Raw genomic sequence first — 288,358 nt, forward strand, 5'->3', positions numbered from 1 at the left:
TCTGTGTCGCTCAAAGCAGTCTCGTTATGAGCAGAAGGAACATCAATTCCCTTCTCCCCTTCATCATAGGGCAGAGGAAAAGGAATCCTCTTCACATGTGTCGCGTGGATCCAGTGTTTCTTTCCGGTCACTCGTACCGCAGTTTGCATAGCCAAAAGGATCTGATGGCGTCCCTTCCAACGAGGTGAGGTGCCCTCTCAAAGTTATTCTCGAAAACCCACTGACCAGGTCAGAGTCTGTGACCTGGAACCTCGTATTTTACAGGGAAGGCTGCTCGTATATGTTGGTGAATCAAACGCAAGTTTTGAATCAACTGGTCACAAAAATCAGACAAAAGCGGATACTCAATATCTTTCAACTGTTTGGGCCTCAGTGCATTCCATGCGTTGGCTGGTCTCCCCATGACAATCTCATTGGGGGAGAGCCCTGTCTTTGACTGTGCAGTCGTCCGCATCGATAGTAAGGCTATTGGCAAACCGTCTGACCATTTCAGATTGCTGTGTGAACAGACTTTAGGGATTTTATTCTTTAAGATACCATTATGGCGTTCCACAAGGCTGGCACTCTGAGCATGTCTGGCCAACTGGAACCGTTTGTCGATCTGTAATCCCGCACATACTTGCAGGATGACAGCAGCGATAAAAAGTGGGCCATTACCGGACCAAACTACTCTCGGCAAGCCAAACGAAGGGAAATATTTCCTAAGCATGGTCTTTCCCGTTGACATTGCTGTGGCGTCTTTTAGTGGTAAAGCCTCAACCCATTTGCTAAAGGCACAGATCAGAACTAAGACATATTTATAGTTTTGGCAAAGTTCCATCTCAATGAAATCAAAATGGATCACCTCAAAAGGCATGGAGGGGGGACCAAAACTGCCCTTCGGTGTTCCCTTCCCAATGTTATGTTGCAAACATATCATACAACTCTGGACTAAACATTCAGCAGTTTTCTGGATATTAGTGTTAAACCAGATGGGATCTAATTGTTGACAAATCTTTTTAGCACATATGTGTGTTGGACCATGAGCCATGGTGACCATAGCAGTGACATAGGCATTGGGTAGCATCCATCTTTGCTTCCCATCATCCACCCAACAACCCTCATTGTCTAGACCCGCTGGACCCTCAGCCCACTGTTTTATTTCTTCTGGAGTAGATTCAGCCTGAATTTCTTTTAGACTGCTAACCCCTTCGTCCATCATGTAAGTATCAGTAACCCATCTTGCTGAATCGAGCATGTACATTTTGGAGTGCAAATCAATAGCAGTCTGTTTGGTTATTCTATCAGTAAAAGGGTTTCCTTTTCCTACATCGTCCATCACTTTCTGATGTGCGGCGCATTTCATTATTGCTAGTTGTGTCGGAAGCGCAAGTGCTGATAGCAACCGGACTATAAGAGTGCCATGTTGAATTTTTGTTCCATGTGAAGTCAAGAATCCTCTCTCAGCCCATAATCGGCCATAATTAGGAACCACCCCAAATGCGTATTGGCTATGTGTATATATGTTTACACTAAGTCCTTCAGACATTTCACAAGCTCTAGTTAATGCAATGATAGCTGCTGCTTGCACAGAGTTATGCGGAATTCGTTTACTCTCCACAATAAGTGCTTAATGTGGTGATTGCATAAACAGCGGTAGATGTACCATCCAGTAGTTTAATACAGCAGCCTTCACAGAATAGCTCCCCTTGCGCATTCTTTAAAGGTGTATCAATTAAATCAATTCTGCCCTTTGTTTCCAGTTCTGTATTAAAGAGGCAACCACGTGACATTTCATCCCCGCAATCTTCCTCTTGTGGAGAAAGTAATAGTTCAGCCGGATTCAATGAACAACATCTCTTAATTTGAATATGCGGAGCAAATAGAATCAACTTGTACCTTGTTAGTCGAGCTGATGTGAGATGTTGCATCTGCGTTCTGTTTAATTGAACGTCTACAGAGTGGGGTACCATCACGGTTAAAGATTGACCTAAAACCATACCCTGACTTTGTTTCACGGATGTAGCAGCAGCAGCTACAGCTCTCAAACATCTCGGCAAAGCACATGCAACAGGGTCTAACGTGGAGGAGAAATAGCTGCACAGCCTATTCTTGCCCACATGTTCCTGTGTCAAAACAGCCAAAGCACATCCATCACGTTCATGCACATACAAAACAAAGCCTTTTTCGTAATTTGGTGTACCCAAAACTGGTGCTGAACACAACGCAGCCTTAAGCAAACCAAAAGCGTTCTGGCACTCCATGTTCCACGGTAAAGCCAAAGAAACGTCCTTCTTTGTCAGTGCCAACATAGGTTTTATCAACAACAAAAAATTGGAATCCACTGTCTACAATATGAGACCATGCCTATTAAAGCTCTGGCCTCTTTCTGTGTATTTGGAACAGACATATCAGATATGCTTTGTATCCGTTCAGGTGTCAGTCTTCTTCCCTCCTTCGACAGGACATAACCCAAATAGACGACCTCCTGTCTACAATACTGAAACTTCTTCAATGAAGCCTTATGCCCATGTTCTGCTAAATGAATTAGCAGCAACACAGTGCCCTCTTTACAGGCATCTTCAGAATCAGCAGCTAGAAGTAGATCATCAACATATTGCAACAACGTGCAAGTGGAAGGCAACTCAAGCGTATCAAGCTGCTCTTCCAACGCTCTACTATAGATACTTGGACTCTCAGTGTACCCTTTGGGACACGAGTAAATGTGAACGAGCGTCCCCCTAGGGTAAACGGCAAACAACTATCTGCTACCAACATGCACAGGAATACTAACGAAAGAGCTTTTCAAATCCAAATGTGTAGACGTGGCTGGAATCATAGTCAGCATTGTGGTGACATCGGGTATAATCGGAAACTGTGGATCAACCACCTTATTAATTGCATGCAAATCAATAATAAAACGAAGAGGAATAACATTATCCCCTTTCTTATAGACTGGTAAAATCGGACTATTACACACACTCCCCGCAATTTCTTCAATTACACCTCTGTGTACGAAATCAGAAATAATACTTTTCAAAGCCTGTTCACCTTCGACCGAAATCTTATACTGCGGAATACGCTGCAATTTAACACCTGGTTTCAACACAATTTTAACTGGCTCAACCTGTAAAATTCCAACATCATTGTCATTAACTGCCCATAAAACATGTCGGAACCTTATTCAATTCAGTTGGTAAAGACATAGACAAAAATTGTGGAATGGAAGTTTGTTGGGGCGAAATCGTTAAGTACACTCTATCTGGAGAACAGTAAATCACAGCATTCAATTTCTTTAATAAATTCAATCCCAACTAATTTTCGCACCAATTTGTCATCAATAGAAATGGACTAGAATCATTAAATGGTCCATGTGAAATTGGTACCGGCTGAGAGACCGGACTAACCACTGGCGTACCAGAGAACCCTACAGAAATGTTGTTCTGCCCTGACAGTGGAATATCTGGAAGCCGTGAATGATCAATAGAACACTTCTGTGCTCCTGTATCTATCAAAAAGAGATGCTCCCTATTCCCCACCTTTCAACGTAGGGCTCTATCTGATCGACGGGAATGGGTATCGGTTCCAGACCATGCTTCGGGCTGTCCTAACGGAACAGTATATCGTCAGATGCAAAATCCTCAGAAAAATAGCCATTCAAAGGATTATCAAAAATATTCCCACTACTAAGACTCTATTGCTGATTATCTTGTGATGGTGTCTGTTGGTTATGTGCAAACTGATTTTTACCAGGGCCCCCTATCCCAGGACAGCCTCTGGATGGTCTACCCATGGCACCATCCATACTATTTGATCTCTGCTGTAGGATCGGGCATTTTGCTCACCAATGACCCTCCTGTCTACAATATGCACACTGGTTTCTGTGTACGGGACCCAGTTGTGCACCACCCTGTGGTGTAAATTGGCCTCTGAACTGTGTATTCCCACCTCTGGCTCCTCTAGCTATATGCTGCAATAACACTCTAGTCTTCAGGTCTCTTTTCTTCTTTTCCACGTTCTCCATCTCTGTATTAATCCTATTTTCATAATACTGAGCCATGTGTAACACTTCAGATTGTGATGTCGCTTGCCACGCACTCTCAGAAGTCATGATCTGTGATTAGATTTCAGGTAACAATCCATGCACAGAATTATCAATTCCTGGCTCTGTACTTAAATCTTGACCACTAAAATCCGCCAATACTTGCTCAAATCTGTTAAAATACTCTGTCGCACATTCTGACTTCCCTTGCATGCAAGCTGTAAGATGTAAGCTTATCCCATATAATTATTTTTTCAGGAACTAGAGCTTTAAATTTAGTCACTATTCTGTCTGGCAACATCAATATAACCTGTGGCGGTTTTTCACCGACATCCCTTTCCCCATCTGCTCGTACTAAGGCATCCCATGTATGACCCATCCATGCATGATCATCTACAGTTCTAATCTGCTTCCATAAATCAGCAGGAAGGATCACAGCAAACAACAAATCTATATCACCCAGCGTGAAAACTGACGAATGCAAGACAGATTCAATTTCTTTATAAAATCCTGTTGGATTCTTCCTAATATCTGGAATTGATTGCCTAATGGTATTCACTTCCTGTCTAGAAAATGGGACATGGACAAACGGTGAGACATAATGTGCTTCAATAGTTGTGGCAGGTGTTCCTGCTGCAGCATTAGCAGGAATCTCTACTTTCAAAACAAATGTCGGAGGAATCTCCCTCATCAGCAATTGTAAAGAAGGCAAATCTGAACGTCTATTAAGCAACAAGTCTGAATCAAGTGACAAAGAAGTCAATGCAGTATCGCGCGATCATGCTCTTTTATAAATAACCATCAAATTTGCGGGACAACATTCCTTTCTCTTCATAAATTAATCTTGTAAATATTCAACCATCCCCTGTAACACTTTCCTTTGGATTGCCAGAGCATACTGACTAAACGTGTCATGCACTTCAATGGGAGAAATTGAAACATCCCAAATCCATCTAAGGGCGTCTCTTGTGCAAATGCGCATTTCTTCACTCATTGGTTTCAATGGAGGAAGAAATCGCTTCTGCACATATGAAGCCTGCCGTCCGTTTACATCCATCTCATCTTTCTGTAACCGATCTAGCTCCCTTTTAAACTCAAATACCTTCTCTACATGCTCATAAACTTTCGCTGCAGTGTCCCTTGAGTGGACAAATACGTTCCCATCCGTTCTATCAAAATATTCTATTCAGGAATACCCCCTTGATCAGAAATCGCAACTAAAACAGCTGATTCATCACCCTCTTCTATGTAATTTTTAGCCCATGTATACAATTCTCTCTTTCTGTCTTTAGATACTGTGCCACGAGTCACTATTCCTGGATCAGCTCCCACCCCTTCAACCACTACAGGTGGAGCAGGTTCACCTGGCAAAGAGGGTTCATACAATTCTTGTTCAATAGGTAGCCGAGGTAATACAGCTGCCGGTGCTGATGGAATTATGGGGATGGCAACTGTTGGCACAGGTGGAAGTGCAGGAGGGGGAACAACAAGGGGAAGAAGAGGAACAACAATCGGAAGAGGAGGAGCAACAACGGGAGGAGGCACATAAGGAGGTGGTGCAGTTGAAACAGTCCTACGTTCATTCAATCATTTATTAATTAATTTGTCTGATGTATGAAAATCCTGGGTAGGATATATCTTTTGCACATCCAGTTGAAAAGCCCTGTCCATACCTCTAATGGATTCTGACTGATTCTACTGATCCTGCAATAATGCTTTCTCAGTGTTCGTCATGTGTCTACGCAATGCTTTTCTCTACTTTTGAGTTGCTGCATAGCTTCCTTCCTCCAATCTCTAATTGCATCAAATGCTGCAGGCCTAGCCTTTTTTCTCAACAATACAGATTCTAAATTCTCTAGGCGGGCAATTTCAAAACTACCATAAACTGGCCACTGAAATTCGGAAACATGTCTGGTCTGTCTGTGCCAAATAGCATTAAATACGATAACTCCCAGGGCATACTTACAATACATTAAATAAGCCGGCGACCCTTCGGGTGGCGCCGATTGGCCTTGTTTCAAAGATTGTCTTTTCCTGCGGAATAATACCATGAAACAGGATGACAATTTCCCAGGCATAGTTAAATCGCGATCTTACCTAGCTACGTTTCTTTCTGCAGAGACAACACTTCCAGCAAATATCAGGATTTTAGGAATCGGAGTATGACTCACCTGATTTCAAATCAATCAAAGGGTCCGATCGGACATCAAATCGTCATGGCTGGCGTTTTTTTGACAAAGAGGCCTCGATACAGGGACCCTTGTTGTGATACCCTACTAAATGCTGCTCACCATCCAGGGATCGGGCATGCAGTACTGCAGAGGAATCACGTCTCATTTTGCAGGGCGCCCAGTCACTCTCCAATCCCGGTCCGGTAGCCTCGTCTTCATCTAGCGATGTGGCATCAATCTTGAGGGTCCCTATTCGGGCGCCATCTGAAAGATTAAAGAATATTGAGACTTAATACCACATAATAGAAATACGCCAGTCACGAGTCCAAAGGTACCATGTACATTTATTAACAGGCACCTGTCTGGCTCTCAACATCCCGCAATGTGCGCAAGCAGACACCGTGAGATGAGAGAGTGCTGGACATTTCAAAAACACAAGTATTTATACAGGTTTTCCACAATCCTGGACACATCGTCCAGCCCCTCTTCGTGTAATACATTTATCTAGGGTTCATAGCCTTTCCCCATAACTAATTCATGTTTAAACATCTTTACATAGCTTGTTGTTTTCCCTTAAATATTTCATATGTTTTACAAACATAAGACACAAAGGTAACATTCCTTAATTTGCTCGCCTATATTTGTTTATCATTTGTTCTTGAGATTTAGTTCAGTTTAGTTTCAAGGAGCGAATACAGAAATTTCTGCAAGAAGAGCACGTTCAACTATTCGTCATTCTACTTTGCTGTTTGAACAGAGAAGGCATTATTGGAACAGATGGTATCTAAATTACTGATTAGTACGGCTTTTGTTTAACTCCAAGGTTTCTTAGTGTAGGACAAACAATCCACTTTAGCAGCTTCGACATTATTATCTACGTTAACATCATGGACACAGTACAAAGTTCATTTTACTCTGCTGGAGCCGAAAACACAATTCTAAACATGGGACAGAAAGCAAGAGGCGATAAAAATGGAGGATAACTCAAAATGGCGGCAGAGGCAGCCTGTTTCAAGTTCATTCAATGAAATATTACAGTGCAATGTGAATGTGCTTAGGCCAATATTTACTATCAGGCGGTATTCATGCAAAATATACTTTTACAGGCAATCGAACGAGCAGGACAATGCTTGTGAAAAAGAAAAGCTTCTGCGTGTGCAGAATGACTCTGGTGCTCCGTCCGGAGTACCAAATGAAACTGAATTCTCCCTCTCTGGTGCATACTTTTATTTCCACAGTTTCGCCTGAGCCCCTAACAAGTGTTTGTGGGGGGTTTGTTACTTCTCCAGCGCCGTTGGCACTGTGGTGTCCCCCTTTCTTGTGCCGCTTGCCTTCCTCCTGACCATGTTGCCATATGCAAAAACTCTAAGTGGCAGAGGTAAGGTGTTTGATTTATTACTTCCTGCTGTACATGCTGCGTGTGGCAGCATGTGTTCTGTCCTACAGTCAACTTGTCCCTCAGATTACCTTCCTGTGCTTTCTAGCTGTGGGGGATCCCCCTCTGCAGCACTGGTCACAACTATCCTTTTGTTCACATGTAAAGAAGCAGAATTTCTCACTTTTCACGCAAAGAATCGTTTCTGATTTCTAATTCCTGATGTGGTTAACGTCGAGAGTATTTGAGACTGGGCAATAAAAGAAATGCATTTTGAAAAGGTGTGCCTGATTCATTCTTCAGAATGAATCAGGGCCCCTCATGCGCAAAACTCTCCAGAAACGCATTTCCTTTTGATTAATTTTGTAAATGAAATGGAAATGCATTCTACAAAGATGTGCCTGCCTTACGTTTTTTTAATTCATGAAGTTTCCCAAAATTACAAAAAGTGAAATCACACATACATTTAGAAAACATTGCGAGGGCAGCTCTTTTAGAAACAACCAGGCAAGCAGCTACATTATTTATTTAAAGGTTTGAAGTTGCTCTGCAACATGCAGCCCTCTCGGTTTTGTGCTTTAATAAATGACATCTGTGCTCCAGCGCTCTCCTGTCTGCCTGGTGTCAAGAAGTCAATAAATACATTCTCTGAGGACTTGCAAAAATTGTGTTGGGACAAAAAGTCGTTGTTGTGATGAACCCACACTGAGATTTCAGACTGACATCCTAATCTCTGAAATCTCAGTCACCAGCCCATACTAGAGCACTGCAAACGTGTCTTCGTTCCTTTCGGCTACAGTTTTAGCATGACAATCGTGGTCCTGATTTACAAAACGTTTTTCAATGGGATTGCACAGCTGTAAAACACTTTTGTAAATAAGGCCCAGTGTGTCTTTCTAATACATTGCCTGGTCCTGGACCCTAAATATGTGTTACACAGTTTGATTACTTTGCCTGAGTTTCTGCTATATCAGGCATGGGGATGGCAGAGGCAGGATGGACCAGCCATGGCAGTAGTAATGGAGTGAAAGGAGTATTCATCCAATCCGGGTGTGCCAGATAGTGCCATTTTAGAGTCAGGCAAAGCACGGATGGATGAATATTCTACACGAAGGAAACAGAAGCAAACTACAGCTCTGTACTAACAGCAAACCTAATCCTCACACTACACAACTATTTTGGCCACATCGTTTTATACCTTACAAAAAGTTTCCAACATAACATAAAAGAAAAAACAAAACAGAACACAACATAACAAAACATAACAGGCTTTCAGAATTGAAAAGGGCCTTCAAAAGGTTAAGGGTGGTTTCTCTTTGAAAAAAGAAATGTGTGTTGTATTTGTGCTGTGGTGCTTCAGAAAGTGTCTCTGATCTTCTCACAGGGGAACCTGATTGCTACTTGTCCCTGCAACAAAGGGGGGTGCCCGTAGATAAGCAGGAAATTGCTCGAAGATATTTTTTGTTTTGGCTATTAGTTGGTTCTTGATTCACCTATAAACCGAAATTGACATTAGAGTACAGCAAAGGAAAAATGGCATATAAGGAGGGACACACAGCTTATAGGGGTTGTTTGGTTACTTATCCACCCGTTGACTGCCCATGACCATGCACTCCCTATGGCCATCCCACCCGCTTCCTCCCCTTCTAGGCCCAAACCACATCACCTGGGATCGCTTTGACCTAACTTTACAAGCCTTACCATCAAACATTTTGCTCAAAGTGCATGCCAGTGTTTTTTTTAAACAGTCTTCTGAGAGCTAATGACTTAGGCCCTGATTCACAGAACGTTTTCCTATGGGATTGCGCCATTATAAAACACTTCCATGAATTAGGCCCTTAATCGGAGCTGAAAACATTCTACTGGTGTAATAAAAATGTCTTAACCAGGTCTGCCTTTAGCCACTCATTTTATAAACGCTATGTGTGTCCTTCACTGAAGTCCTGTTAAAAAGAAGCATTGGCAAAGCCAACTGTTTTGGCTTGTGTAAAGTTATTAGGCATTTGCCAGGCACTGCTATTATATGCCCAAATACTTGTACCATTTTGCTTCTGCTACCATCAATGGCCAGTTTATACCACTTATGGCAGTGCTTGGCAAAAACCTTTCCCATGCCCACACAAAAGCCAAAAGTGTTGGTATTGCAAATGCTTGCTTCACACTGTTTTTGAAAAATTGAAGTGGAAACCCTGTGGAGTAATGTGCACAGTGCTTAAATCCCACTCTCTGAATATTCCACGTGCTGCAGTACATTTTGGACTTCGGGCCACTGGAGATGTATACACATTTGTACGTGAGAGTTGCATCTGGCATGCGTGCTTAGGAGTTCATGTTCATGGCAGCCATAACAGGGAATGGAAGGCGTAAAAGCCTTGAGTACGGCTTTAGCACCTCTATTCATGCCACGGTTCATTTTCAAGCATTTGTATGGTGGAGAGGAAGGGCGGAAAACAAATTGAGCTTCTGCTGCTCCCTTTCTCTCCACACAAATGCTCTGGCATCTGCGCTGCAAGGATTTTCATGCCGACACAAATGCTGGAGATCCCTATGGGGTCTGCCTGCTTTATCCACTAGCATAAAGCAGGCGGACCCCACAGGGATTCATTGTACACACTCCCTGCCATGCAATCATGATGGCAGGGAGCGTGTTCAATTACAATGAAACCCTCCCTGACATGGTGAACTGGCTCCCTGTTAAGAAACGCATCTCCTACAATCTTCTGATTTTGACTCATAAATGTCTGGCAAATAAGGCCCCTGGATACTTAACAAAGAGGCTTCGGCAGGCTTCCATTACTTGCTCTCTTTGCTCTAATTGTCCCAACAATCTCTTTCAACCACGTTATAAGCTTGAAAGCTTTGGAGGCACCACTTTTGACACAGTTGCTCCCTGCTTGTGGAACTCCCTTCCTACGGAACTTAGGATTTGTTTAGATCTTCCACATTTAAAAAAATATATCAACCTTTCTTCTTAATTCTAATGACTCCTGGGCACTGAGGCCTGTGGGCGTGCTGCGCATACTAAAAATACTCATAATAATAATGATAATAATAATAATGATAATAATAATAATAATAATAATAATAATAATAATAATAATAATAATAATAATAAAAATCGTAATTGTGAACACTGCTTATCATGCGCGCATAGGGTTTATTTGTAATTGTGAGCGCCTCTTGCAAGCAGCGCTCACAATGATGCATGCCAGGCAGCGTTTATTCACTTTGCGGAATGCAAGTGTGAAGGGCAAAAGGCGGCGTACATGCTTGTACATAACCTTTTGGCCTTTACATTTGCAGCCCGCAGTGCAAATGACGAAAATTTGGCGGTAGAGACCTGCTTACATTACAATGGAAACGTAATGGGTCCCCACTGCCAAATTAAATTTGAATGGAACATGAGCCCATTAGATTAACCGCACATTGTTGCTGTGTGGCAACTATCAAGTGCACACATGTTAATAACAGTGTCAGAGTTCTATGGGACTGAGTGCATCGGTGTGGAAGTTATTGGCATTGTGTAAGCCTCCACCAAAGGATAACTGAGTGGGTGAATTTCTTTACTTCTGAGCTTAACTCGGCACATTCCCGTTGAAAAGCCCATGAGCACATACATATTATAAGAGAAGGGATTCACAATGACATACAAAATGGCATTATGAGGGACATGGCATTATATGGGACATCAACGGGAGCGCGCCGAGATAAGCCGGTCATGACTTACCACATCCACTGAATTTCAAGGGTTTTGTTGCAATAAATCTGGTCAATTTAACTACACTTTAACTAATGTTTTTTCAGTGATATATATATATGCCATCTTTTGTTCACTGTTACTGTTGCTTCGCCCCCTCTGATTCCTCCTTTGCCTTCACCTACCACCTCTTCACTGCCCGAACGACATGTATAGTGGCCATATTTGGGGAACAGTTACATGGCCGAAGGCCATGGCCAGTGGTGCGCAAAAAAACAGGGTTTCACAAAATCCTTGAAATTCACTAAAAGAACTTTAGTTAGGCCTGAAACACATGTATAATGGCCACTGCCAAAGGCCATGGTCACCTAGTATGTGTAAAATAAAACATATTGGGAGAACATATACAGTGGACACGGACAAAGGTCGTAGCCACTGGCCGTGGCCATGGCTAGTGGCCTCGTAGTGTTGTAAATATAGTGGGCACAGCCAAAGGCCGTGCTCAATGGCCAGGGCCGAAGGCTGTGGCTAGTGGGCCCAAAAGAGAGGGGAAAACATGTGCAGTGGCCACGGCCAAAGGCTGTGACCACTGGCCCTGGCGGAAGGCCATGACTAGTGACCCGATACTGTTTTAAAATAAAGAGTGGGCACGGTTGAAGGCTATGCTCACTAGTCAGGGCCCAAAAAAGACATACATAGTGGACACAGCCAAGGTCGTGGCCACCTAGTGAGTGTAAAAGAAATATATTGGGGAATAGATACAGTGAACACAGCTAAAGGCCATGGGCAGTGGCACATAATAAAACTATGGGCTAACAAAACCCTTGAAATGCAAAGAACAAACTTTAGTTAAAGTGTAATTAAACTGACCAGATTTATTGCAACGAAACCCTTGAAATTTTGCGGCAAGTAAGGAAACTGCAGAATATGCAGAGCGCAAACAAGCTTACTGGTGGTTGGGAAAGCGCTGTATGTGCATAGGTTGCACAGAATAAATGGCTTTGTGGCATAGGTAAAGAAGCTATGTTTCGCGTTGTTGTAAACATTCTTGTATTCCACAATGTATGTATTTCCGCGAATGGTACCGCTAACTGTAATGGCGTAGCATAAAGTGTTTGTACTGCATGTGACGACAACTCAAATTGAAGGACAAATAAGCAGTGGGCCGGCTATCGCCTTTCAAAGAATGATGTTGGGTACTTTCATGTACAGCATTTGCCACATCTGCTGTGGGCAACAAGAGGGGCACTCCTGTAGGGCAGCAGAGCTGTAAAACAACCTTTCCAAAGCATATGCTGCACTACAGACCCTTACCTGACAAAGGGCATTTTATTGTACATGTAGTGCAATGCACTACTGTGCACAGGGAAGGTACTTGGAAGTGCATTGCAACACTCGTTACAGGAGCATTACAATGAGTACCGCCTATATAGGTGATGGCCACCCAATAATTTTGTCTCCCGCAAGCCCCCTATAATATCTAGGCAGGTGCTGCCCCTTCTGTACCTGACTTTTCCTGGCTTTCCTTCTGTGGCGTGTATGAGAACACGATAATAAATAAAGATGCACTGGGGAATGAAAAAAGGTAAACAAAGAAAGCACCTTTCACAGATGAACAACGGAATTGCCAATGCACGCATGCAGGGTGGGAGGTGTGGCATTGTGGAGAACACTGTAGTGCAGTTGGTTAGAAAGGAGTGCTCTGTAGAAAGAGGTTTCTTTACGTGTTGCAGAGCGTTTTGAAGACAGTCACAGCGCAACAGTTACTGCAAGAAAATATCACTACTTGCAAGAAAGGCACCAAGGCACTTTATATGGGGTGTGCAGAAATCGAGATAGTTGGCACAGTAAGTTGAACGTTGTAGGTAGGGAAAAGTATTTGTGCTGTGAAACGTCATAATGGCATGGGCGAAGTATGCCATTAGCACATGACAAAGAAATGCACAAATACACTTTCCATTGACGGACCAAATAGAAAATGGCGCTGCCACATCGGTAGCTGCATACTGCGATAGAAAGTGCAAGAGATCGGAAAGAAACGCATGAACTGGGCAAGTGCCTCCTTCATCGCAAACGGCACTGGAACTCCTGTAACATGCTGTGCAATGTTCCCTGCACAATGACCAACAATAATGTTGGCATGTTTGTGTATCACATCAACAAACCAAAATCAGGCACTTCATTGTACCTAGTCCATAGCAGAACACATGTACATCGTAGATTGGTAATTGAGTAGCGAGTGTATTGCATTCCCTTTCACTGAATGTATGTTGGCATACCCTAAAATCTGCAAGCTGTGCCTCGTAAAACACACACCCATAACAGGGCACCCTCTGCATTTCTGTGAACAAATACACAGTGTAGCTCCGTCGGGCCGTACACACCACACCCACAACCGTGATTGCCCAATACTGTAACCTCTGCAGGCCATTTCGTGCTGCATGTGCGCTGGAGTGGGGGAATAACTTTGTACCAGGGGAGCGCACGTCGTTGGGTGTGGTGGCTTCCCTAGAAACACTTTCTTTGCGGTTTTCATACGTGAATGTGTGTTTTGAACTGCAGCTCACAATCTTACAGTAGGGTCTTCAGTGCAGTCTGTAGATTGTGCATGAACATTTTATTGCCACTGTCCGACAAAGACATGCCATTTCCCTTGAAAAGGTGTATGTATTGGGAACCCATGTTTTTATTCTCACAGGAGAACATCCCAGTAGCACTCAAGAAGTCACACATGCTTCTGTTGATGAGACCCCTTCCGACCTCTGGCTGCGGACAGGAAGCATTGGAATAATGCTAGGTGATTCTCTGCAGTATACATGGGAAAAGCACCTTGGCAGAAGGAAAAATGCGCTGCACTGCTTTCATCAAACTCTTCAGTTGACTGAACACACGAGAACAAGGAATGGAACCCAAAAAGAAGCCTCCAAAGTGCATAATCAAAACATGTACAGTTGCCGAAGAGGTCACGCGTCGCCATCCTAGAAGCAGTCCGCCGACACAGCATGATTCCATACCACTCCACAAAACGTCCACTCCCTCCAAACCTAAAATGCTAGACAAGTATTCTTGGAGGGCATACACGCACAGATCTTCCACAAAGCAATCACCCTCATTGAAAACTGTGCGCCTTGCTATGTTTGCCAGCCGCAGTACACAAAGTTCTGGAAAAGTGAATGCCTTCTTTTCCTGAGCACCTGATTGGCCAAAGGCCATAGTCCCATTTCCATTGCCCAACATGGTGAGAAGGGCAAAATGTGGCACGTGCCTTTCCCCTATCACCGCGAGGGAGGTGCCACATTGAAGCAGGAGGAATTCTTCTCCCTATTGGTGCTCTTTTCTGTAACGTACACCCTGACCACTTCATTGGCCAAAGGGCATAGTCCCATTTCTATTGGCCAGCATGCTCACAAACATAGAATGTGGCACGTGCCTTTCTCCAAGTACCACCAGGGCCGCGCCCCAGTAAAGCCGGGGGAGTCCTTCTTCCTATTGGCGCACATTCCTCTGACGCACAACCTGAGCAGCACATGATAGGGCAATTGCTGCAGTCCCATTTCCAAAGCCCAACATGGTGAGGAGCGTCAAATGTGGCACCTGCAAGTCCCCAAGTACATCGAGGGCCAGGCCCCATTGAAGCAGGAGTCCTTCTTCCTATTGCTGCACGTCCTAAGCAACTGATTGGACAATCCCCACAGTTCAATTTTTGTGGCCACCAACCACAAAATCCCTGCATGTGACTTTGGTGCTGCGTGCGGCTGTGGGAGAATAACTTGCAAACAGGGCAAGTGAGTTCGTAGTAAGGGGCTACTCTTAAAAGAGCCTGTTTTTCACTTTTTTTAGATCCTTCTACAAAAACACCTTTTTTGTCTGTTTTCAGTAGCTTTCGAGTTTTCTACGACGCACATTAGTTCAGTAAACTCTTCACTCCATCCTGTAGACGAGCAAACAAAACTGCTTTGCCAATGGAGGACAACAAAATGCAATTTTCTTGGAAACACTCCGCATGTCCACAAGTAATAAGGTCACTGTTGCAGAAGAACATTCCACCAGCGGACAGAAAAGTGTACATGCTTCTGTTGATGTGACATCTTCCTTCGTCTGGCTCGGCCCAACATCCATGAGCAGTAGGCCATGCTCTTCGTGGTATTGTAGATGAGAGACTCACCTTGGCGGTGGGAAAAAGCGTCCTCACGACACCCTGTAACCTCCTCAGTCTACGCGACAAATGTAAGCAAGGCAGGTAACCCATATGCATGCCGCCGTAAGAAACATCTACTACTGGAAACGTGGCAAAGTTATTGCAAGGTGCATGCATATCGACAAAATGGCACTCACACACAGTGTTCCACAATGCGTGCACTCCTTCCAAACCAAAATTGCCTGTAAGACGATTCAATTCAACACTACAGCTAAGTCAATGCCTAGTCTTGGATACTGAATGGAAACCCTTATTGATATATCTTTATGTCCAGTTCATGAGTTCTGGATGACTACCCCTATATAACACCCATCTCTTAGAATCCCACTGACCCCACTAAGCCAAGAAGTAGTTCTGTTTTGCAAGTTTAAAAGGTTTATTTGAGAAATAAAACAACATATAGATGCCACGTTTTTATAATAAATTAATAATCAATATCGCCCTTATAAATATAATGTTAATCAACAATGGGTAATCTGACACTAGCACACTTCTTTATAATCAATGAGGAATTGGTGTAGGATGGATAAAGTAGCAAAAATACTTTTACGATTTCAAGGGAAAAGCAATGAGGAATAAAATGCAGTACAGAAATACTTGATATGATTTTAGCAAAAGATAAGATAATCACTTTTTCTCTGGCAATTCACCCCCCTCCCCTATGCAATGTAAGAAATGGAAGGAGATGGAAAGAGGAGCACACAGTTCTCAGGAATGCAATCAAAGACAATACGAAATTAAATTCCCACCCCAGCAAGCTTAGAGAAAACAGGTATGAGTTTTAAAACACAGGCCCAAGTGCTTTGAATGTGGTGGCAACGAAGTGAGAAATATGCTGAACATGCTTTTAATTCCCTTTAGGAGGTTCAGGGTAAGTGAGAGATACTTGGGATGAGCTCAGGCTCACTTTAGCAATGATTCAGGGATGGTTATTAAGAGGCAAACACATTTTTAGCAAAGGAAAGCAAAAAGCTGCTATCTTTTTACAGGTAAAGAAATCAGGCCAAATAGCAAATCGCGGCAAAATTCGAGAGTGCGTGAATCGTGATTACGGCAAAAGTATAAGGAGTAGCAAGCCGGTTCTAGGTTCGTTGGAAAGCTGAGATTCTAAACGGTTCCAGAGATATGAACGATTTTGTAAATGTCGTTTTTCTGAATTAAAGTAACACTCAAAATGACAGGTGACAGCTTGCAGCAGCAGAATTGACAGGTGAGAGTTGTGCAGCTTTAAAAATGACAGATGACACGATTTCTAGGAGGCTGTTCTACTTAGGTTAAAATAGTTTGGATTAGATTATTTTAACTAAGAGATTGGTTCTGCACAGTTCTGCTAGGTACTCACAATATAAATTTGAATAGGCCTCGCCACGGATCTGGTCAGGTTTTGGACTGGACTCCGGTTCTGGTCTCGGCACTTCACAGTGATCTGGGTCAGCTTTCTGGTTCTGCTCACAGCGGTCTGGGTCACTCTGGATCTCTGGTCTGGTCTCTGGCAATTGTTCTTGGCAAAAGAATTCAAACAGCTCGCCCGGCTGTGGAAGAGTTTGCAAATGATTTTAAGGCCTGCTGAGAAGAGTTCTCAGTTTGTGGGTTTAGACCCTTGCTTTAAGTTCTGAAGTAAAGTTCTGGTCTTTGGAGATTGATGGATTTGAAGTCTGGATCTCTGGATGTGAAGTTGTCGGTCAGCATGCTCCGCAGCAAATGGAATTGAATGTCTCTACCTGTCCCAGCAGTCTCTTTTTATGTGTTTTGAAAATGGGTGTGTGCCTGGGCCTAGCTAAGCCTGCCCCTCTCTACTTGTCATTGGCCCACTTCTCCCCTCTCCCATGATTGGGGGAAGGAAATGGATTGTCAGCATGATGAAGTCTGTTTATGGGTCAGAGGATCCTCCCCTGGTCAGTTTGCCCACAAATCTATATTTGATTCAAATACATCCTTCCCAGATATACAATTTGTTGAAATTACATGTGCACATTATATATTCCTTATGGTCCATGCTTGTCCGCCTCTGATCTTCCTGGGGGCTTGCATTAAAAAATGACAACATTTTGCGCTTTTTAACTGGTTTTGCAATATCGGACATTTACCCAAAATTACACACATGTGCGCAAGGAGTATGGACATTAATTGGTGAAGTGTCAGATTTTTAACATGCAGACATTTGGAGTGAGACCCTATTTTCCGCTAGAATACACCACAGGGTCCTAACGCCTCTCAAAATGTTCACAGAAAAATCACAAAAATAATGATATTACTTATATAATTCTGACAAGTCCGCACTATGAGTTATCTATCTTTTTAAAATTATGCCCTGGTCAAAAAGGGGTGTGGCTTCCCACATCACAGGGTGGAATAACTGGTTTATCCACTTCCCCCAAGCTCAGCTGCTAGCAGAGGCACTTCCCCTCCCAGTTTCCCCTAAGAGGAAGCCACTTTACGGCCCCCCAATATAACATTTGCCTGAGTCCAGGACAGGCCTTTGTTCAACTCCCTGTAGTCCCCAGCTGCTCCACCCCTAATCTAATCAGAGAGGTGACAACTCCTTTTGGCAAGGGGAGTGGCTGAGCAGGTTTCAACTCCTGTCGGTGGTAGTTGTCAGGCAGAATCCAGTTTCATTAAGCCAGGTTTCAGCTAAATGTCACTTTTTGTTCCCAGTTTTCTACATTCAAATCAAACTGACAATTTTTACATATACATTAAATAATTACTTCCTTCAAGTCATTTCAGAATATAGTTTTACATTGTATCCACCTCTTAGCAAGTCTTTCCTTGGTCTGGTTTTGTTTCATTTGTTCAGTTTTACACAAAAGTCTGGTGGTTTTAAAACGCCGGCTTTCTGATAGTGGTGAGTACTGGTAATGCAACCATTTTTGGGATTAAGAAAATGAATTCCCCACAGTTCTGAGTTGCTTTTTTTGGCAATCAGCATTGCCATTCCCATTGGTTTCAGGCTACTGTGTGTGTAGCCCACTGGTGGTTTTAGGCAGTGCCCTCCTGTGCTCACAACATAGGCAAAAATGGGTGGCAGCCTATTCTTCATGTTTTCCCTGTGCACTCTCTGGGGAGTTCTGGCCATCATGATGTTTTCCATGCCAGTACTGCACAGTTTTATTGTAGGGCTTGGATGCATGGGTAAAAACATCCCACATGCCGTCAAAGTTTCTTACAGGCAACGCAATACGTTTCGCCATATCAGCCACCCTCAGTTCGCACAGTATAATGTGCAACTGTTTCACCTCCCCTTCCTGTTAACCACACCCACTCTACTTGATTGGCTAATCCCCAAACTGCCATGGCAATTGGGCAAGGTGGTGTAAAGAGCAGATTTTGCCATGTGCACCTCCCAAAGTAGCGCGTGGGCCGCACCCCTGTAAAACTGGAATAGTCCTCCTTCCCTTTGCACTATCTTCTCTGCAGCTGTACCTCATTAGGTTATACTGGTAAACAGGCACACACGCATCCACCAATCGCATTAAAGGCGCCATCATTGAACACTGTCACTGCTATGCAACACTTGAAATGTCCCGTTACACATTCACAGTACAAATGTCGTGCCATTCCAAAGCACGTCCACTACAAAGTTCAACGAAAGTATGCACGATTTCTCCATCCGCATACATCCACATGGCCACCCAGGATGTGGCACCAGCCATCCTGAAAGTACAACGTAATCCACTACCTTTTCGAGATAGTGAAGGTGGGGGGGTGGTGGTGGGTGGTAAACAATATGAGAGTAGGCAGGGGATTTAGTCTTCCAGCGTATAAGTGTTAAAGTTATTATTTTTTTTTTTTTTTTGTTTACGTGCGTGCAAGCAAATTCTTTCTGTATTTTCTCTCTGTATGCGTTTCGGTTTGCCTGTCCTCTCATTTTTACAACATTCTGGTCAATGCTTCTTGCACAGTACGAAAGAAAACGGCATTGCCAATGGCGCTCAAATAAATGCCATTTCTACGGAACCACTGCATATTTTGTGACCTCATAACTCATAGTGGGTGGAGAACATGCCAGCAGTCTGCATAAAGTGATGCATAAACCTGTTTATAACACACCTTCCGACCGCTGGCTGGGGACAAATTACACCATCATGGACCCACACTGCTCTTTGTGAGCCTTTGTTGGCAGTAGGGAAAATATGCATCACTGCGGTCAGCAACCTCATCAGTAGACGGATTAACCGTCCACACGACATGTAACCCAAATGTGCACTTCCATAGTGCACCACGACACAGTCCACGATCGGGACGGATGCCACATCTCGGCAAAGGCGAACCATCTTGCCGAAACCGTAGTCACCCTGACAGACCCAGAAAGCATCCACTCCTTCCAACCTGAAATTACGAGCAATGCCTCTTTGCACGGAACACCTGTGCAGATGGCGAACAAAGATATCACCGATGATAAGCACAGTGCGTCTCTCCGTCTCGACCACGCTCATGACACAGTATTGTGACAAAATGGTAGTGCCCCTTCCTACGAACCACACCCTAAAAACCTAATTGTCTATTTCCCACAATTCCATTTCCATTTCCACCCTGCTCACAATGGGAGGATGTGCACATGCGCTTTCCCATCTACAGTGAGGGCCACGGCCCAATAAAACTGTGCCAATACTTCTGCCCTTTGCACTGTCACTTTTTTGCAGCACTCCCCAAATTGGGTGCTGTCACATTTCAAAACACGCATGCAACAATCGCATACAAAACCTCTGCACTGCATACTGTCATTTCTGTACACCACTCCTTTTTTACTGTTCAACACTCTCAGTACACGTTCCGTTTGTTAGCAAAGCCCCTCCACTAGAAATGTCTGCTAAAGAGGCAGGTTGTGAATGCTGCAGTATTGCAGCATTCACAAACATCCTAACACACCCCTAGCACACCTTTAGGTATGCAGACAACATTGCAACCCTTTCCACACTCACCGCAACACTGCACATCAAAGCAAGCGACCATGTGGGTACCCAACATTATGCTCAAACGTTACATAGGTCGCGCCAGTTCTACCCATCTACCTCAAACCATAAAACACCCATGCACGAAAACGTGTCACACTTAGCAGAAGCTACAACTGTAGGGCAGTCTGCACCATCCCTACGCACTACCGATCACATGCTATTTTGTCACTGCCAACCTATGCACACCACCTTCACATCATTTGGCCTACTTCAATAAATTTGCACACAGCAGAGTAACCAACCACATATAAGCTGCCCTTCAACCATACCCACTTCCATAGTCACATTATGCACGCACTGCACCCAGTGGCCACACTACCCAACTTCTCACTGCACCATCTCCTGCCGCACGCCAAATACTGTGGCATGTTCCAACTATCACCACGACCATAGAATGCACAATTCATGCTTTGCAACTCACTTGGTCTGCTGTAGCACGTCGACAATGTGCTTCACACGCATTTCCCAAACATCACCACCCTGTGCCGCATGCACTGCCAAACCTGCATTGCTCCAGTGGGTCTGCTCCTTGCACACATTCCTCCCACCGTAAATGAACAATACATGTCAGCATATCGCGAACTACCACTATGCACATATGCACCACTGGCACAAGCATTGCACGCAGTGCCCACACACCGTGACTTTTCCCTGCAGCAACTCCAAACACAGAGCACCGCCATGGAGGTATGCAGTAAGAAATTGCAACAGTTACCATAATGTACAAACAAGACACTCTCTCCTATACCTGTACAGTTTCAATAACATACTATGGGCGTACCCACTACCATTCACAAACTATTGTGCCACTGCCAACATACCCACAATCTATTTGCAACAGGGGCCTATAACGGCTGAAATGGGCTCTACACCCATTCCTTACATGTCACCACCCTCTAACTCATGCACATTGAAAAATGCATTGCCGACATGCGTGTCCTCAAGGCCTAGGCTCTTGAATGCATGGCCTACGGCCTCCGCCCTTTCGGCCATGCATCCAATAGTCTAGGCCTTCAACACACTCACGCCAACGTAATGCCACCATGCATGTCTCCATGTCAACTTCTGTGATAATGCATATAGACACCACTGCCACCAACACTCCTACCCAACCTGTACACCTCCATGGTGCTACGCAGCAGCAAATGCCAACAGTTAAAATGATGGCCACGTGGGCAGCTACCATTTTGCACTTCACGCCAACTCCCCCACACCATAAAACATGCAATCACGAACATAGGGCGCACTTGCCAGAATGCACAAACATACCACATCCTCCACCACCTCTACCCACAGCCATTCACAAAGTACTGTGTCACTGCCAACCTACCCACAATCAGTTTGCAACACTAACGCTACTGCAACCAACTGGCACACACCGCACTTTGCAAGCACCACCCTGTACCGGATGCAGACTGAAACATGCCTTCCTGCAGTGTGTATGATACAGCCCTACGCTCCTCAGTAAATGCCCTACAGGCTACCGGCTACGGCCTTCGCCCATGCTCCCAATAGTGTAATCATTCCACAGATCCACCGCACCTTCACTCACCCATGCATGCCTCCATGTGCTCAACTATCGATTTCCATCTGCAGCGCACCGCCACCCACGCTCCCACCCAACCTATCTCATGTGAAATTCACTCCTCATCTGCAAATGAGCTGCCACCACTCACCACGAAAACAGTTCCCCGCAAACAGGTCGCGGCAGAAACTAAGGGACCGTTACTACAGCTGCCTCCAATCACCACAGAAAATACTAGCCTACGTATGTCACATGAACCACCTCTCACTCCCCCAGCCATTCCTTCCTTTATGTCCGCTGACACAATGCGTATGGTACATTTTCAGACCCTGCCGACCCTGCCGCCGCTGCACTGTCCTCCGATACACCATGGCAGCTTTCCCCAAAAATGTTGTCGCACAGCATGCTTCCCTCCAGCCAACCACCGGCCATGTCCAAACTTCTCCGACACCATGCCGTACTGCGATCCAATGACACTTCTGTCCATGGGTCAGTGGATCAGACACAGATATCACACATTTTTTGGGACGTACATTTCAGTGTTTTGTAACAAATGTACTGGTTCGATTTCCACTAAACACACAAAAGCATGCTTTGTGGCCCAAGCCTCTGCTCCTGGCGCAAATTTGGTGAAAATCTGTCCAGCCGTTCGCCCTGTAGCCGTGTACAAAGGTTTTCCCCTTTCAGTCTATGGGTAAAAAACAAATTTTGGGACCCCCTATAACTCCCCCTCCGCACGAAATCTCACCCAACTTGGCGAAACAGTTCAGAGCCTTCCATATACCTTTTTTGCAAAGTTTGGTGAGGATTTCTCCAGGGGGAGCGAAGTTATAAACTTCCGAAAAAGAGCTTTCCTATGAGTTTAGCTGGCCGTGTAATATATTGAGTTGAATTCAGGATAGACGTTAGTTGCAGGGACGTTAAGGTGAGAAACTTAATGCAACAAAACCTTTGAAATTCAGCTAAAGCCATCTTAACTTCGCACCCCTGTTAAGCAACCTATGGCCACAATGATGATCTTGCTGATGTCATGACTGATGCCATCACTGGTGGCAGCACTGATGACATCACTCATGACATCACTAATAACATCATATATGACAACAATAACTATTTAACTGATGGCATCCGACATAAGATCACTCTGGGTATTTGCACATATTTAGACCACCCTTACATTTCTACATATGTGATTTTAGCATTTTAGAATAGTTTATAACAATTAGTCCATTGTGTAAAACAGTAAACAGTTACACATACATCATATCACTAATTGTGAATCTTTCATCTGTAGTAGTTTGGTGAAAGCTGATATGTGAATTAGAAGTATCTAATGTTTTACAAATATGTTTACTTTCTTTTAATAGCAATAAAGTAAAAAAAAGTACTCTGCTTAAAATGTTCATGTTTGTGCCAAATATATGTAAAACATGTTCCCTATATTATATGTATATAGAGTTACAAAAAATATTAGTAGAAATAAATAGAAAGAGACACATATTGAACCCTAATTATTTAGTACATTGTAAAATAAACATATGTAAATACTCAATTGTTTTATTGTAAGAAAAATCTGTACACGTATCAGTTTCTAAAGGACATGATAAGTGCGTCAAAACAAGGAACAAGTACGCATTAGGATATGTTTTAGGATGTCCATACATGTGTTTTAGAACAAAACCGATGAGTACTACAAATTTATATATGTATAGAAAAGAAACAAAGTTTTAAAATTCAACATTTGCTCGAAAGCGTGTAAGTAGATGTATATTTCTTTCTGTGTGTCTTTTGTGAATGGAGGAAAGGACAGGGGCAACGTGCTGGTCTTGGAAGCAAGACCACGTAGAGCAACGGAGGTTCAAATCCTGGATCTGTGCTTGACTCAGGTATTAAGCGTGTTATAAAAAAAACAATAAAATACATTAAAAAATAAGTGATTGACATGTTAAAATTGAAATAAAACACATACTGTGTGAAGTCATATATGACGTTATTAGTGATGTCATCACAGGGGTCGCAAAGTTAAGGTGGCTTTAGCTGGATTTCAAGGGTTTTGTTGCGTTTAGTTTCTCACCTTAACATCCCTGCAACTATCACTTTTTTCACTGAATTTCAAGGGTTTTGTTATACCATAGTTGGCCACTGTATATTTCAAAACACTCCCAGACCACGAGCCATTGCCTTTGTCCATGCCCACAGTATTTTTTTAAACACTAATAGGTGACTAGCCATGGCCTTGGTCCACTGGTGCAGATTCTGGATGGATATTAGACCAGGTATTGGACGCCACACCTGGTCGCCTGGTCACTGGCAGAACTGTGGAGGCCACAGGAAAAGGAAGGCCGGACAGCAAGTCACTGAACCAAGGTGGCCGCAAGGAAAGCAGGATCGTCATTCGCATATCTGATTCGCCCCCTTCCACCATCAGGATATCAAGCCCCATTGTGTGAATTCAGCCACTTCCGATGCCTTCCACTTTGAAAGAATTTGTTGGATGCACCAAGTTCAATATGTGTGGTAGCAATCTGGTGAATAGTAATTAAGCACATTTATTCACATCCACATTGATGACGCACAAAGGGTGGATAGGAACCTAGTTCCTCAGATGGCTTATTTCATTTGAGTAGTAGTGTTATAATAGTTTCCCCAAACAATGGTGGAACACCACGCTCCATAGCAGCGTTCAAAAAGACTGTTACTGGTCGAAACACGTGTCAGTAACAACTGAGCAATGAAATAATCAAATGTCAAATGTATAGATGTCTCTCTTCTGAACTGTCTATTTGGAAAAGGATAACAGCTTTGGACTTTTGAAGGTAATCTGCCCGTGTATGACATGGCTACCCATCACCCAATTCTGGTGATGATTGGTTGTGCAGTTCTGCAGGGGTTATTTCTGAGATACGTCCAGCAAGTTTAATATGTTTCAAGACACCTTTCTAGTGGATTTTTCCTCTCAGGGCAATCCACTGAAATAACCATTCAGGGTTCTTGTCATTGCTCTGCAAGTTGGATGATAGACCTGATAATGAATTTGCTGCAGATAATGTACTTTCTTGCATCACAAGATTCAGAGATTTGACTGCTGAGAACAAGTGGTGTAAAATAATGTATGGCACTCTGTTTCAGAAGGGCCTTGAAGAACGGACCAACCCTGAACAGAAAAATGTAGTTCACAATCTGGCCTTTAAAAGATGAACAGATAACAGAAGGATGGGGGTTGGTGGATCATGGGAAGCTCTTTGTCCCCACAAGGAACTACAATGAAGAAGTTGAATTTGCCTTTGGAGGCCAATAAAAAGTCTGAAATAGAGAAGCCTATGTATCTTGGTTTTGTGCATACTCCTCTTTAGAGAATGAGAAGAGTCATTGGACGGCACTAGAGGTGTGCTGAGCTTACTGAAGGAGTGTCTTGTTCAACCAGTGGAACATTTTGAAAATAAAATTAGTCTCCTGTGAGGAAGGAGGTGATGGGTGGAGAGAATTGCCTTCCTTAAGTGGCTCTTTAACCAGGTATGCTAGTTCAGCAGATATTCGATCACTGAGATTCATGATGAAGATCATGTCTATGATTTATGGACCAAAGAGGTCATGAGGTTTTTGCATGTTGGAGATTAGGGCCTGTAATGGAGGACTCATGGAATGCACAAATGACCGGACTCAGAAGGTAGGATGTCTAGAGTGAGAAATCCTTGTATGTCATCCCTTCTCCCATGGGGGGGGGCCCATTTCATGGGAACATGGCGGTGCGGCCACAATCCAACAGTCCCCTTGGGGGTGGTGCACCATGGGAAGATCACATGGGGAGGGATGACCCTTATGGGATGAGGGACGACACCACAGGAGAGATGTGGAATGCCGCCTCCCCTGTCCCACCTCCCTCATCCCTGACACAGGGTCCCATAGATCCCTATACCTGTGTAAGGTAGACACTTCCACCTCCTTAACAAGTCCTGGGACAAGGAAGAATAGGACTACCCAAGTAGAGTCCATGTGCAAAACACCAAGACGAAGAAGAGTACTGTTAACTCCTGGAAAACTAGTCAATTCAGTAGTCGCAAGGAAGAGGCTTGGACTACTGAGGAGAATCCCATGGAACCACAGTGAGCAGACCAGACAATCAGGGATAGTTAGCTCCAACCAGGAGAGAAAAAGCAAAGAAGCACTATGCACCATGCTCAGTCCTCCCTGGAGGAACTGCGAGAGATGGTGCCACACACAGAGGAGAAGGTGAAGATCCCAAAATGTGGAAGGAAACCCCAGAACATACGCAACAGGTTTCCAACGAGAAGAAGGGACAGCAAGCTGGCCACAGAAGGCTCCTGGCTGTCTTGAGGGTTGGATAGCAAGACCACTATCCGGAGGACAATTGGTGCTGCACAGCCCAAGCAGAGGTCCAAAGAGCACCATGAGTCCCACAGCCGACGGCAGGCGCTTGAAAGAAGCCAGGGTCCTCGCGCATGACAAAACAAGGTACGTTAGTGGTCGGAAAGATGCCGGGGACCCTAGGATGGGGTGGCTAGCAGAAAGGGGTGAGAGCAACCACAGGGTCTGGGACCAGAAAGGCCATAGAGAAAAGACTTTCCCACCCTTTGAAACAGATGGTGATACTTGGCAGGAGAGTAAACTAAGTATACTAGGAAGGAAAGAAAGGGGAAGGAAAGCATTACCCCGGTCACAGTGCTGAAGAGAAACCAGGGCAAGGGAGGCATTCCCCCTATTGTTGTTAGAGAACATTTTGGAAAGCTAAGAGAAGGGAGACGCTCCCTTGGCATTGTGAGGATCCAACAACCTTTTGGTGCAAGGTTACACATCCTTTGGAAGTTTGTTTTTGCCCCGTTTTCGAACTTTGATCTATGAATTGGAAAATAACTTTTGAATCTCATATCCAGAAGAAGGTCCCCATTGGCCTTAGTTTGAGTTCCTAGTGTGAGGGCTGGAAAATAGGTTTTTGAAACAATGGTGAACATATTTCTTTGGACATCCTTACAGACTCCTTAGACTATTTTTTTGAGGCAGGGAAACCACTCTTAGTATTAGTGATAGCGATGTTTTTCTCAACCCTATGTTTTTATCAATAAATATGCCACCATTGTGTCGATCTCTTACTTCTGCACCCTTGGACTAGATTTTTTTATTTTTACAAGCTAAAGAGTTTAACACAAGCTCAAACAGTAACTTAAAAGTCTTCAAGATTCTCCTTTTGGGATGCCAATTCCCTCATTTCCCCAAATCGGGGAAGGTTCTTATAAACTAACTAGATGCGGGCTTGGCTGGCTCCCGTACCCACAACTGTCCATCTGGGAGTCAAGTGCAGATTCTGCTGCTTGACACTGCTCTTTGACTTCCCTCTGCGCCATCTCCAGCAGCTGTAGTTACAATTCAAGTTGGAGCCAGGAATTCCTATTTCCACTTTCTAGTATTCAGACCCCCTCTCCACATTCAGGATTGTTTCCCTGGACGCTTTCCCCCCCTCCACCTCTCTGACCTGATGCCAACACACCTGTTCTTAATGTCTTTGTCATCACCTCCTCCTCATGTTATAACCTCCTGCTTGGGTTCACTGCCCTCAGCTGATATTGCTCCCTCCTCTGGACCTCTGCTGCCTCATTGGCTTGATGCCCCTCCTCCAGGTCTTCACCCCCCCTTGCTCCTTTTACCACTTCATATAATCTCTTGCTATCTCCTTGCAATAATACCACCCCCTCCAATCTCCTACAACCTTCTGCTGGCTCCTTCTCCCCTGGTCGCCTCCAGAAGCTTCCAATTTTCCATAGCCCTTATACAGACTAGAACATTCTCCAGCGATCGTCCACGCCCTGCACAAACAACACACACCCACCGACTGTGGCTGGATGCAATTATACTGTGCTCCCACTCCGCTTGGGTGGACTTTCCCTGAAGGTGTGCACCTGTGATAGGTAATTGAAGGCTGGGATTGGTTGCTTCCTATGAGTGCAGCTAGGAGTATTTGGGACTCAGTGGGTTGTCAGTTACTTCCTTGAATTGAGTTTTAGACCTCTTCTTTACATGCGGATTAACGTGCAAGTCTGCTCCATTCCCACGCTCTTGAGTTTTTCAAGTTTGTTTTTAAAAGCAGTGCCTGTGTTTCATGTATGGCTATCTCATGTTACTACAATTGATAAACACAATGAAAAAAAATCTACTCCTAATTGCAAGAAAATATGTTTTATTCAATTGTAAACCTCTGTCCCAATGAAAGGCATATTAGTTTCCCTAATCCTCAAATACAGTATTTTGCCAAAACCCAAAACACATACGTAGGCCTAATTTAAATCCACATACTCATGTACCCAAGCCTTAGCTGCAATGTTGTGCCAAAGAAAACGAGACCTCTGTTTGCCTAAACTGTGAGCCTTAGTCAGATAAACATATTTGTTATCTTTGACCTCTAATACAATTTTTTCCTGAAGGGGAACCCATTTGGTTGCCTAAGCCGACCTCTTGTGTCTTTTTTCAGTGCTTTGTTTCGGCGGCTTATTTTCAATAGCACAGAAATGTGCATTTCATTCTTAGGTTGAACATTCCCCAAATGAGTCATAGGTAATCCATTGTACAATCGGTTGGTCATATTGCCATTGTAAATTACACAACAACAATACATTATCATGGGAAATAAAAAAAGGAAGTAAAGAGAGATAAGCAAGAAGAAGGGGAACGAACACATGCATATAGTTAGTTGTGATCCTCTTGAGCCTCTCTGGAGTCTTTGAAACTGTGCCATGTCTGTAGACATTAAAAACATGCCTGCAGAGAATGTGAAGTAATAATGTAGGCATCATGATCCCTTTAATGCCTCAAACACTTTGTTGATGTCTCTTCTGCATTTGAGCACGTTGGCAGAGAAGTCACTAAAACCCTGTAGGGTCATGTCTGACCTCTTGGCCCCTGTGAAAACTTTGCACTCAGGATCATTAACTTATGTTGATAATTCAAAGGTTTCAATACGATAGATCACGGTCTTTCCCCTTTTGTTGCCTTGGAAATCGGTGTTCTGTGATGGGACCATGGCCCTCCGACCCTCCAGTATCCTATCAGACAGGTTTTTTCCTTGCCTATGAGTTTTGAGGGTATACCTTGTATCCCCAGGATCGATGTGTCCATCTCTTTACTGAGAGTTTCATAATTGTCTTCCGTCACACTGATGTGTTATTCATTGTCCTAAACACAATATGCTTGCTGGACAAGCTTGTCATTCATTTTCTTGACCTCATGGACCAGTTTGATCACATTTCTTTTGAGGATCTCTGCGCTCTCATTCATTCTTACCATCCCAGTGATGAGTCTAGCCACCTGTGATTGTTTTTGGATGGACGCTATTGTCGTGTTGCAAAGCACTTTGACAAATGTGTCTTGCATCTCATGTGCAGCGCAGCATTGACTGAGTGCCTGTGTGACAGGCCACCTGATTCCGAACCCGAGGACATCATCCTCCATCACAAAGATAGGTTGTGTGTATGTCTGTTAGTAGCTGAAGTAGAGTTCCCCTCATGCTTTTTTTACTTCCACATGTCATTTGTCCATATTCAAGCCAATGATTGCCCACCCAGAGAGGGAGAAAGATACACAATTCAACCTGTACCGCACCAGAGGCACAAGACAAGTCTCCACCCAGAACCCCAGTGCATCAGGCAGTATATTTTGCAGGCTTCTCTGTGGGGCAGGAGATAAGCTAACTGAGGAAATATCACCCCACGACCATCAAGTTTCCAATTGGAAATTTCCTCAAGTACACCCACATTCATGTGGTGACAGAAACTGAAATTCTCCCGCCAGGAACCAATCCCCCCTGATTCCGTTGATACAAGGATCAAAGATATCACACTTGTTGCATGCTCAATGGGGACTTTGATTAGGAATGTCGACAGCTGAAGAGCTCTCCTTTTTAAAGTATGGCATATTCAAGAATGGTCCATCACTGGCGTTAACATCAGAGCATGTAGATTGGGCATTGGATATAAGAAAACAGTGGTGTAGGACCTTTTTGGAGGTGCATTGAAAGGAGCCTCTCAGCCCATAAGACATGAGATTGTAGACCTCATTTAAGAGCCTTTACTGGCTGTACGCCTCTGTACAGTTTGATGGGAAAGCAGCCCTCTGGTGTAGGTGGGTCTCTGGATTTCGGATCAGTGTCTCTGAGCACCATCCACTCACTCCAAAGGCCTCATCAGGGGCTTGCGATCCACTCCACTCCCCAAGGTGCTGTCCTGACAGGTCTGCACGTAGCGCGGTCCTTGCACTCGGCGCCAGTATCAGCACACGCCTGGCATCCCCAGTGCACAGGTACCATCATGCCCGCACTTACTTAGGCAGAGCGGATCCTGGCATGCGGAAGGCAATCGAACCTAAGGACAAACACAGAACAGAAAAGACAAAACTAGTTTTTAATGTTTTTGAAAATAAGGATATCTGAGAACAACATTTACAACAAAGAGAATTCAAACCTAGTGTCTCTCCTGCAGAACCACGGGCATTTACCGTGGGGAGACACATGTTGAAAGAAACAAATGTGGATATATGAAAGTCAATGTTAATGAGAAAATAAAGACAATTCTATGAATGATAATCAAAATCGCATGGAAATTAATGCAAAAAATAAATGCAATTCATGGAATAAGAATCAAAGTGTTATTGATATTGTCTCTACTAGAAGCGCAACCCACAAAAGTGTTCTTTTAAAAAGAAAAATGGCCTCACTTACTGCAAAGCCGCAGCTCCGCCATCTGTGCTGTAGCACATCCTCTGGGAGCCTCTGCCAGGTTGGCGGCCAGTAGGAAGTTCATACCATTAAGTGGTCCACGCCACTTTCTGCGACAAGAATAGCTGCTGAAGCCCTACACATATCCAGTTCTCCACCACTATGTTCATATCATCACGTGGCTTTCTGAGGTCCGCACTCGGTGATCATTGGCTCAGTGTATACCCCCGCACAGGAAGTGTTCCCACTTGGCGTCCATTTCAGCCCTGCTACGCTCTTATCTTTCTTTGTTTTTCTCCTATATTTGGAGACTCGGGGAGGAGAATCGCACCATTAAGATCGAGGCCCCCAGCTCCCCCTCCAGTGTGTATTTTGAACGTGAAATGATCATGCTTTGCCCCACATTACCTTTATGGCTGCACCTACAGATGGAAACAGACTTTGTGGACCTTGTCTGAGAAAGAGATTTATATTTGTGGGAGAACACACACAATAGAGTCACTGTCCCTTCTTCACTCCTGGTTGGGGCTTTATTCTTTAACCTTGCACCCCTGAATGGATTGCAGGTTTAAATAATATCCTATTTAAGAAGTGCTACCCTTTACCTTTATCTGGTTATATCAAGGAGTCTGCGTGAGGTGCTATTTTTTGCAAGCTGCTGGATTTGTAAGGGCCTCATTTACCTTCTGTGGAAGACCTCTTTTAGGGCCCCACATGAGTATTGTGTGACACCATTAGTTATGCAATGCCCCATCGATTGTTAGGGCTAGGCGATATGGACCAAAAGTCATATCTCAATATTTCTAGGCTGAATGGTGATATACAATATACATCTCAATATTGTTTATGTGGGTTAAATGCTCAGTTGTAATCCGCCAACTACATGTGAGATGTCAAAAACATCTTTATTTATAAGACATTGATCAAAATAAAGTGCAAATACAGGGTTTCTATTCCTGTTTGAGAATAAACACAGCTGTGTAAATATCAAAATGTAATTAAAGACTTGTAGTATATGTAATAATGTATATATCAGAATGTTAACAATATTGTCTCATCCTATATTGATTTTAAAAATATATCAATAGGTCTCCAAAACTCGATATATCGCCCAGCCCTGGTACAGAGACTCATGGGTTCCATTTCCTCTGATGTCCCAAACCAATTTATCATTATGAATTTGGATATTTATATTTATTCATCCTTAATTAAGGACCATTGGAGTCAGAGCAATGTGTGAGAGGTTTTAAAACATGCATGTAGTCATCAGTTGCTTGGTAAACCTGAGATGCGTTTGAAAAAGGAATGCATGGAGTATGTGGCTTCATACGATTTTCAGCAGCACTTTCTATGAACCTTTTGACCTGTCAGCAGTCCCCGACTGGCCCTCTTCAAAGTTTCATAAGGAAATTAAGTTTTCCTGGGTTTCTTGATTACTCCATTTACTCCTTTGGGATTAGAAATTTGTTAAAGAAGTAGGATTTGGTCAATGGATACCACTAGGAAGTATAAGCAAAGGAGGCCTTCCAAACTCGTAAGGGGACCTTAGCTCTGTCTCTGTGTTGCATCATCGAGATCCCTCTTTACCATTTACTCTTGAGACTGATGCTTTCAATAGGGCAGTTGGAGAGGCTTCCTTTTAAAGTGCCGGATGATGACGAAGCAGAGAATCTTATTTTGTTCATATATTCTTTGTTTTAAGACTCTATAAGTGTAACCCTGTACTGGAGGTATTGTGGCACTGGGCATTCGATTCATAAAAATATGAATTACAATCTAAAACATCAATTTTTGCAAACAACATTAAAAAGAATCAAATAAATAACTGTAAACAATAATTCTTTAAGTGTTTCAAAAAGCAAATAAAGAGGCTAGAAGACAAATGGATTGTGGAGAGAGTTCCAAGTATGAGGAGTAGCTTCAGAGGAAAGGCTTGAGCAGTGAATCGTGAATGCAGTACTTGTGAATATCCAGACTTCTAATCTGTTTCAGACCTCAAGATAGCTTCAGTTTTGCTGACACTAGGCAGGTCTGTCCCGCTCCTAAGCCTTGTATGTACTGGACCAGATCATAATGAAAGTGTGCCTATAAGTAAGTAACTAGTAGAAATAAATTGCAGTAGGTGAGATGTGATCAAAAGTTGGTATTCCAGTAATCAGTTCGGCTGCCAATTGTAGTACATTTTTAAGAGGAGGCAAAGAAAAGCCCTGTTAAGTGATGTTGCCTCCATCAGGTCCTGACAGAACTAGGACTTGTAAGACAGATAGGGAGAATTTTAGTAATGTTAACTGAAAAAACTAATGATCTGGTGATCTGCGCAATGTGACGCTTGAAATGAAGATTGGAATCAATGCGGGAACCAAGAGATTTAGTAGAAGACATCAGGCTAGGAGTAATACCTGTAGGGGAAAGAGAATGCAACCATTCTCCAACAGAAAAAACAAAATAAGTAGAGGAATGCAGAAGAAATGCAGACTTTGGTAGAGTTTACTTTTAGAGAGAGTAAAGACATCCAATTCTCAATGGCACCAATATATTTCCTCAGGTGCAGGACGTCACTCAGGGACTACATTGAGATATAATGAAGTGTCATCAACATACTGCTGTAGGGAGAGACCTTAGACAGGAATCGTACAGTGGTTACATTTATATTAAAAAAACAATGGCAATATAATAGTACCCTGAGGTCAACCTGGAGTTACCTATCTGCACAAACTATGTGCGATCGATTCTTTTAGGAATGAAGGATACTAAGCCATGACTGGTCCAACTCACCCGATGAATGTGGATAAGATGTTGATAAATTCCTTGGTTTTTTTTTTTACCATATTCTAAGCAACTGAGGACTCCATAAAACCAACAAACAGGCACTCCACAACATCCAAAATGCACAGGGGGTCACCCTCTGCCAGCAGGGTTACAGTCTCAGTGCTGCACCAACAATTGAAATGGGATTGACAGTCCCTGAGATGATTTGCACTCTTCCCAGGGAGAAGGGTTACTCAGATATTGAACAGGAGATATTGCAAGAAAAGAATCTTGCTTTGGGTGGTGGCATTCATTGTTGAGTGCTTGATTTGCTTTTGAGGTTGAATCAGATCATAGGAATTGCACCTAGTGTCTCAGGTGCAATGTCACCATGCAGGGAATATTACCTTTATCACTTTGATAGTACCATAATGTAGATTGTAGGTTCAAGTATAGTTAAGGGTGATACCCGGTCTCAAGTTAATTCTTCTGTGCCTTTAACCATGAAATTGAATAAAAAGAACGTATGATACTTTTTGAATCTGGCTTTGCTTCTCCCCAATAGTGAGCTACAAGTTAAGCTTATGCATGTATTACATGATTCTGCTCCAGTAAAATCCTCATTGGAGTTGGTTCAGCAACCATTTTGCTCACCGACATTATCGTTGGATGCTCGTAGCTCATCGATTGATTGTGCCATTTTTGCCCATAGTAGGTCTTTTCACTGAGGGCGTGTTGGAGTGTTGGCACCATTAGCAACCACACCATGCCATACTATTGTTGCACGTTGGAGCTCCCTGTCTCTGAAGAGTGTTAGGTCATTATTCTTAGCGTGCATACTTTTTTCTAAGATTTGTCTGTATGGATCTGTTTGTATTTTGCTTTAGATAGGACTGTAGGGTTTTTGTGTGAAAAATGTCATCTTTGTTGTCTCTCAAGGAAGATCATTTTAGATAGAGGCTTCTAGAATATGTGCCCTTTTCTCTGTGAATTATCCTTAGACTAATGAGGAGACTGGACGTTTGGGCGGGGGGTGAGGGTAATCGGTTTCTGGAGCAATATTTGTGCTGATTTAATTAATGTCATGCAGCCTATTTAGAAGTCTTTTTTTGTGTACTGCAAGGTTTTCTTAGAATATCCCTTTTGGGGTTTACATGCTATGCATCCTTGGGGGGTTCCATACAACACAAGATTCCTGACATTGCTTCTTTCATACGATAATTACAACAGTTTTGTATTTTAGTCCCATAGAATATACCCGATGAGAACCTTTAAAGCTGAATGCTGATAGGTTGAAAAATCCTGCACCTAGATATTATGGGGCTGACAAGTTGTGATTGGCCGTGAAGTACCTTTCTGCAAGTTGGTGCTAATAAAATTGGTTTGCACGTTTTGGAGTGGTTAAGGTGTAGCATATTGTTTATTTGATCATTCCCTGACTAAGGTTGTCAGCTAACTGGACAGTTCATTCAGGTCACTTAGTATCCCATTCTGCAAGATCTTACTGTTGGGAGGTAGATGAATACGTCATCTATGACGTCTGCCCCTCCCCCGGTCCAATATAGCACAGGTGAGAAATGTTACTCACTGAGGCAACTGTACCACCCTTATCCCAGGCAGGAGCAACAGGACATAGAGACAATTTAAGGTGAAGGTGGCAAAAGTAGTCAAACTAACGTAAGCAGTAACAAGCGCATGCATTCAACACGGAGCACATATGCACTCCACATGAAGAGCACGTACAGTACGTAATCTATGCATTACTACATGAAGAATATTAACATAGAATCCACATACATGTAGAACTCGAACATAACCAATGTATGAGTTGAATACAAAATGAACGATATGCAAATATTGCTCACTAACAAAGTGTAGTTAGGCAGCCATCTTCTTAAAAATGGAAGCCACAGCATGCGTTTAAATAAACAAAGGCCTCAGGACTTCGAGAGAAATCAAAATGATGGAGCCACAGAAATACAAAATCCGCACAGAGCTCAGGCGGTAGCTGGCAATTAGTGCCAAGGTTAGAATGAAATAGAGAGGATAGGCATGGTGGAACAAAGACACCACATAGCAGTTCCCAGGACGCAAGCAGGATACTCCCAGATTAAGTAAAGTTTTATAAGAATACAACCAGCCTTTGTTAGCCAGGTGCAGGAACACAGTAAGCCAAAAGACTCCACGAAGGATAGCTCAAAATTGTCCCTGGAGGCAACAGAACACACAACGCACACTTTAATATGAGCTAAAATATCAATAAATAGGGGGTAATTCTGTCTCATATATGATCTCATAGCACGTGACCCATAAGTGGAGAAAACTGACTATTCATTAAAAGCCAAAATAGATAATACACCTGCACTACTCCCTACATGCACAAAGAGGCAAGGCACCACACACGGTCAAGTACAAAGAGATTGCCTGGTCTCATGGCCTGAGAATGAAGGATGGTAACTTGTTTAATTGAACAAAGTACAGTCCATGGGCATCCCTCCACCTACTATCCATCTGGCCCATAACTTAATGATCTGTCAAGTGTCGAAGGTTAGGTAGCATAGAGCCAACCTATCAGAATCCTTAAGGTCATGCCGGCCATCAAGTAGTAAGGGAACCAATTCCTTGTCGGTAAGGTGATATATTTTTACTGTTATCAATGCAGGGGTGGTTTCAGGTGGAACCATCAGATAGGTCTAGCCCAATCAAATGTTCAACCCCAGAGAAGCGATATGTAGCCACGCTTACTAACCTATCCCCAGACCCCGTAGGTTTTTCTAAACTGAGATTATGTTATGACGTCCCTGATGACACATCTGTAGTATTTAGGCTGGTGCGTTTCATTGGAATTTCGAGAGACACAATATTTGAATGCTTGTATGCTGTACCTGCTTTATTTGGATGATAATAATGCTGGGTTTTGCCGCACACTTTGCCTACTTCTTCATTTGTGTCTAGTTTGGATTGACTCTGGTTCCTCTGGGTCTGTTTGGAACTTTTTGGGGCCGAGTTAACAGATGGTAGCAGAGGATGGTCAGCTAAGTGTCATTTGGATTGTCGAGGGGTCCCTGCCCTGGCCCCAAGGACTGCGGAGGCGACCTGTGGAGAGCGGGATCAGGCATAACAGAGAATGGTCGACGGGAGCCCCTTTTGAATAAAAGTCCCCACCAGTCACCACACACTGCCTCCGTAGGGCGTGGAGGGTCATAGGCCGATAGAGGAGACTCGACGCAGAACACCTTGAGCAGATCCATGGATGTAAGTATGACATAGGCATGGCAAAATGGGGGAGTGGATCTTTTGTATATTATGAATTTGTGAAGAAATAAGAGATTAAGGAAAGAAAGTGATATCTTCTGACAAAGGGTTGGGAAAGATCATATGATAAGCCTCATTACGGGGAAATAATAAAAAGAGACAAATCTCTCACAGAGAGTGAGAAGACAGCTTTATTTTATTGGTGTAATCTGTGAGAAACCAAAGGGTGACTCACCTGCTAGTCCCCGGGGATCTCTCTCTCCGGTGACCAAGGCAGGGCCATCGCCTTTGGAAACAGACCCTGGGGGTGGACCAGAGCAGAAGGATCACCTGGGTGAGGGGTCTTCGGGGAGTGGGTGTGAGGCAGCCGGTGGTGAGATGTGGTATTCCTGCCTTTCCCGTACCCATGATCCCTCCTATTTCTTCAGATTATCCAATGTCCCAACGCCCCCCTTTTCATACAAACACTGGGCCGAGGAAGAGGGTGACTGAGAGTAATAATATTAACTCTTACACATCGCATTAGACATGTCCCGCCAATTGGGCCAGGCAAAGTCAGGCACTTGACTCTAAGTGCATTCATCTGATACCAATTAGCTCTCCTAACACAGATAAAAGGCGGAACACAGAGACACACTCTGAGCAAGGTGTAACACGAGTAAGAGCAGAATTTCCAGGGCAAAGGCGAACCTACTGGAGCAGAGCAATGGACCGAGGGATGAGAGCCACGGGTGGAGAACCCCAGGAGTTCTAACCTTCACTTGTAAACTGCAAGACAGTAAAGAAAGAAAGAAACACACACAGCCGGTGAGTTGGCAAACAACGTGAGAGACTGGTGTGTGCTAAAGAAAGATTGAAGTAGCAACATTATATCGCACAATTGAAGGCTGCATGCGTGTGGATAAGACGTGAAGAAAGGCAGACCTGCGAATGAACCTTAAAGTAATGATAGCTGTAAAGTCAGTGATACTGAGTAATGGAGTGATCCAGCAAAAGGAAGGAGCCCACACGAAAGTCTCTGTGAAAGGTGAAAACTTTGTAGCGATAAAGTGAATGAATTATAAAAGCAAGGTGATTGAAACTGACCCTGAGAAAATGAGAGAGTAAAAGGTGAACTTTGCATTTTGGTGCATAATACAGTGAACTACCCAGACGAGGAAGCACTTGGGCAAATAACATAGGAGTGTGAATTGAAAGCTGAAAAGTCGAAGTGGTCCTGCGGAGGTCTGACGAAAAGGCCACGCACATTTGAAAGTCTTCGACATCAGGAAACGGTCCGAGCCTGACTGAGGGAGACCAAAGGTGTAATAAGTTAGGGGAAGGGAACCCCTAAAGGGGAAGGATGAAGCTTGGGGCAGGGAACCACTATAAGTGTTGTGATTGTAAGGTCCAAGCCTGGCTGAGGGAGACCTATGTTGAATCAGGTACTTTTTGTTGAGAGGTCTGAGGGAGACTGACATGAACCTTTGTCTGTGAAAGGTCTGAGCCCGACTAAGGGAGACTGATGTGAACTTTTGCTTTAAGAGGTCTGAGCCCGACAGAGGGGGACCGATGTGAACTTTTTGGTGAACTGTGTTTGGGAAATTGGAAAGTAAGACTTTAATGTGGAAGGCAGGCGGGCCTCGATCCACTTCTTGAACTGCTTTTGTTTTAAGAGCCTGAGCCAGAGTGTGTCATCTTGCCTACAGGGACCACATTTCTCCGCGCTGTCCAACGTGGGGAGGAGAGCTGACTTAGCCACATTTATTCTTGAAATTTGAACACTGAATTTCCTTTGCATACATATTCTCCTTTTCACACTTTTTGTACAAGATAAAGGCCAGGCATTAGGTTTTTGTTAGTATAGGCCATTTTGATTTGGCGGACTAAACTAGGACTATTTTATTTATTATTTGATGGTCGAGACTACTCCATTTTAGCTATAGGGCAAAGTAAGAGTTTCTCCAACCCCATTGAAACTACAATAAAGGTTTTACAAATTGTACCTTTTGTGTCAGTGCCATAAGTGTGATACCATGCCTCCCTTATAAATCATTGCTGGTACCAGCCTTATGTTGTAAGATAGTTTGTCTTGTCGAAGTGTTTAATTATGTATTTGTGGAAGTCGTGAAGTAGTGGTGTGGACGTAGGGAGTGTGGTGTTATTTGGGAGCAGTGGGGTGGGGCTGCTCAGAGCATGAGTGGCATTTATGGTTCTGCTCAGAAGGGTTCAGTAACGCAGGAGGCGTGGTCTTACAGAGAGACGCAGAGGTGTTAGTTTGAGGGGAAACATTGTTGGGGAAGGGTGTGTAAAGGAGATAAAAAGGTGAGCGGAAATTGTAGTACAGTTTGTGATAATTTGTAAGTTGAGTTCTGGAACTATTACCATGTGAAACACCCCCATCATTCAGTTATGTAAGTAATTGCCCCAATATAAGGACACCATTATTAAGTACCACACACAATGGGTCTGGGACACGGCGGGTAAAATGTTTATGCCCTGGCTACAAGAAGCCACACATTCGAAGACAGTACTGCAATACATGTGTGCCTACTTACATGCCGCATATAAAGGAAAACAGTTACAGAACAGTTTGGGTATACTGGAACTATGGAAAATGTTTGGAGAAGACAAAGTAGAGTCAACTATGAAATAATGGATGCTTAATCAGCATGACGAGGGGTGTTTGACACCCACGGCTTCATCTCCTCTTTCCCAGAGCGAGGAACAGTCCTCAACCGCAAAGGGATTATACTCATTAAATGTCGTAAAAGCAGCAGAAGGATATACTAATCCTAAATATGCACCTCCCACATATAGTGGTGAAAACATTATACGTCGGGAGAAGGCAAATAGACAAAGACCAGTGTCCACACATGTAGAATATGACGAGTGTTGCGACTTGCAAGCATGGTTAACGGAAGCAGAGGAAGAGCTTCAGAGATAGAGAGGCAGGAAAGACGACAGGGGTGAGACAACAATAGTGTCCAATGAATGGATGGAGGATACATCATGCTTAAGTTGGATGGAAAGAGCTTTGATGATTCTAATGACAAGGCGAAGGAAGTTAGAGAAAGGCAGAAGAAATAAGAAGAGAAAAGAATGGAGGAAGAGAGAGAAAGAGATCAAAGAAGGGAAGAAGAGAGAATGAAAAAAGGAATTAAGAATAAAGGGAGAGTGAAAAGAAATGAGAAGCTGAAAGAGAGAGAGAGGGGAGACTAGAAGAAGAAAGGAAAAGGGAGGAACAGATGGAGTGCAAGAGACAGCAAGATGCAGAAAGAATTTGGGAGAGGTGACGAAAAGAAATTGATGCCTTTATTAAAGGGCATACAGCCCCAGACAGGGAAAGAGAAAGGAAATGGGAAGGAAAAGAAAGAGAGAAGCAGCAAGGTAAGGAAAGAGGTGTTAAGAGAGGCATGCTGCAAGGAAGTTTATATTATGAGCAGATATGCAGTTTCCGATAAAACAGAAGAAGGTGTTATGAGAAGGAGAGGTTACAGTCTAGGCAGAAGCAGAAAGGGTGATGTTGGCGCAATAGGAAGCTGGAGAACATACAAGCCAGAGGACGGCATGGACATAATGGAAGAGGTGATGGCCTCTTCCTGTGATGGCAGGGACATATAGGATACATCCCCTGGGCCGAATAGATTTTGAGGATAGAGTTGACGAAGACAGCGAAGATACAATGTTTGAAGACGAAAAAGACAGGGAGAGCAAGGCGGAAATGGCACAAGTCCCATCCACGGATAGCCAGATAGGGAGAGAGGTAGCATGGACAGAGATAGAGGAACCAGAGATAAGGCCAGAACCTGTCCAAAATCAGAGACACTCTAAGGTGCGTTCAAACAGTTTAGAAGAGAAAATGGCATATGCGAACAGGCTGGGAAATCTACCAGGGTGGAAGAGAGTTAGCATGACGGACACAGTGACATAGACAAAGGATGCTGCCTTAGTTGGATGGGGCATAGGGATCAAACAATTCCCCTTATTAGACAAAGGGGGAGGAGTAGCATAATATATACCATGGCCACAGTCAGATACAAATTATTAGCTTTTTAAATTGCCATCATTCAGCTGGCATCTTTATCCCAGGGTGAAAGGAAGCTGGAGTTCTGGGTTTGGGACGTCAGAACGTCTCTCCAGAGACCTGGGTGCCATCTTGGATGTGGCCCTAAAGGGGGCAGCAAGACGCTATCTTGGGAGGGGACTGCAGCGTCTCCAACGGGAAGGAAACTACCAGTGAGGCTGCACAATGACATCATGCACCATCCCAAGCCCAATGGGACCCGGTTTACTGGGATTACACAAATGGAAATGTCAAACCAAAAGCGGAGCATGAACATCCTTGGCATCCTCCCAAGTCCTATCACTAGGTGCATATCCCTTCCAGTGCACAAGACACTGGAGATGTCTTCTATAGATGGGGAGTCGCATAACTGTTATGATATGATATGATATGATAAGGCATTTGTAACGCGCCTATACACAAGTGTTTCAAGGCGCGATGAGGCAGGGGGGGAACAAGGGGAGACAGACAACGATCTTACTAGGCCAGGTGTCATTCAGATCGCGCAAGTGCAAGGGTAGAGGGGAAGGGAAAAGTGCATGGGGGAAAGGGAGAGGGGAAAGTGCAGTACAGGGTTATTAGCATACAGCATACATGATAAATAACAAGGGCCAGCTGGTGGCAAGTGCAAGGTAAGTGCAGACAAGTGCTGGGAAGGGGGGCTGTATGGATACAGACACAGTCCAGTAGTGCAGGGGTTGCTGTGGAGGCAGTGCAGGGGAGAGTGGCTGGGCCGAGAACGGTGAATGGCCCAGTTGCAGATTCAGTGCAGTTTCAGTAGTATTAGCAGGGAAGAGGGGGAGAGAAAGCAGAGGCAAAGAGGAAGGTTTTGAGGTGCTTCCGGAACCGGGGGTGGTTCTCCTCAAGTTTCAGGGAGGTAGGAAGGCTGTTCCAGAGGGAGGCCCCTGCAGTGGAAAGAGATCTGCCCCCAACTCGTTGTTTGGAGAAGCAGCTGACCCTGAGGGAGTTGGAGGCGGATGAGCGAAGAGCTCGAGAAGGAAGATATTTAGGAAGAGAGAGTTGAAGGTATTTTGGCCCAATGCCCCAGACGGCCTTGTGGACAATGCAGAGGGTTTTGAACTTGATCCTCGCAGTTACTGGGAGCCATTGTAGTGATTTCAGTCCTGGAGAGATACGGTCCCTGGGCTTGAGGCCAAGGAAAAGTCTTGCAGTCCTGTTCTGGATGAGTTGCAAAGGGCGGAGAGTAGAGGCGGGCAGATTAAGATAGAGGCTGTTACAGTAGTCCATCTTAGAGAGAACCAGGGGTCTAGAGACAGTGAGCTTCTCGGGGAAGGAGAGGAAAGGAAGGATACCTCTGAGGAGGTGTAGCTGGTAGTGTGACTTCTTAGATACGTCGGATATGTGAGGAGAGAAGGAGAGTGTGGAGTTGAAGATGACCCCAAGGTTTTTTGCCTTGCAGGTAGGAGCAGGAAGAGGGCCCAGAGAGGCCGGCCAGAGAGCAGCAGGGAAGGAGGGAGTGGGAGTGCCGATGAGTAGAATCTCAGTCTTACTGGCATTAAGGCAGAGTTCGTTGGCAGCACACCATTCCTGGATAGCAGAAAGACAGTCAGAGATGAGGGAAGGAGAAGAGGAGGCCGAGGGTAGCCTGAAAATGAGCTGGGTTCAACTTCATACTCAACTTCATACTCCAGTTGATCGTCAACAAACACTGCAGGAGCTTTGAATGACACTCCAATGAGGAGACAGAAGGTTTGTATGGTTTGAGAAGGGAAACATGAAAAACTGGATGACTGAGACTTCACTAAGCAGGAAGACCCAAGCGAAAGGCAACAGGGTTAATGATTCCAATAATATGAAATGGGCCAAAATAGCGAGGAAAAAATGTCATGGGATGTAAATGAGCTGGTAAGTACTTGGAAGCAAGCCAGACTTTGTCTTCAACATTATATAGGGGAGAGGAAGTACGCTTAATGTATGTATATTTCTTGGTGGCTTTCTGGGATTTGGATATGTTGCGTATCGTCTGTCGATGCGTTTCTTGAAGTCTGAGCAGTAACTCATCCAGTGTAGGGACAGAGATTCTGTGAAATTGGATACAGGTAACCACTTGGGATGTAGTCCATAGGTACAATAGAACAGAGTCATTCCAGTGGAAGAGTGTAGAGTGTTATTATAGGGGAATTCTGTGATAGGAAGGAGCTGCGGACCAATCATCTTGAAAAGCGGAAATATTGTTCAAGCATCCGGTTAATCCTTTCAGTCATCCCGTTAGTTTCAGGGTGGTAACCAGATGACAATTGTTTTTGGATTGCTAAGGCGGTACACAATTGGGTCTAGAATCTAGAGATCTACTGTGGGCCCCTGTCAGAGGTAATCGTATCAGGTAATACATGTAAACGAAACACATTTCTTAGAAATATTTGGCTCATTTGAACTGCAGAAGGAAGTTTTGTAAGAGGAGAAAAATGTGTCATCTTAGAAAAAGAATGGATCCCATGATCACAGAGCAAAGAATGGTTACCATGATCTCAGAGCAATTTTTAGACACTGGTAAGTCTACGATAGAATCGGTAGAGATCCTTTGCCAAGGTCTTTGTGGAATCTCAGGTTGTAAAAGATAACCAGAGGGTTTTGTTTTGTTTTTTTTGCCAAGCACAGATGTCCAGGTGAAAACGTATTCAAGAACTTCTTGTTTGAGATGAGGCCACCAGAACTGATGACTTAATAAATCTGTAGTGGCACGTATACCTCGATGACCAGCAACCGCTGAAGCATGACATTGTGATATAAATTCTTTTTGTAGTGTAACTTGAGGCATATATATAGCCTGTTCCCAAGGAAATACATACCTTCACAACAACTCAACTTCCAGTTTTTGAGAAAAGTGGAACTAAGAGGTGATTTATCCAATGCATTCTTTACCTTGTGAATGAACTTATTTATGACCATTACAAAAGATGTGTATGGCAAAGGTTTCTCCCGGTTTTTAATTAAGCCAATGGTGTCCATACCCCACCTGGATAGCACCTCAGCAAGTATGTTCTTAGACCCAGGAATGTACCTCATAAAGAAGTTGTAGTGCGAAACAAAATGAGTCCATCTGGCCTGTTTGCTGTTTCTACAGTCAAAGGTTTGTAACATTTGCAGGTTACGATGATCCGTTCTGATCTCTGTTGCTTGAGGTGCTCATAGTAATAGGTGTTGCCATTCAGTGCATGCCAACTTAATGGCTAACAGCTCTTTTTCCAAAGCTTTAGAGTTCCTTTCAGAATCTGACAGAGATTTGGAGAAGAACGAGACTGGATGCTCCATCTGATCCGCTTGAATATGTTTTAAAACTGCTGCCACGTCATTACTAAAGCATCAGACTTTTTGTGTTTTGTCAGTCCATCCAACTTCAATCTTACTTCAATAGTTTGGCCAATGGTAGAACAAGTTTTGAGAATCTGCAATTAACTTGCAATAGAAATTTGCCAACCCCAAGAATCGCTGAACTTCTTTAATAGTAGAAGGAGTCCTCCATTTGAGGACAACTGTAACTTTTTGGGTCTCCATGGCAACACCTTGATTGGAAACTATGTATCCAAGATAAGGAACCATGGCTACTTCAAACAGACAACCGCTGTAAGACTTTGGTTACATGTAAAGTATGCTCTTGAGGTGAGGTAGAAAACACTAGGATGTCATCCAAATAGGCAATTACTGTGTGCATGAGAAGGTCAGAAAATAGATGATCAATAAACCTGTGGAATATTGCTGGGGTAGTGGCAAGACCAAAGGGCATTATGCAGTACCCAAAATGGCCAAACGGTCTTCTAAAAGCAGTTTTTCATTCATCACCTTTTTTTATTCGGATTAGGTGGTAAGCCCGCTGAGATCCAGTTTGGTAAACACCTTATCACCTTGGATTGCCTCTAGGATGTCAGGAATCAGAGGTAATGGGTACTTTTATTTAAGTGTGATTTTGTTCAATCCTCTGTAATCTATACATGGATGTAATTTGGCCATGTCCTTCTTGGACACAAAAAGCAAGGAGGCCCTGCGGACGATGTAGACGCACGAATCCGGCCATTTTCCAGGTTTTCTGTGAGATATTCCTTAAGAACAGCTTTTTCTGATTGTAACAGAATAAACATCTGGCTAAAGGGTGTTGTCATCTCAGGCAAGAGGTTGATAGAACCGTCATCAGGCATGTGTGGGGGTAAGGACTCTATTGCTTCTTTTAGGAAAAAAAACCTTCTCATAAGCTTTATATTTTTGTGGAATGGTACACAACAAGGGAATGGCATTGGTTCTTGACAGTGTAAGTGGTAAGCCTGGAACTGGAGGAGGAGCTGACAATTGACAAAAGGAACAGCAAAACTCTGAACCCCAAAAAAGTGTATGAGCCGTTCAATTAATAAACGGATTGTGTCTTGCTCTTGGGCAAGGAATGCCCAAAATGAGAGGGAAATGGGTGACTCTTATGATATCAAATGTTAAAGTTTCTGGATGTTCGGCAATCTGCATCTTGAGATCTGCTCTATTGTGGATGATTGGCCCACCATCCAATGGGGTTCCATCCACTCCTTCAACAGATAAGGCAACCAAGTTTTTTTTATACAAGGAATGCCCATCTCTTTGGCCCAGATGTGATCCATAAATATCCCAGTTACGCCTGAATCCACCATGGCTGGTACTTCTAAGGAAAATTGTCATTGTACCAAAGCAAGACCTGCAGAACCAGGAGCCTATTGTATTCAATTTTGGTATTATGGATTGGCTTGAAAGCTGTGGGACTCATAAATGTATCCTGCGAATCATCGTCCTTTTAAGGTTCGGGAGCTGGCATTTCCGTGTCTGCATAGGGGGTGCCAATGGACAATTCCGTAATAAATGAAGCAGAGAAGCACAATATAGACATAGCCTTTTGGTACGTCTTCGGGCCCTTTCTTCTTCCGAAAGGGGCCTGCGTGCTGCCCCAATCTGCATAGGTTCTGAATGATTGAGTGGCATTAAAAATGGAATCTGTAGACGTAGCAGGAGGTGGATGAGATACTGTAGCCCTTTTTCTTTTCCTTTCCGTTCTTCGTTCTTGTATGCAGAATTCCATTTGTAACACTAGTTTAATCAATTGTTCGAAAGAAGGAGGTCTGGGAACCCTCGCCAGCTCATCTTTAAGTTCTTCAGATAATGCCCTATAAAACAGAGTATAACAGGCTTCTTCTGGCCAGGCTGTTTCATGAGCCATTTGTTTAACGCGGATTATATAGGTTAAGAGATCCAAGGAGCCTTGTTGAAAATCCAAGAGGGATTTTTGTGAGGTATTCATCAGGTCGGGTCTATTAAAATATGCCGTTAGGGCATTCAAAAAAACAGGATAGCTGTTCAAAAGAGGATCATCAGCTGTATTAAAGGGTGTTGCACGTGCAAGGGCACTACCACCCATATTGGTTATCAAAAAATTGATCTTTGAATTGTCGTTTTGAAAAGATGTCTGCTTAAAGAAAAGACAACAGCACATGCATCTAAGAACCTTTTGAGTTTTTTGGGGTCCCCTGTGAATTTCTCAACCCGGGCACCTCCAGCGGAGGACGTCGACGGTAAGGCATCTCTGGTAAGCAAAGCCTGGCATAGATAAGTGTTTTCATTTTCGTTGTGAGGTTTTGAACGGCAGTGATCAGATCCTGTAACTGAGCCAGTTCCTCAGTATCTGGTAGTCGCAAACTGTCAGATATTTCAGTTTTGCGCGTTACCTTATCTCTCTTAGTGGTTCTGTCAGGGTAGAGATAAGGTCTGTCCTTTCGGGCAGCCACCTCATTCTCTGGAGGGACAGAAAAGCAAGGTGGCAGCCTTGAAGGGCAGCCCCCAAAGCAAGGGAAAAACTCAATTGAGAAAAAACCCTTGATGTAATAATGTTGTAAAAAGATGGTAGAAGAAAGCTGTACTCCATGGGGAAGCACGCATTACTCCACAAGGCAACAGGAACTAGAACCAAGGCAAATTCAAAGGGCTGAATCAAGGGGCTGGAGAAGACTGGGAGGAAGTTATAAGAAGGAAGGAGACAAGGCAGCAGCAGAAGACAAGCAAAAAGACAGAAGAACAAGGAGTAAGAGGGACAAGGGAACAGAGCGTCGCGGCACCATGGGAAAGAAGGCTCATCGTTCAGCCGATATCTTTATCCCACTGCAAAGAAAGCTGGAGGTCTGGGTTTGTGATGTCAGAACGTCTCTACTGAGATGCGTGCGCCATCTTGGATGTGGCCATAATGGTGGCAGAAAGACGCCATCTTAGGAGGGGACTGCGGTGTCTCCAACGGGAAAGAAACTACCAGTGAGGCCGCATCATGACAACATTTGGAAGAGGACAGGGTATCTCTGAGTGACAGCGCAAAACACAAGACATGACAGGGCACCTTTTAATAATTGCAGAGCAAAGGTTCGGTGGGCACTCAGAATGCAATACCCAGACACTTCAGATAAGGGTGCAATCATGACACGGAAAATGGGGCCTGAGGAAGACCCTGCTGCTTATATACAGGAAATACAAGAAAAACTTAGACTAGAGACTAGGGAACCATGGGACACAAATATAGCAATTTTCAATCACATTTTGAGTCTGGGACTCCTCGAAGAGGTACAGAGTCAATTAAAGAAAATTGTGGAAATAGAGGCAAAACCCTGCCCCGAAATACAATTGACTCTTGTTCACCATTGTCGACTAAAGCAAGAGAAGGACAGAAAGAAAGTTGAGGAAAGAAAGCTAGAGGAAGCAAAGTTAGTGCAAAAGAAACTATCAAAACTAACGATGGAAGGGGCCTTGTTAACAAATGTGGGAGAAAACAATTCCATGCACGAGGCACAGCAAGTACAACCAGGGCAAAATGGACATTTTGCAGGAAGAGGGGAGTATAACTATTACCCCCAGGGACAAGGGTTTGTATCGAGAGGCAGAGGGTATGGATTTCAAGTTCAGCAAGGAGGAGGGTTTAATGGAGGGCCACTACGATTTGGAGGGCCACCACAACAGTGTAGGACATGCAGGAACATGGGGCATATTTAAGTAGGGGAGGGATACAACAGAATTAGCAACCAGTCGGCACCATATAGTGTAGAACTGCCAAAATATTATGCCCAAGATCACACGCTGTATCAGGCACAAGTGTCACAAATACAGCAGATGCAACAGGGGATGTCACCTCAAACACAGCAAGCACCAATGCAAACACAGCAAGCACCAATACAAACACAGCAAGCACCAAGGCAGGCATAGCAAGCACCAATGCAGGCATAGTCACCAGCACAACAAAATGCAGTGACAACATGGAACGCAAGCATATTGCTGAGGCACCTACACCTAGAATTGGGGGGGGAGTGACGGTAGAGGGAGGGAATCCTTTTATCAGTACTGGACTGAATATGTACCCACAATAGAACAGCCCACAGAAAGACTTGATGTGTCCCATACTATCGATTACACAAGACCCACAAGAGGAACCAGCGGTCAGAGTGACTATAGGTGACAAAACATTTTCCTTTTTAGTGAATACGGGAGCTACCCGATCCTGTGTTGGAGAGGGAACACTCCCAATGTCAGGTATATCCATGAATGCAGAAGTTTTTCTGGGGTGATGACAAAGGTTCCGATTACAGACAACTTACCCATAACCATAGGAGAACACGACATGGCTATGCCGTTGTTATATTCCCATAAAATGCCAGTCAACATATAGGAGAGAGATTTGATGAGTAAACTAAACATGACAATATAATTTACTGAAGAGGGGATAATATGTTCCACCCCAGGGATCCACTATGTGAATGCACAAGAATTCATAACAGCATTTTATGGGCAGAAAGCACCAAGAGGAGTGCCATTAAACCGGAAGTATTCCTGTATGGGGTATACGTATTACTAACATGGCTCCCAAGAATACAGGATAAATTATTGAGGTTACCCACAGAATTATTTTTTTTAACCAGGATTACCAACGGACGTCGAAGAAGGGCAGATAATCACAATTGAGCTAGAAGCAGCAATAGTAAGGGAAGACAGAGTAACTCTGCATGGAATAGACGATGAAGCAGTAAATTGGTGCATGGTAATAGCGCTTGATGAGGCACATAGACTGATTGGCCCTCATTACAACCCTGGCGGAAATCGAAAAACGATGGCGGAAATGCAACACCGCCATCGAATACCGCTCGGTGCGATTATGACCCGTCACCGTAAAGTACGATGCCATCAGCGACACCGTAGTGAACGCCAACGCAAACTGCACCAAGTACGCGCACGCGCGCCATGCAAAACCGTAATTACCACCATGGCGCAACGGTACGCGAATGCTGACCCTAGCGGACATTCACTAAACGCCATCAAGCATGGCGGAAAGTACCATTCCGCCATGGTGAGAATTACGGCATCGCGAACCAACCGTAAATGGCCCTACTGAGTGCCTGTACACCACTCCCTGCCCACATTGCACAACACCTCGTAGGTGCAATGAAGTTACACAATGCAACCAGTGAAATGCACAAGTCACCCATGCATGCCAACGAACAAATGAATGTAGGGGCTCCAAGTGCCTTGTGAGTGGCCATCCATATTTGGCATGGCACCATTGCCGTACTGATGCAGCACAGGCACGTGAAGGTTCAAGTACAGCAATATGAACTGAAACATGAGACAAAACAACAACAGGCCCCCATCGCTTGACACCAGTGTAAGGCAACATTCAAAGCAGTATCCTGAGGGAGACTGCACCAGCCCTGTACTCTTGCCAGTAAACAAACCAACCATCAGCATAAGCATGTACCACACAAGTTGGCAGAGTGACTGAGCAGCCAGGCTCATCTCAAGAGGGGCCAATGGGAGCTGCAGGGCACAGATGGCACGAATACAGAAGCTATTCCAATGGACATGACCTCTGTCTCCCTCCAAGAAACGCACGCAAACACAGGCACCTGTGACCAGCCATTTTCTGATAATCACATCATTCCACCAATCCACCTGGCTGACCGGCATCTGTTACACAAAAGCTAATCCCCCGCCCCTGAGCATGACATCATTAAAACAGTCATAATGGCAGGCCCCATCCCTGACCTTACTGGGCTTCGTAGGCAAACGCGGCCAGTACAGTACCACGCAACTATACTCAGAAGCCGGAACCCAATGCAGATCTCCTCACAATACACCGCTCCACAAATAGGAATATGCTACATTACTTGCAAAGAATAACGCTACACGGTTGAAATCAGAATCAAATTTTAATGCACATCAAATTCACCAAGCCCATACAGCTATTAGGTCATAAACTCCAATATATTTTTCATTACTGTGGGCTGCATCCGCAATAAATGACCAGCTTCTCCTTGTGTGACGCCCTGTTCCTTCATGGTACACAGGGGCTACATTCACGTTCAAAAAGGCAACATGGAAGCGCCGAGAACCGCAGGGCCGTCCCATTAGGTAGGCACTAGTCCAGCTGAAAGGCTGATATGTAGCTCCTAGCCACTAGTACTGCGTAAGGGCATGTGGCCCATTGGCGATCGTCCCATAAGATCGTAATGGTGCTCCACTGATTAACTCGAAGCAGCAGGTGTCGGGAGTAAAAGCCATCTGCAGGAGTGGCATACAGATGGCAGCGGCAAAAGGGGAGGAGATACCTGTCACCCAAATGAAATGAAAAAGAATAGCATGGGCATCAGAACTTCATTTGTATTACTCACTTCAATGATCACACTAAATCCACAGCCATATGCATGCTAGCCCACTCAAAAGGATTATTTCCACCCAAAAATCACTTGCGAATCATAACTATATAAATCGAGGTGAAAACACTATTACAAACGAGTGTTTGTGTGCATGCGTCTGTTAAGACAGAATCCATTAGATGGGATTCGTAAAGTGCATAGACACAAGTGTTTGAAGGCGCGTCGAGACAGGGAGGGTTCAACAAGGGCAGATAGACGATGGTCCCACTATGGCAGCTCTGCATCACATAGCGCAGGGGAAGGGGATAGATCCCGAAAAGCCATGTACATGGCAAACTCTCAATTAAATCATCTGTCCATGCATCCATACATCATTCCCTCATCCCGGTATGAAAACGCCTGATCATTTACTCACATCACATTTGAAACTTCCATTGAGTCTGTGCGTAATGCAGTCTGCAAAATCCACTGTGCTCCAGCCCGGAATCCTAGTGTTGTGAAGTAACATGTATTTGGGAACGTCCTGCCTTATCGTCCACTACGCTATTGCGCATCGCATACTATTCATATCAATCATTGCATTCTCGCCATGGCCCCTGTCCCAAGGACATTAAACAATAGACCGTTATATTTGCAGTCAGACCTGTGGGCGTCTCCTCGCCGCTAGCTGAAAACCGAAAGCGCTGTCCTTCGAATTCCTCATTTGCAACATCACGTCGATAAGGCATCTGTGACCGCTTGAAATCACAAATTCATCCATGTAGTGCGGCAGTGTGTGAAAATGGCAACTGGCTTCACTCACAAATGGGACGCCCCGCCCGTCGGTGAACCTCGGTACAGTGCTCGCCCAAAGGGGATTGCAGCTGGCACAGGTGGAATGAATCACCACAGGTGGAGGCTATACAGCCTGAAAACACATAAATTGCACACCCAACCCCCTCCCACAACGACACCCACTCCAAAATGCTACCGGCAGGACTAGCGATGTTGGCCCTGGGGGACCTGATAGCACTGCAAGTACTACAACTTCAAGAAGAAGACGAACACCAACTACTACAACAACCGGCCGCACAGAGGAGACGCAGGAGGAGGAGGAGGGCAAGGCAGGGCCAGCAAGGGCCACCAGCACAGCCACTACCACCACACAGGCAGCCCGCAATCCCACGCCTCCGAGCTCATCCGTTCAACCTCACTGCTGAGCAGATCCACACCCTCTACCGTTTGGACGGGGACACCATAACCGCCATTGTGAACATGACACACGCTGACCTTGTCAGCATGATAGATAGCCCAACCGCCATCCCACCCCTACTGAAGGTGGTGTCTGTACTCCACTTCCTGGCCACAGGCACCTACCAGCACACAGTCGGACAGTTGCATGGCATTTCACAGCCACTGTTCTCACGGACACTATCGCAAGTGCTCGATGCCCTCCTGAAGCACGCAGACGACTACATCTCTGTACCACGCTCAGAGCATGACATTACTAACACAAAAGTTGGATTCCATGCACTGGCCGGCATACCGGGTTGCATTGGTGCCATCGACTGCACCCATGTGGAATTGGTTGTCCCACATGCCATGGAGGCCCAGTACCGCAACCGGAAACAATATCATTTTCTTAATGTACAGATGGTGTCTGACTCCAACAGGATCTTTACACATTGTTGTGCCCGATTTCCTGGATCAACCCATGATTCTATGGTCTTGAGGAACTCTACAATACCACGCTACATGGAGCGACATGCAGGGAACAGATCCTGGCTACTCGGTGAGTCTCATTTCATGCATGATAATGTGGGGTATGTGATGCGGCAATGACCTGGCAGGAAGGGGGGGGGATGCGTACGTAGCAATGTCATTCCACAAACATCCTTTATTGTCCACATACAGGTGATGCCGGGTATCCACTGAAGAGATGGCTCCTTACACCACTCCGGAACCCACAGAACCAGCATGAGGAGGACTACAACCATGCCCACTCACGTACCCGTGTAGTCATTGAACAGGCATTCGGCCTACTGAAGGGTCGTTTCCGCTGCCTCAGCAGGTCTGGCGGGGCACTCCTGTACCGCCATGAGAAGGTTGCAAAGATGGTCATGGCATGTGTCATGCTACACAACATGTGCGTACGTAGAAATGTGCCCATGCCCCCTGACGCAGAACTGCAAGCACCTGAAGATGGTCATGATGAGGGTGGGGATGTGGCAGCACCTCAAGGAGTCCGCGAGGCACAGGAGGCCCGTGAAATTCGACAGAATATCATAGATTCATGCTTCTAGCACTCACGCCTGGTGGCTGATACATGGACACGGGACTTGTGGCACTGTGTGTGTCTGGAACATGCACAATGTGGAATGTACGCCTATAAAGGCCTCGTACACAAAGATCAATGTCCACACATCTCATTGGGTGATTATGTAATGTTTATAGCATATGTGAAATTATATTACACACCCCATCGACCCTCCACCCAAGAAAGCCCAACACCCCCCTCCACCCTCCTACCTCCCCCCCGAACACCAGTGTCCAAAGATGCTCATTGTCAGTGGGCAGACGCTATTGCAAGCCCCCTCTCCGGGTATCAGGGGCACCCCTGCCTGTGGAGCGCAGGTTCCTCCCAGATCTACGTTGGGGGCTGCCCTGGACGGAACTTGCAACGGATGATGTCTCTGCCTGCTCACGTCCATGCATGTCCCTAAGGGTTTGTGAGAGCTCAGTGAGCACACGGCGCACAGCGGCAAGTTCACCACATACGTCTTTGGACGTCGCATGCAGTTCCCCCCTCAGGCTCTCCGTGCTTCTCTCCATTTGTACCCTCAGGCTCTCGGTGCTTCTCTCCATTTGTACCCTTAGTGTCTCTGTACTTCTCTCCATTTGTGCCCTAAGTGTCTCAGTAGATGTTTCTATGACTGCCTTAGTACCCCCACATTCATCAGCATGCTCCTTGAGGAGCGTGGCCAGTTGCTGCTGTTGCACGATCACCTGGTCGAGGGACTGTTGCCTCTGCTGGGCCATGGCCATTTGCGGTGGTGTCACAGAGGGGCTGATTACCTCCTGTTGTCTTGCCACAGGGCTTGTGGGGGATGGCCAGTCGTCGTCTTGTGGGTGCCCCTGCGTGGTATCCTCATGGTGTACGGGATGAAACAAACAGGGGGATTGAGACAGGTCATGGATGGATCCTACATCGACAGCACCGTTTTCTGTGTCGGAGCATGCTGCCATTAATGCAGTGTCACCTATGGTGCTGCTGCCACCAGAAGCAGTGCCTTCTGTGGCATCCATTGGGGGGACCTGTGGTGCTGCTGTTGTGGGCATGCTGGCTGCTGGGGTGCCTGTTGAAGTCCCCTCCTGTGTGCTGCCACTTGATTTGTGCTGCTGCCGTGTCTTGATCCGTGCAGCTGAGGTGGAGGGTCTTTGGCCGTTGGTCTTGGCCCTCTTTGCAGGTGTGCTGGTAGGGGTGTCCTGGAGCTCGTCGTTTGAATCGGACCCTGTGGTGGAGTAAAGGAGGGCGAGCGTTATTTATGGGTCTGTGGAAATTGGAATGGCAATGTATCACATGCATTGGGGTGGTACCTGAGGGTGGTTTGGGTCAGGGCCTTGGAGGTGATTTCATTTTTGTGTGGATTGAGGATGCAGTTGTTTTGCAGCCTGCAGTTAGGGTGTGCATGCTGCACGTGTAGAGGGTGTTTTTAGGATTTTTAATTATTTATGTATTTAATGTGAGTTTTAAAGTGCGCTATCAGGCCAATGTATGTGGACGTTCTCCTGGACATGTGTTTCTGTTGCACTATGTGGACACGTGGTACTTCACATGATTGGACATTGTGGATTTAGCATTGTTTTATTTGGCCCACCTACCTGATTCTTCGGATGTCTGCACTCCTTTCTCCATCCCTCCGACTCCCTCTATACTCTCCATTCCAATGGTGGAGGCACAGATTTCTTCCCAGGGGGTCAACTTGATGGGTGATTCCGATCCTCCCCCGGTAGCTGTGGCAATGTTACGGTTGGCTGATAGTATGCTCCGTATGCGTATCCGCAAGTCGTCCCATCACTTTCTGCATTGCTGTGGGTTGCGGGGTGCGGTCCCCACCGCACTTACCCGCTGTGCCACCAGGGCCCATATGGCCTTCTTGTTCGCAAGTGCCGTCCTGGTCATTTGCGTCGAGAAGACGACGGCAGCATTCTCCTGGAGGGTCTCTGTGAGCACGGTGAGTTCCTCATGGGAGAAGTGGACCTGCCGCTTGCGGTCGCACGCTTTTTTGGCAACTTTTCCCATTTCGATTGTTTTTACTAGGGTGGCTAACGGGTTGGGATGTGTCTCAGGGTCGGATTTTTAATGGTTGTGTTGGGATTCTGATTTTATAGGTGTACGGCGTGCTGTTTCCCGTTCCGGCCCCATGTTTTTACTTCCGTTTCCGTATATTTACGGTCACCGTATTTTGCGATTACCGCTCATTACGGTGACCGCTATGATGGGTGGCGGAATTGCACCTAGGGCGCCGTACAACGGCGGTGAGGGGCGTTTTGGGGACATTTCCGCCATCGCGGACTTTGCACTTCCGCCATGGCGTAATGCTCGTGCCCGATGGGTCGGAATTAGCCGCACTTTCCTCCATCATGCAATGGCGGAAACGCTATTTACGCTATGGCGGTCAGGTCAGTTACTTTCCGCCAGGGTCATAATGAGGGCCATTGACTTGACAGATGAAAATTGTTTTCAGACAAAGACTCAGATGATGAAGTAATGTTTACCATCAGTCTGAAATATCAGTTACAACTTCAGAACAGGGAAATCCATCAGAGAATGTCATTCGTGAGGAAAGTACCAACCTTTCTTCAATAAGATTTGGCACAAGTGCTGAGCACACTGTGGAACAGCAGTCCATAGGACGTCTGTCTAGTAAAAGGAGTAGCAGCAGTCAAAATTAAACCAAAGACAGGAGACATTTGACCACAAGTAAAACAGTATCCCATGACAAAGGAAGCTGACGAGGCTATTTATGAAACCATTGCTGCCTTGGTGCGACAGGGCATAGAATCAACATGCAACACAGCTGTGTATCCAATGAAAAAGACATCAGGGGGGTCATGAAGATTTATACAGCAATTTCACCCTCTGAATAATATTGCTGAGGCAGAATTCCCATTTGTGCTAAATCCAGCCATGCTATTATGCAACATCCCATCTAAAGCTAAATATTTTACATTGATTGATTTAAAGAATGCCTTCTTTTCAATTCCCTTGCATCCAGATTCTCAGTATTTGACCATGTTCACTTACCGCAGGTGGATTGCAACATACTCAATTACCCCAGAGGTACTGTGTATCACCCTCTGTCTTCAACCAAGTGTTGCAGATGGACTTGGGGAATGTACAGCTTGACAATCCGGTCTTCCAATATGTGGACGACATATTTGTGTGTCAGGAGAACATGAACTTTTCCTTGCTTGAGTTGCAGCAACTGCAGCAATAACATCATTAAAGGAGGGGTGGCTCCCCACCCATACACCGGCGAATATATCACAATTAAATGTTATGCTACGTGCAACACAGAGAACTGCATTTACTGCATATGATGCCCATGTGGGCTATATTATGTAGGAGAAACAGGCAGAAAAATCAAAACCCGCATGAACGAGCACAAGTCATGTATACGCAACCAAAATACTAACTCAGCAGTTGCGAGACATTTTAATGAGAAAAAACACAGTATCGCACAAGTGAAGTTTCAGGTCTTGGAAATTATGGAGACACAAGGCTCCCACGTGGACACCAGAAAAAGAAGACAGCAGAAAGAAGCCTATTGGATAGATCGATTAGAGGCACTGTGCCCGAAAGGTCTTAATGAAGAATTGGATCTAAATTGTTTTTTATAAACCCAATTTGTTTTGATTTGTTTTGTCCTACCAACATAATATGATGATGTGAAGAGTTACATACATATAAACATTTTAAGTTACAATTGAATGTACATGTCTAGACATCAGCACTATTAGGATACAAATAATAGTACTGGGCCCTTTAACAAATGGCTAAATTGGTAATTCCCTTGCGCATGTCATAAGAATATTGTATCCCACTTATACCGTATTGACTTCTGCTCACGAATCTTTACCTGCTCTGCTAATTCATCCATTAATTATACATATGTTTGTACTTATCCACGCATTTAGAAAACTTAATATTGACCCTCTGTGGAGCACTGCAATAGTCCTCACCAATATAGAAATAACGTAAGAAAGTATGCATATGATGAGAGCCACGATTATTGACAGTATAACCAAAATGCCCCTACCAAAATGGCCGACACGCTCAACAGCGTGCGGCCATATTGGTACAGAGCGTTGACATAGCAATGCTTAGAATCGTAAGCAGCATTTGCTACTGGCGCGCGAGCGAGAAAGAACGTTCAAACGCTCCCGCAAGGTAAGAGATTATGTTCGAATAGAGAGCAGCGATCGCTACTCACAATATAAAGTCTATCCAGCCATACGTTCAGCATGGTGCTAATACGATCGGCATTTTATTATCCTAGAATGCAACTAATGAGATTACGCATCTCCCTATTGAGAGAGTATACAACAGCAAGCAGGTCAGCGGCCTCAATAGAGTACACACCCCCACTGGAATGATTCACTACTTCACTTAAGCTACCACTTAAGGGCAGCACATACAATGCATGGATAATACCAAGTGAACATGGACACGGTTTGAAATAATATAGAAAACACAGTGATAGACATAGTCACACCCACGAGCATGTTGAGTTACGATAAGAGCATGGTGTATAATGATAAGTGCAAAGTACAGAATAAACACAAAGGAGATAAAAGTGACACAATCCACTGAAGGATTACATTTGCACCAGGCATTATTAACGGAGCGGATTTACAGATGTTATAACAAATGGGAATTACGATTTGCCATAACAAATGCACTGATGAGACTTTGTTGTTTATGTTTTTCTTACTTGTTGATTGTATGTATGTAACTGGGTGCCCTGTATATTTTGAATTGACTAAATGTGTCACACACAACGTTAATATATGAAAATGATGCAAATATGCGAATATACAATATATGTTCTTTTGTGTTTATGAATTAGTCACAACTTTATAACCAGGCTCTGAAGAAGGATTTTTAATCCGAAATGCATCAGCCATATAGGGTTGAATTTTTTGTTTGCCTCAGTACCTGCCTAAATGGTCAAGCTATATATTTTTTTAGCTTTGAGAAATTGATATAAAATAAGCATTTAAGAAAATAAAGGATCTTAACATAACTACACTTGAATGAAAATGTATTGATTTACTCAACAAAATTGCTGAACCCAAAAGTGGGTAAAGGGTGTTCGGCCCACACCGAAGACTCAATAGTCTCGGTCTTTTCTTCTAGTTCATATTTGTGTGTAGCACCACAGAGGAAGAGTGCAGTAAGAGGTCCTATGCTAAGGTCAGTTGATATCAAAAGAAGGGAGAAAGGTGTTTTCCTATTCAAATGGAGAAGTGATGACGGCTGTCCTCACACAGAAAACTACCAATGCGACACAAACCACTAGCATTTTACAGTGGAATCTTAGATCCAGTAATGAGAGGCCATTACCCATGTGAGCAAACATTGGCTGCAGCAGCTTTTGCAATTGAGAAGTCTGCCAGTATAACTATGAGTTGTGCAGTTACATTATATGTTGAGCATGCTCTATTCACCATCCATGAAAAACCCAAAATGACATTGACAACACAGTCACTACACAGAGGACATCAGGTTGAGAAGTAATCAAATTGAATCCAGCCAGAGTCATAGCAGAACCAGTGAAAGAGGGAGATTATGTGTGTGAATGCACCAACTACACTGAGTCTACACTGAGTATCATGATGAAGTACCCCATGTCAAGGAAAAGGCCCTAGCAGGGGGGCTAATTCTCTTCATTGAAGGGTCATTGTCAATAGATCAGAGCACGGGCGACAGGCATAGTGGAACAGCAGTCGTGAAGGCAAAAGAGAATGACAGCTTTGAAATAGTGACAAGTGTGAGATTGGCAGCATATTTTTCAGTGCAAGCAGCAGAGTTGGTAGCGTTGATCTTAGCACTTGAAGTGCATGGAGATGAGGTGGTAAGAGTGTATTCTGACTCCGCCTATGTGACGTCAAAGCACACGTAGGACTGCCATGTTGGAAAAGGAGGGGCTTTCTGCACACAGACTGCACAACAGTACAACATGAGCCATTACTAGACACACTCATAGATGCACTTGAACTTCCATCAGCTATCGCTGTGGTGAAGTGCGCAGCGCACACAACATGTGCAGACTTGATTTATTGCGACAATGAGGCTGCTGAACTAGAAGCAAAAAATGCAGCATATTTTCCAGACTTATCTGACATTGCGACTGCACCAAACCTACATATACGTGCACACAACATGGTGATGAAGGAGGGCTTTAAAATGCTACCAATAATACAAATTATCGAGTTACAGTGAAGGGCACCACCAGAAGAACAGGAGTTGTGGAAAAGAAGGGGTACTCATGGTCCCCCACAGATGCAATGTGGCGGTAGGAGTGAGAAACCAAAGGGTGTCTTACCCGCTAGTCCTCAGGGACTTGTCATTCAGGTGGCCAGGACACGGCCATCGCTTTTGTTTCCAGTTCCTGGGGGTGGACCTGTGCGTGAGGATCACCTGGGTGACGGGTCTTTGGAGAGTGGGGGTGAGGCGACCGATGATGAGGCACAGTATTCCCCCCTTTCCTGTACCCATGACCCCCCCTATTTTATAGGATTCTCTGATGTCCCAACTCCTCCAGCCCTTTTTTACACAAACACTGGGCCGGGGAAGAGGGTGACTGAGAGAAACAAAACTAACCCTTACATACGTCAGTGGACATGTCCCGCTAAATGGGACAGGCAAAGTCAGGCACTTGACTTTAATCACATACATCTGATACCCATTAGCTCTCCCCACACGGATCAAAGGCGGAACATAGAGACACACTCTGATCAAGGTGGAACAAGAGAAGCAGCAGAACTTCTGGGGCAAAGGCGAACCTACTGGAGCAGAACGACAGATCAACGGACGAGAAGAAGGGTAAAGGAACCCAGAATCGTAAGGGATACGTGGAGAAGGCCAAATTCCAGACAAGAAGACTGCAGTGTGTTTCAAAGGTGCCTGCAACCCTCCCGGGTGAACGACAGAGTTGGAGAGGCGAGGCCAAGCCTGTGTTATTAACCTTAACTCTTGAATTAAAACGGCAAAAACAAGAAAGCAATGCACACAGCTGGTTGAGTTGGTGAGCAAGATGAAAGAGTGGTGTGTGTTAAGGAAAGATTGAAGTGGCAAAAATATTTCTTACAATTGAAGGCTGCATGCCTGTGGATGAGACGTAAAGGAAGGCAGACCTGTGGTGAACTTTAAAATTACTGATAACTGTGAAGCCCGTGATACAGAGTAGAGGAGATGTCCGGTGAAAGGAAGTAGCCCACTCGAAAGTCTCTGCGAACGGGTGAAATGTTTTTTTTTATGCTATGAAGCGAATGAACTTTAAAAAGTGTGATGATCAAGATTGACCCTGTCAAAAGGGGAAGTGGAAAGTGAACATTTAACTCCTGTGCTTATGATATTGAACTACATTGACCAAGAAACACTGGGACAAATAACACAAGAGTGCGCGTTGAAGGGAAAATCAAAGTGATCCTGCCGAGGTCTATAGTAAAAGCCTCGCACATTCAAAGTCTTTGACAACAGGAAAAGGTTTAGAGCCCGATCAAGGGAGACCAGAAGTGTGATACATTAGGGTAAGGGAACCCCTAACGAATGTGAATAAAGCTTGGGGAAGGGAACCACTACAAGTACTGTGTTTGAGAGGTCTGAGCCCGACAGATGGAGACCTAAGTGAACATTTTATTTATACTTTGAGAGGTCCGAGCCTGACAGAGGGAGACCTACGTGACCTTTTTGTTTATACTTTGAGAGGTCCGAGCCTGACAGAGGGAGACCTACATGAACTTTTTACTTTGAGAGATCCGAGCCCGATCAAGGGAGACCTGCATGAACTTTTGGTTGAACTGTGGACCCTTTTGTTGAACTGTGAAGGAACCTTTGGAACACTGGAAAAGTGACTATAATGTGGAAGGCCAGGCGGGCCTTGATCCACAGTTTGAACAACTTTGTTTTAAGAACCTGAACAAGAGTGTGTCATCCTGTCTACGGGGACCACCTTACTCTGTTCTGTCCAACGTGGGGAGGAGAGCTAACTCAACCACTTTGATTCTTTATATTCTAAAACTGTTTTTCCTTTGCATACATATTCCCTGTTGTACACTTTTTATATAAGAGATAGGGCAGGTATTAGATTTTTATTAGTATAGGCCATTTTGATTTGACAGAGACTGACTAGGACTGTGATTTCTTTATTATTTTATGGTAGAGACTACTACCCATCTTAATCATAGGGCAAAGTAGGAGTTTTTCCAAACCCTGAGAACTGAATAAACGTTTTACAAATTGTACCTTTTGTGTCGGAGTCATACTTGTGATACCATGCCTCCCTTACATAGGACATCACCAGGAAACCAGTTATTCCCCTAGGGCTGCTTACAGTAGCACTAGAGCATTTGCACTACCCAGCACACATAACAAGGGAATGCCTTACAGTACTGATTTCGGAGGAATGGTTTGTCCCTAACTTCAGTGAGCACATTGCACATTTTATTAATAATTGTTTGATCTGTCAGAAATTCACTGCTGGACACACCCTGAGAACGGTGAGAGGATTTTTATTTTTTATTTATTTTATTCAGATTTGTAGAGTGCACGTCAGCCCGGGGGCATTGTGGCACTTGTTACAGACATATCTTAGTTGCATATACACGAGTAATATTTAAATTTACAGGAGCAAGTATGACATTTGTACATATTTATAGTGCAGTATATTTACATAGGTTAGCAAGTGTTACATATTATTGTGCAAGGAAATAGGTCTTCAGTTTCCTACGGAAAATTGGGAGTGAGTTTTCCGCTATAATGTCTGCAGGTAGAGCGTTCCAGGACTTGGCAGCAATGTAGGGCAAGCTTAGGCCACCGGCTTTGGCTCTTTTGATGCATGGGATATGGAGTAAGTTGGTGTATTGCGTCCTGGTGGGACGTGAGGAGGAGGGTTTGGAGATAGTTTCTGATAGGTAGGAAGGGGCGGAGAGAGGCATTTGTGTGTGAGGGTGAGGATTTTGAGTGTGATCTGCTCTTTGACCGGGAGCCATTGGGCTGAGTGTCTGGCCTGGGAGATATGCTCTCTTTTAGGTATGCTAACAGAGCATTGTTCTGTGTGACTTGTAGTCTGTTTAGGTTTTTTGCCGATGTGCCAGCTAGGAGGGCATTGCAATAGTCTAGTTTGGCTCCTATGGTTGCTCTGGCTATTGAAAGGCAGTTAGGTTTTGAGAGGTATGGTTTGATGACGTTCATTAGTTTGGTGATATGCGCAGATGAGGAGGTGATTGCGCTGACTTGTCTGGTCATTGATAGTGAGGAGACTAGGTATACCCCCAGTGTTTTGACAGCAATGGATACGGGGATGATGGAGTTGTCAATGGAGAAGTTGGCGTACAGTTTATCCAGTTTGTCTAGGGTGCTCTGTTGACCTAGTATCATGATGTCAGTCATGTATCCATTAAGGCAGAGGCCATTAACTGCCATCCAAGCCTGGATGAAGGAGTAGATCATGTGGAGTGCCTTGGCGTCTTCGTGGTATGATCCTGAGAGAGGTAGAAGTACTTGTATGTCGCCCGCGTAGTTTGTGTACGTGATACCATGTGAGTCGAGTTTGTCAAAGAGATGCTTAGTGAACAAGTTGTAAAGTGTGGGTGCAGTGCAGGATCCTTGAGGGACCCCGCAATGGATTGTAGTGGGTGTGGCAATAGCGGTGTCTGAGAAGACTTTCATGGCTATTCCCTCGAGGAAGGAGGTGAGTGACCCAGAGAGCTGATTATTTAGAGAAATTAGCTGAGTGTGTGAGGTATGAGGTGAGGGTCTTGTGATCAACCAGATCGAATGTGGCTGAAGGATCTAGGAGGAGCAGTAGGGCTGGCTTACCCTTATCCATGATTTGGGTGATCTGACTCTTCAGATCCACCAGGGCTGTTTCGGTGCTGTGTCCTTTCCAGAAGCCTGATTGCCTGGTCCCTAGGATGGAGTGGGTTTGCAGAAAGTGTTGGATTTGGCAGTGTCTGGCTTTGTCCAATAATTTCAAGAGGAATGGCACTGTTGTTATCGGTCTATAATTGTTGGGTTGTAGGGGGTCGAGGGTAGGTTTTTTTAGGAGGGGGCGGACCCAGGCCTCTTTGAGGCTTGCTGGGATAATGTCTGATTTAAAGGCCGCATTGATGAAGGCCCTGAAGAGCAGCGCAAAGCAGTCTGCACAGTCTTTGATGAGCTTGGGTGGGCATATATCGCCTTTACAAGGGGAGGGTTTGAGATTTTTTAGTAAGTTGATAACTTCTTGTTCAGTGACATCCCTGAAGGAGAAGTCAGGTATGCTGGGCTTTGATGAGGCGGGTGTGGAGTTGGTAGGCTTGGTCTCTTTCTGTTGAGGTAAGGCTTTGCAGTGGTCCTTGATTTTCTTTTGGAGAAGGTCAATTTTGTGTAGCATGGCAGCTTGGATCCTAGCACACCAAGCTTCATCTTTGATTATATCATCAGGTGTATTGGGGGGTGGGGAGATGAGCTCATTAAAAATGGCAAAGATTTCCTTATAGTGCGATTTGGCATTAGAGATTTGTGTGTTGAAGGTGTTGGCTTTGGCATCGGTGATGGCTGTTTTGTATTGGTGGGAGATTAAGTTGAATTTGTTTTTGGCAATGCTGCAGGGGTTGGTTTGCCAGTTTTCTAGTGCTGCTCTTTTGCAGGAGCGCAACAAGTGCAATTCTTCAGTGAACCAAGAGTTGGTGTGTAGTGATTTCCTTTCTTTTTTCCATTCGAGTGGTGTTATTTCATTAATAGCTTTAGTGATGACATATTTGTAAATGTCTGCTAGAAGATTGGGGTCATTAGTGAATGGGGGTGCTAGTTCAGGGATGTTGAGGTAAGGGCACAGGTTTTCCTCTTTAAGCTTTTTCGAGCTTCTGACTTGTGCTGTGATTGCAGGGGTCAGAGTCTTGTGTTTTTTGGTGATGGGAACAGAGAATTTGATACAGTTGTGGTCGGTCCAAGGCAGTCAGGTGTTAGAGGTGATAGTAGAGAGGCAATTATGGTCCGCGATCCAATCTAGAATGCGGCCTTTGGAGTGAGTTGGACTTTCTACTTTCTGGGTGAAACCTAAGTCACTAAGTTCCTTGGTGAGGGTAACCGCAGGTTTGTCATTAGCATCATTGAATCCCAGATTGAGGTCTCCTAGTAAAAGGGTCTTAGTGGAGCTTTTGATATTATTACTGAGAATGTGGATGAGGTTTTCCTGAGAGTCCAGGGTGAGGCATGGATGGGTATGGCAGGATCAATACCAATTCATGTGACCATTTCAGCATTTGCATATCGACCATGTGGATATGCTCCAAATTTATAACAGCTACAAGCATATGCTAGTAGTCGTATGTTCCTTTTCCCAATGGTTTCAAGCTGGTCCACGCACACATCCAAAAGCCGCGTGTGCAGCCAAGTTCCTTGTACCTGAGGTATTTCCAAGGTGGGACGTATGCAAGGTGTTACGTTCTAACAATGGACCACAATTTTTAAATGAAATATTTGAGCACATTACTATCCTCTTGGCGATAAGGCACAAATTCTCATCCACCTATCATCCACAAGCAAATAACATTTGTGAGCTCCCCAACAGCCTCTTAAAAAGACCGAATTGACAAAATAAAAGAAACTTTGAAAAATAATTGGTTACATTGCATTCCTCTAGCCCTATTTGCCTTATGTAATCAACCAGCCTCTGACCATCACCTGACTCTACATGAGCAGGCGATGGGCCTCTGAATGCATACTCCCATTGCTCCTCCCACACAGGCTCACACTGATGGTGAAAGTGCTGCTGTTGTGTTAGGGAAGGAAATACATGAGGGGTCCGCAGACTTGTAATCACTTTTGAAATTTCGGACAAATCCGTTACTCGATTCAAAAGTTAACAATAGAATTTTGAGGGGTCCTATGTGCCTCCGACTCACCTGTCGCCATCCTATAATATATATATATATATATATATATATATATATATATATATATATATATATATATATATAAATAAGGCAAATTGGTACAGCATATACATATATATGTTGAACTCTGTGCCACCACGTAGAGGTATGCCCATAACCACAGTCAATCATTCCTCAACAACCAACTCAAAATCACATTACAAAGTGTAGGAAAGTTCATTTGAGCCAAGTCACGCATTCTACATGCCACCTAGTAGCCATCGCTGGAAGTTCACCTTCCAGTTCTGAGCCACAACAACAAGGCATTGTGGGTATGCAAATTAGCTCAAGTGCAAACTTTTATCTCCAGGAAATTGTCTTTGTCTAAGGGCGCAGTGCTACTTTATACACAGCTCAATCAACCCAAGACATACATTTGTAAGGCTGCCAGGACAACTACATAGCTGATTTCACCCTTATTAGGAATCATCACTGCAGTATAGTCCTCATAGCCTTGTTGTTGTAGCATTTGGCCATGCATAACTTTCTTGGTGTTATATATATATATATATACTCACACGGGCCCCATTTAATCACGTTTTATCCAAATAAGGATTCCCTGTTCAGATTATTTCAAGAGAGCTTCCGGTTTGGTATCACTCTGTGTCATGGAAGGAGAACCAGAACCACTGCAGAACTGTGTCCTTGAATCCCATGCATGTTGATACGATACTGACCTGAGGTTGTGGTCGGCTGTCTTAAAGGTTGCAGCAAGATCACGCAAGACCAGTTGGAAGTGGTTACTGTTGTCATTGATTTCAAGACTCAATCACTTGGATGGTTGCCGTCTCAGTGCTGCATCTAGGTCTGGAACTGGATTACTAGTTTTGTATGAGGGGGTAGAGAATAGTTACTTTTTGAAGATGTTTCTCCAGTATCTTTCTGATGTAGGAAAGATGGAAAATTGGCAGATGGCAAGCCTTTCCTGGTCGCACAGGACCATTTTTTGAGTGGATTCGGAATACACCATGATTGAGTGAGGCACTAACGATGTTAAGAAGGGGTCTGATATAGCGACATAATCCATGTAGGTGGGCTCCATAAATATGTTATCAAAATCAACAGATTCAAAACTATGTTAGCATTTTTCTAATCTGCCAAGTCCAGTAATTATCCCATTCAGATATTGTTTCCGATACCTTTAATTTGAACTTGCTGACGGTGGATCCACTGTACTTAGTGGGTTTCTTGCTCCTCCTGTGGATTGCCAATCTGTCTATGGGACCTAATGCACAGAAAGATAAGCTTGTCACTTGAAGACATATAGAAAATATCCAAGTTACCATGACTGGGCCAGACTGGCATCCTTCCAAAACTGTACAGGTCACAATACCTGAACTCCTATACTAGGACATAGGAGAATTATTTTATGTGGTATAACTCAGTACCAAGGTGTGTTCTGTGTATGAAGAGGAAGAGAATGTGCTTGTCAAATATGGGTTCAAAGTAGAAGAAGAATTATATTGCCAGCAGTGCATATACCACAACAGTGAGGATATGCTTTATTTCTCAACTTTGACCTAACCTTTTTATACATTGACTTGTTCTTATGATATGATAGTTTATTTGGTATCCGGTCAATTATTTTCGAAATGCCATTTGGTCTAAAACATTTTGCCGAAAAAATTTTTTTTAATGGATTTATTTTTATTTTATATATTTTTTTGTTTCATTAGTAAAAACAAAAGCGTAAATTAAAAAAAAAAAGTTTGCGGGGGAACCCCCCCATTTCAAAAATAAAATAAAAAAATTGTAGAGAAAATGGCATTCGAAAATATTGCGTTTGAAAATATCACTATAAACCAGTTTATTTATATAGCGCCTATACACAATGTGTTTCAAAGTGCTTATATGCTTGCCTATTCTACCTTGGAATCAACCAACATGGGAAGATTACCAGAGTGAATTAGGACTCAAATACTCCAGTCAATTAACAATAATCATAGTCTGGGACAACATTGAGAGGATTTGGATAGAGTCTGGTTGGCCTTCCTGTTGGATTTAGGAGAAGGCTGGTAAGCTCACGTTCAGCTGGAGACACCCTTGATGTTTCTTTAGTGATAATGTCACATATAACCGTGATAATCAGTCGAGAAATGGAGGCTTAAACTGCAACAGAGTTTAAACCATATGGACATTCACCGCAGGTTCCTTGAGCTAGGCCTATGGTCTAGGGGTCTGCAACCTTTGGCCCGCCAGAGGGTTGGACTACAAATCCCATCAGCCCATGCAGCATGGCAAATTGTGAGGGATCATGGGAGTTGAGTCCAAGACAGCTGGAAAGCCAAAGGTTGCAGACCCCTGCTAATGTAAGGTCTTGAGGGTTATGCTTAAGCAAAAAAATACATTTTTAAATTTGTATTGGTCATTTATTCTACACCTGTAGAGGTGTGTCTCAAGGTGCAGCAAGCCACGAAGGAACAATCCTACTAGGCCTTATACATACGGATCGTGCAATTGCAGGTTATTTATAACACGCTTAATCCCGAGATCAGTTTCAAGCGTGGATCCGGGATTCGAACCTGTTTTGCTCAGCATGGTCTTGATTCCAAGACCCGTGCATTGCCACAGAGCTATCCTCCCTACATTGCACCTCAGTGCAGATAGCCACACGGCTGGTGGACTCTGTGTGATAACACTCATATCCTTTACATTGGGACCAGGGTCATTCATGATTGACTTTTTTGGACATGCCTGGCACTTGCAATATAAAGCACTTTCTAACTGCAATCACTGTATAAACCGCAAACGTAAAGCATTTGCATTTTTTTTAATTCAAGATGTATGAACTGTTTCCGTTTCATTTAAGGTAGACCTGTACACAAATAGAGATGAAAGGGGTGCCACAGTAAAGGTAATGTATAAAGATCTGTAAAACTGGGGTAAGAGTTAACAAAATGACACTCTGCAAGAAGAACTGAGAAATGTACCCACATTAAGCCAAGTTCACACATGGATACAGAGATGTGCACTGAGTGCACTAGAAAAGGAGAACATAAGAATGTAGGGCTGATAGAAGACTGGTCCCTCGCTTCTGGGTTACTACAGAAGGCTGGTCAGCTGCACAATAAATCACTGCAACGGAAGGTTTACAGAGTAAATTAACTAAGGCGTCCTCAGTAAATTGGAAGCGCTGCTTCCCACATGTAGGACATGTCTTACCTTGAGGCTTGCCGACGGGTTTGGGAAAGAAGAGGCAATCTAAATATGAATTATGCAAAAAATGTAAATACCCCACTAGGCAGGGTGACCAGATTTTCAAAACAAAAAACCGGGACGGCCAACAACATAAAAGAGGGACTACCCCATTGCAGCCCACCAATTACCGCTCCTCCCCCAACACGCCCCCACAACCACCCCCAACCATATTTCCAGCACTTCTCCTTTCTATAAACTGTATATAATCTCATTTGTGCAGTTTTGTCTGTGAACCGTGGCATGTTAATTCAAAACGAGCGTTAGCTCAAATTGATATTACATGGCTTGTTGTACGATTATTTCCAAGCCAGTCTCTGTGGCACAGTCAGTAAGTGTTCTGACTTGTGCCTGAGAGGTTGGAGACTTGAGCCAAACCTCCAATTTCAAAATTCTGAAAGTGTTGTGAAAAATAATTACGGTTTTAATTACCATAGCCCCCCAAACATGCAAACCCCAGACGGGGTTTCAAAAATGAAAAAACTCCTGGGACCCCGGGACGGAGGGTGATTTTCCCGGACTGTCCCAGGAAAACCAGGACGTCTGGTCACCCTACCACTAGGGCCAGCCAGCGCTGAAATGCGCCCAACATCTGCTTTGTGGACATGTATGTAGACGTCTGTTTATAAATGGGCAACTGGTGGCTTAGCCACAAGCCGATCAGTTGTGGCACACTATAAGGGGCCATTTGGTGTACTCTACTGGTTGCCGCATAGGCTTGGTGAAAGTGAATCTGAATGAGTTTTCAGTATTATGGATTTCACACCCGCCAGCCTGAGCTTTGTAGGCCCGAGCGAAGTGAGGGCCTCAGCTCGGGCTGCGGGCCCTTAAAGGTAGTGTCCGCCTGCCAGCCCACGCGTGAACACCATTCGCACCCCGGGGTTCTCTGGGGTGCGAACCGCTTTTGCAATTTTGCATCAAGAGATCGGCAGCGCTGCATCCGATCTCCCAATGCAAAGTACAGAAAAAAAAGATGCCTGCCACCATATGATAAAGGTCCTAAGTCCCTTTTCCATGTTTATGGTTGCAGCCGCAGACAGGGGACCTCGGGACCAGAGCACAATGCTCTGGCCCGCAGGTATGTGACGGGGCGGGGAAGTGGGTAATTGCAGAGGGGGAACAGGGAGAGGCTCTCTGTTGCCTTGCCACAATGGAAACAAAGAAAAAAAAAATAAACCCCATCCGGTGAAGGGCCTCGGGTAACCAGGACGGCAGGCAGTGATTATGCAATCACGTTCGCTGTTCCAGCCACCTGATTGACTAAGTGCCCTTGCCCTGGTGCGAATATGTGTTAGAGCCTGCAGTGTGCGCATTAATGGGGCTTAACTGTTTGCAACCCATGTACGTGGTACCCACCTCAGTGAGGGCCTTTAACGAGCCTAAAGCCCAATTAAAACCTGTTAGTGCCCTCACATGGAGACTCTAACACATTTAGAATCTGGTTCAGGTAGTATGTTATCTGGGTACGTTTTTGAGCTCGAAAGGTGTTTGGCAAGGGAACATTTATACAGATGAGAAAAGATTTTAAAAAATGTTTTCAAGATGGCTGCTAAACAATGATGGCAGCATCTTCAGTAAAGATGCCCCCCTTGAATTTCTCAAATTGAAAACTGAGTATTCTGGTAGTGCAGAGAGGGAAGCAGGAGTCCCGAAAGGAAGCATGGAGTGGGTGCAGCTGGGAACCTCACAGAATGAAGACTTGGAAGTGGGCCCTATGGTAGGGCTATAAGAAGAGAGCAGGGGAGCAGCAGGTGCCAGGCCTCGAGAAAGGACACTGGAAATGAGGAGACAAATAGCGGCCTTCAAAATGCGGGCAGCTTTCGACAGTTAGTGTCTTGATCTATTTGAAATCCTGGCAGACTCAGTTGTATAAAGAGCAAAGAAAACAATGTGCCTGTGACAGCAGCTGCAGTCTAACTAAGAGAAGTATGCACCTTTCTTCCACCCAACTCACACAGTGTAATTATTTTGAAGATGTTCTTATTGGCGCCATCAGGGATGTGCCTAGTTAGACGCTCCACAACCCTGAGGCATAGGTGCCTACAAGCTAAAGAAGGACAAGTAGTCTGCTGAATACACTGCAGAGATTGGTTTCGGGACATGTGTCCTGTAGAGCTGAAGTCACAGTTCATTGATGGATTTCAAGAGTGAACTTAGATAAATGCTATCCGCATAATGTAGCACTCTCCAACTGTGGGTAAGGCACGCAGGGCCTCATTACGAGGCTGCCAGTAGGCTTTTGGTAGTACCGGTGGCCTACTCGCAACCTCAGCTTACCGTTTCTGCCACCCAATATCCCGGTAACACCGGGATATTATGGGCAGCGGCGGAACAGTAAGTTCCCATTCCATTGGAATCCCATAGGACTCCATGGGAATGGGAACACTGAAGCACCGGCACTGTTGTTAACGGTGCCGGTGCTTCTGTGAATTATCTGCTAGATGGGGCCTGAACTAGTGGCAGGTCAGGCCAGCTGGTAGTTCACAGTCCCTACCTGCGGACTCGGAGTATGACGGTCCAGAAAAGGTGCCGGTAACCGCTGTTACCAGCACCTTTTTCCGGACCGTCATACTCGATATGAGGGCCATAAACTGTGTTATAGCCTGCTTCCTCCAGCCAGACTGAGACAAGCAGGAGTCCTCTTGCAACCCTAGCTATGGCACCAGTGGGGAGGTTCTTTTAGCAGCAATTGGGTGGGCCAGACCAAAGAGAGAGATGTAACTATATGGATGACCAGTGGTTGTACTCTGATGCAATTACTTATTCTGTAACATGCTTTGCTGTAGCTGTATGAATAAACACTTTACACAGAAGCTGTCTGCCTCTGTGACTCTTCTCTGTGGTGTGCATCCTGAACGTCATAACAACATTTGGCGACAAGGTAAAGTCCAGCTGCTGTGGGAGAGCAGCCAAACCTGCAGCCACCGCCACCCAGAAAACATCCATCCACCCTGACCCTACAGGCTGTGAAGCCAGTGAGCCTGAAGTGTGGGAGCAAAGGAGCCAGAGAGCCCACTGTCTGCCAAGAGAAGTACCCCCAAGGCCTGTGAACCTAGATGAAAATCTCCACAAAAGCTGACCCACTTTCCTCTACTGCCCTGATGCACCATGGGTCCCAGGGAGTGCTGCAGCATTGCGCAGAGGCAGGAGCAGTAACAGGTCTGCTAAGTGAGCAACCGTCTGAGCAACAAAGCACAAACTGTAAGTCCAGTGCACTGGATGTCACACTGCAATGTCACAGCGAAGTGCTACCGAGGAAGATCTGGGAAGTCCATCCCATATTGCCGAACAATTGATGTAAAGCGCTGCCAGTCTATAAGCAAGCCCTACCTGAGAGCAGCGGAGTGTTCCTTGCTGTATCGGCATGCCCAAACAGTCTTGCATGGAAGCTGCCGCTGTGACTCTGCTCTGTGTGCTGCATGAACCGCACAACCATAGACTGCAAAATCAAAGGGAGGGAGCATGAAGGCATCCCCAGCTTGCAACCTGGCACACATCCGTGGTCTGTACCTAGGACATGTTGCCATGGCCAATTGGTCTATGTATGGTCGGAATGTTTTTTCCTTTTCAATCAGAGCACTTTGAATAGAGGGTTGGCACCAACAAGAATCAATATGTATATGTGGGCAATGCCTAAGTGCTGCACCCATTAAAACACAGTTGAGTCATTTACTCTATTTGCTGGTTGAGTGTCTTATGACATCCTGATTTGTTATGCTGACTTTTGTGTTAACCTTCATAAAATCAGAGTTGCCTCGGCCAAACGCTCCAGCGGGTGAATGTGTTGACCAATGGGAAAGTAGACTGGTCAAGTATCTCCGCAATGTGCCAATTAATGTTTTCAATACAAACTGGGATACCTCCAACACAGGCCCCTTTGTTTAAACATCACAGATTATGAAATTTCGATATCAAGTTCCTCAACACGATCAGCATAAAAAGGGTAACATTTGTACTTCCAGTATTAAAAAAAGTATATCCGCTGTAAAAGAAATACTGACATCAATAAGTAACTATGTTCACAATTCAAAGGTTGTTTAAACTTTTATTTATAGTGAGAAATTCATCACAGAAAGCAACATTTTGTTAATTAGCTCCACTGTCCAAGAGAGCAATGGGTCCTGTTTTTCACTGATTAAAAACATGTGTTTGCATTTTTTTAATACTTGCATTTCAAATTATGAAGAGCAATAAGATTTCAAAACGCAATTCAATTCAACAAATACAGTAATCTGCATGTGCAATGACCATTGCCTGTGGGGGAAAAGGAGGAGGTGTGATTACCAAAGTCATACACTTTATTTTACCGATATTGATATAGATGTTGATCGAGTGTACAAATTCTCTGTACCACAAAAGACACACTAAAGGGGGATATCATTGCACATATGAAAAAGCAGCCAAAACACCCCTTGCTTGCAGCAAATGCTGTGCTTTAGTAAAAAGCATATAGTCTATCCAGGATACAACAAATTGCACCCATTCATTGTCTCACGTTAAAAGACCCAATACTGTATTTTAAAAATAGAGATTGTACACAGTGAAACGGCTAAAGTCTGTGTATAAAACACTGCCACATGTATAGCTTTTTTTCACTTTGGCGTACTGCGGCCAAGAGCAGAGCAATTTCAAGTAACACTTAAACCAACCCAAGTAGAAATGTGAGAAGCAGAAACAGGAGTGCGATCAAGCATCGCTTTGCAACATGTAGGTGCAGCGCCTGCATAAAAGGACCCAGTAACCTCAGGCAGAAGTCTGTTTCCACAATGTTCCAGGGAATCAAAAAGAGAATTCGGTTCACATTCCGCCATGAGACCCCTGCCTTCTGCGTCAACACATTTCGTACAAAGAGTGTGACCTAGAAATCGCAGTCACAGTTTCCTGGCTAAAGAAGTTCTGTCCCCTGAACAGACAACATCAAAATATGATGGCTCGAACTGCAATGTGTACTCAAGCCCACCCTCATCGACACCGGAGGACGGGAACATGAACATCCCGCCTCCAAAGCAAGAGTCAAAGCTGTGAAGAAGAATATTTCCTGAATAAAAGTTTCCTGAACATGGTTCAGATTATTGGATACGCCAACTAAGCACAACGCCTTTCAGAGGCATTTATTGTGTACCCAAAGTCTACTCGTTGCCACACATGGTGTGCCACAAGCAGTTTAAATGTTATCCTATTCAAAGGTTCTTGAACATCATTTTCAGGCAGCATTTCACCTTTATTTTACGTTCACATATCACATTTTAGAAAGATGAAATTATCTTCAGCATTCCATTTTAGGTAGGACTTCTCCTCAACCGCTTCTCAAATCTTTCCTTGCAAACAAACCTAACATACTTTCTAATCTATGTCAAATATCTCTATATTCTGCCTTCAATAAAGGGATAAAATGTTGCCCAAAAGTCTAAAAACAAATACACACGCGTGTCTCAACTAGATCTGGAAAACAAACAACACCTTAAAAAGATACAATTTGTATCAACAGCAGAAGGTACTTCTGGTTGCTCCTGGTCTTGCTTTCAGGCAGCAGGATGTTTCACAAAATACCTCCCCAGCAGTGATCTACTTAGCTGGTAAGTTGAGGTATATGGCCTCCTGGCAAGACCATAGAAGAACCTGTCGCACTTTGCAGAGCCGTAGCTCTGTGACAAACCAGCTGTCCTAAAATCACAGCCGCTAACTACAGCCCTGACAGCATTAATTAGAAATATCCCTTACTACAACTAGAAACAGACAGGTTACCTGTGCCCACGACTAAACTATTTGTGGCAAGAAATTGATTTTTTACTACTACAACAGGCACACATACAAATCATAAAAACACAAATATGTACAATATTTTACAAAAATGTTTAAATTAGTATTTATAGATAAAATATCATTTAATATTATAGTGCATTATCAATCATCGTTGCATATCCTCAAACACACAGAACCTTTTTTAGGCCAGCCTCGATAAATAGTGAGAAAACAGCATATTAAATACAAACCCTGCATTGACAATTAGGAGGTTTTACATAACAACAGGTAGATATCCATACAAATCAGGAACATATTCAGACCGGTGTTGCGAGGCATAAGTGATGCAGCTATTTGCCATGCCTGGTGTAAGAATGCAGCTGTTGTATGGAGCTCGGCTCATGCCGACTAAGAGCAGCAAATGGCTGGGCAAAGCCACGCACCACACCGGATAATGAAGGCTTCCGCTCTGTCCCAGAAACCAATACGTTTCTCAGGTTTCCCTAACAGTGATTGCATCTGCTCTCCATATGTCACATGCAATAAATCTTTAAATATAACAAAAGAAAATACAAAAATAATTAAAAGTGCCATATTCTTGTAACAAAACACTGCTGCCTATCATTAATAGGTCATTTACATTGTTTAAACAATAACAAAAATCAGTGCTGTAGTCAATCTTTGCTTTATATAAATAATGATTATATAGCACAAAGAGCAATAGCTAAATGTTTGGGAAACCACCAAACTGTTCTTGTTGGGACAACATTAATGGCTAGGCTTAACTGTGTGCACTTAACCTTCTGCACACCCTTTGGGTCCAAGAAGTTAGACAACGATAAAAGCCAATCATATGATTAAAATAGGATCGATACCATGAGGATCAAAAAGTGCAGAATATGAAACCCCTGATGCACCAACATTGATGATAGAACAAGCCACATGGAGCCCTAACAACATCACGACTGGATACTCATACCAGCCAACAGACAGGCTTCAAGTTAGAATGTTAAGCAGCCCTGGATTGCCTCTCAAAGCACAGGGCCAAGCACATAGATTTCATAATACAGTAGTTCACAAAATGGATTACTATATAAACTCCTCGCTGAGAAGGAGATTACAAATGCTATTGTAGCAAACCTCCCTCAGCGTTTGAGCTGAACCACAGAAAACTACTTCACATCACAAAAGATGCATCACTTTAATAGCCCAGCTGAGACTTTTCCACTAGGATCGCTGCAGCAAGTTGCTGCGCATCAGTCATATGGGGGTTCCTCTTCATGACGATCCGGACAAGCTCGGCGGGGAAGATGTTGCACAGGTTTATGAAGACTTTCTCCCGTGTGTCCTGGTACCGTGGAGGCTCTTGGGGCATTCCGCAGTACGGTATCCTCCAAGTCTGATCATGCTGTTCTGGCAAGCTTTGGAAGGCAAACTGCTCGTAACACGGCTGAGAAGGGTTACTGGGTAACGAATATGTGTGACGATAACCATAGGCGTTCAATCCATAATTTTGCCTTTCCCAACTTCCAGGGCCATCCTGACCTGGATAAGGCTTTCGCTGTCTTAATGGGGAGCTGTCATACAACCGAGAGTCTGAGAAGCTCTCTACTCTTGTAGATACAAGGGCTCTTCCCAGCTGTAGATTTTTGGAATGATGGGCACTCTGCGCAGCAGAGTAATCATTGGGGCAACTAGAGCGAGCTCCGACAGCCATGTGCTGCAGGTGCACAGCCATGTATGGACCCGGAGGCTTGTGATGATGCTTTGGTTCCTCATGGCCATAACTTTGCACCCTGGTTAAAGAATCATGATAGCTTGGCACGAAGGGCTGGGTGGCCATATGGCTATGCGGATGTAGATGATGGCACTTATTATTTTCTTCCAGCTGTGGGTCAGGAGAGTTAACGTAAGATCGGTCATTATAGCCTGCATAAGAATCACTGCTGCCACAGCTCATGCTTCCTTCACTGCTACAATCGGAGGCCACAGAGCTAATCCTGTAATCGGTCTCCAGTGAGAAGCGTCGCTCTGGACTTCGCGGGGGAGCCCCAATGCTCAGGTTTGAATATGCATTCATCATGGAGTAATAGCCTACATCCACTGGTGAGTCACATTTTGGATAATGGTCATAGGGCATGGTTCCATGATTTTTGCTTGGCAAGATCATTGGAGGGTACGGTGCGTGGGTCCTTGGATCCTGAGGTTGAGGGTGAACTCCATTGCTTGAAAATGCAGCACTTTGGGGTTTGGCAGGAGAAGAGTTTGCTATGCTCACTAAAGAAGGTACAGACCTGGTTTCCAATGTATTTTTGGTGGGAAGCTTGTCCTCAAGATCTTGGTATATTTGACTTCTTAAGCTTGGATCTGATTGCCTCTTTGGGACTGGGCATTTAAGGTCGGAAGTGCACTCAGTCTTAATGTTACAGGGGACACTATTGCTTTTTACCAATCCCCCTTCGCTTGCAGCTTTTACTACAGCGCTTCTCGACATGGCACGAAGTTCATCAGCTACCGATCGCTGAGGTTGATTTCCCCTTTCTGGGTGATAGTATTTACATTTGTGTCCATAGGTGCATTTCTTCCCTACAAGAGAAAAACATGTATTATTTTACATAGGAAACATTCTGCCATTTTCACACAATCTCTGATTAGCTAGAACAACAAATATTATTAATTGATTAATCAAATCATGAAAGAAGTTTCTCTAAAGCATCTGAAGACTGAATCATCTAGACTGTGCACAGCGCTCCAAGATCTCTTCGGAGGAGATTTCAATATACTCAAATAGAGAAGACTTTTCGAGGGCCTAGGAGTTTGCAAAACAAAACGTCAACAAGCTAATCCAACTGAGATGACAAAATGCTAGCTGAAGACTCCTAGGAAGAACCATGCATTTAAACTTGCCATCTATGTATCCCTGGGCTTTTGCTTCCCAGGTAATCGAAGCAAGTCATCCGTATTGTATGAGCCCTCACTGAGAGTGCCCTGAAACCTGTGAACAGCAGTTACATGGCTGGAAGCAAAATATTACTACCATGGTTCACGAATCAGGCTCATATAGCAGCGTTGTTAAGAATGTAGCTTATTTTCATTCATTCAGGAACCTCAAAGTCTGAAATTAAGTGGTATCTGAACAGAGCCTGTGCAGCAAAGCATACCTCAGGGACAAATCTTCACTGGCCAATTGCAATGTTAGTTTTCTAATCGCAGAGTGATTGCTCAGTTATTCTGCCAGTAATTGTTAGCAAGCAAGCAAAGCAACACAGCTGTGGAACTCCATTCCTAACTCTTTAAGGTCTGACCAATCATACTTACACTTTAGACTCAACTGTATCAAATGGCTCAAAGAAAACGACCAGTAACTGACTGACACTAGGATTACTCCCTAGCCTACCTGCCTTTGGTTTCGTAATGTATATTGTGTATACCTCCCTTTGTACAAATATCTGTTTATATATCCCTGTATATTACCCCATGTACAAACTTTTTAGGGTAATCATTTGTCCCGCTGTCATTGCAGCCTGTATGTACCTGAAATGTGTAACTTTAACTTGTAAGCTTAAAGTATTCTTGTATTCGCACCCGAATACCTTCGGGTCTGGCGCGTGCTATAAATAAATAAACAAACAAGTGATCGAGACTAATGTGACTTGCATGGTAGCAACCAGACCGCAACAACAGAGGTCCAGGCACCCCATTGCCATTCCACTTGAGGAGAGACCTTTCTATGGAACGTGTACTGTTCAAAGAGATCTCGAGTCCTAATAACAATGTTGAGGAAGCATGTGTGGCCAACAGAAAAGGACTGTCTCCCCTAAAGTCGAACATGATTGGACAGGACTTACAACAAGAACTGACAAAGCCAATAGGCTGGGCATTTCTATAGCCATGGTATAGACGTTTGTCAGGCAGTCACAACTGGACAGAGGTTGGTATTACACGCCCAGGTACCCACATGATTGCCCATGTGTGGTGAAGGTGTGTTAGGAAGTAAGAACATGTCTTCCCAGCGGCAGTGCACATTCCACTCCTCGTTCTGTAAGGGCACACCCTGCTATCCCCGGCCTCAGGGCGCATGCACTCTACAGCATACAATGTTGCATGACTCCAGATATGACTCCGAAGTGGACTTTCCGGCATATTCTTTGAGACTGGGAGGGACATTTTTGCTTAGGGCGTAAAACAGTAAATCCCATTCCCCATTAGGGTGTTCTTTCAGCCAAATAAAGTACATTTTTAACTGTAAGCAGGTGCTGTTGCTATCCATAATTATTTGCACTAGTAATTCATGCAAATGATGCTTTTTCATCTTGCATGCCACTGCTGCGCGTGTGTGTGTGGAAGCAGGGGAGTGGCTCCTCTGTGTCCATTTGTGGTGTATTCTTTCTCCCTATCTTTTGGATGAGCGTGTTTGCCTGTTTTCAGGGAGTCAAATGTACTGGTATGACACTGCGTACATCCTTTCACAATGCACTACTTTACGCCTGTGGAAGTATACACAAAGCACCGATTGTTTAGGATTTTCAATTATTTATATTTGCTGGGGGCAGAGGCTGAGGTATTGGAGCACTGAAACACACGCTGGCGATGAGGCCGGCTTTTAGATCTTGATATTATGCAGCCATGGATGTATTTCTGTAATGGTGAGAATGTTGCCGTTTCTACAATTACCTACAATAAACAACTAGAATGTGTGTAAAGCCCGTTGATATGATATGATAGGTTATTTATAACACGCTTAATACCCAGTGTTCTAAGCGCGGACCCGGTGATCGAACCTGTGTTGCTCCGTGTCGTCTTGTTTTCAAGGTGAGCACCTTGCTGCTGAGCTATCCTCCCAAGACGATGTGCTACTGTCTTACTTGCTCATTTTTTAAAATGCATTACTATCCTTATATGCAGATTTTCATATGCATGATGGTCTTGCAACCAAGTGAGCGAACACACATGCTGTCTTCATAGACTGGTAACCGGGCAACCGGGAATGCTAAGACTGCAGCTAAATAAGTGAAACGACTGGCAGACAACATATTCTACTCTCTGTCCCAAATCTGCTCATACATGACAATCTCTTTTCCCATCATACAACTCAATTGTTACCCAAAATGTTTCCCATGTCATCTTTAACTGGTGCAGGTTTTACAGAAAGGTTCTGACGATTACTTTGAGTCCTCCGCAACACAACCAAGTACAAAAGGGCAAGCACAAAGAGCAAGCCTGCGAGGCCCTCGCAGCCTGATAGCATCAACCGGGAGACAAAGCCATGAGAGGAAAGCTTAGGGAGTTCTGGCTGCAACCAGAACCCTGACTACTGTCACCCGGTTTCCCCTTTGTATTCTCCCAATAAATTTATCAACCTCTTCCCTGGGGCCACTAGGTCACTTTGAGCTAGCCCTTGCTCTGGTAGGAAAACAGAACCCACTGACCCACAACTCTAGCTCACCTGGCCACAAGATGTTCAGGACAGCAAGTCATGCATGATCAGTCGCAGAACGACTACGAGAGGCAGCAGAAAGCAGGGTCCATCCATGCATCAGATCTGTCTGACAATGAATGCCATCTTTACAAATTAACATTGTAAAAAGGCACCAAAAGAGTCAATGAAAAAAAAAAGATTTGGATACGTACAGGACAAGTGTATCGAGGCAATTTATTGTATGGACATTGTTTTTTGTTTTTGCTAATAGCTGACCCTTAAACACCACATTTGATTAGAGATGGGTGGGAGCTGGGATGTGAGGAGAGTGAAGCAGCTTGTTTGTTTTGTTTGGTTATTTACCCACCCTTTGGCTGTGCATGGCCATGATAATCCCTATGGCCATTCCCATCCAGTACCTGCACCCTCCCTTTCCAAAACACATCCTCCAGGGATGTCTTTGAGCCAGCCATATTAAGCAGTTACAGCACACTTTGTGTGAGCTGTACAGGGCCTGCCTGTGGTTTTCTAAACAGTGTTCTGAGATTTAAGTACTTAGTTGCAGCTGTAAATGTTCTGTTGCAGTACAAAAAAATGCCTTACTCAAATGTGCCTTCAGGCACTGTGTGTATCCTTGTATCTGTCCCTTGCACTGAAGTCGGTCTTAAAAGAATTACTGACAAAGGCAACCGTTTTGGTTATGATTAGGCAGGCATTTGCCATACATTGCCATCATATGTCCAGGTAAGCACACTATTTTCCAGCTGCTGGCATCTTATGGCCAGGTAGTACCATCATGGCAGTGCATGGAAAATGCCTATGCTATTCCTTAAAACAATCCACAATGGTTGGCTTTCCCAATGCTGCTTTTAATTCTATGGTAAGGTATGAAAGAAATACTCACTACTGAGCATAATTGACGTCATTTCATAAATGTTCTATGATCTAAATCAGGGGTTTGCAATTTGCTCTGCCGCTCTCATTAGCCCTAGTCAGCAAATTCACTGGTGAGGAAGTTGTCGTCTGAGACAACTGGAGAGCCACAGCCGGGTGCAGCACCGATCCAAACAATCAATTTTTGTAATATCATTCTTCCGTACAAGCCATGAAGATTTATGCCAGTGTCATATTAGCTATGCAAAATGGCAATTTCCAAATGGCTATGGCACTAGCAGTAGGTTGACATGGATGACTCGGTGAGTCACTCATGATAGTATATATGCATCGGCTTACCATATGGACACGGCTGCTTCTTATGTTCCGGTACAATCGCTTTCTTCCTTAGAAAATTATCCAAACTGGGCCCGTGGCGGCCGAGGGGATCATCAGGAGGCATGAATCTACAATGCAATAGGAAACTCATCAGGATACCAGGCCGGCAGTGACAGGTTACCAGGTGAAAAGGTGAGCAGCACTGTGTGGATATATTTTTGCATGCTATCATCTAACATTGCTAAAAAAAACAAAAATGCATAGCAAATGGAAAAACAAACATGCACCAAAGGAACTGGTGCTTCAATTTACAGAGGGCTCTGTGCCTAAGAGTTCATTGGAATTCTGATAAAAATCAGCTAACACACGATTTGTTGCCAATAACAATTTGTTATGGGAAGCAGTGAATTAACACAAATGCAAAAATGTGCTTGCTGCAACTGAATTGTTCCTGAATAATATACTTCATTAGTGTATTCAGTGAAATCAACAAAGTAGAAAATCATCCTGTACTGGCACATTCGTCTTCACTGCGGAAACCGTTTCTGAAGTTCTTTTGCCAAGAATGTTGGATGAAAGGTAGAGTCCTGCTTAATGCAATTGGTCATGAGCTAAATCTCAGACTATTTGTTGCGGAAGCACACGCTTAGTAATAACTCCACCATCTTGTGTTGCTCTCACTCCCCTGTTATTGCCAATTAATATTTGCATAGCGGAGATAGCTAAGAGACCTGATTTCTCACTCCTGCAGTAGTGGGTGCCTAGATCGGATTAAGATGAAACAACCAAGTGTCCAGCTATTTTTCTATAGTTGTCATTTTCGGATGTCCATCTGAAGGAAATGTCTGAAGGTGGTTCTTGGCGTCTGGTTTTTTCACTCCCTATACAAAAGAAAGAATCAAGAGCCAGATGAGTGTAAAAATATGTGACATAATTTGACCAGGGGCATAAAGAGATCAGGAAGGTTAGGGCCAACGCAATGAAGCACCTTCTGTACATTGGCGGGGCTCTTTGACACTCGAAAAGCCAGTGGAGGGAACTCGAGGAGAGGGGAACTGTCATAGCAGCCTGCAACGAACATCAGCCGAGCAGGTGTCTTTTAAATTTGCGGAAGTCTCTTTATCAGGAAGGCAGGAATTCCCAGGTATAGGCAGTTGCCTTGATCCAATATGGATTAAAAAATGGCATCCACTACTTCTGCTCGGAAAGCTGGCAGAAGGAGAAGAAGCCGGATTCCAGATAAGTGGACTGAACACTAAAATCAGGTCAATACATCGGTAATGATAGGAATGTATGTGCCTGCCCCTGTATGCCACCTGTACTGCAGATGCTCATAGGTTTGGAATGAGCCACAGCTTTCACAAAGACGACTGATGCGAAGACAGACTACATCATGAAAATACTTCTTTTCATGTACAGAAATTGCTAGCTGCCAAGAATTGGAATTATAAAAACATTTCTCGTTTCCTAAATAAAAAATATTATGCTATTTGGGAATGGGAACGACTAGTTGACACCCTAGAAAATCCTTTTACAACCAGTTTCCCAAAACAGGGAGTACAATGCTCTTACCTCAAATTCTTATTGGGAGCTCTGGGAAGAATTCTGTATTCTGCAACTACGTTGCTTGACTGCTTCTGGGTCAATTCCTCACCACAAACTTTATTTCAGCAGTTAATGCCATAACATGTTTATATTATCATTACAAAATTCACCAAACTCCATAGTTACCGGAAAATCAATAATGAAAAGTAATTCCTACATCAAGAATTGAAATATAAAAGTTGTAAATTGAACAATGAATGCCAGTATTAAATACAAAAACGACATTTAAACTTCTTGCTAGGTCAGAATCAGAAGGCCAAAATGTCCTCCGATAAAACAAAGCAACAAAACTATTAAAAACCTACGTTAAAATAAATTCCTTCAATGACTATGCATCGGGCGTCATCTATTAGGGAACAAAAGAAGTAATAGGAGCGTGTTTTTCTAATGAATACAAAATATAAAGAAGACTGGTTTCAAGGTCGGCAGAATTGTCTTTTTTTAATGCAAGCTGCCTTTAAACATTTAGCTGTAGCGCAAACTGCATTAGGGGAATTAGTACTACAAGATAACAAAGTGCCCCATGGCTATGGTGTACATTGTTGCTCCTATGAAGGGGCTTAAGCCAGCATAATTGTGCTTCTAATATAAAGCTGGCAAATGAACAGGAAATGTTCTATGTTGTCTTTCACAAATGAGCATTTGTCTGTATTGCCACTATTTAATAACAAAATGCTCAATACATGCATTTTAATTTGATTAAAGTAGTCCTCAAACACAATATATAATTTGATATCCAAATAGGGAATTTCATCCACGACCATTTAGACAGCAGGTCGCCTGCGAATGGGCAATTAACAAGAGATCCATGTGAGCAATTATCAATAGGATCCCTTCTTCAGCAAGGACAATCCTATCTAAATGGAGTCTCATTATTTTGACCCACACACCTGACATTGCCCCAGGGTGGTAAAGTATCCCTCAATAGGTGCTATTTTTTATATATACCTGACACTGAGCTCGACCACCTCTTGACCCACAATAAGACTGGTTTGAGGATCACTTTGCATTGGATGCTAGTCAAACATAATTCAAGTAGCAGCGGCACAGTCAGTGCTCCTGTTGTGAGGGCAAAGAACCTTTTATTCAAAAGCTTTTCGGTAACAACAGTTTGTATACCTTCTCAAACCCCACAGTTCATAACCGTATTAAACAGCAGAACATGTTTGTATGTTAGGATTTATAAATGTGGGGGGTGGCAAGGGAGCCATATGATTAGGAAAAGCGCAATTAAAGGTAGTGACTCCTTCAATCTTTACACTAGAAAGAGTTACACTTAAATTGGGATGTCGCTTTCGATGACAGACCATATATTTGGTTTTAGCAACATTAAAACACTTTTACAGGAAGATAAGTGAGGGAAACAATCTGATTGGTTTTGTAGACCCAAAGGCAATTTAGAGATTAAAATAGCACAGACTGAGGATAAAGTGACATTTATCTTTCCACTAGCAAGACAGGGCATGTCCACCTCAAGTGATGAAAAAGAGACAGCAAAATCATGTATATATAAGATGAAGATGGTGGATGCCAGGACACATCCTTGGCGCATGCCCACTTCAACAGGAAAGGGAGTGTTCCCCTTGCCACCACTACCCCATCGCACAGTGGCACATTTATTAAGCTGCAACCTTTCAATAGCCAGAAGAAGGGTGAAGAGGACACCTCAAGAATGAAGACACACCCAGAGACCTCGACTGAGGGCGCAGTCGATGACCATATATAATAAATGAAAGGCAGAACTTTCCATAAGTCGTCTTCCTCCTCAGGTACACCTTCCTTGAGCATTGAAATCTCACACCAAAATCCTGAATTGTCTTGACTTATATGATTAGAGGTGAAGTTCTAAGAGTTGTAGTAATTCAAAAACGAGGAAAGAAATGTTCAAAATATTGTGTGGACGATTGTAGACATGGAGAAGCCGGATATCCGCTTCATCAGCCAAGGTCGTAAGAAGACATTGACTATCAGCACACTGGGAGTAAATTATCCAAATGTTGGCATTAAAGTCATTGGAGACCAAGTTTATTAACCCCCTTTGAGTACCTTTTATCGCAGTAATGTGTAAAGAGGTGCAATCGTGGTTAGGCATGACCTCACCCATCCAGTTCTCTTGAAAACAAGTTATATCAGCAGATGAAAGCAAAAATACCATTCACTATCATGAATTTCGGCGGATAACCCTGTAATGTTTCATGACAGGACAGACATTTGATTCCTACATTTATTCTTTCAAAAAGACATGATGGAATATATGCTGAAACAGGGGTCCATTTGGTGAACGATGCCATCATTCCACAATGTTTTGGGAACTCTGTAGTGATGAGGTAGTTATAGAATGTGAATGTCCAACAGCAAAGTGTAAGTTCTAGTGGCAAGAGGAAACAAGGACACAGGTGAAATAAAAACCTATTGTGTTGATAAATATGGACAGCATTTACAACATCAGAGCGGTTTATTGGGGAGCATTCCCGAACATGGCGAATCCAGTGGGCGCTTTTGTTAAAAAGAGATTCTTTGGACTCCTACACCCTGGAATCATTGTAGGGACATTAGTCGTAGACACTCTGCTTCCGCCTACGGGGTCATCACCTTGAGATGTATGAGCTGGTTGGGCAGGGACTGTGCTGTCTGCTCGAGCTAAACCACATCTTAAATGCTGAGCTGTTTTTTTTTACAAGACTGGTTTGTTACAATTATTTCTTTCTGATTAGAAGGATCATCATGTCAGAGCGTTGGGAAGTTGGGATACTTCGAGCCTTTTCAAGATGGCAAGCATGTAAAACTCATTGGGTTCAAAGCAAGTGAAAAGGGGCTATTTGTTCCTTGGTCACCTAAAATGATTTACATGGCAACAAGAACATTTAACAATTCCATTTTTATTTGAAGTGATTTAGTAAACACATACAAGGAAGGTAGTTCTGATTTAACTGTTATCACTTGCTCTTTGACTCTATATCCACTGGATAATCTACTGGAGAGGAATGGATTTATTAATGGGGGGGGGGGTGGGGCTGGAGGAAGAGTCACACCAGAAGCACAGATGGGGTGGGGGACCATTTCAAGACTTGAACTAGGTGACTAGCATTGGGTTAAGTGGGTAATTTGACATCACTATCAGTACTTGGATGGATCACAGAGTTTAGTAAAGGTCAGCACAAAGCTTAATTCTATCATAACAAGAAATGCTAGGAACAGTTCTTCTGAAAGACTGCACGATGATGGAGTGAGTACCTCGTTGTTCTCATTTTCTTTAAACTAACAGAGATTTGGTGTATCCAAGGATCTGGAACATCGACTCAGATCCAAACTCACTGCTGCCATGTAACCCCCATTTTTTTGCATCTGGAAAATCGGCCCAGATCCCAACTCACTGCTGCCATGTTACCCCATTTTTGTTGTGTCATTTTTTATTTGGGGGGGCGTGTGCAGCCCTCCCTGCTTCTTCCTATGCCCCCCCAACCGCAACTACATTAAAAACGAAGGAAAAATATATTCTTACTCACCCCCACTATAAATAACGCCATATATTCACAAAATACAGTGAAACAACCGCAGTGAGTTGGGCGGGGACCATATCTAAGACACAACAGTTGAGAGGTGATAGCACATTTTTTAAAACATTTAATAACGTCTGTCTCATAATAAGAGGGTTGTCTTTAACAACCATTTTAGGGTCAACAAGACTATGCATGGTACTACACAGGCTTTTTTTTTACTTACTGGCCTCGAAATGGGAGATTTCTATTTACATTGCCCCATAACATGTAAAAATACCAACCCTCATAACTTCAAATAATTACTAGTATTTGAGTTGCTTACAGTCAACTGGTGATAAAACAAGATGTATGACAACAATCAAGAAGTTGCAATAAAAATACCTAAAACATACGTGGAGGAAAACTAAGAGCACTTTAGGAAAATTAATTAGTGAGGACTTCCCTATCTTGTCGCACTCTACCTTAAGACGTTGAAAGTATTAAGAATAAAAGAAGGTCCTTTTTACAAACCTCTGATGATGGCCTCAACCAATCCAGGAATAGGAAGTGCAAAAAATACAGGAAGTGCAAAGTCTGTTTGCTGTAAACACGAAGGCTATGGGGACAAGGCCTGGCTGGCTTGAGGGGCACCCCTAGTTCGACACCCTCTTCCACCAAATAGCGTTGTCCAGCTGGCGACGTCTCGCAAAACAGTGGATTATTCAGTGTCCAGAAGGAAAAGGGCAGCTCGGCTCATCATGCTTTTTTTCTTTTAACTAAGTTATGATCACGCACAGCCATGCCTAAAGCAACGCCATTTCACCTGGATAAAAACACACCTAATCGCACAGCTTTAATAACAAAGGTCCAGCTTCCAAGGGCCATATAAAACTAGGCCGTACTAATTGGCAACGCAGAGGGGCAAGATGGGAAAAATAAAAAGAAGGTGCGTGTGTCATCAGTTTCAAGAAGGGGAGAGGGGGCGGATAAACATAAGTCTACCAGCGTTCATTTGTGACCAAATAAAACAAACAAAGCACACTGTGAAATAAGCGGAGTTTACATTTAAAAAAAAAATAAAAACACCTTGCAGGTTCCCCATGTGCTCTGTATTACAGCAGGTTTGTGCACAGGGCGATAGCAGCAGATATCATTGGTTATATTTGCAAAAATGTTTGCGTCCAGCGTTGTGTCTGACCGAAAACTGATGCAGACTGCACTTGCGTGTTCTGCTTGGGCAACTGTATTTAAGCACACATCCTTCTTCTATTTCTACCTGCCCCCGCAGTGCCCAAAAGACTGTGGTGTAAAATCCCAGGCCCAAGGAATTCTTCTGCTGGGACAGCCACATACTTCACTTCAGTGCACTTCTACTGTGAGTGCCAATAGGGAAACAGTTTTCAAGCACACGTCATCCTTCTAAGCCTACAGGCTCTGACAGGGTCCAAAATACAGTGAGACGGGCTGCTGCTGGGACTGACACAGACTGCACTTTAGTGCACTTCTAATGTGCGTGACGATAGGGAAACCGTTTTCAAGCACACTCCATCCTTCTAATCCTACAGGCTTTGACAGCAGCCAAAAGATTGGGGTGTAAAGACCCAAGCGCAGCAGGCTTCTGCTGGGACTGCCACCCATACCTCACTTCAGTGCACTTCTGTGGTTAATTGACCAGTTAGAACGAAATGCAGGTCTCTGACCACCATAGCGGCAGTCTGACAAAGGTCCCTGCAATCAGGCCTGAATTGCCAGCGTAGACACTACAGTTACATATTCTGTTACTACTTGGCAAAAGGACATAAACAAAACAAAAGAACGTGAAAGATTACACAAAAGTGAATGATTTATATTTCAGAGGCAAACTAGCTGTACTAAAATTGAAAAAAGTAGGTCAGGCGCGCACTCTAGTGCCCAGTCACAAATTCTTAATGCAAATAGTAACTGGGTTAAATCCCAACTACATGCAGTAGTAACAGGGTTGAATCCAGTGATGCAGTAATAACAGGGTTGATTCCCTTGTGTTGCAGTTCCAATTCTTCTGTTGATTTTTTCCACCTAGAACTTTCCTGTCTCAAACATTCTTCAGGGAGGCTGTAACCTTTTCAGGTGCTGCTAATTAGTTTTTGATTTTAGTCTCAAAGGATTCTGGTACATGTAGTGATAACAAAGTTCAATCATTTTAGGTGGTCAGGAACCAACACCCTTCCAAAACACAGTTCTTACCCAAAATTGGGGGAGGGGAGAGTACCAGCAGTGTGGTCCTCCAAAGTGGAGCATGGTAACCCCGGTGCTGCTGCCTCTAGAGCCCAGAACTCATGTCGAAAAATTGAAAAAAGTAGGTCAGTCGCGCACTCTAGTTCCTAGTCAAAAATTCTTAACTGGGTTAAATCCCAACAACATGCATTAGTAACAGGGCTGAATCCCATGATGCAGTAATAACAGGGTTGAATCCCATGTGTTGCAGTTCCAATTCTTCTGTTGATTTACTAGTAACACGCTGTGCTGGCTGTCCACAGGTTGTCAGCAATTTCAACTTTTCAGCCATTCACACCACAGTTCAAAAGGCACCAGTTCTATACATGTGATGGGCATACTCACATCTAAGTCACAAGATGCAGAAAGGCATTACACCCAACAATGCCTGCCTTATTAGGCCATGCAGGTATCTGAACAGCGAAAGCAGGGAGAGCACCCCGCTTCTTCAAGCCTAGCCAGGTACACGCTTAACACGACTCCATTCTTCAGCTGTGAGCTCTCTATAAGGAACCCGCACATTCTATGGAACCATTGTTTTCAGTTTTGCTACTGATTACCCCAGTCCGGGGCAGCATATAGGAAACAACCTAGTTCCAAGTGCTCTGTTCAGAACAGCACTAAGACGAATCCCCAGGATACACCTTGTCCCACTCTGTGGCAGTTCCTAAACAGTTGTTGGAGTAGGGCACATGAGGGGCAGGTAGCTGCTCTTTTGATAATTCGTTTGGGTTTGCCCTGTAGTCATGGCTTAATACCTTTTGTAACATATAAAAAAGAGACAAAGCAATTATCATTAAAACGTTATTCCTCAAACTTAGTTTCCTTACCTCTAAATACACGTACCTGTAAAGAGTCTATTGTTCCCTCACACAGGTATTTCTGTCCCTGGTTGGCGCTGTGCGTAACGCCTATCAAGGGTGAGGGATAGCAAGAAAACTTGCCCTAACTCTCTCACTACTTTCACTATGCTAAAAATTGCACACTCATTGGGAGTCGATTATATAGAACTTTCTTTATATCGCTACCAGTAAGTGTGTCTTTATTTGCTAAAACATCCATCATTATTATTATGTTTTAGCAAATAAAGACACACTTACTGGTAGCGATATAAATAAAGTTCTATTTGTAATAGAATGGCTTAAGACCTGCCATGATTACCAGCCTTCAATTATGCAAACGCCTTGTTTGCTGGCTGACCTGTTTTGTTCCTGGACCACAGCTCTGCACACCAGAAGACACACTTCCTTGTTTTTGGCTTCCTGTGTGTTCGCACAACCTGATACTTTCTGCGCTGCCGTTTAAATTAACAATTCATATATTCCTGTTATCAGCCCAGGGAAAGATGCACATTTCTATCAATTTCCTTTGCCAAACCGGCTATTCCTACTACTCCACACTGTTCCCTCTGCCAGACCACCTGGGGCTGCTTGTGCTTCCAATGAGGCACTGATTGCTTCTAGCCATGCATGTGCCTCAGGCCTTATCACTCGGTTTTCTCACTCACTGTGCATCATCCTTTGCTGCATTTTCAGGTTTTCATTTTAATCTGCCAGGCAATTTATTCATCGAACGTACTATTTCCAGGATCCAATGTTTGAGTTGGTGAAAACTCCAAGGGGAGAGTAAAAGATAAATGTGTCATTTTAACAAATCAATAAATGCAACAAAATGCATCCTGTTGCATTCTACCGCAAGACATTTGACTGGGTGTACGTTCCTTTGTGTTAGTGTAAAGAGTCGGTAAGGCACTAGTAAAGGAACTAGCTCAGACATTGTTATGTTATGTTACATACATTTATAAAGTGCACATCCACCCAGGGCATCTTGGTGCTAAAAACACGACAGATACTACAAAGAAACGAATGCCCTAAGGTCTAGAATAACAGGGTTTCTAATGACCTCCTGAACTGATCATGATTCCCAGTGGACTTCAGAGAAAGTGGCAGAGCATGCCACAATTTAGCAGCAACAACCGAAAAAGCAAGTCCTCCCGTCCTAGATAAGTGAAAGTGAGGAACAGAGATCAAGCAAGCGTCCTCAGAATTAAGAGAACGCCCCAGAATATAAGGAACACACGTGTCCCATAGATACTCAGCTCCCTGGCCATAAAATGCATGATAAACTATGCATAGAGACTTGTATTTGACCATTTTCACAACAGGAAGTCGGTGAAGAGAGCAAAGCACCAGGGATATGTGACAACCATAAGGAGTGCCAGTTGTAACCCGAGTTGGCAGGTTTTGGAGAAGCTGTAACAGGCGCATGAGGTAAAGGGGTTGATTACAGTAGTCGATGAGACTTAAGATTAAAGAAGCAACGACCAAAGCGCAAAGATATGGCAGAATATAGGGCAGCACTCTGCAGAGAACCTTCAGATGAAAGTGGCCAGGCTGACATATAGTGATGACCTGGGCCTCCACAGAGAGGGAGTCAGAAATCTTGAAGTCCACATCTTTAACAATTGTCACCGTGTAGGAAAGGAACTCAAAGCAGATGGCCAGAAAAATGCTTTCCACAGAGAAGAAGTAAACGGGGTGCCCACCCCCAGAACCTCCATCTTGTCTCCATTCACTTAAAGCCAATTGCATCTCATCCAACAACCCACACCAACCTAAACTGCCACGACATTCAGGTTGAATAAGATTAAGCTGTACAATAACCTGAGTGTTGTCAGCATAGGAGTCGCAGCAGAGGTCGTGGGAGTGGATGAGATGAACAAGAGGCTGCATATAGACGTTAAATAGCATAGGAGACAAGGCAGAGCCCGAGGGACCCCACAAGAAAGAGAACAAGAATGAGAACCAAAGCGAGGAAGAGAAAGAGATTGGCCCCTATCAAGTCAGGAAGGAGGTAAACCAGGATAGTACAGGACCAGAGGGTCCTGCCAATGCCAGGCGGTTCAGCAGGAGGGAGTGGTCGACTGTGTCGAAGGCAGCAGACAGATCTAATAAAATGAGTGCTCCCACTCCCTCCTGGTTAGCCAGAATGGTTGTCACCCATTCAGACCAGGACACTTTCCGTGCTCCGACCAGGGTGAAAACCTGACAGAAAGGGGTCAGGAAAATTAGATGTTCACAGAAACTAAGAAGAGGAGAAATCAGGGACTCTAAGATTTTCATAAGAAAATGGAGAAGTGAAATTGGACGAAAGTTAGCCGAAACAGTGGGGTCAACTGCAGGCATTTTAAGAAAAGGAATAATGAGAGTCTGCTTCAATTCCGCTGGAATAGAGCTGGACAAACATGAAAGATTCACTGCCTGAGTCACCCAAGCAGCAACATCATAGCAATGAACTTCAAATATGATGAAGCAGAACCAAAGCACTCAAGACACTTTACTTCCTAAGGGAGGTGCGTTCTCATTTAATTTCTAAATGAAGGGACCCTGTCTTAGTATTCTCTTACATGTTTCTGGGTTGGTTTATGTAATTTCAAAGCATGCTGTACTATGACTACCCCTTCATGTAACCATATGCCCTCTTTGCAGGTCTACAACCTTGGTTCTAGTCTTAAAACCTTGAGCTCAGCCTTGCAAACATTTCAAGATTTCATATATGCATTTCACACTACCTGAGGGTTCCTGCATTGGGATAATAGGGGACAATTGGAGCATTCCTTTTTTTCCTAGTTTAGTGGAGGTCACAATTAATTTTCAATGTTCTGTCTTGGGTGGGCCAAAAACAATGCTGAATCTATCAGCCAGCGTAAAATGTATTCTTGCTTCTTGGTGTTTTTATAGTTTTAATAAGTGTTTTGTGATCTATTTTATATCCATGTAAGCTATTACATGTTTGAAAGTACAGGAAGGTAGAGTTAATAAAGAATGGAGTAAATTAAACAATGTTGCGTTCGTAAACATCGCCAAGTTTGATAAACAGTAGGAAGGATGACAGACAGAGTGCAGAAAGCTAAAACTAGCAGGCATTTATGTGAAAAGAAAATAATTAAATTGTAGTCCTTCCTTTAAAAAAAAGCAAAGGAGGATGGAAGTTAGAACATGCCACAGACTATTTCTTTTTAGACCTTTCACAATATTAACTTACTTGTCATTAACAAATGAATACATCAGCAGACGCTCATCAACAAACTTCTTCCATTCAGGCTTTTCATTGGCAAGATCTCTGTAGTTGTCATTGGACACAATGATGCCGTCTGACTCAAAGGCCAGCTTCACGATGAACCGGTCATCATAACACACCACCCTTCTCCCCTGCACTCGACGAGAGGGTGTGAAAACCAGAATCTTATCCTTCTCCAATTTTCGTAAAATTTCTTGATCTAAAAACAGAAATAGGTATAATTACCAATACGTTTTTATGTAATTATTTTAGGATGAAAACACAATTAAATAATTATTAGATTACATTTATTAACCATCCACATAACCAGATAAACATATTTGGCCAAATATATTCACATAGCTGAAAATGCTACTATTTAAAGCCTCTTCTAGAAGGGTGAACAAGGCAAAAAAACAACGAAAAACACTTTCCACAAGCATATCCACATCTGGCCCAATGTTTCTACATTGTCCAACTATTTCCCCGCACTCTGACCTGGAGATTCCCTGCAAGCTTTTCCACATGTGCAGGACATCTGAAGACTTCTCTGTGGGATCTGGATTCTGATACCCACAGAGAGGCCAGATCCCTATGGACTATGTGGGCATTATTTGCACCTGCTAAAAAGCATCCACACTCTCCAGGGATCAGCATTAAATACGGCTGCATGTTTTTCATGGAGGCTGCCATTACTAAGTTCCACTGTGTACATGGGCACATGAGAGAGGTCCTTTTGCATTCACTGCATGAAGTAAATCAGAAGAATCCGGCAGAGGAGGTGCAGATGTACCGGGGTGGCAGATGTATTCTCGGGCTCAATAGAAGAAGCCCTTTCACATATTTTCATGTACACGTACAGAAGATCAGGGAAAATCCTGCAAACTACCGTCGAATTGCACTTTTAGATACAGAATGCACAATCTTTGCTTCCTTAATCCTTGCTGAATTAGAAATGTGGGCAACCAAGATAGGACGGTGTTCCAAATATCAGACAGGTTTCAGGAAAGGGATAGGAATTACTTTAAACAGAATTGTCATGGACGCTTTCCAGCACATAGCTTGAGGTAAGAACATGGTCCCAATTTTTATTGCATTTATTGATTTGTCAATAACATTTGCTACTGTTAATGGACCTCAAGTATGGCATAAGCTGCAACATTGGCAGATCGCTGAACAATTTTTTAAATATTTTAATATACCTTCATTCGGAAATTAAACTCCAAGCAACATTAAATCTGTTTGGGAAATGATCTAGGGAAATCGAAATGTATAAAGGTTTAAGGCAGGGTTGCGTATTTCATCTTGGATATAGGCGAATACTTGGAGAAGGTAGACTTTGTATCCCCAATGCCTCGATGGGCATAAAATCTGTTGGCTATCTTATACGGATGATGTTATTCTTCTAAATAGAATGGAGCTGGGTCTAAAATGATTGATTGACACCTCCCAAGAATACACAATAATAAGCTATTAATGCTAATAAAGCAAAAATAACACAATTTTCTAATGCATGCAAAAAATCAGTTATTCCTGGAAAATAGGACAAAATAAATGAGATAAATTAGGATTAGTTAATGATTTGAAATACCTGGGATTTTATTTATCAGCAAGATCAAGTACATATTTTATTATTGCAAGGCTGCTAGGCAAGGCTGATCAATTCAGTTCCTAAATGAAGCAGATGAATCGGGAATATGGCAGATTCTCTCTTTCCTAGGTTGGCATCAATGGAAATTATTGCAATTGTATTCCTATTTTCTTGATCCTTCTGAAAATTCATTAAAAATTGAAATTCTGATCTTCAATTTGAGATCAAAAGAAAAGAACAAAAGAAGGGTCTTCTCACTACATTTAAAAACAACTGTGAGATGTTATTAAACTTGCTATATTGCACTACAGATAAACTCTTTGAGTTAATCTGGTGCATTACAATAGAAACTATGCAGAAATATACATTATTTTATCATTTTGCCATGGATGTGAAGAAGTTGGGAACCATTCCAAACTACCTAATAAGGTTCCCTAATAAGGTTCCCTAATGCCCATTCAAGAACTACATTTTAAGATTCAGAGTGAATTTATTATTGGCAGCTGAAATAATGAATATAAGGAACAATTAAATAATGACGACAGTGCCTTATTGAGTTTGTAATAACTCTTTAGCCACCAATACTTTATATCATCTAATAATACAATGCCTGTTTCCACATAATTAAGGATCACATTTAAAGAAAAAATGTGTTTATCGACAACATTGTCTCAATACTAATGACTTTTGGAGACAACTACTAGCAGGTAGGGAAACTTCATCATTGATTGCTGTTATTAGGTGTTTGCACAAGATTCATCTTATTGATTTATGAGATTTTGTAATTAACTATATGCATCTATCTATTGGTTTTATGTACATTCTATATATGTTCTTAATTACTATGTATGACACTTTAATATTCGACATTTGGTCTGTTTTGTATGACTTGTTATGTTTTTATTCCTCTTCCTTATTTGTATCGTCTATCGTCTTTTTTTATATTGAAATGCAAAGTTTAATTAAACTAATGCACAATAAATAAAAATAAAAGTACAGATGATGACAATTCTTGAAACCAGGGTAAACATGGCTTGTTCAAAACTACAAGCCTGGCACAATAAGTCACCTGCTCCCCCAATCTCTCCACATACACACAGTACACCATTTCTTACTTGTCAAATGTCAGTTGCCACAACAGACATAGGGCTTTTAGAAGAAAACAGTAGAAGACTCTGTGAGGAATGATTAAGCTAACCCCATTAATGAATTGATAGCTAAGCAATTAGCAAACCATGTTCTTAAATTGATCCTACTCACAGGGCACACTATGCTCTTTTTCTTCCCAAGTATCATGTGGTGTCTTGTCAGCAGTGTATGATGCCATGTCTGAGGTCACGATTGGAACCCTGAGAGTCCTGTCTGTGTAGCATTACACGAGTAATAGTTGGAGTCACTTTGAGGTGTTCATCCTCGGTGGTGGGGACCGGGATCAGGGCAAGGTCAAGGATGCACCTAACTTGTACCAATAGAGAAGAAGTAACTCCTATACAGAAACCTGCCTCTTTACTGTGTTATACCATCCGTGACAGTTTCACCGCTCCCCACCCCTCCGCTGCAACATTTGGCGATGAGAAGTCTAGACTTGTGCGTGCCTGCAGTGGTGGGAGCAGTTAGAGGCCCTGATCTCTGCGCCCATCAACCAGGGCACTGTTGCAGCTGATGAGGGCATGGTATGGCTGTGTCGTACCTGCCATGATCACAGAAGATCTGTGCCTTTGGCTGTGTGTGCGCACTTCCGAGAAGGCGCTACAGAGGTGTTGGATCACTGCGGAGTGTTGAGGTCATCCTAGGAGTGAGGAAAGTTCAGGCTGTTAGTGTAGGGTGGAATGTGAGGGCTGTGTAACAAGCGGTTGGCACTAATTGGGTCAGATACTGTGGGCCTGACCCCCAAGGGACTTCTGATGATGTCTGAGGATTGGGATCCGATAACAGACCACACTGCTGAGGCGGACCGTGAGCCAATGTCAATGAATGCTGCTGAAGACGTGCAACATTACGTTGAGGTTGACCTAACTTGTACCAATAAAGAAGAAGTAAATACCCTACCAGAGTCTGCCTCTTTACCGTGTTATGCCCTACGTGACAGTTTCACCACATCCCTGTCACCCGCAACATATAACTTTTCAGAAAGTGGAGACAAAAGTCCCCTAGCTGGCTTACAGGCTACAGCATCTGAATTGATATCCATGAAATGCAGGGAGATTGTTCTGACTAACAATGAAAGACCCAGTTGTGCATTTGTAGAATACTTCAGCAGTCTGTAAAGAAGTTAGACTTTAGAGGGGAGTAGTACTGAGGCATTTGTCATTAGGTTGATATTTTGTGAGCTGTCAGATTTATTAGAAAGTTAGCAGAACATGTGCAAAACAAGTCAGTCCCTCAGTCATCACCTGGTCCTGGCAAACACTAAAATACATTGTCTGCATTTTTTTTACAAGATGTCACAGAGCAATGACGGAAATGCACAATAGTACTAGCCACAGAGTTCATTCTGTGGAATGGACGTTATCATTGCTGCATGCTGTTTTAACACCTAAGTAATGCTGAGATTTCTTAGAGCGTAAACATTATCAGCCTATCTCACTGTTAAATACAGATTACAATATGGGCATATATATATTAAGTAATATCAGCAACTAAGTCATTAGTAACGATGGAAATGCCATAATTCCTAAACGATTTGTGTACAGCAACCTATTGCCAATTTTAAACTGATGCACCAGTCTTGGCTTCCTCCTGGACCGTGTGTCTGTTTGGCTTGGAGATGGAAAAGACATTAGAGAACAAAAGGACCTTTTCTTTTTTTCAACATTGACTCATGAAATGTGGTGTTTCTTTTTATGGATCAGTGAGAACTCTTTATGCTGACTTGAATGACACATGACAGCAAAAGATATGCCTTTGATCCTTTAAGTTGCAAAAAGAACCTACACAGGGCAGTGTACTTGCAACCACATTGTGTACCATTGACCTGGAGCCAGGAGCAATAGCCATTGAAACAGACAATGGTATAAGTGCTATAAATCTTGCTAGAAAATAACACAAACTGATGCCATACATGGTGTATGCTGGCGGGTTTTGAAGTGAATGAGTCTTTCTGCTCTAGCTTTGAGTGTATGATAAATGGAAAAAAGTCATGTGTCCTGACAATATTTGTAGTAGAGCACTGTGGCTTGTGCTGGTAAAGCGATAGGATCACATAGGCATAATTATCCATTAAGAGTACTTGCAGTTACTCCCAACTTTCCTGTCTATGGTTCCTGGCCATTGTAATTCTAGGGAGTAAGCGGAAGAGCGTGTTCTCTTCGGCTCCTTTCGGCATCACTTGAACACGCCTAAGCAGTGCAGTTAGGCCTCCAAGCTTGTGCTTAAAGTGCCGGACAACCTCTGCACACGAGCTTTACATTTTATAGTTGCCCTCCTAGAGTGTTGTTTTTGATGTTGAATGTATCATATGATCTGGTTAGCCTGCCATGCATAATTTTACAATCCTTACTTCTAATTTAATTATCTCACACTGCATTCCAGTTGCTTATTTAGTGATTCAATGCGTTCTCGCCTCGCCACCCAAGGCCAATCAGGTATGCCGTGAGGTAGGGAGATTCTTTTTGTCAATCTTTCCATTTGTATCCCCCAGCACTCACTCTGCGAACACTGGATTCCCGGCTCGGACACCTCCCTCAGCGGGATCTAGTTTACCAGATACACCTCCTTTGGTCTACCTGGTATATATGTACAGCTCACACTCCTTCTGAGGGCAGTCCATTGAATACTCATTACAAGCAAGAAAACACATAGGGGGTCATTCCGAGGTTGGAGGTAAGGGATTACCGGCACCGGTAAGGGTGCCGATGCCGGTAATCCCTTACCTCCGTATTCCGAGTTCCCTTTGCGGGTCCTTCCTTACCTCCTGCTTTTAGCAGGAGTTAAGTACGGGACCCCCAAATGTACCTCGGAGGTAATTACGGTACCATAATTTAGGGTGCCGTAATTAACTCCTTCCCCATTCCCATTGAGCCCTATGGGGCAGAAATGGGAATGGGGAAGGGCAAAAGGTGAATGGGGAATTACCGGTCCCTCCAACCCTGGAATGGACCGGTAATTACTCCATTCACCATGCCGTATTTGGGACGGTTTCAGAGGCAACCATGGAGCTAATTACTCCATGGTTAGCTCCAAACCCGGAATGAGGCCCAATGTATCAAGAACCACATCGAAACATGATTATATTGCTTGTTTTGCATGAATCATACTTTATGCTGGCATTTCTAATACCTGTTATGCAGACTTTGCATGTCCTATATGGTATGGCATACTCAACTATGGCCTGACAAGTGGACATGCTTTGAATTTATCTTTGACATATCTGACAAATGTGCGCATAATTTGCATGTGATTGCATGTTCTCCATTGTGAATGTGCTGTGCATGTAGAGTAAAGCAGAGCCCTCAACTCTAGACAGTTGCCCTTGGGCTTGATAGAGTGATTTATACTAGCTCCCTGTTCCACTTTTAGTGCTACGACCCAAAGAATATGGCTGAGTCCGACAAAAAAATGCGGTCCAGCGTTTACATAGTCACTGATAAAGCAATCAATGCTGCGCCTGAACGCCCTACATACTATGGCCATTTTAAAGTCACTACAATTCTCTGTTAATAATTGAACAGTCGCATGAAATTATTATAAATTCTAAATGCAATATATGCATGCAATATAATGCTCTTTTTATTTCATGCTCAGACAATGGTCTGCTAAAGGGCCAATCACCCCACACATATCAAGTACAATAACATAGCAAAGAACCCCCTAAAATCGCTAAGGCAAACCTGGATCACGTTAAGAGGGATACTCAGTTACCTAACCTTTTAAATCGGGGAGTCTGCTGCAGCATCTATAGAGATAACATTGCATTTTTGCCTAGACATCTGCACGTCTTAACCAGCCGCATTGTCACGTGTTCTTCAAGTCTTCTTACAGCTTTGAGTCACAAATATGTGCATTTTATTTTGGGATCCAGAGAAGAGGTTTAGTCTCACATCTCACATTGATGTTGCAGCTAATGCATTTCTAATTTCTAAAAGATTTAGATGAAATTCCTAATTGGGCTGAAATCAAGAGTTCATCAATATTTAATGGCAATTAAAAAATGTTTCCGACCAGAGGGCTTTCCAAATGTTTACTATCAGAGTTTAAAGGGTCACAGAGCACAAGGGCTGCACTGAAACCATGTGCACACATGACTCATCTTGATGTTACTCAGACTGTTTCTACATTGGGTTGCGCCAGCCACTGTTTTGAAACAGAGGCAATTATGTAGTGCTGGGGGCTCGACAGTGGGAGAGACCACAGAGATGAATTAACTTAGGAAGCGGGGCCCCTTCTTGTGGTTGTTATACTTTTGTGCTAATGTCTGATCTTCAAAAAAGTAAAATACGCAGCGGTCTATAGTTGCTTCATTTCAAACAATTGGGCAAGACATAAAAAGCACAAACTGTTCAAAATGAAGTAGATTGTGTTGGCTAAATGGTGCCCAGTAATTGTGTGAATGGAAGAACTTCGCTGTTTTACAAGAACGTATCCCTACATTCTGGGGCTATGGATAAAAAGTTGGAACAGAGTCAGCTTGATGTGAATTCTATCCTTACACTGCAGATACTAAAAATGTTACTTTATTGACGACTGATGGATGGAATTGCTTTGAGTTGCAGAAGGGGAAAAACTATATGTGAATAAGGCTTGGTCCCACCCCAAAATGGGCAGTTCAGCATGAGCAACTAGTTCAGGATCTGCGAGATTATTGCTGGGTGGCTATAATGGGACGTGCTCCCAGTACATATGTTGTGCAGAACCAACAATATTCAACACAATAATGGTACAAACAATGATGTGAACTTCACTGAAAACAAAAGTGCAAAGTCTTTTAATGACAGCAACTTGAAAAAGCAGAGGAGAAACAGAACTCATACCCTATGCCCCGGAGGTAGAAAATACAGGACAAAAAAAAAAAAGAAAACATTAGCATGAGGATCCATGGATAGGATGCCTAAAAATACTAGAACCAGCTAACGTAAGTGAAGTAGACAATGAACTGGACCGAATGATCAGCTGAAGGAACTTGATACAGGAACGTGATACAGAAAGTAATTCACAATTCTAAAAGACTTGGGCCTCACTGCAAGGTCGGTGGCAATCTGCTGGTGCTACCGGCAGGTTACCACCAACCCGGAAACACTGAATCGGCCACCTGACTTCCCGGTGGCACGGGAAGTCAAGCGGCAGATTCGGTAACTCCTCATTCCTGTGGAGTTCCATAGGACTCCAGGGGAGTGGGGAGACGGAAGCACCGGCACCATTTCTAATGGTGCCGGTGCTTCTGCGAAAAGTCTGCCTGCAGGAGCTGTTGTGCCCGGTAGGTCTGACCCTGCCAGGCGCAATGGACCCTGCAGGCAGACTCATAGTGTGGCGGTGCAGAAAAATGGGTGACGGTAAGCTTATCGGCACCCTTGTTTCCAGACACATTCGTAATGAGGCCGGTATGGTAGATAACGATCAGAAAATGGCCCCACTAGAACAACCCGTGTCAAAGTGTAAAAACAGAGACACCTATATAAAGCAAATACCCGTCTGCTATAAATCCAACCGTTGTCATACAAATCCATGGAACACCATTCTGTAAAAACAAATGAACATTTACAAATGCAATAGTGGGAGTAGAAAACGATCAAAACACACTGTAGACAAAGTGATGTGCTGTGGAAAATAAGTCAAAGGCACGTACCTGCTAAAACACTAAAAAATGCCTACACAACAAAAGAAAGACAGGAAGAAATAAAATGGGCAAAGCAAGTAAGTTTGGGCTGGAAAAATGACAGCTGAAAAGTAGGTATGACAAGGAGAAAGAGGGAACTTAAAGAATAGTATAGGAAAAAGTAAACGGCAGCGCTAGCTGCCGGGATGCTGTGTAGACAAGCGAAAGCTAGCCGATCAGAAAAAAAACAGTGCCAACGTTAGAAGAAAGCTCCTAAAAGGTGCAAAAAAGTAATAATGATAACCAATGGGTGACAAAACAATTAACATGATTGTTCACACTCAGCATCACGTCAGGGAAGGTGTGTGCCATGAAGACAGAGAGAAACACATACATAATGATCGGGCGAGAACCAAATGGAAGAAAAAAGGGTGAGGACTGAACAAAGGATACTGAAAGGGGGTGTGAGTACAGAAGGAGGGACTCGTACCAAACCTATAATGAGAAGAACAGGTGTAGTAAGCCTGCGTGCTTACAAAAGTATAGATTAGCAAAAAAGAGGAAACACATTAAAGTACTGCACATGCAAGGAGGGAAAGACAATGAACATTTACTGCGGGTGTAGGGACATAAACAGAAAAACAGTAAGCTCTGGGCATGTCAAGTAGACTACTAAATAGACTCCCAGCGAAAATAAATATACTATAAAGTCCAACATGATGTTGATACAAGAACCCACATACCTAAATAGAGATGGGGATCAGGTAAGTCAATTAACAAAGAAGTATCTTGCTAAAACAAGTCAAGTTGAACAAACAATGTAAGGTGTCCTTAAAGAACAGTCATACAATGTTAGTGAGGTCTAATTCTTTGTTGATCCCTCCAGGGGCCAAAGCATCAAGTGGATGTATCCAGAAGGCTTCCCTGTGGTTCAGTCTTTTTGCCATGTCTTCATGTGGATTCACATGCACCACTTCCAAGATCTGTAATCAGATCTGTGGGAGTTTATGATTCTGTTCTTGAAAATGGAGTGCTGCAGGAGAACACGGGTTACCAGTCCGGATGTTAGATCAGTGCTCATTCCATCTAATTCACGCCCCTCTCTTGGATCGCCCCACATAATACACATACTACAACCCGCATGGGCACTTAATAGCATAGATGAACCAATGTCTCAAAATCGTGACACACTTACCACGCGGAACGCCAACCTTGGCCTTGTATTGCCTTCATGGGGATTGTCCCACTATATAGTGAGTACAGATACTACTTAGCTATGTTTTAATGGATCATATGATATGGATATCAGCATTAATTCTATATCTTATCATATAAAGGATTCAATACAATGTTTGAAGGAAGAATCAGGGTTTAGAAGTACGAATAGTTATGGTAGTGAATTAACCATGTGGGATAGATCAAGGACACCACATATATGTTTTCCCTTTTTGAACCCATTAGATGAATAGTTGGCCTATACAGACATGGCTACTGTTTAGCAGCTTTGACCTCGATGACTTTCTACAGAGCAGAAATAATACATCTCGTAAATCGTATTCTGTACTATCCATTTCTCTTACTCCCTGGTGCCACTTAATTTTGTTTTTATGTGTTTTGTCTATTTGTTTCCCTCTCTTCTTGACTGCACACTTGATTTCTTTTTATTTTCATTGACCGAATGGTTATATCAATCATGTCCACCTTCTAGAGTTGTGTACAGGCTTGAAAAAGACCTGAAGGGCAAAACTCATGGCCATGTAGTCAGAATTTGGAATTTGGATATTAATTAGCAGCATTTTGCATTCTGAAATTAATTTGTACACAGTTTGAGCCTATCATGGCACTATAATACTAGTTTATTTATGGTGTGAGCTTACTATGAGGCACTACTGTCCCTTAACTAACACACAAACACATCAGTATGAACCTGTGAGGAACCTTGCACTGGAATAAACAAGTTATCTTTGAATAACCTCACTGTTGGTAGATTTAGCAATTACTTCTAGAAAGAGCACTGGCATTGGGATCCATTCGACTTTAGTATAGTTTTATATGTATTGTGTCTTGGTTATGGCCTGTTATCCAATTCACTTTTCTCTTTCTTTGGAATGCTTTTAAATTGCGTTTACTGTTCACTTGTTATTGCTATGTAGAAACAAATACATGACATAAGATAAATAAAACTAGCTAAAAATTCGAACTTTGGTGCAAACCCAGGAACATGTATTTAATTGTTGATTCAGAAGTCAGAAGAAACCTTGACAATAAAGGATAAAATAAGTATTTGTTCAATAACAACCTATGATGGTACCACTTTTTTCGGTGGCAAAGCAGCCAAAGCGCTGGCAGGACTTGTAGCCTACAATCCAACTGAGGTTAAGAAATGGGACCTACTAAGGATGTCCTCCAAGTCCAAGCACAAAGTCACAGTAAGCCATATAGTCAAAGTTGCTTTTCTCTAGCATGGTGAAGACGATGTTTAAACCTCTTTGATGACGTGGTTGCCAAACCAGGTGTGGCATATGAAGATAACCAATGACATCAAATGGCTAGGCTCTCTATTCCAATTGATCCTTCTAGAATGTTATGGTACAGGCTTCACACAAATAAATATGCGCAACAACAGAACGTGCAGCCAAAAATCCAAAAGCAGCCCTGGTTTGTCAATTCTGCAATCATTGGCTAGAAAGGGAGCAGACAGCCTGATATACACACAGCTGGCCCCAATTACTTCTCAGGAATGGGTGATAATGCTGCTAATGCATCTCCTGCAATCATGTTGGAAGAAATTTCATGATAACTTGCTGAGAAAGAAAGTGCTCCCAGCGACCCGAAACTGTTGGCCAAGATCACATCTCTTGATCCAAGAAGACATTTTCCTAGCTTGGACATAACCATGTGAAGCTAGATAAAATGCAAGAATGGATAGCTATGAATTAATCTTAACCACCGGCTTTGAGCTGGGCAGCTTCCTTCATTTAAATATTTGTTAGCCCATCACTGCCATTATAAAATGGTACTGGCCATTTGCAAATAGTTTTGGTCCAACAAAAGCTTCCACTGATCACAAATGGCCTCATTACGAGTCAGGCGTTAAGGGTTTTACGGCGCCGTAAACGGCGCCGACCCTTAACGCCTGATTACAAGGTCCCTTTGCGGGATGGCGATTTTAACGCCTCCTTTTTGCAGGCGTTAAAAACCATGCCGCAAAGGGACCTTGGTGCTAAGTACGGTGCCGCAATTTGCGGCACCGTACTTAGCGCCTTCCCCATTCCCATTATGCCCTATGGGGCAAAAATGGGAATGGGGAAGGGCCATGGCGGAAGGGGGAATTACCACTCCGCCAAACTCGGAATGGGGTGGTAATTCCCCATTCCGCCATGGCGGAGTCGGAAGGTTACCGGCATGGACCATGGTGCTATTAGCACCATGGTCCATCTGCCAGGGTCGTAATGAGGCCTTTGTCTCCATAAGTGAAAGAGGGTATGTTCAGATGTGGGTCCCTTGTTCACTGTGCCAGAGGGAGCTAAGCTGCACCTCAGTCATGAGGCCAAACATGGCTCAAGCATGTCTGGAGTTGCTTGTGTTTTAATGGCGAGTAGACATAACCTAGCATTTCCCGTTGTTGGTAGGACTAAAACTGATATCCATATGGTTGGCCCACTTCTATAATGGCATAGACAGGCCATAAAAGAGCACAGCAAGGCTTTATGATGCCCAGAGCAATGCCAGTGATTCTGATTAATTAAAACCCATCCACCCATCACATTATTTGAAGCTAGATATGGTATGTGGCACCTGGAAGGAACCCCCTCTAAACAGGCTATGCCCCGGCCAAGTGGGCGTAATAGAAACACAAGGCTGCTGCCTGAGGCCAAATACACCTCCCAGAATCTGAACAGAGAATAGTCTTGGAAACCTTAAGTTGTATATTTAAGTAACCACAATGATTGGGCACTAACTCGGTCTCCAGACACACCCCCCTGAGGGTCTAGGAGATATTGACACTGTTTTGAGCATCGAAATGTGATTTTTGCAAAATGTGTTCGCCCCTGATAGAAAAGTAATGTTTTGATATTTTTCACTTATATTAGTATACTTGGATCCAGATGTTTTGACAACACTCCATCGATGAGCTAAGAATGTTGCATGCCATATATATATGTATCCTCTTTCCAAACAAAGTATTGATGAAGATGCGCCTCACTATCAACTCACCTGGTGCACACATATTAATGTCAGCAGTGCGTCTCTTTGTGCCAAATGTTGCACGCAATAAACATGGAGGCAAATCATTCTCTTCCATGGCCCCCACCCTATGAAACAAACTACCAGACTACATCTCATAAGAACCCAAATTCAGCACCTTCAAAGAACTAATGTCTACCACACAGGCACTATCTTGCCTCAGGGTCCTCAACCCAACCTCCTCCTCTTTGACCGACGTATGCTATCCATCTTTAACTTCCTTCCTTCACCTGCCTCTCCCCTTACAACTTTCTCTGTCCCTCCCCTCTGACTGGTGTGCCACGCCCCTGCACTCCACCTCAGAAAACCTTCAAAGGCAGAGACCTCCTTCACCAGGCTACTCTTAACACCCGCTCAGCCAATAAACACTCCGCCAATATCTGCCTCCTTCTTGAAGACACTGACCTTTGACATTCTCACTCTTAGTGAGACATGATTCAATGCCAGCTCAGCCACTGCTTTTGACTCCCTTCTCCCTGATGGCTTCAAGATCATTTCAAAGCCACAACCTCACCGTGCTGGCAGTCGGATTGCCTCAATCTTCCCTGAGTGGGTTCCTTCTTCCATCATACCCACCCAGGTCTACGCTTCCTTCGAGAACCTGGTATGCAAGTTGGTCATCTCTCCCTCCCCCTCTCTGACCATTGCTACTATCTACAGGCCCCCCGGCACTACCACCCTGTTCCTCTAGGAATGGGCTAATGTCTGCTCCTTCCTACTGTCAACCACCTCTAATCTCCTTCTCATGGGCGATTTCAACATCCAACTGGACTCCCCTGTCACAGCATCCACTCTCTTCCTTGACCTCTGCACTTCTCTATCTCACTCCAGTCTCCCTTTTGGCCCCACCCACTTGGCTTGACACACCTGGACGCCCTCATCCATTCTGACCTCTCTCTCTCCCCTCTATGATCGCTCTACTCTATTGGTCAGACCATTCTCTCCTCTCCTCTCACCTTGGTCCCCTTGGCCCTTTGACTGCACCTCCTCCAGCCCTGCCAACCTCGTACACGTACATGTGACCGATGAAAGGAGTGTCAGTTGCTGCCTTCACATCCACCTTCATCCCGCTCTCCCTCCTCCCAGACTCTACCACCAACTCCGTTCTCAGCAACCACCTTTTGACCATTGCAAACACCCTTGATATACTTGCCCCAGTCATCAGGGTCTGCCTGAAACCCACCTCCACACATAACACCTGGTACGACTGCGAACTTGCAGCCCTGAAACATAAGGGCAGAGCTACAGATCAGTGGCAAACCTCAGGCTCATCCTTTGACAAATTAGCCTGCCGCCTGCTCCAAAGGCAATACAGAAACTCCATCCATGCCAAATAAAGGGCCCACATCCAGGCACAGGTATCCAGTGCTTCCAACATCAAGGCTGAACTCTTTCAAATGTGCATGGCACTAGCCAACCCTTCCGCAGTCTCCTCCTCCCCTCTTCCATCCCAGGCCCTCTGCAATGCACTGGTCACACACTTCAACACTAAAACTCTGGACATCTTGAGCACCCTTGCTCTCCTCCTGCCCAACTCGTCCTTCACTCCATTGCCTCCTTTGGCTTCTTCACACCTTCCTTCCTCCTCTCGCTCCTCCTTCTCCCCTGTCACACCTGAAGAAGTCACCATAGTTGTCCGCTGTATGAAGGTCTCTAACAAACAGGTTTCCCCTTGCTCCTCCAGAACCATCAAGGACAACATTGGCTCTCTTGCCCCCACACTTGCTGACCTCTGCAACCACTCTTTTGCCACTGGATCTTTCCCCTCTTCCCTCAAGTACTCCAAGTACTCCCTTGTGTGCCCCCTCCTGCAAAAACCTTCAGCAGACCCATCTGTCCAGCCAATTACTCACCTATTTCTATCACCGCCTTCCTTGGCCGGAGAAGCTGGCCATTCCACAACTCACCTCACACGCTGATCTTGTTGGTGGTCTCCATGACCATTAATCTGGATTCCGAGCATCCAGAGGCACGGAAACTGCTCTTCTGAACACCCGTGAAGAACTGCTCACATCTCTGGACTCTAACTCTCCAGCTGTCCTCATCCCACTCGATCTCACCTCTGCCTTCGACACGGTCAACCATTCTATCCTCATAAAAAGGCTCTGTGATACCCTTGGCATCTAGGAGCATGCACTACCCTGGCTGTCCTCCTTCCTAACTGACCGATCACCCCAAGTCATTTTGGACACCTTCTCCTCACCTATTTCCTTCTCTACATGCAGTGTCCACTAAGGGTCAAACCTCTCCCTCTGGCTCTTCAACACCTACCTTGCTCAGCTGGCACTCTGCGTTTCCTCCTTCTCCACCAACGTCCAGTGCTAAGCAGATAACACACATCTCTTTCTCAAACTTCGTGCTGACCCCCTTGCATCTTCCATCATCCCTGACTGCCTTTCTGCCATCCAGTCCTGGTGCACTTCCAACAATCTCTGCCTCAATGCCAACAAGCATAGGCTCTCCTCCTGCTCCTTCATCTTAAGCCAGAAACCTTGCAGTTATCTTTCAACCTCTCTCTCTCCTTCCTCCCTCACACTCAGGACATTGCTAAGAAGTCCCATTTTCAACTCTTCCTTCTCAAAGGAATTCTCCCTTTTCTTACTTTCCCCCAGTAGCTCATTGTTACCCGGGTTCTGGTTAACTGGGTTCTGGTTCTCTCTAGGCTTGACTAGTGCTATAGCCTTCTACTGAATCTACCTTCTTCTACTCTACGACCCTTCCAGCTAATCCAGAATAGGGTAGCAAGACTTATCCTTCGCCTGAAGTCCAGGGACTGCATCTCTTCTGCCATAATAACTCTTCACTGGCTCCGGTGGCTGCATAGACTAAATTCAAATACCTCTGCATCAACCACAGGGTTGTCTGGGGCCTGGGACCACCCTATCTACAACTTTCTCTTACTAAATACTCGCCCTCTAGACCTCTGCGGTCCTCTGGCACCAACTCTCTGTATGTAAAGTGTTCCACTAAACAGAAGGCCGGAGGCTGATCACTTTCCTCGACTGGCTCCCCCCTATGGAACAGCCTCCCCATTCCTCTTTGTCTCGAGTAGGACTTCCTCAAATTCCGGAAGCTTTCTTCCCTTCCTTTCTCCTCTGCTAATTCTCACAGTCGCTGTGATTGGTGATCTGGTCCCTTATGCATCCGTCAGGGTCCTGGCCTCCCACACCCAATCGCCTCAGCCTCTGCCTACCTCGCAGCACTTGCATCAGCACCCACTGGCCTCCTTCGTGTAGGCTTTCACTATCGACCCAATGTAGCTCCAGGTCGCATAGCACTTATCATACCATGCACTTCATTCACTGCTCATCCACGATCACGTCCATTCCAGCACCTACCCCCACTCGCACTTCCCCTCTTTTTGCTGCACTTGCACGTTCTAAACACTCACAAGGCATACTAGTTTCATCCACATCCTCCACTCTATTTGTTGCTTCAATCCCATGTTCCCTCCCTGTTGCCCTGTGGGTGCTTTTAAACAGAATTTACTAACTGTATAAGCGCCTAACAAATGCACAATAAAATAAAAACAAATAAATCCAAAGACTGGTACACTGCCAACCTTCAATCACAAACCCAACACACTACCTGCTTTAACCTTCATGCACCTAACACTTCAACCGCATAACACCTCTCCCTCTTTCATCCGGACACCCCCTTTTTCAACAGTATAAGCACTTAGACATCTGAGACAACCCTTACTCCTCTGCCTCCTTCCAGATTGGTTAAACACTTACCTGCAATCCCTTCTCTCCTTCCTTCAACCTCTCTTTTACCACAATAGGACTGATCTGATATACACTTTCAGGGCCAATAGCACTTTTACGTCTTCAATAAACTGACTTACTTTCTTTTCAACGCTACCCTCCTTCATCGCTCCTCTCGCTAACAACAGATGTCCCCTTCCCCCTCCATGTCTTTTAAGCAATTCGGGAACATACTCTCTTGTCCCTTGAAAGTATTTGCCTACCAACTCTTAATGTTAATAGTCTGTACATACGTTTACATCCTGGCTGCGACCAGGTGAACTGCGCGCCTTGAAGCACTTGTACAATCTGGCGCCTGTATCCAAGACACCAACAAAATGTAAATAAAATAAAATAAATGAAGGTAAATTCCTTCCGGCTAGCATGTTAATGTAACCATCGATATATAAAGTCAAGATGACAAATCCACTTCAGAATTATCTGATGTGCTGAATTGCTATGTAGATGTTGATGAGGCCTAAGAGAGTGGGGTTGACGTTACAACACAGCATGCATGGCCTGTAAAATTCAGCAATCTCTGGCATTAACTTATCAGTAACTTATCATAAGGTTGTGAGTCATCACAACTGGAACTTCATAAACTTCATGTCCAGACTCAATACTGTGTTGTTCTGAAACTTTCTCTTGGGAAGCCTTTCCTCTTGTTTGGTCCAAGAATGGATGCTTCTACTGTGTGATCACACAGATGGGCTATCGATGTTGGCTATCCAGCTTGCCTGGAAAAGGTGTAATTGACATTGTGAAAATGTGCCTCTTGAAGAGGGGGTGATTAATCATTTTCAAACATATCTAGGGATCACTATTATACATGCAAATGGTTGGACAGGCACCTACTAGTGTAAGTGAATATTCTTCTCCCTTGGTTGTATGTGATATAGTCGCTGGAAATAACATTGAGGGTGACTTGGTATTTTTTTAAAGGCACTTAACACCCGGCCCAACATATTTTAGGACTGGTGCAATTGTATAAACAAAGTTCAGTCCTAGAATATTTAGGGAAAGTGTTGGATAGTGCCTTAAAAAGAAATAGCCAGTGATTACATCACTGGATACCTTCTCCCTTTTGTACAGATGGGACTGGGATATAGAATAGCAGAAGCCTGTGGTTGCAGAATAACAAGACAACACCAATAACACCAGCAGTGTCCTGCTGATCTGCCGATTGAGACAAATTACATTGACAGCTCATTTTTTGTTAAGTCACACGACAGGGCATGATTCATCCCCACCAGGCAACCACCATTTACCTGTTTTGACCCAAATTCTTCGGTTTTCATAACTATCACTGTCTTTCCTACCACTGGTCTTTTGGATTTATAAAATCTTCACCCACGTTGAATGGGTGATTTCTTTCTTCAACCCACAAAGGTTTAAATTGCTCACGGGTAAATTGTCCTTTTAGACGTGTTTGCCCTTCATCTCTGGATTTGAGGCTGACTGCTTCAAGTAAAAGATTTTACAACCTCAGAGTCTCTATATGGCACTGAAGGGTTCAATCAAGCTACTTGCCTAGGACTCATTAGATTATTCACCATACACCTCCTGGTTCCCAAGGTTTGGAGTTCTGTCCCCTCATTAGACATTACGTTGGACAATAGGGACTTCCACCTTATTGCTGGTTGTACTTTCTTGGAAGTCATCACCAAACATACTTAATTGCTTGAACATTTTTGTTTGAGTTCCTTATAGTTCTTCCCGGTAGATAAATCCACACACCTCTATCGCCATTAGTGGTGATTTTTCCTCCTGGCCTTTCTATTCCTGCAGTCCCAGTACTTTATTCTTCTTAGTTTCAGTTTTCTTTACACAATGTCTCATTGCCCATGTTCACTTTCACAGCTGGGAGGATTCCTTCATGGGTGTGGGAGTTAAGCCTGATCTCGCCGCCATGTGTGTTCTTGGGCTTCTCCATTCCTTCATGTCAGCTTCTCCTTTAGATTCAAAGTTGGTTCTATCTTTATGGCCTCTTGTAATGTCATCAGAATGAATGATACTTTCTCTTAATTTGCTAGGGTGTTGATGTTTTCTGTTGTGCTTACCCCAGGTAGATGTGGGAAGAAGTTGAGCAGCTAGGGCACCCCTCCGCCTTCAGGCGTACCTGCCAGCTTTCCTTTCTACATTTCATTATGGCTCTTGCTCCTACTACCCCTATGCACTGTCTGTAAGGAATGGACTGTAGTCTTGCCTCAGTGACTGTCAGGGCCACACATCCTGCAGTGGCATCTTTTCATCTGCCCTACAGTTTGTGATACTTGATCTGTTATGGTGAAAGCATGCCTCAACTTGTAGCGAATGTTAAAGGTGTTTTATCCTATATTAATGAACTATTACCCCTGCAGAATTTTACTTTTGTCCTTGTGATCCCTCTCCTCGTTGCCTCTTTTTAAACCCCAGGTTAAGGATCACTTTCTTTCTGCTTAAATTTTCCTTTATGTCTTATTTTGCATTTACCTCAACTATTTTACTGTGATTCTGTTTTCTGTACGGGGCTTAGGCGTTAGGTGGTATATAAATAAAAATAAAATACAAATACAAATAAAAATACAAATACATTCAACTAGAACATGAAAGGCAGCTGAAATGTATGAACTACATATGCAAATACCATCTCTACTAACAACAAAATGCATGTGTTGTTTATTAATTGCTGTCAATTCTGCATATTGTAGGGAGAGGGAGAAATTACACATTTGACAACAATAGCTCATGGTGTAAAGAAAATGTTTTGCTAGTGGGGTTTTCAAGGTAGAGATTGGACCAAATGCCTATAGGCCTTGGAGAGTCTCTACAACTGAAAGGGATATCTAAATCTAAGCAGTGACAACGTAAGGACCAACGTAAAATGTGAAATTGTTTCACTGTCCACCACCTCCTGTGGAGTAAGTCCAATCATAAGGTTCAACCTATTCAAATAAATTCCTGTTCCTCCTGAGACTCCATAATCTACAACACAACGTCCAAAGGATGTGGCCAACAGAAAGTGCAAAACCTGTACTTAATAAGTCCTTCTCCTCTAGGTTAGTTCCTAATCTATAAAGTTCGTTCCTAGTCTCAAACACAAAGGAAAGAAGCTTCTGGGAAGGCTCTTGCAGGGTTTACACAGTCTGGACCCTCCTCAGTCTTTCTGCTGCCATTATGATCCTTCAGACCTATCTCATGTCTCCTGCCTCTAAGACTTCTGGTCAGTCTCTAGTCTTAGATCTTTATCTTCCAGGTTGGATTTTAATCCTCTCCAGCTGAGTTGTTGTACTTATCTCCAGTCTCTGGTCTACTTCAGACCATTCTGATGAATGCAGGCCCTCCTCCCACAGCGGTTCTCTGGCGTAGGTCTCATTATGCCTTACTTTCAGTGGTCCCTTGGTTGGATCCTCCAGGATCTTGATTATCAGCTTTCATGATGACGGGTCTTGCTACGACCTGATTGATTAGCACTCTCTTGGTATGGTCCCTTCCCACCTGGCATCATCATGTGCTTGGGGAAGGGTCTCACCACCACCTGCTATCAGCATATACTTAGTCAGGGCTCACCACGATCTGTCATGAGTGTTCACATGAAACTGAATCATCCCAACCTGGAGTGTCCTCCTACACCAGAAGGTCTATCTCAACCTGGTATCCGCATACAGCTGGGCAGCTCGCACCACGACCTGGTATTAGCATACACTGGGTGGTCTCACCATGACCTGGTATCCCCATACACTGGGGTAGGTCGTGCCACAAGCTGGTTTCATAGTATTCCCTTGGCTAGATCCCTCCTGAACCTTGGGCAGGTTTTATCCCTTTGTTTGAGGATCCTGGTAGTCAGCAGTTTTTTTGTTCCTGTGTGCTCTGGACTTAACTTGGCTGCCTCTGCTCAGTTTAGGCTTTCCAAGGGATTTAAAGTTTTCCTCCTGTGTTTTGGTCTTGTTAATTGGTAGGCCTTGTTGCTGGCCTGTCTCCTGGTTCGGGATTGGTTCTTTCTTAATGGTTGCTCAAATCCATTTGGTTGATCCTCTTTGAGATATTGAATTACATGATTTAGCTCCCCTGTTCATTCCGTGCCTTTATTGGCAGTACACTATGTTAGCACCGTCTTGGAATTTCTCTCTAGATTGTTTGTCCACTCACGGCTTTCTGCATCTTCAGGAAAGTTACATTTGGCATCCCAATGCTTCTCCTTCCAGCCGCTTCAGTCATAATCATTCCATTCCCTTATTCAATATGTTCAGGAACTTCTTTCAACATGTTTCTTGGACTCAGCATCTGTATTGACAAAGGTGGTGCACGTCCGATGGGGACTTGTTTGTGTACTGCGGCGCAGTGTCTTTCTCTGAAAGACTATGAGTGAAGGCTTATTGTCACACACTACGAGGTAGGATGTGTTAGAGGCTTGAAAAGATTGGTGTTTAGCGGGCTCTGACAAGGGACGCAGGCTCGGACAAGGGGATGCTAGAGGGTTTGAACATCCCTCATAGTCTTTTTTTCGGTCTCTGATTGAAGGTTCTTAAATACAGTGCCTTGGTCAAGGTGGCGTGCCTCTGGGATGCCACTCCTTCAATCCTGTGGGAGGGACATTAGATAGCAGCCGGACCAACCCAGCACATAGCATCTCGCCCCTCCTCGCATAATAATATGGGTAGTTCATCCAACTCCCCACAATACCTAATCTAAGATTTGACATAGCTAAAATGCAATGGAGTTTTCTTGCAACATGATTTAAAAGCACAAGATATAATACATTTTTGGTTCTAGGTGTTTATATCACTCTACCAAAAGCGATGTTACAGAGGGCCACCCCTGCAAGACTGCTTGCTACTTCTTCCCCCTCCTCCTATTTTTGGGGGGGAGGTCCACCCCACATATTACTTTCCCCTTCCGCGTCGCCTGTGCCCTCCTACTGTACCTTTCTGACATCTGCCCTGCCACTCCTTCTCTCCATATACCATTAAGAGGAAGCATGTTGTATTGTTGTGTTTTGGACTTTTCCAGGTGCCCATCTGTGCATCGTGCTATCCCCTGGCTGTATGCATATCAAAATCAGCATTCATATCACAAATTAATTGATTGGATTAATAAGTTAAGTAACTGAATTGAAGCTTTATAGAGCCTTTCTGCTCACATGTCACTGTAAAAGGAGATGCAGCCTGTGCAGTGGCACTGCATTGTGAAGATTCTCAGAATTAGAATTCTATGCATGGGTGAATTGTTTTCCCTTAATCCTGGCTACTTTAATAAAGATGATACTGGAAGGCTTATCACTGTGTTGGGTGTCTTGACCCACGTTCAAGTTATTATGCTGCAACATTTGGTGCTGTGGGCTTAGGAAATATAAGAGGGCGGAAAAGCCCACATGTGCACCAGAATCCTGGAGAACCGTGCAGTTTGCGCACAGCAAAATGGTCCCCTGACCTGCCACCCACCAGTGCGTGCGTGATGGGCCATGAGTGCCATGGCCAAAATGTGTGCCAAAGGAAAAACAGCAGCGCCGGTTGGCTCAAAAAAAGCGCTTTGCAATCACCTTTGTGTCTTTGAAATGCAAGCTAAAAATGCCTATTTTAAACATTGCAAGATATTCAAAAATCTCAATGAACACCAGCAGACATTTGGCAGAAGGTAGACTTGTGTGCATACAAAATCTGGAAAGAGAAAGAGCCCAAAACAATGTTTATAACAAAACTGTATGAGCTGGGGATGTCAGCAGCTGAAGTGAAATTGGACTGAAAGACACTAAAATCTAAATGTTTAAAATAAATGAGTGACCTACTGTTGAGTGTCACATAGTTTGCAACTGTTAAATGTCATAGTTTTGAACTTAGAATCAGCATTCTAGCTGCATGTGTAAAAATTGTACGTTTGGTTTGAATGTAGAAAACTGGGAACCTAACTGACATTTGTCTGAAGCCTGGCTTGAAGAGAGTGAATTCTGCCCGGCAACTACCCCCGACAGGAGTTGAAACTTGATCAGCAGCTGTGTTCCCAGGCCTGGCTGCATTCTGCTGCCCCCACCAAAAGGAGATGACACTTCCCTGATTGAATCAGGGGAGGAGCACCTGGGGACTGCAGGAAACTAAACAAAGCACTGTCCTTGGCCCAGGCAAATGTTAAATTAGGGGGGTCGTAAATGGCTTCCTCTTGGAAGGAAACGGGGAGGGGCACTGCATCTGTGAGCAAGCTGAGCTTGGGGGAAGTGGACAAACCAGAAATTCCACCATGTGCTTTGGAAAACCACACCCCTTTGGGGCCAGAGCATAATTTTAAAAAGATGGATAATTCATAGTGCGGACTAAATTATATAAATAATATCATCATTCTTGTGATTTTTCTGTGCACATTTTAAGAGGTGTTAGGACTCTGTGGTATGTTCTTGGGGATAGTAGCGGAAAAAAAGGTTGTTACTCCAAATGTATGCATGTTAAAAATCTGACACTTTATCATCTGAAACCCATATCCCTGGTGCACATTTGTGTAAAATCTGGAAAGGTTTAGAGGTCGTTATCTGGATGAAAAGGGCAGAATTCTGTCATAAGTGGACACGACATCTTACAAAGACAGGGATTGGATGGTTTAAGGCTACAGAAAATACGTTATCTGGACAGATAATATTAGAAAAATGGTACATAGATAAATATGTATTTTGATCAGAAATAGATTTGTGTGCAATTTGACAAGGGGAGGATCCTCTGACCATAAACCTACCTCATCACTCTGACTCACAACCCAGTTCCCTCAATCAAGGGAGAGAGGAGGAACTGGCCAATGATAAGTTGAGAGGGTTGGGCATGCAGAATGAGCCGCCCACCCATTTTCTAAACACATAAAAGGAGACTGTGCAGGACAGGTAGGGACATTCAATTTCCATTTCCTTGCGGAGCACATTGACAGACGACTTCACATCCAGAGATCCAGACTTCAAATCCATCAATCTCCAGAGACCAGAGAGACCAGACCCAGACCAGATCGCTGAGAGCTGACCCAGATCGCTGTGAGCCTATTGAGAACTGCATCATAGAAATCGTGTCCCTTCTTTTGAATCAAAGCTGCCAAACTGTCATCTGTCATTCTGAAGTTTAAAATTTCATTTCGAGAATCTACCTTCACAAAATTGTCCGTATCTCCGGAACCGTTTGTCCTAGGAACGTAATTTCACCTTAAAGCTAAGATTCTAAGCTTTCCAACGAGCCTAAAACCGTCTTTCTACTCCTTATAGTTCCTTCGTAATTGCGCTCGACGCACGTGACTAAATTGCCGCGATTTGACATTTTGCTTCATTTCAGCCATGTGTAAAAACATTTGTCCTTGCTTTCCTTTGCTGAAATTCGTTTTCAACCTGACAATCACTAATAGAGCATTGCTAAAGTGATCCTGAACTAATTTAAAGTAGCTGTCACTCACCCTGAACCTCTAGAGGGAATTAAAATAATTTTTAGCATATTTTTCCCTTTTTTGCATACCACCTTTAAAGTACTTTGCCTGTGTTTAAAATCATCCCTGTTTCTCTAAGCTTGCTAGGGGGGAACTGAATTGGGATTATACTGTGATTGTATTCCTGAAGAACTGTGTGTGTCACTTCCGCCTCCTTACATTGCATAGAGGGGGGGTGAATTGCCAAAACGGGAAAAGTGATTATATTATGTCTTGCTGAAATCATATCAAGTTTATTCCTGTGTTGCTTCTTTTCCACCTTGCATTTTCTTGTACCATATAAAGCATTCTCAGCTACCTTATCCTCTATACTACTCCTAAGTAATTACCCAGTGTGCTAGTATCACATCATCCATTGTTGATCACTCACTGTCATATGTCTAAGTGTGATATCAATAATTAATTTATTATAAAAGTGCGATATATATATATATATATTGTTTCATTCTCAAATAAACCTTTTAAATTTGCAAAACAAACTTACTTCTTGGCTCAGTGGGGTCAGGGGGATTCTAAGAGAGGGGTGTTATATAAGGGTTGTCATCCAGAGTACACGAACTGGACATAAAAATATATAAATAGGGGCTTCCCTTGAGCAATCCCAGACAAGGCACTGACTTAGTGGGAACGCTTGATTGGAGTCATTAACAACTGTTTGCTACCAATATGAGTGTGCACGCCTAATTGTTTATTAGTTGATAGTGTTATGTTAAGAACTGAAACGCACCCATAATCAGCTTGATTGCCATCTGGCTTGATGGGAAGTAACAAAACTCTGATATGATTAGGGATCGCAATGAGAGTAGAAGTGGTTTCAAGTGCTTTGTAAAGGTACAATGGTATTACACTGCTCTTATCTGAGTTGGCAATGGGTTCCAGATCTCTTAGGCCACCAATGAGAAGGCACGTCTTCCTGAACTCAATCTCTTAAATTAATCAATTGAGATGAGTGCCACTGATGCACAATGTAGGTAGTGGAATGGCATTTAGAGGTTAGATTTGTCCATCGTTGATTTGGGGCCCTGGCATAGGATGCTCTGGGTACTATGCAATGCAGGTGATACATGATCACATTTTACCAAATGTAACAGAGGGAGTGCTGCTTCATTCTCTCTATGCCAGTGGTGGATCCAACACCTGGGTAGGTCTCACACATTGCTAGGGTAACCCAGGTTTGACAGCCCTAAAGCTATCAATGCATGAACTCGTCCTAGGTAGGAGAGACATTGACACATGTAGTTAAAAACCCTCAGGTTAAAGAACCTCTGTGTACAGACTCAGGTAACCTCATTTACCAGAAGGCCTGCGTGCTCTAGAGTTAGGACTTTTGAGGCCAGACTGAGGAAGGCTGAGGAAGGCCAGAGAGTACCCATGGCACCCATTTGAAAAATGTAAGTCTTCGTTGGGTTTATCGTCAAACATATATAACTCACACACTGTCCAGCGGTTCATACAGAGTCTGGGTAACCTGTTGTAAGTATAAAGATAAGATGACTATCATAAGCTTAGTTATAAACTCCAATGTGGAAGCTGTGTATTGGATTGATCAATGGAGTTAGACGCACATTAGGCAATAATGGAGCCAGCGAGGGCCCCTTTGGAATTCCACAGTCCGATGACCATGACTGTGATTCAAATAGAGCTAGATAAACCTTTTGTAGTCTACCAGTTAGGGAGGACCTAATTCAGTAAGAGGCAGTGCCCTGAGCACCTCCTTCTGAAAGGTGAGATGGCAGGATACCATCACTGATTGTGTCGAGGGCTGTGGACAAGTACAAAGGGACCTTCACTCGACATCACCAGCATCCACTTCTTGCCGCATAGCATCCAGGATTGAAGTTACCACTACTTCTTTGCTGTGCATTGGATGGAATCCTGGCCCGGCTTGGTTCGGTAGGTAATTATCTTGGATGGAAAATCGTAACTGATTATAGTCCACTATGACATTGTTGCCCCAAATGGTAGATTGGCGATGAGCTGAGTTGCTAACTAAAGAAATCAGCTGGATCTGTCAGTCGTTTCTCAATAGGGTTGTAACTAAAGGTAGCTGAAATGGCCTCAGTTGCCAGAGGGGCATTTGGGAGTGTTCTCAACTTATTAGCAACTATGGGCTGCTCTGCTAGCTTCTTGAATACTGTTGGTAGGCAGGCATCCCTCGGAGATCCAAAGCATTTATTGGTGGTTACTAGGGAGGACAATGGTTCCTCACTAGGAAATTCAAGCCTATGAAATGTGACTAGGGTCACAGCATTATTCTCTTGCACGGCCCTTCCCATGCTAGCTAAACATAGATGATCTATACTTTTTTCTACAAAGAATTGATTGTGTGGTTCCATCACACTTTCATTGAGATGGGGCAGTGCCATCCTTGAAGTTCATTGATCACCTGATAGAGCTCCTTTTGCAGGGCTGGTGCAGATACTGAGTGTTCCTCATACTGTTGTTTTGCCCTAGTTGTGCAATTTCTATATTGTTTTGTGAACCTCCTTAAATCAATTATTCTTTGAGTGGGTAACACTCCATTTCCTTTGGCAACCGGTTAAATGTGAATTGTTTGATGAAGTCATTTTAAATGCAAGGTTTGGAATGTAAGAATTAAAGTATTATGGTTCCCTGATCGATTTTAACCCCTACAGGTTCCCTTCAAGAATTACCAAATGCCATGATATCCTGCCATACCTTGACATGGCATATGCTGTCACCACACACCACGGTGTGACATATTGCCACTCAAGTTCGTACCTGGGACTACATCATGCCAGAGCTAAGAGGCTCTTTGTAAAGCTAGCACAAAGAGTGGATTTACCTTGGTCTTGGTATAGGCACAATTAAAGAATTTGCAATGTTTGAGCACTGGTCAATTACCACATTTACACTGGCGTTAGTTTCAGTGCTAATGTTGTCACTGTACCAGGACGATGCCTAATTATGTGTGGCCATTACACCGGGGCTACATTTGCTATGCAGGTGCAAAGATCCAAGCCTATTTCTTCTGATGCTTTTGACAGTGCAGATCCTGACTATCTTCCATATTTAACACGACCAACACAAAACCAGTCTCTGCTCCACCAGTAAGACCAGTGCAAAGTGTGTCATAGGGCCAGGGATACCACAAGTAATGTACCCATGCACGGGCGCCATAGTGAGAATTCGGCTTGCGCGCTGCAGCCAGCTTGCAAGCCAATAGCAGATATGGGCTGGAGGCAGATTCTCTATCGAGTGTTATGTCCTCTGCTGCTCTACCCTTGCAGTTCTTTGTGGCCGTAGACCACAGGGAGAGAATTTGCTCCCCTTCTTTTGGGTACCTGAAGGTAAAACCTGCTAGGGGTGGGCAGCGTAATGACATTCTTAATACGCCGAGGTTTCTGAGTGCGGGCCCGGGGATCGAACCTGTGTTGCTCCATGTCGTCTTGCTTCCAAGGCGAGCGCTTGTCCCTGAGCTATCCTCCTGAGACAGTGAAGGCCAGGTAATGATGGGTTAAGTCAACATACTGGTACTGGCCTTGATGCAAGACTCAAATAAAATTCAAAATATGTGGCATGCCATAAACTGTTTGTGTTTAGTGGTATAGTGGAAATCAGGGGCTAAGCAAATGTCGGGACTGGCGGTATTCAGGGCTAGCTATAGCCTCTTGGTTGCAGTACCTGAGATTCTATCAGGGGCTACAACCAAAAGACCGAGAGCTATAGCCCCCTGATCCCCCCGAGCAACGCATCTGCTCGCTAGCTTGAAATATATACTTGAACAGCGAGGGAATAATATGTGTTTGCCAAATGATTTGTCACCAAGGCCTAATGGTATTGCGATTTCTACTTTCCCTTCACTTAGGCTCCCACTCTGCTGGAAGGCGGAGGCACAGTACATGAGATGTACTTATGTGCTGTACTCTGGCTCCAGTGGTGGTGTGCCAGGGACTGCGGAAAGGGAGGAGCGTGCTCGGCGTGCAATGCCACATTGCGGCAAGTCCACATTCATCATGCCCTGTGCTGTTCTTCATAAAAGTCTTGATGGCCCAAGCAAGCCGAGTCTTTCTTGGACATATGTATCATGCTGGTGTTAATGCTGTCCCCCCTTGCATTTCTTCCTGGCTCAGACATGTGCATATGTATTGTTAAGATAAGCAGAACTACTCGCGGACCAGTTTGGGCTCAGTGTCAGCATCTCCAAAGTGTCTCCCAGCACCTGTTCATAAGAAGCGGGCCAGACCTGACAAAATAAGTGTGCTACCTTAAAGAAATCAGGACTAAGTCGGGAGTCTTCCTCCTTCCCCTTGAATGTAGTTTTTAGAAAATCTATATGTGAACGTGGCACTTATTTTCTTTATGTTTGATATCAAAAATGAACGGGCGTTGAACTGTTGTACACCAATATTGGGTTCCCACTTTTGCCGCATTTTTTCCCAGCATTTTGTAAGACTTTTTTTAACGCATATATGCAGATGTCGAGTTGGGGAAAGGTAAATAGAAGGGGGCGGAGTGGCGGGTAATAGTTGGGTGTGGGGGCCTCACCCCACATGCTGCGGTAAACAAAAGTGGTAAAATCGCTAACGAAAATACAGCGAAAGTGTAATTCGGCAAAAGAAAAATGGGCAAACATTCCTAGATTCCCACATTGAATGTCATATCAGGGCTGACAACCAGAAAAACAAAACCACACCTGCACCACATCATTTCTAATATTTGAAGGGGGGAAAACACTCGCAAATCCCTCCTGCCAGTCACATCTGAACGGAACGATGCCTTGAACGCAATGAAAACCATTTCAAGAGGACCCTCTTCTTTCCTCATTCCACCCACCTTGGCCATCTACATATCCTGCCTCCCAAACCCATGAACACATGCGAGGTCTGACTTCCACCACGCAACCTCTGTACACTAGAGGCAATCTGATCGTCTGTACATCTGGTGGCCTGCTGTGCAATCTTTTCAGATTTGCGGCACTGGACAAAGACTTATACAGCCTTCTGGGCCTTTTTGGTTATATATTTGTAGGTTGAGGACACAGAATCACTTACTATCCAGTAACTGTTCCTGGTATTGTTTCATGTGCAGTGGGAGGTACTGCAGACTGTAAGTCCCTGAGTGGTGCTGGACTACTTTATTCTACTAGAACAGCAAGTTTGAATAAGGTAAGAGGAATTGGTTTGGTTTGGGTTTTAAATTGTAGAACTACCTGCTGACATAGAATTTATCAAGTGTATTTGTGTCATCCCCATCCTTTTTAGGAGTTGACCGTCCATTATTGAGGAACATCTACTTACATCCGAAGACTCTCCGCCTATTTTCTCAACGAGAAGTTGCATACTTACTCTTACAGGTGAGCACAGTTTGTGTTGCTGGGTTATTTGTTCTCTCCAGTTATGTTCCACCTTTGTGGCTGTGTGGAGAATGCTATACCTTCTTTGATTAAGGAGAGTGTTTTTGAAATTGGTTTTAGGTACCTGTTCGTTTCAGTGAAACCTACATTCTGCTAGGAAAGTGAAGAGCAAGAATTGGAATTGCTATTAGTTTGAAGATATTCAGTTCTACAGACTAACGGTTTAGGTATATTATTGATTTTATACTGTTCCACCCTATTGGTGATTAGGGTTTGGCTAGGTCGAATAATAAGACCCAAAATGCCGGTATAGTAATGTGTATGTCCTTTTTTGTACCCTTGGTTTTAGGAATCTGGTGTTTAAAGGAATTAAAAGATCTACTTGAAGCACAAGACAAATTTCTGCCCCTGAAGAATGTCCAGTTATTTGTAACACTGAGGACAGAAACTTATATAAATTGGGCTTTGTTGACACAATGGGGAATGAGATGAATTAAGTTGTCATTTTGTCTACATCAAGTACCCTAGACTTGATCTTGTGAGGTTGAATACATTTATGATTGTATACTGCAATGTTGTGTATATGTGTTTGTTAATGTTTTTTGTTACTTGTGTTGTAATCAGAAAATGAATTCAAATGATATTTTAGGAAACATCTAGTTTGTATTTGAACACACGGTGCGCAGCCCATATTTGCTGAGAGGTTGCGTAAAGAGACTGTTTGCCAAGGGCACACTTATTGTGTCATTTATATGTTGTTTATCCCTTCCTTTTGTTGATTATATACATTGTATCCCCACTTGGTAGGAGGGATTATCACCTTAGTGTGGGGCAACCCCAAAGAGAAATAACTGCTGTACAATCAAACAGAATAGAAACAGTGGTCCATTAGGTGGACTGGTGCAAGGTTGTGCAGTACTGTTTCTCCTTCAGGACTGGCACTCTACATTGTGAAGCATACATCCACAGCCAGAGTCACATTCACAGTGGAAAGGGGAAATCCACAGCCAGGGTCACATTCACAGTGGAAAGGGGAAATCCACAGCCAGAGTCACAGTCACAGTGGAAAGGGGAAGCACTAGGGCAATAGAGATCAGCCAGTACATCAGAGTGGCTCAACAGCAACACATATCACTGTAAAACAAAACAAACTGGCGTTCTCACACAGGCTGTTTACTCGAAAGCTAGATTCACAGTCTCCTCTGTCTTCACGGAAAGATGGTGTATCCTACCCTAAGCATGGGTGCTTCTCCAACATCAACAGAACTAGCAATCGTGTCCTGACCTCTCAAATACAATGATCTTATTTTCCATTCGGGATAAGCAACGATAGTGGGAAACAAAATATACAAACCAGCAATTTGAAAGTACTCGATACAACCATGCATTTACACAACAACGAGGCTTTACGTGTCCCACTTTTTGAAATATTGGCTTTTTGGTACATGTGATCATTTACCTCATGTCAAATATGCACTTTTGTATTACTTGATAGTCCCCAAGGCCTAATGAAATGTACAGCACCCTGATGCCAAAGTGTGTTACAATAGTCTGTGATTTGCCCTCCTCCAACACGCTTGGCTTGAGGAAAAAAGGGTTTCTAACAAAGAGAAGGGAATCCCCCAGGAAGGCTGGATGGAAGCAAACTGTCAAGCCTTCTAAGGGTCCCATTGATGTTCATAGGCCCCTCTTCTCTGAATCGCTGTCCCCTCTCATCTGTGGGGCCTCCTGATAGTGGTCCCCAATACAAGTTACCTTAGTGTGATAATGGATGGAGCTGTTGCTGGACCAGATCAGTCATATGTTTCCACCTTGCAACAAGCACCTTTGCCGGGAGCTAAACAGCACTCCTGTTATCCTTGCAGCAAGCCTTGCAGCAAGCCGGCATCTCAGGTCAGAGCGATAGTCCTGGCCATGATTGATCATTGTAGGGGGATGCATATGGAATTTGCATTTGGAGATCTCAAGACCATCAAAGTGTATCAAATAGCCCTACACAGTCTACAGTGAATCTCAAGAAACGTCACCGTGTGGAGCCAGCCCCTTTTCCAGGGCAGATTTTGGTCAGCAAAGCCACACACTTTAACGTTCTTAGTATCACAGACCATTCGGTTGCTAATTCTGGCACCTGCTACCCTTCTGAAACTGTTCAGTAGATGTGTTCTCTAGCACGCCTTCAGATAAGAACCTGCCAAACTCAAGTAGGTTATGACGTTTTCATCAAAAGCTATCGGCACTCGTTTGGAAAAAGAATCAGTTAGGCCTTGTGATGCAGTGTGTTATAAGAAGGCGGCCCACATTGCTTAAACATTGCCAACCAAAGCAGACAGGTTGGGGATGAAAAGCGGCATGGTTTTGTACTGCATACATCTAGGCCCACGCCTCTACGCATGTTGTCTGTAGGTGAAAGCGCGACCAAGAGTTCACGCTGCCTAACAAATCGGCACCATGGCACCGAACCTCATCAATTGAGCAAAAGAACATGACAGGAACCCCAACACTGATGAAGGCATTCATTATTTCAAGAGCATAATTGATCAAGTGTTTCAATACCTGCTGCATATCTTCTTCACCAAGATGTCAGAAGAACTTAAGGGTACCGACTACTAGCAAGCTCAGTATGAACAACTATTTCAGATTCCTTGTTACAGGATGTGATGTGAGTTAGGCATTTATCCGATTGGGGAAATCCTAATCAGAAGACATGGTGGGAACGTCTATGAGAATGCTAACAGTGGATTATGGAAACAGCTGCACAATCTGTAAACATTAAACATTCCCCATAGGTTATCCAGGTCCTTCATTCTTCAGAGGTTGGTGAAACAATTCCAAAATGCAATTAAGCATGCATAGATTGCGTAGCATAAGTAATGGCTTAGTTTGAATGATCATCCATGACCGGTGTACTCAGGATTCTCTCAGTCGGGGAGCCAGTGGCAGCACAGCTGCATGGAGAGCAGTGGTCAAAGTGAGCGGGGGCGGGTGGGAGCGGTGCTCCTCTACTTTTTTAAATCAAGTTTTACCGTTCCTATACTTTTATTTTAAAAAGAAAAAAAGAACCTGTTCCGGAATGGATTTTTAAAAATAAAAGTGTAGGAAGAAGTTTAAACTTGCCCTTTGACTGCAATGCACTGCACGTTTCCTTAAACAGCACGTGCATGTTTTTGGGGGCTTGTATTGTGTGTGGGAGGGGGCGTGGTGATGGGGTTTGTGGGGAGTCGGGGAAGGCCAGTAGGGAACATAGTTCCACTACTTCTTTTTCTACACTTCGACCACTGATGGAGAGCACAGAGGACGAGGGCAAAAAGCACACTCTCAGTGCGTGCAAAACATAATGCCTCCCTGCTCCGTCATCTCTAACTGGATCCACTGCAAGGCTCGTGATCTCGGGCTGGCTTAATTCAAGTCACTGCGTGAGAATATTAACATCTCTGAGCATTCCATGCAGCTGGGCGAGCTGGGCTGATGGCACCAAAGTGGTGGCCAGCAGGGGCTCTATTGTATCATAGTTAGAAATGTTACATGTAACAAGCTGAAGAAAGGTACTGCATTCAAACACCTGGGAGAGCAGCTCAGCAGCAGCAGGCAGAGAAAGAAGTTGAACGCAAGTACGTTTTGGACACACACATGGACGTAAACCCTCTAGTGTATTTGATATGTGTGGAAATCATTTTGGCCCACATGTATGCAATTGGACCGGCGTATTTGAAGGCGCATTTCATTTTGGCCCATGGCCGAATGCTCAAGAGGCTAGTCCAAGCCTGGAAATCCCGGCATATAGTGCTGTGTAATCCCTGCCAGGATATTAAAATATTATTACCCCTACATTTACAGGACTTACCTGTGATAAGGGCATCGGGACGTGATTGTTCTTTCCTCCAAGCAGGCACAAAAACGGTGATATCTTTATGGCCTCTGTCCAGAAACCAGTTCACAGCTAGATGAATACCTCGACAAGAAAACACCTCTTTGTTCCCATGACTGAAAAAGACAACAACATCATAGCCATCACAAAATAACATTGACCGATTTGTCAAATGCATTGTTGACTAGCTTGGTAATGACAGAGAAGGCAGGAATTAAATGACAATGGGACAGTTTAATGTAATGCACAGTGTAAGGTGGTTACATCCAGGCAGTATTTGTAAATAGAAGCAGTCGCTCCATGACCTCTGGATGTAGCCTGCAGGCTCCTCACATTTTGTCTTGGGTAAGGTTGGCATGAGCTGAAGGCACGGTGATGTCGGCCTCATGTGTGAATGGCTGTGGCCGGGGAGTGCTCACTAATCCTTGCAGGAGTCCCTTGGTCACATCTGTGTGAGGTTGGGCACATACAGGGAGTTAATCCCCGGGGAGCACCCAGCCGCCCACAGGAGCTCCAAGGGAGCAGCAAAGAGGAAGGAACAGAATATCTGCTGTTTCCCTGCACAGCTAATCCAGAACCCTGCTTCTCAGTGTGGACGGCTCCCAACCACCTCTCCTAAAGACCAGATGTGCGGCATGCAGCCCTCTGCCTGCAAGCTGCCCCCCCCCGTTTGCTCCAGTCCCTAGATGGCAGAATACTCCCTGATGAGCAGATGAGTACGGTTTAGAGGGTATCCAACACGAAGCGCTATATTCAAAGCCTGATGCTATATAAATGTGGTAGTTGGATGAAGGGAAGAGTCTATGCGGAAATGCCCCATTTTCTTAAGCACCCTCAACACTTTACACTAGACGATAATACACGTATTTTATGGGATGCAAAAAGCTTTGTTATTGCAGCATGAGGCGCCGAACATAAAAGAAGCCAAGGACACCCTCCACTTGTCTGTACGGTGGCCTTATTTTTGTACAAACGGCAAACTATCACCTTGAATGACTTTCACTTATCATAATTATGCAGCTTTTCTCCAAAGTGCTGAATGAGAATGTATTGTTCAACCCAAATAGAATACGAATAACATATACGTGTGAACAAATGAGTGTTGCGTGGTATGCGAGTATGAAAGGAATAGACTGATGGTAGCTTTTTCTGAGCTTAACCCTTTTTCCAAAAGAAAGTCTCTGGCCCATCTTTCAATAAAGAAGGCTTTCCTAAATAAATAGTTAGGTCACACATTTGACCTCATTATCTGGGTGTGTGCACATTTTTGAATGTGCACCTGTTTGTCTTTCATTTTCTGAAGGACCTTCATTCACAAACTTTGGAAATACCCTCCCCTGCCCCCCCCACACCCCACAGATCTCCCCACACATTTCAGTATGCCTGTATCGCGAATTCCTCCCCTTTTCGTCACAGGCACCACGTGCCCATCCTTGCTCACCCTTTGTCTTTGCATATCTTTCGCACAGCATTTCATGCCCACGTTCCTCTCCTCCCACTATCTTTCTTACTCTTTACGTCACATCCACACTCACTCACAATCCGCAGCCATACATGTCTCCATACATTTCTCTAACCAACTCAATGCATCTTTTGGTTGCAGCTGTAACTCTGTCAGCAGACCCTTCCCTTTCGAACTGTCTCAGCAGAAGCACCGAAAATTGAATGGGTGTGACGTCTGAACCCACATCTCCCTTCACAGAACTGGTGATCGGCAGCGTAAGAAGATCTTCGCACTCCAGGCTTCCTAATCCAGCGGATCCACCAAAAGTCTTGGATTTAGATGTCAGAGTGCACTATGCCAAAAGAAGCATGCCGTAGCCATCTACAGTGTGACACCGGGGAAGTTTTGAAAATACTGGCACTTCTTGTTCTGTTCCAAATAGCCAAGGCCTAGAACCTTAATGTTGCTCATCTAGCCCTGCATCTAGAGAAGGAGACGACGCGCTGCGGTCCTGCCGCGAGCTGTACCCGCTGAATGCATGAGCCAGGATGGGGCGAGACGGGCACTGACACCACTAGGGACAGTTGGGACTCCTCAATAACTGATTGCAGTGGCCTGGTTCGCTCCATTGAAATAATATGGGAGCGAGTGAACTGGCAGTTGGATACCAGGGCAGGCCATTCTCGCAAGAACGGAAACCGAAGTGAGGATGCTCACTGGTTTTAAATGAAAGATGTAAACACAGGAATGTGAAAAAGCCACCCAGAAAAGTGATTGTAGGCCAAGCAGACTTGGGGCCTGAGCAGGGCTAGGACTACCCGTTAGAATGACTGCAATAAAGTGATCTTGTGTTTTCCAATCTAAATTGTGTTTGTCAACATTATTTGAGGTAACAATGTGTATTGTAATGTATTGCAATATTTGTGGGCTGCACTAGGGGTTTTAGCCCCGCATCAGCTGCACAAAGGTTTCTAATGACAACTTGCTAAAAGTAGCCCATTTTACACCTCACTTTGCAACCAGTGCATCAGGCAGCGCTAGCCCTGGACATACATCTATTGACTAAATACCCACCAAGTGACGGGCAGCGCTGGCCCCTTATTTGCCCCACGTCAAACTCTCAATGCTCCAACCACAGGATATCAGATTATACTGCGCTGCTGCGTCAACCAAAAGTGCGCCAGACTGACCTGTAGTGATGAGCCCTAATAAGTGTTTTAAGTTGTCTGAATCCGTGAGAGCTGTGTGTTGCAGGTTCACAAAGCTAGATATGAAACGGCACTGCCCTATAAGACAACAACACTTTTCTGGAGCTAGAAGTGTGCTGTTGGGATAATTAGCATACCCACAATGCAGTACTAAGTGGGTCTGAACCAGAGGCAATCGTCCAGGGCTGGCTGCTGGCTTAGTGCTGTGGCATTTAAGGCTCTGAAATGGCTTATTCTACATTTATATTTTCGTTGTAAGGCTGTTTTCATGCATTTAAAAACCCACCCTAACTTTGATGGCGTTTGCTAAACACTGTCCAACAAATAATAGAAAGTGCAGTAATACAATAGTATGCATTCCTGCATGAATGTGGTGTCCCCAGGCCTGGCGACAAGATATGACCCTGCCAAGGCCCTCCCGAACCTACTGGACCTGTACCTGCAGGCAAGCACCCAAACGTGTCTTTGACCAGTGGAAGTGTCTTTCACCAGCCGCTACCGGTTTGCCAGAAAGGGCAAAGCAGAGTACAAAATAGTACTGATAAACAATATGGCGGTAAAAAAGCCAAGGAGAATAACCACAGCCCTTTTAAAAAACGAACAAAAGAATGGGGCAACCGGGTATTGTATTGTATTGTAATGGCCATTTGTATAGTGCCTTTCACCATTGGTCTGGTCTCAAGGCGCTGTAGGGTGAACGCCTTTTGGGGATCGAAGTCCAGGTATGGGAAATTTGACTGAGAGAAAATAAGAGTGCGTGTGTGTGCTTGACCAGCATGAAGGTAGGTACGGTTGGCCAAGTGCCTGCTAGACACCCATGTTGAGCAGGTATGGGGGTGGGTGCCTAGAGGTAGCCTGGAGAGAATGTGAGGTGACATTACGTGAGGAGCTAGACTGAATATTATGATGGGGATAGCTGCATTCTAGTGCCAGGGGTGTTGTGCAAAGTATTTGAGGTAGGAGAGACACTGGGCCTCATTAGGACCCTGGCGGTAGCCGTGCCCTTATTAAGGGCACGGCTGCTGTGGTAGTGATTTTTTTCCGTGGCCCATAAAAGGGCAATAACCGGGTCATGCCCCCATGGGGCTCAATGGGAATGGGGAGGATGCTAACAACAGGCCCGTTAATGACGGGCCCGTTGTTAGCATCCTGGACTGCTAGTGGGACCCACTGAGGACGCCTGGTCTGACCAGGCGTTTCTTAGCGGGTCCCGCAGCAGTCCTCATAATAGGGCAGCTCGTAATGAACGGTGCCGGTCCCGTACCGGCACCGTTCATTACATGGCTGCCTGCCTCCTAATGAGGCCCATTATGTGAGCAGTTAGACTGAATTTTGTCGTTGGGGGGGTAGCTGCATTCTAGTGCCAGAGATCTTGTGCAAAGTATTTGAGAGACATTGGGCCTCATTACGAAGCTAGTGGTAAGGCAACAACGGCGCCGGTATCGCTACCAGCACCGTTGCTACTGTACCGCCATATTAGGAGTTCTGCTTGCGGGTGCCCTTGCAGCCACCAGGTCTGACCTGGTGGCCGTACCGGCACCCGGGAGCAGAACAGGATGGTAACACCGGTACCGTTATTAACTGTACCGGTGCTACCACCCTCCCCATTCCCATTGAGCCCTGTGGGGCCGAATGGGGGTGGGGAGTCCCTTATTACCGGCACCCGCGAGTGGGCAATTACCGGGTCTGCCAAACTCGACATGACCCGGTAATTACCCATTCGAGGGTGCCGAAAAATATTGGATACCGGCGGCAGCCGTGACCGTACTATAGGCACGGCTACCGCCAGCCTCGTAATGAGGCCCATAGTGTGAGCAGCTAGACCAAATTCAGTCGTGGGCGATAGCTGCATTCTATTGCCAGGGGTGCCAAGAACTGAACGGCAAACTTACAACAGGGGAAGATGGAATGGACACTGCAGGCATTAAGAAAGAGGCCAAACTCTGGCCATGCAGGAATTGCATAATACCTATGACCCTCCTGGCCCCCAAAATAAACGGAGCGTTCCATTTCCATGGTATCCATGGTGATGTGACATCAGAAGGGGCACAGCTTCTTCCGGTGGCACTCTGTTGCCAAAGCATACCAATGGCACTGCCCCACCACAAGCTATTGGTGGCTTGCGTGCCACGTACCTGCCTCGCGTGTTCATCTAATGAGACTGATAAACAATCCTTGCACCTCGGATTGCCTGCCATTCATCTAAACATTCAATAACGGCTTATAGAGCTGGCAGCCTCCGGGCCACATTCTCTCTGCCGCCCCCAGGGTGTTGTGGTTGTGGTCCACAGCAGAAACGTGCAAGCACACTTTCTACTAACAGGTGGAGGACTGGCAGGCACAAGTCCAGGATCCTATAAACAACCCTTTGAAGAGAACCCCGTGCTGCCACGACCTGCCTAGGGGTTCCCCAAATATATGTGTGGCACCACACTTATACTATGTTAGCAGTGTGCACCAGGGCGAGCAGGGTAGCTCTGAGGGGAAACAGCAATCTAAAAGCCACTGAAGGATCTAGTGCCTCGAAGCCTCCGAGGCTGATGAGAAATGAGTTTGGGTCTGAGGTCGTCTTAGTACTATGACCAAATAAGGAATTGTGTGACGTTTTCAGTAGGAAAGCTTACACCATTGCAGAGCATGGCCCACACGCCAATACTTCTGCATATGTCCCGCCTGCTCCAGGCCAGCTACACGCGGGACCTAGACACTGGTCTGTAGCCGCGTTATGGAGGTGTACACGAAAGATCTGGTGCCTTGGATACGCTCATGTGTGTCTAGAACCTGGGATGCTGGGGAAAGGTGGCCCCTGTCTGACGGTTCAGGGATCTCCATTTTAGGTATTGGTCTTTTAAATCCCTATCAGTGACTCGTTGCAGGCTTTGATATGGAATCTCCTACACGTTCGTGTACTGTGACATTTCACGTGTGCAAGGTACACCACTGAATTGTGAAAATGACCCACGTTATAATCATTTATGAATTTGTTCTGATGCAATACAAAGGACTAATGTGTGTGCCGTCTTCTAAATAAACTATCTTGTACACAAATACTGGGGGGAGGTGAGACGTTCTATTTGGTGCTTACAAGTTAGCACTGCAGCACAACCCCGTGCCCACAGAGAGGGCACGCGTAACGGAGCAGAAGCCAATTTCGCCTCAGGTGGGCACCTTAATTGGCTGCTGATGGCACAGAATATGTGACCGACTATTGCCTAACCACTCATTCAAGCACACAGGTGGGGTAAGGCAAATGAAACTGACGTTTTTTTTAAAATCTTTCTTCTTTGATGTCTGTATGCTAGCCATCCCGAAGCCTTGTTTCCTTTTCATTGACCTGCATCCTACATCTATTGTGTGCGACGCCAGGGCTAGCCTTCACATTTCAGCCTAACACTCATAATAGTATTTATTTATTTAGCATTCAGGGGGTGCAGAGCGCAGTCACTCTGATGTCAGATTTATTCATTTTGAAAAAGTGAAATAAATGTCTCACTTTTTAACCTTTTGGCCAGTGTCGATTAGCACATTGGGAGTAACACGACTCTTTTAAACTTATACGACCATGGACAATGAGAACAATCATTGGTCAAGCCAATAGTTTTTGTCTTTTATGTTGGCCTGGGCTAGGCATGTGTCAGGCACTGCCATAATAGCACTACCAGGCCATAACATGGCAACAGCTGGAAAATTATTTGATTTTCTGGGAATATGATAGCAGTGCTTAGAAAATGCCTATCCAAAACCTATCAATGAGACAAAACTGTTGTCTTAGCCAGTATTGATTTTTAACAGTAATTCAGAACAAGGAACAGATGAGAGGACACACATATTACTTATAAATCAAGTGGCTGAAGGCGCGCTTGGTTATGACATTTGCATGGCAACAGTAGTCCATGTATTGATGCAATTAAGCCATTAAATTACGGAAGATTGCTCGGAAATAACACTGGCAGGCGCTATACAGCACACACTGTGGTATTAGTGCATGACATAACTAGCAGTAAGAGATCCCAGGGGGTTGTTATGGCGGGAAGAGCCGGTACCAAGGTGGCAATGGTTGTGTGTCACTCCTCACACACACCCTCCTCCTTTCTGTATACCAATGCAACAGTGTTGGGTTATAGGTGGCACTAAAGCACCACCTACTAGACAAAACTTCAAATGATGGGCAAGTCAAAGGGAAGAAGTGATTCTTGCACGGGTTATTTAAGCCTTCGAGGAGCACCAACCTTTAACACTGTATATTTCAACTCTGCTCTTGAGCACTCATCCTGGGTAAGAGCTGAAAAAGTCCTGCTTACCTCGAGTCACGTCGCAATACTTCGGTGATGGAAGAAGAAGGGGAGAGAGAACGCGAGAAAGAGAGAAAGAAGGAGAGAGAGACGTGTGTGCCCAAGGAGTCAGATGGGATTGCTCCGATCAAACCCCATCAGTCTTATAGCTCTATAAGCCTAAAAGGTGAACTTTGAACTGTACTGCATCATGTGACAGGAGCAAAATGCTCAAAGCGAGAAACAAACCTCAACCTGTCAGCATCTGCATACTGCACTACCTAGCATATATTCATTGTAGGGAGTGCAGTATGCAAATTTCCTAACTGTATTGGAGTCCAGATAGGAGAGAGGTGGGATGTGAGGTGGGACACATAACCATTCCCTCCTTACTAACTGTCTCCACCGCCGAAAACACATACCCATTGCAACTTCTGTGAACTATCTCTCCAAGCAGTAATTTCAAGGTTTGTGCTGTAAAGGGCCTGCCAGTGTTATTTCTGAAAGCAGCATATATCACACACAACCAGTTATCAATCAGAAGACAAACTCAAACAATCAGACGACAAACTCAAAGGGTCAAAAGATGTATCTGTCATTGCTTGGAGAATTTGATTGGACAGATAAAAAGACTCAAGCCAGCAATCAATCAAGGTCCCAGAAGGTCAACGCATTAAAACATTAGAGAAGAGGAATGGCTCTAGAGAGTAAAGGCAGGTGCAAAAAATAGCTCGTGGCGCGAGCGGCAGATGTCAGTTTCTCATTGTCCACACGGAGCGGCTGCCAACACAGTGCAAGGCAGAAAAGATGAAGCAGGGATGCGATAGTACCCGCGGGGCAAGAGGTCCCCCAGGGGTAGACAGAGCACAACCGGAGAATGGACGCCCTGGCTGCTAAGCTCAAAAGGCTGCCACTCAAAAGGCTGCTTCTTCTTGACCAGACTGGCCCTTCAAGATGGTTCGGGCCTGCTCCTGCCGTCTGTAAACATCCCTCCTTGTACAGGTTGCAAATACGTTTACATGCCGCTTGCAAGAATAATGCTTTCCAATTTATACAGCGAATTCTCGCCCCAACTCCATCCTCGTGCAATCACACGCATGCAAAATGCTTGATCCAATGACTTGACAAACGGGGCTGGGGGGAGTTCCATATGCTTCATTATAACACAGCAGGGATTGAAATAAACCTGGAGCCTGGAGCTAAAAACAACTCCTGGGTATCAACCAACCGGTAAGCAGGAGCGAGGATGTAATACAGAGCGAGTTGCAAACCCTTCTCCCATGAGAGAAGCAATATGTAACTATGTGTCCATTATATATGACCCATTCTGGATTACACTTCTTCCAGGTGTGTCCTGATGCTCAGACATGTATGCTTGTATGGCACCGGCTGGGCTCCTGGTAACTGTTGGGGCTCTTCTAGACTACAAGCAATAGAAATGGCTTCCAGCTCCTGGAACTTTGGAGGCCCTGGTAGTGTGTTTCGGATTGTAAACATAGCTTGAAAGCATTGATAACACCATTTTAAATGTTGGAACATTCAGGATGACGTCCTACACCCGAGGACAACTCCCCACTCCGCTATGAGGAAAAGCTACTGAAGCAGAGAGAGGCCATGCCCCAGAAGAGAGCTTCCAAGCGCACTTTTCTCTTCAGGTTTTGCTGGTGACAGCACTCTCGATGAAAATCGAACTTTACTTCTGTGCAGACACAGCATCACTGAAAACAGTGCTAGAACTATGTCACTACGCCTGCTTCACTGGCAAAGAAAGCGCGCCATTCGCGTGCTCCTCAAAGAGATGGCATGAAACGACGAGAATCCTCCCTGATCTTGAGTGCTCATTTTTCTTCCCATGAATTCTGCCAAGATCTAGGGTGCTTGAAACCCGCTTCATCGAAAAAAAAATAAAAAAATCTCCTGAGAATAAGGCAAGAAGACGTCTTGGGGCAGTTAGATTTACAGCAGGGGACTCTGTAACAAGGTTTGTTGTAGCGTGCGAGCCGGCGTAGTGGTGTGATCTCAGATTTTCAAGGGTTGTGTTGAAGGTGCAACAATAAACAACTGTGGGGTTATTTAATCCATGGCACTAATGTTTACATCACACTACCAACTTCTTTCCCAAAGCCATTTCTTTATCAATTGGCGATTCATAAGACACTGCACGCCCTACGCCACCACACCAGGGAGCGCGACCGGATACACAACCAGGGAGAAGCACAGATCATTGGCACTGGCAACATAAAGCAGCAATGAGACAGGGAGCAGAACATGTTCACATTTAGGCAAAGGCACTACTTCAAATTCTGAGTATCGGGTTGAGAGGGTCAGAGGAGAAAGGTGTCCCTAATCTGGAGCGCGGTGGGCCACCACCACCAGCTCTCAGTGAGTATATTGCACAGAGGAACATCAAATGCATTCTAAGTTTCATTTAGGAATTATTGGAGCTCATTTTGCACTGGTTGGTGCTGGAAATGGAGACATTAAAACACAACATATTAATCTTACGCCTGCTTTTCTCGCTCCAGCCCATTTTCATGCTGTCACAAGTTGGAAGAAAGTTATGGAGTGGACTCAGAATCTCCGCCGTGCTTTCCTCCTCTGTCTCGTGTGAGCACCTCATTTTAAGCATGCATGCAGTGGTCGAAGTGTAAAAAATAAAGTAGTGGAACTATGGCATTTGATGGGAAAAAAAAATTGGAGGGGTGTGGTCAGGGGTGGGCTTACTGAAAGAGTGCAAAAGGGACTCCAAAAGGCAGAAATATTCTTATTGACTTAATTTTAAACTGGCAAAAATAGCTATTGAATGCAGGGATAAGAGGGTGGCTTACAGGGCTCCAATACTGTTTATTTTGTTAAATGTAGTAATGTTACCAGTTTGGGTCTTGTGCAGGCCTATTCCTGGATAAGAGGCAATAGAAAGAACATAGAGGAGTGCAAATGATGTGGAGGGAAAGAGAAGTGTGTGTATAAACTTGCGACGTGGAGTGGGTACTCTGTGATGGCCCTAATATCCCCTGACCCGAAGCCTTCCTCTCCTGCGTGTTTTGGATTTGCTGAGTGCGCTATATTCATGAAGGTACCGCTCGAGAACAAGGCTTGCGAATCTAGGACAGGCAGGTGGGATGCCCCGGCCATTATCTAGAGTGACCCTGCTTTATGGCCTCTCATTATGTGAATTCAATTAAAAACAGTTACTGTGACCTGGATATTCTATATCCAACAGTGGCAGGGGCTATTATGTCATATTTTCATGACATCATGCCAGATTTCTCTGGCTTCTAAGCGCTGTAACAATGGATATTATTATTAGAAAATACAATGGTAGTCAATTAATAAACGTGATAATGATGAAGGCTCATTAGGCACCAGGCAGCCCAAACACCATTTGTATTAAGGTTTGCTGGTGAGATGCAGCAGACTGTCTCTTTAATTTTACAAGTTCAGTTTGCTTACTTTTATTTTGTGATGACTACTTCGTGTGTAGAAATCTTCAGACGTCTTGTTCCATTTATAAGCCGTTGCTGCAGTGCTGAGGGAGTGGGGCGAGCGCTAACTTGCTCGTGTTTTGGAAACAAAAACCTTTATTTAGCTAGCAGTGTTAGTGATGGCTGTAGGGAGGAGCGCTTCCCCTGTGCACCCAATATTGTCATCGAGCTGCAGCAGTGTCCGTTTTATGTAAAGACGGCCGCCCCTTGCCAGATGGCCTCCAAAGTCATCCGTTATCGTGGTTGCAATGACCATAATAATAGGCAGCTTTGGGCGGAAGATGTAGTCAGGCAGCAGCGAGATCCCCCCAGCAGGCGGCAGCAGTCGTAGACTGTGATCAACTGGTGCTCGTGGAGCAAAACAAAAAAGACACAACAGTAAAAAAGACACGACAGTAAGCAGGCCCATGGACAAGCGCTTTGTAAATCAGACCATCCCTGTGGATTAGAGACCAGACCGTGTGAAAAGGCCTGCTTCTCAAAGAAGGCAGCACTCAGGCCTTATGTTCTTAAAGTGGTAGACACATCTGTAGGTAGTAGGCAGGGGAAAAGGGGGGTGATCCCCTTTAAATCCCACCCCCCACCTCTTGTCCATTTGCCTCCCAGCTAAGAATCATGGGATTCACAAAGTGATCCTCCGACAATGGCTCCACCCCCTGGAGTCATCATACGCACCTGCAGCAAGCAAAAGAGGCCATGAACAAAATCAACATATTCCTTTTGGTCACCGTCCAGGAATGGTGTGCCCGAGTGAAAAAATGTAAGGGTGCGAGGTGTACTTTTTCTTTTTAAGTAGAGGAACGTTGTACCCTATAGTTCCCGCCCACTTTGACTTCTTCATGAATGAGGTTGTAATGCAAACGTAAAGGAATGGATTCCTGTGCCAATGAGCAGGTGATTCCGCGGGAATCCATTAGTAAAAGATGCATGCCAAGTGTAATTTACAGGAGGCGTTTGCACTTTTCCAAACCAGCATCAAAGTGAAGAGTAAATGCGATTTTGCCTGGTTTCACTCCTTACTTTTGCACTCGTCGTGGCAAAAGTTGAAAATTGCATGCAAGGGACCTAACGGCACGTACATGCAAACATTGGTGGTCGCGTGCATGCAATGTGAAGGTTTAAAGAAATTACCCTCATGGAGTGTTAAGTTTCAAGCAGGATTTCTGTAGGATCCTGATCAGAGATACTTCTAAGAAAATCAATAAGAAATGTTTTCTTGGCTGGCCACCAAGTGCCTCAGAAAGGTAAGATGTGTACACACAGCCATGCCAAGCGCTTTCTGAAGTTCTGTGTGGTACTGTTGCAGGGTTGTGGTGACACCCAGATAGGTCCACCGCTGAGATTCTCTAAGCACAGGCCTGTTGCGCCATGGTGTTCCCGGTTAATGCACGAAGGACAGATATGTGTCTATCTAAAGCCGGTTATAGGTTCTGAGGTGGGATCTACAGTAGAAGGGCCACTCACACTTTTTTCTACCAAGCACTGTATGGTTTGCTTGGGCATTAGGTGGACTATGGGCACAAAGGCGACATGCTCGGGAAAGAATCGACAGCGTTGACAGGCTACCAGTAACGGACAAGGTTCATGTAAGCATTGTTCAGTTAACAACGCCTATGTCTTCAACACTGTGCATGCCAATGTGGTCAAGCGGTCACGTCGACGCCCGAAGGACTCAAGCCTGAGCAACCACCAGTGTTGCCAACTCGGCGACTTACGCCCCCTAGCGACTTTTTCATAAAAAATCAGCAAGCGAAAAATCTATCTACTTTTTTCAATTGGTTTGGAGACTTGCGTCATTTATGCAAGTTTCCAAACCAATTGAAAAAAGTGTGGCCATTCACCCGTTTTCTAACGGGAGTAATGCAAAAACACACTGTGAACCTAAAAGGGAGGTGTTAACTGTTAATCATAACAATTTTTGTGTTCTTAACGTAGCCAGCGCGCCACCAGAAACACTCTAGGGGAACTGTATGTTAATGGGATGGACTAGCGGGACCAGACGTCCCGGTTTGGATGGACCGAATGGTTCAAAGGGGTGGGTCCACAGTAAAAGCCATAAATCGTAGGGGGAAAGAGTAGGTCATTATGCAAATTAGGCAATGATGTCATCTAGCTACTTCTGGCCACTTTTAGGGGAGCCAATAGCTACTTTCTTTACTGAGGAGTTGGCAACACTGGCCACCACAATGAACACTCAATTGATGCCACGACTCGGGTTTGGGGTCGCTGAGCTTTCAACAGATTTTGGGCCTAATTCACCTAAGTGTTTTATAATGGCATGGCTCCTTTGGAAAACCTCTTCAAATGGGCCCTTAGTATCGCTGTTGTGCACAATGTAGGTGCATGTGTTTCTACACCTGTGAGAGCCAGTGATTCAAGATCCAGACTGTGCTGGAAAGTCAGCGCACTGCTTCTCTAAGCCAGCGTGCTTGCAAATGCAGAAAGGCGATAACGCATTTGAAGCCAGAAGCTGGGTCCCTGGGTGCGTCCTTGGTCCCAGCTCTTTATTGTTCGAGCAGAGAAAGAGCCCTGTGTTTACGCCCTGTGTGTGACCGACGAACCTGCCACTTTTACTGCAATGAACACATTAAGCACGGGCCTAGACAAAGCCCTGGGTCAGAGAGAGGGAAAAGCCGAGCGCGCTGGCAGCGTGGAGCTGGCTCCTGAAACCGCCTCTCTTCAGCACGCTCGGCGTGAGTGCAATTGCTGTTGTTTTGCTCGCCTGTTTGTAAAGACGAGTGGTGACTGGAGTGAATAGTGTACCCGACACATTCTGTAAACACCGAAAGAGACGAGGACCGGGAAAGAAAATCACCCTTTACAGCATGTCACCCAGACTAAACACACATCCAGTAAATTCCAGGCAGAGATTCCAAGCTGGCAATAAAAACGCCAGCGAACGAGAGGAACGCGACATCTGCCTACGGCAGACTGGCTTGCCGCCCTGGATGGCAGGAGTTCCAAGAATACAACTACATATATTAACTTGAAGATTGTTTACATGTTGAAATAGAACATATTCGAGTTTGATCACCATTAAAATACTGTGTATATGATTGTTATTGATCATAACAGCAGAGTGGCTATTCATTTTATACTGCTTTTGACAAATACAATTAAATATAAGCACATTGTGCAGGTTCTACCATCCTGACGTCAGGTATGTATGTGATGCCACTCCGAGCCTTGTACATTATAGAACGCATGCTCTGTCACGCGGACACCAATCGTTTCCAAAATGTCCGTCGGGTCCCAGGGACGTCATTGCACCAAAATGGCAGGGTTAGCGGAAAGTGCCATCACACGACCCTTGACCTCTGATGACTTCAGAGGAAGTGATGTCATGTGTCCCGCCCCCAAGTGACATCATGTGAAGTGAATGCACACGACCTTCAGATGCACCTAACACACGTGTTCCACCCAGAACATTGAAACACACACTATCACATTCCTACTCATTCACCCACCAGTTACTCACTCACACACCTTCTCTTACAGTCACACTCACTGCATTCTTCAAAGAGGCGGGCACCCAGCCAGAACATTCAAACACACAAACGATCACATTTCTTCCCAGTCACCCACCACTCACCGACCCATATAGCACATACATACATATGACACGCACTTCACACATGCAAAATGCACATCAATTTTTTTTTAAATTCACATCAGACCACCCTCGGCTCCTCCGTGCTGCTCACAAACAGGAACCAGGAAGCTGGGAGAGGTTCCTGTATATGAGCCGCGAGGAAGCCGGAGGGGAAGGGGTTGGAGCTGAACATGGCATGTATACATGGTATACATACACGGGTACCAAGGGAGACCACAGGGGTCGCAGATGCGACCACTGGTGATCCCCAAATGACGTGCCTGCCGGGTCCTTTCACATGAAGGTCGAGTTCTCCCCTTGCCAAGCCATCGTTTATTTATGAAGGGAGCAGCAGACAGAAGAGCAGGTGAAGTATGAAACCGTGCACTGGAGAGTTCAGCCACTTCCCAGTGAGCAGAGCCCTCACCTGCGCCATGAGAGACAGGAGTAACCCATCCAGTGCCACAGCACAAACAACACAACCAGCGGAGCAACCACTGGTGGAACGTGGACACGCACAGACATAGGACCAGATAAACAGGATTTGTCCGAAAGGCCACAAGGGCCCAGCAGCCATACCAAGTTATTAATATATAAAGCACAATACCTTAATCCCATTAAAGAACCTATAAATCATATTGCCTAAATAAACACAAGACATAGAATCCACCCTTATTCTGATGAATTACAAACAAAATATGAATAAATGGACAACAAAAAGAACACACAGTACAGACCCGGAGCTACATATTTAGTCAGAGATTTTCAAAATTGAATCTCTGCTCTTGTTATTTCTTTGTCTGTGGCTTTTGATTTATAGGAAGCTCATTTTGAGGTAGCCAACTTTGACATTTCGGCTGACCAGACCTCAATCCAAAATCAAATGACTAAATTGCTGTTCTATCATTTTACAGCGCCAACATTTTTCTGACTGCAGCAGCACGATCAGAGTATCAGTAAAGGTGATCAGTGCAGGTGGAATTGACCACCCTCCCATGAACTTGCGAGTGCCTAGCTACAATCCCACACGCGGCACATTTGCCTCTAGAACTTCGCAAACCTCAAGAGTTTTTTCCAATCCGCAAGGCTCAGAAAACAAAATTTTCTTACTCAGTCTCTCCCTCACCACTCAGCGACTCAATACCTTACAGTCTTTGTGCGCTCTCTAAATACTTTATACAATACAATACATTCTTTCTGATTGTCAGAGAAGAAACCTGTGAAAGACTTACATTTGGGCTGATAAACCGAGCATTAGAACAAGGAGACGGAATTCTTCCGAAACAACCAAACTCGGGGGCAGCATCGTCAGGCGATCAGCGATTGTCCTTCACAACACTCACTAATCTAGCCTGCAAAAATTGTCCCCCTATCTTCCAGTGATCAAGGAAGTGGAGGTGCTGTTTCTGACATCGGCATACCACCGTAGGCATATGGTGTAGTTCCTGAGCATGGCTGGTGCTGGAATATAGGGGAGAGTTTAGATTTGTCGATATCGGGAGTGCGGGCATAAAATGCACCAGCACACATTTTTGCCTGCCTTTTTTGTCTGATTATCCCAGTCCAGAAATGGGTTCTTCTGGTTGTGGGATATTGTTGGACATTTTTCTTCAAGCGATGGCTGATTTGAAAGTGCTGGGGAAAAGACCAAGACTTTCACTACTAAGCTGCACTTTGCGGGTCTTCAAATCGAGTCCAAAGGAGGGTATTGCAAGTCACCCATTGAGAACGTGTGGGTCTTCAGGTAATAAGTATGAGAATGTCTATCGGCGAAGAAAGTGACCTTACAACAGTTGCAGGTGTTGATAGGGCAGTTGAAATTCACTTGAAGGATTATCCACACGGGGGGGGGCACTTCTCGAGATCAATTGCCGGAGCAATGTCCGTTTTGAAGGAGAAGCTTGGATATCAGCTGAGGTGAGGCAGGATCTGATTGTCTGGGAGGAATCTTTGCAGACCTTCAATGGGTCGGTGGCACCAAAAGCTAAGGCCACAGTCCAGCTCCATACTAATGCAGCACAAAGTTGTGACTTTGGAGCCAATATCATGGATGTGTGGTATATGGTCGAATGGCCCAGGGATTCGTTCAACAGCGGGTTAGTGCAGAACTTGCCTTTCCTTGAATAGATTCCAATTGTGGTCGCACTGCGGTTATGGGGGGAGCAGCTGAGGAATTAATATGTCACCTTCTCGGCTGATAATAAGCCAGTTGTTGAGGTCATAAATAACCAGAGGGCGCCATGCAATCTGGTTCTTAGACTCTGAAGGTCGTGGTACTGAATTGCTTGAAAGCGAACATCACATTTAAAGCGAATCACATTCCTGGAGTATTGACTCAAGCCGCTAATACATTATATCATTTTACGGTGCTCACATTTTGGTTCCACCAACGTATGGTGGCGGCAGTGAGGTTCCCTTTTCCAGGCGGCTTGTAGAACCTCGGTGTCCCTGGTTGCAGTAGATGGTCTCAGCTTGCTTAGCTTCAAAAACGAAAAAGGCCTATGAGGGGGCTTTACATTGCATAATTATGCTTTTTTCCCAAACTGGGGAACATGGAGGAAGGAATTCAAAAAGAGGAGGTATGTATAATGGATGGATTTGTATCGTTTAGATTGACCAGGTCAAAGACTGATCAGACGGGCCTGGGCAAGTTGGTGTAATTGGGCCTGGCTCGGGATTGTCTTTTTGCCTAGTTCAGCCTCTCCTCTCTTACCTGGGGGTCTGGCCTAGCTTGGTTGGGGGCTCGCTTTTCATTCCACTTTTATCATCTTTATCTTTCTTCCAGTTTTGGAGGGTGTTTGGTAGGACATTGGAGGAGGGGTGCATTAATGCCATGGATTTTTCATTGCATTTATTAGGGCTGCGGGTGTAGCTGAAGCGGCCTGATTTGGGCTAAGTGATAGGGAAGTCCAAAAGTTTAGGAAGTGGCGATCAGGCTGTTCTGGGAGATATGTTAACTCTCAACTATTGTAGTTCGCTGTGTGCCACTATGCCATATAGCAGAATATTTCGGGCTTGCGTATTGTATGGATAGTGGGGCATTCCTTTGTGAGAGATGCGGCAGTGAGGATGGATGACCGTGATTACAGAGGGGCAGATCAATCAGGCAGAATGAAGTCCTTTTGGTTTGGTGTGGGAATTTGCACTTCTCTCATTTGAGGGGTGTAATGAATCAAATGACTACCAGCGACAAGATACCGGCACTCAACGTGATTTTGGTGCGCCTTATTGGCAATGATTTGACGAGCTTGGCCAGGAGAAGAAGAGCGAGGGAGTTGCTCATTGCAGAGTTCGCCTGGTTGTCTAATGCTTTTCCAAGGACGGTCATTGCTTGGTCACGAATGATCCCACAGAAATACTGTAATGAGTCGGGAAAGGAAATGGCACTCAATGCTTCAATGCCAAAGCTCAACACGGAAATGGTAGCATTGATTATGAGCAATGGAAAGTTGCGGAGCAGGCACCATGGCTCTTCAAAGGGGAGCTGATGTTCCATAGAAGTGGTGCGAATTTCTCCAGAGGGAGCACAGATTTATTCATTGTAGATCAAGGATTTTGCATGGACTGTCCAGCGGTAGGGGTTCCTGAATAGGCACTGCTATATTTGGCTTGTGCCGGTGGTGATTTAACTTGTGCCTGAGTTGTGATTAAGCAGTTGGCCTGTATTGCGGGTTATTGAAGCAGTTACATTCCCCGACTCCCAGTTTTGAATCATTTTCAATAACAATGCAACCACGTCATTAATTGGCGAGTGACACTGCTGCAAAACAAGTCTTGAACAAGTGTGAGTGCGTAGTGTTTAAGTATGAGAAGCGGAAATGTTCTGGCTCGGGTGATGGTAGGCATTCGTCTATGGTTGTTCCTCTGGATTATTCTTTAATCAGTATTGGCAAGTGCAGCCTAATTAAAGCACCCTTGGAATAATTTCAATAAAGATGCTGAACATGGGGTATAATTCCTTCTGATGGTTTGTAACAGGTGGGTTGAAAAATGTTACTATGTCGTTCTTTCTTTTGTTTTCTTTATTTCTTTTTTTCCTCATTCGTTTTTATCATTATAGTTGGGCTGAATAATCCAGCTGGGATTCCCAGGATATTGAGAAGGCCATCATTTAAATATCCTGATCATTTGCTACCGACAGAATGTCGAAAGATAATTTACCCTTCCCAGCTCTGGGGAATTTTGGCAGTTAGCTCCTTGCCCTAAGAACATGTAAACGTTTTACTCGTCTTTTTTGCTGTAGATTTTTGTTCCTAAGAGAACTGTAAAATAAAGACGCCTCCTTGATTTATTTCTGGCAATTTTTCTTAACAATTCATGTTAGAGAGTGAGTGATCCAATGAGAAAGAGTCAAGTGACCTAAGAATGTGTTGTTTTAATGATGGCCTAGTGCTAAATATCTGATGTGGTCGGATTTGTCTGGACATAAGTTATTTGAATATTAATTGATGTATTATTGTATTATTTAATGTTTTTACAGTTCATCTGATACCAATAATTATTTTTCCTAATAACCGACTGACATTGGATTTGGTGTTAGTAATTATGTTTCTAAAATGGGGTCATTGGCATAGGCACATGCCACTTCAAAATCTTTTGCTTCGCTGTGGGGTCCTGTGCTCAATTGTATTATGTCATGCTATGTTTAAGTCTTTATGCAATGTGTATGGAGTTTTATGTTGCTGGTAACATCCTGCTAGGTCTGTGAATTCCTCTGATGTTTGCCACTCTAGTCAGTGACTGTACTGGCGTGGGAGGGGGGTGTTCAGATGTATTCTATCGTATTTATCATTGTCACATAAGCAATAGGCCAAAATTGAAATACATGTTCTTTCAAGGAAAGTTCATACATTCACACCTAATCATTATCCTTGGTTTTGCCACCTGTGCAGCTCAACGTCTTGGTGCAAAGTTCCTCTTCAGGACTGATCCCCTTAACCCAAAACTGCGTGATTTGTGTTTTGAGAATCGGCCAATTAAGGTAGCAGGCCTTCCTTTAGGAAGCTCGGCTATTTTGCTGCCACTTCGGAGGAGTGCTTAAAGCTGCTACTGTAAAGTTACAATGTGCCAATGTATTTTACCCTGCTAACACTTCTTTTATCATTGTGGATGGCATCGTTTCTCCCCAGATGCGGTTGCACTTATAAAACCACATACACACATGCAACCATAAGCGACAAATATGAACCATGCCTATGCAATATGCACTATGCCCTTCTAGATCATTTGCGCTGTTTTATTTATTTTAATGGGGTTTGGTAAAGTGACAACTGAAGCAGGTCGTTTAACAGTGCATATTCGGACAAGAGGAGAGGGGAGGTTTCAAGGGTAAGGTGGCAATTATGAAAAAAGTGGTCACCATGGTGTAGAGGGGAGTGCAATTAACCTCAGTCAAAGCATACAAGAGTCTACGAATTCCAGCTCAAATTGGAAAGACACAGGGTAGAATGCATACCCTCGAGATAATGCAGTCATCATGATGGAAAATGTGCATGTTAGATCTGGCCCCTTGGGCCCACGCAGGCATACGCACACAAACACTGACCAGAAGAACATGCGGGACGCGATGCTGCTTGCTCCGCGTCCCGGCGGCAACTGCCGTACGGTCCTTGAAGAACTCGCATTTTTGTCGATGAAGGGTGAGCCCTAAGTTCTTCAACCTCAGGAGCGTGTCTTCCAACCTCTCCATGTGCTCCCGTTCGGAGTCCGCAAAGACTAAAATGTCGTCGCTCATGTTCAGCACCCCTTTAAGGCCAGCCAAAGCTCCTCTAATGGTGTTCTGGAAAACTTCGGCGGCTGATGAGATGCCGAAGCTCAGTCGTTTGAATTGGAAGAGGCCGTCATGCGTCGTAAAAGTAGTTATGAACCTGGAGTCCGGGTGCAGTTCGAGCTGGTGGTAGCCCGCTCGTAGGTCCAACTTCGAGAATACTCTTGGCCCCTGAAGCTCTCCGATGATGTCATCCAGTGTGGGTGTAATGTGCCTCTCCCTCTTAATTGCGGCGTTTGGGAGGCGCATGTCTACGCAGATTCTCACTGCCCCAGGCTGCTTTGGCTTGGGGGCCACCACTATTGGGGACACCCAGGGCGTCGGCCCCTCCACTCTCTCAATAATGTCCATCTCTACTAGTGATCGGAGTTCCTCCTCCACCTTTTCCCGTAGGTGAAACGGGATCCTGCGGTGCTTGAGGGCCGTCGGTCTGATGGACTCGTCGATATGCAGGCGCACTGGGGGTGCTCTAAGTTTCCCTATCTCTTCGAAGATGCCCGAGAACCTGTCCAATAATGTCTCAATGTCTATCTGGTATACACCATACGCAAAATGAACCAAATTGAGGGCCTCCGACGCCGCGCAGCTGAGAAGCGAGTGAGGGCTCACGTCTGTGACAAAGAATTTTGCCTTGATGCTACTATCCCCCTTCGACACAGGTGACACGAACACACCCTTGAGTGGCAGCGGGGTGTCTCCTCCAAAAGTAAATATCTTCGCCGTGGACTTGTCCAGTGTCGGCGGGCCTGGAAGTTTCTGGTAATCTTCCTCTGCCAGCACGCACACAGAAGCACCTGTATCTATGAGTATCTGAGTCGGCACACCCAATATGTCCACCACACACCTGGGCTGCCTCCTCCTTTTGTTCTCCGAGGCAATGTTAGAGATGAAGAATACCTCTTCTTCGTCCTCCTCCTCATCTTCCTCTTCCTCCGCGAGTTGTAACCTCCGTATCTCCTGTTCGAGGGCTGCAATGCTGTGTGGCCTTCTGAATCCGCCGCCTCTCGCTCTCGTGAGGCCTCTCTGGGTAGGTACAGGGGCCGGTGCGTGGAACATGCGAGCATAGTGCCCTAGTCCATTGCACCGTCCGCACGACCTCGTCTTGGCGGGGCACTCCTCAACATGAGGCAAGTCATATCCGCAATCTGGACACATCGACACAGGCGTGGACGGATGCCTGTTCTCCGATGCCTTCGGGGCCCACTTCTCCTTCAGCTTTGTTCTTTTGGAAACGGCAAAGGCCTCCTCCCTTGCATTCGGCCTGACCGCTGCGTCCATACTCGCACCTCTTGATTCCGCTAGCTCATATGTCCTCCCACTGTCAAGTATCTGCTGCAGTGACCATCCCGGCTCCCTCAGCACTTGACGCCGCAATTTGCCCGAGCTGCAGCCCTGGAGCACCTGGTTCCTTATCATCAGCTCGTCGTTGTCCCAGCGACACGTGCTGGCTATCAATCGTAGTCTCGCACAGAATTGATCGAGAGATTCTTCCTCCCTTTGCTTCTCTCTGCAGAAAAGGAACCTTTCGTAGTCGACATTCGACTGTGGGATGAAATGGTTTTCCAGCGCGGTCTTGACCGTGTCATACGTGACCACCGGTAGGGCAAGCGATTCATAGACGCGCATGACGTCCAGGCCAGCTGAATATAGAAGGGTCGCCCTTTTTGCGTCGTCATTCGAAGTCCCCGTCGCTGTAAAGTACATTTCCAACTTCTTGACCCATAGGAGCCACCTGGGACCCAGCTTGGACGGGGGCCCTGACATGTCGGACTCCTGCATGGGCAGCAGCGATCCCTGTTGTGTCCTCACCACTCTTGTCGCCACTTCGGTTTCATCCTCGCTGCTTGTCATCTTCACAGGTCGCACAGGCACCTCTCGGTGTGATAGAGGCCGCTAACCTGCCTGAAGAGGCCGCTCACATAGCTGATGTGCTCTTCAACGCACCTTCCGCTGTGGCCAGTCACTATCCTCGTGTCTGGCTTATTATTATATATTTTTTTTTTTTGGATTGTCCCCAGGTTGCTGGGGACAATTCCAAAAATTTCCCTCGTGGCAGCGCACGAGCACCTTTGCAGGCCGCTACTGCCTCGAGGCGACAAACGTTCTCGCTCCATCCGCGTCGTGCACTCGCGTGCCGACGATGTGTGTAGTACGCCCACGTCCGTAGGGCGAACGCTGTGGCAGCGATCCCGCCTCGTCGCCAGTTGTTAGATCTGGCCCCTTGGGCCCACGCAGGCATACGCACACAAACACTGACCAGAAGAACATGCGGGACGCGATGCTGCTTGCTCCGCGTCCCGGCGGCAACTGCCGCACGGACGCCCTTTATTTAAACACGCATGCGCGGGACCATAACGAGGCCCGCGCATGCGCAACAACCAAACTGGGACGTCACAGTGCATAGCTGGGAGTACAGACATTAAACGCTTCGACTGAAAATGGCTGAAAATATGAGGGTGGTCCCATAGCACGGGACCATAAGTCACTGCCGCCTTCTCTTAGCGTTACCCTGAGGCACTGTAGCCAACCTCATCAAATTCTGTACGGTATTGACCCGCCCCAGGTCCGACATTCCCTTTGCAAAATGAATCCTTTCTGCACCCCCCGCCCACACTGGTCTACTGTGCCCATGCTTACTTTACTTGATTGTGTGCGAAACGCCCTCTTCGGAAGACATGGTGCAGATCTCTCCCCAGCCAGGGTGGGATTAATAACTTCAGATCAAGTTGGGAGAAGGGGGCAAGTTTTTGCACTTTAACTCCCACAATATCCCTCTATCGCGACCTGTGCCATGCGCGGCTTCAACGGTACTGATGCATGGGCAGAGCCCGCTTAGTAGGCCGCTACCCTGGTCCGTTCCATCTACTGGTGCCCCACGGATAACACCCCATTCAGAGGTCCCAATTGTATGTGTTACCTCCAGTCAGACATACACCGTAATATTCCAGGACTGAGACCACCATAGAGCTGTGGAGAAGCCCTTCTTCTCAGCCTTGCACTATACGCTTGTACCGTAGTACTGGCAGGCCGAGCTCTCACAAGGCTTGCAGTAGGCATTAGTAGATTAATATAAGATGTACACAGAGCTCTGGCAGGGAACCTGCGCCATGCACCACTACCCCAATACTCAGACATGCACATACATTGCGCAATGATCATTATTCTTGACGACTTGCAGTGTGCACTAGCAATGTCGGACTGGGGCATAACATTGGCCCGGGCACCAAAGAAAAAGTGGTCCACCGCTGCACATAGCAAGTCATTCCTTTTCTGACAGACTGTTTGAGTAGTACCCAAGAGACAGTTATTTGGTAAAATGTGTTGAATATTATGCATTTTAAAGGATATGTGTTCAGTAACACTGTTCAAAACTCACAGCTGCATAGTGAAGTAACTAATGAAAGTGGCCCACTTTTGCCAAAAAACTAACCCATTTGGACCAAAAGAACTGGCCGACACTAGCTTGTTTGGCATGCAATTCGGGCATTGCCCTATTGCCCTACGAGCTAGTCCGAGCCTGTGCACTAGCATCTTAGTACTGACATAGAGGCTAGAGGCAACACTCTTGATAGAAATATTGAGCTCAATTCATTTCAATGGGCCGTAGAAACACCACCATTGATATAGCTCAGCTCTTCAGCACTGATATATCCTAAAAGTTAAGATCCTGAATTGGGTCAACTTAATCTTTCATCCATTCGAGATCAGGAAATGAGTACCATCGTATGTATGTATGTATGTATGTATAGCAATTTATAAAGCGCAACAAAGACCTGAAGGCATCAAGGCGCCGAGGAAAAAAGACCAGAGAAGAAAAGGGGGATGGCCTACATTAAAACAACAGTGTTTTGAGCTGTTTGCGAAAACTAGATAGGACATGACTGCTCCTAATATAAAGTGGGAGGGCATTCCACTGAGACGGGCCAACACAGAAAAAGCTCTGCCTCCCGCACAAGCACGTCAAAGGCGGGGGACGGACAGCAGAAGCTGATTGGACGAGCAGAGTGGTCTCTTTGGATGGTACGGAGAGTGCTTCGCTTGAATAAATTCAGCTCTGACAAAATGAATAGCAAGGTGGACCGTGCATAAGACCTTAAAGTTCACCCGAGATGTAATGCGCAGCCAGTCAAGGCACTGAAGAAGGTCGCGGGAGCGAGACATCCTAGGCACACTAAGAGCAAGCCTGGCAGCCTCATTCTGAAGGATCTGGAGGCGTTGGAGTAACACCTCTGGCTGGCCAAGATAAATGCTGTTGCAATAATCAATTGCACCCATAATAGAGGCCGTCACAATTTTGATTCTGGCGTTCTTGGGAAGAAAAGGGAGCACCTTCTTCAAATTGTTCAGTTTAGCAAAACGACTCTGGCAAACCAAAGAGATTTGTGCTTCTCTTGAACCAGAGGCCATGACCTTAATACCAAGGCTCTTAACTACAGTGGAAGGTTTCGGACAGGGTCCCAGACATACTGGCCAGTAGTCTGGAGTCCAGCCTGGAGCATTGGGGGCCTGGTCAACCACCAGTACTTCGGTCTTCTCCCCGTTCAGCTTAAGCCAGTTTTCGGTCATCCACAATCCCACCGCTGATAGACATCTTCTCAACAGTTCGGGGGGACTTTCCTTGGGGGTATTAAGACAGAAAAAGACAATTGTCATCAGCATATATAAAAAAGTGTACGCCAAAGCTAAAGATAAGCTTTGTCAGCCCCACCATGTACATATTAAAGAGCAATGGAGAAAGCGCAGAACCCTGCAGAACTCCACAGTCGAACACCATAGGAGGGGAAGTAAAAGGGGGAAGAGACACCAGCTGGGTGCGATCAACAAGGAAGGATGAAAGACACTGCAAAAGTCATTGAAGGTCAATGGTGTAAAAGGCCGCAGAGAGATCGAGTAAAATAAGAATAGTCGTCTCTGCACTGTCCAGTGACATCCCAATATCGTCATGGAGTGCAATCATTACTGATTCCGTGCCCATCTCTGACCGGAAGCCAGCCTGGAGGGAATGGAAGGTGTGATTGGCCTCGAGGTAGACTGAGAGCTGAGGGATAACAAAAGACTCCAGTAACTTTGCCAGAGCCGGAAGGAGAGAAATTGTGTGATGACTTTCAGCCACTGCAGGTTCGAGATGGGTTTTTTTAACTAAAAGAGAAACAACCGCGTGTTTAAGGGGCTGAGCAATGAATCCGGTGGCACACGAGTAACCAAGTGCCTCAGTGAGCAATGGAACCAGATTCATAGATGGGTCCTGGAGAATATGAAGACGGATGGGATCAGCAGGGGAAGACGATTTCAATTTAGATAAAGCATCATTAACCAAAGTTTCAGTGACTTTAGCAAAATAAAAAGTGCTAGAGGAGCAAGATTCCACCGGATAGAGCAAGGGGCTAGTGATGCCCATAGAAGCAGGTCTCTCCAGGCATATCTTCTTCGTATAGTACGAATATGGTCACAGTGCCCTTAAGTGAGGGAGATCGTAGAGGGGGCCTGAGCAGGGGTAGACAATTCTTTGGCTAACAAGAAAAGCTCTTTAGAAGAGCAGGGAGCCTTAAGAATACGGTTAGCAGTTTTTATAGAACAATGGTAATTGTTCTGTACTTGTGTATAAGCCGCCTTTGTAGCAGAACCAAGGCCCAGGCACCATTTCCCTTCAAAGCGATGACAGTTTTGTTTTAATATCCTCAGCTCTGGGAAATACCAGGGAGCTGAGGACGCAGGGCGCACGGAGCGCAGCTGCGAGGGTGCCAATGCATCGGCCGTATGCTTAGTGGCAGTGATCAAGGCATTACAAATGTTCATGCCAGCGTTTCTATTCTGTTGAGTTAGTGTGGCAACAGCATTAGAGATAACATCAATAGGAACCTGGATCACCGCCGTTGAAGTTTCATGAGAAAAGGGGGTTAAGTTTTAGGAAAGATACAAGGAAATGAAAACGGAATTAAAAAGTGGATACCCATTGATTTGGGTAGCCATCATCTGCTTTTAACTGTTTCAAAAAACCCAGTTTGCGGCTATTTCTTTAATGTTCTCTAAGTGATAGGAAGAACCACATACCATGGGGTAAAAAGAAGACCCTGCCCGCTCCCGGGCTTTCCGAACCAGGGAGGGCCCTGGGTGAAAGGAACATTTTGGAAAATTTGGAAAAGGGTTTCACTTCCAGTCAGAAAAAAACAGAGGATTTGTGTGTTCTTTGCCGAGATATATATATGTGGAGAGTGCAGGCGCTTGCTTGAAGTAGTTTGAGAGGACGGTAATGTGAAAGCTGCAGCGATATGGTCGAATGACAGCCATGAACACTCCATTTTGTAACCCAAAGTTGGCCAAATGTGTACCTCTCAATGGACTAATAGTAAAGCCTATTGCTACAAATTCTGGATACCGCAGTGTTTGAGTGTTTCATAAATATGCAGGCTAGTATGGCCAAATGGTCTTTTTTCCACTTTCTTCAATTGGGAGGCAGGAGCATGTGCAAAAGCAGAAGAACAGGCCTGCGGACATTTCATGATTGAACAGATGGGCAATTTGCAAATAAAATGATTTAGCTTAAGGCGCTGTAGACACTGTAAAGAAGAAGAAATCACCCAAACGATTTATCATCTATTGATGGAATGCCATGCTGTAACTCCTTGCAGTGCATTACATTTTAACCATTTGATTAAAGACCATAAAATCCTATCGGGGAGCTTAGCTTAGCAATACAATGTCACTCGAAAATAAAATGGACGCAGACTCGCTGCGCTGCGTTCCCACGATGAGCTGTGATTAAGAGGAAAGGAGATGTATTTAATCATACTAAGGGTGTTAACCTTTTTAACTTGTGTCAATGGGGGACATTACAAGTTTGCCGGTCCGGGAACTACGGTACCGGCAAGTCTACCGCCAAACTTGTAATGAGGCCCAATGCTTTAAATGTTGCGAAATTGACATGTTTAATAATGTTTTAAATATTTGATGTGTTAATGAATTGGTAGAAATGAATATTCATGCATTTAGTCATCATTCTATGTAATCTTTTATGTATATGCCTCAGTAGTAACGCAAAGATATTGGGCCTAATTACGATCGTGACGATAGCGGTGCCAGTAAAAAGGGCACGGCTGCCGCCAGGGTCGTTTTTTTTCCAGCACCTGGCAATGGGGAATTACTGGGGCATTAGAGCCCCGGTGGCCCCGGTAATTCCCCATTGCCAGACGCTGGGAAAAATTACTCTCCATTCCCATTCGAGTCCCATTGAACTCAACGGGAATGGGGAGGAGGGATGCACCAACACTGTGTGCAACAGTACCGGTGCATCCGTCAAGGTCTGCGAGCGGGTGCCTTTCTGCCCGCCAGGTCAGACCTGGTGGGCGGAAAGACACCCACTCACAGAACTCGGAGTATGCCAGACCGGTAACAACGGTGCCGGAAGCTTACCAGTACCATTGTTACCGGACCGGCATACTCATAATGAGGCCCATTGTCTTGTGTGAAAAGTTCCTTGTGAAGCATATCACTTAATAAAAACTAACAACAAAGAAATAAATGATTTAGGGAAAGGTAATTAAGATAAGTTGACCCACGCCCCTTCCCCTCTCCTCCACCATTCCTCAAAAAAAAAAAGACAATTCCACAGAGGACTTAAAAAGAGCTACTGGTATTCCTGCCCAAACTCCTCCCTCCAAGCTCCTCTCCGCCTCCAATCACAGCATAGAAAGTGGCTCACAACACCGAAAGCACCTGTCTGAAAACACAATTAACCTTTTCACCTTTCAGGCCACAGGAAACATGTGCAGCTTCCGAAAGGGTTTTTCCCCAGTAGTGCTTGAATAATACTTGAGTAGCCATCAAGGTGCTAATCATGCACCTGACCACTCCCTGTATGTTTTTAACCCCTGCTGTGCTGGAGGGGTTCCTGGATCCATAGGTCAAAAAATGGGTGGGACCCACTGGAACACCATAATCCTATAGGGCGGAGAAGTTGCACCACCAGCACACTAAAGACCTAAAGAGCGCACGCCACTTCTGTTCCTCCAACTTGTGCTGGGAGTCCCACAAATTCCCCCACCAAAGCCTGCCGTGCAGAAGCAGAGAGGTACCCGCTACAGCTGGATGTAGAGAAACAGAGGTACATCTTAGTAGAATCAACCTATCCTTCCATGCCAAAGCTCTTAAAACCCAGCCGAATGGGAGCACGTCAACACATTCTCCAACCACCCAAGTGACCCGTGCATACAAGAACATGCGACCCCTGGCTCCCACTGGAAACACACCACCTACATCTGGTCACCGAAGCGGCACATCAAAGATGCACAACCCACTAGGAAAGTCTGATGCGTTCACAAAGCAACAAGAAACACTACGGACCGCTCGATAGGAGCGGCGTGACAGCAGACTACCTGATCTCAGCAGAATGTCCCAGCACTCCTCTACGGTACACTTCAAAAGTTAAGCGGAACATGCCCCAACCAACCCACCCAATCCACCAGAACTTGTGTCTATGAACAGAACAGTACCGGATGAGCTACAAACGCCCCCTAGCGGAAAGCTCAAGAGCTTTGTATTGCCTGAATTCTGAAACCACTGGTGGCAGCAGAGGAGGAGAGCAGAGGTGAGCTTTGCCTGCGCCCCATCGGAAGTGCAGCCCCCCCCCCCCCGCCATGGTATTAGGAACACATTATCCAGATGACTCTGCAAAGAACTTCTGTTCCACTACAGCTGAGATAATAGGCAGGGGTGGAAAAGGTCAAAAAATTGATACAAGTCTAAACTAAATGCTTGGAACGATTTTAACGTACAAGAATATTTCAATATCATGGTATTTTGTATGATAAACAACCTGACATATCGTTCCATTATATAGCTCAAGATATCCGCAACAGGCTCTCCTGTGCTGTCGGCGACCTCCTCTGAAGTTGGTCTATCGTATTATAATGCTTTCTATGATTGATACTTCAGGGCAAAATTATGAACCTTTAATTATCATGAACATTACATGTAAAGCTGTCTATCCTTTACATTAAAAAAACCTCTTACCCTGTCTGGGTAATGGGTAATGCGCACGCGCACAGCTATCCTTCCCATGGACTCGACTAAAACTTTGCACATGAAAGGACTGCCCTTGCACCCCAGTGGAGTGCCTGACGCCACAGCGATTTTATCCTCAAACCTGACTTTGAAGCTGTCCGGATCAGTGTGTTTGGTGCAATGTTATAAACATTTTAATGTCAGGGTATTGTGTAGAACAAAAATGAGCAGCAAGGCCAGTGTGCAATATGCACTCAGTGACTGAAGCATACAACCACGACAACCACGTGCAAACAGACATATTTGTCAAATATGAATATCTGTGGCCATTTCTATGTTCCCAGAATGCTCTTTGATTATATGCAAATCAGTCTGGAACCTTCAGGGGTGCTTCCCCTTTCTCACAGGAGGATTTTGAAAGAGTAAATAGGAGTGCAGCAAACTGTCCATCTTGAAACGATAACCTTCAAAGAGAGAGAGAGGCAGACAGACAAAGAGAGTGACAGAGAGATAGGAACAGAGAGAGAGAGACACTGGGAGGCAACGCGAGAGAGAGGCAGACAGACGAAGATAGTGATAGAGAGATAGGGACAGAGAGAGAGAGACACGTGGAGGGTAATAGAGAGAGACGAAGAGAGTGACAGAGAGAAAGAGAGATAGGGACAGAGAGAGAGAGACACGGGGAGGCAAAGAGAGAGAGAGAGGCAGACAGACGAGAGAGTGACCGAGAGAAAGACAAAGAGATAGAGACAGAGAGAGAGAGAGAGAGAGAGAGAGAGAGAGAGAGAGAGGCAAAGAGAGAGAGAGGCAGACAGACAAAGAGAGTGACAGAGATACGGACATAGAGAGAAAGACAGGGGAGGCAATGAGAGAGAGAGGCAGACAAACGAAGAGAGTGACAGAGAGATAGGAACAGAGATAGAGAGAGACACAGGGAGGCAAAGAGAGATAGAGAGAGGAAGGGAGAAAGAGAGATAGGGACAGAGAGAGAGAGACACGGGGAGGCAAAGAGAGAGAGAGGCAGATAGACAAAGAGAGTGATAGAAAGACAGAAAGAAAGACATAGGGAGAGAGAGAGAGAGAGAGAGAGGACAAGGGAGGCAGAAAGAGGAACAGCTAGTTTGTTTTCTTTTCTGTGTTACACATTCTGTTTTCAGTCAGGAGGGGAAATGCTGGCCGGAAAGAGAGAGGAGGGGACCAAAGGAAAGAGGGAGCATGCACTGAGTGAGGGAAGGTGAAGATATGCACCGCGTGTTAGGTATGCGTGCCAGTAAGGTTAAAGTTCCCAGATTACTCCGTCACCATGCGCATTCTATTCCAGTCCGGGTCTTTGATACCACTTAAGTTTACATTAGTCCATGTCATTCAATTGAACAGGCCCAAGGCTACACGATTCGGGTAAACATTAGTCCATGTCATTCAATTGAACAGGCCCAAGGCTACACGATTCGGGTAGTTGTCTCCCAGAATGCAATTGAAAAAAGTGTTGAAACATCTGTAGCATACATGCACAAATATGTTTAATTAAGTGAAGGAGGTAGAACACTATTTTTCATAACATTGTTTTTCTTCCATTTGTGTAGACCTATTGGACCGCATTACATATACATTCCTGCTGGGTGGTCAAGCAGGGTGGAGTGGCGTTACAAAGCATTATCCCCCCCTCCTATTCTAGCTGTAAAGTGGGCCAACCCGAGAATTTTTGCTCAGCAAGTTTACAAGTATGTTTTGGTTCAGCGATTTTGGCCGCCTAGCCCCATTTTGTGGTCACCTAGCGCTGGCCAGAATGAAAGGGCTGAAAGGAAATGGCAGCCCTCCACACAGAGAGGCGGCCTTTAAGGGGCGGGTTAGGTTCACATGGACTTCTCCCTCCGCCCCCAGTCTCATGTCAGGTCTGAATGGAGACTGTACAATGCGCCACTCACTCTTGTCCTTCCCCCCTCAAAAATATAGCCCAGAATAACATAAGGTCCAGCCTCCTCCTGAGTCTCTGAGATGATGAGGCAAGGGCAGTCTGTGGCTGTGCTGAGTGGGGCATATGGGGAGGACTGACACCAGTAGTGGCCAATCCAGGAATTAACACAACAGCCTCTTAGGCGGATGTAGAACCAAGCTTGCTCCTGTGTGAATTTCAAAATACTATCCTTAACACAGCAAGATATATGGGCTGCCCGGACAAGGGTGCTCCTGCCTTCTAACTGTGAGCTGCCCACCGGGCTGTAGAAGGATGCAGAGGAAAGTGTGCAGGTCATATAGAAAGTGCTCTACGGGGGGCATCCGGACATGGTGCACGGGATGCACACTCACCGTTGCTCCAGAAAGCTCAGGGGTCCAGTCATTGGTTAAACAGGTCAGCCCTGATGGTGAACCTTACAAACCTGTTTCGAGTTTTGCTGGGTATCCAATTGACCCTCATCTCTAATCTTAGAGACAGGTGCAGATTGCTGCATTATGTGGGTTCTGGCATGTTGGGGGTTCTTTCTTTTGTGCTTCATTCTATTAAACTGGTGCAGGCTGGTCAAGTAGGAATGGACGGCGCAGAACTGGTGGCCGAATGCTGCCGGGAGTTCTGCTCCCCGCCACAGGGGCTTTAATGTAAAGTACACTGAACTCGGAACGCAATTCTTGCCTCCATTGGTAACAAACAAGCTTTCAAGACTGGAGCTATGTGTTCATGCCTTCTGCGGTGGGGACCCGTCGGAAGTGTTCTATAGTCTATATGGCAACAGAACCTGCTCTTTTTTGGGAGGGATTGTGGTTACAAGGATGTAACAGGGCAAACTCAAGAACAACAGTGAGCTAGTGACTTCATCTACACGGATGGAAGTCAATGGTTTTTGCAAGTGGTCACAACGTCGACCCGTTCATCAGGATGCACAGGTTTTCCTGCAGTTTGGGGAATTTCCCAACAACTCTGTGAGGGTGTTATTATGGCAACTCTCCAGTCTAACTACCCTTCTCATGCCCTAATAAATTGCAGACAGCTCTCCCCCCTCTAGTGATCGGTGTGTTTCAGGCAGTTTGTGATGTTGCTGTAACTCCAACGGATTGGGTTATCATCTTACAACTTGAACTTTAGATCAGCGGGTACAGCGCCCACTGCTGAGATCTGTGTATGATCCGTAGGTTGCAAATTCCAATCCTGTCAAGGACCGACTTAACCATTTCATCCTACCGAAGTTTTTAAATGAGTACCAACTTGTGTTGGGTAATATAGTGTATATCAATATTTTCATCTTCTAGGTAAAGTGTGTGCTTCATCTTAAAAGAGACCCATTCCTGGAATGGTGCCGTAATCCCTGCCCAGCGTCGTAAGCATTTGAAGATAGTCTGGTGTTGTATGTGGTGGACAAGAGCAGGAGAATTAAGACTGTAGGCTGGTCTTCATCCAAGGCGGCCATGTCTACCATGATGTCTTTCATGATGGACTCTGCTCCCCTCGGTCATGGTGGATCTTTTGATTTTCTATACACTGATACAGTTGTTCGCTACCTCGGCATCTATAATCTTACTTAGGCAGGATAGGTTAGACATCAGGTCCTCCAAATATTTTGTTGATAGTATGACACCATGTTTTAGGGGATCTGGGATATTATGCTGAGAAAAGAAAGGTATTAAATAATCCTCTGTCATTTCCACTATGGCCTCCCAATTCGTAACTAAAGCCATGGAGTAGGCAGCTACGGTCTAGCTCTACCAAACAGCTGGACTAGCACAGATGATCAATCGGCTGATCATTAGTCTGGATTTCACCCCGAGGTTGCCACACTTAACCCATGGCTATAGCTTCATGGCATAATGAATGGGGATATGCTGCTTTGTTCTTGCTAGATTGCTACAGGTTTTGTACGTAGCCTTTCTAAACTCTGGCTTGTGTGATCTTTCATGGGAACGTGGATGAGACAGACTTTTGACTACAATCATTGATTATGGACAGTGCTTCAAGTGTGACTAACAATGATTTCTCCATCTCTGGACATCTAACTAGCTGATGATTCTCTACAGAAATCACCTTGTCTATGGCTTGGATAAGTATCTATATTAAAATCCCTTTGAAGTTCCTGAACCATGGTGAATCATAGGCAAGCAAGGGATGCACACTTTGAATGTTTTCATCATTGAGACCTAGATGCCTACAAACCCAGCGAGAGTAAACTCTGATTAAAGAATAAGTCATTCTCTCTTGGTCTAAAGTACACTGGTACGGTCTCTATAATTCTGTTACCTCCACATGCAGGCAGTAGTGTTAAGATGTTCTACCCCTTGCAAGCCTGTCACGGTCCTAGGTAGTTTATATAAAACTCTTTCAGCAGATGACGCGCTGTGAGCACAACATCACTTGCCACTAATGGCACTGCTAGCATAGCATCGGACTACACCAGTGCCTTATATATGAGATCTGAAAACTGTATAACAAATTGCATGTGCCAGATCCTACTGAGTCTCCTAAAAATGACTCCCTTCAAAAGTTTGTATTTATTTTAAGATACCATCTTTGGCTTTCATAAGCATTTACAGAATCTCCCCCATTTATCATGGGGTACGGTTCGACCCAGTACGGGGTGCTCAGACTGTACCCCACATTCCTTCATCATGGGTGACATCTGTTTACACGGGACAGTGGGGCCTTCTACATCCTGGTTGCGGGGACGTGGAAATCCTTTGAAATCTGCAGAGCATAGAGAATAAGTCTCACCATTGATCGCCTCCTTAGTTCTCTGTGGTTCGTTCTCTGCGCCTTACTTGGGGGGTACTATGCAGTCACATAAACAGCTTTTTATTAATAGTGAAAAAGGGTAGCACTCGGGTGGAAGCACCATGCATGGGGACGCTGCACTTGACCTATCAGTGAAGAGTCAAGTTCATGGTGCCAGCAATACAGATGTTTCTACCAATCCGGTGAGCCCCCAGAAAGGACAGTGTGACTCTTCGGTCTAAAGGACAGTGTTGCTCTTCGGTCTAAACGACAGTGTGGCTCATCAGTCTAAAGGACAGTGTGGCTCTTCGGTCTAAAGGACAGTGTGGCTCATCAGTCGAAAGGACAGTGTGGCTCATCAGTCTAAAGGACAGTGTGACTCTTCGGTCTAAACGACAGTGTGGCTCTTCGGTCGAAACGACAGTGTGGCTCTTCGGTCTAAACGACAGTGTGGCTCATCAGTCTAAAGGACAGTGTGACTCTTCGGTCTAAAGGACAGTGTGGCTCACCAGTCTAAAGGACAGTGTGGCTCATCAGTCTAAAGGACAGTGTGGCTCATCAGTCGAAAGGACAGTGTGGCTCATCAGTCTAAAGGACAGTGTGACTCTTCGGTCTAAACGACAGTGTGGCTCTTCGGTCTAAAGGACAGTGTGGCTCATCAGTCTAAAGGACAGTGTGACTCTTCGGTCTAAAGGACAGTGTGGCTCACCAGTCTAAAGGACAGTGTGGCTCATCAGTCTAAAGGACAGTGTGGCTCATCAGTCTAAAGGACAGTGTGGCTCTTCGGTCGCAAGGACAGTGTGGCTCATCAGTCGAAAGGACAGTGTGGCTCTTCGGTCGCAAGGACAGTGTGGCTCATCAGTCGAAAGGACAGTGTGGCTCTTCGGTCGCAAGGACAGTGTGGCTTTTCGGTCTAAAGGACAGTGTGGCTCATCAGTCTAAAGGACAGTGTGGCTCTTCGGTCTAAAGGACAGTGTGGCTCATCAGTCTAAAGGACAGTGTGACTCATCAGTCTAAAGGACAGTGTGGCTCTTCGGTCTAAAGGACAGTGTGGCTCATCAGTCTAAAGGACAGTGTGGCTCTTCGGTCTAAAGGACAGTGTGGCTCTTCGGTCTAAAGGACAGTGTGGCTCATCGGTCGAAAGGACAGTGTGGCTCTTTGGTCGCAAGGACAGTGTGACTCTTCGGTCTAAAGGACAGTGTGGCTCATCAGTCGAAAGGACAGTGTGGCTCTTCGGTCGCAAGGACAGTGTGGCTCTTCGGTCGCAAGGACAGTGTGGCTCATCAGTCAAAAGGACAGTGTGGCTCTTCGGTCTAAAGGAAGTGTGGCTCTTCGGTCTAAAGGACAGTGTGGCTCTTCGGTCGCAAGGACAGTGTGGCTCTTCGGTCGCAAGGACAGTGTGGCTCTTCGGTCGCAAGGACAGTGTGGCTCTTCGGTCGCAAGGACAGTGTGGCTCATCAGTCGAAAGGACAGTGTGGCTCATCAGTCGCAAGGACAGTGTGGCTCATCAGTCGCAAGGACAGTGTGGCTCATCAGTCGAAAGGACAGTGTGGCTCTTCGGTCGCAAGGACAGTGTGGCTCTTCGGTCGCAAGGACAGTGTGGCTCTTCGGTCGCAAGGACAGTGTGGCTCTTCAGTCTTCACTGCAGATGCATTTGTTTTGCATCGTTTAAAATATGATGTAACGCCTGGTATTTAGAACATGTGTACGTGACAGGGATTTCTTAAAATGGATAAAGCCTTGTATACACGGACAACCCTCAGTGAAACTTGACTGCACCCTTCTCTTGCCTGTGTTGCTATTGCCCAGCGCAGTTGTTATTCACTTATTAAATACACGTTAGCCATGAGTCCTCCTCCATTAGGAAGGGAGTCCTTTGCCAGTTTTCTCCTGTACCCGAGATAGCAAATCTGCAGGGTTTATGTGGCAAATCGCTGTGAAATTGCTCACAGCACGAATTCTCCTGTCGATAGGCAAGCCCACTCACTTTGCTGCCTGTGTGACACCTGGTTGCCATGGTTTCACCCCATGTCACTGTAGCAGAACTACTCCCAATCAGTTGCACAAGGCAAAGGCAGAAAAGAGAGTGACTGACACGCACGCCCACTTCCGGATTTGCTGCGGCGTCGCTGTAGAGTCCAAGGCTGCGTGTCAGGGGCCCTCTCCTTGTTACAATATTTGGACATTCAGTTGTGCCATTTGCATGGATCCGTATTTCTGAAGTAAATATTATACACCTCGCGGTGGTCACATGACCTCATTCACGGTAAATCATGCATTAACGGTACCCTTCTAGGATCCTAATTTACTCAGTCACCATGTGAGAAAAGTCAAGCATGTCCCTATTTACAAGCAGTTTCTGGTGCGCCCACGCGATGGTTGCTATGCTGCACAATACACCTCAGAGCTCTGAACTGCTTTCAGCAAGGCAAAACCAAAGTCCAGTGTAAAGGACTAAAACCACTCAAACAGTGCTCCACTCCAATTACATGCAAGTAAAAGTGTCCTGGGTCCACATACTGGAGCATAAAACATAAGCACGTTCTCAAAAATAATCTGACACCTGTAATGTTGCTCAGTAGACAAAGGAGGGTCTCAGGTTGCGCGGGTAAAGTCTGGATTGACGCGCACTTGCAGTGAGGCGCATCATATTACTTACGTGCTCCGTGTGCGCATCAGCGCAGTACAGAGGCATGCTCAGCAGTTCGGTCTCTTTAGGGAACCTGGGTACATATTTGTCCTGATATTCTGCGAGGCCAAGGGACGATTTGAGCTCCTCCTTCTGACTCGGACCTGCGGCACAGGCGGTGCTTTACTTTAGTGCCTTGCGGTCACATGGAATAACCTAGATATTCTGCTCGGTGGGTTTGGAGAGTAAATTTCTCGCTGCGCAGGACAGGGTTCAGGGCAGCATGGGATCCTCATTCCGCATCATGCATTTATTTATTTATTTGTGGCATTTATAAAGCGCGCATAGCCCAGAGGCGTCGTCCTGGAAGTAGGAAACATTCTGGGCATCACCCTGGAGCGAGTCAGAAGCTTCCGATCAGTGGCTGAATGGCATACGCGTCTAGCTGGATCTTCTGGAAGGCATCACGAGGCCTTTTGAGAATTCATAGCGCATAATGTAGTCGTAGGCATCTCTGGAGTCGCACGCGGTTTATATTTTTCAGTCTCTCGACGTGAAGGTGAGCAGAGAGATGCTGGTCAGGGGGCAGCTGTATGTCAAGACTGCTTTGTTAAGAATGCGCAGGTCTACACAAAGACGCAGCTGGGGAGGACATATTTTGTGAGCACCACTGGGTTTAACCCTTCTGTTGCATCAAGGTTCTCCACGGTTCCTTCATTAAAGGCAGGAGTCCTTCTATTGCTGTGCAGGGGACTTGTCTCACACTCTATGTTTGACAGAAATCACTTCCGTGTGCAACTGGATTCTGTATTCATACTTTTGAATACATGCCAGCGTTTCTTAACACGCTTGGGATTACCCATGATGCTTTCCAGGTCATCCAATTGCAAGGACATAACTTGCGGTTCATTCTTGGCATCCAGGACACTGTCTCGTTTTGCTTGGTCATATTACCCCTGTATGGTGGGCCCATGTTTTGCTCTGTACATGCGGGTTTGTGCTGTACAACTCCTGTAGTTAATGGGCCCTTCTTCTGTTCAAGAGTTTAACTCCTGCTGCACCTTAGGCCATGGGTTCAAAGCGTGTTTGGTTCACTTGGACAGTGCCCCTGCCAGCCAGTTCATTCTAGGTCTGGAGTGGACGCACTGTCGGATAAGATGCTGAATTGACCATCAACCAGACAACTTTGCCCCCTACCTGCACTAGGCAGCGTGGGGTGTTTCCTTCTCAATTTCAGAGTATGAATGGTCAGGATGGTACTCTCGTCGCTGCTAAGTGAGCTGTCCTTACTCGCCTCACCTGAGATTTGGCGAAGGTTACTCAGATTAGAAATGGTTCTTAAAGCAATGGGAAGTTTGTTCCAGATTCTAGCAACTTGCACTATGAAAGTTCTCCGACCAGCATAATTCAGCTTGACCGTAGGACAAGTAAGCATCTTAAAATGTACTGCAGGAATAGTTTGATTAGAAGAGTAGGGGGAAATATGTTTGCCAGACAAAGTGGATCATTATCTTAGATGCACTCATGCTTCAAGGTAGTAACTTTAAACGTGAAGATTTTGCAAAGTTGATGTAACTTGAGTGCAGTAACGAACATTCAAAATTGTTCTCGCAATATTCTTCCGTAATAGCTGTAGCTTATGACATAGAAAAGTAGGGAGGCTCAAGTAAAGAGAATTACAATAGGCAAGCTGTGTGCCTGCCAATGAAAGCTTGAGGAATGTCAGCCAAGAGATCAGGAGTAAGACAGGGTGAGATCTGCTTTAAGAGTCAAAGATAGTACTTAATACTACTCTCCCCATCTGGGCAGAAGTCCAGAAATGAATCAGAGTAAAAACCTAACAATGTGACCTTTGGTAGGGGCGTGAGGGAGCAAGAATTTAACTGGAAAGAAAAAGGCAGAAGATGAGAGTATAAATGATCCTGCAGCCAAACCTTAATCTGAGACAGTACATCTACTAAAACCCCATTATCAAGAGAAAGACAACCCGAAAGAAAACATATTTAGATAGCACCTGCATAGGAGTGAAACCCAAGGTCAGTACTTGTAAGCGAGTCATGAAATGGTTTGACGCAGCTTTCACGCAATAATCTGTACAAACTGGTGTATGGAAGACAGATATTTGTCTGTTTCTTTTTTGTTTCATTCTTTTAGGGTAGTGTACACTGATTGTCCCTAACACGCAACACTACGGGGATACTTTTAGAAGGTCTTTGGCTCTACAGATATTTATATATGTTTTTTATTATCTATTTGAGATGTTACTCTTTGTACTTGTGTGCTCTTTGGCAATGGGTTGCACGTGTACATTCCCGTGCAGATTTCAACATGTTTCATTCTTTTGTTGCCCCGTTTTCATAAATTCAACTGTTGGCGGCTATAACGTGCATTAAATGTTTCATGGAATAAGTGTGCTCATCCATTTATAACAATGTCGGATTTTACATTCACGTATTATTTTGACTAATCCACTTTTCAGTGACCTCGTTCATGTCACAGGCACATATTTGCCATTAAACATGAACATTGAATATTCAAAATAAATATATATTTTAAAATTCTTTTTGAAAACCTTGTTTACCTTTTGAGCACCTAATATACAGGATGCCTTTTGGCCTCAAGGGGGTGTTTTTTTGTTATTGTTAACGTTACCATGAAACAGTGACGTTAAATGCGATCCCTGCAGGACCATATAATCAGTATCCACATATACAGCGGAGAGGCCACCAGGGCTCAAGCAAAAGTGGCGGTAATAGAAAAACCAAGAAATCCAGCGCCGGGCAGAGTCTAAGCACCCGGCTCATAGAATTCTTTGCATGATTCAATGTGACTTTGCACTGCTGAAACGTGACTTTGCAATGCGACACAAACCTTGATTCATGGAACTGTGCAAAGTGTATTTTTGCAGTGCAAAGTCAGTGCAAACTCATTTTGTACTGCAGAAATGACCACTTGCACTGACTTTGCACTTCAAAAATACACTTTGCACAGTTCCATGAATCATGGTTTGTGTTGGCAGTGCAAGGTCACTTTATAGCAGTGCACAGTCACTATGAACTGTACAAAAGATTCCATGAATCAGGCCCTCGTCAGATCTTAGCAACAGAGGTCAAAGCCAGGGCATCCAGTGCCGAGGACAGCTCGCGCATAGTCAACACACAGGAATCATAGTTGTCAAACTGTCTCTGATATCTACTAATGCTGCCTTGCAGGCAGAACCCAGGTTTTACCCTCACCTAGTAAATTGTGGGTTTCTAGAAACATCTTGCAACTGAGCGATTCCTGTCCTTTCAAGGATGCTCCTAAGAACAGGTCAATTGCACATAGGTCAATTGCAACATCTGGGGCAAGTGTGGATTTTTTGAGCAGGGGATAATCTGGGATAATTTCAGAATTGGAGGAATGAAACCAGTGAAAAGGGATAGCTGCCTGGATAAAATGAACTAGAAAGTACAACCTAAAGATGAGGGAGTATTCCAAGTGCTATTCGGAGCACGGCATAGATGCATGTGGCAAAAACTCCATATTTATTTAACCTGTAACCACAGCCTGTGTTTCGTGTTGAACAAAATAAGGCAATTTAAAAATGGCAGAATGAATACAATGGGTGTCTGCAAAGACAGACGGCACAAGTGCTGTTCAAAAAACATGTTGCTTCTCGACCTGTCCACTTCCTCTACAAGCAAGACTGACATGATACAAGTTTGATTAAACGTGGGAAACATTGCATTATGTTAACGAGGCCCTTTGGTTAATTCCTTTTGCCTGAAAATGTTTCACTCAACCAGGAGACAACACATTTTATTGATGTGTGGTCTCTCCCTAAATAGTAGTCTACCCATTGTGTAGTAATTCGTTTTTTAGGTCAGTGGTAATATTTATTTTTTAAACAAGCAGCCTGAAGAATGGTGCATGTTGAACTATGCTTTCCCAGAATGTACTAGTGGCAGCCATGTGCAGTAGAAAGGAAGCCAGAATTTAGATGTGGGCTTACAGTAAGGTATGCGTCTGCAACCTTTGACTTTCCAGATGTTTTGGACTACATCACCCGCCAGGCTGCACTGTATTTGTATCCTGAGAATTTATCTGTGAGCCCCTGCAGCAATATCACAAAGGGACGTCTGTTTAGCAACCACAGTGTGACATGCATAGCGGTCCTGAACCTCACACAAGTACTACTCATGATTCTTTTCATGGCTCTTGTCTTTGGAAAAGGAGGGTATTGGATTTCCCCTCTTACAGTGCCTCTAGAAACTTTTATAATGTAATGTAATGTAATGTCAAGTGGCCAGGAAACGCACACGTCTGCCATTTTGTCATCATTATGGTGGCACATGGTTCAAACAAGAGGTTGAGGGGGTTAGAGGAGAGAGAGAGAGATATGCAAATGCTGTGGTGTTGACGCGGCAGGTTGGAAGTCCCGGAGTCCTCTGCGTCCGTGTGATTCTTCATGGATTTTGGTGGTACCCAGAGGGCAGAACCCACGATCTATTAGCTGTCAGCGGAAAAAATGCTGGCCCGCAGGGCGGAGCAGGGGTATGGAATATTGCTAAAGATGTTGCGGGCCATGCAGTTATCCATGAACAGCTTTGCAAAGATGAATGTGCGGAATGAAGGGCTAGCAGGCAAGAGGGAGAGATGGTCTGCGAGGCTCCTGAGGGGTCCTGTTGCTGGAGTTAGAGGTTACACTGAACTAGTAGCGTTCTACTCTCAGGCTAGAGGTGGAGTTCCCCCACTGTAGCTATCCTTAGGGATGTGGTACTCTTGCTGTTCTGGGCTCCATTTAATAATGATTGCAGCTACATATAGAGAACGATGACCCAGCATCAGCCAGTCCTTTTATGTAGGATAAAAAAGAAACCAACACTTTTTTGGGGTTGTTTTTTCAACTCAATAAACAATTCTTGGTACAGGTGTAGCCCACAGGAATGCCAGTGCTCACTGCCTCCTCCAGGCTCTCCATCTTTCATTCTGGGCCTCATGTCAACGTACAGCGTATGTTCTGCAGTATGAGTCCTCTTTTGACACGTTTAGGAAAGTTTGGGGAATTGCGTTATCAGGGATTTTGACGACTTTTCGCTTCATTATAGTTGCGTGGCACAGAGTGCTTGCTACTAAGCGCTGAAAGCCACTATATAAACCTATCCGTTTTTGTAGCCTGAATGACACTAGCATCCTTCTTACTGGGAACAAATGTTATTTCGGGTACGGTTGTTTCCAAGAGGGGTGTGCTGCCAGACAGATGCAGAATTTCTAACAGAGTGTTTATATGAGACAGGGATAGGCAAGCCTAAAATAAAAGTAGATTTGTAGAACGCATTGTCATAGCAACCAATTCTTTACGGTCTTCCTTCCAGAGAGTACAAAGTTGTGATACCCTAAACAACAACCCTGCACCGTAGGAACATGAGGTACCAGTGCAAATTATCATGTAACCTCCAGTTGCCTGAGAAAAATGTGCTGAACCCCCCTACACACGGTCTAAGACCCCTGAATGTCCATGTCCTACTCTCTCTCTCTCTCTCTGAGGGGGTTCCTAGAGAGTGAGGGCAGACTAGGGCAGCTCTTGGTTTACAGAAACACGACGACAGAGAATGTGCTATGCGTCCTTGTGTCATATGTTTGTTATTTGTCTTTTATACTGTGCACATCACCATCATAGTGGTCTTAAAGTGCTGAAAGTGCTGAGCCTTGTCCATGTCGAGGTGCATTATGACCCTGGCCAGGGCTGCAGCCAGACTGTTGTGTGTAGGTTCAAGAGGAAACGTGGCCACAGAGCGCGGGAAAGGAGACGAGTAGGAACAGTTAGGGGGACAGAAATGTACACAGATAGCTTACATGTACCAAATTTAAAACATAAGGCTGAGTGGTAGTGATCACTGGGATAAATGTATAGTTTGCAGTGTTTTGACCTGAAGAAAATGTAATGAAAGTAAGGGACCATAAGTTACCTCATTGGTCGTCAGCACTTTCATGGAGGTCATTAGTAGTGTGGTGGTGGTAGTGTCGAGCCTGAAGGTTTGCTGAAGAGTTCCTAGGAGTTGGACACTAACCAGATAATCATAGTGTATGCCCTCCTACTGATAGAGTTATTTTTTGGTAAAGCCAAGGCCAGTCACGGAGGTGTCAGAGCCAGGAATGATCTGTCTGCAGAATGAAAAGGAGAGTTTGACCAAAGCACCTCCCCCACTCGAGCCATACCAGAATGGCCTTGGGTGGAGAACAAAGAACTAGCTTTGCCCTTGTAAGTAGTGAATTGGGAAATAAGCCACCAGGGTGCAGAGTGAGAGAATACAATTAGAGGAAAGGTTTAAAACAATGCATGGAAGTCCAGCTAGGTCAGAGGAGACATTCATAATAAGAACAACACTCTAGGAGGCCAACTGCCCAATATAAGGCCTGTATGCAGAGGCTGTCTGGCACCTTAAGCACATGATTTCAGAGCTTCTGGCATTGTCTAGGTGTATCCAAGTGATGCCCAAAGGAGCACAAGAGCACACACACTTTCACTTACTCTCTACATGTCCCAAGCGGCAACAAATGGCCAGGTGCTATTAGTATGGTTAACAATGCATAAAAGGCTAGCTAGGACAGAGGAGACATTCACATTAAGAACAACACTCAAGGAAGGCAACTGTCTATTACAGGGACTGGGTGCAGAGGATGCCTGGCACCATCAGGGCAGGATGTGGGGGCTTCCTGGACTGTCTAATGTATTCAAGCAAAGCCCAATGGTCCAGGAGAGCACACACTTTCCAACTTAGTCCCTAAGCAGGCATGCATGGCCTGTTTCTATGGACAGGAAAGCGGGGAGGGTGGCTTTTGATTTATGGCTCTTCTTGCAGCAAGGCCCTGGACAGGGCTGCGTAGCCATTCTTGAGGCCTGTTAGGGGCTTTATGGGGATGTTAATAGTGATGAGGGAGGCCAGCAGCGGCATTTTAGGTCCAGGTGGGTTGCTATTCCAGGCCTTCATGCTGTCATGTCGCCCTTTTCCTGCAGATTGTCAGTAAAGATTATTATTTAAGTATTTGGGTTGTGTAGCGAGTGCTACATGTCACCGTTCTGCTGCTTCACATCCTTTGCAAGCTTTGCATAAAGCAACATGAAATCACAAATATGACATAACAAATCATGACATAACAGCCAACGTCATATCGTGCTCGCACAACAGAAACACTGTTATGTCCATAAATTGCAAGAGAGATGGCGGGGGATATGTAGATATTTGCATAGATGAAATGAAACATGAGAAAACCTCCCTTAAAATGATTAAATGGCCTTTGGTAACAAAATAGAAATTTGGAAGAAAGAATTAAAGTAAAACACACGGATGGAAAGAAGTGGAAGTCCAACAGGTGAAGAGGGGGGAATGGGTGGGGAGGGGGGTAACACACAATCAAAGCCGGCAGAAAGTGTGCATTAAAAAACACAAAAGGGGTCAAAAATTGAGGTTGTTACTGTATATAAATCTGTCAAGACACCCATCCATTTCCTTCAATGCAGACTACCAGACCTGGGTACACCGCCAGCAGCAAGGTACACGCGCAACTGGATAGTACCCAGGCAAGTAAATCCTCCACAAACCCTCTCTCAACCCAGGCAGGATTACATTAAAAACTGTGGAGGCCCACATTCATCTGCACCAACACTAACCCCCCGAATAGTCTTGTTTCAAGCGGCAAGGGGAAGGGATATTTTACTTCATTCAGTATTTCTAAATACCTCTTTCCTTCAAGGAATTTCCTGAGGCAGCTAGGGCAATATTCTGAGTACGTGAAAGGAACACTTAAACAACATAGCTCAGGTGTTCCAATTACTCAACTAAGTGACTAAACCTGAACAACTGCAGAACACAAGATCTGGCAGAATGTTATGATGAACCTAATAGATACCATGAGAAGGACCTTCATTAAGCTACCCATCAACAACCTGTAGCTCCTCCTTCCTGCCCAGCTGCAGCTTCCTTCAGTACATGTACTGCCACTTATGAGCCACCCGCTGGCTGCACTTGTGAGTTAACTGCACTTCCCCCTTCCCCGCCCCCTGGCACTTCTCTGCTTCCCTCTTCCCTGCACTTGCGCGATCTGACGGCCTAGTAAGATTGTTATTGTGTCCTCCCTTTGTGTCCCCCCTCCTTGTCTTGTCGCGCCTGGAAACACTTTTGGACAGGAGCGTTATAAATGCCACATCATATCATATATCATATCATACAGAGCTACGAGTTGGAAAAAAGTCAGTGCTATTAAAGCTTCCCCAGCCCAAAAAAATCGCAGGCCTGGCCACCTCCATCAAAGATCACATCAGCAGCCTACCAGCACCTTTAGCTGAACTCTGCAGCACCTCTCTTAATCGCTGCTCAGCGGCTTCAGAAGAACTACACAAAAAATACACCTCTACGCAAAAATTCCAACTGAGCACAAACTGACCTAGGGAATTACTGATCAATGCCAAACTCCCTGCGAACATCCAGGAAAGATTGGCTACAATACAGATACAAAGGAACAGTGAACCCCGCTTCCAATACTTTGAGCACCAATCAGGGTTTAGACTATGCAGGGACATGAAAACACTCACCTGAAAAAAAGGGAAAAGATGTTGGCCGCCTTAGAGAACAACCAACATCTGCCCATCCACTTCTAGACCTCCCAGCATGTTATTACACAGTCGAACATGACTTACTCCACCAGTAGATGGAAATTAAAGGGAATCCACTGACATGGCTGACCTCACGCCTTAAAGGTTTTGCAACTCAAGTTAGAATGGACTAGTTCCTCTCAGCGAACGGGGGTCACTCAAGGCTCAACACAGTTGCGGTGGCTTTTCAATGCTTTTTTGACATCTTTGTTCGAGCTCGGAGGCAGCTACAAGATGCCGCTACAGCTGCATCCTGACTCTCAAATTCGGGAGTGAGTCAAAGCACTTATGAACCACCGCCTAGACAAAACACTGGCTCAAAACGTAGATGTGTTGGGAAAGACAATGGCCCCTTTCCTTGGGCGCACCACCTAGGCTTTTACAAAAGGCCAAGAAGCTAGGAAGCTAGGAGGATATCGGATAGCGGCTTCTCCTCCCTTCAGCAGAACAATGCACTGGCCCAAGGCATGCGCTGTCGACTCCTCCTTCTCAAAAAAGTCTACCCGCATACACAAAATCAGGGGGTTCCGGCTGTAGTGATTTTCAACTGTGATTCCCTCCAGTGCTAGGTGCCACTATCTTGTTCATGTCTGTGTTCCTTCTGTGCTTTCTCAGTCTTAAGAGTTTCCTTGTAGACTGTATTGCTTTGTTGCTGCCCCAGTCTGATATTTAGTGCATTCACTTTCCTACACAATTTTCAATCTTCCTACCCCCACGCTTATTCTTCTTTTTCTTTGTCTACTTTCTTTTCACATTTGAAAAGAAGGACATATGTCAACTTTGGAGTCTACTGGTAATAAAAAGCGGGGAGGAATAAGGGCCATAGAAGTTACAAAAAAGAAAATACAGGTCTTGTGGAAGGAGTGGTAAACGTCCAAAACGTGGGTGCTCTGCGAAAAGGGGTTCAGAGGCGCATGGTGAGGACAGAAAAGGCACAGCCACGGGACTCCGCCTTGGAATGATGCAATGGTGTAGATGTGGAGACGTTTAGTGGTGGAGGTATACATGGGTCTATCTGGGGTGTAATGCTTGAATTCTGCAAGAGAGAGGAGTTTTTGTTTGGACTCGGCCTGGTGAACAATGGGGCTACAACAACAATTGTTGGACATGCACCAATGTTCAGGTGTGCAAAATATCTTGTTTCCTGACCCTAGTGCTCTCTCCCTTCCCTCTTTGTGTGCAGTGTTCAGTTGCACAATCCCTCAAGGTCTGATATACAGCAATGTCATCGCGTACCCAGATCACGACATACGAGAGACCATTGGCAAGCGCTGAACGCAGATCCTTGGAATCCAGCATCAGCCAGTAAGCAGAAGCTACCACTGGAGAACCCAGAGCCAGCGCATAATGAGTGGCAAATGTATCTTCCAAATGAGATGCAAACTGTAATGTTTTGCCCATTCCACGGGGTGCATCACGGTTCCAAGTTCTTAGTTGCTTCCTAATGTTCGTTTAGACTCATTTCCATACACCCAGAAGTTAATGTCACATAGATATAATTCCACTGCACCAGCTGGTTTGGGGAGTCAAGAGTAGCACCTGGTAGCTGTTGCTGTCCAGCTAATTAGGCTCTCCTTGGTTAAATAGCTCCCACCTCCTGGCAAGTCCAAACCCTGCATAGACACATATGCATTTTCAATAGGTATGTTTCCTTTTACACTGTATAGCGGGCGGTCCCCTTTCAAGTCTAGTCAGCATTCCCCCCCACAAGCATGTGCAGAATTTGCCACTCACCCCATCTACCCTGGCTATACCTCATTTATAGCGCATACTTTCTCATATACCCTTAATTAAGCGCACAGCCAGAGGCACTAGGGAAGCTGCCAGTCTGCACAAGAAACATGGAAAGAATTCACCTGGTACCTTGATAAAGAACCGATCACGATAGTGAAGAACGCCACCTATTTAGGTATGAAAATCAGTGCAAGTAGAAATGATGCACCCTGGGTCGCGGTGACTAAAAACAAATGCCGACAGCTGGCTTGCCAGGCTTCTTTAATTAATAGAAAATTTGGTAAATTTTCTTTAAAACCAACAATCACATTCTTCCAACAAAAAGTGGTGCCTTCACTGATATATGGTGGTGAAAATGCTTTCGGATGTGGACATGATTTGTGGAACTCTCTTGAAAACATCTTCTGGTCTAGAGTTCTACATCTGCCTAAGAGGACTCCAACGGCCTGTATAAGATACGAACTGGGCTATATTTCAATTCAAGCCCGAGTTGCCTGGAATCTTTTTAAGTCATCTTAGAAAAACGATGCACATGGATCCGCTACCTCAACTTCGCATATTGTACAAACCTGATACTGAAAAATCTCAAACGATCTTATTCCAATAGAAACATATGATATCTCTATACAGACCTTGATTGACAACCCAGACTATGCCAAGAAGAAGATGTGGAGAACAGACTGGATCAACACATGCAACTTAAGAACTAACTCAAAATCCATGAAGGATGTCCCTGGAGAAGCTAGAGCATATGGTCAGCTGCAAGATTACCTAACCTGCTTCCCAGATCAACACACGAGAACCATGTACATGCATTTCAGGCTTAATGCTTTGGCAACTAAGGAGCGCCTAAGCTTTTGGTCCCAGTATGCCGACTTGGACTTGAAGTGTCGCTTTTGTCAAATCAACAAAGAGACCCTGAAACATCTGACGATGTCGTGCTCTGGGTTTGAACAACAAAGAACAAACATTTTTGGCTCCATAACCAGGAAACATCAAGCTCTGACTATTGATGGTTCAAACAGATATGTTCTGGATGCGTTAGTTGCTTTTCTCTGTGTTTTAAAGGAAGGCTTAGAGACTGAAATAACAAATCTAAAGCTCAGCCATAGCTAAAGTGTGGTTTTGAATCTTTCTCTGCATGACAGATCTGAAATGTTTCCTCTATGTTGAGATAAAATTGTTTAGAGGACTAAGAGATGGAAACAGTGAGAAATGTATGTTTTTCTGTTTTTAAAGGTTTGTATAAACCAATAAAAATTAAAAATTAAAAAAAATAAACATGCTTTTGTGTGAAGACAAATTCTTCAAAAAGTCACACGCCTCTTTTAAGTTGTATTTTAAAAAGCGCCCTTTGGTCACAAGGGAAACGCTTTGGTGGCCATTGCTGGTGGAGCCTCGTGACCATTAGGTCATCTGAGTTATGAACTCTGTCACTTGGTTTAGAAAATGTTACATGAATTTTATGTGAATGTTCTTCTCTCTATGAATTGTTGGTATCTATTTAGTTTATTGTGATTATTCTCTTTTTTAACAATAACTACTGTCTTTTTTCATATGTGTGTGTTTAAAGTTTTAATTTTGAAACTAATTCACACAATACATTTTTTTTAAGTCACAAATCAACATTTTGGAATCATTACCCACTGAATGCAGGAAAAAAGTGAAGGATGCATTACTAACAGGAAAAAAGAAAAGTCGTGTTTTTAAAAATTGACATTTACTTATCATTTAGCAATATTCCAACATTGCAGTTCCCCCGGTTTCTTTGAGATAAAATCAGCGGGTGCTTTCGAGTAGAGCTTATAACCGAGCACGCTATGTACTGAAGGTCCCTTGCAAGAACACATTGCGAGTGGATAAACGAGGCCTTAGAGTCGGAATGCACAGGTTCAGAGAGAGCAGCCACACCAACTCATGAACAGAATACCGCAAGCCTGCTTCCCACTCAGGGGAGCTGCTGCCATTATGCGAATGGCTTACAATGTGCCCACGGCCACCCTTTCTATGAAAACCAACCAACGCAGAGATACGCGCCGCGTCTCGCGCAAAGAAGCCTCGAGTGCGTGTGGGCAGCCCGCCCGGTGGCAGCACTTCCCATCTGAACAAGAGCGCCACACTGCACCTTGAGCTCTGCGCTGCTGGCTGCCCACTCATTTTCCCTGCCTGAAAAGCAGCTGCTCTAGCAATGCGCAGAAGAAGCGATGACCTTTGTGGCCGGAACCATTACACAGAACAACCGGGTCACTGTCCTCCATCACACGAAGAGGAAAAAAAGACGAGAGAAGAACAGTAAAACCGGCCTGACCGCGCCATACGGAACGAAGAACTCACAACCGGCCATGTTCTTTATTTCACAATATTTGTGTCTTTCTTTTAAAATATAACATTTATACATGTTCATGTGTAAAAGGCAGCAGGCGGTTGAGTGATGAATTTGCATCATTTCCAAGGAAGAGTCCTTGTACCTCCGGGCCTGTGTTGTAATCTCAGACAAATATGTAGCGATAGAATGAAGCGCCAAGTGTGTCATATGAAGGTCAGGTCCTTTTATTGAAACCAGTCCCAGGTAGACACAAGGGACACAGCAATCATATAACCCACCGGTGTCCGATACCACCCAGGCTCCAACTGTCACCGGCGGAAAACACCACACATCCTCCATTCCATTCATTCCGTTGCTGGCCTCACACACTCATGACATCAGGAGACAGCCAGCAGCTAACTCTTCCCCACACATCAAGTTCCCTCTCACTTAAGGATGGAACGTCCCGAAGAACTAGACTTGTATCACTATCCATGCAAGGGGAAAAGGGAGACAAACACAACCAACGATGCTAACCACACCGTATACAACAACCTCCCACACCACTCAAGAGCACTAAAAATCCACTACCTCTTCACGGGTTAGTAGACACCATGCACAAGCCGCTCTACCAGATAGCCAGACCTGGGCGAAGATGAAAATGTATTGACACATGACCGGAAAGAACCTTGAACAGCCACACAAAGGTACACCATTACGCACTTAGGTGCCCACAGGGAAATCCGAGCAAAGAAGAAAACAGAGCGGAAGAGAAAGGAAGAACAAACCAGGAATCAGAGGAAGGAAATGAATACAACAGAAAGAGACCCCACTGAAACCAACAGTACCCAGGGACTCCTAACGGATCGCCGAAAGACAGACCAGACGCTGACCTCACACATTCATGACATCATCTCGCAGCCAGCCCGTAACTCATCACCACACTTTTCCCTCACTTAAAAATTGAACTAATGGAGAGAACAACCTGAAGAACTAGACTTGCATCACTACACTTTGCAAACTATTGTGGGCTCTAAATAAACCAAGGGTTGCTAAGCAGGGATGTTGCTAGGTCTGGAAAAGGTCTGGGGCTACGCTAATGTCGAGACTGTCGGGACTCTGGATTAGCTATACATTCCTGATCCTATCCTGATACATCATCAGAAGGGGCCCTCTAAAGCACTCTATCAGGGGTAATGAAATACCAATCACGCCGTCTGCCACTTCAGAATGTGTCTAGTAGGTCAAAGCACGTGAAAACTCAAAGCAACCCGATTGGAACATAAAAGTGACGTTCGCATTTTCAATACAGGCTCCAGTATGGCAAACCACTTTAATGCACGCAGACAAAATCTCAGTCGACTGTGAGAGTATTAGTCTTCAGAACAGCGAAACAACATCCTCAACGTTGAGATAGAGAATTGGAAGTACTAAATGTGATGTCCCCTTTCTATGCCCATTTAAGGACAGGCATTCCACCTGTCCCCTTTTCACTCCTGATGTGGGTTGCAGCCCACCATGCAAATATAGAAGCAGGGTTACCGCCTAGTGCGCAGTTTTAGAGTTGGAGAATAAAGAGGTTTGACCTACATGTCGGGCTCCTGTGTTTTATTGCATACACAGTTTCATTTTATGTATTTGATTGTATCCGCTGCTGCGGATATAATATTAGCGACGAGGCTGAACCTCTGTGCACCTCATACTGGATGTAACAACACTGCCTGCTGAGACTGTATCGCCGGTCTCCAACTTCCACGAATTTGTGTCAGAAGCTCCAGAGGTGCGCAGTGCCTGCACTGTGTGTGTTTCCCTGCCCCGCCTGGATCCGTGCTTCGGCTCCACATGGCACCTGGCACTCTAATCAAGAAACCTGCAGTGTGTCGGCAGGCCGGTTGGTGCTCTGTTCCACCTGGAGCGTTGTGCACGAGGTGCGTACACGCAGCAACAGGAGGCCCTGCCCTTCACTGGAATCTGAACCCAATGTTCTGGGTTCTACAAATTATTGCATCACCACAGAGGAAATTATTTTCATTTCGAGCACAATGTGTGTTGTTAATCATTACATCGCCATAGAGGAAATTATTGTCATTTCCAGCACAACACGTTTACCACATTTCGTTTGCATCACCGCAGAGGAAATTAAGACATTTTAACTAGTAACTACATCAGAAAGGAGAGAGCTCGTGACCAGGAAGGCCCGGTGGTCACAGATATATACATAGAAACGGGACTGTCTGCAGGAACTCTCACCTGTTGCACACAACATACCAACAAACGACAGCTTCATACTGAGCTTTTGCCTCAATTTTCTACAGCAGAATCCTGCCACCAGGTCAGACAATGAGGGTCCTGTCAGCAGCTCACAAAGCCCACCAGCAACCTAATCCCCTCACAACCCAGTGTCCAGGGACGAGGGAGGCCATGAGTCCCTACAACTCCAGGCCCTAAAACCCTTTAACAGCTCAGATACAAGCAGTCTGGCACCAAGGTGGAGCTCAAGGAACTTGATATATACATTGATGCAACAGACGTCAGGGAAGACCGCCGCCTCACAGGCATACTTCTGCATTAGTTGGGTCCCATTGTGTATACTAAAGAGTCAAATGTTTCGGACCCTTAATTTCCAGCCTCAATCTCTAATATGCCCTAACAAGTCGGCTAATGGGCAAATCTTTTGTGAAAATATAGTTTTCCTATTTTTAATGTTTTTATTGTACCTTCAGTATTTTTTCAGCCTTTTATCATATTGCATGTTAGGCTTTCGTCCTTTCTTGGTGTCCACTTAAAAAAAACAAAAAAAAAACATCACGTGTGATTCAGATTCAGGCAGTGAACTGTGCATTTGCAGGTTTGTTATCTTGTAGCAACAGCGAGAGCCACATGTTACAGGCAAGGCGCTACGTTTTTAACTAGTCTTCGTTTGGTCTAATAGTCTTTCCTTATACAGTATTACTATTGTTTTTCATTCAAACTCCTCAAAAGATATCGAGCATTTTCTGGGGACATGATATGAACTAATAACCACAATAAACTTTTGTGGAATAATTAGATGTCAATAAAATCACGAAAATACTTCACTGAGAGCGTCAGATTATTCTCTGATAAGCGAGTGTGGAACTTAGGTGAAAGAACATTTAGCTGTAATTTAAGTTTTAATTGCAGGCCCATCTGCTATTGGGTCGTGGTCCATGCACCTCTCATTAATTATATATGTATTAACAAGTGAGGCTCCTCTTTAGTCAAATTGATATCATGATGTACATCCATTTCTCGAGCTTAGGAATTCAAACTTGCCTGCATTGAAACTGAGGTCATGCTCGCCAGCCCAGCATGCAACGCTCCTGAAAAAACTCTCGGGCTCTTTGCTTCCTGCATTGGCAATCCGTTTCATCCATGATTTCTTCATAGCTCACTGCTCTCCTGGGAGTAATTGGTCCGGAACAAGAAAAGCTGTGCTCTGGCACAGCTCCAGAATCCAGGCCAAACCACGGGGCTAAGCACCAAACTCCAGCAACCATATACAACCCAAGCAATATATCCTGTGCCGACAGCAGGAGCTGGTCAAAGCTTCAAACTCCAGCACCCATTGACAACCCAAGCAGTATATCCTGTGCCGGAAGAAGGTGCTGGGCTAAGCTCCAAACTCCAGCACCCATAGACAACCCAAGCAGTATATCCTGTGCCAGAAGCAGACACTGGGCTAAGCTCCAAACTCCAGCACCCATAGACAAGACAAGCAATTTATCCTGTGCCGGAAGCAGGCGCTGGGCTAAGCTCCAAACTCCAGCACCCATAGACAACCCAAGCAGTATATCCTGTGCTGGAAGTAGGCACTGGGCTAAGCTCCAAACTCCAGCACCCATAGACAACCCAAGCAGTATATCCTGTGCCGGAAGAAGGTGCTGGGCTAAGCTCCAAACTCCAGCACCCATAGACAACCCAAGCAATATATCATGTACAGGGAGCAGGTGCTGGGCTAACCTCCAAACTCCAGCACCCATAGACAACCCAATCAGTATATCCTGTGCTAGAAGCAGACACTGGGCTAAGCTCCAAACTCCAGCACCCATAGACAAGACAAGCAATATATCCTGTGCCGGAAGCAGGCGCTGGGCTAAGCTCCAAACTCCAGCACCCATAGACAACCCAAGCAGTATATCCTGTGCTGGAAGTAGGCGCTGGGCTAAGCTCCAAACTCCAGAACCCATAGACAACCCAAGCAGTATATCCTGTGCCGGAAGAAGACGCTGGGCTAAGCTCCAAACTCCAGCACCCATAGACAACCCAAGCAGTATATCCTGTGCCAGAAGCAGACACTGGGCTAAGCTCCAAACTCCAGCACCCATAGACAAGACAAGCAATTTATCCTGTGCCGGAAGCAGGCGCTGGGCTAAGCTCCAAACTCCAGCACCCATAGACAACCCAAGCAGTATATCCTGTGCTGGAAGTAGGCACTGGGCTAAGCTCCAAACTCCAGCACCCATAGACAACCCAAGCAGTATATCCTGTGCCGGAAGAAGGTGCTGGGCTAAGCTCCAAACTCCAGCACCCATAGACAACCCAAGCAATATATCATGTACAGGGAGCAGGTGCTGGGCTAAGCTCCAAACTCCAGCACCCATAGACAACCCAATCAGTATATCCTGTGCTAGAAGCAGACACTGGGCTAAGCTCCAAACTCCAGCACCCATAGACAAGACAAGCAATATATCCTGTGCCGGAAGCAGGCGCTGGGCTAAGCTCCAAACTCCAGCACCCATAGACAACCCAAGCAGTATATCCTGTGCTGGAAGTAGGCGCTGGGCTAAGCTCCAAACTCCAGAACCCATAGGCAACCCAAGCAGTATATCCTGTGCCGGAAGAAGGCCCTGGGCTAAGCTCCAAACTCCAGCACCCATAGACAACCCACGCAATATATCATGTACAGGGAGCAGGTGCTGGGCTAAGCTCCAAACTCTATCATTGATTTCTTCGTGTGGTAAGGATGGGTGCATCCTCCGCTTGAACACCACTGCAATAATCAAGCAGTCTCCAAATGAGTATGTACCCCTTGTGGTTTAGAGACCTTTTACTGTTAGGGTGAGAGTGTGACAAATGAAACGAGGAGAGAGCCCTGTGTGCAGTACATGTTCAGAAGGGTTTCATGCTGGAATCCCTAACACAAACATATTTCAAATATGAAATTCTGTGGGCATTCTTATTTTCCCAAAATGCTCTTTGCTTTTATGGATATCATCAAGACTCCCTCCTTCAGGTTCTCCCAGCTGCACTTGATCTGGTTCCATGAAGAGATCGGGCACTCCTTGAACTGGGCTGGGGCTCTTCCCTTCACACCCGCTCACACCCCCCCACCCACTTTCCAACAAAAAGGAGTTGAGGGGGGAGTCCTGCAGTAAATGTGGTGCATTTCCAGTACTGACTGGTCTTAACCTTCCTCTGACTTGCTTCAGGTTACCACCCTCTGTGTCATTCTGGTTCTTTTCGATTTCCCAGTCGCCCGTGGCCTGATTTAGGACTGGTTTGAATGCTTTGGATTGGCATTCAATCGTGTTCCCTGCCTTCTCTTGGAAAACTGGGACCGGATTGTGATGTATTCCGCTGGTCTTTCTTGTGACTTTTGACTTTTTTTGATCTTTTAGATCTGGCCTACCATCATGCCGTGGATGGGATGGCCTTTGCTGTCCCACAGTGTACAGTTTTGCTGGACCTTCATATTGGTGCTTCTTTGGATCATCACTACATTTTCTACTGTTTGGTTTTCTTTGTTCTTTATTTTCTGTATTGTATGTTGTAATCCTTTCTTAATATTGTACCATTTCATGAATTTCTGAGAAAGCGCTTAGATGTCGGCGCTACAGAAATAAATGAACCAACAACTAACTATTCAGAAGATGAAGTGCTCATTCTTTGAGACATGTTTCTTCTGCTTCTGCACTCACTCTTCTTGATTCTAAAACTGTTTGGGACCCATGGTGAACAGTGAATGGTTCACTTTTCCGCATGGGTCCAGCTGGATCGCACTATTATATCTGTAAAATTGTCACTTCTGTAAGTAGGCAACTGAATCTGAAAACATACTTTATGTCCACACTCACTGATCCAATTTTTCAGCCGTAGCCAATTCAGCCTTCGCCAATCCACTCCGATTATCGTGCCGTGCACGATGGTGCGGTTGTACAAAATACAGAATTGATCACATCAACAGCATACTGAACTTTGGTTTTCGTGAAAGCATTCCTTTTTTCCATACGTACAGTACATTTTTCCCGATCCACCTTTATCTTACACTTCTTTGATTCGCCCACCCATATCTTCCCTCTTGACTCGCTGCGAGGCAATTGTTATCCACCATGCTAGTGCCTAGGAACCCTCATTGACATCTTTGTTTTAAGAAATCTCTACATTTCGTCCGTCTTCCATGAACACACCAACTATTGGCTGCTTCGTTAGCACCCTAGGCACAAAGAAGTAAGTCCTCAGAGTTAGTATATTCCCTCGTCAATGTATATTTGTGGGTGCGGGTCAAGTTATCGTGCCTTTCGTACCGTAGTCTGCCTTTTCCTGCCAAAGCAAGGAGGGCAGGGAGTAGCACGGCTTATGAGTCTCGGAAATGAGAGGGGAGAAAAATGAGGGTCACATGGGGTAGCCACTGTAAAAAAAATGAAGTTCCTGGCGGTGTCTCTGTGAAAACAACCACCTTGACCAAATAAAAACCTCACGCAAGGAAAAACAGACCAAACCGGGTAGAAGTAATCCCCCTGTGTTAGAAGGAATAAGGGTGCATGCAGTGGCTGCCAGCAAGACCCGGAAGAGTACCACAGGGAAAGAAAAAGAAACAGCCCTACAAGGCAGAAAGGGTGACTGGAGGGGCCAGGGGAGGTTGGCAAAGTGTCTATGTGTTCAAGGATTGTCAAAGCAACGACAGCCCCACGGAAAGGGGGGTGCCACACTAAAGTACCCTGAACTAAGTTTCTTACTACAAGATGACCCCAAGTCATGTTGCGCAATGCCCAGCTCTAACTATAGAGGACGCCCAGCTCTAACTATAGAGGACACCCTCGACATTTACTTTACTGCAGAACAATGACTCCGAATAGAATGAAATACCAGCCAAGGCATTTGTAAAAGTTTGAAAACTTCACCAGTTACAAAGCCACTTCATTTTATGTATTCGCCACCAAACGCCTTCCTCCCTCCCTTCACCCAGTGGGTTTGAGTTGGCAGATAATGCCGTTAGTCTTGCTCTGCCATGCCGCTGTATTTGCTGAACCGCCATCTCGTTTTAGGCTAAATATACAGTTCTCGCTCTTTTCAATCATGCGCGAATGTGCGAATATCTTGCGGGCCGGCTTTATTGCCCCTGGACAGGATGCAGTCAGTTTCCAAAACGTTTCTTGTGTCTCATGCAATATTCCACCACTTGGACTAAATTTCCACCTTCGATCATGTGAACCGCCAGTATGTCTGCATGGGGCTCCAAACCCAGCTGCGCATGAAAAGAGACCGAGGGTATGGATAGAGCCTGGAGCAAGGGTGAGGCACTCATTGCAGACATCTGGCAAACCAGGGCCCGTTTATCCTCTGTTGCCAAAACCAGGGGTAGTTTATCCTCTGTTGCCGTCGCCACTTCCAAGAGTAAATACAAACACACGAGTTCCGCCCTCCTTCTTATTATGGTGGCTAAACTGATTGTCTTGGGTATCCCTCGTACTCTAATAAGATCAAGGCCGTAGAATTGGATATTTGGGTGCGCTTGAGGATTGGAATTTAATATCCAGAGAGTTCTCAGCACGGACCTGAGGATCGAACCTGTGTTGCTGGACAAACAGAGGTCCACAGACAGGGAACTTTTCCACAAAGATAAAGACCTGAACGAGCTTAAAGGGAGGCGGTGTGCTGGCCCCTCTTTTATTCATCATCCAGATTTGAGATGTGACTTTGGTTTGACACATGTTTGGCTACTTCCCCCTTCATTATGGCAGTCTCAGCTGTCCCGCCTGCTCTATGCAAATGGCATGGCCCTGTTGGGTAAGGCTCAGGTGGGGACTACAGAAAACCTTCACTGACTTGTAAGAATATCGTGCTGAAATGGATCTATCTGTTAACTGTGGCAAAACCATTTTTATGTGTATGGGGTGGGGGTCTGAATCTGGGATCTCTTAGTATCTGGGTGGTGCAAAGATGTTAATTACAACTGAGTAGCCATAACCGGGTGCCCTGGTGGATTGGGGAAGTAGCTGAAAGCCTCTCACCCATATAAGAAAGAATAAGGGGGTCTAACGTACTGGAATCCCAAAGAAATGTGCCCACTCTTATGGCGGCCTGGCAGCAATGCTCTTGCTCCTGATGTACAAGGGGAACGTGTCCGTAGGCCTTTGGTTCACAACTGAGCTCTAAGTTGTTGTCCGGGCACACTGATCTTCTAAAGTTGGAAGGATATTTTTGCAACAAAAACACGGGTCCATACTCTGGGCTACCACAACAGCATGCGTGTCTTGTGCTGGCAGAGTTCATTGAAATCTAAGGCAATGCAAGCTTAAATCATTTTGTAGGACAATCTAGCTTACTTTGTCTAGCAATATTAAGGGAGTTCATTCAGCCAGATGCCCTGTTCGCGAAGCCAAGCCAAGGGCATGCCTGTACTGGGCCCCTTATGATAACCAGTGTTCCGACAATGGGATGGACAGCACCAAACGGAGAAGGGTTTGGCTAACAGAAGCAGGTGCTCCTTATGTTTAAGCAGAGTGCAAACAGATTTCTTTCTACTGAGGATGGGGCTGGCAACTTGGCATAGCTGTGGGCTAAGCAGTGTGCAGGGAAGTTGCTGAAAGGTGGCAAGAGCGTCCGCGAGCCCGAGACTTGCCAGAGGTCCTAAATAGAGAACCTAGGCAAATGCTTATGATGTTTCGCTAAAATCAGCAGAAAAGCAGGCAAGGCTGTGGTGCATGGGAGAGCCTCCCAGGAACAGACAAAGTCTGTGGCACGGCAGTCACGTGAACGAGATGCTGGTTTGCGATCATTGATATGGAGTTACAAACAGGGGCGCCGAGTACACGTGTGCTCCAGGGCCTGGCCCACCGCCCCAGGAATGGGCAATTGCATGAAAGTCCCTATACATTGCAATGGGACTTTTTTCTGCCCCCGGATCCTGCCGGGAAAACCAAAAGTCAACGCTCCTGGTTACATAGACATTTTTGACCGTGACTGTAGAGAAATATGGCATCCACGCAGTAAATGAGGCAATGGGATCCCTTTTGGAGACAGGTTTTTTCGACAGATGAGCCAATTTTAGTAGGCGTTACAAACTGATGTGAAATACTGGGCAACTATTGGGATAAGTGTAGCTACGTGCAGTGAAATGTTCGCTAACTATTGGGATAAGTGAAATGTTCAGTACCTATTGGGATAAGTGTAGCTATTTGCAGCGAAATAATCGGTAACTATTGGGATAAGTGTAGCTACGTGCAGTGAAATGTTCGCTAACTATTGGGATAAGTGAAATGTTCAGTACCTATTGGGATAAGTGTAGCTATTTGCAGTGAAATAATCGGTAACTATTGGGATAAGTGTAGCTACTTGGAGTGAAATGTTAGGTAACTATTGGGATAAGTGTACTTGCAGTGAAATGCTTGGTAACTATTAGGATAAGTGTAGCTACTTGCAGTGAAATGTTAGGCAACTATTGGGATAAGCGTACTTGCAGTGAAATGTTTGGTAACTATTGGGATTAGTGTAGCTAATTGCAGTGAAATGTTCGGTAACTATTGGGATACGTGTAGCGACTTGCAGTGAAATTATTGGGATAGGTGTAGCTACTTGCAGTGAAACGTTAGGTAACTATTGGGATACGTGTTTCTCTGATTTCTTCTTTCCAACTTTCCATACGATTATTTTTTGTTTCTTTCTGATTATAGTAATCATATTGTTCTATTAGAGTGACTTGGACAATACAAATTGAAAAATAAACTTCTTCCAGATAGCATGCTATCCGTACTGTGATCTCGCGTGTGCCAACACACAGCTTTTCCAGTATCTGCGTGACCATTGAAACAATTGTTGTATTTTGCAGTGGAACACTTTGGTTTTGAAATTTGTTTCGGCATGACAGTGGGGTTCAAGCCCTCGAGACCTCTTCTGTTTTGTATCCTCTACTAAGCCCTACAAAGCCTTTTGCAGAAACATCTCAAAATAAGTCAGAAGCAACTTCAATCACAAGTCAACCAAAATTGTGCCAGTCAGTTACAAACAGCAGCTTCATAAAATGCCAAGAAAAACAACCATCAGATAAAGCTTGTTTAGAAACAACCTGTTCCTCCGCGAAACCCAAACCTCAACAGTACCCACAAGCCAAATATGTATAGTCAGGGAGGTTTTCCACCACAAGCTCAGGCTGCAGCTATGAAATCAATACGCTCTCTCCAATAAAGTGCTTTATTTGACATGCGTCTTCTGGCCATTTACGGCAATAGGCCTCCCAACAAAGCAAAGCGTGAGCAGACCCTTGCTTCGTGACTCGCCTGCTGCGCCTCCTGCTTCGTTACTGGCTGCTATTAAACCAACACGTGCTGCCACCAGCAGAATGGAAAGAAGAATTAAAAGGCAAAGTGCTGCGGAAACATGGATTGGGATAAGCCCCGTAAGCAGGCGGTACAGCGCGCGCCATGCGCAGACAATAAGCACACTGCCCCCCTCTGCGGGTACCATTAAGCCAGTCATATGTGCATAACATGTACATTTCTAATAACCCTCCCACCTTTGTACACACTCTGTGGCTTATACAAGTGCATGGCTAAATAGATACAGTCCAAATGCACCTTAAAGTTCTTTGACACCATTTACATGTGAGAAAGAGCTGCACATGGCATCTGGACTACTTTCGGCAATTAAAGCCAAGACCCAACAGCTACGTGATCTGTCTGGAACGTGACCGGTCATCACCAGGCCGAACTTGAGAAAGCACGCAAAGCTCCATCACCCAATGGACTTGAGCGAAGGCACAGACTCACGCTGATAGAACACACTCGACTGTTGGCAAAGGCTTCAAGAACTGAGCCACATCGGGGAAACAATTCCTGATGGCAAATCTCACTAACTGACAGTCGTCAAAGCAAAGAAGCTGCGTTAACGGCCCACAGATTTACAAACAACATGCAAAAGAAGACGACAATGTCTGCATCGTATGATGAGAACATACCTCATCGCCATGTTACTTCCATCGATCACTATCGGCCGTAAATTGTGATAGTCATCCATCACCTCCTCCTGGAATGGGGACTCGGACCTCAGCGAGTCAAGGGAAGATGCTTCACGCATCAACATGCTGTTCGAACTACCACCCGGCTGATCCACCTCACTCTTGTTTCCAAGTTTGACAAGTTCACCCAAAATATCATTGATTAAAGCATCCGCGCCAAGTTTGTTGAGCACCAGCTGAACCTGTTCTTCAGCATAGCCTAACTTAAGTGCAAATTCCAGTTTGGTTTGGTATTCTTTCCCGACGTCCGGCGGCTTCTTTACCTCCTTCGGTGCTGCCTGAGCCTCCTCAATCTTAAGGTCTTGCAAGATTTCATTACGTTTCAATATATAAGGCTCTAAGCGGGGAGACCTGCATAGCTGGCGGTGAGGCTTGGTAACTTGGCAGAGCTTGGATGCAAATCTCCCCAACTGCTCGGCTTCGTTATCAGAACTCGTACTCCCCTCCGAGTCGCAGCTCGAGCTGCAAGTCTCTTCCGAGGTATCCTTGTCCGAGTCCTCCTTCCTGGAGTTAACTTTATCCATCGTCGGTTTCTCCACCATGGACCAAGGTGCAATTGCACTCAGACGTGTGCCCGTGTTCTCCACATAGAGGTGGCCCAGGTCAAGCTCCGAGTGGTCTTCCAAGCCCATGAAGCTGCTGCATGTACCCGACTCCCCCTCGCTGTGTGTTCGGAATTCTTCATGAACTGCCCTATATTCCTAGAAGAGAGAAATAACAAGGTGTTAGTAACATAGCACTGGTGCAGGACAAATCACTATTAATTGCTTAGCACTTTTGGTTCAATGTTTACGACCGTCCCCGACCCACCAATTTCATTGAATCCAATTTCAAAAACTCTTCAAAACAGGTATGTTCTTAAAGGACCTTTCATGCATGTTAAATGTAATTCCACTCATCCATTCCCCTATTAAAACAAAGCATTACTAAACTGCAACAATAGTGTCTGCTATTAAAATGGTGGGGTGCAGACTTAGCAAAGGAGCGGTAATGACTTATTGCAATCGTGTGTGCCATAAAAGCCAAGACTTCGAGCACTGTTTACTCTTTGCCTGCAGTCAACTCTTCTTAAATAACTTTACAATCTCCCAAATCCATTTTGCTATGCAAATACATAGAACGCTCTCCTGTTACTGAACCGATGCTATGATGCAGTAATCAAGGAATTCTGGCTCCGCTGCGTTCAATAACATGGACCGCCATTTTATTCCCGCAGTCCACACCAACCCCAATCATCGAATCCAAATTCCGTGGCGACCGTGAAATGATAATCAGTGAAACACCAAGAGCCAACAAGGACTTTATTTATATTTTCTTTTTTTTCTTTTTTTTATTGTAACATTTAGTTTATACAAACTTTTATTACAAACTCGAACACAACAAACAAAATTCCAAGTTCCACAAATTTCTCATAAAATCTAAAAGAATCCTAACGTTCATTCAATCGTTCTAGACTATGGCGTGGAAAGTAGTTAGTTAAATGCAGATTCCCTACAAATGTCTTCGTTGATCTATTATAATGAACTGCTTTCTGTTCTATTTAAGTATTTCACATCTGGGGGAAAACAGCAGGCAATGCTCAGAAAGAAATGTACTAGTCTAACCCTGACGATATTAGGCAGTGGAGGTACTCCTGGAACGGTACCACGGCAGAAGTTAAAGCGTTATAGCCATAGAGCAGAAATCAAGTTCCGAGAGCTTGGCGCAAATGTACCTATGTTCAAAAACGTGTGTCTATTCAAATAGGGTCAGGAACCTATTTCCCAACCAACATTATAAAACCTACTATTGTAGATCTACATGCTCACGACATCTGTGAGCCCTGAAAAATGACCTTATCAACCAAAAGACACCCAAATACGCATTCCCAGTTACAATTGGTATCAGCTGTATAGATGCCATCCCGCCCGGGCTGTAACATGCCCGCCATCCTGGCTCTTCAAAACAGACACTAAACATTCATAAGGATATTTATTCTTTTTTTATGTGAAAGCAATGTGCTCTTACACATTTTCACAACTGTGCATTTGCAAAAAATACAAGGTAATGTGATGCTATTTTGTGTTAAAAGTACAGATTTGTACTGTAATACACAATAAATAAATAAAGTGATGTGATGCAAATGAGGGAGCATCGGGTCTTTGGCTCGACCAGGGGTCTGCCCCCTTTGGCACCCAAAATGTTTACACAACAGCCCTTGCCAGGATAGTCAATGGCGAGGAGTCATGGGAGCTGTAGTCCAAACATCTGGAGACTAGCCACAGGCCTGGGCTAGACTGATGCAGGCCACTTTTGTGAGGAGAAGACCTGGTGAAATCTGAAACACTGGTGTTCCTTTGCAGGGCATTCTGCCCACAAGCTCGTCTTCTTATTCGGGCACTAGGGGAATAACTCGGTTTGGACTTGCACTTTTCAAGAGCTAATCACAAAGCACAGATATGTATGTGGTTAAATACGCACAAGATCCCAACATGTTTACGGAAGGCAGACTCTTTTTGGAAGAGGATAAAATTAGTAGCAATGAGCAGGAAATATCAATGCTGATTAGAGTGCCTCCAAATGACTATAATGTGGTGGTTATGCCATACTGAATAAATACCGTCAAGTGACTGATTTCCTAAGCCTAAGCCATCACATCTTGCAGAAAAGCCTATCTTTCTGTTCAGCACTGAGGCTCTGGTGTAATAGGCTACGGTTTGCATGATGCAGTCCGCCCAAAAGGGGTGTCTTGATAAAGATGCGCGACTCTGCTGAATATGGGCTCTACCAGAGAATATGGCCTTTCTGTTAGCAAGGGCCTGCTGCTGGATTCTGGATTTGCTTCCCAGGCCGCAGACCAAGATGTCGTGGAAAGAGGTAGAAATGACATGTTTGGTATCAGTCAATTTCCTCTACCGGTACAATTCAGATTGCCTTTACTCCACTGTGTGCCCAGGATGTGATGTTGATCGCTGGAATAATCCTGACTCAGACTGCGCATTAGCTGTGCCAACGCGTTCCTCGCCACTGAAGGGCGCCTCACATTGGAGTAGTGAAAGAAATGGCCTTGACAGAGCATCCCCCAAAAGTATCTCAACAAGAAAGAAAAAAAACCACTGGAAACTGGGCTGCTTAGCAACCAGCCTCCCGTTGCTAGGCTGCGCTCCCTTAACATGCCATAGTGAATGCTATCAGAGTGAAAGAATAATTTGGTACGAACAAAAGCCCATGAAAGGGACTGCGACTTAAGTGTGTCTGCTTTACTCCCGGAGAACAATGCAGCTGCCAAACCAATCTGGAGGCAGCGACATCCTTCTTCTGCACACCCTGCAAGCTGCTCCGGCTGGGGCGTGAGGGGCCCGGGGGCGGGAGGGGGTATGGGCTGGCCTTAACGGCAAACACACTTAATCTGCAGCCAAAAAGTTCCAGCCAACTCTTAGTTTAGCAGAGTGGGGTGCCCCCAATATCATACCTGACGTACCCCAAGGGGAAGCTTCTCTGTGTGCATGACTCGCAACACAGGGCGATTCTACCCAGTGGTACATATATAGGCGAACACCTAGAATCTGTGACTAATAAGAAGGACATTAACACAAATCTCTTTTGGTGAACTTGTGGATCAGGAGGCATCACAATTGAAGAAACATCTGATACTAATCTGAGATATTAAAACTAGCAATGACGTCAGATGAATTAAAGAACTCATTAATATTTGACTATTTAGCTTTCATAATAATTGCAAAGTACAGTTCCCAAAATGTGCCCTTTATGTGAAATTAAGTTGTGCACCAAACTAGGCGAGTCTCATGATGAGCCTTTAAAGAGGTTGCCCTGTTGTGATAAGGGCACATTATGACGAGTCCTTTTTGCAAAGTTGGCCATCACTGACTATATCATGCTATGTTACGTTGATAGCTCAGCCGGTTGAGGCTCGCTGCGATCTGAGCATGATTTTCAGATCGCAGGTTCGAATCCCGGCAAGGCCAACTCAGCCTTTCATCTTTCCGAGGTCGCTAAATGAGTGCCAATTTCGGTTGGGTGATATTGTAAATATGTGCTCTGTAAAGCGCTTTGGATTAAGGCGCTATATAAACAATGCATCCTTATTATTACTGTGCCGAATAGCAACTATAGCAGTTTCAAAGTGCCTAGGCTTATCCGAAGAGTGACGTCTTGTGAGCCTGCCCTGGTTGTTAATTAAGCTCCATGCCAAGTAGCAGGCGCGCCTGACATGCATCCGGCGGATCCAAATCGTCTTCATTGGGGGGGCAATCTGTGAAACCCCTCGGTTCAGCCGCCCCCAGCAGACCGCCTGAAGGGTCGCCACAAACAAACCTACTTGCCTCCTGTCAAACAACTCTGGGATCGAAACTGCCGGATATCCAGAGTCCGAAAGTTCCCGCTCCCAAAGCCTGAAGCAAGCCAATGCATGCACAAACTTAAACACAGGTCCTGAAAGGCGGTCCCTGAAGAGGGCCAGTGAAAGCATTGTTTGAATGGTACAGGTGCGCACCACCGGGTTGGGCTCAGATTTTGGAAATTGCGCTCTAAGTGGTATAGACGAAACCCTGCCGAAAATGCTTAAGAATACAATGGAAAACCTCAAATAAATTACAATTCTCCACAAACACAAAAGCTGCACCAAGAAGATGGGCAGCTATTAGATATCTATCGGGTACCCAAGTAATGTATACACACATCAGAGTGTGCCAAAAACCCATTATTTTCCCCTGTAATGTTCCTAAATAAAAAAATAAATAAATAAGTAAATACGAAGGGAAAAAATACAGAAGTGTCCTCAATGAAGGTTTACGTGCCCAGCTCTGTTAGCGGGAGAGGCATTGCAGGGTCCGATGATCTCCAGTTTGGGGGCACCGCCAGTATGGAAGCAGTGGACCTTTATCTTCCAGAATGTACCCCGTTTGCAGGCCTGTGGATCCCATGCAAATTCTCTGTGGATATGCAAATTCGGTGTGGCCCTGCATTCGCTCGGCAGCATCTGCGCCCCCGGCTCCTTTCCTTGGGGACGGGGTGCAGCGACCCCTGTGAATGGGCGCCGCGCTCCTGCAAGCTCCGTATGATGTACAGGGATGTACCACTCACAGGATTACAGCGGGGATAGGGGGTATGGCAGGAATCCGCCTGAATACATTATTGATCGGCAGCCCACCAGACGGCTCAAGGACCATATGCCCAATGTTTAGCAAACTGCTTTAAAATGGATATGGTTTTTGACAAAGCACCTGCTGCCGATACCAGGCAGTAGTGAGAACGCGCTGTTAGACAGACAAGAGGACAGTCTGTTTCTGGAAAAGCAAAAAACACAGCACACAACCTTGCAAGATGCACGCCTTTTAGGTTGGATGCTGGCTGTAGAGACTTAGGCTGACTGGAGATATGTGCTAGCCTAATAAAAGGGATTATTCTTCGAAGGCAGCTTGTGATATATTGTATTGTTGTCATGTATATAGCGGCTTTTACCATTATTTTAGTCTCAAAGCGCTGGTAGTAGGAGCGCCCCCAGTGGACTGAAGTCCAGAGAGTTGGAGGTCATGGAGTAAGATTAGAATGCGTGTGTGCAAATATGGCCGCACGTGCACTATAGGACAATACCAATGTTACTGAACACACTCCTGCTAATTCTAACTTCCACTCAACCTTGCACTCCACCACCCTAACCAGTGCCACATCCTTCCCTATGCCACCGTACCACCGAATCACCACATGCACAAACTCCCTGGACCACAATCACAAAGCACATGACGCACACATTTGAACCCACGTGGATCACTACACCAACCCCTAATTGATACCAAGCATACCCAACTCAGGACATGTTCATACCAGGTCTCCACAGACGCTGTGCCCCCAAAGACACCTTGGAGCTCACCTGCTCACAGAAGCTGCGTTCTTCCAATGTGTACCCAGCAGCACCCGAGCAAAAGCTACCATGCTGTCCTCCCACACCTCCGGCTAACTTCCCGACACAACCACCACCAGCCCAAGCCATGCCTGCAAATGCTTCAGCCGAAAGACCCAAGGGGTCACACACATGTACAAAAAAAAGTCGGGCTGCATTAGACCCCAAAACAAAAGAACGAACATAACCCACACTTTCCGTTGCAAAGCAACTTTCAATATTATATTGGATAGCATAATAAATAGGGGCACTAAGCAAAGAGGGAGGCGAGTAGGAGCCGCCAATCAAAACAGCCTGTTTACATTTCTGAGAACCAATAAGATTGTTGATATTAAAACCACAATCAGAGAGCAATAGAACTTGGACATTTCTGAAGGCAGATGACTAATGAATGGAAACCAAAACAGTGTGAGGCAGTGTCCAGCCTTTCAGCCCCAACTATGAGGCTTTGACAACTACCACCCAACAAAGTAGCAACAAAAGACGCACACAGGCTTAGTTTCAAGTCCAAGCTGCTTGGCGGTACCACTAACAACAGTTGAAGATGACAAACACAGAAAGTTTACACTCTGTTGAAAAAGAGGTGTCTTGTTTATCTCAGTTGAAGTTGCAATGTGTAGATTCAGCTGAGACAGTAATGCGGGAAATCAGTGATATGGAGCTTAGTCTACAGAGAAAGTTATCACATGGGAACCGAATGGACCCCAAGGTTTAATCCTAGCTTCCCCACTTGCCCACTTTGTGCACTTCTGGATAGATTAGGTTATCTAACAGTGCTTCAGTTTCTTTAGCTGCCATCAATTCAAATTGCTTGGAAAAGGGATAACTGCCCATATTACAACACTGGGGGTCCTTGTTGACTGGCTCCTTTCAAAGCAGGAAAGAACTTTATCTGTGGCAATTAAAAAACTCAGCTCAGGGGAGAAAGTTGTGTGTTTTGGTCCGGTTTGGATTTCATCTTCTGACACTTTACAAATTCAACAGCATCTCCCTCTCCCTTGCTGCTCGGCCTTCCAATTGCAATACCAGTCCATTTCAAGGCCCTCTGCATGGGCCTCAGGCTCTACTTGGGCCCTCCCTAGATCTGGTCTTTTAAACCCCTCTTCATGATAAGACCAGGTTGGGTGGGGTGCCTTCTTCGTCCGAGCCTCATGCCTCTGGAACTATCCCTCAGGCCATGGGGACCACCAAGGTCCTACCGGCCTCCTGCGAGGCCACCGTGTCTTAGACCTTCAGCTACCTGCTAAGCCCTCCCACAGTCTCACCTAGCACCAGTAGAGATCCCAGTCAGGGAGCATTGTGCTTTATACGTGTTAAATAAATAAATAATACCTCATGCCCAGTTTTCCCCATTTCTCAGGTTATGTGACCCTGGAAAGGAGATATATTGAGGCGGGCGGGCGAGAGGTGAACATACGTTCACTCTAGAATTCAGGCAGAATAAATGCAAGAACACCTGGTGAGGTAGCTCAAATTTTACACGGCGCAGAACAATAATGCTGCACGCCACAGCGGCAGGGGGCTTTGGCTGACAGAGCACTTTGCAGTAAATATGAAAAGCCTTTTTACGAAAACGAGGCAAAGAAATGGGCATGTTTCACTTCTTGTTCTGTGAGGATTGCAGTGCTACACACTTACACACCAACACACACACGCGCACACACGCACACACACGCGCGCACACACACACACACACACGCACTCACACATATAGACAGGCCCTTGTTCAAATGCAACTACCAATTGCCCAAAAAGGAATTCTGTTGGTCAAAGGCATGTGGTTTCACATACAACCACAGTGGGAAAATAGACCCACCAAACAAATCTTCATAATGGTATCTTCCACACAGCAACTTCCTTCATCACTGGTTATTTGTTTGTATTTCCAAGTTGTAGTGTGTTTCTATAGCAGGGAAATCTTCAGACAGTATCAGGACCACACACCATGCACTGGGTCCAAAGAAGTGTTGGGATCCACACATGTGCAAAAACACACTCCAAATCTCAACAACCGCCTCACTCCAAAAAATAAATAATGGCAAATAGTAAAGAGCTTGTTATGGTAAACCTTTAAAAGGTGTATAGGGTGCTTTCAATCAAGACAGATGGCCAATACTAATGGCCTGTGTGACCAATAACAGCTTCCAAATTGACATGAAAATAATGTCTACAGACAGATATCTAGACAAACAATTTATAGATTGACATGCTAATGGTCTACAGAATAAATAGCTAACACGTGTTTTGAGCTTTGCTCTTCGTCAGGGCTGTATTCCGATGATCATTAGCAAAAAGCTTAAGTGCTGGACCTTTATTCCTGGTATTATAAGAATCCTGGACAGGGCATACTCGGTGGAGAAATCGCCACTGGTCTCATAGTTCGTCGTAGCGGCATGAATACCAACCATAGGACCACCTGCTTAAGCTGTAATGACCAATGACCATTCAAATAAGCTGTAATGATATCTATGTCTAGTTTGTATACAATGTGCCATTTGCTTCCACGCCTGTACCTCTGTAACTAAGCTCATGCAAGTAACAGCGCCTCAATGCCCTTGGGCTGCTCGCGCGCTATATAAATATAAATAAATAAATACAATACTCAAGTTAAGCGCGCTTCTGAATGTGAGCTCATGGTAAGGCTCAAAGCACGACTTATTTTCCCGATTCTCTGTGTTGCAGGATTTAGGAGTATACGTTCCTCATGCCCTTGCTGCTCCGCGCGGTATGATAGCCGCAAACGTACTGAGAAGCAGTAGTTCAGGCCACCTGCTCTCAGAGGTGCCTGGCCTACTGCCTTGCCCTCTTTCTTATCCACACTCTCCCACCGGTCGCCAACATCACGACAAGGTGCACTTCATGGAAACTCTGTGCCTCCTTTTAATAGCCCTTTCCCGTGCAAGTGTACATTTTCGGGTGCCTAACCTCAACATGCATTCTGAGCTCCCAATTTACAATTTGGTAAATGCTGCAACGTCCCCAAATTGCGCCTTCAGAGATAATGGTATCACAACTGCAAAGGAGGACGTGCTCTATGAGGCTATGGCTTAGGCCTTGGCGTAGCTGCCAGGTGCTGCTTGAAAAGAGTTCATCTGAAATCATATACTCTATCTTTTTTTTTCACAAAAAAGCAAAAAGGCAATAAGCAGTGTGGATATATCGGACAAAACCTGCAAGTTCTCGGGGTGACCGAGACCTCCTTCTCCGGGCAATCCTCAAACAGCTTCAGCAGAGTGTCCCAAAAGGACAACAACCCTGACATGTACACAGTATGAAGGCACTGCCAGCAACTTCTTAGCTAAAGTGGGACGGTGCTTAAAGTGGCAGTGGCGTTGCCCACACAGATCCTTTTCTGTCTAGCTGTCATTGGCATGGTGACTGTGCCCAGGTCCTTCCATACTCCAACTGGCCTATAGAGCAATATGCCCATGGCCGAACCAAAAGTCCAAAATGTTGGTGTGTGCCACTTTTTTGGGGGTCAAAGTGGGCCACTATTTTGGCGAATGTGGGCCAGTTTGATGAGTTAATTCCCTCTGCAGCTAGTCGTTTTGACCAGTGTTGCTGAATAAATATTCTTTAAAATGCACAATTTGCATCACACGTTATCCAAAAACTCCCCCATGGGTACTATTCAAACATTTTGTCACAAAAGGAATGAATAGCCATTTTCAACTGTGGGCCACTTTTTCATTGGTGCCCGAGGTAGTGGTATGGCCCAGTGCGACCGCGGCTCCTTCCTGCCTCCACCAGGGACTCAGGGACTGGCTTGTTCAGTGCTCGCCGGCTTCCTGTGATTTCCTGTGATACTACTCAATTCTGCCACTACTACTCCATGTTCAGTCCCACGTGCCCAACATCCCCCTCTCCAGCATGGCTTTCCTTTTCTGCTTCAAGGGAGCACCTGCTGCAAAAGCGTGCCCAAACCTTTTTTTTTTGTATTCCTCAAAAGGCGAGCAACAATGCACGTAAACTAATGAATATGTAATAAATACACGGTGCTATAGTTCGTGCATTTAATTACCATTGTGCCCCTCAGAGTGCTGCTGTCTGTGCAGCTCAGCACAACAAAGGAAGGAGGTCCCACTGAACAGATTGGTTAAGGCTCGGGGGCAACAGATGTCTACAGGAGCTGCAGGAGACCAGCAACTGGTGGCCTGCCCATCTCCTGCGCACTTTCAATAGCCTTCTGCGTATGCTCGCACAATGGGGCATGTGGCGGGAGCGAAAACCCCCCTTAACCCTTTCAGCACGCTTTCCCTCCCAATTGCTGTCGGAGGGGTCTTTGTGTCGCCCTTTCCCCTGGGGGCGTCCTGAAAAGACACCAGGTTCCTGGCCTTTTCAGGAAATGGATTCTGCATTTGAGCGCAACTGCGCCCCACACACACGCACAGTGTGCGCGGAACCATCCGAGAGAGGTGGGATGTGTTGTCACCACAGTGGCAGTGGTGCACCGCGCAGCCCCAGGACTCGTGCACAGCCTCGGGTGTTTTAACTGCAACCGATCTATGGATATCAGACCAGGCCAATGAACGCGTCATTCCCCAACGATGCACCTGCCCCGCACTCACACATACCCACCACATACGCACCGTATCACCCGTAAGCAATGCACACACTCGTGCAGCTATACGTTGATATGATAGTGTATATATAGCGCCTATACATTGTTTCAAAGCGCTGGGCGGCAAGGGAGGGAACAAGGGAAAAATACAATGACATTCGTACAGGACACGAACAACGAGAATGTGAAATTAACTTGTCCTGCTTCTACGGGATATGCCACATGCACAGCCTGGGGCCAGTGGGTCCACACAGAATCGGCACACACTGCTCCTGGGCCCTGCCTTTCATCGACCAAATGCACACCCACACATCATCCTTTTTGATAAAGACTTGGAAAAGTGCACCCATTCTGGCCGCCCACTAGGCCACCTCTGCCACTTTAATCTGCAACTAATAACAACAACACATGTAAGACCACAATAAAAAAGGCGTGCATGGAGCAACCAAAGACACACCTTTATGGGATGTGTAGTGGAATAGACAACCAATGATCAGTCAGGGCGTGCAATCAAACTGCAGCAGCACGGTTTGCCCCCTGCACCAAGACATAAGACATGTGTGCAACATACACAGCGCCCGGAGCTATAAAAGAGCGACCACTCACAACAATGTCTCGAAAAACACCCCAGCTAACACAATGTTTTGCTGCACTGTGAAAAAACACATAATTAAATAATGCTACTTGTCGGGCATGCATCTCTTTCAACTACAGGTCGCCCAGGCGCTGCCCTCTTTCTTGGGTGCGTTACAATCACCCCATCTCAACGGCACTCCTTTTAGCCGACTATCGAGGATGAAAGGCTGAGCGGTCCCTGCCGGGACTCAAACCTGCGACCAGCAAGCGGCGCCAGCAGCACAGCGCATTCACTCAGATAACACTTCAGCTGCACATTTCGAAAGCTCGCGCGTTGCACAACCGCAACGTTGTGCAATTTCTGATTCTGCAATGAAGTGCATGGCGCCAGCGAATGCTTGTATTTTGCGACTGTCTAAACTTTTTGGGGCCAACATGCGGTGCGGGCGGAAAGTGCCCGTTTTCCGATATGATAAGACTCTGCTTTGTATGCCCAGTAATCCAAAAAATCCAAGACGCGGCGATCTGGTACTTACATTAAGAGGACAACACACCGACATGGGTTTCTTGCATCAGTCGGAGGAGCGGCTCTTTAAGGCAGTGCACGCTGCAGACTCCCAGGAAGGCCGGCCGCACAATGACTAGCTGAACAGATGGGATGTGAGGGCCTGCGCCGCAGCTATCAGCGAGCAGGCATCGCCAGCCAATCAGAGCCCGGCACTGGCACAATTAGTGGCCCAGGCAGATACAGGCCTCCCTCCCCGCCCGGCCTGCGTCAGGACGGCGCTGATGTCATCCTCGGGCCTGCCCCGGGCGGCCTGCGCATTAACGAGGGGCGTGCGGCCACAAAGGCCCACACAAAGGGGGCGCGCGGGCAGCTGCTCGGCGAGGGCCCCACTCATTAGGGAGCGGGCTGCCGGCACAGAACACCTGGCCCCGAGCAGACTGCGGCCACGGCCCATTGTTCGCCTTCACGAGACAAAGAGGCAAATTATTCCCCGGCATTAAAAAAAAAAGTTCTCCGCGGGCCTCCCGGCTCCCCTTCTACGCAAAAATAAACACGCCTGAAAACGATAGCTTCTCCAGTGCAAACGTTTTCTGCAGCTCTCTGGGTGCCCCCACCTCGCGGAAAAACGATGCTTTCGGTTCAGTTAAATTATTCGGGATTCTGTCTACCTCCTTCTGACCCCCGCTAAAAAAAAGTTAAATGTGCAAATTACAGTGGCAAATTTAAATATTTATTTCGCCGCTATTTAACCTGTATAACCCCCCCCCCCCGACACCCACCAAAACAAGGAAAAATATGCTTTCTCCACTTTAATAGTTTTCCACAAAGCTCTTTTGCCCCCTCAAATAATATACATTTCAGAGAAACATAACTTGCCAGGTTAAAATGTGTTCTCAGTTCTATTTAACTCCACCTAAAACAAAGAAACCATTTTGAAAATTGTAATTTCTGTCAAAAGTAACGGCTTCTCTTCCTTCTAATACATCTGAATTGCAGATTGTCTAATGTATACAAATAGCTCTCATGTAATGGTGCTTGCAAAAAGATAACTGCTGGCTGGACCATCTGCCACTCAAAAATGGAAAAGAGACACGTGTGCCCAGAATGCAAATTGCTGTTGGTCTATAGCCTAAATTGAAAGTTCTACTAAATACCCGGACAACATGTTTGGGGAGAGGTGCATTCAACGAGCAATGTTATGATAGATAAAACCAGTGGAGTAACTTTGCTGGAAATGTTGGGGGGGTGGGAGGGGGGTCATGACATCTGAAGAAAAGGTGTCCCAGCCAAATGAATGGGGACAAAATGGTGTGCCATGAAAGTTGGGGGTGGGGGACAAACACCCCTACCCCCCTAAAACTACACCCATGGATAAAACTGCAAGATTAAACTAAATGGCTACAATTAAACAACTGAACGTAAATGTGATGTTTGCTGTAAAGCTGGTCCGCTGCCTGTTATGTTGTCTTATACGGCGCACTGTCACCACCACTGGGGGGGGGGGGTCTCCAGGTTCTCACGTGGATCTGCAAGAAAGAGGGCGGGGTGGGCAAGTGAGGGTAGAATGATAGGATACGTCCAGCACCAGGAGAAACTGGCATCTGTGTCTGTTGGGCTGCAGAGGGGTTGATGGCGCGCACTCGCTTGTTGTATGCGTATGGGTAAGGCCCAATGCCTGGGTGGTTTGTTGTATGCAAATGTTTGTTTTCTGTTGGGGGTGTGTTTCTGTTTCTCGTGTGTAGTTTGGCTGGTAGTTTCATTGTTGCACCCGTAAGGGAAATGTCCAGTGTCATAGTTGTTTGTCATATGCAGGTATTTATTATGCTGGGTGTGTGTTTGTGTGTTTCATGTCTAATTTGGCTGGTAGTTATGGCTGTGGTTGTGAGCACTGCTGGTTGGTTGCACCTGTAGGGGTAAGGTACAGTGCCTGGAATTATTTGTTCTATGTAAGTGTTAGTTATGTTGGGTGTGTGTTTGTGTGTTTCATGTGTAGTTTGGCTGGTAGTTATGATTGTGAGCATTACTGGCTGGTTGTATCCATAGGGGTAAGGTCCAGTGTCAGATTTGTTTGTTCTATGCAAGTGTTAGTTATGTCGGGTGTGTGTTTGTGTGTTTCATGTGTAGTTTGGTTGGTAGTTATGGTTGTGAGCACTACTGGCTGGTTGTATCCGTAGGGGTAAGGTTCAGTGCCTGGGATTGTTCTATGTGAGTGTTAGTTATGTTGGGTGTGTGTTTGTGTGTAGTTTGGCTAGTCCATAGTGCATGTATAGTACTAGGGAGGTATGTTGAAGGGGAGCAGGAGCATGGTGGTTAGTACATTGGGTATAATCAAAAGTTCTTCCAAGTGTGTCCTTAGAATTCATCTAATTGCAACTCAATGCTACCCTCTAATTTTCTACATTCAATACATTGGCCACCCCACAACCCTTCCAAGCTCAACACAATAGCCACTCCCACAAATTCCTCTAAGTGCAATACCTCGGCTACTCCCACTAGCCCCTCTCTGCGCAGCAAGAATTACCAGACGCAAAGCGTGCTTCTGAGTGAAGCAAGATTAAACAGCTAATGTGACACATGGCTAATCTTCACAATGTGTCTGTTCTAACACGTTTCCTGCCTCCACTGTACCTCGAAGTTCAACATATATCCTGCTCCCAAGTACATCTAGGTGCAACACATTCCCTGTGCCCAAAAACCCATCTAATTGAAACACTTTTTCTACCCCCAGAATCCATCTAAATGTACCACATTTTCTACTCCCAGAATCCATCTAAGTCTACCACATGTTCTGCTCCCAGAATCCATCTAAGTGTACCACATTTCTGACCCCAGAATCCTTCTAAGTATAATACATTTCTTACCCCCAGAATCCATCTTAGTGTAACACATTTCCTACCTCCAGAATCCATATAAGTGTACCACATTTTCTACCCCCAGAATCCATCTAAGTTTAACACATTTCCTACCCCAGAATCCATCTAAGTGAACCACATTTCCTACCCCAAGAATCCATCCCCGTGCAACTCATTTCCTACCCCCAAAAATCCAAAGGCAACACATTTCCCACTCCCAGAATACAGCCAAGTGCAGTAAACAGATAACTCCCAACACATCCGACTGACCATCCAGTGGGTTATGCAGGCAATCTACACGCTCTTATAATAGTATTATCACCTGTAATGACGAACCACCTGGATTCAACTTTGGTGGTGTAGGGAAGAAACACCTAGAATCAGATTTTGGCAGTGTAATGCACATCCATTACACAATTAGACTAGATGCAAGTAGGTGTGAGATCAGAGGGAATAATAGAGGTGGGATTTTACCGGAGTACCGTAATGGCTGTAATGCCCGCCCCCACCACACTTACCTTTTCAGTCACCATAGGTTGTCTGCATGGACGTAATTTTAGGCTGGGACAGGGGTGTTTGTCCCATCCAACTTTTATGGCACAGCATTTTGTTCCCATTAATTTGGCTGGGACACCTTTTCCTCAGACATAATGTCCCCCCCAACATTTTCAGCAAAGTTACTCTACTGGTTGTCTGCGTCAGGTGTCCCAGGCAAACACGGGCAAACAAGGAATGGAGCTGCTCAGTAGGGAGTTGCCCTTTGCGTCTGAAACAACAGAAAAGGGAAAGAAAACAGAGGGGGAAGCGAGCAAGATGGAGGGGACCCGAGGGGGGCCCTCACCTGGAACGGGGCAGCTGCAGCCGGACCCGCATGCACGGGCCCGCTGCCGATGTAAATGCCTTGCCAAACCCCAACCACCAAGGAAGCTTGTACTGGACGAATGTGTTACAGGCTTCTTTCTATATGTTGCTCACACGCTTCTTTGCCCAACTTAAAGCTGCCACAGATAAAAAAAAGATGTGTGCCCTCTAAGAAACACAAGAAGCTAGCCAGGCAACAGCATAAGCCTGTGCGGGCAACACGTTTCGGTGTTGGTTATTTTGGCTCAATTATTTTGTTCTGGAAAGAACCTCTTTCTGGAATGGGCTGCTGAGTTCCCTGCGTTTGCCTGAGGCGCAGTCACGCTCCCAGCTGCTCCTCTCCCAGCAGTGCAGTATGTGTCTGACTGCACTGCTCTTTGTATCAGCCTCGGCCCTGCTGCATTCATGCATTCAGCTCAGGCCGAGCAGGACAAGCTGAGCACGGGTCTTTAATTACAGCGAGACACTTTGCGAGCGTCAGCCAAAGCAAACGCAACATAGAACAGCCAGGAGCATTTCTTGCATAAAGCGTTACTAACTGAAGAGCCCTACTTGATGTACGAGGCCACAAGAGAAAGGTTAGGATACGAGTTTCAAGGGCATCGTGCGTGTGTTCAAGGCTTTCCTCTTTGGGCACTAACTGGCTGGCTTCATTTTTCAACAACAAGTAGCCTGGCAAGATTGTTTTAAGGCGCCCATCAAGTATTTTAGGGTTGTAAGTTTGTGGTTGGGCGAGTTTTTTCCTAGTGAAACACAGGCCACAAGAGTCGCCTCTGGGCCACATCTGGAAACCTCTGGATTTGCTGCACCCTGAGAGTTCTTTCTTTCATTGCTTTGTAAAGTGCCAATTCATGGCGTGGAAAAACCGCTGTCATCCCCTTTGAGAGGAAATAGGTGGAGGTTTGTAAGTTTAAGCCGGCGCACCATAGTATCAAATGGCAACCACCATAGTATCAAAAGGCACCAGAACAGACAGAGAAGACCTCTTGGCGCTAGCATAATAGTGCAAGATATGAAAGTGAAAAAGGAAAAAGAGAACAGCCCAATAAACCATGGTGAAAAGAACATGGCTGTCTACAAGGCCCCTTTGAAGGAGGAAGGATGGTTATGGCAACGCCTTTAAGATATGATAGGTTATTTATAAAACGCTTAATGTCCAGAGGTTTCTAAGGCAAGACCCAGGGATTGAACTTGTGGTGCTCCGTGTCGTATGGTTTCCACGGCGAGCACGTTGCCCCTGAGCTATCATTCATGACAGGGTCTGCAGCATTCCTGAGCTCCACAAGCTGAAGGTCCTGCTTCCATGTTCAGTCAGTCTGTGTCTGTGGGGACAGCTTTCAGGGGGTAGAGCTCTCAAAAATGGAGCGACCTCACAGAAAGCAATGGGTGCAATGTGGGCAGATCACGAGCACAGATTCCATCACATCTTAATCCTGGCCACTAGCACCAGAAACTATGCTGTTTAAACAAGTACCTGGGATGTTCAACCACGTGGCTCCGATGGAACGCTGTCCAGTACGTTTACAATGCTGTAACAACGAAGCAGAGGCACCCATGCAATCATTTTCTGGTGGGCTTTAGTGAAATGTGGGGTACCTCGAGAAAGGTCCCTGGTGATAATTTTTCTGGTCACATGGATTGCTAACATTGATTGTAAATGTGGCAGAACTTTTACCTCCATTTTTACACATCTGCAGGATTCTCCATCATTTGCCAGCAGAGTTGTGGGGGCAGGGCAGACTTAACATGTCCGCCATACTTTTCCTGCCCCACGTGTCAAATACGGCAGCATTAATGGCAGCTTGTCTCATCATGTTGACAGTACTGCAATGGAATCTGCCTGAATTGACCTCCTGGTAAAAGCAGGTGAAATCCATAGGAAACCATTGTAAATGCCTCCCGCATTATACATTTTCCATAGTTGATTTTGTCTTTGTTTTACTCTTTACTTTTCCACTACGTGATTGAAAAAATAAAAATTGCAGAGAGGGGACCTTTTGCACTTGAGTGCCAATGGAAGTGCTACCTTCCATTCAATTCACATTCAAAATGAAAATGGCACCCACTGTGTACCAAAGACCCCAGAGATTGGATCAAAATCATAGAGAGGAAACACTGTAGGGGTTATTTTATAGAAAGTTTAAATCGCACAGAGGCAATCACATCTTCATGCACTGCCATACACTTGGGTTCCTGCAAGGCAAACAGCTATGGTGGTGATTCAGCGCAGTACAAAAGCATAGTGACGTAACATAACATATGCACTACGAAGTGCAAAGAATTGTACATTAAACCTGGCAGATCTAGGATAACACGCTTTTTTTGCCGCACTTTGTAGTGCAAAAGGTGTGAATGCCTTCTGTTGTGTATGCATGGCGAGAGACATTTACAATAGATCGCTGACAAAGTACAGCCCTTCTAAGCCTCCTTGACAGAGGCGTCGCTGGGAGGGGTGCTGAGGGGGCCATAGCCCCGGGTCTTTTGGTTGTAGTCCAAGATAGAAGCGCAGGGGCTACAACCAAAATGCTAGCTAGCCCTGAGCCCTGACGGTCCCGACATTAGTGTAGCCCTGGATCTTTTCCAGACCCAGCAATACCCTTGCTCCTTGACCTCTCTGCAGCTCTCTACCCTACAGGCCGCACCATTCTCCTAAACATCCTATTCTACAGGGTGCAACTCTAGGCACTGCTCTTCACTGGTTTACCTTCTTCCTCACTGACAGGACACACTTTGTCTCCATGCCCCCTATCGATTAAACCCTATCCAAGGGAAAAACGGGTACTGTCTCCAGAGCCCTCAATCTCTCTAGGCTGGACTACTGCAACAGTCACTTTCTCAATCTGCATTCCTCTACTCTCCGCCCTCTGCAACTAATCCAGAACAGGACTGCTGGACTTATCCTTGGCCTCAAGCCGAGGCACTGTATCTCTCCAGCCATGAAATCTCTCCACTGGCTGCAAGGGTCAAGTTCAAGACCGTCTGCATCGTCCACAAGGCTTTCTGAGGCCGCGGCCCGCTCTGCATCCAACTCTTCCAAAATATCTTCCTTCTCGAGCCCTTCGCTCAGCTACCTCCAACTCTCTGAGGGTCAGACACTTCTCCAGGCAGAGAGTGACAGGTAAATCTCTCTACTCTGCAGGTGCCTCCCTCTGGAATGGCCTCTGTGTCCCGCTCAAACTTGAGCCAGACCATCTGAAGTTCTGGAAGCAGCTCAGGACCTCCCTTTTCTCCTCTGCTTTCTCTCTCTCCCTCCCCTGCTGATTTTCCTGTCTACTGCGCTGACTGGTTGCGTGGTACCCTCAGAGCAGGGTTGGATTGGCCCCTCTGCCTTTCAGCCCGTGGCCGTGCCGAAACAAATCATCACTGGGGAGTGGGAGTCGGTTTCTGGCCATGCCTGGGCCGGTTTGGAAAAAAAAAATGAAAAAAAGATATGTTTTGTCCCATTTTTTAATTTTTTTTTTTCAAAAAGCCTTTCATCCTTCTTAGGTCGATAAATGAGTACCAACACAGGTTGGGTGATATTGTATGCATATTTCTATAAAAAAGAGCGTAAGCGTAAGTGCTATACAAAACATATTATCATTTGACCTTGGACTTCTGCTTGAATTCACAGTAATTTAGTGTACATAGGAACAATGCTATTTGATGCCACTTCCTGTTTTGTCAAGGGGTGAAAGGTCGTGTTTCATCGCTTCCCAGGAAATCACTTTGGGGTGGGGGGTCAAATGACATCACCTCTGGTCAAGGGTCATGAGGTGAGGGGTGGGCCACTTTTTTTTGGGTGACCGGGCCTATTTCTTGTCCCAGTCTGACCCAGCCTCAGAGTCTCACTGGGTACCAGGCTCCTCCATGATCAGTCTCCCTTGCACTGCCTCTGGGCCTTCTGTGCTCTTAAGGGCTGTATCTGTAACCCCTGCAGCCCCCTGCCTTCTTGCACTTACCCAGTGCTGCGCTGCCCTGGCTGCACTTATTCGGAGCAATGTGCCCTGATTGCACTTACCCCTCCCTCTCCCTGCCACTCCTCGTCTCCCTTTCTCTTGCACTTTGCTTTGTCGCACTTGCACGATCTGAATGACACAAGGCCTAGTAAGATCGCTTATCTTGTCCTCCCTCTGCCTCCCTCCCTTGTCTTGTCACGCCTAGAAACACTTATGTACAGGTGAGTTATAAATAACATATCATGTCATACTGCAGGAATCCTCCCTGCCTCTCCATCTATTCAATCTAGTTGCTGAATCCCTCAAACAGACTCCTAACAACCACAACGCCCACTTTCACCAATCTGTAGATAACGTGCACATATTCTTCCCAAACTCTTCCCCCTGAAAACTCTACACCCTCAAACATTGTCACCCCACCATCACCACCTGTATTGCCACCCATTTACTCAAACACAACCCATCCAAACAGAATACCTCCAAATGTTCCGCGCCACCCCACCCCAGCACAAAATCAACCTCACTCCCTTGAGCAAAGAAGTCACAATGGGCAATTCACACATATCCCTCGAATCTAGGCCTCACCATCGACACCCACTTATCCATAACATCACCAAATCAAGCAACCTACTGCTACACCTCCGGCACAAAATAAGCCTCCTCTTGATGACTTTGGTACCTCAGTATAGTCACTAGTGCTCTCCAAGATGGACTACGGAAATTCTATCCTTACTGCACTCCCCAACAACAATCTGGCCCTCCTGGAAGCTATCCAGAATACAGCAGCACACATTTTTCTAAACCTACCAAAATACTCACACATCTCTCCAGCTCTCTTCCAACTCCACTGGCTGCCAGTACCCCAGCGAACCACTTTCAAAGGGCTCTGCATCATATACAAGGCCGTACACCTTAAAACACCATCCTACCTTCACAACAAACCGAAATCCATCACCCACACATGCACCAGACAAGCCAACCTAGAATGCCCTACCCATTCCATTCTGCAGGCTAACCTGCACACAAAAACAAGCCTTCACCCAGAGCCTGTAATGCCCTCTCACCCCACATCTGTGCCGCACCTTCCATCGTCACCTTCTGCAAGAGCCTCAAAACCTACCTCTGTCCTTGCTCCTAACCTGCCAGGGCACCTTCCCTGCTATCCTTTGCATGTCCTAATCTTCTTAGCATTGCAACTTCTTTTTGACCTCCTCCCTTTTGAACTCTGTAAGGTGCTCTGAGACCCTCTGAGTAGGACCAGCGCTGTGTAAAAGTTTCAATAAATAAATAAATGAAAGCAGGATGAATCCAGAGGAGACCAACTGTTACCCACCAGCAGGAGAGTCCCATGCTGGGGGAAAGTCATACTTTCATGAGCCGAAATTAAAACAGGGGCTAAGACAGATTCACGCTTGTTTTTTGACACTTGTTTTACCACTGTGGGCTACTCGAAAATAAGCACCTAAATTATGATGACCAGATTTTCAAAATAAAAAACCGTGAACTGCCGCTGCCATAGAAGTAGGATTACAGTTTCAATTGTGATGAACACAAAAGAAGGAATAAAACATAAACAGGATGCTGATTAAACTGTTCTCCTCCCTATGGGTCCGTGGCCTGTCTCAGTGCCTGTTGAAGGCACTGAAAGCTGATTGGCGAAAAGTAGACCTGGAGAGAGGGATAAGGTGAGGGGAGTGAAAAGCGAGTGGGGAGAGCAATTGCCAGCCTGATCCTGGATTTTGCAATCGTGTGTGGCAAAAAACTGGGGAAATCGCCACCTGACCCTCAAATCCTGGGATGGGGTTTTTAAACTGAAAAAGCCTCGGGACCCCGAGAAGGAGGGGCAAATACCAGGGACAGTCCTGTCAAAACCAGGATGCCTGGTCGCCCTAGCCTAAGTGTTCCAAGGCAGATTATACGGAGCACCCCCATCTAGGCCATCTCCCAGCTTCATCTTCATCTTCACACTGAATCTGTTGGTTGTCTCCATGACCATCAGTCTGGCTACAGACCAGCCAGAAGCACGGAAACTGCTCTCCTGAACATCCGTGAAGACCTGCTCTCCAACCTCGATTTTCTAATACCCCCTCTGTCCTCATCTTACTTGATCTCTCTTCTGCCTTTGACATGGTCAACAATGCCATCCTGCTCAACCGTCTCCGTGATAACCTGGATATCACAGATCAGGCCCTAGCATGGCTGACCTCTTTCCTCTCCGGTCGACCCTCCCTGGTCCAACTAAGGTCCTTCCTCTCCACTGTCTCTCTTTCTTCCTGTGGTGTTCCCCAGGGGTCTAACCTCTCTCCCTGGCTGTTTAACCAATACCTGGCACTTCTTGCCCAACACATTGCTACTCTCTGCCCCAACCTTCAGTGCTACGCGGATGACACTCAGCTCGTTTCAGGCTCCCTTCTTCCGCCTGTTCTCCTTCTCTCATCTCTGACTGTCTGCTATCCAGGAGTGGTGTACCGCCAACGATCTATGCCTTAATGCTAGTAAGACGGAGATTCTCCTCGTCGGCACACCTGCTCCCTCCTTTCCTGACAGTCTCTGGCTGGCCTCCCTTGGCCCTCTTCTTGCTCCTACCTCTGAGGCTAAAAACCTAGGGGTCATCTTCTACTCCACACTCTCCTTCTCTCCTCACATCTATGACGTCTCTAAAAAGTCACACTACCAACTGCACCTCCTCAGAGGTATTCTTCCTTTTCTCTCCTTCTCCCAGAAGCTGACTGTCTCCAGAGCTCTAGTTCTCTCTAGGCTGGACTACTGCAACAGCCTCTTTCTAAATCTGCCTGCTTCTACTCTTCGCCCTCTGCAACTCATCCAGAACAGGACTGTGAGACTTGTCCTTGGCCTCAAGCCCAGGGATCGTATCTCTCCAGGACTGAAATCTCTGCACTGGCTCCTAGGGGCTGAGAGGATTAAGTTCAAGAGCCTCTGTATCTTCCACAAGGCCTTCTGGAGCCTGGGGCCTCAATACCTTCAACTCTCTCTTCCTAAATATCTTCCTTCTCGAGCTCTTCGCTCCTCCACCTCCAACTCCCTCAGGGTCAGTCGCTTCTCCAAACAATAAGTTGGTAGTAGATCTCTTTCTTCGGCTGGGGCCTCCCTCTGGAACAGCCTCTCTGCCTCTCTGAAACTGGAAGAGAACCATCTCTGGTTCTGGAAGCACTTCAAGACCTTCCTCTTTGCTTCAGCTTTTTCTCTTCCTCTCCCGGCTGAACCCATAGCTGAAACTAAACTGGTCACCTGGCTACCCGCTGAACTTGGGCCCAGGGCCTCTACCCTCCGTTGCACACCTGCACTGCCCCCCTGGCAACCCTTGCACTTGGGGTCTGTATCTGTATCCCAACAGTCCCCGTATCAGCACTTGGACATTTGATGTCTGCACTTACCCTTGCACTTGCCACCAGCTGGCCACACTTTTAAAATAGTTTTTACTGTTTGATCCCATGTACTGCACTGCCCCCTCCTATTCCCCCTCGCACCTTTCCCCTCCCCTGCACATCCCAATATCACCTGGCCTAGTAAGATCGTTGTCTCTCTCTTCCCCTTGTCCCCCCTCCCTTGCCTCTTCGTGCCTTGAAACACATTTGTAGGAGCGCGTTATAAATGCCATATCATATCACCCACAGATTCGCAAGGCTATGTTTAAAAAAAAATAGCAATCCAACATTTGGGACCAACTATAAACAGAGTCGGAGTAAGCGTAGATTTGATTTAGGGATATTTTTAAGGCCGGGAGGGGCGCGGGGGTGTTAAGGGAGAGAGCTTAAAAAAGCTGGGAAATATGAACATGCCTACAAATCCCAAGCCCCCGCCGTAAAGGGAGAGTTGCGCAAGTATGCCCCGATGTGTTTCACTGACATCAGATATAGGTGCAGGCATGCGCTGACCTGCACGCGCATATCAATGTCCCGCTGCTCATAGCAGGGCGGCTCATTATGGCGCACAGTCAGAGAAGGGACTTCCCGCAGCTGATCTCTGCTACCAGGGAAAGTCCCGCTCAGGGTGCCAACAGGCTGTTTATCGCTGGCCATGGAACATACTGAGAACACGGGATCGGCTCTTTCATGCAGATCGCAATCAGTGTACCTCGCACAGCTTCACATGGTTTCAACCAAGGGATCCCATATTAATAAAGGGGGGCCTTTGTCAGCGCTTCAGAAGATATAGAACTGTGGAGATGTCATGACAGCCCGTGCACGTGAATAACTGTCAGGGCTGGGGCAAATCCGATGGGCTCTGCCCAGGGGCCTAGTGACTGTTACCCGCCATCTGTAAAGCGCACACCTGCTTTTGGTAGTGCTTCGTGGCGCTGTGGGTAGTCTGCACAGTGCTGCGTCGTTCTGGGTGCCATGAGGACTGTAGTCGAGGGTTGCACGATGGGGGACTTCTAAGCGCATGCATGAACCGAAGATGGCTTAACCTCACAGGCCTCTTACTGTCCATTCGGTAGCACGGGCTTTTCTTGCAACATCAGGGAGTGTGTGCATAACATTGCAGCAGCATCGTGATCTAGCAGTGGCGTTCAGAGGGCAGGTATTGACATAACATCACATGAAGAGTTGGCATAACAAAACATCAATACAGTGCTCTATTACTTACCCCAACTGACCAGAGTAGTACATTCCCTGTTGCGCTGTGCATGGCGGCGCTGTGGCGCTGTGGTGCATTGCTAGTGCTGGATGGCTATCCGGCTGAATGGTGTTTTGGTCCCCAGGGAGGCTGATATCGCTGTGTCTAGGCATCTTTTAGGTTTCAGTGGACATTAGCTAGGCAGTGATCGAAGTGAGCGGGAACGGTCAGAGCGGTGTTCCACCAATTACATTTTTTTGCCGTTTACTATTCCTCTACTTTTTATGACCATGTTCACGATTCTATGTAGACGAATTGTCCATTCATGTAAATGTGCAAGTGTAAAGTTGTAATAGGAGCCACAGGGCCAGATTCATGGAATGTTTTGCACAGTGCAAAGTGACTTTTCACTTGTGCACAGTGACTTTGCACTGCCAAAAAACACCCAGATTCATGGAAGAGTGCAAAGTGTCTGTCACTGTGCACTGCAAAAAGATACTTTGCCCTGTTCCATGAATCAGGATGTTTGTTGGCAGTGCAAAGTCACTTTTCACCATGCGTAACATTCCATGAATCAGGCCCCTAGTTACTAGTCACTAAGGGCCCGATTCCTGGAATTCTTTGCACGACTCAAAGTGATTTTGCACTGCTGAACAGTGAATTTGCACTGCTGACACACATCCTGATTCATGGAACTGTGCAAATTGTATTTTTGCCCTGCAAAGTAAGTGCAAAGTCATTTTGTACTGCAAAAAATGACTTTGCACTGACATTTTCACTAGTGCAAAGTCACTTTTTCAGCAGTGCAAAATCACTCAGAACCGTGCAAAAATTCGATGGATTGGGCCCTTAGACTATTGGAATGCCCCAGCTGCAACACACCTACGGAGATCACAGTTCCACTACTTTCTTCGGTACACTTCTACCACTAATTCTAGGAGTAGAACTGCACGGCCTGCTGCGTCGTACATACGAATATTTATAAGATTCCGTCCATTAGCATGAGAGACAGGTGGACCGTGAAGGCCACACTACCATCAGAGATACTCTTACATTGCATAGAGGCTAAGAGGCGTGTGAGGCTTGATAAGAAACCTGAGGCCTTATCACGAGGTATTTGATATGTGCGCTGTTAAATGCAGAGAAACAATACCTTTGGCAATACATATTTGTAACTCATAGCAAGACGGGAGGCAAAACATAGCCCTGGACAATTGAAACCGATACGAGCTGGACCGGAGCAGAAGGCACCAGGGATAGAAGAAGTGCACCATCGGAGCTAGCACAGCATTGTGAGATGGAGTGAACTCTGTAAGATGGCGCGGAGCACGGTAGGATGGAAGGCTGTGAGCTTGGCTATGTGAGTGGTGTTGGGAAGGACGGAGGGTCCTCCCACCCCCTTAGGCGATACCGAATGAGAAATAAACGCTAATAGAGCACATACAGGGAGCCGGGAGGAAAGGGGTGCACATAGAGGAGGGTGTGCGATCACCTTAGTGCATGCATTACAAGCTATATATGGCAGATGTGGGTGTGACCGCCATCTTGGCAAACGGCAGCCATATTAGAATTTAGGGCAAAGCGCGGCGAACAGCATTATGTTAGTATTAGATCCCTTGCATGAGTGAGGACACCACCCCCACCCTGTCCAGGTTTCAGAGATCCATAACACCCTCCATTGTCCCAGAAGTTACAGGCCCTTGCGCTCTGGGAAGAATGCACCCTGTAAGGTCATGAGAAGGGAACAGAGTGCCTCTGGCAGTACCATCCCACGGAACAGATAGCATGGCCCTCCTGCCTCAACAATCCTCACATAAGAAATACATCCTCACCATGCTCTCATCCTATGACCCCCACATGCTACAGCACCACCCAAACCCAGACCACGACCATGAAACCTTTACACCCCTCGATCGATCACTGAGATCAGAAGGAAAAGTTATCGCGCTTTCAGAAATGTGTCACGTGATTTGTGCAGCGAGGTGCAGGTGCCATCAAAATTATACCCTAAAACTAAGGTGGAGGAACTTGGGAGTTGTTGATCTGTCTGGTAGCAAGTGAAGCATGTGAGTTAGTGTGACCTCGGCTCTCCCCTGGGCTCATCCCTGTATCTACAAAAGCAAAAGTGGACTAGTGGATGAGGGATGACACCTTATATCCAGTTTATCTTTTCACATATATCGATAAACAAATTATTATAATGCAAAATCAGTTTTAATAGTTATTAATTTATTACAAAATAGATCGATTAGCATACATGACTCATACAATTTCATCAATACAACTCAATAAAAGACAATATAGTTCAATACAGTGACTTTTGGGCTCACTCACAGCAAATTCCCACCATTCATTCACTTTCCTTTCTTCCTCACACTCTACTGCACTCTCATACATAAAGTAACCATTTCTATAGGTCACTGTAATCAACCATGCTCCATATTCTCTGGTTCCCTTTAGCTATTCGTTGGGTAAACCAACTCTGTATGTCCTTGTTCCTACAGGTTATGTGTCTACATGTGTTTCAGTTGTCGTCGGACTTCTAAATTAAAGTCCCAGAGTCATGCAACCTTCTTCAGGACAGAAACCAGGGTTCTCGCTATATCCTGTATCACATGGTAGGGTGAGCCACACCTCCTAAAAACATAAATAAAACCATAATCATCTCTCCATTGTGCCATTGCTCTTATTTCATATAGTCCTCTTAATTGCTCCGAAAAAGGACTCATCAGTGGTCATATGCTCTGTTTCACCTCCACCTTTCAATCTGCGAGGGTGATCCAGAAGTTTGGAATAAATCAAATTTTCATTTACAGGTTAGAATCCGGCCAATCAGATCTCTCTTACAAAGTCAAACATTGACAGCTCTTAGTAAATATGCTGCCCAAGCTCAATCGTAAAATCCTATGTTGGATACCTTTTGTCTATGTCTATGTACTCACCAGAATGATGGGCAATTTCAACGTGTTCGTCCGTGCAATCCACAGGCTTGCACATTTATAGAATGTTTTGCTCTTCCCTGTGGGAAAATAGCATCCGTTTAAGTTGCTATTCCTACTTTTATATTGTTATTAGTCCATACCCATATCCTTGTTTTTTCCACACGGTATACTCACTTTCGCCGTCTTTCTCGTTTCTTAAGGTTCTATTGTTAGTGCCTTTCCTTCTTTTTGGACGGACAATCGGTTCATCTTGTATAGCCGAATGCCAGGACTAGTTATTCAGTACGTCCTACAGGAGAATGAAACCACTCTTGTTCGTAATGCTTCCAGATTTCTACGCAAGCATCATTAGTTAAACTCATATTCTCAAAATTCTCTTATTTTAGTGCTCTATTAATTTAGACCATCCAATGTACTCCTAATCTCTTAGTGGAGCTATGTACATCCTGTTGCCATATTCCATATTTTAGTGGTGAAAACTTAACATCACCATATACCATATACACCTCTCGGTGCGGACTTCCCACTCTGGGAGTCTGCCTCACTCCTATGTAGGAGTCAGCGCTACTGCACATGACACCCTTTGTATGTTATCAGAGTGTCCAGTGTAGTTGGCTGGGGCAATGCTTGTGAAGCGCCAGCCCACATATCTATATTATGCATTTCTCTCGGTGTTTATTGAAAAGATGCACACTCATTTCCCAAGAGAACATCATTGCGTTTTATTTATCATCTCAGGACTGTTGCCGCATATTGATCATGCAGCCTACTCCCATTCAAGACACATGACGCCCTTTGTATGTTATCAGAGTGTCTAGTTTAGTTTGCTGGGTCAGTGCATATAAAGCGCCAGCCCACATACAAATATTATGCATTTCTCTCGACGTTTATTCAAAAATGCACGCTTGTTTCCCAAGCTAACATCATTGAGTGGACCCATGCCGCATATTAATCTTGCAGCCTACTCCTATTCAAGATTATTCACACTACCAGTACCCCCATATATCTAGATACAATTGCTTACATTGGCGCTAGTCCTCATGGCATAGGGCGTTATCTCCCAGTGCCGCGCTCAATGGCATCAGCAACCCGCGTCTCATCTGCGAATACTCTCTATTTTGCCTATAGTCATAGAAAGGGGACTATAGCAACCCTGTCAGATAGAAGCATAGCCTCCCCAACCTCCTCCTCAACCCCCCTTCTGATGAACTGTCCTTGGTGTCTGTTGTAGTCTTCTTCCGGGACTTCCGGGTGTCTTGTGTCTGCCTTTCCTTTGATTGTTTCTTCTTTTTATCGTGCAAGTAGGGTCTGGCTTCCTCAGAGGCCATCTTGACAGGGAGTGGTACCTGCCCGAGGAGAACCCAGAGGAGCCAAGCCCCAAAAATCAGGGAAAAAGCCGATTGTCAGAAAAAACACAGAGAGTCCTCAAGATGTTCAATTGGGGAAATGTCCTGATCCTTGAATGTTGGCAAATATACGCCTTGAAGGTGTAAATTCCTCCGTAAGTATAGTCTCCAAAACAGGAAGAGGAGCAGTAGATTCAGGATGATGATTCACAGTGGTGGCGGCCTTTAAAAAGAAAGACTGAAGAAATGAAGCTGAAGGAAGGATAATCTTGGTATAGAGATAGAATATACAGGTGGGCAAAAAGAGTAAGACTGCACAGAGAGGAGGACAGCTAGCTAGGGAGAGGCGGCAAAGATGATGCGGCTTAGAGGTGCCGGCAGACCGGGGAAAACAAAGGTAAGCAACAATTGGTATGAATGCCGATTGGGGAAAGAGAGTAGACCAAAAAGCACAGAAAGACAGGAAGATAGCACGCGAAAGACAGAGCACGAAAAAGGTGGAAAGGTTCTGTCAAAGTGCCAAGAGCAAGGGAGAAAGAACAAGGATAGATGCCTAAGCAGAAAACAAACAGCGGAGTACGAACCAAGCACTGAAGTGAAAGGAACAGATACAACGCACTGCGCCGTGGGCAGGTCTAGTATATATATCTACCACTGCCATATTGGATGAGGACTAGACTGAACACTGCGCTCCCCTGAAGGAACTAATGTCTCCAGGCATGCCATACTTTCCACGGACGAATCCTGACAAACCCTCACATATTTTCTATTATGCCTATGGTCATAGAAAGTGGATTGTAGCCGGTCTCGCACAGCCCATCGCTCCTTCCCATTGTACAGTGATGGATGACCCTGTCATCTCTGCCGTCATTGTTTTTATGGTTCCAAGACACCTGGGGGCCCGGGGGAGGAGAGGAGAGGGGGAAGGGAGGGTAGTAGGGTGGAGGAAAAGGGACCCTCACATGGGGGGCATATGGGAATATGGCAACCCTCACGTCTTATCTGTTATGCCTATAGTCGTATACAGGCGACTATGGCCGATCTTTTACAGCCCATTGCCCGTTCCCATTGTGCAACGATGAATGACCCTGTCATCTCTACCACCATTGCTGTTACGATTCTTTAATAAATAGTCACAACCTATATCCACGGTATTTGGGTCATCATAGAACACAGGGCATATGTCACTATTATTAATCTTGTGTGGATGTTTTCTGCTTCATATAAATAACATGCATCCCCTCTTATAGGTACAAAGGACATCATTCGTTCTCTGATGTAAATGAACATCGGGGAAATAATCCCACACACTGATACTTAGTTCTTGGCAATGAGATGGTTCCATATCTAGAGTGTAAATCAGTTTCTGCTCTACCTTTGTAAAATAGACGCCATATCGCCTTCTCTTGTGGATGCTCTGATGTGTTGTAAGACAAACCACTTCAGGTCAGTATCTTTGCGGCCCTTTTGGATAAAGTGGTCCACTAGGGGCTTGTCCGGTACCTTGTTTCTTATACAGGATCTATGTTCTACAATCCTTTGTCTCACCTCCCTTGTTGTCTTCCCTGCGTACATGAGTGAGCAAGGGCAACTTATAATATAGATAACATTCTTAGTCCTACAGTTGGTATGTGTATTCAATTTCCATCTCACTTGTTCGTAGTTGAATACCAATTTTGTCTCGGTAATGGGACATGCAACACAGCTACCACATCGGTGATGACCAATTATCGGGGGTAGACCTCACTGCTTAAGTACAGTCTGATCCCTCACTGGGTCCTCATATGTATGAACCAATCTTTGTTTGAGATTCTGGCTTTTTTTTAAAGCAAATAGGGGTCTCTTAGACAGACTCCCTGACGGTTTGGTCCTGGTCTAGTACAGTGTATGATCCTTCATTCCCCAATAAACGAAGGCATTCTTTCTCATAGTCAGTGGTCTGCATGATCACTACACCACCCCCTTTATCCGCCGGTTTTATCGTTATGCCCTTAGTGTCACATAACTTCTTGAGACAGGGTTTTTCTTCTCTGGTCAGATTGTCTTGTGCATAATTCTTTTTCTCAATCTCCTTCTTCACCTCTTGTGTCACTCTGTTTTCAAAAACCTCTATTTCAGGTGAACAAGTGTGAGGTGGTGGGTTGAGGGTCGATTTGACCCTCAATCCTCTAATGTTAGATACATTATCCACCAAATATTTCTCTCCTCCACTGCAGTATTTGGGTAGAAAGGTTTCGAAGTAATATTTTAAACGTATATTCCTGAAAAATTCAAGTTCTGTGGTAAAAGAATCAGACTTTGCTACTGGGACAAAAGATAGCCCTTTAGACAGAAGTTCTCGTTCTATGGTACTCAAAACCAGGGTGGATAAATTGACAATAGGTATTGCATCAGTGTGGTTATCTCTCATTGGCTCTGGTACCATTGTCTGGTTCTCATGCCGGGGCCCTGTCTTGGGCGTCCTCTCTGATTGCGTCCAAGAAAACCCTGTTGTTGTTGTTGGGGGCCTCTCCCTCTGTTATTCTCATGGGGCCTGGTTGGTTATTTAGAGATGGGTCTGATCCACTTGATGACCCCGAAGTGTTGGAGAAATACACATATCTGTTATTTCGCCGGGCATTCTGGCCAAATCCTGGATCCGTAAAAAACCCTTCTCTTAGATAATGGTATGTTTTTTCCTCTTGGTAATTCAACACATCTTTTTGTAGTTTAAAGATTTTGCGGTCGAGATTGAGATGCTTAAACTTCTGCATCTCTATTTCGAGATCTTCTAATTGTTTCTTTGCATCCTTAATATTCTTGTTATCCAAAAAAATGTTTTCTAGATTGGCCAGTTCTTCTCCCTGTTTTTTGGTTTCTTCCTCAGCTGTCTCTATTATCAGGATGATCCAATCCCGAGAACACTTGTTGCCAACCCCACTGAAGTTCGTCTGGAACTGGGGGTTGTCAACAAATATTCTCAGGATGTTTCTAACCCGCAACCCATCGGGAATAATTGCCCATCGTTCTGATGAGTACATAGACATAGACAAAAGGTATCCTACATAGGATTTTGCGATTGAGCTTGGGCGGCATATTTACTAAGAGCTGTCAACATTTGATTTTGTAGGGGAGATCTGATTGGCCGGATTCTAACCTGCAAATGAAAATTGGATTCATTCAAAACTTCTGGATCACCTCGCAGATTGAAAGATGGAGGTGAGACAGAGCATATGACCACTGATGAGTCATTCTTCGGAGCAATTAAGAGGACTATATGAAATAAGAGCGATAACACAATAGAGAGATGATTATGGTTTTATTTATGTTTTTAGGTGGTGTGGCTCACCCCACCATGTGATACAGGATATAGCGAGAATTCTGGTTTCTGTCCTGAAGAAGGTTGCATGGTTCTGGGACTTTAATTGAGAAGTCCGACGACAACTGAAACACGTGAAGACACATAACCTGTAGGAACGAGGACATACAGAGCTGGTTTACCCAACTAATAGCTAAAGGGAACCAGAAAATATGGAACATTGTTGATTACAGTGACCTATAGAAAATGGTTACTTTATGTATGAGAGTGCAGTAGAGTGTGAGGAAGAAAGGAAAGTGAATGAATTTTGGGAATTTGCTGTGAGTGAGCCCAAAAGCCACTGTATTGAACTATATTGTCTTTTATTGAATTGTATTGATGAAATTGTATGAATCATGAATGCTAATCTATCTATTTCTTATGAAATGAATAACTATTAAAACTGATTTGTATTATAATAATTTGTTTATCGATATATATGAAAAGATAAACTGGATAGAAGGTGTCATCCCTCATCCACTGGTCCACTGTTGCTTTTGTAGATATTGTATAGCCCGAAGGACCAGGTTGGAATTGGGCATCCTCCCTTTTTTGTTTCATTCCTGTATCTGCCAGGTGCATTGTTGCAACAGTAAAATAACATTTTTGTTGCAAGTAGCTAATTCATTGTTAGGCCAGCTTCACCGCGGATGACAAGCCCAGCAGTGCCCACGTGGACCGAGATGGACAGATGAAGATGGACCAATGGCCTTGCATCCCAAATGGAGCAGGCCCTACATGTATAGTATTGTAGAATTGTACTACATGTAATTATGTCATCAGTGACGTTGTTTGTGCTTATAATTAGCCGTACATACCTACAGAGTTCAGAACGTTCAGCAGAATCAGAGTTCTTTGCTGATGCACTTCTATTTTGTAGAAATAAATACTTGTTATCAGTGGTCGAAGTGGGCGGGAGTGGTCAGGAGCAGTGCTCCTATACTTCTTTTAAATACGTTTTACCGTTCCTATACTTTTATATTAAAAAGAAACAGTTCCGGAACGGTTTCGTTTTAAAATAAAAGTGTAGGAAGAAGTTGAAACTTGCACTTTCAGTGCACTGCACTGGACGTGCCTTAAACAGCAAGTGCATAGGTTTTGGGGTTTGTATTGTGCGTGGGAGGGGGGTGGCAATGGGATTTGTGGGGAGTGGTTCAGGTCAGCAGGAAACATAGTTCCACTACTTCTTTTCGTACACCTCGACCACTGCTTTTATCCTTGCAAGTGTGTCTTGGGCCTTTTTCCTCAGCTGGCTGTATTTTTTCTGGTGTGAGCGTGCAGGGGCATGCCTTCAGTGGCAACTGCTGAATGCATGTGCGTGGTGGCAGTGGAGTCATTGCAAGAGTGGGGGACCGAGCCATGAAAAATGTCCTGCTACTTTTCCCCCCAAATGCAGTGCGCCCAAATCCACACAATCTCATTTCTGCCCCCAAACTGCCCCCAATCGACTTTTTTGGTGACATTAGTGGCAGATGACATTTTAACACATAACAAAAACAATATTCCTGTCTATGCTGGGTGCTTTTTGTTACACTGCTCTCTGGTTTCTGCTCTAGATTCTAGCTACTGAGGTAGATTAGTGGGTGTATGTGCCTGCTCCAGAGATCTCTGTCTAACGCTCAGGTCCCATGGGTGAATCCGGGAGAAGGCGCATGGGGCTGTCTTCCCCCTGGGATGAATAAATGCTGAACACATTATGAAGATTCTAGACTCACTCGCGAGGCGGTGGCAGGAGGAAGGGCTCGTAGGGTACAGCACACAGGTTCAGCTTAAGTGCAAATTAAAGCTTCAGGAGGTCCCAAATGAAAAGTGGTACGTTCCCCATCAGCCACATTCCCGGGATGGGGCTAGGGGTGAAAATCCTGAAGAGTGGTGCTCTCGCTGAGCCTGGTGGTATTGAACGCATCTACCCCATCCCTGTAGTCAGGTTTGGACTGGCACATGGGCCAATGTCCAGAAGTTTGGCCCCAACAGGCCAGCATGTGTATCTAGGCACTGTAGGACACTTTTGTGATTTATCGCACTGTGTTGCTGGTGGTTTTAATCAAGTTTGCTTCAACATGCTTTAAAATGTGATGTTACTCTTAAGAGGTGAAAAGCAACAATCAGCATCGTTTGGAAGTCCTTGTAGAACGGCTCTTGTTTAATAATGCTGAGAGCTCAGGGGTCATTATGTCATGAATTTACCGGCACCCGGCAATGTGGACGTACCGGGGCATTACAGCCCTGACAGACCCAGTAAATCCCCATTACCAGGAGCTCGTAATTATTACTCCCCATTCCCATTTGAGTCCCATTGGACTCAATGGGAATGGAGAGGCCGGATGCACCGGCACCATTCATGAATGGTGTCGGTGCATCTGTCGAGGTCTGCTTCGAGTGCTGGTCCGTCTGCCAGGTCAGACCTGGCAGGCGGAAAGGCACCCGCGAGCAGACCTCGTAGTTTGCCGGTCCGGTAACAACGGTGCCGGTAGATTACTGGCACCGTTGGTACCGGACTGGTAAACTTGTAATGAGGCCCCATGTCTCAGTATGAGGTCCCTAGTCTCTGTAAGACCTCCTAAGCCTTCCTGTTACCAAGTGGGAAAGTACCCCAGACCTTTTGAAGAAAAATACAAAAATAAACCCATTCCACTATGAGGTCCCCAGTGTTGTTAAATGTGGTAATGTGATTTCTTCCACTGTAGGACCACTTACTCACTTACTAACCAACTCACAAACTCCTTTCTGTGTTGGATACAGCTGTTGAGCTGTTGCTGAAACAACATTACCGTTGGTTGTCTTGTTGACTTGAAAGGAGGACACTGCCTAGAAAAAAAACATATGCAATTGCTGCAAACTGGTCACTCCACACTTTGGGAGTTCCATATTAGGCTGTACTGTAAATATTCAGCTATGAAAGGGAGACTGATGGAAAAAATGCAGAAGTCCATAGTTATTTGTGCTTCAAGCACAGTATGGTATTAGAGAAGGGGTTTTGTAAACAAAACATTCCCAACATTTCAGTTGTCCTATACTAAACATTTGTCATACAACCAACAAACATCCCTATAATGTAAACGGGTTTACTGTGATCTGCACAGGAATTAAGCCTACTTTACTTGCTATCCCACTCTTGCCAAAACACAAATGTGAAGACATTACAATTTTATAATTCTTTTTACACTTTTTTATAATTTTATTCACATTTCTAAAGGGACAAATGTCCCTGGTAATGGCCTCCCCTCCCATCAGTGCTTAATGGCTCTCATTGAAATGCATGAGAGCCCTCTGCTGCCCGGAGATCCTTGGGACATTGTCCTGGCACCGGGACACCACTCCTATTCAAAAAAGGTATGGTGTCATGCTGCCAGGTCAATGAGCGTGCTGAGCAGGAATTGCTTGGCACGCATTGTCCTGCCAGCGGACCCTTTTCGTGTTTGGTACCTTGGTCCCGAATGGGAGAGGTGTTCCACTGAACACCACAGGAAAGACAGAAATCATGATCATATCCAATAATCAAGAGAACACCACCTGCATTCCATGGCCAACAGAATTAGGAACCGCGCCAACGCCATCTAAGGTAGTAAAAAACTTGGGAGTCCTAATGGACAACAACCTAAACTTAGAACCACAAATAAATGCAATAGTCAAGAAATGCTTCTTCCGCCTTCACACAACAAGAATCCGACCTTTTCTCTCCTTCACCCACAAAACACTCACAATGGTCGCCCTCATCATGTCAAGAATCGACTACGCAAACAGCCTCTACCTCAGGATGCCAGAATAGCTTTGAAGAAACTACAACACATCCAAAATACATCAGCCAGACTCCTCCTCAAACTGTCCAGAAGAGACCACATCCCTCCAGCGCTAAAAATACTACACTGGCTCCCAATCAAACAGCGCATCACCTTCAAAACAATGTGCATAACGCACAGGGCAATCAGCGGTCAGGGAGCTAAATTTCTGCAAAAGAAAGTAACAATCTACAAACCAACGAGACCTCTCAGATCAAGCAACGAAATCCGCCTAGAACTAAAACCATACCTTAAGAAAAAACTAGGAGGATCCACCTTCTACCACCTGGCTGCAAAAACCTGGAACACCATCCCTAAAGAAATAAGAAACACCAAACACCACCTACAGTTCAGAAAATGACTAAAAACCTGTCTCTTCAATACCACTGACACAACCTAAACAATTATAAAAAGACAAACAGGAAAGACACAGAACAGGATGACAGAAACTAGGATTGATTGATTGATTGATTGTTTATTTATATAGCGCCTATACACAGTGTGTTTCAAAGCGCTTCAAGGACGGAGGGAACATGGGAAAATACAGTTACATTCGTACAGGTCCTTGAAACAATTCAGAATGTGAACATTAAGTATCAATCATAATATATAGTACAAGTGCATGTAAAAGAAAAAGGAAGAGGAGAGGGAGGAAGGCAGGAGACAAAACTAGCAGTAACATTACTATGCCTGACGACAATTGTTGCAGTGCAAGAGTGACAAGAGGATGGGTAGGATGAGTGCAGGGGGAGGGAGGGGAGAAGGGATAGGGAGAGGAACAAAACAAGTGACTATCAAAAATGTCAATGACTGTTTAAGATAGTGCTGGGAAGGGAAGAGGGGGAGAAAACAGGAAGGGAAAAGGGGGACAGACAAGCTGATATCAGCGGTCTAAGGGACGATGATAAAAGTAAGTGCAATAGAAAAAAGTTCAAGGAGGAAGGGGGGGTAAGAAAGGCTGAGAAGACAGGCAGCTACAAATTACTATGCCTGACGGCAATTGCGGTAGTGCCGGAATTGCCAGAGGGAGGGAAAGAAGGGAGGGGGGTGGAAGGGAGAGGTAGAATGAAAAGAGGTGGGGCAGGGGCATAAAGGCAAAGGAGGGGAGAGTGGAGGGCAGGAGACCATACAAAGGGGCCAAGGGACATACAGGGGGCAGGGAGAGGGGGCAGGGGGATAAGGAGACACTGGCGGGGGCAGGGGGGAAAAGGAGACACTGGCAGGGGGCAGAGGGGACAAGGAGACACTGGCGGGGGCAGGGGGACAAGGAGACACTGCCGGGGGCAGGGGGGACAAGGAGACACTGGCGGGGGGAAGGGGGGACAAGGAGACACTGGCAGGGGGCAGGGGGGACAAGGAGACACTGGCAGGGGGAACAAGGAGACACTGGCGGGGCAGGGGGGACAAGGAGACACTGGTGGGGGGAAGGAGGGACAAGGTGCAACGCTCCCCTGATATCCACGGGGACGCTACTCAGCCGGTCCGAACTTCCAACCACTTCGAACCCTTCCCTGGACTTGCTCAACCAAGCACTGGGCCTGAAACACAGTATTATCAGAGGTCAATTCCCTATTGGTCTTGCTTGTCTGGCCCCCCTTTTCTTCCCTGGGTCCCAACCTTCCCCCGGACCTCTCCTCATCTTGTTTTTTGATGTGGGGCGCTCTCCGCCCAGCCTTCGATGCAGGGGTGCGTTGGGTGATGCGGGCTGAAGGTTGCCTAGTTGCTTCATTGGCACGGGCCCCGGCGGACGGGGCTTGCTGCGGCTTCAGCCCGACCGGTAAATGGAATGAGTCTTACAAAAGGTCTGATGGCTCTAGTCCCTTTAATACTGTGTCTTTCGTTCCTTGGGTAATGAAAGCCTTGAGGATGGTGAAACGCTGCTGAAGTAAGTAGGAATGCGGAGTGTGATGCTTATTGGCTTCCTTAGCACTAACCAATGTTCGTCTTTTCCGTGTCCTTTTAAGTGTCGCAGTAACCCAGCATGGAAGCGAGCTGAGGAGATGAGCTGCGCTAACCTGATGTGTCTTTTCCCCCTTTTCAGATCGGCGGGATGCTCCGGAGCAGAAGTTGTCCGATCAACGGGAGTTCAGGTAAGGATTAAACTCTATTTGCAAATTCGAGAGAGCTAAGTATTGCAGAATGCTTACTAACGTCTTTTCTTCTATTCTTCTCCCCTTTGGTAGGGCATGGTGTGCCAAGATGGAGATGACTCTGCCGTAGGAATCCGCAAGACTGGGGAGAGCTGGACAGAAGTTGGATGCTCTTCGAGGTGAGTATTGGCAACAAAGTTCTTATTCTTGCAGGTGTGCTGGCGCTGAAGAAAGAAGTGGGCCTCTTCAGGAGATCCGAGCACGGTGAGTGTCACGCTGCAGGTGCAGAGAAACGCAAAGCATGCTTCCCTGGGGTGAGCCACACCCGAAAGACTAGAGTGCTCATCCAGTTCAAGGAACTGAATTACATGGGGCCATCCATTGCCCCATAATTCATTGCAAGTCCAATACTAAGTGGATCTCAGTACTGTGTGTGAGCTTCGTGCCAAAGGCGCCAAGTCTGAGTTCAAGTAGGTGTCTGGGGAGATGGAGAGGTCCTTAGGGGCCGACTAGGTGGCCGTGACCTGGCTCCAGCCTGATATGCCAGGGGGCAGGGGGCAGGAATCGTGACACAAGGAGACACTGGCAGGGGCAGGGGGGACAAGGAGACACTGGCAGGGGCAGGGGGGACAAGGAGACACTGGCGGAGGCAGGGGGGACAAGGAGACACTGGCAGGGGCAGGGGGAAGAGGAGACACTGGCAGGGGCAGGGGACAAGGAGAAACACACAGGACATACAAGGGTGGCTAGTGGCATACCGTGGTGGACAGCGGTAGACAGGGGGTCTTAGGATCGGGCCTTTGGAGGAGGGCCGGCCAAAAGCCTGCCGGCCTCCTCATTGGCCAAGATGTTGCAGGCCACGGCCAATCCTGGGCCCCACTCACACCAGCCCCAGGACTCCAGTGTGTGAATCAAGAGGGCACAGCCATCTTAGAATGGCATGCTCACAATGGGTTTCAGTGAGAGCCCAAAGAAAGTACAGTGCAACGAAGCGATCTTTGCTCCATAAAGTACCAAAAAGTCCAGCGAGACGATCGCATTCTTTACATTAATATTGTACCTTAATTCTGGTGTTGTGCGCAAACGTGTGCCGCTCGCTGCTGCCCAGGGGCATGCCATGGGAAAAAAGAGGTGCACTGGAAGGCATCAGATGGAGAAGGAGAAAGGAGCTGCTACAGCCGCTCCGACGGCCGCAGCGTGGAAGAGAGGGAACAGAGGAGGAAGAGCGTGTTACATGGGGCCAGGATCGGAACCTTTGTAGGAGGGCCGGCCAAAAGCCCGCCGGCCTCCTCATTTGGATGAGGATGAGAAAGGCAACACCAGAACTGACCAAGGAAAACCCCACATTTACGAGAGACCAGAAAAATCTCATAAGACACAGACTGTCACCGCGAAGACAAGTATAAAACCCCATGCCAATCCCACCAAATTAGATTGAGACTGAACCACACACTCATGCTTACCATGGTAACAGACAGATCGGACCAAGGTGCGCAGGACCAAACTCTAACATGGTCTACGATTATGGGTGGGCAACTAGTGGGAAGGCCTCATGGGTGTCGACAGGTCACAGATCTAGATGAAGAGCTGGAAATGCTTGCGCACCCCACCTTGAGAAATACATGCCTAGCGCCTTGCTCCCAAACAGCCAGGCCAAGTCTACCAACCCGCTAACAATTTCACCCCTCAGCATACACCTCTCAAACTCTAAACTAATACAACCAAAACCTATAAGCACAACAACCCGCACAAACTATACTACACAGCAACAACAAAACAAACCACACATAGACTCACACAACAACACATGACGTCTGCCGACCAGGAAACACCCCAAGCCCAAGACAACAGTGTTAACCGGGCTGCGGCTGCCAACAGGACATCACTGCTCCCTTGCACTTTTCCCACTTATCCCCACTAACTCTCCCCCACATCCCCCTGCCCTTTTTATTTCAGATCCTCCAGAGCGCCAGGAGACCAATCTGGTGGTGATAGCGCGCGGTATAAATATCCTTTAACATTAACACTGACATTAACAAATGTCCCGATCTGGCCCTGGTCTGGCTCTGGGGGGACAGATTGCTCCCCTGAACTCCCCGCTCGGTACGCCACTGCATGGTGGCCGCATCTAGAGACAGAAGCTTCAGTCCGTGGTACAGCAATGCCTTCACTGATGTGCGGAACAGGCTGTCGGAAGCTGGCAGGGACGGGGCATTTTCTGGGGCATGTCCCCGTAGGGACGTGGTATTGAAAGCATTGGTGGTGGAGCTTCAGGGAAGCGTGATGATGGGTTGGGAAGATTGCAACGAGATTGGGCTGGATGAGCAGTGTTAAAATGCTCCAAGTGGACCAGGAAGTTCAGAGCAGCCACATGTGTGGGTGTTGTGGGGTAGGGAAGCAGCTGCTAGCTAGTTAAGTAGTTTCTTCAGATGTTGGGTGTTGGTTGTATGGCATCAAATATATATATATAGATAGGACCACAATCACCAAAGGTGACAATACAATTCAGAAACTAAGCAAAGCAATTGAATTCACTTATAATGATGAAAAATAGAAAACACAGGAACAAGAACAGTTTTGTTTCGTGCACAGATAGCATTTAGGTTAAGATTCCCCCTGCAAAGTTTTGTTTAAATACAAATGAGCAATCCTACACCAATGTGAGTAACCAGCAGGTATTTAGGAATGAAAGACAAGTTGTAGAGTTTATAGGCAATCTTCCCTCCCCAACAAGAGAGAAAACCGTTTTGTAAAATGGACTCTTTTAAAATGACAGGTGAAAAATGGCTTTGTAAAATACTGCAAAATGGTCAAAAATGCTTAAGTGGAGACAATTCTAAGGAAAGCAACTCTAAACAAGTCCTAACACACATGAGCTATAATATAAACAACAATACCCACTTCAGATCAGGATGGGATGGAAGAAGCACTTGAAATGGGCAAAAGACACATGTAACTTTGGTTAAAATTACAAATTCGCAGAAAGCTTTTACTATGTGATTTTGGAGAAAAACTAGTCAAATACACCAAGGCGGATTTTGGTTGTGGGTGTAGCTAAGGGTCTTATGTATCAGAGAGAGTTGAAATTTAGTTTCTATCTATAAAACTGAAGAAGTTGTAGAGGTTTTAGCGAGAGGCAATTTTGCAAAATAGGCGCAAAAATGAAAACAGGAATTCAATTTAAAAATGACAGATAAGTTTTCTTTTACTAGATTAATGGCTATGAAAAAGAAGAGACCACACATGAATCTTCACAGCTACGTGGCCAGCGCAACCATTCACGTGATGGGTCCTCAATTTCTTCTGGGATTTACTTTCGTTATTCAAAATCACTAAGGAGTTATGGTTTTGTAACACGGATGAGAGAAAAGTCAGTGCAAGATTAGTTCTAACAGTACTATGGTTCTGAATTTAAAGATGGGATGGATTGAGATATGGATAATACAATGCAGATATGTGATGGGTCACTGTTCTTCCTGTTCATACTTACAGTCCTTTATAATTAGATTGGACCGTCAGTTCTGGTCATTGGGTGGATCAGGTCTACCGGCAGCAGAGCACCTCTGGAGGGATTTGGATCAGCAGCACAGTTCTAGTCAATTTTGGACTGCGCCTCAGGCTGGATTAGGATGGGCCCTTCTGGTTAGTGAACACGGTAGATGACAGGATGCAAGTTTCAGTGGGCAAGCCTTAATGGTATCAAGCCAAGCTGAATCAGAATTATTCTTTTAATTTCTGTATGTTTGCAATTGGGTCAAGCTGACAAGAGTTCAGCAATGTTAAGTCTGGATTCTGCAAAGAAATCTGGATCTTCAAAGAATTCTGGAGTCAGCTACAAGATGAAGAGTTCTGGAATAAGTTGCTGCGCGGACATCTGGATGGGTTCTGGAAGCAGTGTGTGCTATGTGTAATGAAACTCCTAGATTTATACATTACAACGTTTATGGCATGGGCAGAATTTCAAAACACACCCCCATGTCTGTGAGTGGCTACAGGCATGTGCTTTGTCCTGGTTGGCGATCTGAACAGAGCTGTCATCTTATGACAGGATTAGGCACTCCCACATTGATTTTTATGAAAACATTACGTTTGCACACATGTGCATTTCTACAACTATGTACCCTAATAAACTTGGACACATATATTTCATATTTGATTGTCGACATCCACATTCAATCCCTTCTTTGTGCGAGCTGTCATTCTCATTCTACGATTTATATCAATTTTCATTAAAACGGTTTGGATTAATCATTTCTAATTCGATACATCTCTGGGCGCTGATCAGTGGATCATTTACATACAATATTAAGCTTGCAACATTAATAGTTTTGTCACAATCAGTGTTTTAATGTATCTTTGGTTCCTTGTGTAGTAAGAACTCCTACCAAATCTTCAACTGTCTAGCATGAGTTCAGATTTATAAGTTTGTATTTTTCACTTGTCTACTTATTTTGGCTGCCAGGTTAAATGTCATAAAGTTCTGAGGCAAAAATAAGTAATTTCCATTCAAAATCCAGGCAAGTTTTTTTTTCTTGCTTCCTAAGTGAGCAAACGGCCAGTCCTTTGCAGTTCACTGAGAAACCTCCTCCACTTCCTGCCCCTCCTTTGGGAGGATGGGTGTCCAAGCCTTCCTTTTTCCTTGGGTCAGCCAGGAGACGAATGTCTGAAGCTTTCTTTGTTTTCATTATGCGGGAACCCTTAAGCAGCCATTAGCCTTCCTGTAGCAACTGAGTGTTAAGCTGAAATGTGAATCTTCCCAGGCTGGGCTGTCGGATCAGAATTAAATAGTTGATTAGCTCCAGACTGGGTTCCTATACATTAAAGTCAGGTCACATATACAATACAAGCACAGTTTATAAGGGATTTGGACATTTTAAAAGAATTAGCCCTTCACAAAAAAAGGCGGTTTTTGCCATTTTAATCAGGAAACAGAAATACTTTTAAACTGGGTTTGACAGCTAATTTCCTGATGCAGCTGGCAGTCAGTGAGGCCTGTATTCCTCTGACTGCCTGGAGAATCCATGATTTCAGCACACTTTCCTTTCCATAATTCTCTGGGAAAATGACTGAATTTTAAGGGAATTTTAGGATTTTATCCCACTTCTGTGGCATTGATTCATGTGACAGATGACAGATGACAGCAGTGATTCCTGTTTTTATACCACTTTGCATGTGTGTGTGAGGGTGAGAAGCTCTTTTGTGGTTTGTGAACCAATGCGCAGTTTTGTAGATTTGGCGCACAGGGTTATTTCCTCCATTTTTGACAGTTTTCTTTCCCCATTGGCAAAGAGCTGCAGTGTGGTGCATTGGTGTGGATAAAAATATTCCACAGATCCCCCCACGACTCCAGCATGATATCCAGTTCTGGGGGAGTTGGGCAAGTGGGATTATTTTTCTTTTGGTCCATGTGAAGAAATCCAGTTGTTTCTCCCATCAGCGATGGATGCAACACGCTCTCCTTTCTGGTTTTGCTTGGAAGTGTGGAGCGACACTCCGGGCTCTTGGTTCTTTATTCCGGTCCCCGACGAGTCCTACTTGGTGATTAGATGGTTCTTAGTTCCAGTGCTAGAAAACAGAACATAGGATGGTTATGGAAATGTCCCCACTACTGTTCCCAGAGGGGTATAGTGGGGTGGATGCATGCATTGAATACAATTTACAATATTCCCCCCCTATATTTAATAATGGTCTTAACCCTCTTTCTTGTACGTACTGAATGAACATTTAATAATTCTTTTTATGTCTCCAGATTTTCCCCTTCTGGGTTTCCAGTCGGATCCCCTATTTGCCGCAAATTATGCCTGGGATGTCAACTCTTTAGCTGTTTACCCATTTGTCTTCCCCCTCTGTCAAATTGCCCTTAGGGATGCGGATTCTGTAGGCGACTGGTGAGATTCTGTCCACAATTTCAAAAGGACCCCGCCAACTTGGGAGGAATTTGCGCTCTTTGGCTCGGTTCCTTTGGAAATTGTACAAGTAGACCCAGTATCCCACTTGATATTCTTTTTTAGTTGTCTTAAGCTCACAGTGGGTATTCATACTGTCTGCAGACATTTCTAGATTCCGCTGAGCATAGGCAAAAGCATGTTGAAGGTTTTTTCTCAGATTCTCAACATACTCATGAGTTGTGGAGGCATTTATCAAGGTCTGCTCTTGCATTCTGTAGAGCAGATGCTGGGGTAGCTCCATCCTTCGTCCAGTCATCAGCTCAAATGGAGACATTTTTGTTTCAGAGGAAGGGGTAGATCTGATGGCCATCAGGACAAGGGGTAACCTAATATCCAAACTTGGCCCAGAACCTGCCACAAACTTTTTTTAATATGCACACAATAGTTTTATTGTACCTCTTAATTCCACTACTAGAGGACTTCCGGTATGCAATGTGTAGTTTCCTCTTTACCCAAAGTATCTCCCACATCTTTGTCATCACTTCGCTGGTGAAGTGACTACCTCAGTCTGACTCAATTCTTTGGGTAGTCCAAAACACGAGAAGATGTGATTGATCATCAGGGCAGCTGCTGTTTCTGCCTTGCAATTTGGGGCCGGGAGACATTCCACGCATTTAGTAAACAAGCATGTTACGGTTAACATGTACTTGTTCCCCCTAGAGTAGCGAATCATGGGCCCGATGAAATTGACTTGCAAATCTGACCAAGGCAGTGTCATCTCTCTCTTTTGGAGGGGAGCGTGAGTGATGTTGGCTGAAATTGTGCACACACAATAACCCCTTCAAGTATTGATCGAGGTCCTGCCCCATGTGTGGCCAGTATGCAACCTCTCGCAAGATTTCTAATGTTGACGGGGTGCGGCTTGATGGCTACGTGAGAGGACGTTCCTTGGAGGAGCTCCCGATGATCCGATCCTGATCCTGGGAAGAAGTGACGGTTTTTGGCGGACTTTCGAGCCCACGGTGCATCCAAAGGTGTATGAAAGTGGGGGGCACACGGTGCGTGCCCTCCCCACCAGCGAGACTGCATATCCACGGAACTAGACCCCGAAGAAGGTGGCGGTCGCGCAAAGGAAGGGGAGCACCCACGATGGCCCCCTGTGGACAATGGGCCATAAATGGTCCGACGAACTGAGGAAGACAAGGTTGGTTGGAACGTGGGCGAGCCCAACCAGATAGACGGGTCGCGTGCGCCTCAGGCTGAAGGCAAGAACATAAGGCCGAGCCCCCACTGAAGAGGCCCTGGATTGTGGAGGGCTAGCAGAGTGAACCCGGGTTCAGCGAAACCTCGCTGTGAAGGGGCCGGCGAGCGAAACCTGCGAGGATACAGCTGGGCGCGTGGGCCCAACCGACGCAGCAGGATGTCCTCCAAGGTGGTGCGACCACGGATCAAACAACCCACGATGGAGACCTATGCTAGGTCGCCCTCGGGCGCGGAAGGGGCAAGAGCTAAGAAACCTACGGGGTGGCGACGGACCCACTGGGTACTATCCAGGAGGTGCTGGCAGCAATTGCCGACCTGAAGGTGGCCTGGGAGATGAAGCTGGGCCTGGCCATGAAAGAGCTGCAAGAGGGCCTAAACCTTAAGATAGGAGCGGTCCGAGAAGAGGTGAACCTGTTGCGCCAGGATGTGCAAACGATCGCGGAGCGCACTGGGGAACTGGAGAAGGAGTTGGCCCCGACCGCAGAGGCGTGCAATACACACGCCAAGGAGCTTCATGCCCTCATGCAACGAGTGGGCAATTTGGAGGACAGAGCAGAGCAGGCAGAGGGGCGCACCAGGTGTAAGAACATTCGCATAGTGGGGATATCGGAGGGAATGGAAGGATTCAACCCCACGGATTTCGTTGAAACCATGCTTTTGCAGGAGATTACAGGTGGAGAGCTGACCCAGGGGTTCGCGGTCGAAAGGGTGCACAGGGCCCTGACCAGGAGACCGGCCCCAGGAGCCCCCCCGCGGCCGTTGATCGCAAAGATCTTGAACTATTGTGACCGCGAGAAGATTCTCGAATTTTTCCGGAATGGAGGCACGATAGAAAGGGGGTCAGCAAATATAACGACGTATCCGGATTACACGCTGCTCGTACAATGGAGTCGAATGAACTTTGGAACGGTGAAGAGAAGGCTTAGAGAAGCAGGCCACCGCTACATGTTGCTTTACCCCGCCAGGTTAAAGGTGTTTTATAAGAACAGATCCCTCTTCTTTGAGACGCCGAGCGAAGCGATGGAATGGTTGGATATGCAAGGTCGACCTCAGGAATCGGATGCCCAGACAGAAGCAGCTGGAGATAAGTAGCACGTTGCAGAGGCACCCGTGAGGCCATAACTATGACATTGGGACTGGAATATAGTTTGATATTGTGCTTGTGTGGGGGAAGTCACGACATCTGCCAGCGGGTCCCATTGAATTCACTTCTCATAAATAGATGACTGGGAGCTCCTGGGGAGCAACCTCTGCACCCGATAGTAGTATATTTAGTTAGGTCACTGTTAGATTGGTGACACCCCGCGGGGTCCTTGTTCTTGGTCACGAGACGGGTCCAGACGTGGGTCGGCCTGAGATCCAGGGATGGAGCTGGGCTATTGTTGGGGGTTGGGGGGGAGGGGCGGGTTGTGTGCAGTGGTGTGAGGTTGGGGAAGGGGGGAGTGGGGCACGGTTCGTCAATAGAAGGGAAAGAGCCAGGAAACGACCCTACATGGGGAACATTATGGGAAGGGATGGGATGGAGATAGACCCACCGGATGGTATCGGGTAATCTCAGTATTGTGACCTGGAATGTACGGGGCCTCAACAGCTACCTTAAACGCAACAAAGTGATGTTGTATTTAAAGATGATGCGCGTAGACATAGCCCTGCTGCAAGAGACCCACCTCACTAGGGAAAGGCTGGAGGTGGTCAGGAGGAAATGGAAGGGCACTGTTATGGGGGCGGCGTACTCGGCGTATGCTAGAGGGGTTGTCACCTGGGTGGCGCCCCATGTGCCATTTCGGGTGCTTGATTCCACGGTGGACCAGGAGGGTAGAATGGTGGTGGTAATGGGTCTCTTGGAAAACAGAGAAGTGCACATCATAAATTTGTACGCCCCCAATAACGATACAGCGGCTTACTTTAGGACCCTCCACGGTAAACTTGGCCCCCTGGCAGGGGGTACGGTAGTGTGGGGGGGACTTCAACTGTACCGTAGACCCCAGAATGGATAGGTCCAAGGACATGGCCGGAAAAACGGCACTGGCGGCTAAAGCGCTGAGTACCTTACTGAAAGACCTAGGCCTAGAGGATGCATGGAGAAGGCTGCATCCCACGGACAGACAGTACTCACACTACACAGCGCCACATGATTTGTACACAAGGTTAGACTACATGTTTGTAACAGCCGGGATAGTGAGAGACATAGAAGGAGCGGAGTACAAGGCCCGAGTGTTGTCGGACCACTCGCCCTTGGTGGTAGACTGGAGACACCAGCCCCCACGACTGCAGATCCCTACATGGAGACTTAGGACCGAGGCTCTGCAGGATGAGGGGTGTCGGGAGGGCCTCAGTGATGCCATTGAAGAATACTTTGATAGAAATACGGGAAGCGTAAGCTCTGTGGGCACATTGTGGGAAGCGTTTAAGGTGGTGGTGCGTGGGGTAGCTATTTCCCAAGCTAAGGGGCTACAGGGGGGGGTCGAAAGGGAGCTCCGGGAGGCGGAAAGGGAGCTAGAGGAGCTCACGCGTTGCTTGAGCACCGCTCATGATAACAGAACCAAAGTAGAGGAGCTACAGTTGTCCTGCAGCGCACTCTGGGATAGACTGTGCAAACTCAGCTACAGGAAATATACAGAGAGGATACACACAGGGGGCGACAAGCCGGGAAGACTGCTGGCTTGGCTGTATAAGAGTGAGACCCCCCGCTCGGTGATTAGTGAGATTCAGGGCGAGGGAGGTTGCAAATGAGGAATTCCGAAAGTTTTACAGACATTTGTATGAGGACACGGGGGAGGATATGGGTCAAGACATACTGGACACATTGGGGGACATTGAGCTGCCCACCTTAGATGATCTAGAATGTTCTGAGTTGGACACACCCGTCACCTCGGATGAGCTGGAGGTAGTGATTCGGAACTTGCCCACTTGCAAGGCGCCGGGTTCGGATGGGCTGCCCAGCGAGTTCTACAAAACATACCAGCAAGAGTTGCTTCAACCACTGCTTGCCACTTTCAACGAGGCCTATGAGCAGGGAGAACTCCCGTTGTCCCTCTGTGAGGCTGTAATCATCCCACTCCTGAAACCAGGCAAGCCGGCCTTGGAGCGCGGGTCTTACAGACCGTTGTCCATGCTTAACCAGGACAGCAAAATACTCACGCGGTGCTGGCTAATAAACTGAAGAGGGTGATTAAGAAACTGATACACCCAGATCAGACGGGATATGTTCCAGGTAGGAACATCACCGATAATCACAGGAGGCTACACCATGTCATAGACCAAACTGAGGGAGACACGGGCGAGCTGGCTATAGTGTCGTTAGACGTGGTCAAGGCCTTCGACTCGGTACGATGGCCCTGGCTGAAAGTGGTCCTGAAGAGGTACGGAGTGGGACCTGGATACCTCAGATAGCTCCCCGATGGCGAGGGTCAAGACAGGGTCAACAGTCTCAGATTCTTGGCAACTGGGCAGGGGGACCAGACAGGGATGCCCCTGGTCACCTATGCTATATATACTAGCATTGGAGCCGCTGGCAATATGCCTGCGACAACAATATGGGGAGGTGGGCATAAACACTGCCAGTGGAGAGCATCTGATATCATTATATGCGGATGACATGCTCCTTTATTTGCGCTACCCAGAGGAAAACCGACAGTACGTCCTAGAGGTAATAGAACGGTACGCCATCGTCTCTCCTTTGGGCAGATATAGGAATGTCCCGGTGCAGAGGCTGCCTGTCCTGCCAATACCATGGCAGTCCGTGACATTTAGGTATTTGGGAATAAATATTTACCACAAGATCGAGGCAGAACACAAGCACAACACGGAAAAGGCGATAGAGGGGATCAAGAACAGCATGGTATTTTGGTCCATATTGCCCCTGACCATGATGGGGAGGGCGACCTTGCTCAAGATGGTGGTCCTGCCTGGAATCTTGCACTTCTTCGTAAACGTCCCATTTCTGATACCCAGGAGCCTATTCGCGAAGCTTCACAGCGTGTGTAGGGGTTTCGTGTGGGGCAGCTCCAGGAATAGGGTGGCTCTGTGGAAGCTCCAGAACCCGTGTGACAGGGGGGGATAGGCCTGCCTAACTTCGAACTCTATTACCTGGCGGGGCAGCTGCAGTACGTGGCCAGGTGGCTCTCGGCTGAAGACTCGGCGGAAGCCAGGCTCCTTCGCGGAGATACAGGCCATACTTTCTGATGGAAGAGGTATGGTTGGGCAGAGATAAACTGGTGGGCAAGGGGTGGCTACAGAGGCTGGGCTGGGAGATCTGGCACAGGACATGGAAGATTGGGGGGGACTCAGAACCGTACTCCCAGCAGGCTCCTTTGGCGGCGCTGTGCGGGAGCGACCCTCAACTCCTTGAATCGGTCTGCAGATACTGGGAACAGGTAGGCCTAGCCACCCTCGGGGACATATGGCAGGAAGGGGAGGCAGTGGACTTTCATTGGTTGCAGGAAGAGACAGGAGTACATGGTGGCCAATATATAACCTACACTAGGCTGGTGAAAAAGACTAGAGAAAGATGGCCTGAGACAGTGCTAGCAGAAGACCCAGACGCCTCCCTGGAAACCATGTATGATGTATCAGAGGGCAGGCACGAAATATCGAGGATATATGAGCTCCTGCGAGTAAGGGCAGGGAAGGAGTTGCTCCAATTGAGACAAGATTGGGAGGAGGAGGTGGGAGGACCCATGACGGATGGGCAGTGGGAACGGGCCCAGAGGTACCACAAAAAGATGTCCCGGAACGCGAGAGTCCAACAGCTTCAATTGTATGTTACCCACAGGGCTTATTTAAACCCTGGGAAGATTGCAAAGTTTGGGGAATCAGCTATGCAGCAATGCCCCAGGTGTGGGGAGGTGAATGCGGGACTGCTACACATGTTTTGGGCTTGCCCGGAGGTGCATAGATTTTGGGACGAGGTCAAGATGAAAGTGGCTGGCGGGGGGTTGGTGCTGGATGTGGAATCGGCCTGGTCATGCATGCTTGGGCTTTTCCCTAGACCCCGGCATTTGAAACACATAAGCAAGATGAAGGCCCTGGCTTATCTCTTGGCCAAACGTAGGATTGCCATGGGCTGGAAGGCGGCCCACAGACCTAGGGTGGAGTTATGGTGGACAGACCTCTTGAGGTGGGTGGAAGCTGAATCCGTAGTATGGTTTGAAGCAGTCACCAGGGGGGGCGAAGAGGAAGTAGGGCCCTTGCTGGCCTGGCGGCAATTGGTGGCCTCGTTGGCAAATGCTCACCAGGGTGACAACGAAACAGAGGACTCGGATGATGGCTGCCTAAGTATTGTGCCACCCAGTGATGTTCCCGTAAACGACATGTGAGAACCGGCTCTAGTTTAAGGGGGGAAGGGGGAGTTTGGGAGTTTGAAAATGTGTTGGAATATGATGCTTTCTATGTTTTGAAACAGTTGTAGTGTGCTTGTTTGATCTTAAAAAATAAAATAAAAATATTTAAAAAAAAAGATTTCTAATGTTGTATGAAACCCCAGATGACCGGCTGTGGCCGCATCATGGGCGTGACTTAGCATCAGGCTTCGGAATGAGGTAGGGACCACCCACTGGTCATGGCCAGATATGGATCTCCTCACCAACAAACCGTCTTGGATTCGGAACATTTTTGGACATTTCATCAACACTCTGAGGTCCTCTTTCCCAATGCAATTGGTATCCATCGGTGAAAGTTCTCAGGGTCCTCAATGTGTTGATAAAACATACCAATTATTGGATCCCCTTTTTGAGCCGTAATCAAATCAGCATCTGGAGTCTCCTTACTCCATTGGCCAGTTGAGAGTTCATTGTGAGCATTTGTCTGGGACCTAGTGATAGCAGTGACCTGGATTTCCCCCAACATGGACTCAATCTCAAGTAGATCCCCTTGGATGGCTCCAGTTTTGGCCAGCTGATCAGCTAGGTAATTTCCAATTTTGTCTGTTCCCTCTACTTTAGAATGACCCTTGGTCTTTTTCCAGTATTTGGTCATCCCGATCGAGGTGACCAAATCATCAATATTCTGCATTAGTTTTCCATGTTTTAGTGGTTTGTTGTTAGCATATAGCATGCCTCTGGTTTTCCAATTAACCAGGTGCTCCACGAACCTGTTCCATACATAATCTGAATCCGTGATTATGACCAGTTCGTGGAGTTGGTGTTGGACAGCAGTGAGGATGGCTTGATGCACAGCCATCAGCTCTGCCACTTGACTACTACGGGGACCAATTTTGTACCCAGTGGTGGGGTCTGGGGCATCATTCACCCATGCATTCCCCACTCCAGCCACAAGTTCCTTTTCACCATTGTTGTCAACATGGTAGGAGCATCCATGCACATAGACAGTGGGTATTCCCTCACACTTGTCTTCTTCATAGACTTTGTGTAGGGAATTAAGATACGCCTCCCTGTTGTCCTGGATTTTAAGACTTTTGTCCTCAAGACAGTTTTCTCTGGCACAATCATGCAAGTCAGCCAGATATTGCGCGAGGGGACTCTTCTTGTTTTGGCCATATCTGACCTCCACAGGAAAGCCTTGCATTGACAGAATCCAGGAAGTAATTTGGGAATTACTCACATTTCCTGCCCGGATTCTGTCACTTTGAAGATATTGCAGAGGCTGGTGTGGAGTCTCCACTATGATGTGTTCCCCCTGGATAAACGGGTGGTAATTCTTCAAACCCACACCAGTGCTATGAGTGCCTTCTCACAATCGTTGAATTTATACGCCACCGAGGATAAAGTCTTACTGGCATTGGAGATTATTTTATTGACCTTGTCTTGCTTTTGGTATAATACTGCAGTCAAGCATGTATTTGAAAACCCTGTCTCCAAGAAGAACTCCTTGTTTTTGACAGGGTAAGCTAGGCAAGGCACTTGTGAGAGGCTTCTTTTGAGTTGTCTTACTGCCTCGGCTTGTTCTGGACCCCACTTCCACTTGACCACCCCTTCAAAAGATGGATCAGGGGTCTTGGGATCTCTGCGTAATCCTCAATGAACTTTCTGCTGTAATTAGTCAGTCCAAGGAGGCTCCTTAGCTCCCGCAGAGTTGTGGGGTCTTTTAGTTTCTCGAGTGCTTCTACTTTCTTTTCCTGGGGAGAGAGACCCTCGGAAGTTATCTAATGCCCCAAGAAGTTGACACGGGTCCTACACCACTGTGCCTTTTGGAAAGATAGTTTTGCTCCAGCAGCCCTCAACTGTGTCAGAACATAATGGATCTCCGCTATGTGTTCCTCCACGGTTAAGCTTTTGATTAGGACATCATCTACATAGGCCAGGTTACACCTTTCACCCAAGTCGGGCATGGCCTTATGCAAAAAGATATTAAATGAATTGCCGGAGTTGATGTATCCAAAGGGAGTCCAGGTACAAGTGTACTGCTGCCCATGAAGGTAAAGGCCAGGTTGTATTGGTCCTTCCTACTGACAGGTACAGTCCAGTACCCATTGGTCAGGTCAATGGCAGTGTATACCTTTGACCCCTGGATCTGGGCCAGCCCTTGGTCAATGTAGGGAACAGGCCATCGGGAAGTGTGGACCTGTTTGTTTAGCTCCCTTAGGTCAGCACAGAGTCTCCACTGGCCGTTTGGTTTCAAAATCCCCAGCACCGGATTATTGAAGGTGCTGTGGACTGGATGAATTATCCCACGGGACTCAAGGTTCTTAATTATTTCTGTAAGGGACTTCATTGATGTGAGAGGCAACTGGTATTGCTTCAAAAACACTGGAGTCATGCCAGCATCTGTGTGAATTGTTGTTGTATGGATTTCGGTGCAAACACAGTCATATGAGTCCACCGCAAAGAGATCTCGAAAATCTAAGAAAACTTGTTTCAATTTTTGCTTTTGCTCCAGAGTCCCACAGGCATCAGCTAGGTTGATTCTCTCTTCAACCATTTGTCTGAAGCCCGGAAAGACTTCTGGGTTGGCTATCTCAGCGGCCTCCTCCAGCTGGCTCGAGAAGTCCCTGCTTAAAGTATTGACTTGGACTGATGGCTTCAGGTGGGGAAGGCAGTCCTGGTGGACTTGAAAGATCACCTCATCCCTCTTGAAGTCACAGGTCACCTCTTCCTTACCGTAAGGGCAGGAAGAGTACACCAGGAAATTCCCCCCATGCCGGGTGAAGATCCTGTCTGGTGTTGTGTCATTGTCGCTATCACTGTCAAAACAGTCATTGGGGATTGGTCCTATCAGTTCATTACATAATGTATGGAAAAATATTGGTCATCAACAGCCATTCCAATAATGGTGCCTGCGCCCAGAGTGATACTCCTAAGATCGCTGTTATCCACCACTATTGGAATGGTGTTGTGTTCTGTATTGACTAGTGGTGTTGGGTTTAACCCCAACCATTGCTGTTGGAAATGGGAATTGAGGTGAACATATGCGTCAGAATTTTACAGTTTCTGTCCTCTTTTAATTTTTACTTCAAGTGGGAATAGTCGGGTCCGTTCTGGGATGGTGACTTCCTCTCCAAACTGAACTTCAACTGCATATGGCAGCAATTGAGCTGACCGAAATGCTTTCTCTGGGTCATCAAAGTCAATGGGATTACCCGCTAATCGCAACCAGGCTTTGAAGTTTATTATGTCCAAACTAATGGCAAAGCGATTGAGAATGTCACTGCCTAAATAAAATGTAGCAGGGCCATCTCGCATGACCCAAATATTATGGACTATGCTGTTGTTGCCTATGGAAGTTTTGAGCATACACCTGCTAAGAAGGAGATGTTTGGAATTGGTTGTTTCCAGGTCCATTTCCCATTTGTCTATCAATTTAAAGGTGGGAATGGCTGGATCTTCTGGGAGGTTTTGGAACATGGCTTCGCTGATGAAGCTCTTACAGTTGTTCACACACACTCGGGCGAGAACAGAGTCCCCCCCCCCCATTTAACTGAATAGGGATGCAAAACTGTTCTCCAATTTTCTGAAGGTCAGCCAAACTTTAAGCTGGTTTCTCATCATTTTGGACTATAGAAGTGGGATTTTCTGATTGTGAATTGGTATAGAATTTCAGAGTATTTCCTTCAAGTGTGGAATACCACTTGAGACTGGAAGGAAGGTTGATTTTCAGAAATAGAGAGGACTTCCCATCACCAGTTTGTTGTCCTACTGCAATTACTGTGACGTCAGGGATTTGGTTGTTTTGAAAATGGAATTCAAGTTGATCAGGTTTTTGTTCAACCATATGGCATGTGCCATTTAAACTAACATGGTTGACACTATGTTTGAATTTTATTGGTCAGTTAGTCTGGGTCCAGAGGACCTTGTTTACACAATCTATTAGGGGAGACAATCTACGCAGGATGTCATTCCCTAGTAAAAATGGTGTACCCTCTGGAGTCACAACTATGACCGAGTGATTCACCTTCTGTCGCCCAATTTTAATGTCTAAATCTGAAGTCCCCTCGACAGGAATTTCATTCCCATGAAAGATCTGAAGTTGTCCAGGAAGAGGGGCAAGAGGGATCTGGTATCTCTCCCCCCCTTCCTGAATGGAGCTGATCAAAGACCCTTTTTGACAGAAGGTGGCTTGGGATCCAATGTCCATCAGTGCCAAAAATGTACATTGTATTTGTATCTTCCCTCCTTCTCCTCAAGGGGGCAAAGATAATGCACATTTTGGGCCAATTGGTGGGTTAATTTCTTTACTCTTGATTCTGACAGAGGGGTAGTTTGGGCAAGATTCAGTTTGGGAGCTTAGGAATCTGTAAGAAAAAGGTGACAGTTGGATATTGGGCAAGTTTTGGGCTCCCCTGGTTCTGATTCTGGGATGCCCTCCCCCTTTTTGGAGGCAGTCACCAGAATTGGTTTGGGCAAGGTGATTTTCTGGCTTGTCATTCTGGGGTTCCATGATGGCCGGTTTTAACTCAGTCCCCACCTTTACCCAGTCTTGAATAGGAACTCTCGGGACCCATTTTTCTTTGGGAGGAGTTCCCCCATCCCTGAAGGAGAAAATCCTTTTCCCAGAGTCCTCTGAGAACCCCTCTCCTTCAAATTGGAAGACTCTAACCTCCTCCACAAAATGTGTCTTTTTAGGCCTTTTATTTCTCCTACACGCCCTCTGTTCCTTAGGTTGCAGACTTTCGGGGGCAGGAGATTCTGGTTCTGGTTCCTGGGTTTTCAGGGGCTTTTCACAAGTGGGGAAGGAAGCTTCCTCTAAGGCTTTACACCCTCCTTCCCCCTGTGCCTCCTCCTTTGGATCCGGTGGATTGTCAGGGTGCTCTTCCGTCATTGCTCTGGAGTCCCAGACCCTTGATTTGAGGGGTTCTGGGCTGCCATGCTCATCTGATGGTTCTGCTGAGCCTTCAACACACGACCCAGAACCTGTGACAAGCTCTGGACCTGGCGCTCCAGTTGGGACACCCGCTCTGGCTGGTACGGAGGTCTCTGGTCCATCCTAGGTGGATCACAGGAAGGGTAACTGTCCCTTCTCCCATAATAGCCTTGGTTGGGATAGTTGGCCTCCCCTCTCTCGGATTGGGCTGTCTGGGCACAGCAAAGTGGGTAAAGAAAGAAGGGTTGTTCTGGGGGTTGAAGTTTGGCTGGAAAGAAGCTCAACCCGGCATTTGGGGATTACTGCCCTCCTGGACAAAGTTAGGAGGGAAGTTTCCTGGGTCGGCAGCTACCTGGTTAGCTCCCCCCGCCCTTGGGCTGGGGGAGTCCGCACATAGTCCAGGATGGGTGTGTTGCCCTTGTAACAGGGGCTTATATAATCAGGGGAGTTAGGGGTCCCATTTGTGGGATTACCTCCCTGGCTACCTGTGTGGGATTGGTCCGAGGGCCTTCCGGTTCTTTGGTTAGAAGGATTTTGCACAGGAATATTTTTAGACCCCCCCATCTCCAGATCTAAAATGGGGGAAACCTTCACATCCGCCACCTTAGCAGCAGCAGGGGTGTTGGCTGGTTTGGGGTTTTTATTTGTATTTTTGTTCTCTACCGATTTCTGCACTTCATAAATGCGACTCGCCTGTTCAATGACCCAGTCTAGTGATCTCTTCTTGTGAAAGGCCCTTACCAGCTGGGTCATGATGTATTTAGGGAGTGCATGAAAGAAGGTATTGATGAACTCCCTACTGTCTGTGCGCACCCCTCTGGTGGTCTGCGCAAAGGCACGTTTTAATTCTTGCACAAATTCTTGTGGGGCCTGGTCTTCCCCACATTGCAGATTGTAGGCCGCCTTGCGGGCCTCTTGGGGGTTCCTATGTTTGCAAAAATGTTTTAAGAGGGCTGCCCAATAGGCGGACCTTCGTGAGTGGTTCTGATCCTCCAACCCCGCAAAGAAGCTGGAGTATTCAGGGGAAAACATCCATTTGACATATTGAATGCAACTCTGGCTATCTTTCAAATGGAAAGTATCCATCATTTGCTCGTATAACTCGAGGTGCTCCCAAACGGAATACTTGGCATTTTTATGATATGGAGTTATGATGCTCCTAATGGCCTTGATCTGTTTCAGGGGATCTTTCAGTAGGGCCCTCTTACTTTTTTTGGCCTTTTTAGTCTTAGTCACCCTTGTCCACTCATCCTCTGACTCAGAGGCACTGCTATAGGAGGTGGCTATCTGATCCTCTAGTCTCTCCCTGACTCTGCAAGCTTGGCAAGGGCTTGCAGAATGTGGGGGCCTAGTTTCTTGGTACCTGTGGTGCTCAGAGGAGTCTTCTGACTCTCCCTTGCTCACAGGAGTGGCTGAGTACGCCCCCCACTGCCCTTGCTGGGAAGAGGTCTTTAAGATACTCTTTGTGGGCCTAGTTTAATGGAGTTCCCCACCGAATTTTACAGACTGATCCTTTCGCAGGCAGTATTTTTGAGGATCCAGTTCCCTGATTCTCCCCTCACTGGAGTCTTCCTGATGAGAGAGGCTAGCCTTAACATTTGGGAATCTGTACAGAGATACCCGCCCATCCATTTCTGGGAGGTGCTGATCTGTCAGTCCCATGTTTCCCATTCTGCTGAAGTCTACCATCCCCGTGGCTCTTGGTTCATATGAGCCAGTGGGCATGAGGGCGGCAGAGTCCATGGTACTGAAGGGGTTAAAGTCCCTGATGACAGGGGTCCTGATGTAATGCTCAGGGGCATCTCTGTCCCTTCCTACCTCATTTATTTCAGCCCCTGTTGCCTGATGACATGCCAAAATCTGACTCTTTTGCTCCTCTATTAAGGCCTTACTGGTCTCAATGATTTGCTCTTGCATGGCTATCTGCTTGTGGAGCCTACCATTATTTTCACAGAGAGCCTCATTGTCTCTCTGTGCTTCCTGCCTGGATTGGAAATACTGGGCCAATTTTTTCTGCCCGAGACTCACCTCTGAGTTTTGTCATTGTTGGTCTGAGTGTTCTTTTCCAGAGCATCCTCCACCCGCCTGGTATGCTCTAGTAGCTTCTCATATTCAGTTTTAACTTCACTAAACACCTGAAGGGCCAGCTTTCTTTCATCTAACTTAGTTTTTAATTGGCTGACTTCCTGGCCTAAGGTGTTCCTCTACTGACTGAGAAGGCCCCTCTGTTCAGCCAGGTCATCCCTCTAGATAGTGCTAAATTCACTAGATTTCTGGCACTCTTCATCAAATTCCTCTTGAGAGTGGATGTCATTAATAATTAATTTATTGTTTTCCTCTTTCAATTTGTCTACGCGGTCTTGTATGACAACTAACTGTTCTGTGCAGACTCTATTAAAAGTTAATTGCTGCTCCAGCTTTTGTTGACTCTGTTGTAAGGAGTGAACCCTTTCCTGACATTCTTTTTGCAGTGACTGTACTTGGGTATTTTTCTCTGTTTCTTTTGCTGTAAGAGAGCCAGATCTTCCTTTAATTTGGTAATAGACGGCCTAGCCTCTGTTTCTGATTCTTGGCTCTTCTTGAGCCTTTGCTCTGCAGAGTCCAGATTAGTTTGGATTTTCTGCAGTGTTTCCCCTTGCTTCTTTGCCAGATCTATGTTGTCTGCATGCTTTTCCTGTATGATTCCTATGTGGAAGTACAGGTAGGCCAATATTTTGGCAAGTTTATACTGCTCCTCTTTTATTTTTGGGGCTATGTACAGTTCGCTAAGCGCTTGATGTAATGGACCCTTGTCCTGCCATGTATGAAGGTCGATTACAGTGACTTGTTGTTTTATTTCCTGTAGCCATACCTGTTCATCCTGTTCGGGCCACTCACCCCTGACAAACAGTTTGTGCAGGAAGTGATCCCTAGCAATATTAATTTCCATTGGGGTCGCCATTTCAGAAATATCAATTCCCTTCTGACATATTTCAGGGTTAATTTACGTTTGCAAACATGTCCAATTTTTGGAGTATTTCTTTTGAGAGGTGCTTGTACAGTGTATCACAGTATGCCAACCCAGCAAGTTGTCTGTACCCTGCAGGCTAGTATGGTGTGTTAGACTGTCATGGGTGGTATTTCAAATTCAGAATCGCGGCATGAGCCCCGAAGCTGTAAGGGATTTCAATCAGGCACACACCTAGGTCTCGTCTAACATGTAGCGTGCAATGGAACCCTTATTTATTTTTGTCTATAAGTTCAATATTCTGAATGATATACCACTCATATTAAACTCGTCTCAAAATACCCCCCAGGACACACTGAACCAGGAATCAGGCTAGCTTATAAAGGTAAATATGTATTCTATTTATTTAATATTCAAATCACACACGTTTTATATATATAAATATATGGCTTTGTAAAATTCTGCAAAATGGTCGAAAATGGTTAAATGGCAAAAATTCTAAAGAAAGCAACTCTAAACAAGTCCTAACACACATGAACTATAATATAAACAACAATACACACTTAAGATCAGGATGGGATGGAAGAAGCACTTGGCATGGGCAAAAGACACATGTAATTTTGGCTAAAATGACAAATTTGCAGCAAATTTTTACTGTGCGATATTGAAGAAAAATGGGTCAAATACACTGTTCCGCAATGCAGTTGTGGATGTAGCTAAGGGTCCTAGCTATCAGAGAGAGTTGAAATTTCGTTTCTATCTTTAAAACTGAAGAAGTTATCGAGGTTTTAGCGAGAGGCGTTTTTGCAAAATAGGTGCGAAAATGAAAACAGGAATTCGAGTTAAAAATGACAGATAGGTTTTCTTATACTAGGTTAAAGACTATGAAAAAGAAGAGACCACACATGAATCTTCACGGCTACGTGGCCAGCGCAACCATTCACGTGATGGGTCCTCAACTTCTTCTGGGATTTACTTTAGTTATTCAAAATCACTAAGGAGTTATGGTTTTGTAACACAGATGAGAGAAAAGTCAGCGCAAGAATAGTTCTAACAATACTATGGTTCTGAATTTAAAGATGGGATGGGTTGAGATAGGGATAATACAATGCAGATATACTATGGGTCATTGTTCTTCCTGTTCATACTCACAGTCCTTTATAATTAAATTGGACCGTCAGTTCTGGTCATTGGGTGGATCAGGTCTACCAGCAGCAGAGCACCTCTGGAGGGATTTGGATCAGCGGCACGGTTCTAGTCAATTTTGCACTGCGCCTCAGGCTGGATTAGGATGGGCCCTTCTGGTTAGTGAACATGGTAGATGACAGGATGCAAGTTTCACCGGGCAAGCCTTAATGGTAGCAAGCCAAGCTGAATCAGAATTATTCTTTTAATTTCTGTATGTTTGCAATTGGGTCAAGCTGACAAGAGTTCGGCAATGTTAAGTCTGGATTCTGCAAAGAAATCTGGATCTTCAAAGAATTCTGGAGTCAGCAACAAGATGAAGAGTTCTGGAATCAGGTGCCTCATGGACATCTGGATGGGTCCTGGAAGCAGTGTGTGCTATATGTAATGAAACTCCTAGATTTATACATTACAACGTTTATGGCATGGGCAGAACTTCAAAACACACCCCCATGTTTGTGAGTGGCTACAGGCATGTGCTTTGTCCTGGTTGGCGATCTGAACAGAGCTGTCATCTTATGACAGGATTAGGCACTCCCACATTGATTTTTATGAAAACATTACGTTTGCACACATGTACATTTCTACAACTATGTACCCTAATAAACTTGGATGCATATATTTCATATTTGATTGTCTACATCCACATTCAATCCCATCTTTGTGCGAGCTGTCGTTCTCATTCTACGGATTTATATCAATTTTCATCAAAACGGTTTGGATTAATCATCTCTAATTCGATATATCTCTGGGCGCTGATCAGTGGATCATTTACCTACAATATTAAGCTTGCAACATTAATAGTTTTGCCACAATTAGTGTTTTAATGTATCTTTTGTTCCTTGTGTAGTAAGAACTCCTACCAAATCTTCAACTGTCTAGCATGAGTTCAGATTTATAAGTTTGTATTTTTCACTTGTCTACTTATTTTGGCTGCCAGGTTAAATGTCATAAAGTTCTGAGGCAAAAATAAATAATTTCTATTCAATATCCAGGCAAGTTTTTTTTTCTCGCTTCCTAAGTGAGCAAATGGCCAATCCTTTGAAGTTCACTGAGAAACCTCCTCCACTTCCTGCCCCTCCTTTAGGAGGATGGGTGTCCAAGCCTTCCTTTTTCCTTGGGTCAGCCAGGAGACGAATGTCTGAAGCTTTCTTTGTTTTCATTATGCGGGAACCCTTAAGCAGCCATTAGCATTCCTGTAGCAACTGAGTGTTAAGCTGAAATGTGAATCTTCCCAGGCTGGCCTGTCAGATCAGAATTAAATAGTTGATTCGCTCCAGACTGGGTTCCTATACATTAAAGTTTTTCAGTTCACATATACAATGCAAGCACAGTTTATAAGGGATTTGGACATTTTAAAAGAATTAGCCCTTCACAAAAAAAGGCGGTTTTTGCCATTTTAATCAGGAAACAGAAACACTTTTGAACTGGGTTTGACAGCTAATTTCCTGATGCAGCTGGCAGTCAGTGAGGCCTGTATTCCTCTGACTGCCTGGAGAATCCATGATTTCAGCACACTTTCCTTTCCATAATTCTCTGGGAAAATGACTGAATTTTAAGGGAATTTTAGGATTTTATCCCACTTCTGTTGCATTGATTCATGTGACAGATGACAGGTGACAGCAGTGATTCCTGTTTTTACACCACTTTGCCTGTGTGTGTGAGAAGCTCTTTTGTGGTTTGTGAACCAATGCGCAGTTTTGCAGATTTGGCACGCACAGCCTTATTTCCTCAATTTTTGACAGTTTTCTTTCCCCATTGGCAAAGAGCTGCAGTTTGGTGCATTGGTGTGGATAAAAATATTCCACAGATCCCCCCACGACTCCAGCATGATGTCCAGTCATGGGGGAGTTGGGCAAGTGGGATTATTTTTCTTTTGGTCCATGTGAAGAAATCCAGTTGTTTCTGCCATCAGCGATGGATGCAACACATTTGGTTGAAAGTGTGGAGCGACACTCCGGGCTCTTGGTTCTTTGTTCTGGTCCCCGACGAGTGATTACTACTTGGTGATTAGATGGTTCTTAGTTCCAGTGCTAGAAAACAGAACATAGCACGGTTATAATTTGGCATTTATATAATTTGGCATTTATATAGCGCTACGAACCCTCAGGTATCTGAGCGCTGCTTATTATTACCCACGGTGTGTGGTGCTCATTTATCGACCTCGGAAGGATGAAACGCTGAGTTTGGCGCTGCCGGGATTCGAACCCGCGTTCGCAGGCTCTGCACTGATGTCAAAGCGAGCGCTCTACTCGCTGTGCCACTTGACCGGCTATGGAAATGTCCCCACTACTGTTCCCCGAGGGGTGTAGTGGGGCGGATGCATGCATTGAATACAATTTACAATATTCCCCCCCTATATTTAATAATGGTCTTAACCCTCTTTCCTTGTACGTACTCAATGAACATTTAATAATTCTTTTTATGTCTCCAGATTTTCCCCTTCTGGGTTTCCAGTCGGCTCCTCTATTTGCCGCAAATTATGCCTGGGATGGCAACTCTATAGCTGGTTTATGTGGACCCGTTTGTCTTCCCCCTCTGTCAAATTGCCGTTGGGGATGCGGATTCTGTAGGCGACTGGTGAGATTCTGTCCACAATTTCAAAAGGACCCCGCCAACTTGGGAGGAATATGTGCTCTTTGGCTTGGTTGCTTTGGAAATTGTACAAGTAGACCCAGTCTCCTACTTGATATTCTTTTTTAGTTGTCTTAAGCTCACAGTGGGTATTCATACTGTCTGCAGATATTTCTAGATTCCGCTGTGCATACGCAAAAGCATGTTGAAGGTTTTTTCTCAGATTCTCAACATACTCATGAGTTGTGGAGGCATTTATCATGGTCTGCTCTCGCATTATGTAGAGCAGATGCTGGGGTAGCACCATCCTTTGTCCAGTCATCAGCTCAAATGGAGACATTTTTGTTGCAGAGGAAGGGGTAGATCTGATGGCCATCAGGACAAGGGGTAATCAAATATCCAAACTTGGCCCAGAATCTGCCACAAACTTTTTTAATATGCTCACAATAGTCTTATTGTACCTCTCAACTCCACCACTAGAGGACCTCTGGTATGCAATGTGTAGTTTCCCCTTTACCCAAAGTATCTCCCACATCTTTGTCATCACTTCGCTGGTGAAGTGACTACCTCAGTCTGACTCAATTCTTTGGGTAGTCCAAAACACGAGAAGATGTGATTGATCATCAGGGTAGCTGCTGTTTCTGCCTTGCAATTTGGGGCCGAGAGACATTCCACGCATTTAGTAAACAAGCATGTTACGGTTAACATGTACTTGTTCCCCCTAGAGTAGCGAATCACGGGCCCGATGAAATTAACTTGCAAATCTGACCAAGGCAGTGTCCTCTCCCTCTTTTGGAGGGGAGCACGGTGTGTGAGTGATGTTGGCTGAAATTGTGCACACACAAGACACCCTTCAAGTATTGGTCGAGGTCCTGCCCCATGTGTGGCCAGTATGCAACCTCTCACAAGATTCCTAATGTTGTATGAAACCCCAGATGACCGGCTGTGGCCGCATCATGGGCGTGACTTAGCATTAGGCTTCGGAATGAGGTAGGGACCAACCACTGGTCAGGGCCAGATATGGATCTCCTCACCAACAAACCGTCTTGGATTCGGAACATTTTTGGACATTTCATCAACACTCTGAGGTCCTCTTTCCCAATGCAATTGGTATCCATCAGGGGAAAGTTCTCAGGGTCCTCAATGTGTTGATAAAACGTACCAATTATTGGATCCCCTTTTTGAGCCGTAATCAAATCAGCATCTGAGGTCTCCTTACTCCATTGGGCAGTTGAGAGTTCATTGTGAGCATTTGTCTGGGACCTAGTGATAGCAGTGACCTGGATTTCCCCCAACATGGACTCAATCTCAAGTAGATCCCCTTGGATGGCTCCAGTTTTGGCCAGATGATCAGCTAGGTAATTTCCAATTTTGTCTGTTCCCTCTACTTTAGAATGACCCATGGTCTTTTTCCAGTATTTGGTCATCCCGCTCGAGGTGACCAAATCATCAATATTCTGTATTAGTTTTCCATGTTTTAGTGGTTTGTTGTTAGCATATAGCATGCCTCTGGTTTTCCAATTAACGAGGTGCTCCACGAACCTGTTCCGTACATAATCTGAATCTGTGATTATGACCACTTCGTGGAGTTGGTGTTGGACAGCAGTGAGGATGGCTTGATGCACAGCCATCAGCTCTGCCACTTGACTACTGCGGGGACCAATTTTGTACCCAGCAGAGGGTTCTGGGGCATCATTCACCCATGCATTCCCCACGCCAGCCACAAGTTCCTTTTCTCCATTGTTGTCAACATGGTAGGAGCACCCATGCACATAGACAGTGGGCATTCCCTCACACTTGTCTTCTTCATAGACTTTCTGTAGGGAATTAAGGTATGCCTCCGTGTTGTCCTTGATTTTTAGACTTTCGTCCTCGAGAAAGTTTTCTCTGGCACAATCATGCAAGTCAGCCAGACTTTGCGCGAGGGGACTCTTCTTGTTTTGGCCATATCTGACCTCCACAGGAAAGCCTTCATTGACAGAATCCAGGAAGTAAATCGGGAATTACTCACATTTCCAGCCCAGATTCTATCACTTTGGAGATATTGCAGAGGCTGGTGTGGAGTCTCCACTATGATGTGTTCCCCCTGGATAAACGGGCGGTAATTCTTCAATGCCCACACCTTTGCTAGGAGTGCCTTCTCACAATCGTTGAATTTATACGCCACCGAGGATAAAGTCTTACTCGCATAGGAGATTATTTTATTGACCTTGTCATGCTTTTGGTATAATACTGCAGACAAGCACATATTAGAGAACCCCGTCTCCAGGAAGAACTCCTTGTTTCTGACAGCGTAAGCTAGGCAAGGCGCTTGTGAGAGGCTTCCTTTGAGTTGTTTTACCGCCTCGGCTTGTTCTGGACCCCATTCCCACTTGACCCCCCCTTCAGGAGATGAATCAGGGGTCTGGTGATCTCTAGGTAGCCCTCAATGAACTTTCTGCTGTAATTAGTCAGTCCAAGGAGGCTCCTTAGTTCCCGCAGAGTTGTGGGGTTTTTCAGTTTCTGAAGTGCTTCCACTTTCTTTTCCTGGGGACAGAGACCCTGAGGAGTAATCTCATGCCCCAAGAAATTAACACGGGTTCTACACCATTGTGCTTTCTGAAAGGAAAGTTTTGCTCTGGCGGCCCTCAACTGGGTCAGAACATAACGGATCTCCGCTATGTGTTCCTCCACAGATGAACTTTTGATGAGGACATCATCCACATAAGCCAGGTTACCCCTTGCACCCAGGTCGGGCATGGCCTTGTGTAGGAAAATGTTGAATTAATTGCCGGAGTTGAGGTATCTGAAGGGAGTCCGGGTCCATGTGTACTGCTGGCCCCCAAAGGTAAAAGCCAGCTTGTATTGGTCCTCCCTACTGACATGCACAGTCCAGTATCCATTGGTCAGGTCTATTGCAGTGAATACCTATGACCCCTGGATCTGGGCCAGCCCTTGGTCAATGTAGGGCAGAGGCCATCGGGAAGTATGGACCCGTTTGTTGAGCTCCCTAAGGTCGGTGCAGAGTCTCCACTGGCCGTTTGGCTTCAATATTCCCAGCACCGGATTATTGAAGGTGCTGTGTACTGGACGTATTATTCCCCGGGACTCAAGGTTCTTAATTATTTCAGTAAGGGACTCCATGGATGCGAGAGGCAAACGATATTGCTTCACAAACACTGGAGTCATTCCAGGGTCCGTGGGAATTGTTGTTGTGTGGATGTCGGTGCGACCACAGTCATATGAGTCTACCGCAAAGAGATCTTGGAAATCCAAGAAAACTTGTTTCAACTTTTGCTTCTGTTCCAGAGTCACACAGGCATCAGCTAGGTTGAATCTCTCTTCCACCATCTGCCCGAAGCCTGGAAAGACTTCTGGTTTGGCTATTTCAGCGGCCTCCTCCAGGTGGGTGGAGAAGTCCCTGGTCAGAGTGCTGATTTGGACTGGAGGCTTCAGGTGGGAAAGGCAACCCTCATGGACCTGGAAAATCACCTCATCCCTCCTAAAGTCACAAGTCACATCTTCCTTACCATAAGGGCAGGAAGTGTACACCAGGAAGTTCCCCCCATGCCGGGTAAAAATCCTGTCTGGTGTTGTATTGTCATCACTGCCACTGTCAAAACAGTCCTTGGGGATTGGTCCTAACAGTTCATTTCCTAAATCAATGGAAAAATGTCGGTCATCAACCGCCATTCCAATAATGGTGCCTGCGGCTAGAGTAATACTCTTTAAGTCGCTGTTATCCACCTCTATTGGAATGGTGTCATGTTCTATGTTGACTAATGGAGTTGGGTTTACCCCCAACCCTTGCTGTTGGAGAGAAGCATTTAGATGTATATAAGCATCAGGGTTTTGCAAATATTGTCCTCTTTTAACTTTCACTTCCAGGGAGAATTGTCGGGTCCTTTCTGGGATGGTGACTTCCTCTTTGATCTGAATTTCAACTGCATAAGGTAGCAATTGACCTGACCTAAATGCTTTTCCTGGATCATCAAAGCCCATGGGATTATCCGCTAATCGGGACCAAGCTTTGAAGTTTATTAGGTCCAAACTAATGGCAAAGCGATTGAGAATGTCACCGCCTAAGTAAAAAGCGGCAGTGACGTCTCGCACGACCCAACAATTGTGGACTATGCTCTTGTTGCCAATGGAGATTTTGAGCATACACCTGCTTGGCAGGAGATGTTTGGAATTGGGTGCTTCCAGGTCCATTTCCCATTTGTCTATCAGTTTGAATGTGGGAATAGCTGGATCTTTTGGGAGTTGGCGGAACATGGCTTCGCTGATGAAGCTCTTACCGTTGTTCACACACACTCGAGCGAGAACAGAGTCCTTCCCATCATTTAACTGAACAGGGATGAACAACTGCTCTCCAATTTGATGAATATCAGCCAGGCTCTGAGCTGATTTCACATCTTTCTGGACTATAGGAGTGAGAGTTTCTGATTGTGGATTAGTAAAGAATTTCAGGGTGTTTCCTTCCAGTGTGGAATACCACCTTAAACTGGAAGGAAGGTTGATTTTCAGAAATAGAGAGGACCCCCCATCACCAGTCTGTTGTCCTACTGCTATTACTGTGACGTCGGGAGTTTGGTTGTTCTGGAAGTGAAATTCTACTTGGTCAGATTTTTGTTCAACCATGTGGCAGGTGCCGTTTAAACTAACATGGTTGACACTCTGTTTTAATTTTATTGGTCGGCTAGTCTGGGTCCAGAGGACCTTGTTTACACAATCTATTAGGGGTGACAACCTTCTCAGGAGGTCATTCCCTAGTAAACAAGGGGTGCCCTCTGGAGTCACTACTATGACCGGGTGTTTCACTTTGTGTCGGCCAATTTTAATGTCCAAGTCTGCAGTCTCCTCAACGGGAATTTCCTTCCCGTCAAAGTTCTGCAGTTGTCCAGGAAGAGAGGTGAGAGGAATACGGTAATTCTCCCCCTTCCTGCATTTAGTTCATCAAATGACCTTTTGGACAGAAGGGTAGCTTGGGATCCAGTGTCCACCAGTGCCAAAATTGTACCCTGCCCCTGTACTTGTACCGGGGCATAGTATCTTCCCTCCTTCTCCTCAAGGGGGCACAGATAATGCACATTTTTGGACAACTGGTGGGCTAACTTTCTGGTTTTGGACATTGCTAGAGAAGAGATTTGGGCACAATTCTGTGGAGAGCCTTGGGAATCTGAAAGAAAAAGTTGGCAACTGGAGATCAGAGCCATTGTGGGTTCCCCTAGTTCTGGTTCTGGGCCGCCCCCCCCTTCTTGGAGGCAGTCACCAGGATGGGTTTGAACCAGGGGATTTCGGTATTGTGGGTTCTGGGATGAGATGATGGGCGGCGGTAGCTCAGTCTCCATATCTCCCAGTCTGAATTGACATCCCTTGGGACCCATTTTTCCTTGGGAGGAGTTCCCCCATCTCTGAAGGAGAAGATCCTTTTCCCAGGATCTTCTGAGGATCCCTCTCTCTCAAATTGGAAGACCTGTACCTCCTCCACAAAGTGGGTCTGTTTGGGTCCTTTGTTTCTCCTACCCCCCCTCTGCTCCTTGGGAGGCAGGTTTTCAGGGACAGGAGATTTTGTTTCCGGTTCCTGGTTTTCCAGGGGCTGTTTACAAGTTGGGAAGGAAGCTTCCTCCAAGGCTTTACACCCCCTTCCCCTTGTGCCTCCTCCATGGGAACCGGTGTGTTATCCGGGTGCTGCCCCCGTCATTGTTCTGGAGCACAAGGTCCCGAGTTTGGGGCATTCTGCGGTGGCATGCTCATCTGAGGGTTCTGTTGAGCCCTCAGTATGTGTCCCATATCTCGTGCCATATTTTGGACCTGGCGCTCAAGTTGTGAAACCCGCTCAGGCTGATATGGGGCTCTATTTTCTCCCCTGGGCTGATCCCGGGAAGGGTAGCTATCCCTTCTCTAGTAGTACCCCTGGTTGGGAAGATTTTGGTACCCCTCCACCCTTGGCCTCCCCTCTCCCGGATTAGGTTGTCTGGGCTCAGGGAATTGGGGAAAGAAGGATGGATGATTTTGGGGCTGGAAATTGGGTGGATACCTGGGGAAAAAGTTCTGCCCAGGATTTGGAGAATTTCTGCCCTCCTGGGGGAAGTTAGGAGGGAAGTTCCCCAGGTCAGGTACTTGGCTGGATCCCCCCCCTTGAGCTGGAGGAGTCCACACATAACCAAGGATTGGTCGGTTTCCCTTGTCGCGGGGACTTACATAGTCAGGGGAGCGGGGGACCCCATTTGTGGGACTACCTCCTCGACTCCCTGTCTGTGACTGGCCCGAGGGATTTCTGGCTTAGGATTATTAGGTGCAGGTAGGTTTTTAGGCCCCCCCATCTCCAAGTCTAAGTCATCTCCAGGGCAACCTTTACCTCTGCCACCTTGGCAGCAGCACGGGTGCTGTTGGTTTTGGGATTTTTGGGCGCATTATTTTTATTTTCTATAGGCTTCTGCACCTCATAGATCCGGGTAGCCTGTTCAATGACCCAGTCTAAAGATCTTTTCTTGTGAAAATCTCTCACGAGCTGGGTCATGATGTATTTGGGCAAGGCATGGAAAAATGTATTGACAAATTCTCTGCTGTCTGTGCGCACCGTTCTGGTGGTCTGCGCAAAGGCACGTTTCAGTTCTTGCACGAATTCTTGTGGGGCCTGATCCTCCCCACATTGCAAATTGTAGGCTGCCTTGCGAGCCTCTTGGGGATTTCTGTGAACAGAAAAATGTTTTAATATGGCCGCCCTATAGGTGGACCACCTTGAATGGTTTTGGTCCTCCAGCCCCGCAAAGAAACTGGAGTATTCTGGTGAGAAGGTCCACTTTACATATTGAATACAGCTTTGGCTGTCCTTCAAATGGAAAGTCTCCATCATTTGCTCGTAAAGCTCCAAGTGTTCCCAAACAGAATACTTGGCGTTCTTGTGATAAGGCGTGATGACACTCCTTATTGCCTTTATTTGCTTCAATGGGTCCTTCAGCAAGGCCCTTTTTGCCTTATTGGCCTTTTTGGTTCGGGTAACCCTGGTCCATTCATCCTCTGACTCAGAGGCACTGCTCCCAGAGGTTCCTGTCTGATCTTTCAGGTTTTCCCGGATTCTGCGAGCCTGGGAGTGGCTGGCAGAATGTGGGGACCTGGTCTCCTGTGTCCTGTACCACTCAGAGGAGTCTTCAGATCCCTCCTTGCTGCCAGGATTTGATGGGTAGCCCCCACTGCACTAACTGGGAAGAGGTTTTCAGGATGCCCTTAATGGGCCTACTCTCCTGGGGTTCCCCACTAAATTGCACTGTGCTTGGGTGCCCATACCCAGATGCCCGCCCCTCCATACCTGGGTGGTACTGGCCTATGAGCCCCATGCTTTTGGCTGGATAGTAATCTGCCATCCCTGTGGCCCGGTGCTCATGTGCGCCAGGGGACATGGGGGTGGCAGAGTCCAGGGACTGAGAGAGATAAAGGCCTCTGGTACTAGGGCTCCTGAGGTTATGCTCAGGAGTTTCCCTTTCCCAGCGAACCTGGTCTCTATCCGCCCCTGCTCCCTGTTGCAATGCAAGAGCCTGTGCCTTCAGTTCCTCAGTTAAGGCCTTACTAGACTCTATCAGTCTCTCCTGCATCGCTACCTGTTGTTGGAGCCTATCATTGTGCTGGCAGTTAGCCTCATTCTCTCTCTGCGTTTCCTGATTGGTCCTGGAGCACTGGGCCAGTCTTTGCTGCAGGAGGGTTACCTCCTGAGTCCCATCCCTACTGGCCTGCTCCTGTCTTGCCAGAGCCTCCTCCACCCTCCTGGTGTGTTCTAGCAAGTCCTGGTGTTCTTTTTGGAGGTCACCCAGTCCCTGGTGGGCCAGGTGATTTTCTTCCATTTTTCTTTTTAAGTGGCAGACTTCCTGGCCTAAGGTGTCCCTTTCCTGACTAAGAGTCTGCATCTGTACCATCAGGTCGTCCCTTTGCCTTTGGAAGGCACCAGCTTTCTGGCGCTCCTGATCAAACTCTGACTGGGTATCCAGGTCTTTCAGTATCAGTTTATTGCTCTCCTCTTTCACTCTGTCTAGTTGGATTTGCAGGGTGGCTACCTGCTCTGTACATGCCCTGATGAAATTGATCTGTTGCTCCAGCTTTTTCTGGCTCTGCAGTAGGGAGTCCAAACTGCCTTGGCGTTCCTTCTGCAAGACCAGAATTCTGGTATCCTGGTCAGCCTTTTCCTGTTGCAGTATATCCATGTCCTCTTTTATTTTAATGATATACTGCCTACTATCATTTTCTGACTCCTGGCTCCTCTGCAGCCTCTGCTCAGAAGAGTCCAGATCAGATTGGGCCTTCTGTAATGCCAGCAGTTGCCTAGCCAGATCTTGGCCTTCAGCACATTTGTCCTGCATGGCTCCCATATGTAAATATAAATATGCCGCTACCCTGGCAATCTTGTTGTGCTCATCCTTGGCCTTAGGGGACATATATAGTTCACTCAGGGCCACATGTAAGGGACCCTGGTCTCTCCATATATCTGACCCTGTTTCAGTGATCTGGGGTGCGATTGCCTGCAACCAGACCGTCTGGTCCTGATGAGTCCACTCACCTCTCACAAATAGCTTATGTAAGAAGTGCTCTCTGGCTATTTTCATATCTACCAAGGTCGTCATTCTGGAATTTGAGTTCCTTCCTGACTTACAGAAGTTTGTATTTTATTTTTGCAAAACAGACTTTTTCCTTAGAGAGTTCGTTTGAGGAGTGCTTTACAGCGTAACACAGCGTGGTGATCCGACCGGATATGTGTATCTGGTCAGCTGTCACACTGTATTAATCTGCACAAGTGATAGATCTGACCCAAACGTCTGGCTCGAGCCCCCAATTTGTAAGAGGATTCAATCCAGCACTACAGCTAAGTCAATCTCTAGTCTGGGATACTGAATAGAAACCCTTATTAATATATCTTTATGTCCAGTTCATGAGTTCTGGATGACTAACCCTATATAACACCCCTCTCTTGGAACCCCCCTGACCCCACTGAGCCAAGAAGTAGTTCTGTTTTGCAAGTTTAAACGGTTTATTTGAGAATGTAAACAATATATATATCACACTTTATAATAAATTAATAATTAATATCACACTTCAGAACATGAGCAGTTAACAACAATGGGTAATGTTCTACTAATAAACTGATTTGATTACCCAGGAGTAGTATAAAGGATGAGGTAGCATGCTTTGGAATAGGAACAGAAGAATAAGGTGGTAGAGAATGCTTTATCTAGTTTCAGATGGATGCAATGTTGAATGAAAATGCAATACAGAAAATACTCAATTTGATTTCAACAAAACAATGTAATCACTTTTCTCTGGCAATCCACCCCCCCCCCCCCCTTATGCAATGTAAGGAAATGAAGAGGAGAGCACACAGTTCTTAGAAATGCAATCAAATGTAATTCAGTTCACCCCAGCAAGCTTAGACTACAGAAGTTTGAAACACAGACCCAAAATGCTTTTATATGTGCTGGCAATGAAGTGAGGAATATGCTGAAAATGGTTTTAATTCCCTTTAGGAGGTTCAGGGTGAGTGAAATATACTTGGGATGAGTTCAGGCTCACTTTAGCAAGGATCTAGGAGTAACTAGCAGGTTAAGCGAATTTTTGGCAAAGGAAAGCAAGGAAGCTGCTGTTTTCACACGTGGCTGGATTTTTAACCAAATTGCGAATCGCGGCAAAATTCGCGAATGCGTGAATCACGATTACGGCAGAAGTATAAGGCGTAGCAAGTCGGTTCTACGCCTGTTGAAAAGCTGAGATTACAAGCTTTCAGAGGAAAGTTAAACCAAGTTCCTAGCCCAAACGGTTCCAGAGATACGGACGATTAAATAAAGGAAGTTTTTCGGATTTGAAATTTTAAAAGTTCAAAGCGACAGGTTACAGCTTGCAGCTAGAAAATGACAGGTGACAGTTCTACTTAGGTTAAATAGATTGAATTATATTATATTAAACTAAGGGATAGGTTCTGAGTTTTGCTGAGTACTCACAAGAGATTTTGGACAGGAAGGCGACTTTGTCACGGATCCGGTCACTGCGCACAGCACTTCACAGCGATCTGGTCTCCGGTTCCGAGTACAGCTCTGCTTTCTGGGTCACCGGCACTGCTCCTGGATCTTGGGTTCTGCTGGTCTGGTCTAGCACCGGTCTGCACGGCTCCTGGTCCTGCTTTCTCCGGACACAGCGCTGATCTGCGCGGCTTCTGGACACTGCTACCGGTCCCGGCAATGTTCTAGGCAGGGAATTCAAACAGCTCGCCCGGCTGTTGATAGTCTGCAAATGATTTTTGGGCCTGCTGACAAATACTTTTGCTTGCAGTGGGCCTTCTTGGTTCAAAGTTCTGTAGTCTCTGTTTAGCTTGGAAGTCTAAGTGTAGGATCTCTGGATGTGAAGTCGTCGGTCAGCATGCTCCGCAGCAAATGGAATTGAATGTCCTCTCTAGCTTCCAGTGGCTCTTTTTATGTCTTTTGAAAGTGGGTGTGTGTGCAGCATCACTAGCCAGCCCCTCTTTCAACTGCCCATTGGTCAAGCTTTCCACACTGCTTTGATTGGGGGAAGGAAATGTGTGTCATGGTGATGCTGTAGGTTTTATGGGTCAGAGGATCCTCCCCAGGTCAGTTTGCCCATAAATCTATATTTGACCTAAAGACATATTTCATAGATACACAGTGGTTTGAAATTACATGCACCCATCACGTATCACATGAGGTATACTCTGTTCAAACTCTGATGTTTCTAAGAGCTTGAATTCAGAAACGGCAACATTTTGCGTTTTTTAACTGGTTTTGCAATATTAGTTTTTCATTAAAAATTATACACATATACATGGCCTGTCCATACATACTCCAGTAAATTCCCATGTCTCTAGCTTAAACACAGAGTCTGTAGTATACATAAATAGCAGGGTTTTGCCCCAGAACATCACACAAATTCCCAAAGCGTCTTAAAACGTGCACAGAAAAATCACAAGAATTATGGTATAATTTAAATAATTTTGACAAGTCCGCCCCATGAGTTATACATCTTTCTTAAAATCATATTCTGGCCAACATGTGTGTGCCTTCCCAGGTCACATGGTGGAGAAACCAGTTTATCCAGTTTCTGTCAAGCTCAGAGACCCTGCCCCTCCCAGCTTCTGCCAAGAGGAAGCTATTTTATGATTCTCCCAATAAACCATCTGCCTGGGCCCTGGAAGGCCCATTGTTCAAGACAAAGCCATTTATTACCTCCCCCCAATAAACCCTCTGCCTGGGTCCTTTGTTTTGTCTCTAGCAGTCCCTTGGTAATTCAATCAGAGACGGGTAACCTCCCCTCAGAATGCAGCCAGGCCTTAGAACTGCTGTGGATCCAGTTTCACTCCAATTGGGGGGAAGTTGTCAGGCAGAATCCAGTTCCTTAAGCCAGGCCCCAGCTAATGTCACTTTTAGTTACCCAGTTTTCTGCATTCAAATAAAACTAACAATTTTTACACATGCAGCTAGAATGCTGATTCTAAGTTCAAAACTATGACATTGTAACAGTGACAAACTATGTGCCAGTCACAAGTCTGTCCCTCAGTTTATTTACACATTTTGATTTTTGGTAATTTTAAATTCAGTTTCAGTTTAAGCCGCTGCAGACCTGCAGAGCTCAGCCAGTCTTGTTATAAACCTTCAAGACACTTCAGAATATAACTTTACATTGTATCCACCTCTCAGTAAGTCTTTCTTTGGCCTGCTTTGGGTTCATTTATTCAGTTTTACACAAATGTCTGGTGTTGTTTTAAAATGCCGGATTTCTGATAGTGGTGAGTACTGATAATGCAACCATTTTTGGGATTTAAGAAAATGAATTCCCCACAGTTCTAGGTTGCATTTGGCAATCAGCATTGCCATTCCCAATGGTTTCAGGCTACTGTGTGGGTAGCCCGATGGTGGTTTTAGGCAGTGCCCTTCTGTGCCCATAACATCGGCAAAAATGGGTGGCAGCCTATTCTTCATGCATTTCCCTGGGCATTTTCTGGGAAGCTCTGGCCATCATGATGTTTTCAATGCCAGTAATGCACAGGTTTTCTTTTGGTAGGGCTCGGATGCCTGGGTAAAAACATCCCACAACACCTTTCTCCCAAGTCGGGCATGGCCTTATGCAAAAAGATATTAAATGAATTGCCGGTGTTGATGTATCCAAAGGGAGTCCAGGTACAAGTGTACTGCTGCCCACAAAGGTAAAGGCCAGGTTGTATTGGTCCTTCCTACTGACAGGTACAGTCCAGTACCCATTGGTCAGGTCAATGGCAGTGTATACCTTTGACCCCTGGATCTGGGGCCAGCCCTTGGTCAATGTAGGGAAGAGGCCATCGGGAAGTGTGGACCTGTTTGTTTAGCTCCCTTAGGTCAGCACAGAGTCTCCACTGGCCGTTTGGTTTCAAAATCACCAGCACCGGATTATTGAAGGTGCTGTGGACAGGATGAATTATCCCACGGGACTCAAGGTTCTTAATTATTTCTGTAAGGGTCTTCATTGATGTGAGAGGCAACTGGTATTGCTTCAAAAACACTGGAGTCATGCCAGCATCTGTGCGAATTGTTGTTGTATGGATTTCGGTGCAACCACAGTCATATGAGTCCACCGCAAAGAGATCTCGAAAATCTAAGAAAACTTGTTTCAATTTTTGCTTTTGCTCCAGAGTCCCACAGGCATCAGCTAGGTTGATTCTCTCTTCAACCATTTGCCTGAATCCCGGAAAGACTTCTGGGTTGGCTATCTCAGCGGCCTCCTCCAGCTGGGTGGAGAAGTCCCTGCTTAAAGTATTGACTTGGACTGATGGCTTCAGGTGGGGAAGGCAGTCCTGGTGGACTTGAAAGATCACCTCATCCCTCTTGAAGTCACAGGTCACCTCTTCCTTACCATAAGGGCAGGAAGAGTACACCAGGAAATTCCCCCCATGCCGGGTGAAGATCCTGTCTGGTGTTGTGTCATTGCCGCTATCACTGTCAAAACAGTCATTGGGGATTGGTCCTATCAGTTCATTACATAATGTATGAAAAATATCGGTCATCAACAGCCATTCCAATAATGGTGCCTGCGCCCAGAGTGATACTCCTAAAATCGCTGTTATACACCACTATTGGAATGGTGTTGTGTTCTGTATTGACTAGTGGTGTTGGGTTTAACCTCAACCCTTGCTGTTGGAATTGGGAATTGAGGTGAACATATGCGTCAGAATTTTGCAGTTTCTGTTCTCTTTTAATTTTTACTTCAAGTGGGAATAGTCGGGTCCGTTCAGGGATGGTGACTTCCTCTCCAAACTGAACTTCAACTGCATATGGCAGCAATTGAGCTGACCGAAATGCTTTCTCTGGGTCATCAAAGTCCATGGGATTACCCGCTAATCGGGACCAGGCTTTGAAGTTTATTAGGTCCAAACTAATGGCAAAGCGATTGAGAATGTCACTGCCTAAATAAAATGCAGCAGGGCCATCTCGCACAACCCAAAAATTATGGACTATGCTCTTGTTGCCTATGGAAATTTTGAGCATACACCTGCTAGGCAGGAGATGTTTGGAATTGGTTGTTTCCAGGTCCATTTTCCATTTGTCTATCAATTTAAAGGTGGGAATGGCTGGATCTTCTGGGAGTTTTTGGAACATGGCTTCGCTGATGAAGCTCTTACAGTTGTTTGTGTGTTAATTTCTTTACTCTTGATTCTGACAGAGGGGTAGTTTGGGCAAGATTCAGTTTGGGAGCTTAGGAATCTGTAAGAAAAAGGTGACAGTGTGATATTGGGAAAGTTTTGGGCTCCCCTGGTTCTGATTCTGGGATCCCCCCCCCTTTTTGGAGGCAGTCACCAGAATTGGTTTGGGCAAGATGATTTTCTCGCTTGTCATTCTGGGGTTCCATGATGGGCAGTTTTAACTCAGTCCCCCATTTACCCAGTCTTGATTAGGAACTCTCGGGACCCATTTTTCTTTGGGAGGAGTTCCCCCATCCCTGAAGGAGAAAATCCTTTTCCCACAGTCCTCTGAGAACCCCTCTCCTTCAGATTGGAAGACTCTAACCTCCTCCACAAAATGGGTCTTTTTAGGCCCTTTATTTCTCCTACCGGCCCTCTGTTCCTTAGGTTGCAGACTTTCGGGGGCAGGAGATTCTGGTTCTGGTTTCTGGGTTTTCAGGGGCTTTTCACAAGTGGGGAAGGAAGCTTCCTCTAAGGCTCTACACCCTCCTTCCCCCTGTGCCTCCTCCTTTGGATCCGGTGGATTGTCAGGGTGCTCTCCCCGTCATTGCACTGGAGTCCCAGACCCTTGATTTGAGGGGTTCTGGGCTGCCATGTTCATCTGAGGGTTCTGCTGAGCCCTCAACACACGACCCAGATCCTGTGACAAGCTCTGGACCTGGCCCTCCAGTTGGGACACCCGCTCTGGCTGGTACGGGGGTCTCTGGTCCATCCTAGGTGGATCACAGGAAGGGTAACTGTCCCTTCCTCATAATAGCCTTGGTTGGGATAGTTGGCCTCCCCTCTCTCGGATTGGGCTGTCTGGGCACAGCAAAGTGGGTAAAGAAAGAAGGGCTGTTCTGGGGGTTGAAGTTTGGATGGAAAGAAGCTCAACTGGCATTTGGGGATTGCTGCCCTCCTGGACAAAGTTAGGAGGGATGTTTCCTGGGTCGGCAGCTACCTGGTTGGATCCCCTCACCCTTGGGCTGGGGGAGACCGCACATAGTCCAGGATGGGTGGGTCGCCCTTGTAACAGGGGCTTATATAATCAGGGGAGTTACAGGTCCCATGTGTGGGATTACCTCCCTGGCTACCTGTTTGGGATTGGTCCGAGGGCCTTCCGGTTCTTTGGTTAGAATCATTTTGAACAGGAATATTTTTAGCCCCCCCCCCATCTCCAGATCTAAAATGGGGGCAACCTTCACCTCCGCCACCTTAGCAGCAGCAGGGGTGTTGGCTGGTTTGGGGGTTTTATTTGTATTTTTGTTCTCTACCGATTTCTGCACTTCATAAATGCGAGTCGCCTGTTCAATGACCCAGTCTAGTGATCTCTTCTCGTGAAAGGCCCTTACCAGCTGGGTCATGATGTATTTAGGGAGTGCATGAAAGAAGGTATTAGTGAACTCCCTACTGTCTGTGCCCACCCCCTGGTGGTCTGCGCAAAGACACGTTGCAGATTGTAGGCCGCCTTGCGGGCCTCTTGGGGGTTCCTATGCATGCAAAAATGTTTTAAGAGGCCCGTCCTATAGGTGGACCTTCTTGAGTGGTTCTGATCCTCCAGCCCCGCAAAGAAGCTGGAGTATTCAGGGGAAAACGTCCATTTGACATATTGAATGCAACTCTGGCTATCTTTCAAATGGAAAGTATCCATTATTTGCTCGTATAACTCGAGGTGCTCCCAAACAGAATACTTGGCATTTTTATGATATGGAGTTATGATGCTCCTAATGGCCTTGATCTGTTTCAGGGGATCTTTCAGTAGGGCCCTCTTAATTTTGTTGGCCTTTTTAGTCTTAGTCACCCTTGTCCACTCATCCTCTGACTCAGAGGCACTGCTATAGGAGGTGGCTATATGATCCTCTATGCTCTCCCTGACTCTGCAAGCTTGGGAAGGGCTTGCAGAATGTGGGGGCCTAGTTTCATGGGACCTGTGGTGCTCAGAAGAGTCTTCTGACTCTCCCTTGCTCACAGGATTGGCTGAGTACGCCCCCCACTGCCCTTGCTGGGAAGAGGTCTTTAATATACTCTTTGTGGGTCTAGTTTAATGGAGTTCCCCACCGAATTTTACAGACTGATCCTTTCGCAGGCAGTATTTTTGAGGATCCAGTTCCCTGATTCTCCCCTCACTGGAGTCTTCCTGATCAGAGAGGCTAGCCCTAACATTTGGGAATCTGTACAGAAATACCCGCCCATCCATTTCTGGGAGGCACTGATCTGTCAGTCCCATGTTTCCCATTCTGCTGAAGTCTACCATCCCCGTGGCTCTTGGTTCATATGAGCCAGTGGGCATGAGGGCGGCAGAGTCCATGGTACTGAATGGGTTAAAGTCCCTGATGAAAGAGGTCCTGATGTTATGCTCAGGGGCTTCTCTGTCCCTTCCTACCTCATCTCTTTCAGCCCTTGTTCCCTGGTGACATGCCAAAATCTGACTCTTTTGCTCCTCTATTAAGGCCTTACTGGTCTCAATGATTTGCTCTTGCATGGCTATCTGCTTGTGGAGCCTACCATTCTTTTCACAGAGAGCCTCATTGTCTCTCTGTGCTTCCTGCCTGCCTCTGGGCCAATTTTTGCTGCCGGAGACTGACCTCTGCATTTTGTCATTGTTGGTCTGAATGTTATTTTCCAGAGCATCCTCCACCCGCCTGGTATGCTCTAGTAGCTTCTCATATTCAGTTTTAACTTCACTAAACACCTGAAGGGCCAGCTTTCTCTCCTCTAACCTAGTTTTTAATTGGCTGACTTCCTGGCATAAGGATGTCCCTCTACTGACTGAGAAGGCCCCTCTGTTCAGCCAGGTCAACCCTCTAGATAGAGCTAAATGCACTAGATTTCTGGCACTCCTCATCAAATTCCTCTTGAGAGTGGATGTCTTTAATAATTCATTTATTGTTTTCCTCTCTTAATTTGTCTACGCGGTCTTGTAGGACAACTAACTGTTCTGCGCAGATTCTGTTAAAAGTTAATTGCTGCTTCAGCTTTTGTTGACTCTGTTGTAAGGAGTGAACCCTTTCCTGACATTCTTTTTGCAGTGTCTGTACTTGGGTATTTTGCTCTGTTTATTTTGCTGTAAGAGAGCCAGATCGTCCTTTAATTTGGTAATAGACAGCCTAGCCTCTGTTTCTGATTCTTGGCTCTTCTTGAGCCTTTGCTCTGCAGAGTCCAGATTAGTTTGGATTTTTTGCAGTGTTTCCCCTTGCTTCTTTGCCAGATATATATTGTCTGCATGCTTTTCCTGTATGATTCCTATGTGGAAGTACAGGTAGGCCACTATTTTGGCAATTTTATACTGCTCCTCTTTTATTTTTGGGGCCATGTACAGTTCGCTAAGCGCTTGATGTAATGGACCCTTGTCCTGCCATGTATCAAGGTCAATTACAGTGACTTGTTGTTTTATTTCCTGTAGCCATACCTGTTCATCCTGTTCGGTCCACTCACCCCTGACAAACAGTTTGTGCAGGAAGTGATCCCTAGCAATATTAATTTCCATTGGGGTCGCCATTTCAGAAATATCAATTTCCTTCTGACATATTTCAGGGTTAATTTACGTTTGCAAACAGATCCAATTTTTGGAGTATTTCTTTTGAGAGGTGCTTGTACAGTGTAGCACAGTATGCTAACCCTGCAGGCTAGTATGGTGTGTTAGACTGTCATGGGTGGTATTTCAAATTCAGAATCGCGGCACGAGCCCCGAAGCTGTAAGGGATTTCAATCAGGCACACACCTAGGTCTCGTCTAACATGTAGCGTGCAATGGAACCCTTATTTATTTTTGTCTATAAGTTCAATATTCTGAATGATATACCACTCATATCAAACCCGTCTCAAAATACCCCCCAGGTCACACTGAACCAGGAATCAGGCTAGCTTGTAAAGGTAAATATGTATTCTATTTATTTAATATTGAAATCACACATAAGTTATATATATATATATATATATATATATATATATATATATATATATATATATATATATATATATATATATATATATATATATATATATAGATGGGACAGCAATCACCAAGTGTGACAATACAATTCAGAAACTAAGCAAAGCAATTGAATGCAATTATAATGATGAAAAATAGAAAACACAGAAACAAGAACAGTTTTGTTTTCTGCACAGATAGTGTTTAGGTTAAGATCCCCCTGCAAAGTTGTGTTTAAATACAAATGAGCAATCCTACACCAATGTGAGTAGCCCGCAGGTAATCAGGAATGACAGACAAGTTATAGATTTTATAGGCAACCTTCCCTCCCCAAACAAGAGAGAAAACCATTTTAAATTGACAGGTGAAAAATGGCTTTGTAAAATTCTGCAAAATGGTCAAAAATGCTTAAATGGCAAACATTCTAAAGAAAGCAACTCTAAACAGGTCCTAACACACATGAACTATAATATAAACAACAATACACACTTCAGATCAGGATGGGACGGAAGAAGCACTTGACATGGACAAAAGACACATGTAACTTTGGCTAAAATTACAAATTTGTGGCAAACCTTTACTGTGCGATATTGAAGAAAAACGGGTGAAATACACTGTTTCGCAATGCAGTTGTGGATGTAGCTAAGGATCTTAGGTATCAGAGAGAGAGTTGAAATGTCATTTCTATCTTTAAAACTGAAGAAGTTATAGAGGTTTTAGCGAGAGGCGTTTTTGCAAAATAGGCACGAAAATGAAAACAGGAATTCGATTTGAAAATGACAGATAGGTTTTCTTATACTAGGTTAATGACTATGAAAAAGAAGAGACCACACATGAATCTTCACGGCTACATGACCAGCGCAACCATTCATGTGATGGGTTCTCAACTTCTTCTGGGATTTACTTTAGTTATTCAAAATCACTAAGGAGTTACGGTTTTTTAACACAGATGAGAGTAAAGTAAGCGCAAGAATAGTTCTAACAATACTATGGTTCTGAATTTAAAGATGGGATGGGTTGAGATAGGATAATACAATGCAGATATACTGTTCTTCCTGTTCATACTTACAGTCCTTTATAATTAAATTGGACGTCAGTTCTTGTCATTGGGTGGATCAGGTCTATCGGTAGCAGGGCAAGTCTGGAGGGATTTGGATCAGCGGCGTGGTTCTAGTAAATTTTGAACTGCACCTCAGGCTGGATTAGGATGGGCCCTTCTGGTTAGTGGACACAGTAGATGACAGGATGCAAGTTTAACCGGGCAAGCCTTAATGGTAGCAAGCCAAGCTGATTCAGAATTATTCTTTTAAGTTCTGTATGTTTGCAATTGGGTCAAGCTGACAAGAGTTCAGCATTGCTAAGTCTGGACTCTGCAAAGAAATCTGGATCTTCAAAGAATTCTGGAGTCAGCTACAAGATGAAGAGTTCTAGAATAAGGTGCTGCGCGGACTTCTGGATGGGTTCTGGAAGCAGTGTGTGCTATGTGTGGTGAAACTCCTAGATTTATACATTACAAAGTTTATGGCATGGGCAGAACTTCAAAACACACCCCCATGTCTGTGAGTAGGTACAGGCTTGTGCTTTGTCCTGGTTGGCGGTCTGAACACAGTTGTCATCTTATGACAGGATTTAGGCACTCCCACATTGATTTTTACCAAAACATAACTTTTGCACACATGTACATTTCTACAACTATGTACCCTAATAAAATTGGACACATATATTTCATATTTGATTGTCTACATCCACATTAAATCCTGATCTTTGTGCGAGCTGTCTTTATCATTCTATGGATTTTTATCAATTTTTACCATAACAGTGTGGATTAATCATTTCTAATTCGATACATCTCTGGGCGCTGATCAATGGATCATGTACATACAATTTTAAGCTTGCAACATTAATAGTTTTGCCACAATCAGTGTTTTGGCGTAACTTTGGTTCCTTATGTAATTAGAACTCCTACCAAATCTTCAACTGTCTAGCATGAGTTCAGATTTATAAGTTTGTATTTTTTATTTGTCTACTTATTTTGGCTGCCATGTTAGATGTCATAAAGTTCTGAGGCAAAACTAAGTAATGTCCATTCAAAAACCAGGCCAGGTTTTTTTCCTGGCTTCCTAAGTGAGCAAATGACCAGTCCTTAGAAGTTCACTGAGAAACCTCCTTCACATCCTGCCCCTCCTTTAGGAGGATGGGTGTCCAAGCCTTCCTTTGTCATTGGGTCAGCCAGGAGACGAATGGCTGAAGCTTTCTTTGTTTTCATTATGCGGGGACCATTAAGCAGCGATTAGCCTTCCTGTAGCAACTGAGTGTTAAGCTGAAATGTGAATCTTCCCAGGCTGGACTGTCAGATCAGAATTAAATAGTTGATTAGCTCCAGACTGGGTTCCTATGCATTTAAGTCTTTTCAGTTCACATATAAAATACAAGCACAGGGATTTGGACATTTTAAAAGAATTAGCCCTTCACAAAGATAGGCAATTTTTGCATTTTAATCAGGAAACAGAAACACTTTTAAACTGGGTTTGACAGGTAATTTCCGGATGTAGCTGTCAGTCAGTGAGGCCTGGATTCCTCTGACTGCCTGGAGAATCCATGATTTCAGCACCCTTTCCTTTCCATTCTCTGGGAAAATGAATGAATTTTAAGGGCATTTTCAGATTTTAGCCCACTTCTGTGGCATTGATTCATGTGACAGGTGACAGATGACAGGTGACAGCAGTGATTCCTGTTTTTACACCACTTTGCCTGTGTGTGTCAGGGTGTGCAGCTCTTTTGTGGTTTGTGAACCATGCACAGTTTTGTAGATTTGGCATGCACAGGGTTATTTCTCCCATTTTCTACAGTTTTCTTTCCCCATTGACAAAGGGGTGCAGTCTGTGCATTGGTCTGGATAAAAAATATTCCACAGCTATAATTAGGTTTGTATGGTTAGTGTAAATCACTTTGGTGAAGCCGAATCCTCAATCTATTCCCAAATACTCCATATAAGCACATTAGATGATGTTGCACAAACACTATAAGCCAGCATTGTCACTATCAATAACTTCCATAATGCCGCCCCCCTACCAGAAAGCACATAGATGGATTCCTCACAGCCACACATCACCCACCCTAACACCCACACACACAAACATCACTCACTCAATAAATCAGAAGAAAGAAGCCAGGTCATGGGGAGAAATTAACTCTGCCAGTGCAGGAAGGAAAGAACCAGAAGACAGTTCATCTTTTTCTACACCCCCAGAGACTCTGGAACCTCCTCTCTGTCAAATGTGCCCCCTTTCTTTTACATTTCAGGATAGAACTCAAGGAATGATTATTTCCTAACAAATAGGTCCATACACCCTCCACCCTCCACCTAACCTGAGATGATTCTTGTGATGATTAGTTGGGGGATAGCAGCTTATTAATGTGATCTTTTTATGGGCCCTGCTAGACCAGTGCGAGTGCAGTGTATCTATGAGTTGCAATCTGTGTGTGTCCTGCTTGTCCTCCGTGCATGGTTGTGGAATGACGTCTCTGAGAATGTTCGGTTAGTGCGATGCATGTATGCTTCCGTTTATGTCAATTGGAGCTGAGCTTGTGTGCCTGAGGATTGACTTGTGGGTGTGCACCTTGTCTGGATCTTCAAAGCAAGTAACTCAAACCAGTAACATAGTGACATCTTCTGTGCACACTGCTTTACTGATGAAATCTTCTGGAATAATCTGTGATGGGCATTTTTAGAAACTAAGTTGTCTTTATATGTGGACCCTGCTGTAGAGAAGGAGCCAAGTACCCCCACTTCAATCGACCTGCCCCTTTCACCTGCATGTTGGAAACCAGAGTATGTGACGTATACAGAACAGCTGAATCGACAAAGAGCAGAATATGGACTCACGCCAGCGCCAGTAAAAGTTCCAGTACCTAGGAGAATCTGGGAGCCAAGGTACCCATTGAGAAATCCTTATCTGCATACAAAGAAATGTGATGGTCATTTGAATGAAATCCCTGAAGAAGCAGAACCAATAAAGGGCAAGGATGAATGGTAGTATTACTAGCCATTGCCAAGTATATGTTACCTGGATCTGAAGATGAAGTACATAAAAGGATGCAGTGACCAAAGAATGCAGATATTCTATAAGGAATCAAGAAAACAATAAGGATAAGTGTCATCTTGGGCTCAACGTGAAGAAACATGCCAGAGAAACAGATGAAGATATTAAATCATTTTACACGTCTACAGATGCAGAAGAAATGCAAGCAGAAAAGTAATCGTGAACTAGCTCTAAGATTATAGTAAATAGATTGCAGCAAGCGCCAATGTATACACACATAGGAATGAGAGAATTATGCATGTTTACACTAAACGTATTAAAGCAGTGTGGGCATGAGCAAAACGGCCTCATTTCAGTATGTCACAGTTAAAAAAGCAGACATTGAATTACAGAAGTAATGCTCAGAAAGGTCAGGCTGGATGAACCCCAAGGAGCCAAGGTTTTATCAAACTGGAGTAAACTGACTTTGGATACAAAATCTTGTGAAAGAACAAACCTCTTGCCCAGAAGTAATGAACATAACAAGGAAGACGTCAGAGGTTTATTGGAATAGAATATTAAATACACAAAAAGGCTCGATTTTATGGTCTCTAGTCACATGGAAGCATAAAGTTGGATGAACGAGATGGTCACACCCACGCATGAAGGCAGACTGTGCTTCTCACTCCCTAATTTTCTCACAGCTAAAAACACCCTCAACGACGGAATTCAAAGGCCCAATTGACAGCAGACCACTGAGGTGATGATGGATTGATATGCTAATTGGTGGGAAGCTAAAGTTAAGGCAACCTCACCAGCATCTGGACGGCCAGCCTGCAGGCTGCTAACGTAGGTGGAAATGTACTGAAGATGGATAGAGTGCCAACCAATTGTAGAAGACCTGCATATTCAGGGGTCTTATAGTGTGTAAACCAATGGGATGTCATGTATTTAGTGATGTTCATAGTGGTCATTTTTAGAGGAGGGCTTAGTTGCTCATCTGATTTTAAGTAACCAATCACATAGTTACACTTTTTCAGACTAGTATGGATCATATACTTAGATGTTCACACAGAGCCAATCACTCATGCTTATACGTTTTTGTAGTTTGCCACGTAGGATGACGTTGGTAGTGACGTAGGTCAACATCATTGATGACACATTTTGCTTATAAAAGTACCGTTTTTTCTTAAATGCTTTGAGTTTGAAGATCGAGCATTTGCGTTGATGTTTGTTATGCTCCCTGTTTTAGATAATTGATAATAAAACAGTCTTCCTTTTGTCAACTTCCTGAGTCGACTCTGTTATTTGATGTATGAGTAACATCTGCATCCCCATCCATCTCGAGGGTAATTGCTTCTCATCAAATGAGCTGGACTATCCAGTTCACTTGGTAGCAGAGAGAGGATGGTTTAAGAGCCATCGATCTGAGTAAACCTTAGAATTTCGCTAATATCGAATGACCTTTGCCATTCGAATGAAAAGTCGTGAAGCTCCTCGTGGATAGTGGTTAGTGTAAAAACTTACAAAGTGTCTTGCAAGACCGGGTGTGACGGGTCCCCTAGTTTCCATAGAATCCCCTCCCACGTCTATGCGAAGTGGATCGATCGGAAGGTTGAAGAGGCGATAAAAAAAGGCGGACGATCCCGAGAGTCAGATGAGGAAAAGATGATATCGGTGAGTAAAAAATTGAGTGAGTTGATAAAAGCATGGGTGATGAGTGAAGAAAAAAAGAGAGTAATAGAGGGAGCTGGGATAAAATGTAACGTGAGAGTAAGTGTATAATATATGTGGGGAATGAGATATTGGCTCTAGTGTGGCCGAGCAATAATATAAATCGTGATAGAGCCCACGTTAAATAAAAGACTACGCCCTGGCCTGCATTTTTTATGATGTAACAGAAGAAGTTTGAACCCATAGCGGAATACTAGGCGACGGTTATGATTAAATGCAGTTCCAAAGGGGTAATTTACACTCCAGACGGAGTATTTGCAGAGAGCAAAACGAGTATTAAGAAGAAGATTACAGTAGATTTATGTAACCGGTTGAGTTTGTTTGTTTGTTTTATGTGGATTTTGTGTATGATGATGTCATAAGTGGAAATATTATTTGTTTGATTAGAACTGAACCTGATGGTTATTTTTAGTCAGATTAAAGTAAAAAATTGTGGTTAGTGGGACTGGAGCTTGCGACGATTGGTGCTCGGTCATATTATATTATTTTTATGAAACGTACCTTTTAAATCTGTGATTGAAAATAAATGAGTGTTGTATTAAGTTAAGAATAGACGAATCAAAAATTGAGGATATTACTCCACTTGTGCATCTCTCTAAGCAGTTACAGAAGCATTCACCTAGGCCTAAACTGTACAGTGCAGAATGGGTTAAAGGAACCTCAGATAAAATGTTTATGCCATGGCCACAAGGAGGCTCTCTATCAAAGGTAGTTCTACAGCATATGATGACATATCTGCATGCAGCATACACAGGAAAGAAGCAAGAGACATGATTATCTAGTTTAGAGCTTTGGAAGATGTATCAACAAGAGAAGGATGAAGAACCTCCTATAGATTGGATACCTAATATATGCAGAGAGGGGGTTGAAGAGCCTTCTGCTCCTCCCGCCCCAGCTGAAACAGGACACGAGAGCAAGAAAGACGATGGGTTATACCCATTAAGGGAGTTTAAAGCAGCAACAGGATATACTAACCCGGTATATGAGTCACCTGTGCAAAGCGTGATGAAAGCACAGAGAAAAGTACTGAGAAAGATGTGATCTCTAAGGTCCCGAGGGACAAGGAGAGACGCGATAAGGAAATGAGTGATCGAGCAAGTACATCTCTAGATATAGGAAGAGAGATAAAATGATGGAAAGGAGAAAGAGATAAGGCTGATGAGCTAGAGCTTTCACAGAAGGAATGGATGGGTGGTGAGATTTTATTAAAACTCAATGGTAAGAGCGTTGAGGATGTAAGACAATGGGAAGATCGAGACAAACAAGATAAAATAGATAAGGAATGAGAAGAACAGTTGAAAGATAAAGGGGCCAAAAGAAAGGATAGAGAGAGACAAGAGTAGTTGTACCTGGAAAAGGAGATAAGAGATCCTGAGCCAGAAGTAGCATGGGATGACATAGAGGAATTCTCCCCAGAGACGAGTCATTACCAGGCCTGTCTAGAGTAAATCTAGAAGACGAGTTTGACTCTAGGAGCAATGGGGAAGCGACCGATAAAGTATATCATGAAATGAAAGCCCAGAAAGAGTTAGTGAAAGGGAAAAACGATCGAATCGTGAGTACTCAGTTGTATGATACAGAGGGAGCCTCATGTGGTACGAGGCCAAAGGAGCTGTCTCTAGATAGACTGACTATGAGCAAAGGTGATGATGAGAGAAGTTGCACAAGTTGGGCACAGTAATTGTCGGAGGAAGACAGAGGCACCTTCCATGGGAAAGGAAGAAGGGACACATGTGGCCCTGAAGGATGTTTTTCAATGGCAAAAGAAGTCTGATGGTCAGATTTAAATGCACCTGTAACCAGGGTGCCAGAACGACTGACACAGTCAGATCAACCCAAGGGGCAATTCCACAGTGAAAGGGGGGAATTGCCACCTTATGTGAGCAGATTAAAATTGCTGCCTGGTAGAAGGAGATGTGGTATTTTCGTCCCTGCGGTGGGCAGACAAATGATGAGAGTTGAGAATGAGTTTGGGGGGTCACAGTTCACCTTGTTAGAGAAAGGAGGGGTTAGAACACAATATATTCCTTGGCCCCAAATGGACAAGGATAACTTTGGGTGCTGAAAAAAGGACACATGAATTAGAGAAAATGACAGGAGGAAACACGTTAGCCATAGGGGAAATTAAGGTCTCATCATCGCCATACTTGGTGAGAGAGCTGATGACGTGTGGACAAGGGCAGGGTACTCGGGTGTCACTATAGTCAACACTGCTCATGAGGGAGCAACATTTAATAACTGTAGGGCGGCGGTCTGGAAGGCCCTCAGAGTACTGTATCCAGACACGTCCAATATGGGAGCTATAATGACAAAAAAGATGAACGACGGAGATGATCCGTTGATTCAGATTCAAAATGTTCAGGAATCTTGGGCTTTGGAAACACGCGAATCGTGGGCAAAATCTATACCAGTATTTTATCATATATTATGATTGGGGCTACCAGAACCTGTACAGAAGCAGCTTAAGAAATTAATGGGTATTGAAGCCAAACCGTGGTCGGAGATTCAGCTGACCATTGAGCACTATTGCAGGCTCTTGCAGAAAAGAATCACAAAAAAGATGATGCCCGGAAGGGCGAAGAGGCAGAATTAGTGCAGAAAAAGCTGTCTAAATATGCCATTGAAGAGGCGATGTTGACGAGTGTAGATGCACCAAATACACAGCAGAATGCAAGTATGCCACAGGTGAATAACTAAAGGCAGTTTGACCGAAGTAATAATGGATTTATTGCGCATGGAAGGGGTGGATTTCGAAGAAGAGGTTTTCAGACTAATCAAGGGAATTGGCAGAATAATCGGGGAGGTTTTCAGAACAACCAAGGTGGGTTTCAAAATATGCAGAATGACGGTCAGAACATACAGGATGAGCATATTAGGAGGCCACCACTATGTTGGACATGCAGGATGACAAGGCATTTTGTTCACATGTGTAGAAGTCAATGGTTCGTGCAAAGCAACCAATTTTCAAGAGGGGGAACTTCAAACCCGCCGGCATATTCGCAGCAGTATAATGATGGGTTTGATCAGAATCAAACGATGCAACAACAGCAAGCGCCGAGATTGCAGCAAGGCTTGCACACACAGCAGGTAGCAGTGGCTCCACCACAAGGGCAGTCGCAGCATGTGCCCATTCAGATTCAGCAGAGTAGAAGTACAGGGCATTTTTCAGTATTGAGTATGTGTTCTAGTGGTATATTTGCCAGGCCTAGCAGGCAAAGCAATGAGAATACCTGATGAATTTCTGTTTAGACCAAGAATACCTATACGTGAAGAAGAAGGGAAAGTGTTTCCCTTAGAACTGCAAGCAGCCATTGTGCGAGGTGAAATGGCTTTGCTTGATGGGAACGATGACAAAGGCAGACAATGTTGTCCAGTGATTGCCATAGGAGAAGGTTACAGATTAACTGACGTCACCGATGAGGACATGTTTGGCGATCATCTATCTGATGACAAAGTGGCATTTGAGATGAGTATTACTTATTGGGTAAAAGCAATCAAACAAGAGGCACCTCAGAAAATGATGATTGCACAGCATTGCCCTGAGTATTTTGAGGAAGATATGGGGAAAGTGCCAGCTTCATTATGGACCACAGGCCCCTATGACGTGGGCCTATTGGAGAGGGGTGGAGAAGTGAAGATTAAACTGAAACAAGGAGAAATTTTACCTCGAGCACAACAGTATCCCATTTCTCGAGAGGCAGGTGAAGGTATATTTAAAACAATTTCTGCCATGATGGAGCAGGGCATCTTAGTGATGTCAGAGTCACTTTCTAATACTGCTGTGTAGCCTATCAAAAAATCTAAGGGGGATGTCTTGGAGACTAATTCAAGATTTAAGGCTGATAAACCAAATTGTAGAAGCTGAGTTCACTGTAGTCCCTAACCCATCCATAATTCTATGCAATATACCTGTTGGAGCACAATGTTTCACTGTGATTGATTTGAAAAATGTGTTTTTCTGAATCCCATTGTACAAAGACTCACAGGATCTGACTTCATTTACATTCAAACGCGACTGAAAAGCACTCTGCCCCAGGGGCATTGCAAGTCTCCATCGATTTTTAATAGAGTCCGACGATGGACTTCAGCAATATTGATTTGGAAAGTGTTGTTCTGCAATACGTTGATGACATTCTAGTTTGCAGCACTACAGAGGAAGAGTGCAGACGCGATTCTGTCCAGCTGATGATGATAATTGCTAACAAAGGATATAAGGTTGACAAAGAGAAGTTACAGTATTGTCAACAAGAAGTGTTGTACATTGGCCAATTAATTTCACATGAGGGAAAGGAGGTTACTCCTGAGAGAGCTGAGGTTGTTTTGAAAACCGCAAAACCACACAAGATAAAACACATGCAGAGGTTTTTGGGATTATGCAATTACATGAGTATGGGTATTTGATTACAGTTCAATATATAAGGCCATTAATAAAGGTTTTAAAGAAAGCACAGGTAACACAGGAAAAAATGGTGTGGACTTCGAAAATGGAGGAAGCATTTGAAGAGCTGAAAAAAACAATTTGAACAGTTCCAGTTTTAGGGATTCCTAATTATGCTGAAGAATTATTTTTATTCTCACACACAGATGGCACAGTTATGACAGCAGTCCTTACGCAGAGAACTACATTGGGGTACAAACCCCTTGCATATTACAGTGGAATTTTAGACCCAGTAATGAGAGGTCACTTTCGGTGCAAACAGTCTCTCGCTGCTGCTGCGTTCGCATAGAGAAGGCTGAGAGCATAGTGATGGGATGCTCCATGACATTATTTGTAGAGCATGCACTATTTGCTATTGTAGAGAAACCCAAGGGCACATTGACTTCTCAAAAGGCTCCTGCCTACGAGGTAGTTATATTGAATACAGCGATCAAAATAGTTCGATGCAGAGTAGTGAATCCTGCCATGTTTGTAGCTGAACAACTGGCAGAAGATGAGCATGTGCATGATTGTTCAAATTATGAAGAGTTCTATGACGAAATTCCAAGAGTAAAAGAAAATGCCTTGCCAGGTGGAGAGATTATTTTTATTGGCGGTTCTTCAAGAATCGATCAAAATGACGGACAGAGATATATGGGTGCCGCTGTGGAAAAATACACAGCCAATGGGGAGTTTCAGGCTTTGGTAAGTGCACGACTACCGTCTCACTATTCAGCAGAAGCTGCAGAATTAGTGGCGCTGATTGTTGCGCTTGAGAATCATGCAGATCAGGAAGTAACAGTGTACAGCGACTCCGCCTCTGTGATGTCAATGGTGCACGCAGGGTTAACACTTGGAAACCAAGCAGCAGACGATGAAGTGAAAATTGCAGCATTTTCAGAGAATATAATGTCCTTTGAAACACTTGATGTAAAAGAGAAAATGGTTGTGTTGATGAATTTGGTTGAAAAATATAGCGATTTGTCAAAAATGACGCTTATAGAGGTTCAGGGGGAAGCACCTCAAGATGAGAAAGATTTGTGGACACAAATTGGGTGTTCTTTAAACCCCCTCTGAAGCATTGTGGCGACAGGACAGCACTGGTAATCCGGTGATGCATGTAGCCTTACTGAGGGTGGCACTGGAACAGCTACACTACCCTATGCACACTAGGGAGAACCTTGCTTCAGCGATTGCTGAAGATTGGTTTGTACCAAATCTGTCAGAGCATGTTGCCTTTTTTATGACGAACTGTATAGTTTGTCAAAAATTCATGGGTGCGCATATACTGCGCACAGTTAGGGGGGTTATTCCAAGACCCACTGGTCTCTTTTAGCATTTGCATATCGATGATGTCGATATGATTCAATTATGCAATGGATATAGATATATGATTGTTGTGGTATGTCCCTTCTTAAGGTGGATTTAGGCAGGTCGCTGTATGCATCCAGATTTCACCTGTGCATAAGCTCCTTGGTGCGGGGAGTATGTGAGGTAATAAGGTTAGACAATGGGCCGTATTTTGTGAACCAGACTTTTGAGCAGATCGGCTTGATGCTTGGTATAAAGCACACATTTTCTTCGGCTTATCATCCGCAAGGAAATGGGATCTGTGAGAGGCTCAATGGCTTGCTTAAGGAAAGGATAGCCAAGTTGAAGCTTACTCTGAAGAAAGGGTGGTTGCATTGCCTACCCCTGGCATTATATGCTTTGAGGAACCAACTGGGTTCTGACCACCATCTCACGCCTCCCGGAATTGTGACTGGGAGGCGGATGAGAACACCCCTAGTGCCTCCATCCAGAGTTAGAAGTGATGCTCAGTCAACTGCAGATTTGTTTGGAATGGAAATGCATGATTATTTGAACTATATGACTTCCAGTATTTCTGTCATTTCAGGACAGCTGCAGCGACAAGGGTGCAGGGCAGTACAGAAAACAGAAGGAGATGCTTCAACAAAAAAAACAAAAAAATGTAACCTTCCCAAATCATTCGTCAGAGATGAGGTCCTAATTCGGAACCACACAAGAAAAAGGTGGGACGAACCCTGTTTCAATTGCCCGTTTATAGTGGAAGACATCACGCCGTCTGCTGTCAAAGTGCAGGCGTGCTTGGATTTTTATTGGAGACGTCAACATTTTTTACTGGAGAAACCTCTCTGCCCTCCGCACCCCACTGAGAAGCAAGTACAAGCATCTGGGAAGAACCACAGCACGTGCAGATGAGATCTATGACGAGGAAGAAGGATGCAGAAGCTGACAAATAAGAAAGATAAAAATTGTTAGACTGTGGCTTGGTCCAGGACACTCCTTTTAACTGTCTCTGAAAAGGTTAAGGGAAGCAAATTCGAACACTCTGTGCAAATCTGTTGCAGGGTTAAAGGTTGATCTGTATTCTTGAAGCCACAGTAGCTTATTGACTTTGGACTGAGGCATGTTTAAGCCTTGTTAAGAAAAGAAATATGCCAGACTCTGATTGTGGCTTTGACAACTGGAAGAGAGTGCAGTATCCTCATTCGTTCCAGTCGAAGGCTTTTATTGCATCCAGCAAAACTATTGCCATTTCGCCGAGCTCGCCCTCTGCCTGTTCTATTATATGGTGGAGTCTCCTATGGTTATCGGTGATGTTCCTTCCAGGGACATATCCGGTTTGATCGGGGTGTATGAGTTTATTGATTACCCTTTTCAGCCTATTCTCCAGCACTGCCGTAAGGATTTTGCTGTCCAGGTTTAACATTGATAGGGGTCGGTATGCCCCGTAGTCTGTGCTTGGTTTACCGGGATTCAAAAGCGGGATAATCATTGCTTCAATCAGGGATTTCGGGAGCCTTCCCTTTTCAAATGCTTCGTTCAGCATGGTCAGCAGGGGGGGAAGTACTTCCTGCCTATAGTTTTTGTAAAATTTGCTTTACAGGTAAGCAAATGCAAGACCACCGTCTCAAGTTCCTCTATCGTGATTGGGGCTTTGAGGTTTTCTCTTTCCTCCCCATTTAGTTTGGCCAATCCTATGTCTTTTAATGTTTCCAGGATATCCCGCTCTGCTACCTCCCCTGTATCTTCATAAAGGTGTTTATAGAATCTAATGAACCCCTCGTTCACTCCCTCCCGGGTATTCCAGATCTGCCCTTCTTCCCCCCTTATCTCTCTGATTACCGTCCTCGGTGTCTAGTTTTTGTATAGCCATGCCAGCAGCCTCCCCGTTTTGTCTCCCCCTGCATGTTGTTTTTCAATATATTTTTTATAATTTAATTTGCATACTCGTTCCCAGAGCTCCCTGTTGGATTGCTGTAATTGGGTCACTTGTTCGACATTCTCCTGTGCTGTGCCCTCTCTCTGCATCATTGCTTCTAATTTCTTCTCTGATTCTTGCTGTTCTCGCTCTATACCGCCCTTGGAGCCCACTAGATTTGGATATGGCCGCACCTCTTACCACCACTTTAAACGCCTCCATAGGGTTTCTTCCGACTTCACACTCCCTGTATTAGTGTCAAAATACTCAATGATTTCCTCCCTTAAATCCTCCCGGAATGCCGAGTCCCGTAGGGCTTCAGCTCTAAGTCTCCAAGTTGGAATTCTCGCTCTGGGGGGCTGATGTCTCCATTCCACCACCAAGGGGGAGTGGTCTGATAGCGTTCTTGCCTTGTATTCCGATCCCACCATTTCGCCCACGAGGTCGGAGGCCGCAAATATATAGTTCAGTCTCGTGTATAGATTATGGGGGGCTGCATAATGCGAGTAGTGCCTATCATTCGGATGGTGTTGTCTCCAAATATCTTCTAGCCCAAGTCATTCAACATGGCCTGTAAGGCTTTCGCAGCGGGGGTGGGCTTTTCTAGTTTCGTATCAGACCTATCTATTTTGGGAGCTAGCGTGCAGTTGAAGTCCCCCCCCATATGATCGCCCCTCCTAAAAGGGGGCCAACTTTGCCATAAAAGGTCCTAAAGTAGGCTGCTGTGTCCTGATTAGGGGCATAGGTGTTTATAACGCTCAGCTCTCTATTTTCCAGTAACCCTTCGGATTACTACCATCCTCCCGTCTGGCTCCGCCATGGCTTGGAGCATCTGAAACGGCACATGGGGTGCTACCCAGATGACCACCCCCCTGGCATAAGCTGAATATGTCGCTCCCAGGGTGGTGTCTCTCCATTTGTTCTTTATTTTCTCAAGTTTATCTTTAGTGAGGTGGGTTTCCTGTAGTAATGCTATATATATTCTTTGCCTTCTCAGGTACAACATTACCTTATTCCTCTTCAGATAGCTATTGAGGCCCCTTACGTTCAAAGTTACGATTCTGAGACTCCTCGTAGCCATCCGTGCTTTGTTCCCCTTCCCCGGCTCCATTTCCCTTTCTTGATCCTATTTTGGCCGGAATATGGGCTTGTTCCCTGTCTAAGTTCTACATTAACTCCCCAACTAACTTCCCCCTTCCTAGTCTCCCCAACTTTGTTCCCCCCAACTTTGTTCCCTGCACACTTACCCTCCCCTCCCCCCACCCATCCCATTCCCAACTGATGCCCAGCTTCATCCCTGGATCTGAGGCTCTCCCGCATTTGATCCTATCCCGGGTTGTTGAGATCAGGAACCCAGCAGGGTGATATCAATCTATAGGTATCCTAACTAAACTATACCCGGGGGTGTGATAGTGGGTTCCTTGGGGCTCCTGCAATTTACTTTATATCTCCATGTCTTAGTTTACTTATCAATACGCCCCCTGTAGTCAGAGGCCCGGCTTCCCACTCCCTATCTTATATTCAAGTCCCAATGTCTAGGTCCGCTGCACTATGAGTGCCGCAGACACTGTGTTGCTTATCTGCGCTGCCTTCCTTCTGGGTGCCAGTCTCCTATGGGCAGTTCTGCATGTCCAACCAATCCGATGCCTCCTCTGGGGTGTCGAAGAACAGGGTTCTGTTTAGATGGTATACTTTAAGTTTCGCAGGGTACATCAGCATGTACTTAAACTCTGCTTCCCGCAGCCGTCTTTTCAACGCCCCATAGTTCATGCACCATCTCTGCACCATCAGTGTATAATCTGGGTAAGCCATTATGTTCGCTGACGCCCTTTTTATCGTTCTTCCTTTCCGTAAATAAATTTGGCGATGATTGGCCTCGGTGGAGGACCTGGTGGTGGCCTCCGCATTAAGGCCCTGTGTGCTCGTTCCACTGCGAATCCTTGGGTTAACACCCCTCCCGTTATTTCCTGCAGCAGCATAGTTTCGATGCAGTCCATGGGGTTTGATCCCTCTGCCCCTTCCGGTAGTCCTACGTACATTATTTCTTCGGGCGCGTCCCTCCGCTTCTTTGCTCTATTTTTGCAGGTTGCTCACACGTTGTTTTAGGATGTGGATCTCTGATTTGGGAGATGCACATGCAGCCGTGTTCGGGGCCATTTCTTTCTCTAGTTCGCCTGTGCGCTCTGCCAGCGTTCTGACGTCTTGCCTAAGGAGGTTCACCTCTTCCTGTACGGCGCTCACTTTAAGCTCTAGTGCGGCCTTTAGTTCGACTATGGCTAGTTCCAGTTTGCAATTTTCAAGTCCGCTATTGCTTCCAGAATCGGCTGGTCGTTTTTTCTTGTGGCGGTGTCTGCAACAGGGGTCTTTTCCTTACTTCTGGCCCCTTCTTACATTTCCGGTGTTCTTGCATATTCCTCCAGCGTGGGTTGTTTGCCCCTCCCTTTGGTTTGTTTATTCGCCATCTGGGCGACGCTTCTGGTACTCGACAAGTGTTTAAAGATATAATTTTAGGCGCCTCAGTGATAATTCGTGGTTGGGGATATTGTCCTCAGGGGGCTGTAGTGAGCGTTCTCGTATACAATCTGTGTCATGGCACGAGTGGATTGTGTTCTCCCACGTCCGTGACCATTGTTGTTTTCTTATGTGCACTGTCTAGCTTTTGGCAGGGCCTCGCGCCGTCTGCACGTCCTGAGGCCCGAGGGCCTGTGCTGGTGTCAAAGCGGGTCCAGTGGACTCCCGTCCCGGCCTGGCTAACGGATTGGGCTGGTGTCTTTGCCACTTTAATTATCAGCGGATTATCCGCTTGTCCCTTGGAGGGGTACTCAGTGTGCATCCCCCTCAGCACAATGCTGTGGAATCCCGTTGGCGTGGGCCCGCTCCCTGGCATGGGCTTGTGGCTTGCTCGTCGCCTTTCTTCCCTTATGTCCTCCCACGGTCACTCAGGGCGGGGCAGTCCCCTTTTTAATCCCGTTTACTTAACTGCCCTCTCACACTCCCCACCACTGGTCATTCACTCACCAGTGTGTGTTATTGTGTTCTCTCACACCTCGGGTTTCCCCATTCAGCAGTCTAAGCACTAACGTGGCGTGCTTACGGCAATACGCTTCTTGTTATTATGGCACTGCTTTTCACGTAGCGGGTCCAACATATATTCATGTATGGCAATTCACCAGGGGTATCAGGTCGAGTGTGGTGATTGTCCTCTGATGTTGCTGTACCAGCCCCAGGGTGCGGGTCCACCCCCCCCCCCCCGTCTGGGGTGTTGATGTTGAGAAGTGTGCAATAGTTATTGGGGTTTGTTAGGTCTATTTACCCCCTGCAGGGTGGGCAGTCTCCTTCTCGTGTGTTCCAGCGAGGTGCTAACGTATTGTGTGTAGATTTCTGTTGCGGGGTGCCGCTCTCCAGGCCCCGCAGTTATCACATGCGTACCCTGGCCGTGTCCAGGCACCCGTGTAAAACTATGAATAATGTGCTTCTCAGCCGCAGCGTTGGCCCGCCCGCCTCCCCAGCCTGGCTCGCTCGTCAGTATGGATGCTGCTACAAAGTTTCCTTCCCCAGCGTGATGTCTGTATGCACTCTGAGAGGCTGCCAGGGGCCAACACTGTGGGCCATGCATCTCTTCGTCTCCATCAGGGAGAAAGTTGAAAGGTGCCCGGACAGCGCTTCCACAGGCTATAACGGGCAGTGTTATGCCCGCTTACTGCCAACGTTGCCTGCGGTCACCTTAGCGTTCCGGTGCACCAGCGCTGTGCTGACCTCCACGTACGCTCCTCCTGTCTCGCTGCAGGGGGCCAACTTCATGCCCCAGTTGACCCTTGCCAAGTGAGGGTCCGCTGGGCGCCTTCGATCCGACCTGGATGTGAAAAGAATCTCCTTTCCATACGTTAGGCGCAGCCCCTCTTCCCCACCACAAAGTTTGTTTTACGAGGTCCTTTGTTCCATCGTCTGCCATTTTGTCTCCCATCGAGGGTCGGGCTCGCTAGACTCTCACAAGCCCTGTACTGGCCTTCCACTCCACGGATTGGTCTTATTTTGCTCTCATCATGTGCCCGCAATGTTCATGTGTCTGTGGGCATGTTTCTGTCGTGCTTGGCAGGTTTGAAACAAGGTTGCTTCACAGGATGCATGAAGGATCTGCAGGAGCCATTCGGGAACACAATCTCTCATGCAGCCATGTAGCCATGCCCCCCTTCCATACTGAGTTCTTGTTTGGATTTGCCCATGGTGTTATCCAATGACAATGTTTCAAGGCTTAAATTTGAAGTTTTTCTCTATGTGCTGTGCTCATATCGAGCAATTATGGGGAGAACTTCTAACATACGTACTTTTTTGCAAGATCCTAAAAATGGCCCAATTGTAAGGAGACTATTTGCAGCAATGATAGAGCAAGTGTTGCAGTTACCTGAGTATAGTGGAGATAGCACAAATGCCCCTGTCACCTGAGGCTGCACACAGACTTGTCAATGTGGTGTTCTTTCGGCTGATTGAAGAATACCCACACCTTGTTGGCAGACGCACATATGTGCTCACATTCCTTAGGGATCCTAGTAACACTGAAAATTTGACTGTGATCTTGGAGGGAATAATTATCCAAGTAAGCCTATATTCTGAGAGAACCCACAGGATGGTGGTGTGAAACTTTCCTTCGAGGGACAGATCGAGAAGGTTGCTGACAAAGAGAGACATTTTGTTTCATGCTCAAAGAAAGTTCATCTTGTCGTCTGGCCTAAAGCAGATTCGAGGAGTGGACTGGGAGCTGGTATATGCCATTGACCTGATCTAGACATATTGAGAGCAGCTTTTGTCTTTCTGGAGACATTTATATTTTGCATGGTTAAAAACTGGTTCCAGAAAAACACAGATCGAGAGTTCATTTCTATCACTCAGCAAGCAGACAGTGGATCGAGGATGAAGGTGCAGAGGCAGGACAGCAACTTCCAGGAGGAGTGTGTAATGCTAATGTATTAAAGGTTACTTTTTTCATTCCTTAGGCAATAAGAAATGGGTAGTACTAGTAGCAACTTTGTGATTCTGGACGTAGAAAGACATTCACGTTGTCCATGGAACAGGTGGTGTACATCAACATACCTTTGCCTTATTTATGGTTGCATTCTGTTTATAATCATACTGCTCTCACTAACAGTCTGCACATCCTACTACCTTGATATACATGGAGCTAAGACTCCAGTGAATCTTCCTGAGCAAAAGGAAGTAGCAAAACACCCAAGACCCAATGTATTTATACCGGTTCCAAAGAAAGATGACCAATTACCTGAGTCTGAGATAAGTGCCATTAGCAATCATTCACATGCAAGAAAGGTTGTAGAAATTCTGTTTATACACAAGAAACAGGCCTGGAAAGATGGGCAAGATGATAGGTTGCCAGCCAATGTGCTTGATGTTCCAGGAATGGTACACAGTACAGCAGTGATCAAGGATCATTTTTGGGCTTGTGCAGCTAGAGCCTATATCAGATTGCCTGCAGATTGGGGAGGAATATGCACACTGGTGAGTGTCCATGTTTCAGCTTTAGTGATTCCAAAGGGTGATTTACACATTGACAATTTTCCAAAAGCAGATGCTCACCTGAGGAAGAAGAGATCTGTGGAGATGATAAGGAGGATGAAGAGAGAGAACTATTTCTCAGCCAAGTCAATAGAAGCTTTCGATGCCATACCATATGAGCACAGACTGTTTAGCCAGACTTCATCTGTGTTCACGTTGATCTTTATGCCAGCTGTTCAGGTTAGAGCAAATACCAAGTAGCTACAAATCACCAGATTGGAATTGCTGCAGACAATAAACACTCCAATAAAAGGATTCAATGTGATCAGAGAAGAGATGAGAGCCATAAGATTGCTGACTCTTCAGAACAGATATGTTCTGGACATGATTACAACAATGGATGGAGGTGATTGTGCAAAACTTGGAGAATCATGTTGCACATTTAGACGTTCTCACGATGACGAGAATGGAACATTGACAGAGGCCATAGACTTGCTGACGAAGCTCCATGGCCAGATGATAGAGGAAGCAGAAGACATTGCTGATGACAGCTGGTTTGGATCACTCTTCTCTTGGGTGCCACATGGATGGCAGACATTGTCAAGTTCCTTGGAGCCCTGCTAATGATGATATTACTTGGATTTTGTGTGATCAAGATAATAATCTCACAATGCAAGAAGGCAGCAAAGAAAGCCATAGGGATGAAGATCACGATCGATGTTAAATCAGGATGGAAGCCAAAATACCTGTCATATGAAGAGATCAGGAACTTTGTGAAGGCTAGTATCCATGCACCTGAGGGGACAAAGTTCCTGTATCCGAAGAATCATAAGAAATATGTGGGAAGATGGATATTCTGTAGTCCAAGTGGACAGTGCCAGCTATAACATGGAATAAGGATGAGCATGTGAAAACAGTTGGATGCCTGAAGGGAGTCATAAAGATATGGGTCCCAAAGGAGTTGTTCTTCAGGCCAAGTTGCCTGGATATGAAGGAAGATGTGGGACTGGTCGACGAATCGCCCAGAGGGGGGAGTGTAGAGAAGGAGCCAAGTACCCCCACCTCAATCGACCCACCCCTTTTACCTGTATGTTGGAAACCAGAGTATGTGACATATACAGTACAGCTGAATAGACAAAGAGCAGAATATGGACTCAATCCAGTGCCAGTGAAAGGGCCAGTACCTAGGAGAATCTGGGAGCCATGGTACTCATTGAGAAAACCTTATCTGCATACAAAGAAATATGATGCCCATCTGAATGAAATCCCTGAAGAAGCAGAACCAATAAACGGCAAGGATGAATGGTAGTATTACTAGCCATTGCCAAGTATATGTTACATGAGCTGAAGATGAAGTACATAAAAGGATGCAGTGACCAGAGAATGCGGTTATTCTATAAGGCATCAAGAAAGCTATAAGGATAAGTGACATCTTGGGCTCAAGGTGAATAAACTTATGCCAGAGAACCAGATGAAGATATTAAATCATTTTACATGTGTATAGATGCAGAAGAAATATAAGCAGCAAAGTAATCGTGAAGCTAGCTGTAAGTTTATAGTAAATAGATTGCAGCAATCGCCATGAACATACATAGGAATTAGAGAATTATGGATGTTTCCACTAAACGTATTAAAGCAGGTTGGACATGAGCAAAAATACCTCATTTAAGTATGTCGCAGTTAAAAAAGCAGACATTTAAATACAGAGGCGCAGCTTAGAAAGGCAAGGTTAGATGAGCCCCAAGGAGCCAAGGTCTTATCAAACTGGAGTAAACTGATTTCGGATACAAAATCGTGTGAAAGAACAAACCTCCTGTCCAGAAGGAATAAACATAACAAGGAAGTCGTCAGAGGTTTATTGGAATAGAATATTAAATACACGAAAAGGCTCACTTTTATGGTCTCTAGTCACATGGAAGCATCAAGTTGGATGAACAAGATTGTCACACCTACGCATAAAGGCAGACTGTGTTTCTCACTCCCTAATTTTATCAGAGCTAAGAACACTCTCAAGGACGGAATTCAAAGGCCTAATTGACAGTATACCACTGAGGTGATGATGGATTGATATGCTAATTGGTGGGAAGCTAAAGTTAAGGCAACCTCACCAGCATCTGGACGGCCAGCCTGCAGGCTGCTAACGTAGGTGGAAAAGTACTGAAGAGGGATAGAGTACCAACCAATTGTAGAGGACCTGCATATTCAGGGGTCCTATAGTGTGTAAAGCAATGGGATGTTGTGTATTTAGTGATGCTTATGGTGGTCATTTTTAGAGGAGGGCTTAGTTGTCCATCTGATGGTAAGTAACCAATCACATAGTTAAATTTTTTTAGACTAGTATATCATATACTTAGCTGTTCACTCAGAGCCAATCACCTATGCTTATATGTTTTTGTAGTTTGCCACGTAGGATGACGTAGGTCAACATCATTGATGACACATTTTGCTCATAAAAGTACTGTTTTTTCTTAAATGCTTCGAGTTTGAAGATCGAGCGTATGCGTTGATGTTTGTTATGCTCCCTGTTTTAGATAATTGATAATAAAACAGTATTCCTTTTGTCAACTTCCTGAGTCGGCTCTATTATTTGATGTATGAGTAAGATCTGCATCCCCATCCATCTCAAGGGTAATTGCTTCTCATCAAAGGTGCTGGACTATCCAGTTCACTGTGCATGCTGTGTGAGGGGGCACAGTGAAGAAGGCAATTCTCCAGAGCAAAGAATATTTCCAAGGCCAAGTTCAAAGCCTTAATTGACGTGCAGACCACTGAGGTGATGATAAGGGATATGCTAATTGGTGGGAAACTATGGTTATAACCAGCCCACCTGCACCTGGAGACCAGCCTGTGTGCTGCTAGTGTAGGTGGAAAAGTACAGACGGATATAAGAGTGCCAACCAATTATAGGGGGCGGCATAATTAAGGGCCCTATAGTTTGTATAACCAATGGGAGGTTGTGTATTTAGTGACGTTCATAGTGACCTGTTTGAGGGGAGGGTTTAGTTGCCCCACCTGATGCTAGAGACCCTATCACTTTCTTAGACTAGTATGGAACATATACCTAGATGTTCCCTCTAAGCCTATCACATTTGCCACTAGGGTTTTGCAGTTTGTCACATAGGATGATGTTAGCAAACACATAGGTTGATGTTGGTAATGATGAGTTTTTATTACATAACTCATGTTTCTTATGAACTTCGTTGACATCATGATATGAGACGTCCGTTGATGTCCGTTGTACTCCTTGTTTTAGATAATTGACATTAAAACAGTCAACTTTGCCAACTTTATGAGTCGTTTTGATTATTGATGTTTGAGTATCTTCTGCATCCGCATTCATTTCAATGTATTGCTAGCTCATCTTAAAGGTCTGGGTCAGCTGTCCCAGTTCACATGGTAGCAGAGAGATGATGGTTAAAGAACCGTCGACATAGTAAGCTTTGGAGTCCCGGCAATATCAGATGTCCTCTGCCATTCGGCTGAAAGGACGTGAAGCTCTCTGTAGATAGCAGAAACTAGCTTAAAAAACAAAGCTTGCAAGCGTAGGTGATACAGGTCCCATGTTTTTAGGCAGAATCCCCTCCCAATTTCTACAAGAAGCTGAATGGACGGATCGTTGAAATAGCTGGTTTGAAGAGGCGACGATCCCGAGAGTCGGAGGTCGAAAAAGCGAATGGTGAGTAGAACTGAGTGAGGTGGCACACTGTGAATGGACAGTGAGTGGAGAGAGTGATAAGGGGAGATAAGTAACGAAGGGAGATTTGGGTAAAACAACTCGAGACAATGAGTGTCGAGGAGTTATTAAGTAATTAACTTGAGATGAGGTTTGTCAAGTAATTGAGATAACTGTGAGACGAAGAACGTAACAAAAGATTAAGCCCTGTGTCCTGCATCATAGCACGTATCGGAAGGAGTCATATCCAGAGTCCCAATAGCAGATGACGCAGACTACGGACATGTTTAAAGACTGTCTAAAGGGAATGACTCAAACTCCGTAGGAGTATTTTTTAGGGGAAGGATTGTCACGAAGAAAGTGAATAAAGGAATAGTCTCGAGGAGCGTAGACTGTGATATACGTGGGCTGGTCAAGTCTGTCAGTTTGTCTGTTTGTTTTATGTGTTGAATATAAATATGTGGTGAAGAAATAGTAAATAATTTAAGAGATGTGAAAAGGAAAGCATGAAGACTTGAAATTTGATTATTTGGTTATCTAATTGAATTGATGATGCTTAGTGAATAAGTAGCTTAAAAACAAAACATCATATAAAAAGATTGGAGCTGCGATGATTGGTGCACTGCTCATATTGTGTTATTTTTCTGAAATGTATTTATCGAGTGTAAAGCACAAAGGTAAGTATTGACAGTCAAGAGAGACGAGTCAAAATGGAGGATATTACTCAGCTTATACATCTATGCAAGCAGTTGCCAAAACGCGCACCCAAGCTTAAGCAGTACAGTGTGGAATGGTTTAAGGGCACAGCAGATAAGATGTTCATGACATGGCCACAAGAGGGATCACTGTCAAAGGCAGTTTTGCAACATATGATGACATATTTGCAGACAGCACACATAGGAAAAAAGTTAGACAAAAAGCTAGCAAGCTTAGGGCTCTGGAAAATGTACCAGGAGGAAAGGGATGAGCCGCCTCCTGATGACTGGATGCTTAACCAATGCAAAGAGGGGGGTGAGGAGCCTTCTGCTCTCCCCACCGTGCCTGAAATGAAAGGCAATAGTACGAAGGATGATGGAGTGTACCCATTAAGAGAACTGAAGGCAGCAATAGGGTACAGCAATCTGGCATATGAGTCGCCTGCGCATAGCAGCGATGAGAGTCCAGAGAAGACTCCAGAAAAAGATGTGATCTCTAAAATCTCACGAGATAAGGAGAAGTGATCGACCAAGTACATCCTTAGATATAGGACGAGAAATAAAGAGATGGAAAGGATAGGAAGATAAAGCTGATGAGGGTGCGCTGATACAGAACGAATGGATGGGCGGTCAGATTTTGCTCAAACTTGATGGAAAGAGCATTGAGGAAGTCAGGCAAAGGGAAGATCAAGACGAACGAGATAAAAAACATAGAGAACAAGAGGAACGATTGAAAGGAGATGGGGCTAGAAGGAAGGATAGACAGATATGAGAACAGGTGGCAGAGTGTAATCGAAGAACGAGACAAACGAGAAATAAATAGAGAGGAAGAACAGAAATGAAAGGATAAAAGAATACAAAGACGGCGAGATGAAGAAACACATAGGGCAAATGAGAAAAGAGAGATGAAAAGACAAGAAGAGGAAAGGGTAAGAGAAAAAGCAAGAAAGCAAAGAGAGCTTGACGATGAAATAGAACAAAAGAGAAGGCAGAGAGCATGCAACATTGATGACGTAGAAAAGGAATTAATCTAATGCAGTAGTAGCATGGGAGGCCATAGAAGAATTCTTCTCGACACATGAACCAATGCCAGGCCCGTCAGGAGTGAATCTAGAGGATAAGTTTGACTCTAGAAGCATTGGGGATGCGATCGATAAGGTCTATCATGATATGAGGACTAAGAAAGATCCGAAAGGAAAGGGTAAAAAAGATCAACTCGAAAGTATGCAGTTGTATGACAGAGAGGAAGTTTCATATAATTTCAAGCATAAGAAGTTGTCCTTAGATAGGCTAACTCTGAATAGAGACAAAAAGGACAGAGAAACCTTCCGTGGGGAGGAGGGAGGTGACACATGTGGTCCTGAAGGATGTTCCCCAATGGACAGAGAAGTAAGATGGTCAGATCTAGATCTACCCAAATCATGGGCATCAGAATCTCTGGCACGACTAGATCAACCCAAAGGGCGATCCCGCAGTGAGAGGGGGAACTCGCCACCTTATGTAAGTAGGTTATGGTCGCTACCAAGAAGAAGGCGGAGCAGAACCATTGTCCCTGCTATGGACAGACAGATGATGGGGGATGAATGTGAGTTTGGAATCTCGCAGTTTCCTTTGTTAGAGAAAGGAGGAGCCAGACCAC

General features: G+C 45.2%; 1 protein-coding gene across 1 annotated transcript; it reads right to left on the reverse strand.

Annotated features, from left to right (window-relative positions):
- Positions 1 to 71,775: 71,775 nt before the first annotated feature.
- Positions 71,776 to 196,309, reverse strand: ZC3H12C (zinc finger CCCH-type containing 12C). Its single transcript, XM_069639988.1, has 6 exons — positions 196,046 to 196,309; positions 184,414 to 185,174; positions 124,430 to 124,569; positions 91,499 to 91,733; positions 80,139 to 80,245; positions 71,776 to 76,072 (listed from the first exon to the last, which is right to left on the reverse strand). Exons 1-6 carry the CDS (start codon positions 196,067 to 196,069, stop codon positions 74,688 to 74,690), a joined length of 2,652 nt encoding a protein of 883 aa, XP_069496089.1. The 5' UTR covers positions 196,070 to 196,309; the 3' UTR covers positions 71,776 to 74,687.
- Between the last annotated feature and the right edge of the window lie 92,049 nt (positions 196,310 to 288,358).

This window comes from Ambystoma mexicanum, chromosome 7q (genome assembly GCF_040938575.1).
Source record: "Ambystoma mexicanum isolate Mex_15411 chromosome 7q, UKY_AmexF1_1, whole genome shotgun sequence".
Lineage (NCBI taxonomy): Eukaryota > Metazoa > Chordata > Amphibia > Caudata > Ambystomatidae > Ambystoma > Ambystoma mexicanum.

Coding starts and splice junctions, on each gene's coding strand:
- ZC3H12C (XM_069639988.1), bottom strand. CDS start 196,069: ATGTCGGTGTGTTGTCCTCTTAAT. Junction 185,175..196,045: donor CGGTGTGTTGTCCTCTTAAT/GTAAGTACCAGA, acceptor TCTCTCTTCTAG/GAATATAGGGCAGTTCATGA. Junction 76,073..80,138: donor GAAGCAGCCGTGTCCATATG/GTAAGCCGATGC, acceptor TTTCTCTTGTAG/GGAAGAAATGCACCTATGGA.